Here is a 221,634-nt window from a genome sequence, read left to right on the forward strand (position 1 = left end):
GAATTATTCTCTGAATTTGAGCACCTTTGACAGTTTTTAGAACATGAGCAAGAAGCAGATCTTTCAAGATTAACTGATGAAAAAACTATTGAAAAGAAACTCGGCGCTAATATAACTGCATTTCCAAAGTACAATTCCACATCCAAAGACCTACTAAGTAAGGTAGTAGAGTGCACTGCGCTGAGGGAAGTGGAATGGCTGTTTATTTATCGTCCATGACTTCGCTTTCATGCTCCTCCTCTAGCCTGAATGAGCTTTCTGGAGAGCCCACAAATACACTCTTTTATCTTTTCAGAATCCAACTCATCTTTCAAGAACCCAGCCCAACAAAACTTATGCTCTGTAAAACTTGTCTAGACAAGTGTCTTCTTTCTACTTGAAAACTCCTATGAAACATACTACCCTTAATATTTAGTTGCAATATTTCTCATGCTGCCTTGTATAATTTTGCAAGACTACATTGAAGGGGTTGGGCCTACAATAGTGTCTTTTTGCTCTCTCACTTGATGTTCAATAAATACATGTCTATATCAAAGACACTGTCCAATGGATCACACAGGAAATATAATAAAGCCATACAAATAGCACCCATCATTCTCTAATTCACATCTCCAAGTGAAAGGGGAAAGGAAGATGCCTCCTTAAACCAGTATTTCTTCATTTTCACCATTAATAACTACATTCCTACCTGTAGAACATCTCTCTTGTTTTTGCCCACACCATATCTCTTCTCTTCTTTTGTGACAATAACTCTATTTTTGATGGGAACAACCATCTACCTCTACATCGTCTCAACGGGAACATCTTTCAATACTCTTCCCCCTCCTGTGGCCTAGGGATGGTCATGGAACTAAAGGGATCTGGGCAATTCAACTCTGTGGGCAGTAAAGCCAAGGGAGACCCTGGTTAACACAGATCCACTCCAGGGCAGACCCTGACAGGACTTGAGCTGCCCCCGCTGGGTCCTTTCAGAGGCCTGTGTTCATCTGCCCATTTCAGAGAAATGCCTGCCTTCCTTACATTAGCCAGAGTTCGTTTCTCTGCTTACAAACAATTAACCTCTACTAAAAACCTTCACATTTTTGAAGTCACTGAAGTGTCTGGGCCTATGACATGGCAGATTATTTTTAGCTTTTTACTGAACGGTAGGATTCATATCCACAAAATACCAAAGCAGGCAACTTGCTCAGATTGACAGTGATTTACCTATGTAATTGTTGGTGAGACAGATTTCTGGAATTGTACTCATTGTAAAGCTAAAAGCTACAGATGCCAGAACTCTGGGGTAGCTAAGCATCAACGCAAAAGAATTTATTAGAGAGAGAGAGAGAGAGAGAGAGAGAAGAGAGAACCATTTGCTGCATGAATTTTTCTAAGTCTCGCATTTTATTTATTCATTTTATTTCCATACATTGTCAGTTCGTGAATCCCTTAAAAATTTAGAATCAATCAAATTATCCTTAAAGTTTATTTCATTCTCTACAATATATATATATTTTTAAAATTATTATTTTTATTCATTTCAGAGAGTAAGGCAGAGGGAGAGATAGAAACATCAATGATGAGAGATTATCAATACGGCTGTGTCCTGTTCACCCCCTACCAGGCATTTACCTAGCAATCTGGGCATGTGCCCTTGACTGGAATTGAATCAGGGATGCTTGATTACTGAGTCCAATGCACTATCCACTGAGCCAACCTGGCCAGGGCCAAATTGTCTTTAAATGAGTCTCAAATCTACTTCCAGGTAAAAAAAGAGAACTTTTTAGTCTTAATTAGGAATTGTTTGGTTATTATTTACTTGATTAATTAAACGATGGTAACTATTTACCATCTAAGCTCTTGTAGGGCTGGAACTGTGTTTCATGTCTTGCCTGATGGACTTCATTCAGGGATAAGACCACAGTAATATTTCTATTAATTTATTAATCCAAATTAGTGCTTTAATGTCGCTCTACTGTGTATTTTTAAAAGGTCACTCATTTTATTTTGTACCAGTAGAGTTACTCAGTTAATCCTAGGTACAACTATGCTTTCCCTAAAAATGTTACAATATACTTAAGAAAAGATTTTTTGCAATTATGCTATCACTCTGTACACTGTAAAATAGGGCACTGTATTTTAGTAATCTGCTTTGGGTCCATCTAAGAAAGGAGACTCAAAAATCCTTGCATTCCTACCATGCCTGCCTAAAATCAAAACATCCACTATTCTTCTGCAAAGTCAGTTTCCAGGTGATGATAGCCACAGGTCTGGCGGATGGTCTGCCTGTTACAGCTGCTCCAGGTCCCACAGCCCTTCAGAGCCAAGGCAGGGGACCCGCAAGGAGGGGAGATTCGCCATGCATTCGCCAGTGGGACAGAGTGGAGCCCAGCAGCCGGGCAAGTCCAGGCCACGCATGGAGCCTAGACTGTGAGGCCATGCGCAGCACACAGTTCCTGGAGCAGATGCAGCATTCACGAGGGCTGTGCCCAGCAACCAACCCTGGCAGGGAACTAGGAAAATAAGGCTGAAGCGAATATGTCAGAGCCTTTCTGGAGTCTCTTCCTGCAACCCCACACTCCGGGCCTAGCCCATTCTTGAGGCTTATTTCCATTATGTCTTCTTTTATGTCTTCCAAGATGTGACACAACGGAAGGTTTTCCCATATTGCTTACATTCATAAGGTTTTTCCTCAGTATGTGTTCTTCATTCCATACTAAGAGACTTGGAAAAACTGAAAGCTTTACCACATTCCTTCCATTCATAGAGCTTTTCTCCACTGTGTGTTATTAAATGTCTGGGCATGTGCAGGAGGGCAACCAATCGATTTGTTTCTCTCATATCAATATGGTTCTCTGTCTTTCTCTTTGACTTCCACTCTCTCAATGGAAAACTATTCTCAGGTGAGGATTTAAAAAAAAAGAACTAGGATGGTCAAGGGCTTTTCTACAATCTTTACATGATAGGGCTTATTTTCAGTGTGAGTTCTTTCATTCATTATGATTTCTCTCCACTATTAGTGCTTTTGTGATTTTGAAGGGAACTGGGATGAATAAAAGGTTTCCTCCATGGCTTACATTAATAGGGTTTTCCCTTACTATGAGTTCTTTCATGATGTCAGAGGGAACTTGGATAAGAGAAAGTTTTACCACAATGGTTACATTCAGAGGGTTATTCCCAAGTATGAATTTTTTCATGATTTCTAAGCAAAGAGGGATAAAGGAAAGTTTTACTACATTCCTTACATTCATGAGGCATCTTTCCATGATGAGTTATTTTACGTTCTCTAAGGCATTTGGCAGAAAAAAAGGCTTCCTCACATTGCTTTCAGTCATAGTTTCTCTCCAGTATGTATTTTTTCATGACCTCTAAGAGATGCAGAAAGACTAAAAGCCTTACCACATTGCTAACATATGTGGGGCTTTTATCCAGTGTGTGTTCTTTCATGATATCGCAGGTAAGCTGAAGAAGATACACCTTTACCACAATGCTTACATTTATAGGGTTTTACACCAGTATGAGTTAATTCATGTCTTCTAAGGAAAGAGGGATAAATAAAGGTTTTACCACATTCTTTACATTCATGAGGCTTCTTTCCATCATGGCTTCTTTTATGATTTCCAAGAGAGCCGGGAGAAACGTAGGCTTTCCCACATTCCTTACATTGATAGGGTTTTTCCCCAGTATGGATTCTTTCATGATATTGAAGGGAAGTTGAAGAAGACAAAACTTTACCACATAGCTTACATTCATAGGATGGTCTAACATTATGAGCTCTAACATGACTTTGGAGAGAACATCGATAATAGTAACCTTTACCACACTGCTTACATTCATAGCGTTTTACACCCGTATGAGATCTTTCATGAGTTTGGAGGGCAGATAGAAAACAGAAAGCTTTGCTACAATGCTTACATTTATAGGGTTTTTCCCCAGTATGAATTCTTTGATGATATTGGAGGTAAGTGGGATAAGAGAAAGCTTTGCCACAATGCTTACATTTATAGGGTCTTTCCCCAGTATGAGTTCTTTCATGACATTGGAGGGAAGATGGATAAGAGAAAGCTTTGCTACAATGCTTACATTTATAGGGTTCCTCCTTATGATGAGTCCTTTCATGACTTCGCAGGGAAGATGGATAACAGAAAGCTTTACCACAAGGCTTACATTCATAACGTTTTACACCAGTATGAATACCTTCATGAAGTTGGAGGTAATATTGATAATGGAATGTTTTACCGCATTCCTTACATTCATGAGTCTTCTTTCCATGATGTCTTCTTTTATGATTTCCAAGAGAGCTGGGAAAAATGAAGGCTTTCCCACATACTTTACATTGATAAGGTTTTTCCCCAGTATGCATTCTTTCATGATATTGAAGGGAAGCTGAAAGGGAGAAAACTTTACCACAGACCTTACATTCATAGGGTTTCTTCCCAGAATGAGTATTTTCATGATTTCTAAGGGAATAGTAATGATGGAATGTTTTACCACATTTCTTACATTCATGAGGCTTCTTTTCATCATGACTTATTTTATGATTTGCAAGAGAGCTCCTGGAACTGAAGGCTTTCCCACATTGCTTACATTCAAAGGGTTTTTCCTCGGTATGAGTTCTTTTATGATACTGGAGGGAAGTTGAATAAGAGAAAACTTTACCACATAGCTTACATTCATAGGGTGTTTTCCCAGTATGAGTTTTTTCATGATATCGAAGAGAATATTGATAATAGAAACCTTTACCACAATGCTTACATTTAAAGCGTTTTACCCGAGTATGAGTTCTTTCATGATTTCTAAGGAAAAAGGGATGATGGAATGTTTTACCACATTTCTTACATTCATGAGGCTTCCTTCCATCATGACATCGTTTATGTTTTTCAAGAGAGCTGCTATAATGGAAGGCTTTCCCACATTGTTTACATTCATAGGGTTTCTCCCCAGTGTGCATCCTTTCATGATTTCTAAGAAAAGTGGAATGTCTGAAAGCTTTCCCACATTGCTTACATTCATAGGGCTTTTCTCCACATTGAATCCATTGATGCTCTCGATAAGACTTTGTACAACTGAAGGCTTTCCCACATTGCTTACAAACACAGGGTTTTTCCCTGGTATGAGTTCCTTTATGACTTTGGAGGGAAGTTGGATAAGAGAAAATTTTACCATAAAGCTGACATTCATATGGTTTTTCCTCAGTATGCATTCCTTGGTGAGTTATAAGGGCATAGAGACGATGGAATGTTTTACCACATTCCTTACATTCATGAGACTTCTTTCTAGGATGACTTCTTTTACGTTTTCCAAGAGAGCTGAGCCAACTGAAGACGTTCCCACATTCATAAGGTTTCTCACCACAGTGTGTTTTTTCTTGACTTCTAAGAGAAGTGGAACTGAAAACTATTCCAGATTTCTTACATTGATAGGGCTTTTCTGCAGTGTGTCTTTCATTTTCTCCAGAGTACTTGGGAGAACTGAAAGCTTTGCCACATTGCTTACTTTGACATGGTTTCTCTCCACTCTGAGTATTTTTGTGAAGTTTAAAGTAAGTGAGATGACTAAAGCCTTTCCCATATTGCTCACACTCATTCGGTATCCCAGGAATATGTGTTCTTTCATGATTTCTAAGGGAAGTTGAATAGTGAAAAGTTTTCTTGCAGTGGCTGCCTTCATGACTCTGAATATGTTGGTGAGGCTTGAAAGCTTTCTCAGCTTCCTTATATTTATAACGTTTTTCTTCATATTCCTGACACAGGTACAGTTTGGGTCCAATGTGAGAGCTCAGGTGGTTATTCAAGGATAAATAATGTATGAAGATTTGCCTACACAACCTGGATTTAGGTTGTTTTATTTCAGAAATTTCCTTCTTTTCATTATTATTGGGGATCTGGCTGAAGTTTTCTCTGCATTGACTACCATCCTTCCTTGTACAGAGTCTCTCTACCATATGACTGCTGTAAAAATCAGAAACATATTATTAATACACTGTAAATGATTTAATATTTATTAATAGCATGACAATGACATTTTTACCATTTTCAAAGAAAGGGTACGGTTCCTGAACATTCCATTTTTGAATGTGGATATCTTAAAACTTCTGTTATAGGCTGGATAACTAATATTATGAAAACACTTATATTCATTAATGGTACTTCTTTATATTGTTTCCAAGTGTAATTTTTTTTAAAGGGTAGAATCATGATTTTTATTTTTATTTTTTAAAATATATTTTATTGGATTTTTCCTTGCTATAACTGTTAAGAAATAAAAGCAGCACCTAAATTAAATATATATATATATATATATATATATATATATTTTATTGATTTTTTTATAGGGAGGAAGCGAGAGGGATAGAGAGTGAGAAACATTGATGAGAGAGAATCATCAATCAGCTGCCTCCTGCATGCCATCCCCTAGGTATGTGCCTGCAACCAAGGTACATGCCCTTGGCCGGAATCGAACCTGGGACCCTTGAGTCCGCAGGCTGACGTTCTATCCACTGAGCCAAACCGGTTAGGGCGTGTAATTATTTTTTATACACTAAACATGTAGGTCATATTTCTGAAAAAAAAACAAAACATTTTGATGAGATTATTCTGAAAATCAATACATTTAAAACTGGGCTAATACCATTGGATTATCTGTTTTTAAGATTCTTTTGTGTTGCCCTAACTGGTTTGGCTCAGTGGATAGAGTGTCTGCCTGCGGACTGAAAGGTCCCAGGTTCGATTCTGGTCAAGGGCATGTACCTTGGTTGCAGGCACATCCCCAGTTGGGGGTGTGCAGGAGGCAGCTGATCGATGTTTCTAACTCTCTAACCCTCTCCCTTCCACTCTGTAAAAACCTCAATAAAATATATTATTTTAAAAAAAGATTCTTTTGTGGACCGGGCCCATATGGCTCAGTGGTTCAGGATGGACCCATGTACCAGGGGCTTGCTTGTGCAATTCCCTGAAAGGGAGCATGGCCAGATTGCAGATTTATTAAACCCAGTACAGGGCATGCAGGAGGCAGTCTATTGACTTTTCTATTTCTCATTCTCACCTCCATACTCTAAAATCAATAAAAACATATTTTTGCATCACTAGCGAGGCTCAGTGGTCTAAACCAATTTCTGGTCAGAGCACATTCCCAGGTTCTGGACATGATTCCAAATGTGGGGCATGTAGGAGGCAGCCATCAATAATTCTCTCTCATCATTGATATTTCTTTCTCTTTCTCCCTCTTCCTAACTCTCTGAAATAAATGTTAAAAATATTAAATGTATAAATAAATAAAATATATAAAAACCTATGTTAAAAAAACACTAAGATGCTCTTAACGCTTTGTCATAAATAATTTTATGAATTATTTATAGGTCAATGCGACTCACCTAAGATGCATCCAATGATTTTCATACTGATCTTCACTGTCATGGTCGTCACATTGTTCTTCTAAAATACATGCTAGAAAAAGCATTATAAACTATTAAAGAATATAAAAAATGGTTAGATTTTAGGTATACAATGAGCTGTGATCATTCCTGGTTTAATTACCAATGTACTCCCTTTCCATATTTTCTAATTGCCTAAATACCAAGTTGTTAAAGGCCATAGTTGCCCTGTGGGTGATCATCAACATATGAACTGGTATGAACCGGAAGGTCACAGGTCAATTTAAAGTAGGACCGGTTTGCAGGCTAGATCCCCAGTGTGATGCTCGCACCAGGTACCCAGTCAGTGATTCTCTCTAATCATTGACTTTGCTGTAGTTCTCTCTCTCCTTCCTCTCTAAAATCAGTAAAAATATACTAAAAAAAAAAAAGAATTTGTGATACCTACCTACTGATGCCAGGTTCCAGAAGGTTTCCAGCATCACATCTGTGTAGAGTTTCTTCTGGGTGGGATCCAGGAAAGCCCACTCCTCCATGGTGAACTCCACATTAACATCCTCAAAGGCCACTGAGTCCTAAAACATCCCACATATACATATAAGAGAATGGGTGAGACAGACAACACTGGGGACCTACAAATAATTCATAGAAAGTTCACATAGAACACGTGGTCACCAACATTTAGTGTATCACTTGACTGTAAGACTATTATTAATTTGCCAAATTCATTTCCTCAAGAACATGTGGAATTTATTGATATGATTTTACTTTGATCACTTCAACTCTTCATTGATCTCTAATGTCAGAGTAAAAAACACCTTGAACAACTTCTATATTAATAAGTTAAAATACTTCTGTTTTAAGCCCATTGATTCCTTGTGAGAAAACTCATCTCCATTATAACCACCATTTGATGCAGCAGTCCATAAAACATATTGTCATAGCTGCATAAAGTTTTAGTGACTTTGAATACAATAAAGGCCTGGTAGCTTTCTCTTCTATTCTCATCACCAAATAGGAGAGGCCAGGCGGCGTGTGGAAATTCAAATTAGAACGAAATGTACTTGGCCATATTTCCTGAAGTACTCCAAATTATCAGAAATAGTCAGATACACCTGAATGAATGAAAATATTCTTGTAGAGGAGTATGAATGATCATTTCTTTTTATATTACTTGTTAGTAACTCCGTTTGACCTTCTTTTGCCTCTCTCATTTAATAGAGATAGGATGTTCAGTTAGAGGTCAGGCATGAGCAAGATAGGGCAACTTAGCCCTCCACAAAAGTCCCCTACTCATGAGCCTGAGGGTTACTTCATACTGATTTTTAGGACACATAGACACATATATTGAAATCATAAGATCACACTCAAAAGAAGTCTTTCTGGCAGAATTGTGACACGATAACCAGGGCCTGGCCCTTGAGGAACAATTTAAGACTTGGCATGTACAAGGGCCTTTATTGATATCTGCAATATTTTCATGTTGAAATTAGTTTCACCTGAAACTAATACAAAATAAAATTAAATGTAAACTGTAATTGGAATGTAAAATATAAACAGAAGCATATATGGTGTTTATGGAGAGGAAAAATTAATATAATTAAAATGTCCATACTACCCAAAGCAATCTATAGCTTCAATGCAATTCCTATCAATATACCCAAGATAGATCTCACATAACTCGAAAAAATATTCAAAAATTTTATATAGACCACAAAACACCCTGAATAGCAACAGCAATCTTGAGAAAGAAGAACAAATGTGGATGAATCACACTACCTAATATCCAACTGTACTACAAGGCTATAGTAATCAAAACACCATGGTCCTGGCCTAAAAACAGCATATGAATCAGTGGAACAGAACAGAGAGCCTAGATATAAACCCATGCCTTTATGGTCACAGAATAGTAGAAAAAGGAAGTAAGAATACACAATAAAGTAAAGGTAGTATCCTGTATAATAAAAGGCTAATATGGAAATTATCACTGGGAGTTTGACCAACTGGGATTTCCACGGCTCGCTATGATGTACACTGACCACCAGGTGGGTGGCACAAAACATAGCAGGCTTCCGAGATGTGGTGCTAGTAGCGGGCGGCAGTGGAGGCGGTGCTGGCCCGATGGGCCCTGATCAGACTGGGACTGCTACGGGATTGTGCAGTAGATGAGCAGTCGTGCCAGGCCAAGGTGGATGCGAGTGGGGTCCCCGAAAACCCCTCCTGTCGCTCCACAGATGGGGACAGGCTAATACGGTGGGGGGCGGTGCCAGCGAGGGGACAGCACCAGGCCGATGTGGGTGGGAGCTGGGCTGATGGCCCTACTGTTTGCACCATAAATGGCAACAAAATACAAGAGTGCTTAAACAGTTGTGAAAAGCAAATGGTGCCTTGGTTACAAGGAAACACTTAAAGGGCCTTTTGGAGACTATTATAACTTATAACCCTTGCTTCCCTGATGCTAGAACATTAGACCTTGATCTATAGGAACAAGAAGGTAGGAATTGAAAGAGAAATCAGGCCCAGGGAAAACAAGTGCCTTTGTCATCGTTAATTATGTGGGCTCTTGTTGAAGCTGCACTATGCCTACTTTATATTGAGAATCAAAAGCCTACAGAAGACCAGCAGGATTTATCACTGCCCCCTCCTCCTGCAGTAGAGCCTGTAAAGCCAGTAATACCGAAGGGCCCTGATCCTCCGTGTGGGAAGGCTCATCAACTAAATCCTCAGTTATGGGATCATGTGTCAGGCAAGCTATGTTAGAAGAGGTTTTGACTTTCTCAGTTATGCAAGATGCAAGGTAATCGAATACATGAACCCCTCTCCTTTAATACCTTTAAAGAAATAAGGAAAAGTATGAGAAAATGGGCCATTTACAAAAGGACTCCTCATGCCTTGTCTGAAAATTACCATAAAATGCTTTGGGACTGAATGATTTTAACTAAAGGAACTCTGGACTCCAGTCAATATTTAATTTTGAGAGCAAAATATGATGAGATGTGTGAATAACAGGCTGTTTGTGGGTGTTTACTGGCAACCCTACCTGGGAGTCCTCTGGACCACATTCTGGCTGTAAGCCTCGGGCACTGTAACACATCGGAAAGTTCCATGAAAAGGACTCTGGTTCATTAAGTCTTGTCTGTGGGTTATGCGTGCCTGTAAAAATTGTCCATGGAGTGTCTCTGTTGATCATTGTTTCTTGTCTTTGTTGTTTGGTTTGGTTTGTTTAAGGATAGGGCATATTTTACGTTGCTAAAGGCCCCAGCTACCTGTGGTAGGCTGAACATGTGGCAGGGATTGCAGGAACTTCCCAGCAGCTGCCAAGAATTCTTATCTTGGGGACCCTTCCTGCTCTCCCTCTCAAGTCATCAGCCATTATCTAGTGAAAGTCATTATCTAGTGCCCTAACCATTTTGGCTCAGTGGATAGAGCGTCAGCCTGCGGACTGAAAGGTCCCAGGTTCGATTCCAGTCAAGGGCATGTACCTTGGTTGCGGGCACATCCTCAGTAAGGGGTGTGCAGGAGGCAACTGATCGATGTTTCTCTCTCATCAATGTTTCTAACTCTCTATCCCTCTCCCTTCCTCTCTGTAAAGAATCAATAAAATATATTTTTAAAAAAAGAAAGTCATTATCTAGTGAAAGTTCTTCTCTGTCTCTAATGCAGCGGTTCTCAACCTGTGGGTCGTGACCCCTTTGGGAGTCAAATGACCCTTTCACAGGGGTCACCTAAGATCATCGAAAAACACATATAAAATTACATATTGTTTTTGTGATTAATCACTATGCTTTAATTATGTTCAATTTGTAACATTGAAATTGGGGGTCACCACAACATGAGGAACTGTATTAAAGGGTCTCAGCATTAGGAAGGTTGAGAACCACTGCTCTAATGTAACTTGGTTATTGAGGTTTTTTGCTTGTTTTCTTATCTTTGGGGGACTTTGCTGTTTTATGAACTCAGGGAATCCTCTGTCTCTACTGTTTGGCCTTTGTGCCACTCAGAACCCATTTACTGTGATGGGTCAATGTGAGATAAGATTCTAAGGCTAATGTCCCAGTCTAATGTTTTATGAGTACTCATTTATTTACTGTAGGGATTTTTCTGTTTCTGTTTTTAACATCTCTTCTTCTTTTTTTTAAAATACCTTTTTATTTATTTCAGAGAGGAAAGGAGAGAGAGAGATAGAAACATCATTGACAAGAGGGAATCGTTGGTTGGCTGCCTCCTGCACGTTGGACTGTGCCCACAACTCAGGCATGTGCCCTTGATTGAAATCAAACCTGGGACTCTTTGGTCCACAGGCTGACGCTCCATTCAATGAGCCAAACTGGCTAGGACAATATCTCTTCTTACAGGTAAGATTTCATGTTGTTAGACTACTCAGAAAGAAAAAATATGGGAAATAATTATTTAAACCCTCAAGTCTTTTTCACAGGAGGATTAGACCCGTAGAAGTGCCTTCCAGCAGGCTGCAGAAATAGCAGTGGAGGGCCACTCCCACTTTTGTAAATAGAAAAAAATACATTATAGCCACTAAAGGCCAGTGAGTTATCCCTGTTACAAAATTTCCCAAGAAAATGCCTTGTGTAATAATACTTGGCTTTAAAATCTCACTACTTTGTTAAGGCAAAATAAATACAACTAAAATGAAGGGTATATGATAAAGCTTTATCCTGGGTAATTATATATATGCCTAAACAGTTTTCCGAAGTCTTTGGTAAAGTAAAACTTTGAAGTTTGCTGGATTAAATAGTAAATTATTAAATATCTAGCTAGGTATTTTGAAATAACAGGATACTGAAATATTAATCTGAATTTGCCTCATATGGAGAATCTAAAGGATAAATTTGAATCTGTTAATAAATAAGTCTTGAATTTTATTTGAAGCAACTCTTAAAATATGAATGTATTGCTCATCTGAGGAATGTTAATTACTTACATGCTACCTAAAAATTAAGATTTTTAAGGGTTAAGAATTCTAACTAATTGGAAAGGAAGTATGGCTTTGGTGTAATGGAAGGCATGAGGCACGGAGATGCATTTTGAAGGAAAAAGAAAGTGGAATCTAAAACTGGTTACTTCTGAGTTGTAAGGTATCTGAAGAAAGATTTGTGAAAGTGGTAGAAAGTCTGTGGAAGTTGTGGGATTTTGTGATGAGAAATGTTGAAAGGAAATTGTATAAATAACACAGGCCAGTATTGTCCTGGCTTACTGGCAAAATAAATAGTGAAACTGAGATGGTTAAACAGCGATTTAGAGCCATCTAGTAAATGGAGCAGACTGGAGCTGTGTGAGCAGAAGCCAGGATTGGGGACTCAGAGTGTAGAGATCAGAAGACAGACATCCCCAGATTCCTGGGCAGACATCCCGTTTCATTCCCTCACACAGCAGAGGACATCTTTCCCACACAGACATTTGCCTTGTATGGAGGAAAGGAGGTTGACACACCCTACTAGAAAACACCTTGCCCTGAGGCCACATAGACTAAAAATTATAATTAGCCTCCAGGCAGAAGCAACTGCCCATCCTGCTGAAAAAAACCTCTCGCCATAACGCAGGACTATTGCCTGGGGGGACAATTCAAGTCTGAATCCCATCAGTGTGTAGGTAGAGGTGGTCTCTGGAGACTGAGTCTTTGCCTGGCCTAATTAGTCAGAAATAGCATTTGACACTATCCTGAACTAGAGTTTGAGAGGCATAGAGGATTTACCTAACATATAGTCCCAAACCCAAACAGATAGCCAAAATGAGGCAATGAAACAACCCTTCAATGAAAGAACAAGAGAATTCTCCAGAAAAAGAAATAAATGAAGCAGAGATAAGAAATTTATCTATAATGAAGTTCAGAGTATGATGTTAAAGATGCTCAACAGTATGAAAAATGATATAGTAACTATGAAAAAAGAAGAGTTGGAAATAAAGAATGATATAACATTAATAACACACTGGAAGGAATACACTGCAGATTAGGGGAAACTGAGGATAAAATCAGTGAATTACAAGACAGAATTGAAAATATCACTCAATCAGAGAACCAAGAAGAAAAATCAATTAAAAAACATGAAAATAGCTTAACGGAGCTATGAAAGAATGTGAAATGTAACAATAGTAGACTAGCATGTGGGCCAGAATAGGCAGAAAGGGAGAAGTGACCTTGTTTGAAGAAATAATGGAAGAATACTTCCATAATCTGGTAAAGGAAAAAGTCTCACAAGTTCAGAGGGCACAGTGAACCCCAAGCAAGAAGAACCCAAACAGACCAAAGACCCAGACACATCATAATTAAAATGCCAAAAATTAAAGACAAAGAGAGAATCTTAAAGGCAGCAAGAGAAAAGCAAACTGTTACCTAAAAAGGAGTTCCCATAAGGCTGACACCTGATTTCTCATCAGAAACTCTACAGGCCAGAAGGGAATGGCATGAAGTACTCAAGGTAATGGGAAGCAAGGATCTGAAACCAAGATTACTGTATCCAGCAAGGCTATCATTCAAAATCAAAGGTCAAATAAAGAGCTTCCCAGATAAAAAAAAAAAAAAAAGGCTAACGGTGTACATCACCACCAAGTGCAAAAAGGGGGCAAAGGACCTAAATAGACACTTTTCCAGAGTGGACATACAGAAGGCCAAGAGACATAGGAAAACATGCTCAAAGTCACTAATCATCTGAGAGATGCAAATCATAATGACAATAAGGTACCACCTCATACCTGTCAGAATGGCTATCAACAAATCAACAAATGACAAGTGCTGGTGAGGATGTGGAGAAAAAGGTACCCTGGTGCACTGCTGCTGGGAATGCAGACTAGTGCAGCCACTGTTGAAAACAACATGGAGTTTCCTCAAAAAATTAAAAATGGGACTCCCATTTGACCCAGTAATCCCACTTCTAGAAATATATCCCAAGAAATCAGAAACATCCATCAAAAAGGATATATGCACCTCTATGTTCATAACAGCACAATTTGCAATAGCTAAGAGTTGGAAACAGCCTAAGTGTCCATCAGCAGATGAGTGGATTAAAACAAACCAACCTGTGGTACATCTATACAATGGAATACTATGCTGCTGTAAAAAAGAAAGAATTCTTATCATTTGCATCAGCATGGATGGACCTGGAGAGCATGATGCTAAGTGAAATAAGCCATTTGGAGAAAGATAAGTATCACATGATCTCACTCATCTGTGGAATACTGTATAATGAACAACATAAACTGATCAACAAAAAATAGATCCATAGACATCAAAGCATCAAACAGACTGTGAAACCTCAGAGGGAAGGCAGGGGAGGGGTGTGGGATAAAAGATCAACGAAAGGACCTGCATAGAGGCAAAATCAATGGACACAGACAGGAATGGGGTGAGGGCATGTGCTGGGGGTGGGGAGTAGCTGGGGAGAGGTCAATGGGGGAAAATGGAGATATATGTAATACTTTAAACAATAAAGAATTTGAATTTAAAAAAAAAAAGAAGAAATGCTAAAGGGTCTGCTGTAATGAGAACAAGAACCAGAGAGAAACCTAGGCATACACAATTAAAATGGCAATAAATAAGTACCTAACAATAATAATCCTAAATGTAAATTGATTAAATGCTCTAATCAAAAGGCACAGGGTAGCTGAAGGGATACAAAACATGACCCAACTATATGCTGTCTACAAGAGACCGACCTCAGAACAAAAGACACACACAGGATGAAAGTGAAGGTATGGAATCAATTTTTCCATGCAAATGGAAAAGAAATGAAAGCTGGAGAAGCAATACTCATATCCAACAAAATAGACTTTAAAATGAAGGCCATCACAACAGAAACAAAGGGATCGATCCAACAGGGGACATAACCCTGGTTAACATGTATGCACCCAATATAGTAGCACCTATCAGGTGTACTGGTTAATAATGTGGATTTTGTAATCAAAGAAAACACGATAATTCCAAGAGAAATATAAAAAGTGCTTTATTCAAAGTAATGTCCATCGCTACTACACATTTCCCCATCTTCCAGGTAATTTGTGGACACTGTCCCAATAGAACTTTTCTTGTTTTGAGGCAAACCATTGAGAGGCCCAATTTTCCACTTCTTCATACGTTTTGAAGTGCTGCTCAGACAGTGTGGAACAAGTGGCAATTTGTAGGAGCAAGGTCTGGTGAATACGGCAGGTGGGTTAATACTTCCAAGGCAAGATCTTTTATCGTGTCTTTAACTGGTCTTGAAGTGTGTGATGGTGCGTTATCATGAAGCAAAATTACTTTGCTGTGTCTTCTGGCCCATTCTGGTCATTTTACAATCAAAGAGTAGTTCAAATTGATTAACTGTTGTCAGTAGTGATCAGTATTAACGATTTCACCTGGTTTTAGAAGTGCATAATAGGCCACATTTGATCCCACCAAATGCAGAGCATTGTCTTCTTTCCTAAGGGATTTGGCCTTGCAGTCAATGTTGATGGTTGACCTGGATCAACTCATGATTTTGTGCCTTTGGGATTCAAAAAATAAATCCACTTTTCATTGCCAGTCACAATTCAATACAAAGTAGACTCTCTTTTGTTCCATTGAAGCAACATTTTTAAAAACATATTTTATTGATTTTTTACAGAGAGGAAGGGAGAGGGATAGAGAGCTGGTGACTCGGTGAAAGGCCATGCCCCCTGCACACTCCCTACTGGGTATGTGCCCACAACCAAGGTATATGCCCTTGACCGGAATCAACCCTGGGACCCGTCAGTCCGCAGTCTGACGCTCTATCCACTGAGCGAGACAGGTTAGGGATGAAGCAACATTTTACAGATGACTTTTCGGTTTTCCATTTGTCTTTCGTTAAGTTGATGTGGAACCCATTTTCCTGCCTTTAAAATCTTTCCCATTGCTCGTAAACTATCTGAGTTTGAAACGCATCTTTATCCAATAATGCTTGTAATTGTTGGTCTTCAAACTTTTACAATTGACCTGGACATTCTTTCACATAGAAACCATCACTTTTAAAGCGTTTAAACCAGTGTTCACAAGTATCTTGAGGTGGAATATGTTCACCATAAGCTTCCCAAAGTATATGATAACTTTCAGCAGCACTTTTCTTCAAAATAAAGTAATGAATTAAAACTTCCCGCAAATGCTATTTTCTTGGCACGAAATTCGACATTTTTAAACCTAAAAATATCTATGATGTTAACACCTTCAGAAAATTTGACATATGAAGTTTTGAAGCTTGTTGTCAATACAACAAAATAGCATACATATCAAATCGCATATATATCAACATATGTGCAACTCCACCGATTGAAAAAAATCCGCATTATTAACCGGTACACCTAGTATATAACTTCTAATGAACTTTAACGGAGAGATTGACAACAATACAGTCATAGTACGAGACTTCAACACCCCACTGACTTTACTAGATAGATCTTCCAGACAAAAACTTAACAAGAAGACAGTAGTTCTAAAAGAAACAGTGGATCAGAATGATTTAACTGACATTTATAGAACATTTCACCCCAAAGAGCAAAATATACATTCTTTTCAAGTGCGCAAGGATCATTCACAAAGAAAGACCACATTAGGACACAAAACATGTCTCTGGAACAGTGGTTCTCAACCTTCCTAATGCCGTGACCCTTTAATACAGTTCCTCGTGTTGTGGTGACTCCCAACCATAAAATTATTTTCGGGCAAACCGGCAGATGGCGGCGACTGGAGCAGGCGGACTGCGGCGGGCTGCCTCAGCCCTGCTGCTTCGGACCCGCGCCTGCCGCCCTGGGAGCTGTCAGCCCCCGCCCGGCTCTATCACAAGAAGGTTGTCGATCATTATGAAAATCCCAGAAACGTGGGGTCTCTTGACAAGACATCCAAAAATGTTGGGACTGGATTGGTGGGGGCTCCAGCGTGTGGCGATGTGATGAAATTACAGATGCAGGTGGATGAGAAGGGGAAGATGGTGGATGCCAGGTTTAAAACATTTGGCTGTGGCTCCACAATCGCCTCCAGCTCGCTGGCCACCGAATGGGTGAAAGGAAAGACGGTGGAGGAAGCCTTGACCATCAAGAACACAGACATCGCCAAGGAGCTGTGCCTGCCCCCGGTGAAGCTGCACTGCTCCATGCTGGCTGAAGATGCGATCAAGGCCGCCCTGGCTGATTACAAACTGAAGCAAGAACCCAAGAAAGGAGAGGCGGCGAGGGAATGAGCCCCTGGCGAAGCCTCCACAGGGCCTTCAGCTGCTTGCCCGCCCCGGGGCATCACCTTAGATTCCAGGAAGCTCCTCACACTGCAGTGAAAGGCCATGCCCACGACCCTTGCTATTCACACGGTGGCTCTGATGCGAGAATATAGTTCAGTTGTTCTGAATCTTGTGGTTTCTTTCAGCCCACTTTTACCGCCTTAATCCTAATTCTGTATATTTTGAATTGAATGTACGGCCTCAAAACTGAAATCAGTAAGTCTTGAGTTTTGCTAGTCCACGAAGTGCACAAAGATCTATTTTATCTGAATCTATTTTGGGGAGGATTACCAATAGAATGCCTTGTACGACTGTTTGATAGAACCAAGTATTGTACATAGAACAGATCTGCATATATATAATAAATTATAGAGTGTAAGACAAAAAAAAATTATTTTCGTTGCTACTTCATAACTGTAATTTTGCTACTGTTATGAATGGTAATGTAAATATCTGATATGCAGGATGTATTTTCATTGTTACAAATTGAACATAATTAAAGCATAGTGATTAACCACAAAAACAATATGTAATTATATATGTTTTTTCTGATGGTCTCAGGAGACCCCTGTGAAAGGGTCGTTTGACCCCCAAAGGGGTCGAGACCCACAGGTTGAGAACTGCTGCTCTAGAATGTTAAGAAGATTGAAATCAAATTAAGCATCTTCTCAGATCACAGTGGAATGAAATTAGAAATCAACTACAGTAAAAACACCCAAAAACATTCAAACACATGGAGGCTAAAGAGCATAATATTAAACAATGAATGGGTTACCAATGAGATCAAGAAAGAAATCAAAAACTTCCTGGAAACAAATGAAAATGAACACACAACAACCCCAAATCTCTGGAACACAGCAAAAGCAGCCTGAGAGGGAAGTTCATAGCACTACAGGTATACCTCAAAAAACAAGAAAAATCAACAATATATTATTTAACACTACACCTTAAAGAACTAGAAAGAGTACAATAAGAAAAGTCCACAGTAAGCAGAAGGAAGGAAATAATAAAGATTACAGAACAAATAAATTACATAGAAACAAAAACTAACAAACAAAAAAAATACAAAAAAATCAAATGAAACCATGAGCTGGTTCTTTGAAAGGATAAACAAAACTGATAAACTGTTAGCCAGACTAATCAAGAAACAAAGAGAGAGGATCTAAATAACTAAAACAAGAAACAAAAGTGGAGAAGTAACCAACTACAGCACAGAAATACAAAGGATTGTAAGAAAATACTATGAACAACTATATGCCAACAAGCTGGACAATGTGGATGAAATGGACAAATTCCTAAAAAAATACAATCTCCTAAAACTGAATCAGAAGGAATCAGAAAACCTGAATAGGCCAATAACAACTGATGAAATAGAAGCAGTAATTAAAAAACTCCCAGCTGAGAAGCGGGACTGTCTGGCTACGGTCCCTCCGAGGTTTGCAGCGGTTGCTGGGACAGAGAGGCAGAGCCCCTGGGGACGGACTGAGAGCAGCCATAGCTGCTCCCTCCGCCCGCCCTGTTGAGCCTGTCCCGCCCAAGCCCTGCTCAGAGCCATTTGCCGATCGCCTCAGGCAAAGGCTAGATTAGCACCTCCCAAGAGGACTGAAGTTTTCCCACAGCTGATTCTCACAGCCAGTCAGCCTGGTGGTCAAATCCCTCTAGTATTAACTACAACAATTAAGGCTTAACTAGAACAAGACTGTGCACAAAGACCACAAGGGGGTGCACCAAGAAAGCATAAAAGATGCGGAGACAAAAAAACATGGCAGAAATGGAGGATATGGAGCTAAAAATCGCAATTTTGAGGGCCTGCAATAAAATAGAGCCTCACGAAAACTAATGAGACCCTCGATGCTACGATAAAGAAATTAGAAAGTAAGCATACACGGACTGAAATAAAGAATATTATACCAAATAGCAGACCAAAGGAGCACAAGAATCAAACCGAAGAAGCAAAAAACACCCAACTGGAAAAGCAAAATGAAAAAAGAATCCGAAAGTGTGAAGATAGTGTAAGGAGCCTCTGGGACAGCTACAAGCGTACCAACATCAGAATAATAGGAGTGCCAGAAGATGAGAGACAGCAAGATATTGAAAACCTATTTGAAGAAATAATGGCAGAGAACTTCCCCCACCTGGTGAAAGAAATGGACTTACAGGTCCAAGAAGCGCAGAGAACCCCAAACAAAAGGAATCCAAAGAGGACCACACCAAGACACATCATAATTAAAATGCCAAGAGCAAAAGACAAAGAGAGAATCTTAAAAGCAGCAAGAGAAAGAGACTCAATTACCTACAAGGGAATACCCATACGAATGTCAGCTGATTTCTCAACAGAAACTTTGCAGGCCAGAAGGGAATGGCAAGAAATATTCAAAGTGCTGAATACCAAGAACCTACAACCAAGATTACTTTATCCAGCAAAGCTATCATTCAGAATTGAAGGTCAGATAAAGAGCTTCACAGATAAGGAAAAGCTAAAGGAGTTCATCACCACTAAACCAGTACTATACGAAATGCTGAAAGGTATCCCTTTAAGAAGAGGAAGAAGAAAAAGGTAAAGATACAAATTGTGAACAACAAACATGCATCTATCAACAAGTGAATCTAAGAATCAAGTGAATAAATAATCTGATGTACAGAATGAACTGGTGATTATAATGAATCAGGGACATAGAAAGGGAATGGACTGACTATTCTTGGGGGGGAAAGGGGAATGGGAGATGCGGGAAGAGACTGGACAAAAATCGTGCACCTATGGATGAGGACAGTGGGTGGGGAGTGAGGGCGGAGGGTGGGGCGGGAACTGGAAGGAGGGGAGTTATGGGGGGGGGGGGAAAGAGGAACAAATGTAATCTGAACAATAAAGATTTAATTTAAAAAAAAAAAAGAAAAAGAAAAAAAATAAAATAAAAAATAAAAAAATAAAAAACTCCCAGCTAACAAAAGCCCCAGGTCCAATGGCTTCACAGGGGAGTTCTTCTTCATTCAAAGAAGAATTAACACCTTTACTCCTCAAACTATTTCAGAAAATCCAAGAGGAAGGAACACTTCTAAACTCTTTTTATGAGGCCAGCATTATTCTAATTCCAAAAGCAGATAAAGACACTACAAAGAAAGAGGATTACAGGCCAATATCCCTCATGAACATAGATGCTAGAATCCTCCACAAAATATTAGCAAATCGCATCCAGCAATATCTTAAAAAGATCATACACCATGACCAAGTAGGATTTATTCCAGGCTGGTACAATATTCCCAAATCAATAAACGTGATACATCACATAAACAAATTGAAAGACAAAACTCACATGATCATATCAATAGATGCAGAAAAGGCATTTGACAAAATCCAACACCCAGTTTTGATAAAGACTCTCAGTAAAGTGGGAATATAGAGAGCATATCTTATCATGATAAAGGATATATATGACAAACCTACAGCCAACATCATACTCAATGGGCAAAGATAAATTGTTTTACGATCAAAGCATGGTTCAAATTGACCTTAAACAAGACAGGGATGTCCGCTTGCACTACTCTTATTCAACATAGTATTGGAAGTCTTAGTCACAGCGTTCAGACAAGTAGAAGAAATAAAAAGCATCCAAGTTGCAAAGGAGGAAGTATACTCTCATTATTTACTGTACACAGAAAAACCTAGAGACTCCACCAAAACATTGCTAAATTTAATCAATGAATTTGGTAATGTAGCAGGATACAAATTAATACCCAAAAATCGATAGTTTGTTTATATACCAACAATGAATTATCAGAAAATGAAACTAAACAAACAATCCCATTTACCTTGGGAACAAAAGAAATTAAGATACTTAGGTATAAACTTAACCAAGCAGGCAAAAGACCTGTACTTGGAAAACTACAGGATGTAGAATAAAAAGGTAGAAGAATATATAACCAACTGGAAGAATATACTGTGTTCATGGATTGGTAGAATCAACATCATTAAAATGTCCATATTATCCAAGGCAATCTACAGAGTCAATGAAATCCCATTAAAATACCAATGTCATATTTCACGGAGCTAGAACAAATACTCCAGAAATGTATATGGAATCAAAAAAGACCCTGAATAGCTGCAGCAATTTTGAGAAAGAAAACCAAAGTCAGAGGAATCACAACACCAGATTTCAAGTTATACTACAAAGCCAACAAAATGAAAGCAGCCTGGCACTGGCACAAGAACAGGCATTTAGATAATGGAACAGAACAGAGAACCCTGAAATTGAACCAATCCATTATGCTCCATTAATATTTGACAAAGGAGGCAAGAGCATACAATGGAGTCAAGAGAGTCTCTTCAATAAATGTTGTTGGGAAAACTGGACAGATACATGCAAAAGAAATGAAACTAGACCACCAGCTTACACCATACACAAGAATAAACTCAAAATGGATAAAAGACTTAAATTCAATGTAAGTCGTGAAACCATAACAATCCTAGAAGAAACCATAGGCAGAAAAATCTGAGACATCTCTCGTAGCAGTATGTTTATAGACACATCTCCTAAGGGAAAGGAAACAAAGGAAAAATTTACAAGCGGGACTACATCAAAATATAAATCTGCACAGCAAAAGAAACCATCAATGAAACGAAAAGGGAGCCCACTGTATGGGAGAACATATTTAGCAATAATATATCTAAAAAAGGGTTAGTATCCAAAATATATAAGGAACTCATACAACTTAACAGAAGGAATACAAACAATCCAATATAAAAAGATGGCCAAGAGACATATAAAAAAAATGCTGAAAGTCATAATCATCCAAGATATGCAAATCAACAGGACACCTTGTCAGAATGGCTGCCATCAACAAATGACAAGTGCTGGTGAGCATGGGGAGAAAAGGGAACCCTAGTACACTGCATGTGGGAATACAGACTGGTGCAACCATTATGAAAAACAGTATAGAGTTTCCTAAAAAATTAAATATGAATCTGCCATTTGACTCAGTGATCCTACTTCTAAGAATATATCCTAAGAAAACCTGAAACACCAATCAGAAACAATATATGCACCCCTGTGTTCACAGCAGCACAATTTACAATAACCAAGATCTGCAAACAGCCCAAGTGCCCATCAATAGATGAGTGGATAAAAAAGCGGTGGTACATTTATACCTCGGAATACTATGCAACAGCAAAAAAGAACAATCTCTTACCATTTGAGACAACATGAAGGGACCTGGACAATATCATGCTAAGTGAAATAAATCAGTCAGAAAAGGACAAGTATCATATGATCTCTCTCTTATGTGGAATCTAAGTAACAAAAAATAAACTGATAAAAGGAGTGCATCCAGACACATGAAAGCCTGGAAGAGTGCAGAATCTCAGAGGGAAGGCAGGGGAGGATGGGTGGGTGGGAGCTAATCAACTAAAGGCCTTGCATGCATATAAGCATAACCCATGGACAAAGACAAAAAGGTGCTGAACACCTAGGGTAGGGGGCAGGATGCGGGGGGAGGGGTCAATTGGAGAAAAAAGGTGATATAGTAGGTTCTCTGGGTTACGTCAGAAATCTGTTCCTATGGCACAACGTAACACAACGTAACACAACGTAACACAACGTAACACAACGTAACACAACGTAACACAAGTAACACAACCTAACACGACCGTAAGTCAGAACCCACCTACATAGCAATAATGAAGTGAAACAGTAAAAAAAAATTTAAAAGAAAGATAACAATTCCTGACCTTTACTTGTAAATACAGTAAATAATAAAAAACATAAAGCACAGCCAAAACCGGTTTGGCTCAGTGGATAGAGCGTCGGCCTGCGGACTGAAGGGTCCCAGGTTCGATTCCGGTCAAGGGCATGTACCTGGGTTGCGGGCACGTCCCCAGTAGGAGATGTGCAGGAGGCGGCTGATCGATGTTTCTCTCTCATCGATGTTTCTAACTCTCTATCTCTCTCCCTTCCTCTCTGTAAAAAATCAATAAAATATATTTAAAAAAAAACAAAAAAAAACATAAAGCACATATGTACAGTACATATGTCGAAATGACGGAACTTTTTTTTTAATAAATAAAAGGGAAATGGCGACATAACCATGAAACAATGTATGTCGAGTCCGAAGTAACCCAAGGACTGCCTGTATATGTCATACTTTCAACAATAAGGAATTATTAATTTTTTTAAGGAAGTACATACCCTAGCTCAGCCGTGGGCAAACTACAGCCAGCGGGCCGGATCTGGCCCGTTTGAAATGAATAAAACTAAAAAAAAAAAAAAGACCGTACCCTTTTATGTAATGATGTTTACTTTGAATTTATATTAGTTCACACAAACACTCCATCCATGCTTTTGTTCCGGCCCTCCGGTCCAGTTGAAGAACCCATTGTGGCCCTCGAGTCAAAAAGTTTGCCCACCCCTGCCCTAGCTGGTTTGGCTCAGTGGATAGAACACCAACATGCAAACCAAAAGGTCCCAGGTTCAATTCTAGTCAAGGGCATGTCCTTTGGTTGCAAGCTCCTCCCCGGCCAGCTCTGGTCAGGGCTCGTGCAGGAGGCAACCAACCAATGTGTTTCTCTCTCACATCAATGTTTCTCTCAGTCTTTCTCTCTCTCTTCCAGTCTCCCTAAAACAATCAAGGGAAAAATATTCTCAAGTGAGGATTAACAAACAAAAACAACAGCAGAAAGGAAGCACAAATTGGTAGATACAAAATAGTCAGGGGGATGTAAAGTAGAGCATAAGAAATACAGTCAATGATATTCTATTAACTATGTGTGGTATCTGATGGGTGTTAGACTTTGTAACTTATATACATGTCTAATCACTATGTTGACACATGAAACTAATGTACTGTGTCAACTTACTGAAAAAAAAAAGTTTAAGCCCTAGCCCGTATCACTCAGTGAATAGAGCGTCGGCCTGTGGACTAAAGGGTTACCAGGGTTCGATTCTGGTCAAGGGCACACCTTGGATGCAAGCACCCCTCCCGGCCTGGGCCAAGGTTGGGTATGTGCAGAAGGCAACTAGTATATGCGTTTCTTTCACATCAATATTTTTCTGTCTTTCTTTTTCTCTTCCCCACTTTCCAAAAATCAATGGAAAAATATCCGCTGGTGAGAGTTTTAAAAAAAATGTTTAAAAGAAAATGGAGCATGATTTGGAAACAGCCTTAGTGGCCATCAGTAGATGAGTGGATTAAACAACTGTGGTACATCTACACAATGGAATACTACACTGATGTAAAAAAGAAGGAACTTTTACCATTTGCAACAGCATGGATGAACCTGGAGAGCATTATGCTAAGCCAGGGGTCCTCAAGCTTTTTAAACGGGGGGCCAGTTCACTGTCCCTCAGACCCTTGGAGGGCCGGACTATAGTTTAAAAAAAAACTATGAACAAATTCCTATGCACACTGCACATATCTTATTTTGAAGTAAAAAAACAAAACGGGAACAAATGCAATATTTGTATTTGCATGTGGCCCGAGGGGTGTAGTTTGAGGACCCCTGTGCTAAGCGAAATAAGCCAGTCAGAGAAAGATAAATATCACATGATCTCACTCATATGTGGGATATAATGAACATAAACCTATGAACAAAAATAGATCCAGAGACTAAGAAACACTGAACAGACAGGACAGTCCAACCTCAGAAAGAAGGGAGGGGAGGGGGGAAGAGGTCAACCAGAGGACTTGTAGGCATGCATATTAGCATAACCAACGGACATGGACACTGGGGCAATGGGGGCTTGTCCTGGGGGCAGGAAGGGGGGTGTCAATAGGGGAAAAATAGATATATGTAGTACTTTAAATTATAAAAAAAGAAAAGAAAATGGTGCACACATACACAGAGGAATATTACTATATTATTCAGCCATTAAAAAAAAATTCTGCCACTTGTAACAACACATTCATGGACCTTGAGGGCATGATGCTTTGTGAAATAAGTCAGAAAAAGAGAATTACCACGTGTGCTCACTTATCTGCAGAACCTTTAAAAAAGCACGTCCATAGATACAGAGCACAGACTGATGGTTGCTAGAGGTTGCGGGAATGGTATATGGGGGTGCAGTGGGGTCAAATGGATGAAGGGTGTCAAAAGGTACAAACTTCCAGTTATAAAATAAGTCATGGAAATGCAGCTTACAGCATAATGACTGCAGTTAGTAATACCATATTGCAGATGTAAAAGTTGCTAAGAGTAAATCTTAAAAGTTCTCTTCTCAAGAAAAAAAAATTCTGTAAGTATGTATGATGACTGATGCTAACTAGAATTATTGTGATGATCACTTCACAATACATACAAATATCAAATCATTATGCTGTACACCTTAAACTAATTAATGTTGCTTGTCAATTGTAACTTAATGAAAAATAAAATCCCTTCTATAAAACAAAAAGATTATAGTGGATTTGAAAAACTGCAATCACCTAGTATGTCATACCCATCATGATATCATAGGGAAATGCATTACTCAGGTGTCTATGACACTGGTGTAAACCAGCTCCCTATGCAGCCAGTCCTATGACAGTCCAGCACACACAGTTATGGTCACTACTTTATGTATTTGCTATACTAACCTTTTTATCTTTGTGAGCCTTGTACTTAGTGAAAGAAAACTTTGCTGTGAAACAGTATGCTGTTTAGGCAGGCAGCAGCCTCAGAGGTCTTGTGTTGACTGTGCCTTTCAATTGCATCATTGCCTCCTGGGCTTGATTGAATCTGTTTTTCCCAAATTTCCTGGCCTAAGTGTACATTGTTATAAAGTCTTCAGTCAGGTACAGTAACGTAGGCCTTCATATTTACTCACCAATCACTGCAGAGCAGCCTCCAGTCCTGCAGCCCATTCAGGGTCAGTGCCCCACACGGATGTACCATTTCCTACCTTGCACACCACATTTTTACTGCATCTTTTCATAAATGCTTCCTACCACTGCATCACAACTGCCCACAGCATTCAGTACAGAAGCATGTTGTACAGGTTTGTTGCCTAGAACCCACAGGCTACACCATGTGGCCTAGGTGTGTAGCAGGCTGCACCATGCAGGTTTGTAAGAGAACTGAAAACAACAAAACTGCCTCAGGATGTCCACCCCAGGTTCAGGGGTGCAGGACTGTATGTAACTGCAGTTTCACCTCTCCCAGGAGTAAAGTTTTAACCCAGTCACTATGCAACTTGTTCAACACTAATCTGTCTAAAGACTCCTGCTGTTCCTTCCCCTAAGGAAGGGTGACCCTGCCTGAAGCAATCCCCTCTTTTCTTTCACTAATAACCTCTCAAAGCCACTTCCTTTCTGCCTGTTGTACAAACCCTCAGATTCTATTTACTAGAGGAGATGCGGCCCGATTCGGGAATGGGGAATCAAACCAGTTAGACCTTCCAACTTCCTCAGCTGAATTTTGTTTGAAAAGCACCGCAAAACAAGTAGCTGATAAGATACTGTGACTCAGAGAAGGAAGATGGCGGTTAGGATTCGGGGGAGAGACTGGAAATGCAGGCATTTGCTGCAGAGCTAGGCCTGGGGGGCAGCGGGTGGACTTGAGAGCCTGCTCCACAAACATCAAAACTCAGGAGAAAACGGGGTCCTTCTGGGGAGAAAGGAGGGACAGGGGACCCCACAGACCACAGCTGCTCCCGTGCACGAACCGCGGGGACCGAGTCACCATTGTCCCCCATGACCCTCCCCGTGGTCACCGCACCGACTGCGGAGCCGCGGGGATGAGGGTGCAGAGCTGCCCAGACGCGCTCCGCAGCCCAAGGCCCTGCCGCGGGGACACACTGGACGCCCGGGTCCCCGCTGGGCCCCACCCTGCGAGCCCGAGGGGCCTGCAGTTTCAGCGGAGCCCCCGGCGCCTCGGGTCCGCAGGCTCCGGACCTGACCGTGGAGAGACGGTCCCGCCACGGCGGCTCCACCCGCCCCTCCTCCCCGTCCCCGCGCCCGGCCGCACACTCACCATTTCTAGTTCCTGGGCCTCCCGAGTCCCGCACGCAGCTCCCACCACCTTACAGATCGCAGATGGACGAATGGCGGAAGAACAAGGCAGATGCGATCTGAGTGAACTTCCGCATAGTAGCAGAGCGTAGCCCCACCCACCTGCCCCCCAATAGCCCCACCCATGTGCCCCCACCGTAACCCTACGCACCTGGCGCCCAGCGCCGGTGACAGACACTTCGCTGGACATCGCCCCCTAGCGCCTGAGGGGCACAGGCCTGAGCCCAAAGCAGCCAGATCTCCTGTCCAGGGACGTTTGCACTGAGAGGCAGCTGTGAGAGTCCCCAGGGAACAGCGGTCCTTCCTTGCAAACACACACACTGAAAAGGCTCCTAATGACTCTGGCTCCATTTTCATCTTTGTTGACAGCTGGAGTCTGACGTGTGCATTTGCCAAAAAGGTGCACAGGCTCAGGGACCAGGGATGCCTTAGGACAGTGGTTCTCAACCTTCTGGCCCTTAAAATACAGTTCCTCATGTTGTGACCCCCAACCATAAAATTGTTTTCGTTGCTACTTCATAACTGTAATTTTGCTACTGCTATGAATCATAATGTAAATATCTGATATGCAGGATGGTCTTAGGCGACCCCTGTGAACGGGTCGTTCGAGCCCCAGAGGGGTCGCGACCCACAGGTTGAGAACCACTGCCTTAGGATGTTATCCTTCCAGAACTACAGTCAGATTCCCAAAAAGAGCATTGAATCCACAAACAAGCCATCATTTCCAGCGGGAAAAGTGACTTCTGTGTATTCAGAATGGTTAACTTTAGAAAATGTTTTTCACATGAAAAAATGTGTTCCCACTGGTGATTCAACCACACTCCTCTGAGGCCATGAGCCAGCCCTTCCTTGTGGTTGTCTTGTGGGCAGTTCCACAGACCTACTCAGAGCAAGGAGATGGGCCATGCACAGAGGTCACCAGGGTGGGAAGCCCAGGTGTCCAGCAATGGGCAACCAATTGTAGGGTGGGGCCTGGTCCCCAGGGTGACTTTCCCTCCTCTAGCTCCAGGCCCAGATAAACAGCAAATGCCAGGTCTTGTAATCAGGACCAGCTGCATTGAATAATGACCCCTGTCCTGGTGCCGGCCAATCCATCAGTGGAGGCCACATCCCTGAATGGACACACCTGGAAAGCTACAGAATATTCCATTCAGCTCTTCCCCTGGGACCTCCCCTGGAATCTCCACCCTTAAAACCTTCAGGAAGGAGGACCCAGTGCGCTCTCCCTCCCTGGAGCACACCTGTACCTTTCCCTTCCGCTCCTTCTCCTCTGTCAGGCAGGTTACCATTAGCTTGCACTCCCAAGCTCCAAGGGCACTTCCGTTACCTCCTTTTTTTAAAAAAATATATTTTATTGATTTTTTACAGAGAAGAAGAGAGAGAGATAGAGAGTTAGAAACATCGATGAGAGAGAAACATCGATCAGCTGCCTCCTGCACATCTCCCACTGGGGATGTGCCCGCAACCCAGGTACATGCCCTTGACCGGAATCGAACCTGGGACCTTTCAGTCCGCAGGTCGGCGCTCCATCCACTGAGCCAAACCGGTTTCGGCCTGTTACCTCCTTAACACCTTTCCTAAGCCCATTTCTCCTAAGAATTACTTCTCCTACCTCTGTAATTTACACAGTAAATGTTCTCTTACACTTGGGTCTTGCTCTTACTTCTTTCCTAGCCAGAACACAAGTACCCAGGCTGCTGAACCCATGTTTGTTCTGAGCCTAGTCAGACACCTGGTGCCATTCCTGTTGCCACCACAGTTACACTGTTTAATCCAGCAATAATGAGATTCATCAGAAAACTGGGTTCCACCTGTCAATGTAAGAATCATTCAAACCTCAGGAGTATTTTTGTGACTTTATTGTCAGGAAGCAAAATGTCCATGGATTGAGATATTGTTCCGGGGAATGGCAGTTTTGTACCTTATCTATAATTAGTAACCCTGTGCATGAAATTTGGGCACATTAAATGGGAATTAATTAGAGGATATATTTTAATATTGCTATTTGCTGTTTCTCTATAATAGAAATGTCAGAGATGAAAGAAAATTAGTAAAATATATATGAAAATCTTCTTCCTGTCAGAGTCTGGGGCACACCACAGGAACCAGTGTCAAGTCCCTGCCCACCCATGTGTGCCTCAAAATCAAGTGAGACCCAGACCTGGACGGCCCCACCCCCATTTGGCTATATCCAGACCTGGCCTGCCCCATTCCTGTCAAGCCCCACTGGGTGGGGGGCGGTGCGTAGCCTCAAGTCACCTGGCTTGGTGCCTGGGCAGGGTGCTCAGCCTGAGGTCCCCTGGCCGGGGCTGAGGCGGGGGGTGTGCCTTGAGGTTTCCCGTCAAGCCCCGCTGGGCAGGGGGACACAGCCTGAGGTCCCTGTCAAGTCCCACTCGGTAGGGGGCACGGCCTCAGTTCCCCCCACCTGGCACTGGGGTTGGGGGTGTGGCCTGAGGTCCCCTGTCAAGCCTCAACAGGCAGGGGGTGGGGGGCACAGCCTCAGGTCCCTGCTGATTGCTCCTTAAGGCTCCTTACTGCAACTCGGCCTCCGTGATGGGCGCAGCCATCTTGTGTTATGGAATGCCTGCCTCCACTGTTAGTGCAGCTATCTTGACTGTTAGGGCATGTATTCCCTCTTTATTAGATAGAATAATAAAAGCGTAATATGCTAATTAGACCACCTGTACTTCCAGACAAAGCCGGGGCTGAAAGGGAAGCCTGGGTCCCGGGTGCCAGAAGGAAGCCGGTGCCTGAGCTGGGGGAAGGAAGGCTTACTCTTGCACAAATTTCATGCATTGGGCCTCTAGTTTTATATATTACAATCAGAAGACAAGATCCAAGTGGGTTACATGAAATCCATTGGTGATACAGTAGGGGGTAAGAGTGGGTGGTTCTGTGATCTCCATCATGGCAAACACAAGGGCCAGAATAGACTTAGTGTCACTGCATCCACCTGCATCATAGAAACCATGAGGTCTCAAGACTCACCCTACAAGATGGTCTTTTCAGCCAAAGAGCTCCACTGAAAAGACACAAGGAGTTCCTTGTATGTATATAGATTTTCCCCGTAGCCTTGGCATATGGCTCTAATGGAAAGAGTCACACATGGTTCAAGCAGCTGCTCTGTGGGGGGTCACTGAGATAACGTGACTGCTGGTCAACCAATGAGCTAGGCCAGTATTTGGCAGATATTTAAGTGGCAGTTCTAATAAGCAAAGGAACTTGCATACCAGGGTGTTCTTGGGAGACCATTAGAGCAGTAGACCTCCACACTGCCCACCAGAATCTTCAAAGTGTACCAAAGTTACTCATTAGTCAACAGAGCCAAATATCAACAGTACAACGATTGAAATTTCTTTTGAGAGCTAAATTTTTTAAACTTAAACTATATAGGTAGGTACATTGTTATTAACTTAATTAGGGTACTCCTAAGCTGGCCTTTGCTAAAAACGTCCTCAATCTGATTGAGGTACGTTTGCTGAGGTAGACCCCTTCTAACTTTCCCATCCACACTCGTCTTATATACTTGTTTCGTCTATCTCCTTTCTGAAAACCATCTTCTGCACATGGGCCACGAAGTTTCAATCGCACTGTACATGCGCGCCTGCACCTGGTATTTTGTGGAAGAGCCACACTCAAGGGGCCAAAGAGTCGCATGTGGCTTGCAAGCCGCAGTTTGCCGACCACTGAGCTAGGCAATGAGATTCCTTCCTCCCATCCCTGTCCTTGGGACATATATTCTGCCCACTGATGGAGAACTAAAGCCATTTCAAGGACGGAGGTTTGAGAGGACAATGCCTTGCTCATCCCATCCGACCGGGTGACCCAGTGAAGGCTTCTAAGTAAACTTTGAAGTTTCTGGTGGGCAGTGTGGAGGTCTACTGCTCTAATGGCCACCCAAGAACACCCTGGTATGCAAGTTCCTTTGCTTATTAGAACTGCCACTTAAAAATCTGGAGTGGTCTGTCTCTTTCTTTGGTCTTTCCTTTTCCTTCATGTTTGGGGGCCACTTTCAGTGTTCACTGGAGAACTTCCAAGTTGCACTCCAGCCTCTCATATATGAGTGAAAACAAGGAAGCAATGGATGCTTTTTGTGGTAGAAAGCATGAAGTACCTTTAAATGGCAGAAGAACAGATATTTGTTTGTACCTAAAAATATTTTTCCTTGTGGTCTGACTGAAATATGGACATGGTGTTTGAAGCAGTAGTGGAAGAATCAATGACATTTTTTTTATCTAGTTAAGAAGGCATTACATCATAATCACAGCATGTATTTTGAAGGTTTCAGAGGAGGAAAAATAACCACTCACAGATGAAATCAAAACAGTCATCACAGAATTATATTAAAAGCATTACGTCATAGTTATTTTACCAGCCAGTTTAGATTTGACGTTTTAAAAATGATATATATGTATATCTATATATTTTATTTATTTCAGAAAAGAAAGGAGAGGGAGAGGGAGATATAAACATCAATGAGAAAGAAACATAGGTAGGCTGTCTCCTGCACTGGGGACTGAGTTTAAAACTCAGACATGTGCCCTGACCAGGATTCAAACCAGCAGTCTCTTGGTGCAAAGGTTGATGTTCAACCACTGAGCAACACTGTCTGAGCAACTGTCCTAGTGTTTATAAGATAATGATGACAATGACAATGAGAATAGGAACAGGAATGCTAACACTAATAATAAAGACACTTTACGACGCACACACTTGTATGGTATATGACTGTCTAACCACTGAGTGGTACACCCAAACCAATACAGGAAAATGAATACTTAAAATAAATGCACTGGTAGAGGCTTACTAAGTGTAAGACACTCAGCACCACGGGAGGATTGGCTCAGTACTTTACATCTTCAGAGACTCCTAAACATGGAAGCACTAACCTGATCACCTTTGGTTACAGAGGCAACTGAGACTTTGGGAGCTAACTGACTTGTCCACTTACATAGGCAGTCAGTAGGGCAGCTCAGGTTCATCACCACAAAAACAAACACACTGCAGACATATTTCTTCTGTTAATATAGATTATAAAAAAGAAAATATCTTAACCCAGTGGTCGGCAAACTGTGGCTCTCAAGCCACACGTGTCTCTTTGGCCCCTTGAGCGTGGCTTTTCCTAAGCCTTAAGAGTACCCTAATTAAGTTAATAACAGTGTACCTACCTATATAGTTTACGTTTAAAAATTTTGGCTCTCAAAAGAAATTTCAATCGTTGTACTGTTGATATTTGGCTCTGTTGACTAACGAGTTTGCCAACCATTGCCTTAACCAATAGTAGCACCTAATCCAGCAACATGTGAAAATAAGTATGCAGCATGACCCGGTAGATATGTGAGGGTAGGTTACATCTCAAAACCAACTAATGTAATACATCAGATTAACAGAGTAAAAAGCGAAAATATCAAGGTCATCTTAAGAGGCTCAGAGGAAATTCTGGACAAAACCCAACATCCTTTCATGAGAGAAATACTCAGCAAATCAGGACTCAAGATTTTCCTGAACCTGAGAATGAGTGAATATGGGACATCCACAGGTAATTCTACGTTTAATGGGAAACATCTGGATGTTTTTTTCCTGAAAATGAGAAATAAAACCAGGATGCCAGTGCTTTCCACTTCTATTTGACAATTTACTGGTGATTTTAGCCAGAAGAATTTAGACAATAAAGGAAATAAAATGTATCCAGATTGAATAGAAAGCAGTAAAACTACCTTCACTTGCTATGACTGACCGTGTGTACAGAAAACTCGAAGGAACCCACTGAAAATAGCTATTAGAACTGATGATTTAGTACAGCAAATTGGTATGATACAAGAGCAGTATATAAAAATAAACTGTGTTTCTATACACTGCAATGAACAATCTGATAACAAAATTAACAAAAGAAACCTATTTGCAATAGAATCAAATGAAACAAATGGGAATAAATTTAATAAAAGTAGAAAAAAATACTCATAAAAGTGCCAAACATTATTAAAATTTTAATAAAGATACACAACTGTGAAATGACAACTGGTGGTGAGAATGTTGAGATGACAGAACCCTTGTGCACTGTTGGTGGGAATGTAAATTGGTGAAGCCACTATGAAAAAAATCTATGGATGTTATTGTTAAAAAATTTTAAATGGAGATACCATATGATACAACAATTCCACTTCTGTGTATTTATTTGACAAAAAGAAAACCATGTCTTGAAAAGAAATATGCACCCCCATGTTCACTGCAGCATTGTTTACAATCACCAAGATATGGAAACAACCTAAGGGTGCACCCAGGGATGAGTAAATAAAGATGTGGTAGTGCCCTCCCTCTTCCGGGTGCATGCCTCTGCCTTTCACTCCCTCCTGTTCTTCCCCCGCACACAAGCATCTCCTAAATTCTAAGGTTCCCAGGAGACTTGCAACCAGGGGAGCCATTGGCAGCATCTGGTCATCCAAGGCTCACCCCCTGATCCTATGCCAAGGGCCCCTTTCCTCTGGCTTTCCAGTGAGCCAACGCAGCCCTGCCCAGGCTCTCTCCTGCTGCTTCTATCCTAGCCCTTCCTTGTCTCACTGTCCCCAGCTTTAATTTAATTTGCCCTCAAAATCATCTAGACCAGTGGTTTTCAATTTTGGCTGCACATTAGAATCACATATGGGAATTATCTTTTTAACATCCTGATTTCTGAGCCTCATCCTCCGGAAATTCTGTTTCTTTGTTACTAATGTTGTGGCCTTACCCCATAACAAAGAAACAGAATTTCTGGAGGATGAGGCCCTGAAATCAGGATTTTAAAAAGATTCCCAGATGATTCTAATGTGCAGCCAAGGTTGAGAACCACTGATCTAGACCCTGCTGCATACATTGCTTTGACCATTTTGTTATGCTGGCCATGTGGGCTCCCTCAATGTAGAAGTGACCTGACTGGCGTGTAGCACGGTAAAGGCCCTGACTGCCACCTCCAGGGCTACACCTGGGAGAAATCCAGAGCTGAGCCAGGTCAGGGAGGCAGTTCTAGAAAATGGGGCAGCAATAGATTACTTGCTATTGCAGCATAAACATGGTTATGAGGGCTTTAAAGGAATGTTTCTGACAATTCTCTGTTGATAGAAAACATATCCAAGATCCTACATTTGGTGTATTCCATCCCTGGGAACTGCTTTCAAGGCAGAAGCAGACGCAGTCCAGCAGGATGAGACTTTTCATCTAAAACTAACCTCATAGATATGAGATGATAGAAATAGCAGTGGGGAAATGTTAGGGGCAGGAATAGAATATTGGGGGCTAGCTATGCTTATGGAAAACATTAATCATGCTCTGTTAACCAGGATTGCCTTGTGTTGGTTCAAGAAAGTTTATTCTGACCTGGCTGGGAGTTGTATGCCCCTGGGACCTGGGAGTCAACCTTGGACCTGGGAGTCAACCATGGCATGTGGTCCATTCCCATGGAAAGATTAACAACCTTGTTGCCCAAACAATGGAATCCCACCCCAGCCTCCTACTTACCCATGCGTGTAATCCCTGCTTCCCCATATCATACATATAATCCATATTTCCCTGTGTAATCTATGTCTTACCCTACAAAAGCAGCTGGTTTATGAGGGGCTGCAGAGGAGATTTTTGTGGATGACCTGCCACTCTCCCATACTGCTGGCATTATTGGAATATATATATATTAACATATTTTATTGATCTTTTACAGAGAGGAAGGGAAAAGGATAGAGAGTTAGAAACATCGATGAGAGAGAAACATTGATCAGCTGCCTCCTGCACACTCCCCGTTGGGGATATACCCGAAACCCAGGTACATGCCCTTGACCGGAATCGAACCTGGGACCCTTGAGTCTGCAGGCCAACTCTCTATCCACTGAGCCAAACAGCTGCTTACATACAAGGGAAATCCCATAAAAGTATCAGCTGGATTCTTAATAGGAACTTTACAGGGATGTGCCCACAACCAAGGTGCACGCCCTTGGCCTGAATCAAACCTAGGACCTTTCAGTCCGCAGGCTGACACTCTACTCACTGAGCCAAACTGGTTAGGGCAAGCCTGGATATTTTTACTGATGAGAGAGAGGGAGGGAGAGAGAGAGAGAGAGAGAGAGAGAGAGAGAGAGAGAGAGAGAGAGAGAGAGATTAATGTGGGAGGAAAACATGAATTGGTTGCCTCCCATACCTGCACAACCAGGGATGGAACCAGCAACTTGGGTATGTGCCCTGACAAGGACTCAAACTGGCAACTTTTCTGTGCTCAGGACAATGTCCAACCAACTTAGCCACACTGGCTAGGGCCGGCATGGAATATTCCTAGTAATGATAAGACTTACAACCAAGATTACCCTACGCAGTGATACTATAATTCAGAATTAAAAACAAAAAACACATAAAGACTTTCCCAGACAAGAAAAAGGTAACGGTGTTCAGTGCCATTAAGCCAGTTTTACAATAAAAGTTAAAGGGCCTTACTTAAAAACAAAAGAAAATATTAAAAATATGAATAATAAAATGTTAATTAATTATTGTTTCCATAACAAGAACTTATTTTATAAATTATTAATCATATTTCAACACCTCCAGTCTAAGCTCTAAAAGTCCATTTGACTCACTCAAAATAATAGACCTTGTAATATTCCTACCAACACTGGGAAGAAGTAAGCCAAACAATAAATTAATACATGCAATGTAACAATAAAATATGTGATTTCTCTGAGAGGCACTTGTGTCCAGAATACTTGAAAATATTTTATACTTTATTTTAAGTTGCAATGATTGCATACATTTTTATTCATTAAAAACCTGAGACTAAAATAAAGTGAATAAATATTTAAAGGTGACAAACTTGGGGAGAGGAAGTGCTGCATCTAGAAAGATACCCAAGAGGAACCACCCAAAGGACTTCTCATAGGATTTCTTTCCCCAGAAAAGATCCTGGAAAGAGAGGCACAAAACTTTTATGCAAATTACACCCAGGTGGTTATTAGCTACCTGTAAATACACACACACACACACACACACACACACACACAATACACTTTTTAAAAACAGCCATTCACGTTTCCTCAAAAAACTAAAAATGGAACTCCCATTTGACCCTATGATCCCACTTCTAGGAATATATCCTAGTAAACCAGAAACACCAATCAGAAAAGATATATGCACCCATATGTTCATAGCAGCACAATTCACCATAGCTAAGATCTGGAAACAGCCTAAGTGCCCATCAGTAGATGAATGGATTAGAAAACTGTGGTACATCTACACGATGGAATACTATGCTGCTGTAAAAAAGCAGGAACTCTTACCATTTGCAACGGCATGGATGGAACTGGAGAGCATTATGCTAAGTGAAATAAGCCAGTCAATGAAGGAACAATATCACATGATCTCACTCATTCATGGATAGTAAAGACCATTATAAACTTATGAACAAAAATAGATACAGAGGCAGAGCTGCCTCAAACAGATTGTCAAACTGAAGCAGGAAGGCCGGGGAGAGTAGGGGGGCAGAAGGGGGCAGGGTAAGAGATCAACCGAAGGACTTATATGCATGCATATAAGCATAACCAATGGACATAAGACACTGGGGGGTAGGGGAGGCCAGGGGATTGTCAAGGGTGGGAGAAAAAAGGAGACATATGTAATACCCTTTGTAATACTTTAAGCAATAAAACAATTTTTTAAAATAAAATAAAAATAAAAACAGCCATTCATTGACTCTGGGAAAATAAACAATTAAAATTTGTGTCTGGCCCTGGCCGGTTTGGCTCACTGGATAGAGCGTCAGCCTGCGGACTCAAGGGTCCCAGGTTCGATTCCGGTCAAGGGCATGTATCTTGGTTGCAGGCACATCCCCAGTAGGGGGTGTGCAGGAGGCAGCTGATCGATGCTTCTCTCTCATCGATGTTTCTAACTCTCTATCCCTCTCCCTTCCTCTCTGTAAAAAATCAATAAAATATATTTTAAAACAATTTGTGTCTGTTTTTATTTTAAAAAAGGGTCAATGGGCACACAATAAGTCACTTGTGTAAAGTCACATCACCAAAAGCAACACTTAATATAGTCAGGAGTCACATAACAACATATGCTCAACAACAGACCCCATATAGGATGGTAAACCCATAAGATTAAAATGGATTTGGAATAAAAAATAAAATCCCTAGGAATAAATTTAACCAAGAAGGTAAAAGACCTGTACTCAGAAAATTATAATACACTAAAGAAAGGAAGTGAAGAAGATACAAATAAATGGAAGTAAATACTGTACTCATGGATAAGAAGAATTAACATCATTAAAATGTCCATACTACCCCAGGTGATCTATAGATTCAGTGCAATTCCTATCAAAATACCAATGACGTTTTCCACAGGACTGGAATAATTCAAAATGTGTCCCTACCTGGTTTGGCTCAGTGGATAGAGTGTCAGCCCGCAGACTGAAGGGTCCTGGGTTCGGTTCTGGTCAGGGGTACATGCCCAGATTGCAGGCTCAATCCGCAGTGCGGAGCATGCAGGAGGAAGCCGATTGATGATTCTCTCTTATCATTGATGTTTCTGTCTCTCTCCCTCTCCCTTCCTTTCTGAGATCAATAAAAATATATTTTAAAAAATAATAGTAATTCAAAATTTTATATGAAACCACAAAAGACCCCAAATAACCAGAGCTATCTTGAGGAAGAATAACAAAGTCTGAAGTATCCATCTTATATAAAAACTGCTGTTTGAAATTTTAACCCTGCTATTCTGGCTTCTGTCTTAAATAATAAGGAAAATAAGACTACTCCCATTCCAGAGAGGCCATAAACTATGCCCCAGACAGAGTTGTCAGTGCTGACACCAGGCCAGGCCTTGGGATGTAGTCTCATGGCCCCTTCCCAGCTCACAGGCCTTCTTTCTCGGAAGGCCTAGAGTTGCTGGGCTGCATATCTGGTGCTTCGGCCAGGCACGGCATGCTGTGCTCTCTGTTCCTAGAACACATAGATAGGAAGGTGGTCACTGTACTGATGCTGTACTGTGTCTGGAACAAATTGTGTAAACAAGACTTTGTAACTAACTTTCCAGTTTTTGCAAATGAAAACCCTGTAACTCCTTTGGTCGGCACTGCAGTTCAGCCTTTGCTTCGGAAGTGTGCTGTAACTGTAGTTGCTGGCCAGCTTAATAAAGGCTCCTAAATCTTGATCTGAGTCCCTGGTGGTCGTCTCTGCAGGTCACCCCATTACAGTCAGAGATACCACATTAACTGATATCAAACTATACTACTAAGCTATAGTAATCAAACCAGAATGGTATCAGCATAAAAACAGACATATAGAACAATGGAAGAGAACAGAGAGCCCACAAATAAGTCCACACTTATATGGTAAATTAATATATGACAAAGGAGACAAGTACACACAATGGAGTAAAAGCAGTGTATTCAATAAATGCTGTTGGGAAAATTGGAAAATGTGTGCAAAAAAATGAAACCTAGAGAGAAACCAAGATGGCTGCATAGGTAAACACCAGAAATTGCTGCCTCACACAACCACTTCAAAAATACAACTAAAAGACGAAACAGACATCATCCAGAACTACAGGAAGGCTGGCTGAGTGGAAATTCTACAACTAGAAGGAAAGAGAAAAGCACACTGAGACTCAGAGGAGGTGCGGAAGTAAAGTGCAGAGGTACGGAGGCGCACTCAGAAAGGGCTGGCAACTGAGGACGCAGTTGTCTTTTTGAATCGGGAGGGAGTCACAAGCCCCCGGCTGCTCTGAACTCCAGTTCTGGGTGAGTCTCTGGGGACCTAGACTCAAATGGGGAGAAACTGGATTGTCTGGCATTGGTCAGAACTCGAGGATGGCTTTCTCTCTGAGGTACTTGCAGTGATTACCGGGACACTGAGAAGCGGGGTGTCTTAGGGTAGGACTGAGGAGCAGCCATAGCTGCTTGCTCCACCCTGTTGATCCCCAGAGACCCTGCCCCACCCAAGCTGTGCCCAGAGGCTTTTGCATATGAATGCCCTGGCCCTTTGCAATCTGAAAATTACCTAACAAACTGCAGCTGGGCCAGACAGACCCAGAACTTCCAAGAGAAGGCCCAAGTCCCACAGCAGCTTGCATTGCTTCACAACTGGGCCTCTTCTGGGCACCTCCAAACCCCAAACAAGGAGTGGGAATCTGCAGATCTCTTCATAGCTCCTGCTGGGTAGCCTCAGGAAGAGGCTAAATTAACACCTCTTTAGAGATCCAAGAGCCAGTGTACCCAGTGGTCAGAGTGGGACCATCCAGATCACAACTCCTCAGATCCATAAGGGACACACTCAGAAGGCAGACTCAGTGAGCACCAAAGCCCCACTGAAGCAAGTCTTGCCTCAGAAGGGTGTCTTCAGCACAGAAGTTCTCCCACCGTAGACACAGCTGATTCTCACAGCCAATTGGCCTGGAGGTCAATTCCTCCCAGTGATAAATACAACAATCAAGGCTTAACTACAACAAGACTGTGCACACAGCCCACAAAGGGGTGCACCAAGATTGTCCATCCCAGGTAATTGGGGAGGCTGAGCCACTGGGCCCTATAGGACACCTAGCACAGAAAGCCACTCTATCAACAAAGGGAAGCATAAAAAAAAGTGGAGACAGAAACAGGTCACAAATGACAGAAATGAAGGAAAGCAAATGACTGGATATAGAGTTCAAAACCACGGTTATAAGGTTTTTCAAGAATTTTCTACAAACCACCAATAAATTTAGTGAGACCCTGGAGGATATGAAAAAAGACGAACTAGAAATTAAGCATACACTGACTGAAATAAAAAATAATATACAGAGATCCAACAGCAGACAAGAGGATCCGAAGAATCAAGTCAAAGATTTGAAATACGAAGAAGCAAAAAATACCCAACCAGAAAAGAAAAAAGAATCCAAAAATATCAAGATAGTGTAAGGAGCCTCTGGGACAACTTCAAGTGCACCAGCATCCGAATTATAGGAGTGCCAGAAGAAGAGAGAGAGCAAGATATTGAAAACCTATTTGAAGAAATAATGACAGAAAACTTCCCCTACCTGGTGAAAGAAATAGATTTACAAGTCCAGGATGCACAGAGAACCCCAAACAAAAGGAATCCAAAGAGGACCACACCAAGACACATCATAGTTAAAATGCCAAGGGCAAAAGACAAAGAGAGAATCTTAAAAGCAGCAAGAGAAAAACAGTCAGTTACCTACAAGGGAGTACCCATATGACTGTCAGCTGATTTCTCAACAGAAACTATGTAGGCCAGAAGGGAGTGGCAAGAAATATTCAAAGTGATGAATAGCAAGAACCTACAACCAATATTACTTTATCCAGCAAAGCTATCATTCAGAATTGAAGGTCAGATAAAGAGCTTCACAGATAAGAAAAAGCTAAAGGAGTTCATCACCACCAAACCAGTATTATATGAAATGCTGAAAGGTATTCTTTAAGAAGAGGAAGAAGAAAAAGGTCAAGATAAAAATTATGAACAGCAAATACATATCTATCAACAAGTGAATCTAAAAATCAAGTGAATAAAAAATCTGATGAACAGAGTAAACTGGTGAATATAATAGAACCAGGGGCATAGGAAGGGAGTGGACTGACAATTCTTGGGGGGAAAGGAGTGTGGGGGTGCAGGAAGAGACTGGACAAAAATCGTACACCTATGGATGAGGACAGTGGGAGGCATAAGGGCAGAGGGTGTGATGGGAATTTGGTGAAGGAGAGCTATGGGGGGAAAAAAGAGGAACAACTATAATCATCTGAACAATAAAGATTTAATTAAAAAAATAAAAATAAAGTGAATAAATAATCTGATGAACAGAATAAACTGGTGAATATAATAGAATCAGGGGTATAGAAAGGGAGTGGACTGACTATTCTCGGGGGTGGGGAAGGAGTGTGGGGGGTGTGGGAAGAGACTGGACAAAAATCGTACACCTATGGATAAGGACAATGGGGCGGGGGGGTAAGGGCAGAGGGTGGGGTGAGAACCAGGTGGAGGGGAGCAATGGGGGAAAAAAAGAGGAACAACTGTAATAATCTGAACAATAAAGATTTAATTAAAAAAAATGAAACCTAGACCACGTTCTTACACAATATATACAAGAAAATAAACAATCCAATTAAAAGATGGCAGAGAACCTGAATCTCCAAAGAGGATATACATTGCAGATGGCCAACAGACATATGAAAAGATGTTCAGTGTCACTGTTCATCAGAAAAATACAAATTAAAACTAAAACTGTGCCCTAACTGGTTGGGCTCAGTGGCTAGAGCATTGGCCTGCAACTGAAGGGTCTCAGGTTTGATTCCGGTGAAGGGCATCTACCTTGGTTGTGGGCACATCCCACAGGAGGGGGTGTGCAGGAGGCAGCTGATTGATGTTTCTCTCTCATCAATGTTTCTAACTCTCTATCCCTCTCCCTTCCTCTCTGTAAAAAAAAAAATCAATGAAATATATTTTTTAAGAAACAAAACTAAAAGTGTTTCCATTTGTTTTATCATCATTCTGGAAAGGATGCAGGTTCAATTCTGGTCAGGGCACATACCCTGGTTGTAGGTTGGATCCCCAGTTGATGGTACAGGAGGCAACTGATTTCTCTCTCTCTCTCTCTCTCTCTCTCTCTCTCTCTCATCAATAAACAAATCCTCGGTTGAGGATTTCAAGGAAAAAAACATAATGGGCTATCAACTCACACTTGTCAGAAAGGCTATCATCAATAAATCAACAAACAACAAGTGCTGGAGAGGATGGGAGAAAAGGGAACCTTCATGAACTATTCGTGAGAATGAAGATTGGTGTAGCTACTATGGAAAAACAGTATGGAGGGTCCTCAAAAAATTAAAAATGGAAATGCCTCTTTGACCCAGTAATTCCACTTCTGGGTATATTTCTGAAGAAACTCAAAACACTAATTCAAATGAATATATGTTCATTGCAGCATTATTTACAATAGCCGATATATGGAAGCAACCCAAGTGCCTATCAATAGACAGGTGGAACCTTAACTGGTTTGGCTTGGTGGATGGAGTGTCAGCCTGCAAACTGAAGGGTCCCAGGTTCAATTCCCCTCAAGGGCATATACCTTGGTTGCGGGCACATCCCCAGTGGGGAGTGTGCAGGAGGCAGCTGAATTGATGTTTCTCTCTCATCAATGTTTCTGATTCTCTATCCTTCTCCCTTCCCCTCTGTAAAAAAATCAATAAAATGTATTAAAAAAATAAACAAGTGGATAAAGAAGAAGTGGTACATATATACAATGGAATATTACTTGGCCGTAATAAAAAATGAAACCTTAACTTTTGCAACAGCATGAATGGACTTAGAGGTTAAACTCAGTGAAATAAGTCAGACAGAAAGATAATTACCATATGATTCCAATTATATGTGAAATCTAAAGAAAAAAATCAATGACCAAACAAAATAGAAAGACTCATAGAGATCAAACTGATGGTTGCCAGAGGAGAGAAGGTTTGGGGGCTGGATGAAATGGTGAAAGGATTAAGAAATACAAATTGGTAAGATTAAAAATGGCGGCAGAGTACTAGTAAGCTGATATTGCACAGACATGGTCCCGGAACAAACTTGAAGAGCAACTTATATACAGAAAAACTTCCTGAATAATTAATGGAAGATTCGCTGGATAGAACCCCAATACTCAAGGACCAAAAGTGGAAGCACCATAGAGACTGGTAGGAGGGCAGAGGTGTGAAGGACTGGCCAGGTGCTCAAAGGCAGCAACTGAAGTCCTGGAGAGATATCTCAGCTGTGGGGGGATGCCACAGAGAACTCTGGGATCTAATCCCCAAGTTGGGCACCACAGCAGAGAGCACAACTGAGGAGGGTACCCACATAACATCTGGGTGTGAAAAGCAATGGAATTGCTGTCTGTCAGAGTGGAGACTAAAAATTAACCCACCCTCTGAAATGGCCAACACACAAAATTTTCTGTGGAACCATCCACACTGTGCTCCGGCAGAGGAATAACAGAGTGGACTGACGCTCTGTGAGCAGAAGCCAGGATTGGGGACTCAGAGGGTAGAGCTCAGAAGGCAGACATCTCCAGTTTCATGGGCTGAGTTATTTCCTCAAGCAGCAGAGGACATTTTGCCTTGCCTGGGGGGAAGGCTGTTGACACACCCTATTGGAAAACACCTTGCCCTGAGGCCACTTGGGAGACTAAAAATAACAATTAGCCTCCAGGCAGACGCCAGGGCTCCAACCTGTTGAAAAAACTCTCACCACACCTCAGGACTATTGCCTAGGTGGGAGGGGGCAATCAAGTCAGAATCCTATCATTGTGTAGGCAGAGGCAAACTCTGGAGATTTTGAGCCTTTGTTGATCAAATTAGTTAGAAAAGGTGTTTCACACTGTCCTGCACTAGAGTTTGAGAGGTTTAGAGGATCTGCCTGGTACATAGTCACAAACCCAAACAGATAGCAAAAATGAGGAGACAAAAACAAACACCCAAATAAAAGAACATGAGAATTGACAGAAAAAGAGATAAATGAAGCAGAGATAAAAAATTTATCTGTAACAGAGTTCAGAGTATGATGTTAAAGATGATCAACAGCATAAAAAAAGATATAGTAATTATGAAAAAAGAACAGTTTGAAATAAAGAATGACAAAACACTAATAAAGAACACATTGGGAGGAATACACTGCAGGTGAGGGGAAACTGAGGATGAACTCAGTGAATTAGAAGACAGAATTGAAAATACCATCAATCAGAGAACCAAAATGAAAGACCAACTAAAAAACATGAAAATAGCTTTATGGAGCTGTGAAACATGAAAATTAACAATATTAGAACAGTAGGTGTGCCAGAAAAGGCAGAAAGGGAGAAACGGATAGAGAACTTGCTGGAAGAAATAATGGCAGAAAACTTCCCTAACCTGGTAAAGGAAAGGGTCACACAAGTTCAGGAGGCACAGAGAACCCTAAGCAAGAAGAACCCAAACAGACCCAGGCCCAGACACATCATAATTAAAATGCCAAAAATTAGAGACAAAGAAAGAATCTTAAAGACACCCAGAGAATAGCAAACTGTTACCTACAAGGAGTGCCCATAAAACTGGCACATGATTTCTTATCAGAAACTCTACAGGCCAGAAGGGAATGGCATGAAGTACTCAAGCTAAGGGAAAGCAAGGATTTGAAACCAAGATAAGCCGAAACCGGTTTGGCTCAGTGGATAGAGCATTGGCCTGCGGACTGAAAGGTCCCGGGTTCGATTCCGGTCAAGGGCATGTACCTGGGTTGCGGGCACATCCCCAGTGGGAGATGTGCAGGAGGCAGCTGATCGATGTTTCTCTCTCATCGATGTTTCTAACTCTCTATCTCTCTCCCTTCCTCTCTGTAAAAAATCAATAAAATATATTAAAAAAAAAAAAAAAAGAAACCAAGATAATTATATCCAGCAAGGCTATCATTAAAAATCAACGGTCAGATAAAGAGCTTTCCAGATTTAAAAAAAAAAAAAAAAAAAAGCTAAAGGTGTGCATCACCACCAAGCCAGCATTACAGGAAATGCTTAAGGGGGCAAAGAACTTAAATAGGCACTTTTCTGAAGTGGACATAAAGAAGGCCATATGAAAACATGCTCAAAGTCACTAATCATCTGAGACATGCAAATCAAAATGACAATGAGGTACCATCTCACACCTGTCAAAATGGCTGTCATCAACAAATCAACAAATGACAAGTGCTGGTGAGGATGTGGAGAAAAAGGAACCCTCGTGCACTGCTGGTGGGAATGCATACTGGTGCAGCCACTGTTGAAAACAGTATGGAGTTTCCTCAAAAAATTAAAAATGGAACTCCCATTTGACCTACTTCTAGGAATATATCCCAAGAAATCAGAAACACCAATCAAAAAAGATATATACGCCTCTATGTTCATAGCAGCACAACTTACAATAACTAAGAGTAGGAAACAGCTTAAATGTCCATCAGTAGATGAGTAGATTAAAAACCTGTGGTACATCTATATAATGGAATACTATGCTGCTGTTAAAAAGGAAAGAATTCTTACCATTTGCATGAGAATGGATGGACCTGGAGAGCATTATGCTAAGGGAAATAAGACAGTTGGAGAAAGATAAATATCACATTAGCTCACTCATTGTGGAATATAATAAACAACATAAACTGATCAATAAAAATAGATCCATAGACATCAAAGCATCAAACAGACTGTCAAACCTCAGAGGGAAGACAGGAGAGGAGGACAGGATAAAAGGTCAACCAAAGGACTTGTATCCATGCATATAAGCATAACCAATGGACATAGGAGCAGGTGAGGGCATGTGCTGGGGGTGGGAGTAGCTGGGGAGAGGTCAATTGTGGGAAAAGGAGATATATGTAATACTTTAAACAATAAAGAATTTAAATTAAAAAAAGAATAAATGCTAAAGGGAGTGCGGTAATGAAAAGAAACAGAGAGAAGCCTAGGCATACAGAATTAAAATGGCAATAAATAACTACCTACCAATAATAACCCTAAATGTAAATGGATTAAATGCTGCAATCTAAAAGCACTGGGTAGCTGAATACATACAATAATATAACCCAACTATATGCTGTCTACAAGAGACCCACCTCAAAACAAAAGACACACACAGGATGAGAGTGACGGGATGGAATCAATTTTTCCATGCAAATGGAAAAAAACAACTGAGTAGCAATACTCATATCCAACAAAATAGACTTTAAAATGAAGGCCATCACTAGAGACAACAAAGGGATCAATCCAACAAGGGGATATAACCCTGCTAAACATATATGCACCCAATATACAAGCACCTAAATACATTATATAACTTCTAGAGAACTTTAACGGAGAGACAGACAAGAATACAATCATAGTCCAAGACTTCAACACCCCACTGACTTCACTGGATAGATCTTTCAGACAAAAACTTAACAAGGAATCAGTGACTCTAAAGGACACACTGGATCAGATGGATTTAATTGATATTTGTAGAATATTTCAGCCCAAAGCAGCAGAATATACATTCTTCTCAAGTGCACATGGATCATTCACAAAGATAGACAACATTAGGACACAAAAGTCTCTAGAATGTCAGGAAGATTGAAATCATATCAAGCATCTTCTCAGATCATAGTGGAATGAAATTAGAAATCAACTACAGTAAAAACAACCAAAACATTGAAACACATGGAGGCTAAAGGGCATATTATTAAACAATGAATGGGTTACCAACGAGATCAAGAAAGAAATAAAAAACTTCCTGGAAACAAATTAAAATGAACACACAACAACCCAATGGCTGGGATACAGCAAAAGCAATCCTGAGAGGAAGATTCATAGCACTACAGGCATACCTCAAAATACAAGGAAAATCAACAGTAAATTATTTAACCCTACAACTTAAAGAACTAGAAAGAAAACAAGAAAATTCCAGAGTAAGTAGAAGGAAGGAAATAATAAAGATTAGAACAGAAACAAATAACATAGAGACTAAAAAATACCAACATTTATTCAAGTGAAATAAGTCAGTCAGAGAAAGACAAGTATCACATGATCTCACTGTTATGTGGAATCTAAATAACAAAAAATTCTATATAATAAAGAGATAATATGCAAATTGACCATCATGCCCTCGCACAAGATGGCCGCCCCCATGTGGTCAAAGATGGCCACCCCATGTAGTCAAAGTTGGCTGCCAGAAGATGGCTGGAAGGGTAGGGCAGTTACGGGCAATCGGGCCAGCAGGGGAGGGCAGTTAGGGGTGACCAGGCCAGCAGGGGATGGCAGTTGGGGGGAGCCAGGCCTGCAAGGGATGGCAGTTGGGGGCGATCAGGTCAGCAAGGGGAAGTTAGGCATCGATCAGGCTGGCAGTGGAGTGGTTAGGGGGTGATCAGGCTGGCAGGCAGAAGCGGTTAGGGGCACTCAGACAGGCAGGCAGGAAAGCGGTTGGGAACCAGCTTTCCTGGATTGTGAGAGGGGTCCCAGATTGGAGAGGGTGCAGGCTGGGCTTTCATCCACCAGGCCTCTAGTGACTGATAAAAGCAATAAATCCAGAGACATGGAAGCATGAAAGAGAGTGCGGAATCTCAGGGGAAAGGAGGGGGAGGGTGGGTGGGAGGTAATCAACCAAAGACCTTGCATGCATATATGCATAACCCATGGACACAGACAATAGGGTGTTGAACACCTAGGGTGGGGGGTAGAGCGGAGGAGGCCAGGAGACAGCTGGATGGGGTTAATGGGCGGGGTGGGGGGGGGGAAGGCAACATATGTAATACTTTCAACAATAAAGAATTATTTTTTTAAAAAAAAGAAGTACAGCCCTAGCTGGTTTGGCTCAGTGGATAGAGCATCGGCCTGTGGACTGAAGGGTTCAGGGTTCAATTCCAGTCAAGCTCACATACCCAGGTGTGGGCTCGATCCCCAGTAGGCGGCGTGCAGAAGACAGCCAATCAATGATTTTCTGTCGTCATTGATGTTTCTATCTCTCTCTCTGTCTCCCTCTCTGAAGTCAATAAAAATATATTTTAAAAAGGAAGTACAACCTTAGCTGCTTTGGCTCAGTGGATAGAGCGTCATCCTGCAGACCACAGGGTCCCAGGTTCGATTCTGGTCAAAAGCACATGCCCAGGGTTGCGGGCTCGATCCCCAGTAGGAGGCATGCAGGAGGCAGCCAATCAATGATTCTCTGTCATCATTGATGTTCCTATCTCACTCTTCCTCTCTGAAATCAATAAAAATGTATTTTTTTAAAAAGGAAGTACAAATTGGTAATTACAAAATAGTCAGGGGGATGTAAGGTACAGCACAGGAAATGTCCTACCCTATATCTATACTAATATAAGCATTATATGCTAATTGACTGTCACTCCATGACAAAATGATGGTGCCCATAGCCACAAAAGATGGCAGTGCCCATAGCCACAAAGATGGAGGCTGTGGCCTGGAGGCACCCTGCGGGCTCCCCCTCCCTCTGCCTCTGCTGTCTCTGAGATAGACCCAGAGGCGCCCATAGCGTGTGGGGCGCTGGCTTGCTTCAGTTACCGGGGTGTTCCCCCTCTGCCACCATGGGGGGGCGCCTTTCTCAGCGGTCGACCCTGCAGTGGGGAGGAGGACTTCCTTCTCCCTGCTGTCAGTCTCCAAAGAGGCGATGAGGAAGCAAGCTTAAACTTCTGAGGGTCCATTTTATTCTTTTCCCCAGTTCTGGGAAGCCAGTGCAGTACACTGGGGTAGGACACTGTACTGGAGCATGTGTGAGAGCCCATGTGGCCACAAGATGGTCACCACAAGATGGCCTGCAGGGGAGGGCATTTGAAGGCAACCAGGCCAGCATGGGAGGGCAGTTGGGGGTGACCAGGCTGGTAGGGGAAGGCAGTTGGGGATGACTAGGCCTACAGGGGAGGGCAGTTGGGGGAGACCAGACCTGCGGGGAGGGCAGTTGGGGGTGACCAGGCTGGCAGGGGAGGGCAGTTTTTCCATTCAGATCTTCCCCTGGGACGGCCCCTGAAATCTCCACCCTTAAAACCTTTAGAAAGAAGGACCCAGTGAGATTCCCCCCCTGGAGCACACCTGTACCTTTTTTCTTTCCCCTCCATCTCTGTCCCCCCAACTTTGACCCCCACCCCATGCAGGTTACCATTAGCTTGCACTCCCAAGCTCCAAGGATCCTTCTATTACCTCCTTAATGCCTTTCCTAAGCCCATTTCTTCTAAGAATTACTTCTCCTACCTCTGTAATTTACCCAGTAAATGTTCTCTTACACTTTGGGTCTTGCTCTGAATTCTTTCTAGCCAGAACCCAAGTACCCAGGTTGCTGAGCCCACATTTGTTCTGAGCCCAGTCAGAGACACCTGGTGCCATTCCTGCTGCTACCACAGTTACTTCGTTTAATCCAGAAATAATGAGATTTAACTGAAAACTGGATCCCATCAATGTAAGAATCATTCAAACCAATAGAGAATTTTTATGAGTTCATGTCAGGAAGGAAAATGTCAATAGATTGAGATATTGTTCCAGAAAAATGGCAGTTTGGTACGTTATTTTATACATTGCAATCAAAAGAGAAGACCCAAGTGGGTTACATGAAATCCACTGGTGATAGATGAGGGTTCAGATCCTGAACCCTAGCCGTAAAAGATTGCAGCATCTCTCCACTTTGATATGCACACGAGATGTTTTGAAATATGCTTTTCCTCTCTCGTTCCTTTAAAAATAAATCCTGCTCTAATTTTCATGTCCATGGTGTTGTGCCACCAGCACACGTGATGGAGAAGAGATCCCTGGAGAGCTGCTGCATCTGTCCCTAACCCGGCCATCCCTGGTCTGAAATGGGACCCAATGAACAGCAAGATTAGTCACCTCCCGGCAATCATGAAACACAATGCCCTGGCTAATAGTTGACCCCATCTGGACATTTTTACGACTTTTAGGCCATTGCCAATGGTCTGGCTGTCTGGCACCAAGAGCAAGAACTCCTAATTGAAGATCACCCTTAGGGCTTTAGCGCTCTGGAATAACCCTGCTCATATTACTCATAAAGAAGAGAATGTCACACATCTCTGAACATGGGACAAATGAAACCACAGGGCTTCATTTCAATCACAGCCGCATAAATTGGTGCAAGTTTCTGAAACACACTGACACATCAGGTGCACTCAGAAGCAGAGAGAAAAACAGGGGTGAGGGAACCCGAGGTTGTAGTATCAAGACAGCTAGGTGTCCCTGTGCTTCCTGGGAGGATGTAATAGTGTTGTTAATACTTCTGTGCACAGACATGGAAATGACACCCGCTACACTTTAGGCTGAGAAGACTGCAATACTATTCTGTAAAATTATACTATATGCTACCCTGTAAAATAAATTATATGTTCACTACAGAATATATTCTAATTATCCAAAATATATGCTAAGATACACTACTGTGCTATATACTACCAACACTATATAAATATACTGCATACACTACATATACTACATTCTACATTATATGTATACACGAGAGGCCTGGTGCACAAAATTCGTGCACGGAGGGGTTCCCTCAGACCAGCCTGCACCTTCTCCAATCGGGGACCCCTTGAGGGATGTCTGACTACTGGATTAGGCCCCTGTGGGATGGGGCCTAAACTGGCAGTCATACATCCCTCTCTCAATCTGGGACCGCTGACTCCTAACTGCTCACCTGCCTGCCTGCCTGATTGCCCCTAACCCCTCTGCTTGCCTGCATGATCGCCCCTAACCTCTCTGCCTGCCTGATCGCCCCTAACCACCTCTGTCTACCTGCCTGATCACCCCTAATTGCTCCCCTGCCAGCCTGATTGCCCCCAACTGCTCTCCCCTGCCGGCCTGATCACTCTCAACTGCTCTCCCATGCCAACCTGACTGCCCCAAACTGCCCTTGCCTGCCAGCCTGATCGCCCACAACTGCCCTCCCCTGCCAGACTGATCGCTCCCAACTGCCCTCTCCTGCCGGACTGATCTTGCCCCAACTGCCTCTGCCTCGGCCCCCACCACCATGGCTTTGTCCAGAAGGAAGTCGGACATCCAGAAGATGGCTGGTCGACCAGGTCTAATTAGCATATTACCCTTTTATTTGTATAGATTGATTATATAGGATAGGATTGCTTAAATGGTGGGGCGGGGAGCCTTTTTCAGAAGGAGGAGATGCTCTTTGCAGACAAAAATACATAATCCCTATATCTGGATTGATAGCCAGCCATATGCACTATACTGCCAAACAGGTTACTAAAAAATAGAACAGCTTTCTTACACCTTACACCAAACAGCTGTTGCCCTTAAAACCCCTCCTTAGGTTCTGTCTTCGCAATTCACCCAGGTTAGGTTCTGATTGGTCGGTACCTATGCCAGTCAGTGTCAAAAGCTCCGCCTCTTAGGCAGTGTTTGGCTCTTCTGGGAAATCCAGATCACCCCAGCTGACAGCTGTGTCTCTCTCCCGGACTATCTCTGGGCCTGATCCACAGCCTCTACAGCGACTGTGGATCAGGCCCTGCCTCTCTCTCCAGGCCTCTTCTGCGCCTGCTCTGCAGCAGCGCACTTGCCTTGCACCGTCCGTGCCCACCCCCCCACCCGCCCCCGCTGACCCGCCTGCTCGCCTGCCGCCAGCCTTGCTGTGATAGGAGCCTGTAGGTCGTGGGGGAGGGACCGAGAGGTGCTCCATGCACTTCCTGGTGTCCGATGGTCTGTCTGGTCATTTAGGTCATGATGACCCTATGCTATTATTAGTACAGATACTCAGATACACATAGATACACACTATATGTAATAATTTTACATTATATAATACATAACATAGGGACCACTTAAAATTTTTAAAATTGATTTCAGAGAGGAAGGGAGAGGTAGAGAGAGAGAGACATCAATGATGAGAGAGAATCATTGATCAGCTGCCTCCTTCATGTCCCCCACTGGGAACCGAGCCCACAACCCGGGCATGTGCTCTTGACCAGAATCAAACCCAGGACTCCTCAGTCCACAGTCTGATGCTCTGTCTACTGAGCCAAACTGGCTAGGGTCACAGACTAGTTTTTAATATAGATGCAAAAGCCTTAACGGAATACAAACAAACTGAACTGAGCAATATATAACATGACCTATACGCCATGACCAAGTGAGATTTAACCCAGGAAAGAGGGTTGGTTTTGTGTCGTAAATGTTTCCCTCCACGTCCTGCGTGGTTCAGGGTTCAATATCTGGAAGAGGAGCCGCACACAAATGAAATAGAAAAGACAAGAGATAATTTGGAAATACTGGGGGACCAGGTGGGTAAGTCCAACTCAAGAGGAAGGACTTCCACCCGTGCTCAAGCTGCACCGACCTTTTATAGACAGAGCTAAACAAGGCAGTGGTTACCATAGTTACACAGTTCTTGTGAGTTTCACCTGTTTTGATCATGTTTACACTCCCTGCACTTCCCTCAGCCCATTAGCTTCCCAGGTAAGATCTGGGGAGTGTTAAAAGGTCAAGCCTAATTATGCTAAGAGGACTGAGCCCTCTAAGCTAGGACTTGTTTGTGACTTTGCCAGCAGGTCAGTCCGAGGCTCAACCCTATATCGTTTCCCACAGTTTTGCATCTGGAAATGAATTAATGTAACATACTATTAATAGAATAAACCTCAAAAACTACAAGATCATCTCAATAGATACAAAGCACGGGCCCTTCCTCACTTTGCTTCCCCACTGGAAGCTCAGCAGGGACAACAAAGGGTTGCGTGTCCTCACTCAGCTGCCAAGTCCTCAGCTGCAGGTTCATAGGCAAGGTGTCCACCACCTCCCTGAGGTCTCCCCTGTGCACTGTTCTCCTTGGGTCAGCCCCCCTGAGCCTGTCCTCACCCAGCCTTTCATCTCTGCCTCTCACTGAATGTGCCTTGATGGGGATGGGTCATAGCCTGGGGACCTTGAACCAGGAAAACACGGGAAGCTGTTGTAAGACCATGGAAGAGTTTGGGCTCATTTATCACGCTTCCTGCAAGAACAGGGACAGGGCTCCAGCAAGGGGACCAGTAGCCACCTCCTGTGCCTGCTCACTTCAGGGAAGAGGCAAAATACTTGGCATTCTCAGCCCCTTATTAGGAGTGGTGCTTCATTGTATTCTGGGAGCCAAGTGAAGTGAGGGGGTATCACACTGGGATGCTGATTTCCTGGCTGGGATGTTATTTCCCATAGTCCATGGGGCTGACATTCTGCAGGGGGAGTCCTGTTCCAGAAGAGTAGGCACCAGACTTGGTGGGTGGGCTCTGCACTCACGCTGTGGTCGGCCTCTTCCCTTCTGAAACCACAGGGTGGAATAGCCTGCAGGACTTAGGGAAGGCTCTTTAGAGAAGGCCCAACTCCTGAGGGACTCCAAGAGCTAGGACAGGCAGGGCATCTCCTTTTCACATTGTTGGTGGCTTTGAGATTCCTGTGCAACATGCTTCTTGGTACAGGAATGATGGTCACGCAACAGTGGGGATCACTGTGTGTGAGGGGCCTGCTCCTCATGACATGGGCTCTGGGTTCTATCACTGTTTCACCACAGTCACGTGAGGTGGCAACAGAAAATTTCCAGAGTCGGACTGACGTTGCCTATAAACACGTTACCCAGAGAGCAGGCAGAGTCGGCTTGAGATGGGAAACTTAAGAGCTGGAAACAGGCTCAAGACCTGCTGATGCCCAAGGATTGGATTAGGACATTCCCAGGCTGACCTCACCTGTGCTGACCAGTTAGATTCCCCATTTCAGATCATAGCATTTCCTGAATAGGACTCCAGAACCCTGGCGTCACCTCAAAGGTGGGGGCCAGGAGCCTGTCACTGTCTCAGCAGTTGTGTGAATGAGGGCAGAGGTTGCCTGAGAGGGTATTTCCTGAAATTCAATCCTGTTGCATCCTCCCCCAGACCTCTCTTGTCTTTATAAAAATCCTGAGGTGGGAGAAGGAAGTGTTGCACATGTAGTGCTCCAAGTTCAGGACAGTTTAACATCCTCCCAGCAGGAGAAAACATTTTTGTCATTTTATTTATTTATAGATATAGTAGAGGCCCAGTGCACGAAATTTGTGCAGGGGGGATGGTACCCTCAGCCCAGCCTGCGCTCTCTCCAATCCAGGACCCCTCGGGGGATGTCCGACTGCCAGGGATAGGGCCTAAACAGGCAGTCAGACATCACTCTCACAACCCTGGACTGCTGGCTCCTAATCGTTCACCTGCCTGCCTGGTCACCCCTAACTGCCCTTCCTTACCCCCCACCCCGCCAGCCTGATAGCCCCTCACTGCCTCTGCGTGCAAGCCTAATCGCTCCTACCTGCTGGCCTGGCCACTCCCAACTGCCTCCCTCTGCTGGCCTGGTTGCTCCCAATTGCCCGCTGCTCTGTTGGACTAGTCTCCCCTTACTGCCTCCCCCGCCCCCGCCAGCCTGGTCACTCCTCACTCCTGCCACCTCCCACCAGCCTGGTTGCCCCACGCAGCCTGCTGTTCAGTTGTTATATAATCCCACACAACCCTCTACTGGACTGGTCAAAGACAGCCATCTTGTGAGCATTAATTTGCATATTACCGCTTTATTATATAGGATTTTTATTGGTTTCAGAGAAGATGGAAGAGGGAGAGATAGAAATATTCATGATCAGAGAATCATTCATCAACTGCTTCCTTGACTAGAATTAGATCCCGGTCACCTCAGTTGCAGGACGATGTTCTTGCCACTGAGGCAAAACAGCTAGGACCACTTTGATATTTTTGTTTTTAATATTTGCACATACAGTTTCTAGAGCAATTATGAGTTTTTATGAATGCAGTTAACACCACCAAGATGACGGAAAACATTCCATCAATTCAAAAGAACACAATCGTGGTGGCTGTTTATATGGATGTTACAGGTTCTTTTAAACCTTTACCTTTTTTCTTTTCTTATTTAAATGTGGTTGTTTTTTTTTATTGATTTCAGAGAGGAAGTGAAAAAGAGAAATCGAAACTTCAATGACTAGAGACAATCATTGATTGGCTGACTCCTGCACGCCCCCTACTGAGGATCAAGTCTGCAAGCCAGGCTTGTGTCCTGACTGGGAATCGAACTACGACTACTGGTTCATAGGTCAACACTCAAACCACTAAGCCATACCACCCAGACCAAACCTTTACCTTTTCCAGAATGAGATGTAGTGGATCACCATGTTGTCTTCACCCTGGCCGGGTGGCTCGGTTCGTTACAGCATCATTCCAACATGACAAGGTAGCAGGTTAAATCCCAGGTCACACACAAAAATCAACCAATGAATGTAGAAATAAGTAGAACAGAGTACCGTTTCTCCCTCTCTCTATCTATTATTTAAAAAACAAAACATAAAAGAACGCTAAAGCTCAGTGGTTCTCAACCTTCCTAATGCTGCAACACTTTAATACAGTTCCTCATGTTGTGCTGACCCCCAATTTCAATGTTATAAATTGAACATAATTAAAGCATAGTGATTAATCACAAAAACAATATGTAATTATATATGTGTTTTCCAATGGTCTTAAGTGACCCCTGTGAAAGGGTCGTTCGACCCCCAAAGGGATCGCAAGCCACAGGGTGAGAACCACTGCTCTAGCTGGTTTGGCTCAGTGTTCAGTGAGTAGGCCTGTGCATTGAAGGGTCCCAGGTTCAATTTGGTTTGAGGGCGCATGCCAGGGTTGCAGGCTTGATCCCCAGTAGGGGGCGTGCAGGAGGCAGCCGATCAATGATTCTCTCTCATCATTCATGTTTCTATCTCTCTCACCCTCTCCCTTCCTCTCTGAAATCAATAAAAATATATTTTAAAATAAAAAGTAAAAGAAAGTCATACTCTATCACTAAGAACAGTTTCTCTGGAAAAGAGACTCTGACTTTGTTTTCCTGCTTGGTTTGTATTCTTTGACAATATTCCTAAATTCATGAACTTCAGTTGATTCATAAAGGAGATAACTATTCAAGGAGTAAATGATTAGAAACTATAGATATATTGAGAGGCGCCAATATAATCAGGTCAGAGAGGTCAAGGAACAAACGGCACCAGAGCGTTACCAGAGTGTTACATTTAACAAGCACCAGGGCAATCAGGAAGGTTAGGAGGGGGAGATGGAACAATCAACTTTTATGGGACACAGCTGCAGCCAGGGAGGTTACGGAGATGGCTGCAGCCCGGGAGTAAACTAAAAAGCAAGCAACCTGATAAGAAAGTGGACAGGCATTAATTCACAACGGCGCCAAGATTCCCAGAAGAGTGACCCCTTTGCTTCCCCCGTTTGCTCCCCCCGTTAGCTAGAAAAAGTATATAACCTATGCCTGAACCCTTAGTCGGGGCTCACGGCCGCTGCTCTGCCGCGTTCAGAGTGAGTTGTTGTGGGCCCCAACATGTTGGAAGCTAAATAAACCCCTTGCGTTTGCATAGAAAGCGTCTCTTGGTTCTTTGTGACAGCGGCTTGCACCCCGGATTTTACATTTGGAGGTTCCACCGAGATACCGGCGGGGGTGAGAGGGACCCCTTATTTAGGGCTGGAGGCTCTCCCCCTGCGGGGAGGAGAGGGACCCCCTATTTAAGGCAGGAGGCTCTCCCCCACTTGTCGCCGGGCACGCAGCGAGGTATTTGTTGCAGCCGCCTCTGGGTTCCAACAGACGCTTCTTGGGGTAAGTGACGGCGCCTTTCTGAATAGCGATCGCTTAGATATTGGAAACACAAATTTAGTTAGAGCTGGCAAATCTGTTCGGTCTGGTGGCTGTCGGGGAGGGGCGTGAGCCTCCCCCGACTGCGACAGACAGACGTGTCGGGAGGTCGCAGGCCACAACCCCGGGGGACGCCCTGGTGGAGTCTGGAGAGGACCAGGGACGCCTGGTGGACTCCTGTCTGTTCCGTCAGTTAGGTACGGATTCTGATTCTGGTTCTGTAGTTCTGTTGCCAGCTAGGTCAATTGGTTCTGTAAAACCTTCTTTTTGGATCCTTCGATTTTTGTCTCAACGCGTTGTGTCTGTCTTTGTCTTTTGTTCTTTGTTTCTTGTCGTTGGTGTGTTGGTGTGTTGGTGTGTGTGTGTTCTCTCCTCCACCCTCTGCTCCTCCTGGATGGACGCTGTGGAATGGACTCAGACTGCTCCTTTGGGTATTGTGATTGATCAGTTCAAGGAGATTGCGGGAGGCTTTAGAGCTCCCTCAGAAATTGGGAAGTTGTTAAGAATTGAATGGATTGTTTAAACTCTGAATGAATGTCGGGTGAAAGTATGTGAGTGTAAAGACGGGGAGGGAGGGGGGAGGGGGCAAGTGTGCTGGAGCGCGGTGCGCGGTGACCGCAGCCCTCGCCCCGGAGCCTGGCCGCGCCACGGGCCCAGGCAGCTCGGCTGCAGCGGCTGACACCTGGGGGCTCGGCCTCCGGCCCGGTCGGCGGCGGGTGCTGGGCCGGAGCTGGAGCCCGAGCTGCGCAGCCTGGAAGAGGCCGGAGGCCGGGAGAGGCGGCGGCAGCCCAGGCAGCCCGAGCCCCGCAGCTTGGGCCTGCGCTCGCTCAGCGCCATAGGCGGCGGCGCGCCTTCGGGGGGCGGCGCTGGGGGGCTCGGGCCGGGCGCGGACTCGTTCGCGGAGCCTGGCGGCGGCGGCTGCGGCCGGCGGTGGCCGGCGTTGGCCCCGGGCTTGTGTGGAGCGCGGGGGGGCGGGGCCGGCGAGTCGCTTGCAAGAGGCCGGAGCAGCGAGGCCCCCGGCGGCGTCGGGTCCGGGGGAAGGTCTGGGAAAGGTCCCGCGCGGAGCCCACGGGCCGGACAGCTGGGGGCGGCGCGGCTACTCTGGACGGGAGCAGGGCTCTTCCCATGGAGATCGCGCCAGCTAGATGACAAAAAGTCCTTCTTGTAATTGAAAAGTTTTAAAATGTGTCTGGTATTTCTGTTCACATGTAAAGAGAAAAGCTGGTTTAAAACTAATGCGCGCAATTGTCCTGTTTTTGGACATTTAGATAGAGTTTTGAACTAGAGTCTCTTCACACATGTACAGAATAAAACCCAAGACTGATTATTTCCTAAGGAAAATAGCTAATTTTACCCAGGGAAGCAATGCAGGCTTGTTCTAGCAACAAGCCTCCAAAAGAAAATTCAGTAAGATTGCCTCTATTACAAAATTTGCCAAAGTACATGCCTTAATAATAATAATTGGATTTGAATCTCAAGAAATTATGTAGCTACAAATTTGCCTCTTGACTTTCCCGAGAGAAAAATGGTGGTTTTAAAGTCAAGGGCTGGGCCAGGCCTGTTTGCCAGCCTCAGGTGTGGTTTTCCATAGCTGCTGGAAACTTGAGACCTTAAAATTTACTGAGTCAAACAATAAAAAAAAAAAAAAAAAAAAAAAAAAAAAAAATGTTCATCTAGGTATTATTAATCTGAATGTGCCTCATACAAAATCTAGAGGGTAGAATTGAATCTATTGGTTAATTGTGCCTTATATTTTTGAAGTTTACGAGAAGTCGCTGACCACAGAGAGACAGACAGCTATCCCAAGATGACGTCAACAAGGCCTGTATACTCACAAACTGATAATTGCTAGCTGTGGTGATTCAAAGTTTTAATGGGGAATGTTATCTGTCTTTATTGTTTAAGTATATGTCTTTGTTGTTTAAAATTGTTTAGCTAGTGAAATTTTTGTTTGTATCTCCAAAAAAAAAAAAAAAAAAAAAATGATGAATGTATTGCTAATCTGAGGAATGTTAATTACTTACATGTCACCTTAAAAATTAATTAAGGCTCAGAGTTCTAACTAACTGGAATGTACAGCTTTGATGTGATGGAGGAAGGTAAAGAAATACTTAATGGAAGGTCTGAGGCATGGTTATGCATTTTTGAAGGACATAGAAAGAAGGTTTGAAGGCTAACCTAAAAGAATGAAATTTGTAAAGATTGTGTATGTAATAAAAAGAAAAAGATAAATGTTAAAAGAAAGATGAATGCATGATAGACCAGTAAGCTGGGACAAGTAGAATAGGGAAACTAAACAAAAATCCTGTTTTCCCTAAACCAAAGACATTTGGAGTAAATGCTTTGCATTTGCCTCCCTAAACAAAGGTTAAATCGTTTATGTCAATCTGATTAGTGTCATTTGTTGTCCATGCCCAGGGACAAATGAAGTTAGGAAATAAGCCTTATTTTGATTAGTTCTTTCATTCAGGAGGAGCTAACCCGGTCCCTCCCTGCAACATGAATGATAAAATGTATGTTAAGAAATTTTAAAATTGCTCAAAACTCGCTGCCTTGGGTCCAGTTCTGCATGTATAAAAAGGGACAGAGTAAGGTTTAGTAGCAGGAGTGGAGAGGCAGGCAGAGCAGGAGCAGGCCAAAAGAAGCTGGCGAGGCCATCCAAACCACCCAGCCGCTATTGGCCAGAGCCGCCTGAGGCAGACCTCCTCGGACTGGCAACAGCTGACTCTGACTAGGACAGGCTGGGCTCTTTCCAACTGGGCCCCCATGAACCGATGGTCGAAATGAAAATCGGGGGCCAGACTGTGAACTTTATGGTTGGTACAGCGGCAGAGCACTCGGTAGCTACTCAGAAGGTAGCTCCCCTCTCAGGACAGGAAGTCACCATTATTGGAGCTACCGGGACCACAGCTGCAGACTGTTCTGCCGCCCCCGCCGATGTCAGTTAGGCGGCCATCAGGTGGTTCATGAATTCCTGTATTTGCCAAATTGCCTGGTCCCTCTAATGGGCAGAGACCTTTTAGCCAAAATGAAAGCAGAAACCACTTTTGCCCCAGATGGCTCAGCACAGCCTTGCCTAGGTGAAGAGACCTCTTCAATGATCCTGCCCTTAGCAGTGCCGAGGGAGGAAGAATGGAGACTTTATACCCCCCCAGCCAAAGGCCCCCACATCTGTTCCTGTCAGGCCCCCATCAGGGGACTTGGATGATGTTCCTGTTATCTGCTCAAGAGCCCAAGACTGTAAAGATACTTGTTCACTAAAAAGATAATTGTCTCTTTTCTTGAGAGGGCTCCAGAGGGCGCACGAGGACATTTGGCTGCGCCTTGGCGCCACCCAGGCAAAAGGCACCTCCTGGAGCCTCAATGGAAAGGTCCCTACACCCAACTCCGTGGTGCTGACGACCCCCACCGCTCTCAAGATAGACGGCGTCGTGACCTGAGTCCATCACACCCACGTCCGGTCAGCGGACCCATCCATGATCCGGAAAGACTTCGTCAAGCTACAGCGTGCTCGACCTGCCTGATGCTGGTAACATTGAATAGACTTAGATAATGCCTGCATCTTCATGGACATGGCTCCAAAGAGACAAGGACAATTTATAGAATCACATGTTTAGTAGCAAAAGATGTGGCTGCCTAAAGCGGCCATGATGCCTATATTATGTTTCATTGTCACATTAACCTTTAATTCTCTTGCAGGTTTAAATGTATGTTGACTATCCTGGAAGGGTACTATGTGGGGTGAGCCCCAAAAAGTAAAGGGTGCCTAGCTGCCAAGAGGGCAGGTGCCCACCTGGGCAGGGAACAGTGCCCATCAGGTTTTGGTCTCTGTTGAGAGACAGCTAATAGTTGGCAGCCTGTGTACTGCTTGCAGGCCTTTATGACCATGCCCATGTCAGGGGTAGTCTGAAAAAAGAAAAAAAAAAAAAAAAAAGCCTGTTTAGAGTAAAAAGTCTAAAGCATAGTTATACATAAAAAGAAAGTTTAATGCCAACAACTAAAAGGAATTGGCAAGGAAAGTCAGAAAATCTTAGAGTAGATCAGTATGTCTTTCTTCTTATGTAATTCCTCCGAAATTTGGCGATGCTAACATGGCAATACATTTCTTTGCATAGATTCAATAAGACCGGTTCCTAATAGTGGTTTTATTAACGAAAAACTTTGACTGGAGTATCATGTTTTAAAGAGCCCTGTCTAAGCTCTAAAGACTTGAAGCCAGTAAAAATGCCACGAAGGAAGCCTGGTATTCTGCTTGGAAGCCCTGAAGATGGCTGGCGCTGGAGTGTCAGGCCGATGCCCTACCATCACTGGCGGTTGGTAAGAGTAAAAGGGGAGCAGTAGGGATGCCTCTACGTTCCTGCGGAGCCCCCACACGCTCTGGGCCGCAACAAGTAGGAGGGCTACTGAGATGGGCTTAAAGCCTGGAGCGTGGGCTCAGGTGGAATTGCTACAGGTGAAGAATTCACCTAACTCAGCAGATACTGCAGGCGGGCCTGATGGCAGCTGGGTGGCATGGCTTCCTAGCCCTACGGGGCACATTAAAATTCAACCATGAAATTCCAGCAAAGGTAGTCAGTTACCATTCTTGTTGTGTTTATACAAACATCAGGACAGTAGATAAATTAATCTTAATTTGGCTTTTTAATAGCCATGGAGAAATTTTAAGAAGAAAAATCCTATTTCAATAGAAGTTGCTAAAGCTAAAATAGTTTCTTTCCTTATCATCAGGCAACAGTACTCAGCCTTAGCTGAGCCTGAGGGTCTCTAAGATTAGAAACCGTCCACAGAAAAAGGGGGGAATGAGAGGCGCCAATATAATCAGGTCAGAGAGGTCAAGGAACAAACGGCACCAGAGCGTTACCAGAGTGTTACATTTAACAAGCACCAGGGCAATCAGGAAGGTTAGGAGGGGGAGATGGAACAATCAACTTTTATGGGACACAGCTGCAGCCAGGGAGGTTACGGAGATGGCTGCAGCCCGGGAGTAAACTAAAAAGCAAGCAACCTGATAAGAAAGTGGACAGGCATTAATTCACAACGGCGCCAAGATTCCCAGAAGAGTGACCCCTTTGCTTCCCCCGTTTGCTCCCCCCGTTAGCTAGAAAAAGTATATAACCTATGCCTGAACCCTTAGTCGGGGCTCACGGCCGCTGCTCTGCCGCGTTCAGAGTGAGTTGTTGTGGGCCCCAACATGTTGGAAGCTAAATAAACCCCTTGCGTTTGCATAGAAAGCGTCTCTTGGTTCTTTGTGACAGCGGCTTGCACCCCGGATTTTACAATATCACGTTTTGGAAATGCACCAGTACCCTCTAGGGAATATTTCAGTATTTAGATAACAAGAAAGGCAAAAGCTGCTCCAGACACTTGGTTAAAGGCCTTGCACTCCCTGCCAGGCCTAGATATATGTTGTGGAAAAGAAAAGGTCACACATGTCCATCATCACACAGAGCTACTCCATGACCACGATGAATCAAGACAGAAGCAAAGGCATTCACGTCTGTATACCTGATGAAAGAGAACAGGTTTCCAAAGAATAAAAATAACAAAACTCCCCTTTCTTCACTAATATTTTTGTTTCCTACAATTCAAGGTTAGCATGACTTTATTTTTTCCTGCCTTCTAAATAAAAATTAATATCACCACCCAATGTAGAATTAAGTTCATTTCCTCACAGAATCCAATGCAGAAAAATGTCTGGCTTCCCTCAATAGCAAATAAATGATCTATCACAAGGCAAAATACAACAACAAACCCTTTCGGTGTGCTGTTACTGTCACAGCCCACAGCCATTTATGGTTTGTGGTCATTGTTATTCGTATTCATTCCATTCCATGTCTCTTTTAGCACCGATATGATTTTGTTGGTATTTGGCTGGAAGGGACAGAAAAAACATGATTGAAGCTTTAAATATTTTGAACGAGTAAGAAAGCAGTCTGTGTCAAATAAGTATAAAAAAGTTTTAATTTCCCTGAGAAAACATGTCTGAATTTATACACACATAATTGTGACTCAGATTATATGATTAAATGGAAAAGATAACATGTTGATCTGAAAATACAGAATTACAATGGGATAGTTAAAGATGTCCTCAGGAAACAATAAAATGGAACAGCTATTAGCATAAGAGTGATTGGCAAAACAGCTCATATTTCCTTAAAAAGTACAGAAGCATTGATTAGAGAGAAAAAATGCAAGTAATTTTAATCACATACAACCCGAGATAACTGAAAACATTGAGATTAGGCTCAGCTTTGCATGACAGCACACATCAGTGTCTGCCTGAAATGAGGAAAGTGCCGATCCTCACATGGAAGGACTGGCTCAGAGCCCTCACTGCAGAGGGTGGTACAAGAGCAAACTGTCATGGGGCTCCTTGGTACTGCACCATTACAGCTGTCACAGTGAGATCTGAATCCCATTAGTAGAACTATCAATAGGAAGATATGATTACTAGTCAAATTAGACCTCAAGCAAATGTAATCTAGAGAACAGTGCATACCCTTCAGAATACAGGCTCAACTATGACAGTCTACATTTGTTGTCTGGTGGACACCTATGGCTTTGCAGGAAAAGCCAACCTATGCTGGATCTTTAATACTGAATTCTGAACAACTGTAAAGCTTACACCGGACATCAAAGGAAGTAAAGCAGTGGCTGGCAGTTTTGAGGATATTCCTGGCTGGTAGGGTAAAGAGTGAGAAAAACAAACTACAATATTCTCTTCCTAATGTGAACTCCATGGAAAATTCCCAGCCAAAAGCAACACAAAAACCAACCATGAAAATAATTCACGTGGGACTCTATAGTGAACTGTAAGCACGAATATATGGCGAGTACATATTATTTAAAATAAGTGAATTTCAAGTGCAATTGAAAAATTAAAAAAGAATACATATGTGTGTAGGGCTTATTCATTCAAAACCTGTCAGGTCACATTACTGGGTAGCTGGGTCGATCCTTGGTCAGGCACATGGAAGATGTTTCTCTTGCACATCGTGGTTTCTTTCTACTACTCTCTCCCCTTCCTCACTCCAAAAAAGCAATTTAAAAAAAACTAACAAACAAATAATGAGTATCGGTAATGAATATGTCAAAAATTTATAGAATTTTTTTTAATGCTGTGAGTTTTGGGAAGTATATGACTTTATTTGTAACAGTCTTATTTATATGCAGCAGTCAGTTACACTAATAGGATTTCTTTTAAGTGCAATTTTCAAGGTACTTTGAATTATTTGTTAAAAATTTAAAGTTTGTTTTCATTGTGAAATATACAGTGTACATTCTTACATGGTAGTGTAAGGATACTAGTGGCCCGGTGAATGAAATTCGTGCATATTAAAAGAAAATTAGAGGAAATATTTTAATACTAGAGGCCCAGTGCATGAAATTCGTGCACTGGGGGCGGGGGTCCCTCAGCCCAGTCTGCACCCTCTCCAATCTGGGACCCCTCAAGGGCAGTCAGACATCACTCTCATAATCCAGGACTGCTGACCCCCAACCGCTCACCTGCCTGCCTTCCGGATTGCCCCTAACTGCTTCTGCCTGCCAGCCTGATCACCACCTAACAAATCCCGTGAGCCTGATCAATGCCTAACTGCTCCCCTGGTGGCCAAATTGCCCCTAATTGTCCTCCAGTGTTGTCCAGTCACCCCTAACTGCCATCCACTGCAGGCCTGGTTACCCCCAACTGGCCTCCATTTCAGGCATGGTCCCTCCCAACTGGCCTCCCCTGCTGACCTGATTGCCCAAAAGTGTCCTCCCCTGCAGGCCATCTTGTGTCCACGTGGGGTGGCCATCTTGTGTATTAGAGTGATGGTCAGTTTGCATATTACTCTTTTAATACACAGGATTGCTATTTGCCCTTTCTCTATAATAGAAGTGTCAGAGATGAAAGAAAATTAGTAAAAAGTGTATGAAAATCTCCTTTCTGTCAGAGTCTGTGTTGAGCTGCGGGACCCAGAGTCAAGTCCCTGCCCACTTGCACACACCTTGAAATTACAAGAGACCCAGACCCGGCTGGCTACACCCCTGTCAAGCCCCAGTGGGGAGGGAGCGCAGCCTCAGGTGCCCCGTCAAGCCCTGACAGGCAGGGGGTGCAGCCACAGGCTCCCCAGCCCCAAGGAGTGGGGCGCGAACTCAGGTCCCCTGGCCCGGCTTCAGGTTTTTCAGACCTGACATGAGCACGTGACAGCCACTTGCATATTAGCTCTTTATTATATTGGATGAGGCAACATGAAAGTTTTCCTACAATTTTACATTCAATACATTCTACCGCTTTGTTTTTTTCATGACCTTTGCAAGGAAAATGGACAGCTGAAGGCTTTCCCACCTTCTCTATATGAATACACTATTTCTCCAGGTGTATTCTCACATGTCCAAGAAAGGCTCTGTCATGTACCTTATGTTCACACACTTAATCTTGGGTGTGAGTACCTTCATGATTTTGTAAAGAACTAGAATACCAAACGCTCTTCTATAATCTTTACATGACAGGGCTTCTCTTAGTGAGTTCCTTCATGCTTTACAATAAAATGGAAGAAATGAATACTTTCTAACCCTCTTAGATTTCTAGGGTCCATCCCCAATATGAATGGATTATATGATGGCACAGCTGAGAGATAAATGAAGGTTCTTTGCTAGTCTTTACATCAAGAGTGTTTATCAACACATTTTGTTTTCACATGTCTGTAAAAACTAGTTGGAACCTGAAAGTTTTACCATTTTTCTTGCATTGATATGGTTCTCTCCACTATGTGAATTTTTGTAAATTTGAAAGGATCTGGGATGACTATAGGCTTTCCCACATTGCTTGCATTCATAAGGTTTCTTCCCAGTATACATTTCATATCTAAGAGAACAGAAATATTTGACAAAAAGGCTTAATTCATTCCTTATTCATGAGGCTGCTTTCCATCATGACTTATGTCTTCCAAAATGTGTGACACAATGGAAAGTTTTCGCACATTGCTTACATTCCTAAGATTTTCCCCCAGTATGTGTTCTTCCATGCTTTCGAAGACTTGGGAGAAACTGAAACCTTCACCACATTCCTTAGATTCATAGAGCTTTTCTCCACTGTGTGTGCTTTCATGTCTGGGCATGTACAGGAGCCAACCAATTGATGTTTCTCTCTCACATCAATATTGCTCTTTGTCTTTCTCTCAGACTTCCACTGTCTAGATGGAAAAATATCCTAAGGAGAATATATATATTAGGATTATCAAAGGCTTTTCTACAATCTTTACAGGATAGGGCTTATTTTCAGTGGGCATTCTTTCATTCATTCTGAATCTCTCCACTATGAGTATTTAGGTATATTTCAGGAAACTGGGTGAATAAAGGCTTTCCACATTGCTTACATTCATAGGGTTTTTCCTCATTATGACTTCTTTCATGACATTGGAGGGTAGTTGTATAAGAGAAAGCTTTACCACAATGATTACATTCACAAGGTTTTTCACCAGTATGAGTACTTTCATGAAGTCGGAGGTGATATAAATCATGGAATGTTTTACCACATTCCTTACATACATGAGGGTTTATTACATCATGACTTCTTTTATGTTTTCCAAGAGACCTGAGAGAACTGAAGGCTTTCCCACATTGCTTACATTCATAGGGTTTTTCCTTATTATGAGTTCTTTCATGACATTGGAGGGAAGTTGGATAAGAGAAAGCTTTACCACAATGGTTACATTCATAGGGTTTTTCCCCAGTATGCATTCTTTCATGAATTCTAAGGAAAGAGGGATAAAGAAAAGTTTTACCACATTCCTTACATTCATGAGGCTTCTTTCCGTCATGATTTCTTTTATGTGTTGCAAGAGAACTGGGAGAACTGAAAGCTTTCCCACATTGCTTACATTCATATAATTTCTCCCCAGTATGCATTCTTTCATGATTTCTAAGATATTTGGAATATCGGAAAGCTTTCCCACATTGCTTACATTCATAGGGTTTCTCCACAGTATGAATTTTTTCATGATTTCTAAGATATTTGTAACATCTGAAAGCTTTCCCACATTGCTTACATTCATAGGATTTCTCCACAATATGTATTTTTTCATGAGTTCTAAGTGATTTGGAAAAACTAAAAGTCTTACCACATTGCTGACATTCATAGGGTTTTTCCCCAGTATGAGTTCTTTCATGACGTTGGAGGGAAGTTAAATTAGAGAAAGTTTTGCAACAATGCTTACATTTATAGGGTTTTTCTCCAGTATGCATTCTTTCATGACGTTGGAAGGCACCTAGAGCAAAGAAAGCTTTCCCACATTGCTTACATGCATGGGGTTTTTCCTTATTATGAGTCCTTTCATGAATTCGGAGGGAAGATGGATAAGAGAAAGCTTTACCACAATGCTTACATTCATAACGTTTTTCCCCAGTGTGAATACTTTCATGAAATCGGAGAAAATATCGATCATAGAATGTTTTACCACATTCCTTACATTCATGAGGCTTCTTTCCATCATGACTTCTTTTATGTTTTCCAAGAGAGCTGGGAGAAATGAAGGCTTTCCCACATTCCTTACATTGATAGGGTTTTTCCCCAGTATGCATTCTTTCGTGATATTGAAGGGAAGTTGAATAAGAGAAAACTTTACCACAAACCTTACATTTATAGGGTTTTTCCCCAGTATGACTTCTTTCATGATCTTGGAGAGAAGATTGATAATAGAAACCTTTTCTACAATGCTTACATTCATAGCGATTTTCCCGAGTATGAGTTCTTTCATGACGTTGGAGGGCAGAAAGAAAATAGAAAGCTTTGCCACAATGCTTACATTCATAGTGTTTTTCCCCAGTATGAGTTCTTTCATGATTTCTAAGGGAAGAGGGATGATGGAATGTTTTGCCACATTCTTTACATTCGTGAGGCTTCTTTCCATCATGAATTCTTTTATGATATCCAAGAGAGCTGTACAAACTAAAGATTTTCCCACATTGCTTACATTTATAGGGTTTCTCCTCAGTATGAATTCTTTCATGATTTCGAAGAGAAGTGGAAAATATGAAAGCTTTCCCACATTGCTTACATTCATAGGGCTTTTCTCCACATTGTGTCCGTTGATGCTCTCGATAAGACTTTGGACAACTGAAGGCTTTCCCACATTGCTCACAACCATAGGGTTTTTCCCCGGTATGAGTTCTTTTATGATTTTGGAGGGAAGTTGGATAAGAGAAAACTTTACCACAAAGCTTACATTCATATGGTTTTTCCCCAGTATGCATTCTTTGATGAATTATAAGGGCATAGCGACGACGGAATGTTTTACCACATTCCTTACATTCATGAGGCTTCTTTCCGGCATAACTTCTTTTATATTTTTCAAGAGAGCTGAGCCAACTGAAGACGTTCTCACATTCATAAGGTTTCTCACCAGTATTTGTTCTTTCCTGATTTCTAAGAGAAATGGAACTTAAAGCTTTTCCAGATTTCTGACATTGATAGTGCTTTTCTGCAGTGTGTGTTCTTTCATTATCTCCAGAGTATCTGGGAGAACTGAAATCTTTGCCACATTGCTTACTTTGATGTGGTTTCTCTCCGATATGACTGTTTTTGTGAAGTTTAAAGGAAATGAGATGACTAAAGCCTTTTCCACATTGCGTACACTCATATGGATTCCCAGCAATATGCGTTCTTTCATAATTCCTAAGGGAAGTTGAATAGTGGATAGCTTTCCCACTGGGGCTGCCTTCATTGCTTCTAATATGTTGATGATGCTTAAAAGTTTTCTCAGTTTCCTTACATTTATAAGGGTTTTCTTCATATTCCTGACACAGGTACAGTTTGGGTCCAATATGAGAGCTCAGGTGGTTATTCAATGATAAATAATGCATGAATATTTGCCTACACCTGGATTTAGGTTGTTTCATTTCAGTAGGAGTTTCCGTCTTTTCATTATGATTTGGAATCTGGCTGAAGTTTTCGCTGCATTGACTACCATCCTTCCTTGTACAGAGTCTCACTACCATATGACTGCTGTAAAAATCACAAGCATATTATTAATACTATGTTAACAATTTAATATTTATTATTAGCATGATAATGACATTTTTAACCATTTTTAAAGAAAGAGCGGGGTTTCTGAACATTCCAATTTTTGAAAGTGGATATCCTAAAACCTCTGAAATAGGCTGGATCACAGATATTATGAAAACACTTATATTGATTAATGGTACTGATGTATATTTTTTCCAAGTGCAATTATTTTTATGCATTAAACCTCTAGGCCATATTTCAGAAAAACCTTTGGATGAGATAATTCTAAAAACCAATATATTTAAAACTGGACTGATATAATTGGATTACCTGTTTTTCTTTTGTGGACCGGGCCCATTTGGCTCAGTGGTTCAGGATAGAGCCATGCACCAGGGGCTTGCCGGTTCATTTCCCTAAAAGTGAACATGGCCAGACTGCAGACTTATTAAACCCAGTACGGGGCATGCAGGAGACAGTCAATTGATTTTTATATCTCTCCCTCTGACCTCCATACTCTAAAATCAATAAAAATATACTTTTGCACCACCAGAGAGGCTCACTGACCTCTGAACCAGATGGTCATAGTTCAATTTCTGGTCAGGGCACATGCCCTGGTTCTTGATTCTGAATGTGGGGCATGCAGGAGGCAGCTATCAATCATTCTCTCTCATCATGGATGTTTCTTTGTCTTTCTCCCTCTTCCTACCTCTCTGAAGTAAATTTAAAAAAAATTAAACGTACAAATAAATAAAATAAATATATAAAAATATATTAAACACACACACACACAAAGATGCTCTGAATGCTTTTTCATGTCAATTCAACTCACCTAAAATTCATCCCATGATTTTCATATTGATCTTCACTGTCATGGTCGTCACACTGTTCTTCTAAATCACATGCTAAAAAAACCATTATAAAGTATTAAAGAATATAAAAACTGGTTAGATTTTAAGTACACAATGAGCTGTGATCATTCCTAGTTTGAGTACCAATGTATTCTTTTCCATATTTCAGTTCTTGAAACAGCATTGATGAGCAAGCAACACTAGTTTTTTTTTTTTTAAAAAAATGTATTTTATTGATTTTTTACAGAGAGGAAGAGATAGGGATAGAGAGTTAGAAACATTGATGAGCTCCTTCCTGCACCCCTCCTACTGGAGATGTGCCTACAACCAAGGTACATGCCCTTGACCTGAATTGAACCTGGAACCTTTTGGTCCACAGGCCGATGATGCTCTATCCATTGAGCCAAATGAGTCAGGGATAGTTTTCTAATTGAATAAATAATTACCAAGTTGTTGCAGGCCAGAGTTGCTCTGTGGTTGATGGTCAACCTGTGAACCAGTAAAACTGGGAGGTCACAGGTCAATTCCCAGTAGGATGGGTTTGCAGGCTAGATCCCCAGTGTGAGGTGCACACAGGGTACCCAATCAGTGATTCTCTCTCATCATTGACTTTTCTCTCGTTCTCTCCCTCAATTTTCTCTCTAAAATCAATAAAAATATATTTAAAAAAAGAATTTATGATACTTACCTACTGATGCCAGGTTCCAGAAGGTTTCCAGCATCACATCTGTGTAGAGTTTCTTCCACATCGGATGCAGGAAAGCCCACTCCTCCATGGTGAACTCCACATTAACATCCTCAAAGGCCACTGAGTCCTAAAATATCCCAAATATACATAGAGGAGAATGGGTGAGATAGACAACACTGGGGACCTATACACAATTCATAGCAAGTTCACATAGAACACATGGTCACCAATATTTAGTGTATCATTTGATTGTAAGACTTTTATTAATTTGCCACATTCACATCCTCAAGAACACATGGAATTTATGGATATGATTTTTCCGTGATCACTTCAAGTCTTCATTGCTCTCTAATGTCAGTCTTCATCTCAGTGCTAAGGTGCTCAGCTGGATTCAGTACAAGGTTCTGACCTAATTTCACAGTCCCTAACCCACCTTGAACAACTTCTATGTTAATACATTAAAATACTTCTATTTTAAGCCCAATGATTCCTTTAGAGAAAACTCATCTCTATTATAACCACCTTTTGATGCAGCTGTCCATGGAACATACTGTCATGTCTGCATAAAGTTTTAGTGACTATGAATACAATAAAGGCCTCGTAGCTTGCTCTTCTATACTTATCACCAAACAGGAGAGACCAGGAGGTGTGTGAAAATACAACTTGGAACAAAATGTACTTGGCCATATTGTCCTGACGTACTCCAGATTATGAGAAGTCGTCAGAAACACCTGAATGAATGAAAATATTCTTGTGGAGGAGTATGAATGATCATTTCTTTTTATATTATTTGTTAGTAACTCAGTTTGACCTTCTTTTGCCTCTCTCATTTCATGGAGATAGGATGTTAGAGCTCAGTCATGAGCAAGATAGGACAACTTAGCTCACTACAAAAGTCCTCTACTCATGAGCCTGAGGGTTACTTCATACTGGCTTTTAGGACACATAAACACATATATTGAAATCATCAGATTACACTCAAAAGAAGTCTTTCTGGCAGAATTGTGACACTATAACCACAGCCTAGACCAGTGATGGTGAACCTATGACACGCGTGTCGGAGGTGATACGCGAACTCATTTATTTGGTTGATTTTTCTTTGTTAAATGGCATTTAAATATATAAAATAAATATCAAAAATATAAATCTTTGTTTTACATTTGTGTGCAGCCTGGGCGGTGGGGCAGGGCAGTGCACTCCGCCGCCCGCCCCAGTGAGCGATCTGGGCCTGCCATCTGCCACCTGGGGAGCGGGCCTAAGCCAGGAGGTGGTTATCTCCCAAGGGGTCCCAGACTGTGAGAGGCACAGGTCGGGCTGAGGGACCCCCCCCCCCCCCCCCGCAGTGCACAAATTTTTGTGCTCAGGGCCTCTAGTACACACACACACACACACACACACACACACACACACACATATTTGAGAGAGGAAAGGAGAGGGAGACAGAAACATCCGTGATGAGGGAATCATTGATCGGCTGCCTCCTGCATGCCTCCTACTGGGGATCAAGCCTGCACGCACCTCTGGCATGTGCCCTGACCTGAATGGATCAGTGACCTCCTGCTTCGTAGGTTGACACTCACCCACTGAACAACTCTGCCGGGAAGTATCAATATTTCTCTCTCTTTTTTTCCTACCTGGTACATTCAATCAATGGACATTTTCATTCTCAGGGAAACTAGAGTGAAAGGGCTTCCCCAGGTGATGCATAAAGGCTCTGAAGGAAAGAAATACATCCACTGGAGTCAGCTCAGATGAGCAGCCTGCTTCCCACAAGACAGAAGGAAATCCACTTTCAAAAGGTTCCACATCCTAGATTATCCCAGCTGAGACAGAACCCATGGAGTGTTATAGTCCCTGGGGAAGCAGAGGAGGGACACCTGAGCAGCCACCCTAGGAATGAAGTCTGGGAGCTCCAATACCTTCTCTCCCTGGGGAATAATGGAAATGTGCTGGGCAGTTAGACAGACATGAGCAGAGCAAGGAGAATGGGCCAGAGGCAGAAGGTCATGCCTAGCAACGGACAACTGTAGGCTGGGACCTCACCCCCAGGTTAACCTTTCATCCCGTAACATATTGTTGGTCATGCAGTTTGGATTCCTAGACCTTTTCCCCCTAGAAATAACCTCTAGGCAACACTTCTATTTTAGCTGCAGGCCCAGAAAAGCAGCAAAACCACAAAAACGATGCCAGGGCTGACCTCAGGACCAACTGCATTGAATGATGACCTGTGCCCTGGCCACAACCAATCAATCAGTGGAGACCCAGACCTGAAGGGACACATCTGGAAAGCTGGTGAATATTCTGAGATTTTCCCTGGGACCTCCCTTAAAATCTCCACCCTAAACCCCTTAGGATAGAGAACCCAGCTCGCTCTCCTTCCTGGGAACATGTCCCAACCTCTCCTCACCCACCCATCCCCCCAGGCATGTAACAGCTACCTTTCTCACTTCTAAGAGCCAAGGGCCCTTGCATTACTTCTGTAACTTGTTCCTTCTATGAATTTCCATTCCTTTAAGAATTTCTTCTTCTATCTCTGTTATATCACAAATAAATGTTCTCTTATACTGTGAGTCTTGGCGCTGAATTCATTCCCAGCCAGAATTCAAGCACCTATGTTGCTGAACCCAGATCCAGTTCAACCCCATGGGTCTAACACGAGGTGCTGTTCCCGCCATGCCTCCACCAACAGACGTGCTCCCTCTCTCAGGCTTCAGCTCACAGTGAGGGGGTGCTCAGGTGGATTCAGTGTAGGGTTCTGACCCAAATGAACTCCCAATGTCACAGTCCCTAACCCAGGACACACACTCCTGACTTTCCCACATTTTCTCAATCTGCACCCACACCCTGGATACAAAACTTCACCCGATGCCTAGAAACAGGCCCAGGGGGACCACAACTAAAATCTCAGAAGGGGTATCACCCTCTCCCACAGGTGCACTTGCTTCCCCAGCTCTCCAGGGCTGTAGCTTTTCTCACTGTATAGGCTCCCTACATATCGGGTGTGAGCAGGTAGGACACCTGCAGGGGGTGGCTCCCCAGGATGATCAGGGGGCCTTCAAGTACTTCCGTTGGCAGGCTCAAGGGCGTGGGCGGCTTCTTTAGCTTAAAGCACCTGGCCTCAGACCTCTGATCCCCCCTGACGTTTCTCTGGGCCACCACTGATGTTTCAAGCTACACAAAGCCAGTATTGGAATGATCAGTAAACTTGCTTAAACTCAGTGTTCATGTGTAAAGAAGGTATTAAAATGGTAAGGCACTTTGCTACCTCAATAAGAAATTCCACAAGTATCTATTAATGCATTTAAAAATATGCTTACTAATTATTGTTCCCATGGAAAGATTTTATTTTATAAACTATTAATCATACTTCAACACCTCCAGTCTAAGCTCTAAAAATCCATTTGACTCACTCAAAATAATAGACCTTAAAATATTTCTACCCACACTGGGAGAAAACAGGCCAAACAATAATTTAATACATGCAATCTATATATATATATAACCCTAATATGCAAATAGACCAAACGGCGGAACAATCATACAACCGAAAAACCAGTAGCTATGATGAGCCACTGATCACCAAGGGGTGGGTGCAAACGGGACCAGCACCATCAGCCCATGGGAGTGGTGGCGGCAGGAGCAGGGCTGCTGGCAGATAGGGGACTGGGGGCTGTGGAGGGAGAGGCTGGGTGGGGGTGCAGAGTATAGGCTGAGACCCACCCCTGTGCCGACAGAAGCCTTGTGGCCCACAGTTCCTGTCAAGGTGCACAAATTCGTTCACTGGGCCCCTAGTGTAACAATAAAGTATTTTATTTCTCTGAGAAGCACTTGTGTCAGGAATACTTGCTTTGATGCAAATTAAGTGGTTATTAGCTACCTGTAAATACACACATACAAAATACACGTTTTAAAGACAGCAATTCATTGACTATGGGAAAATAATAAACAATTTCATGAGCCACATAAACTATGGTCAACAACGGACCTCATATAGGATGGTAGTCCCATAAGAGTATAATGGATTTGGCTTAAAAAGCAAATTACCTAGGAATATATTTAACCAAGGAGATAAAAGAACTGTATTCAGAAAATTTTAAGACAGTGAATAAAGAAATTGAAGAAGATAAAAATAAATGGAAGCAAATACCATACTCCTAAATAAGAAGAATTAACATCATTAAAACGTCCATACAACCCAACGTGATCTATACATCCAGTGCAGTTCCTATCAACATACCAATGACATTTTCCCCAGGACTAGAACAAGTAATCCAACATTTCGTATGAATCCACAAAAGACACCAAATAGCCATAGCTATCCTGATGAAGAAAAAAGTCAGAGATACCATATTACCTGATATCAAACTATACTAAAAACTATAGTAATCTAACCAGCATGGTACCAACATCAAAACAGACATATAGACCAAGGGAAGAGAACAGAGAGCCCACAAATAAATCGAAACTTATATTTTAATATATGACAAAGGAGATAAGTGCATACAATAAAATAAAGACAGTCTATTTAATAAAGGTGTTAGAAAAATGTATGGGGAAAAAATGAAACCTAGACCTCGTTCTTACAAGAATTAACTCAAGTGGATTAAAGACTTATATGTAAAACTACTACAGTAAAATCTCTTAATATTTCTCTTAATATTTTTATGACATGTCCCCTTGATCAAGGCAAACAAAAGAAAAAATAAACCAATAAAACCACCTCAAACTAGAACCGTCCACAAAATGAAAAGACATCCTACAGAATGGGAAAACATATTCAGCAATGATACACTTGATAAGGGGTTAATATCCAAAACTTATAAAGAATTCACACAAGTCAACACCAACAAAACAAACAATCCAATCAAAAAAGACCTGAACAGTTACATCTCAAAAAAGGACGTACATTACAGGTGGCCGACAGACATATGAAAAGATATTCAGTGTCACTATTAACCAGAGAAATACAAATTAAAACTACAATTGTTTACATTGATTGGAGCATCATTACCAAAAGGGTGCAGTTTCTATTAGGGTCTGGGCACATACCTTGGTTGTGGGTTCGATCCCCAGTTGATGGTCCGGGAGGCACCTGATAAGTTTCTTTCTCTCTTTCTTTCAAATCAATAAACAAATCCTTGGTTGAAGATTACAAGGAAAAAACAAAATGAGCTATCAACTCATACCTGTCAGAATGGCTATCATTAATAAATCAACAAACAAGTGCTGCTGAGGATGTGGAGAAAAGGGAACCTTCATGCACTATAGGTGAGAATGAAGATTGGTGAAGCTACTATGGAAAAACAGTATGAAGGTTCCTCAAAAAATTAAAAATGGAACTGCCTTATGACTCAGCAATTCCGCTTCTCGGTTAATACCCAAAAAAACCAAAAAACTAATTCAAAAGAATATATGTTCATTGCAGCGTTATTTACAATAGCCAATATATGGAAGCAACCCAAGTGCCTATCAATAGACAAGTGGATAAAGAAGAATATTACTTGACCGCAATAAATAATGAAACTTTATCTTTTGCAACAGCATGAATGGAATTAGAAGTTTAACACAGTAAAATAAGTCAGAGAGAAAGACAATTACCATATGATTCCATTTACATGTGAAATCTAAATAAATAAATCAATGAATAAACAAAATAGAAATACTCTACAGATCAGACTGGTGGTTGGTTGCCAAAGGGGAAAAGGTTTGGTGGATGGGTGAAATGGTTAAGAAGTACAAATTGGGGTGATTAAAAATGGCAGCAGAGTAAGATGATATTGCACGGACATGCTCCCGGAAACAAACTGCAAGTACAACTAATATTAAGAAAAACTTCCTGAATAATCAACGGAAGATTTGCTGCAGAGAACCCTGATACCCAAGGACTGAAAGTGGAGACCCCAGAGAAACTGGAAGGCGGGGGGGCAGAGGCGGGAAGGGCTGGCACTGCATCCAAAGACAGCAATTGAAACTCCAGAGAGATATCTCAGCTGTGGGGGGTTGCCATAGAGAACTCTAGGATCTAATTCCCCAAGCTGGGCACCCCAGCAAAGAGCACAACTGAGAAGAGTACCCATGTAACATCTGGATGTGAAAAGCAATGTAGTTGCCGTTTCTCAAGGAGTGATAGCTGCAAATTAAGCCACCATCTAAACGGCCAATGCACAAAATTCCCTTACAGCCAACCACCTTGTGCTCCAGGAGAGGGAGGGCAGAGCAGACAGGAGCTGTGTAAGAAGAAGCCAGGATTGGGAACTCGGAGGGTAGAGATCAGAAAACAGACACCCCCAGATTCCTGGGCAGACATCCCCAGTTTCATTCCCTCACACAGCAGAGGGCATCTTTCCCACATAGACATTTGCCTTGTCTGGAGGGAAGGCAGCTGACACACACTACTGGAAATCACCTCGCCCTGAGGCCACATAGGAGACTAAAAATTACAATTAGCCTCCAGGCAAAAGCAACTGCCCCACCCTGTTGAGAAAAACTCGCCATAACTCAGGACCATTCCCTGGGGGAACAATTCAAGCCCGAAACCTATCAGTGTGTAGGTAGAGGTGGTCTCTGGAGACTGAGTCTTTGCTTGATCTAATTAGTCAGAAACAGCATTTGACATTATCCTGCACTGAAGTTTGAGAAGTGTAGAGGATCCACCTAGCATACAGTCCCAAACCCAAACAGATAGCCAAAATGAGGAGACAACAAAACAACCCTCTAATGAAACAACAAGAGAACTCTCCTGAAAAAAATAAATAAATGAAGCAGAGATAAGAAATTTATAACGGAGTTCAGAGTATGATGTTAAAGATGCTCAACAGTATGAAAAATGATATAGTGACTATGAAAAAAGAAGAGTTGGAAATAAAGAACAATATAACACTAATAACAACAGGAAGGAATACATTGCAGATTAGGGGAAACTGGGGATAAAATCAGTGAATTACAAGACAGAATTGAAAATATCACTCAATCAGAGAACCAAGAAGAAAAGTCAATTAAAAAACATAAGAATAGCTTAACGGAGCTGTGAAACAATGTGAAATGTAACAATATTAGAATAGCAGGTGGGCCAGGAGACCCAGAAAGGGAGAAGTGAACTTGTTTGAAGAACTAATGGAAGAAAACTTCCATAATATGGTAAAAGAAAAAGTCACACAAGTTCAGGAGGCACAGAGAACCCCAAGCAAGAAGAACCCAAACAGACCCAGACACAGACACATCATAATTAAAATGCCAAAAACTAAAGACAATGAGAGAATCTTAAAGGCAGCAAGAAAAAAGCAAATTTTACCTATAAAGGAGTTCCCATAAGGCTGACACCTGATTTCTCATCAGAAACTTACAGGACCAGAAGGGAATGGCATGAAGTACTCAAGGTAATGGGAAGCAAGGATCTGAAACCAAGATTACTATATACAGCAAAGCTTTCATTCAAAATCAACGATCAAATAAATAGCTTTCTAGACAAAAAAAAAAATGCATTACCACCAAGCCAGCATTACAACAAATGCTAAAGGGGGCGAAGGACCTAAATAGACACTTTTCCAGAGTGGACATACAGAAGGCCAAGAGACATAGGAAAACATGCTCAAAGTCACTAATCATCTGAGAGATGCAAATCAAAATGACAATGAGGTACCATCTCACACGTATCAGAATGGCTACCATCAACAAATCAACAAATGACAAGTGCTGGTGAGGATGTGGAGAAAAAGGTACCCTGGTGCACTGCTGCTGGGAATGTAGACTGATATAGCCATTGTTGAAAACAGTATGGAGTTTCCTCAAAAATTAAAAATGGGACTACCATTTGACCTAGTAATCCCACTTCTAGGAATATATCCCAAGAAATCAGAAACACCAATCAAAAACGATATATGCATCCCTATGTTCATAGCAGCACAATTTGCAAAAGCTAAGAGTTGGAAACAGCCTAAGTGTCCATCAGCAGATGAGTGGATTAAAACAAACCAACCTGTGGTACATCTATACAATGGAATACTATGCTGCTATAAAAAAGAAAAAATTCTTACCATTTGCATCAGCATGGATGGACCTGGAGAGCATGACACTGAGCGAAAGAAGCCAGTTGGAGAAAGATAAATGTCACATGATCTCACTCATTTGTGGAATATAATGAACAACATGAACTGATCAATAAAAATAGACCCATAGACATAGAAGCATCAAACAGACCGTGAAATCTCAGAGGGAAGGCAGGGGAGGGGTGCGGCATAAAAGATCAACCAAAGGACTTGTATGCATGCATGGAGGCATAACCAATGGACACAGACAGAGCGGGGTGAGGGCATGTCCTGGGGGTGGGAGTAGCTGGGGAGAGGTCAATGGGGGAAAAGGAGATATATATATATATATATATATATATATATATATATATATATATATATAATACTTTAAACAATAAAGAATTTAAATTAAAAAAAACACACAAAGAAATGCAAAAGGGACTGCTGTAATGAGAACAAGAACCAGAGAGAAACCTAGGCATACAGAATTAAAATGGCAATAAATAAGTACCTATCAATAATAATCCTAATATAAATTGATTAAGTGCTCCAATCAAAAGGCATAGGGTAGCTGAATGGATACAAAACATGACCCACTGACTTCACTGGATAAATCTTCCAGACAAAACCTAATAAGGAGAAAGTGACTCTAAAGGACACACTGGATCAGATAGATTTAATTGACAATTATAGAACATTTCACCCCAAAGAGCAAAACATACATTCTTCACAAGTGCACATGGATCATTCACAAAGAAAGACCACATTAGGACACAAAACATGTCTCTAGAACGTCAAGAAGATTGAAATCATATCAAGCATCTTCCTGATCACAGTGGAATGAAATTAGTCAAAAACAGCATTTGACACTGTCCTGCACTAAAGTTTGAGAAGGGTAGAGGATCTACCTAGCATATAGTCCCAAACCCAAACAGATAGCCAAAATGAGGAGACAACAAAACAACCCCCAAATGAAACAACAAGAGAATTCTCCAGAACTACAGTAAAAACACTCAAAAGCATCCAAACACATGGACGTTAAACAGCATAATATTAAACAAGGAATGGGTTACCAATGAGATAAAGAAAGAAAGAAATCAAAAACTTCCTGGAAACAAATGAAAACAAACACACAACATCCCCAAATCTATGGAACACAGCAAAGTAGTCCTGAGAGGGAAGTTCATAGCACTACAGGCATACCTCAAAAAAACAAGAAAAATCAACAACAAATTATTTAACCCTACAACTTAAAGAACTAGAAAGAGTATAATAAGAAAAGTCCAGAGTAAGTAGAAGGAAGGAAATAATAGCAGCATAGGTAAACACCTATACTTGCTGCCCCTCACAACCACATCAAAATTACAACTAAAAGGCAGAACAACTACTACCCAGAACCACAGGAAAGCTGGCTGAGTCGAAGTTCCACAACTAGAGAGGTGAAGAAAGCCCACTGAGACTGGTAAGAGGGGCGGAGGCACAGAAAGTGCTGGCACCTGGATGTGCTGCTCTTTTAATCAGGGGGGAGATTCAAGCTCCTGCTTGCTCTGATCTCCAGTTCTGGGTGAGACTCTAGGGGGCCCAGACACATATGGAGAGAAACTGAACTGTCTGTCATTGGAACAGGAACGTGAGGGAAGCTTTCTCTCAGAGGTGCTCACAGTAATCATTGTTCCTGCACAGGGGTGCAGGATGCGGAGTCCCGGGATGTCTCTGGTGCAGGGCTGACTGGTAGCCATTGCTGTTAGCTCCGCCCTGGTGATTCCCATAAACACTGCCCCACCCAATTTACAACCCCACCCAAGCTGTGAGCATCAGCTTTTGCATATGAATGACCTGTCCTTTCTCCTCCTAAAACCTATCAAACTGCAGCTGGGTCAGAGAGCCCCAGAGTTTCCAAAAGAAGGCCCAAGGCCCGGCAGCAGCAGCAGCCTGCCTTGCTTCACTGCTGGGCCTCGTCTGGGCACTTCCAAACCCCATACAAAGAGGAGGAATCTGCAGATGTCTTTGTAGCTCCTGCTGGGTGGCCCCAGACAGTGGCTGACCTTGCACCTTCTTGGAGATTCAAGAGCCAGTGTACCCAGTGGTCAGTGTGAGACATATCGGATTACAACTCTTCACATCCATAAGAGACACACTGAAGGGGCAGACTCAGTGAGCACCAAACCCCCACTGAAGCAAGTCCTGCCCCATAAGGGTGTCTCCTGCGCAACAGATCTTCCAATGTAGACACAGCTGGTCCTCACAGCCAATTGGCCTGGAGGTCAATTCATCCCAGTGATACCAACAGCAATCAAGGGTTAACTACAACAAGATTGTGCATACACCCTACAAAGGGGGGCACCAAGAGTGTCCACCTCAGGTGACTGGGGAGGTTGAGCCACTGGGCCCTATAGGACACCTATCATACCAGGCCACTCTATCAAATCAAGGGGATTTAGCAGCTACCCAGTACATAGAAACAAACACAGGGAAGCAGCCAAAATGCAAAGAAAAAGAAACAAGTTACAAATGAAAGAACTGGATAAAAGAAAAATTCTGGATATAGAGTTCAAAACCATGGTTATAAGGTTACTCAAGAATCTTCTAGAAACCTCCGAGAAATTTAGTGAGACCTTCAAGGATATGCAAAGGGACCAATCAGAAATTAAGCATACACTAACTGATAAAGAATAATATACAGAGATTCAACAGCAGACTAGAGGATCCCAAGAATCAAGTCAAAGATTTGAAATACGAAGAAGCAAAAAATGCCAAACAGGAGAAGCAAAAAGAAAAAAAAATCCAAAAATATGAAGATAGTGTAAGGAGCCTCTGGGACAACTTTAAGCGTACCAACATCTGAATTATGGGGGTTCCAGAAGAAGAGAGAGCAAGATATTGAAAACCTATTTGAAGAAATAATGACAGAAAAATTCCCCCACCTGGTAAAAGAAAGAGACTTACAAGTCCAGGAAGCGCAAAGAACCCCAAAAAAGAGGAATCCAAAGAGGACCACACCAAAACACATCATAATTAAAATGCCAAAAGTAAAAGACAAAGAGAGAATCTTAAAAGCAGCAAGAGAAAGACAGTCAATTACCTACAAGGGAGTACCCATATGACTGTCAGCTGATTTCTCAACAGAAACTTTGCAGGCCAGAAGGGAGTGGCAAGAAATATTCAAAGTGATGAATAGCAAGAACCTACAACCAAGATTACTTTATCCAGCAAAGCTATCATTCAGAAGTGAAGGTCAGATAAAGAGCTTCACAGATAAGAAAAAGCTAAAGGGGTTCATCACCACCAAACCAGTATTATATGAAATGCTGAAAGGTATCTTTTAAGAAGAGGAAGAAGAAGAAAAAGGTAAAGATACAAATTATGAACAACAAATACACATCCATCAACAAGTGAATCAATAATCTGATGATCAGAATAAACTGGTGATTATAATAGAATCAGGGGCATAGAAAGGGAGTGGACTGACTATTCTTGGGGGGGAAAGGGGTGTGGGGATGCAGGAAGAGACTGGACAAAAATCGTGCACCTATGAATGAGGACAAGTGGTTGGGGGGGGTGAAGGCGGAGGGTGAGAGGGGAACCAGGAGGAGGGGAGCTATGGGGGAAAAAAGAGGAACAACTGTAATAATCTGAACAATAAAGATTTAATTAAAAAGAAAAAAAAAAGAACTAACACCTTTACTCCTTAAACTATTTCAGAAAATTCAAGAGGAAGGAACACTTCTAAACTCTTTTTATGAGGCCAGCATTATTCTAATTCCAGAAGCAGATAAAGTCACTACAAAGAAAGAGAATTACAGGCCAATATCCCTCATGAACACAGATGCTAAAATCCTCCACAAAATATTAGCAAATCTCATTCATCAATATCTTAAAAAGATCATACACCATGACCAACTGGGATTTATTCCAGGCTGGTACAATATTCCCAAATCAATAAATGTGATATATCACATAAACAAATTGAAAGACAAAACTCACATGATCATATTAATAGACATAGAAAAGGCAATTGACAAAATCCAACATCCAGTTTTGATAAAAAGTCTCAGTAAAGTGGGAATATAGAGAGCATATCAACGTGATAAAGGCCATATATGACAAACCTATAGGCAACATCATACTCAATGAACAAAAATAAATTGTTTTACGATCAAAGCTTCGTTCAAACTGACCTGGAAAAAGACAGGGATGTCCGCTTCCACTACTCTTATTCAACATAGTACTGGAAGTCCTAGTCATAGCGTTCAGACAAGTAGAAGAAATAAAAAGCATTCAAGTTGCAAAGGAAGAAGTATAACTCTCATTACTCATAGAAGACATGATACTGTACACAGAAAACCCGAAAGCAGTGCTTCTCAACCTTCCTAATGCCGAGACCCTTTAATACAGTTCCTCATGTTGTGGTGAACCCCAACCATAAAATTATTTTCGTTGCTACTTCATAACTAATTTTGCTACTGTTATGAATCATAATGTGCATATCTGATATGCAGGATATATTTTCATTGTTTCAAATTGAACATAATTAAAGCACAGTGACACTGGGGTGGTGGGGGCTTGCCCTGGGGGCAGGGTGGGGTGTCAATAGGGGAAAAAGAAGATATATGTAGTACGTTAAACAATAAAAAAAAAAAAAAGAGTAAATACTTCATCACAAGGGAAATTAGTCAAGCACTCTGAAAGTGTTTTTACTCTTAATGTTGTATAAAGGGAGGTATTAGAATAATTTAATCAATTTACCAGTCATTGTTTGTATCAATGTTGTTTTATATCATGTTTTGGTTGTTTTCATATCATCTTTTTGTTGTTTTTATATGTTTTTGTTTTCATATCATGTCTTTGTTGTTATACTATATTGTTACTGTTTATTTATTAATCAATTTATATATTGTTTTCATGTGCATTTTGCTAATTTTCTTTTACCTCTGACACTTCTATTATAGAGAAAGGGCAAATGGCGATGTTAAAATATTTCTACTAATTAATTTCCTTTCAATGTGCACAAATTCGTGCACTGGGCCACTAGTTGTACTATAATTACCTAGAGCAGCGGTTCTCAACCTGTGGGTCGTTACCCCTTTGGCAGTCGAACGACCCTTTCACAGGGGTCACCTAAGACCATCCTGCATATCAGATATTTACATTACAATTCATAACAGTAGCAACATTACAGTTATGAAGTAGCAACGAAAATAATTTTATGGTTGGGTCACAACATGAGGAACTATATTTAAAGGGCCAGAGGGTTGAGAACCATTGACCAAGAGCAGGGGTGGGCAAACTTTTTGACTCGAGGGACACAATGGGTTCTTAAACTGGACCGGAGGGCCGGAACAAAAGCATGGATGGAGTGTTTGTGTGAACTAATATAAATTCAAAGTAAACATCATTACATAAAAAAAAAAAAAAAAAAAAGAAAGAAAGAAAATGGAGCACACACATACACAGAGGATTATTATTGTATTATTCAGCCATTAGAAAAAGAAATTCTGCCACTTGTAACAACCTGGATCTTGAGGCCAGGATGCTTTGTGAAATAAGTCAGTAAAAGAGAAATACCATGTGTTCTTACTTACCTGTGGAACCTTTAAAAAAGCACCTCCATAGATATAGAGCACAGACTGATGGTTGCTAGAGGTTCCAGGAGTGGTGTACAGGGTGCGCTGAGGGTCAAACGGATGAAGGGTGTCAAAAGGTACAAACTTCCAGTTATAAAATAAGTCATGGAGATGCAGCTTACAGCATGGTGTCTGCAGTTCTTAATACTATATTTCAGATTTGAAATTTGCTAAGAGTAAATCTTAGAAGTTCTCTTTACAAGAAAAAATATTCTGTAACTATGTATGATGACAGATGCTAACTAGACTTATTGTGATGATCACTTCACAATACATACAAATATCAAATCATTATGCTGTACACCTTAAACTAATATGTTATATGTCAACTGTAACTTAATGGGAAATAAAATCTTCTATAAAAAAAAGATTATAGTGGATTTGAAAAACTGTAATCACCTAGTGATGTCACACCCATCACAATGTCACAGGGAAATGCATTGCTCAGATGTTTATGATGACGCTGATGTAAACAAGCTTCCTGTGCGGCCAGTCCTATGAAAGTCCAGCACACACAGTTACCTTCACTACATAGAATACTTGCTGATGAGAAACTGGTTTATGCATTTGCTACACTATCCTCTTTATCTTTGTGAAAGAAAACTTTGCTGTGAAATAGTATGCTGTTTTATGTGGGCAGCAACCTCACAGGTCTTGTGTTGACTGTGCCTTTTGATTGCATCATTACCTCCTGGGCTATTTTTGGAAATTTCCTGGCCTAAGTGTACAGTGTCATAAAGTCTACAGTCGTTCACAGTAACGTCCTAGGCCTTCATATTCACTCACCAATCACTGACTCCTGCAGAGCAGCCTCCAGTCCTGCAGCCCATTCAGGGTCAGTGCCCCACACGGATGTACCATTTCCTACCTTGCACACCGCATTTTCACTGCACCTTTTCATAAATGCTTCCTACCACTGTATTACAACTGCCCACAGCATTCAGTACAGAAGCATGTTGTACAGGTTTGTTGCCTAGAACCCACAGGCTACACCATATGGCCTAGGTGTGTAGCAGGCTACACCATGCAGGTTTGTAAGAGAACTGAAAACAACAAAACTGCCTAAGGATGTCCTCCCCAGGTTCAGGGGTGCAGGACTGTATGTAACTGCAGTTTCACCTCTCCCAGGAGTAAAGTTTTAACCCAGTCACTCTGCAACTTGCTGTTCAACACTAATCTGTCTAAAGACTCCTGCTGTTCCTTCCCCTAAGGAAGGGTGACCCTGCCTGAAGCAATCCCCTCTTTTCTTTTACTAATAACCTCTCAAAGCCACTTCCTTTCTGCCTATTGTAAACGCCTTCCATTGTGAACAGCTGCTCTGAGATTATATTTACTGGATGGGATGGGGAACGGGGAATCCAGCCAGTTAACCTTCCAGTTTATTCAGGTGAATTTTGTTTTAACAGTTTGAAAACCACAAATAGCTGATAAACGAGCTGTGACTCAGAGAAGGGAAGATGGCGCTTAGGATTCGGGGGAGAGACTGGAAATGCAGGCATTTGCTGCAGAGCTAGGCCTGCGGGAAAGGGGGTGGACTTGAGAGCCTGCTCCACAAACATCAAAACTCAGGAGAAAACGGGGTCCTTCTGGGGAGAAAGGAGGGACAGGGGACCCCACAGACCACAGCTGCTCCCGTGCACGAACCGCGGGGACCGAGTCACCATTGTCCCCCATGACCCTCCACGTGGTCACCGCACCGACTGCGGAGCCGCGGGGATGAGGGTGCAGAGCTGCCCAGACGCGCTCCGCAGCCCAAGGCCCTGCCGCGGGGACACACTGGACGCCCGGGTCCCGCCTGCGCCCCACCCTGCGAGCCCGAGGGGCCTGCAGTTTCAGCGGAGCCCCCGGCGCCTCGGGTCCGCAGGCTCCGGACCTGACCCTGGAGAGACGGCCCCGCCACCGCGGCTCCACCCGCCCCTCCTCCCCGTCTCCGCGCCCGGCCGCACACTCACCATTTCTAGTTCCTGGGGCTCCCGAGTCCCGCCTGCAGCTCCCACCACCTTACAGATCGCAGATGGACAAATGACCGAAGAACAAGGTAGATGCGATCTGAGTGAACTTCCGCGTAATTGCAGAGCGTAGCCCCACCCACCCGCCCCCACAGTAACCCCACCCATCGGCCTCCACAGCAGCTCCACCCACCTGGCGCCCAGCTCAGATGACAGACACAGTGCACCACATGCCCCCTAGCGCCTGAGGTGCACAGGCCTGAGCCCAAAGCAGCCAGATCTCCTGTCCAGGAACCTTTGCACTGAGAAGCAGCGCTGAGAGTCCCCAAGGAACAGCGGTCCTTCCTTGCAAACACACACACTGAAAAGGCACCTATGAATCTGGCTCCATTTTCATCTTTGTTGACACCTGGAGTCTGACGTGTGCATTTGCCAAAAAGGTGCACAGGCTCAGGGACCAGGGATGCCTTAGGGTGATATCCTTCCAGAACTACAGTCAGATTCCCAAAAAGAGCATTGACACCAGAAACAAGCCATCATGTCCAGCGGGAAAAGTGACTTCTGTGCATTTAGAATGGTTAACTTTAGAAAATGTTTTTCAAATGAAAAAATGTGTTCCCACTGGTGATTCAGTCACGCTCCTCTGAGGTCATGAGCCACCCCTTCCTTGTGGTTGTCTTGTGGGCAGTTCCACAGACCTACCCAGAGCAAGGAGATGCGCCAGGGACAGAGGTCACCAGGGTGGAAGGCCCAGGTGTCCAGCAATGGGCAACCAATTGTAGGGTGGGGCCTGGTCCCGAGGCTGACCTTTCCTCCACTAGCTCCGGGCCCAGATAAGCAGTAAAATGCCAGGGCTGACATCAGGACCAGCTGCATTGAATAATGACCCCTGTCCTGGTGCCGGCCAATCCATCAGTGGAGGCCACATCCCTGAATGGACACACCTGGAAAGCTACAGAATATTCCATTCAGCTCTTCCCCTGGGACCTCCCCTGAAATCTCCACCCTTAAAACCTTTAGGAAGGAGGACCCAGTGCGCTCTCCCTCCCTGGAGCACACCTGTACCTTTCCCTTCCCCTCCTTCTCCTCCTCCCCCAGGCAGGTTACCATTAGCTTGTCCTCCCAAGCTCCAAGGGCCCTTCCCTTAACTCCTTAAGTCCTTTCCTAAGCCCATTTCTTCCCAGAATCACTTCTCCTACCTCTGTAATTTACCCAGTAAATGTTCTCTTACAGTTTGGGTCTTGCTCTGAATTCTTTTCTAGCCAAAACCCAAGTACCCAGGCTGCTGAACTCACATTTGGTCTGAGCCCAATCAGAAACCTGGTGCCATTCCTGTTGCCACCACAGTTACACTGTTGAATCCAGCAATAATGAGGTTTATCAGAAAACTGGGTTCCATCTGTCAATGTAAGAATCATTCAAACCTCATGAGAATTTTTGTTGAGTTTATTGTCAGGAAGCAAAATGTCCATGGATTGAGATATTGTTCCAGGGAATGGCAGTTTTGTATCTTATCTATAATAATAAAAGCATAATATGCTAATTAGACCAGATGTCCTTCAGGGCGAAGCCGGGGCTGAGAGGGAAGCCCAGATCCTAAGTCCTACAGACGGCCAGAGGGAAGCTTGTGCCAGAAGCCTGGGGAAGGAAGGCCTACTCTTGCATGAATTTTCTGCATTGGGCCTCTAATTTTATATATTACAATCCGAAGAGAAGACAAAAGTGGGTTACATGAAATCCATTGGTGATACAGTAGGGGGGAAGAGGTCGTGGTTGGTGTAGTCTCCATCATGGCAAAAACAAGGGCCAGAATAGACTTAGTGTTTCTGCATCCACCTGCACCTTGGAAACCATGAGGTCTCAAGACTCACCCTACAAGATGCTCTTTTCAGCCAAAGAGCCCCACTGAAAAGACACAATTCCTTGTATGTATAGAGAGATTTTCCCAGTAGCCTTGGCATATGGCCCTAATGGAAAAAGTTACACAAGGTTCAAGTAGCTGCTCTATGGAGGGTCATTGAGAAGATGCCACAGCTGGTCAACCAATGAGCTAGGCAATGAGATTCCTTCCTCCCATCCCTGTCCTTGGGATATATATTCTTCCCCCTGATGGAGAACTAAAGCCATTTCAAGGATTGAGGTTTGCGAGGACAATGTGTTGCTGATCCCATCTGACCGGGTGACCCAGTGAAGGCTTATAGGTAAACTTTAAAGATTCTGGTGGGCAGTGTGGAGGTCTACTGCTCTAATGGCCACCCAAGAACACCCTGGTATGCAAGTTCCTTTGCTTATTAGAACTGCCACTTAAAAATCTGGAGTGGTCTATCTCTTTCTTTGGTCTTTCCTTTTCCTTCATGTGTGGGGGCCAGTTTCAGTGTTCACTGGAGAACTCCAAAATTGCACTCCAGCCTCATATATCGGAATGAAAACAAGGAAGCAATGGATCCTTTTTGTGGTAGAAAGAATAAAATACATTTAAATGGCAGAAGAACAGATATTTGTTTGTACCTAAAAATATTTTTCCTTGTGGTCTGATTGAAATATAGACATGGTGTTTGAAGCAGTATTGGAAGAATCAATGACATTTTTCTATCTAGTTAAGAAGGCAATATATTGCCCTAACTGGTTTGGCTCAGTGCATAGAGCATTGGCCCGCAGACTGAAGTGTCCCAATTCGATTATGGTCAAGGGCATGTACCTTGGTTGCAGGCACATCTCCAGTAAGGGGTGTGCAGGAGGCAGCTGATTGACGCTTCTCTCTCATCAATGTTTCTAACTCTCTATCCCTTTCCCTTCCTCTCTGTAAAAGATCAATAAAATATATTTTTTTAAAAAGAAGGCAATACATCATAATCACAGCATGTATTTTGAAGGTTTCAGAGGAGGAAAAATAACCACCCACCGATGAAATCAAAACAATCATCACAGAATTATATTAAAAGCATTATTTCATAGTTATTTTACCAGCCAGTTTAGATTTTATGTTTTAAAAAATGACATATATGTATGTGTATATGTATATATATTAGTATATACATATTTTCTTTTTCTTTTTTTTTTCAGAAAAGAAAGGAGAGGGAGAGAGAGATATAAACATCAATGAGAAAGAAACATAGGTAGACTGTCTCCTGCACTGGGGACTGAGTTTATAACTCAGACATGTGCCCTGACCAGGAATCAAACCAGCAGTCTCTTGGTGCAAGGGTTGATGTTCAACCACTGAACAACACTATCTGGGCAACTTTTTTAGAGTTTATAAGATAATGACGACAATGACAATGAGAATAGGAACAGGAATGCTAACATAATAATCAAGACACTTTACGACGCACACACTTGTATGGTATATGACTGTCTAACCACTGAGTGGTACACCCAAACCAATATATAAAAATGAATAATGAAAATAAATGCACTGGTAGAGACTTACTCAGTATAAGACACTCAGCACAATGGGAGGATTGGCTCAGTACTTTACATCTTCAGAGACTCCTAAACATGGAAGCAATAATCTGATCACCTTTGGTTAGAGAGGCAACTGAGACTTCGGGAGCTAACTGACTTGTCTCACTTACATAGGCAGTCAGTAGGGCAGCTCAGGTTCATCACCACAAAAACAAACAAACAGCAAAAATATTTCTTCTGTGAATATAGATTATAAAAAAGAAAATACCTTAACCAATAGTAGAACTTAACCCAGCAAAATCTGAAAAGAAGTATGCAGCATGACCAAGTAGATATGTGAGGGTGGGTTACATCTCAAAATCAACTAATGTAATACATCAGATTAATAGAGTAAAAACCGAAAATATCATGGTCATCTTAAGAGGCTCAGAGGAAATTCTTTTTTTTTTAAATATATTTTATTGATTTTTTACAGAGAGGAAGGGAGAGAGATAGAGAGTTAGAAACATCGATGAGAGAGAAACATCGATCAGCTGCCTCCTGCACACTTCCCACTGGAGATGTGCCCGCAACCAAGGTACATGCCCTTGACCGGAATCGAACCCGGGACCTCTCAGTCCGCAGGCCGATGCTCTATCCACTGAGCCAAACCGGTTACTGCCAGAGGAAATTCTTGACAAAACCCAACATCCTTTCATGAGAGAAATACTCAAGCAAATCAAGACTCAAGATTTTCCTGAACCTGAGAATGAGCGAATATGGGACATCCACAGGTAATTCTACGTTTAATGGGAAACATCTGGATGTTTTTTTCCTGAAAATGAGGAATAAAACCAGGATGCCAGTGCTTTCCACTTCTATTTGACAATTTACTGGTGATTTTAGCAGGGAGGATTGGCTCAGTAGACAATAAAGGAAATAAAATGTATCCAGATTGAATAGAAAGTAGTAAAACTACCTTCATTTGCTAAGACTTACCTTGTTTACAGAAAGCTCTAAGGAACCCACTGAAAGTAGCTATTAGAACTGATGATTTAGTACAGCAAATTGGTATGATACAAGAGCAGTATATAAAAATGAACTGTGTTTCTGTGCACTGCAATGAACAATCTGATAACAAAAGAAATCTATTTGCAATAGAATCAAATGGAACAAATGGGAATAAATTTAATAAAAGTAGAAAAAAATACTCATAAAAGTGCAAAACATTATTAAAACTTTAATAAAGATCCACAACTGTGAAATGACAAGTGTTGGTGAGAATGTTGAGATAACAGAATCCCTGTGCACTGTTGGTGGGAATGTAAATTGGTGAAGCCACTATGAAAAAAATCTATGGATGTTATTGTTAAAAAATTTTAAATGGAGATACCATATGATTCGACAATTCCACTTCTGTGTATCTATTTGACAAATAGAAAAGAAAACCGTGTCTTGAGAAGATATATGCACCCCATGTTCACTGCAGCATTATTTGCAATCACCAAGATATGGAGACACTCTAAGGGTGCACCCAGGGATGAGTAAATAAAGAAGATGTGGTAGTGCCCTCCCTCTTCCGGGTGCATGCCTCTGCCGTTCACTCCCTCCTGTTCTTCCGCCGCACACAAGCATCTCCTAAATTCTAAGGTTCCCAGGAGACTTACAACCAGGGGAGCTATGGGCAGCGACTGGTCATCCAAGGCTCACCCTGATCGTATCCCAAGGGCCCCTTTCCTCTGGCTTTCCAGTGAGCCAACGCAGCCCTGCCCAAGCTCTCTCCTACTGCTTCTTTTATCCTAATCCCTTCCTTGTTTCACTGTCCCCAGCTTTAATTAATTTGCCCTCAAAATCATCTAGACCCTGCTGCATACATTGCTTTGACCATTTTGTTATGCTGGTCATGTAGGCTCCCTCAATGTAGAAGTGACCTGACTGGCGTGTAGCATGGTAAAGGCCCTGACTGCCACCTCCAGGGCTACACCTGGGAGAAATCCAGAGCTGAGCCAGGTCAGGGAGGCCGTTCTAGAAAATGGGGCAGCAATAGATTACTTGCAGCATAACCATGGTTATGAGGGCTTTAAAGGAATGTTTCTGACAATTCTCAGTTAATAGAAAACATAGCCAAGATCCTGCATTTGGTGTATTCCATCCCTGGGAACTGCTTTCAAGGCAGAAGCAGATGCAGTCCAGCAGGATGAGACTTTTCATCTAAAACTAACCTCATAGATATGAGATGATAGAAATAGCAGTGGGGAAATATTAGAGGCAGGAATAGAATATTGGGGGCTAGCTATGCTTATGGAAAACATTAATCATGCTCTGTTAATTAGGATTGCCTTGTGTTGGTTCAAGAAAGGTCATTCTGACCTGGCTGGGAGTTGTATGCCCCTGGGACCTGGGAGTCAACCTTGGACCTGGGAGTCAACCATGGAATGTGGTCCATTCCCATGGAAAGATTAACAACCTTGTTGCCCAAACAATGGAGTCCCACCCAAGCCTCCTACTTATTCATGCCTGTCATTCCTGCTTCCCCATATCATACATATAATTCATATTTCCCTGTGTAATCTGTGTCTTACCTTTCATAACCAGCTGGCTTATGAGGGGCTGCAGAGGAAATTTTTGTGGATGACCTGCTGTTCTCCCATACTGCTGGCATTATTGGAATACACACTCATATATAATTTAAAAAATAATCTAGAAAAATGATAAAAAATAAAATTTGGTTGACGAAAAAGATATCGAATCTTGTATGTTCATAATAATAATTCTTAATATATCCTATAAAAGGCTAATATGCAAATCAATTTAACAGTGGAACAACCGGTTGCTATGAGGGGCACTGACCATCAGGGGGCAGACACTCAATGCCGGAGGTGCCCCTTGGTGGTCAGTGCACTCCCACAGGGGGAACACCACTCAGCCAGAAACCCTAAGCCAGACTCATGGCTGGTGAGCAAAATGGTGGTGGCGGGAGCTTCTCCAATGTCTGCAGCAGCACTAAGGATATCTAACTGCCTAAGGCATCAGTCAGACAGCCCCCAAGGGCTCCCAGACTGCTAGAGGGTGCAGGCCAGGCTGAGGGACCCCCCCCCCCCTCCAGTGCACAAATTTTGTGCACCAGGCCTCTAGTAATTAAATAAAGGTAACAACAATGTTTACCTGAAAGACCATATTAGAATGGAACATTTTCTATATCCTCTCCATATGTGAAAATACAATATCAGTTAGCATTAGATGGCTTAGTAAAAGTTAATAAAATATTCTTTTTAATACATTTTTATTTATTTCAGAGATGAAGGGAGAGAAAGAGAGATAGAAATATCAATGATGAGAAGGAATCATTGATCAGCTGCCTTCTGCACCGCCCCCCCATGAGAGATTGAGCCCACAACACATGCGTGTGCCCTTGACCGGAATAAAAACCGGGACCCTTCATTCTGCAGGCCGATGCTCTCTATCCACTGAGCAAAACCAGGTAGAGGAGTAAAATATTTTTATAAAACAGGAAATGCGTTCCCTTATTAGAAAAATGTACATGCAGCCCTCGTCAAGTAGCTCAGCTAGAGAGTTGTCGTGCTACCCCAAGGTTGCAGGTGAGATTCCCAGTCAGGACACAAGTAAGAGGCAATCAATGAATGCATAGATGAGTGAAATAATAAATCAATGTTTTCTTTTTGTCTCTAAAATCAATTTTTGAAAAGTGAAAATAGTTTAAGGGAGCTCTGAGATGACATCGGGCATAACAACATTTGTGTTATAGGGTAGCAGAAGAGAAGAAAGAAAGCAAAGAATTGGAACCTTTTTAAAAAAATAGTTACTGAAAATTTCCATAATCTGGCAAAAGAAAATAGACAGAAGTCCAGGAAGTACAGACAGTCCCAAACAAGATGAACCAAAGGCCTATTTTAAGACCCATCATAATTAAATTGCCAAAGATCAAAGACAAAGACAATCTTAGAGGCAGTAAGAGAAAACCAGCTGGTTACATACGAGGGAAAGCCCATAAAAGTATCAGCTTGTACAGGGATGTACCCACAACCAAGGTGCACACCCTTGGCCTGAATCAAACCTAGGACCTTTCAGTCTGCAGACTGACACTCTACCCACTGAGACAAATCGGCTAGGGCAAGCCTGGATATTTTTACTGATGAGAGAGAGAGACATCAATGTGGAAGGAAAACATGAATTGGTTGCCGCCCACACCTACACGACCAGGGATGGAACCAGCAACATGGGTTTGTGCCCTGACAAGGACTCAAACTGGCAACTTTTCTGTGCTCAGGACAATGTCCAACCAACTTAGCCACACTGGCTAGGGCCGGCATGGAATATTACTAGTAATGATAAGACTTACAACCAAGATTACCCTACCCAGTGAGACTATAATTCAGAATTAAAAACAAAAAACAGATAAAGACTTTCCCAGACAAGAAAAAGGTAAAGATGTTCAGTGCCATTAAACCAGTTTTACAAGAAAAGTTAAAGGGCCTTACTTAAAAACAAAAGAAAATATTAAAAATATGAATAATAAAATGTTAATTAATTATTGTTCCCATAGCAAGAATTTATTTTATAATTATTAATCATACTTGAACACCTCCAGTATAAGCTCTAAAAATCTATTTGAATCACTCGATATAATAGACCTTGTAATATTCCTACCAACACTGGGAAGAAGCAAGCCAAACAATAATTTAATACATGCAATGTATCGATAAAATATGTGATTTCTCTGAGAGGCACTTGTGTCCAGAATATTGAAAATATTTTATACTTTATTTTAAGTTGCAATGATTGCATACATTTTATTCATTAAAAACCTGAGACTAAAATAAAGTGAATAAATATTTAAAGGTGACAAACTTGGGGAGAGGAAGTGCTGCATCTAGAAAGATACCCAAGAGGAACCACCCAAAGGACTTCTCATAGGATTTCTGTTCCCCAGAAAAGATCCTGGAAAGAGAGGCACAAAAAGTTTATGCAAATTACACCCAGGTGGTTATTAGCTACCTGTAAATACACACACACACACACACACACACACACACACACAAAATATACTTTTTAATAACAGCTATTCATTGACTCTGGGAAAATAAACAATTAAAATTTGTATCTCTTCTATCAAAAAAAAAAAAGGGTCAATGGGCACACAATAAATCACTTGTGTAAAGTCACATCACCAAAAGCAAAACTTAATACAGTCAGGAGCCACATAACAACATATGCTCAATAACAGACCCCATATAGGATGGTAGACCCATAAGATTAAAATGGATTTGGAATAAAAAAATAAAATCCCTAGGAATAAATTTAACCAAGGAGGTAAAAGACCTGTACTCAGAAAATTATAATACACTAAAGAAAGGAATTGAAGAAGATACAAATAAATGCAAGTAAATACTATACTCATGGATAAGAAGAATTAACATCATTAAAATGTCCATACTACCCCAGGTGATCTATAGATTCAGTGCAATTCCTATCAAAATGCCAATGACATTTTCCACAGGACTGGAATAATTCAAAATGTGCCCCTAGCTGGTTTGGCTCAGTAGATAGAGTGTCAGCCTGCAGACTGAAGGGTCCTGGGTTTGGTTCCGGTCAGGGGTACATGCCCAGATTGCAGGCTCAATCCACAGTGCAGGGCATGCAGGAGGAAGCCGACTGATGATTCTCTCTTATCATTGATGTTTCTGTTTCTCTTCCTCTCCCTTCCTTTCTGAGATCAATAAAAATATATTTTAAAAAATAATAGTAATTCAAAATTTTATATGAAACCACAAAGGACCCCAAATAACCATAGCTATCTTGAGGAAGAATAACAAAGTCAGAGATACCACATTAACTGATATCAAATTATACTACTAAGCTATAGTAATCAAACCAGAATGGTATCAGCATAAAAACAGACATATAGAACAATGGAAGAGAATAGAGAGCCCACAAATAAGTCCACACTTTTATGGTAAATTAATATATGACAAAGGAGACAAGTACACACAATGGAGTAAAAACAGTGTATTCAATAAATGCTGTTGGGAAAATTGGAAAATGCGTGCAAAAAAATGAAACCTAGACCACATTCTTACACAATATATACAAGAAAATAAACAATCCAATTAAAAGATGGCAGATGACCTGAATCTCCAAAGAGGATGTACATTACAGATGGCCAACAGACATATGAAAAGATGTCCAGTGTCACTGTTCATCAGAAAAATACAAATTAAAACTAAAACTGTGCCCTAACTGGTTTGGCTCAGTGGCTAGAGCATTGGCCTGCAACTGAAGGGGCTCAGGTTCGATTCCGGTGAAGGGCATATCCCCAGTAGGGGGTATGCAGGAGGCAGCTGATTGATGTTTCTCTCTCATCAATGTTTCTAACTATCCCTCTCCCTTCCTCTCTGTAAAAAAATCAATAAAATATATTTAAAAAAAAACAAAACTAAAAGTGTTTCCATTTGTTGTACCATCATTCCGCAAAGGGTACAGGTTCAATCCTGGTCAGGGCACATACCCTGGTTGTAGGTTGGATCCCCAGTTGATGGTACAGGAGGCAACTGATTTCTCTCTCTCTCTCTCTCATCAATAAACAAATCCTCGGTTGAGGATTTCAAGGAAAAAAACATAATGGGCTATCAACTCACACTTGTCAGAAAGGCTATCATCAATAAATCAACAAACAACAAGTGCTGGTGAGGATGGGAGAAAAGGGAACCTTCATTAACTATTGGTGAGAATGAAGATTGGTGTAGCTACTATGGAAAAACAGTATGGAGGGTCCTCAAAAAATTAAAAATGGAAATGCCTCGTTGACCCAGTAATTCCACTTCTGGGTATATATCTGAAAAAACACAAAACACTAATTTAAATGAATATATGTTCATTGCAGCATTATTTACAATAGCAGATATGTGGAAGCAACCCAAGTGCCTATCAATAGACAAGTGGAACCCTAACTGGTTTGGCTTGGTGGATGGAGCATTGGCCTGCGAACTGAAGGGTCCTAGGTTTGATTCCCGTCAAGGGCATATACCTTGGTTGCAGGCACATCCCCAGTGGGGAGTGTGCAGGAGGCAGCTGAACTGATGTTTCTCTCTCATCAATGTTTCTGATTCTCTATCCTTCTCCCTTCCTCTCTGTAAAAAAATCAATAAAATGTATTAAAAAAATAGACAAGTGGATAAAGAAGAAGTGGTACATATATACAATGGAGTATTACTTGGCCGTAATAAAAAATGAAACCTTAACTTTTGCAACAGCATGAATGGACTTAGAGGTTAAACTCAGTGAAATAAGTCAGACAGAAAGATAATTACCATATGATTCGAATTATATGTGAAATCTAAAGAAAAAAATCAATGACGAAACAAAATAGAAAGACTCATAGAGATCAAACTGATGGTTGCCAGAGGAGAGAAGGTTTGGGGGCTGGATGAAATGGTGAAGGGATTAAGAAACACAAAATGGTAAGATTAAAAATGGCGGCAGAGTACTAGTAAGTTGATATTGCACAGACATGGTCCCGGAACAAACTTGAAGAGCAACTAATATACAGAAAAACTTCCTGAATAATCAATGGAAGATTTGCTGGAGAGAACCCTAATCCTTGGGTGGAAGTAGATGGGCTTAATGATAAAAGCACGAGAATGGAAGATTGGGTTTAGGAGAGAGAAATCTGTTTGACTGGAATCACTTAAAATAAACTCAGGGATTGAAGGAAGAAATATATTCTCACACACAGCAACTAATGATTTCAGGTAAGAACTGATCTTGTAACCAAGAAGCTGCTTAGCTGGCTTCATTTTTTTTGAGCTTCCAAATCTGGAGGAGCAGTTGTCCAGCTGAGCTCTGACTGGCTGCAGGTTGGGGGAAGGCCTTCTCTTGGCAGCTGGAATTAAAAGGTCAGGGGACTTGCAGGACTCATAGGCCACCAGCAAAGTGAGGACTGAGATTTCCGGGGCATCCACTTCTCACTGCAGAGCCCAGCTTCCCGAAGAAACCCACCTCAGTCCAGTGCTTCATTCGGGGCCCACTGGCGGTTGAAGCAGCTCTGGCAGGACTCCCGGCAGAAATCAATGATCCCATCTGTCTGGATGACCTGAGAGCCTGTCACTATCGAAGGTGAGCACAATGTCCGTCACTCCTGCATCCAGCAGTCCTGGGCTGATCTACAGGACAGGTTCCCTTGCCCTGTGTGTTGTCACTCATGTGAAGAGAGGCATGTGAGGAGCAACACCCAGCTGGGAAGGATGGTGGTCATCACCAAGCTCCTCCAGACCACCAGGGGCAAGAAGAGACAGGAAGAGGGGCTTGTGGGACAAGCAGAAGGTCCTGACCCTCTTCTGAGAGGAGGACCTAGAGCTGTAGTGTCCCCTGTGCACTCAGCCCCCTGGCCACCAGGAGAGGCCTATGGAGGGGCCAGCCTGTCATCACAAGCAAAGGCTCAGCAGCTACATTGAGCCCCTGAAGAAGCAGGTGGCAGACGTTCAGAAATTAATAAGCATTCAAAGCAAAAACCTCTTAGAATTTAGAGAGAAGATGTAAAACCAAAGGCTAGAATTATTCTCTGAATTTGAGCACCTCAGGCGGTTTTTAGAACATGAGCAAGAAGCAGATCTTTCAAGATTAGCTAATGAAGAAAAGGCTCTTGAAAAGAAACTCAGCGCTAATATAACTGCATTTCCAAAGTACAATTCCACATCCAAAGACCTACTAAGTAAGGTAGTAGAGTGCACTGCGCTGAGGGAAGTGGAATGGCTGTTTATTTATCTTCCGTGACTTCGCTTTCATGCTCCTCCTCCAGCCTAAATAAGCTTTCTGGAGTGCCCCACAAAATCACTCTTTTATCTTTTCAGAATCCAACTCATGTTTCAAGATCCCAGCCAAACAAAACTTATTCTCCGTAAAACTTGTCTAGACAAGTGTTTTATTTCTACTTGAAAACTCCTATGAAACATACTGCCCTTAATATTTAGTTGCAATATTTCTCATGCTGCCCTGTATTATTTTGCAAGACTACATTGAAGGTGTTGAGCCTACAATACAGTGTCTGTTCCCTGTCTCTCATTTGATGTTCAATAAACACATGCCTATATCAAAGACACTGTCCAATGGATCGCACAGGAATTATAAGTCCATACAAATAGGACCCATCATTCTCTAATTCACATCTGCAAGTGAAAGGGGAAGGGAAGATGCCTCCTGAAGACAAATAATTTCATTTCCCCCATTAATAACTACATTTCTACCTGCAGAACAAATCTCTTGTTTTTGCCCACACCAAATCTCTTCTCTCTTCTTTTGTGACAATAACTATTTTTGTGGGGGACCCACCATCTACCTCTGCATTAAGTCTCAATGGGAACATCTTTCAACACTCTTCTCCCTCCTCTGGCCTAGGGATGGTCATGGAACTAAAGAGATCTGGGCAATTCAACTCTGTGGGCAGTAAAGCCAAGAGAGACCCTGGTTAACACAGATCCACTCCAGGGCAGACCCTGACAGAACTTGAGCTGCCCTTGTTGGGTCCTTTCAGAGGCCTGTGTTCATCTGCCCATTGCAGAGAGAAATGCCTGCCTTCCTTACATTAGCCAGAGTTGGTTTCTCTGCTTGCAAACAATTAACCTCCACTAAAAGCCTTCACCTTTTTGAAGTCACTGAAGTGTCCGGGCCTATGACATGGCAGATCATTTTTAGCTTTTTACTGAACGATAGGATTCATATCCACAAATTCAGTGATGAGATCATAGTAATATTTCTACTCATTTATCCAAAATAGTGCTTTAATGTCTCCACTTTACATTTTTCAAAGTTCACTCATTTTATTTTGTGCCAGTAGGGTATTTCAGTCATTTCTAGGTACAAATGTTTCCCCTAAAAATGTTGCAATATACATAAGAAAATATTGTTTGCAATTATGCTTTCCCTCCATACACTGTAAAATAGGGCACTGTATTCTATTAATCTGCTTTGGATCCATCTAAGAAAGAAGAGTCAAAAATTCTTGCATTCCTACAATGCTGCCTAAATTCAAAACATCCATTGTTTTCCTCCAAAGTCGGTTTTCAGGTAATGATAGCCACAGGTCTGCCCATGGGATGCTGGTGGCTGGCCTGCCTGTTGCAGCCGCTCCAGGTCCCACAGCTCTTCAGAGCCAAGGTAGGGGACCCGCAAGGAGGGGAGATTCGCCCTGCACGTGCCAGTGGGATAGAGGGGAGCCCAGCAGTCGGGCACCGAGGCCACACACAGAGCCTGGACTGTGAGGCCAGGTGCAGAGCTCAGTTCCCAGAGCAGATGCACACTGCACGTGGGCTGGGAAGCCCCCACACAGCCATCACCCAGCAAACCATCCTGGTGAAGAACCAGGATAAAAAGGCAAAGCCGATGTGTTAGGGAACCCAACCCACCCTGTAACTCCTCCTGCAACCCCGCACTCTGGGCCAGGCCCCTTCATGAGGCTTATTTCCATCATGTCTCCTTTTATGTCTTGAAAGATGTGTGACACAACATAAGGTTTTCCCACATTGCTTTCATTGATAATGTTTTTCCCTAGTATGTGTTCTTCCTTCAATGCTTCCTAAGAGACTTGGAGAAACTGAAAACTTGACCACATTCATTACATTCATAGAGCTTTTCTGCACTGTGTGTGCTTAAATGGCTGGGCATGTGCAGGAGGCATCGAACTGATTTGTTTCTCTCATATCAATATTGCTCTCTGTCTTACTTTCTGACTTCCACTGTCTCAATGAAAAAATATCCTCTGGTGAGGATGAAAAAAAAAAAAAAAAAAAAAGAACCAGGACGGTCAAAGGCTTTTCTACAATCTTTACACAATAGGGCTTATTTTCAGTGTGAGTTCTTTCATTCATTATAATTTCTCTCCACTATTATTAGTGTTTTTGTGATTTTGAAGGGAAATGGGATGAATAAATGGTTTTCCACATGGATAACATTCATAGAGTTTTTCCTTAGTATGAGTTCTTTTATGATGTTGGAGGGAACTTGGATAAGAGAAAGTTTTACTACAATGGTTACATTCATAGGGTTTTTCCCAATATGATTTTTTTCATGATTTCTAAGCAAAGAGGGATAAAAGAAAGTTTTACCACATTCCTTACATTCATGAGACATCTTTCCATGATGAATTAGTTTATGTTCACTAAGATATTTGGCAGAAAGGGCTTCCTCACATTGCTTTCAGTCGTAGTTTCTCCCCAGTATGTATATTTTCATGATCTCTAAGAGATGCAGAAAGACTAAAAGCCTGACATACATGTTTTTTTTTTCCAGTCCGTGTTCTATCATTTTATGGGAGGGAAGCTGGATAAGATACACTTTTACCATAATGCTTACATTCATAGGGTTTTCATCCAGTATGAATTCTTTCATGTCTTCTAAGTAAAGAGGGAAAAGGAAAGGTTTTCCCACATTCCTTACATTCATGAGACTTCTTTTCTTCATGACTTCTTTTATGACTTCCAAGTGAGCAGGGAGAAATGAAGGATTTCCCACATTCCTTACATTGATAGGGCTTTTCCCCAGTATGGATTCTTTCATGATGTTGAATGGAAGTTGAAGAAGACAAAACTTTACCACATAGCTTACATTCATAGGATTTTAAAACAGTATGAGTTCTATCATGACGTTGAAGAGAAGATTTATAACAGAAACCTTTACCACACTGCTTACATTCATAGCATTTTATGCCAGTATGAGTTCGTCCATGACTTTGGAGGGCAGACAGATAATAGAAAGCTTTGCCACAATGCTTACATTCATAGGGTTTTTCCCCAGTATGAATTATTAAATGATTTCTAAGGTTACAGGGATGATGGAATGTTTTGCCACATTCCTTACATTCATGAGGCTTCCTTCCATCATGAATTCTTTTATGACATCGAAGAGAACTGAGGTAACTGAAGACTTTCCCACATTGCTTACATGCATGGGGTTTTTCCTTATTATGAGTCATTTCATGATTTCGGAGGGAAGATGGATAATAGAAAGCTTTACCACATTGCTTACATTCATAACTTTTGACACCAGTATGAATACTTTCATGAATTTGGAGGTAAGATTGATAATAGAATGTTTTACCACATTCCTTACATTCAAGAAGCTTCTTTCCATCATGAATTCTTTTATGCTTTCCAAGAGAGCTGGGGAAAATGAAGGCTTTCCCACATTCCTTACATTGATAGGGTTTTTCCCCACTATGCATTCTTTCGTGATATCGAAGGGAAGTTGAATAAGAGAAAACTTTACCACAAACCTTACATTTATAGGGTTTTTCCCCAGTATGACTTCTTTCATGATCTTGGAGAGAAGATTGATAATAGAAACCTTTTCCACAATGCTTACATTCATAGCGATATTCCCGAGTATGAGTTATTTCATGACGTTGGAGGGCAGATAGAAAATAGAAAGCTTTGCCACAATGCTTACATTCATAGGGTTTTTCCCCAGTATGAGTTCTTTCATGATTTCTAAGGGAAGAGGGATGACAGGGTTTTTTACCCGTATGCATTCTTTTATGATATTGAAGAGCAGCTGAATAAGAGAAAAGTTTACCACAAACCTTACATTCATAGGTTTTCATTCCAGTACGAGTATTTTCATGATTTCTAAGGGAATAGTGATGATGGAATGTTTTGCCACATTCCTTACATTCATGAGGCTTCTTTTCATCATGACTTATTTTATGATTTGCAAGAGAGCTGCTGGAACTGAAGGCTTTTCCATATTGCTTACATTCATAGGGTTTTTTCTCAGAATGAGTTCTTTCATGATTTCTAAGGAAATAGGAATGATGCAATGCTTTACCACATTCCTTACATTCATGAGGCTTCTTTCCGTCATGACATCGTTTATGTTTTCCAAGACAGCTGCTATATTGGAAGGCTTTCTCACATTGCTTACATTTACAGGGTTTCTTCTCAGTATGCATTCTTTCATGATTTCGAAGAGAAGTGGAAAATACGAAAGCTTTCCCACGTTGCTTACATTCATAGGGCTTTTCTCCACATTGAGTCCGTTGATGCTCTAGATAAGACTTTGTACAACTGAAGGCTTTCCCACATTGCTTACAACCATAGGGTTTTTCCACGGTATGAGTTCTTTTATGATTTTGGAGGGAAGTTGAATAAGAGAAAACTTTTCCACAAAGCTTACATTCATAGGGTTTTTCCCCAGTATGCATTCTTTGGTGAATTATAAGGGAATAGCGACGACAGAATGTTTTACCACATTCCTTACATTCATGAGGCTTCTTTCCGACATGACTTCTATTCTGTTCTCCAAGAGAGCGGAGCTGACGGAAGACGTTCCCACATTCATAAGGTTTCTCACCGGTGTGTGCTCTTTCCTGATTTCTAAGGGAAGTGTAACTTAAAGCTTTTCCAGATTTCTTACGTTGATATGGCTTTTCTCCAGTGTTGGTTCTATCATTTTCTCCAGAGTATTTGGGAGAACTGAAAGTTTTGCCACATTGCTTACTTTGATAAGGTTTCTCTCTGCTATGAGTATTTTTGTGAAGTTCAAAGTAAGTGAGACGATTAAAGCCTTTCCCATATTGCTCACACTCATATGGTTTCCCAGCGATATACGTTCTTTCATAATTTCTAAGGGAAGTTGAAAAGTGGAAAGTTTTACCACTGGGGCTGCCTTCATGGCTCTGAATATGTTGAGGAGGCTTGAGAACTTTCTCACATTCCTTATATTTATAAGGTATTTCTTTGTATTCCTGACATAGGTACAGTTTGGGTCCAATGTGAGAGCTCAGGTGGTTATTCAAGGATAAGTAACATATGAAGATTTGCCTACACAACCTGGATTTAGGTTGTTTTATTTCAGAAATTTCCTTCTTTTCATTATTATTTGGAATCTGGCTGAAGTTTTCTCTGCATTGACTACCATCCTTCCTTGTACAGAGTCTCTCTACAATATGATTGCTGTAAAAATCAGAAGCATATTATTAATACTCTGTTAATAATTTAATATTTATTAATAGCATGACAATGACATTTTTACCATTTTCTAAGAAAGGGTGGGGTTTCTGAACATTCCATTTTTGAAAGTGGATATCTTAAAACTTCTGATATAGGCTGGATCATAGATATTATGAAAACACTTATATTCATTAATGGTACTTTTGTATATTGTTTCCAAGTGTACTTATATCTTATACACTAAACATCGAGGTCATATTTCAAAAAAAAAACCATTTTGATGCCAGAACCGGTTTGGCTCAGTGGATAGAGGGTCGGCCTGCGAACTGAAAGGTCCCAGGTTCGATTCCGGTCAGGGGCATGTACCTGGGTTGCGGGCACATCCCCAGTGGGAGGTGTGCAGGAGGCAGCTGATTGATGTTTCTCTCTCATCGATGTTTCTAACTCTCTATCTCTCTCCCTTCCTCTCTGTAAAAAATCAATAAAATATATTTTAAAAAAAAACATTTTGATGAGATTATTCTAAAAATCAATACATTTAAAACTGGGCTGATACAATTGGATTATCTGTTTTTGCTTTTCTGGACTTGGTTCATAAGGCTCAGTGGTTCAGGATAGACCCACACACCAGGGGCTAACTGGTTCAACTCCCTGAAAGGGAACATGGCCAGATTGCAGACTTATTAAACCCAGTACAGGGCATGCAGGAGGCAGTCTCCTGATTTTCTTATCTCTCACTCTCACACAACATATCAAAATCAATAATAGCATATTTTTGCACCAATAGCGAGGCTCACTGAACCTCTGAACCAGGTGGTCATAGTTCAATTTCTGGTCAGGGCACAATCCCAGGTTCCAGGCATGATTACAAATGTGGTGCATGCAGGAGGCAGCCATCAATAATTCTCTCTCACCGAAACCGGTTTGGCTCAGTGGATAGAGCGTCGGCCTGCAGACTGAAAGGTCCCAGGTTTGATTCCGGTCAAGGGCATGTACCTGGGTTGCAGGCACATCTCCAGTAGGAGATGTGCAGGAGGCAGCTGGTCGATGTTTCTCTCTCATCAATGTTTCTAACTCTCTATCTCTCTCCCTTCCTCTCTGTAAAAAATCAATAAAACATATTTGAAAAATAATAATAATAATAATTCTCTCTCATCATTGTTTCTTTCTCTTTCTCCCTCTTCCTACCTCTCTGAAGTAAATTTTAAAAAAAATTAAACATACAAATAAATAAAATAAATATATAAAAAATATATTTAAAAACACACACACACAAAGATGCTCTTAATGCTTTCTCATGTCAATGCAACTCACCTAAGATTCATCACATGCTTCTTATACTGATCTTCATTGTCATGGTCGTCACATTGTTCTAAAATACATGCTAGAAAAAGCATTATAAACTATTAAAGAATATAAAAAATGGTTAGATTTTAAGTACACAATGAGTTGTGATCATTCCTGGTTTAATTACCAGTATACTCCCTTTCCATATTTCAGTTTTTGAAACAGTATTGATGAGCAAGCAACACTCGTTTTCTAATTGCTTAAGTAACAAGTGGTTGCAGGCCAGAGCTGCTCTGTGGTTGACTATCAACCTACGAACCAGTATAAACCAGGAGGTCAAAGGTCAATTTCCAGTAGGACCGGTTTGCAGGCTAGATCCCCAGTGTGAGGCGTGCACGAGGTACCAAATCAGTGATTTTCTCTCATCATTGACTTTTCTCCCATTCTCTCCCTCTCCTTCCTCTCTAAAATCAATAAAAATATATATTAAAAAATAATTTGTGATACCTACCTACTGATGCCAGGTTCCAGAAGGTTTCCAGCATCACATCTGTGTAGAGTTTCTTCTGGGTGGGATCCAGGAAAGCCCACTCCTCCATGGTGAACTCCACATTAACATCCTCAAAGGCCACTGAGTCCTAAAACATCCCACATATACATATAGGAGAATGGATGAGATAGACAACCCTGGGGACCCATACATAATTCATAGGAAGTTCACATAGGACACATGATCCCCAACATTCAGTCTATGACTTGATTGTGAGACTATTATTAATTTGCCATACTCATTTCCTCAAGAGAGGAATTTATTGATATGATTTTATGGTGATCACTTCAACTCTTCTTTGTTCTCAATTTGTCAGGGTAAAGAACACTTTGAACAACTTCTATATTAATAAGTTAAAATACATCTGTTTTAAGCCCATCGATTCCTTGTGAGAAAATGCATCTCTATTATAACCACCATTTGATGCAGCAGTCCATGAAACATACAGTAATGTCTGCATAAAGTTTTAATGACTTTGAATACAATAAAGGCCCGATAGCTCTTTCTTCTATTCTCATCACCAAACAGGAGAGACCAGGCAGTGTGTGGAAATTCAAATTAGAACAAAATGTACTTGGCCATATTTCCTGAAGTACTCCAAATTATCAGAAATAGTCAGATACACCTGAATGAATGAAAATATTCTTATGAAGGAGTATGAATGATCATTTGCTTTTATAATATTTGTTAGTAACTCAGTTCAACCTTCTTTTGCCTCTCTCATTTCATGGAGATAGTAAGTTAGAGTTAGAGCTCAGGCATGAGCAAGATAGGGCAACTTAGCCCTCTACAAAAGTCCTCTACTCATGAGCCTCAGGATTACTTCATACTGATTTTTAGGACACATAGACACGTATATTGAAATGATAAGATCACACTAAAAAGAAGTCTTTCCAGCAGAATTGTGACACTATAACCAGGGCCTGGACCTTGAGGAACAATTTAAGACTTGGTATGTCCAAGGGCATTTAGTGATATCTGTAATATTTTCATGTTGAAATTATTTTCACCAGAAACTTATATAAAATGAAATTAAATGTTAACTGTAATTGGAATGTAAACTATAAATGGAAGCATATATGGTATTTATGGAGAGGAAAAATTAATATAATTAAAATGTCCATACTACCTAAAGCAATCTATAGCTTCAATGCAATTCCTATCAAGATACCCAAGATAAATCTCACATAACTAGAATAATCAAAAATTTTATATAGACCACAAAACACTCTGAATAGCAACAGCAATCATGAAAAATAAGAACAAATGTGGATGAATCACACTACCTAATATCCAACTGTACTACAAGGCTATAGTAATCAAAACAGCATGGTCCTGGTATATAAACAGCATATAAATCAGTGGAATATAACAGAGACCCTAGATATTAAACCCATGCCTTTATGGTCACGGAATTGTTGACAAATGAAGCAAGAATACACAATAAAGTAAAGATAGTATCCTGTATTATAAAAGGATAATATGGAAATTGTCCCTGGGAGTTTGAGCAACTGGGGGTTCCACTGTTGCTATGATTTGCGCTGACCACCAGGGGGCGGCACAAAACATGGTGGGCTTCAGCGATGTGTAGAGGGTGGCAGTGGAGGCAGTGCTGGCCCCGATGAGCCCTGATGAGAGCAGGACTGCTATGGGATGGTGCAGTAGGTGAGCAGATGGCACTAGGCCAAGGCAGATGAGAGTGTATGCCCCCAAAACCCCACCTGTTACTGCACAGATGGGGAAAGGCCATTAAGGTGGGGGGCAATGCTGGCGAGCGAGTGGCACCAATGCGGGTGGGAGCAGTGCCCCTGATGGCCCCGCTGGTTGCACCACAGATGGCAACAATATATAATAGTGTTTAAACAGTTGTGAAAAGCAAATGGTGCCTTGGTTACAAGGAAACAAAGGGCCTTTTGCAGACTATTATAACTTACTAGACGCCCGGTGCACAAAATTTGTACACAGGGAGGTAGGGGTTGGTCCCCTTAGCCCAGCCTGTACCCTCTCCAATTCAGGCCCCCTCAGAGGATGTCTAACTGCCAGTAAACCAGCGGACGGACATCCCTCTCACAATCCAGGACCACTGGGTGCTAACTGCTCACCTGCCTACCTGCCTGATCGCCCTCCAACAGCGCCCCCTGCTGGCCTGGTTTTCCCTCACTGCCCCCCCGCTAGCATGTTCGCCCCTAACTGCCCCCAGCCCCGCCAGCATATTTGCCTCTTACTGCCCCCCCTGCCGGCCTGGTCACCCCCAACTCCCTCTCCTGCCATCCTGGTTGTCCCCAGCTGCCCCCCCAACACCGTCCTAGTCAACACCTACTGCCCCTCATGCCAGCCTGGTAGCCCCTCACTGCTCCCCACCCCCCGCTGGCCTGGTCATCATACTTATTTTGTTAAGGCAAAACAAATATAACTAAAATGAAGGGTATATGCTCTAGCTGGTTTGGCTCAGTGGATAGAGCATCAACCTGTGGACTGAAGGGTCCCAGGTTCGATTCCAGTCAAGGGCACGTGCCCAGGTTGCAGGCTCAATCATCAGAAGGGGGTGTGCAGGAGGCGGCCTATCAATGATTCTCTCTCATCATTGATGTTTCTATCTCACTCTCCCTCTTCCTTTCTCTCTGAAATCAATAAAAAATATATAAATTTAAAAAAATAATAAAATAAATAAATAAATAAATAAAATGAAGGGTATATGAAAAAGCTTTATCGGGGGTAATTATATATGCCTAAAGAGTTCCCCAAAGTCTTTGGTAACTTAAAACTTTCGAGTTTGCTGGATTATATAGTAAAAATTATTAAATACCTAGGTATTTTGAAATAACAGGATACTGAAATGTTAATCTGAATTTGCATCATATGGAGAATCTAGAGCAGTGGTTCTCAACCTGTGGGTTGCGACCCCTTTGGCAGTCAAACGACCTTTTCACAGGGGTGGCCTAAGACCATCCTGCATATCAGATATTTACATTATGATTCATAACAGTAGCAACATTACAGTTATGAAGTAGCAACGAAAATAATTTTATGGTTGGGTCACAACATGAGGAACTGTATTTAAAGGGCCAGAAGGTTGAGAACCACTGATCTAGAGAATAGGTTTGAATCTGTTAATGAATAAGTCTTGTACTTTATTTGAAGCAGCTTTTAAAATGTAATGTATTGCTCATCTGAGGAACGTTACTTACATGCTACCTAAAAATTAAGATTATTAAGGGTTAAGAATTCTAATTGGAAAGAAATATGGCATTGGTGTAATGGAAGGCATGAGGCATGAAGATGCAGTTTGAAGGAAAAAGAAAGTGGAATCTAAAGCTGGTTACTTCTGAGTTATAAGGTGTCTGAAGAAAGATTTGAGAAAGTGGTAGAAAGTTTGTGGAAGTTATGGGATTTTATGATGAGAAATGTTAAAAGGAAATTGTACAAATGACACAGGACAGTAAGCCAGGACAAGGGGAATAGGGAAACAAAGATGGTTAAACAGCAATTTGGAGCCATCTAGTAAAACCCATCTTCCCTAAACCAAGGACACTTAAGAGTAAATGATTTGGCCGAAACCGGTTTGGCTCAGTGGATAGAGCGTCGGCCTGCAGACTGAAGGGTCCTGGGTTTGATTCCGGACAAGGGCATGAACCTGGGTTGTGGGCACATCCCCAGTTGGAGATGTGCAGGAGGCAGCTGATCGATGTTTCTCTCTCATCGATGTTTCTAACTCTCTATCTCTCTCCCTTCCTCTCTGTAAAAAATCAAAAAAATATATATTTTTTTAAAAAAAGAGTAAATGATTTGCATTTTGCCTCCCTAACCAGAGGGTATAACCAGATGGTAAATACCTTCTATCATTGGACTCAGGGAGACAGACAGCAGAAATCCAATTAGTGTCATTTGCTGACCACACCCAAGGACAAATGAAGTTAGAGAATAAACCTTATTTTGGATAATCCTTTTCTAGTCTGTTAAAAGGGAAAAGATCTTTCCTGTTTTTGTACCCAGGAAGCAAGAGTTCTATAAATTAGTAAAATGGTTTTATTAATCAGGAAGTTCTTTTAAAGCCATCTTTTCATCATGGGAACTGAAGTTCACTAGCCTATGTTTGTGCTTAATACACTTTGATATATGAACTTCTGGAAAAATAAATTTGACAATCCTTCCAGGGTTTGAATTTTAAGAATCTTTCTCTTGACATAGAATTGGCTTTAGATCACTCCAATAGTCTCTGGAATACATCAAGTATTTGTTTCCTCTCCCATGAAGGAAAATTTTCTGCTTAAAGCACATGGGAAACTTTGTCAAATAATAACTATATTTTGCTTTCATCTATAGCTCTGTTATTCAGGAATATTGTGTTTTGCAGATAGGACAATATTCCATGTCATTTGCAAGTATTGCTGATTCTTAAACTTTTTGTTTTTTAGGTATAAGGAAGCATTTTTAAAGCAATTTTGTAAATTATATATTTCTCTCCCTACCTGTCCCTCCAGTAATTGGCAATCTACACTAATAAAAGACAAAGATGCTAATTGACCATACCTTCGCTATGCCCACCAGCCATTCAGAGCAACTATATGCAAATTAACCCAACCAAGATTGCGGCAGGCAGCCACGGAGCTGGAGCAAGCAGGAGGCTTGGTTGCCTGGGCGATGGAGGAAGCCAAGCTTCCCGCCTGCCCTGAGCTGGCTGTGGCCTCCGCTCATGGCAATAAAGTTTCAATTATAGAAGACAAATAAATCCCAGATACCTGCTTCCATCCAGCCTCCACTGGGAGCTTGGGTGGCTGGGGGTTGTGGCCAGCTTACAAACAGCCAACAGTCCCTCACCCAGGCTGGCCACACCCTCATAGGGTGAGGGTCCCCACTGAGGGGCTTAGCCAGCCTGAAAACGGCCCTCAGCTCCTCACCCAGGATGGCCAGGCACCCCAGCAGGGACCCCCAACCTGAAGGGGCTGTGGCCAGCCTGCAAAGAGCCATCAGCCACTCACCCAGGCTGGCCACACCCTCATGGGGTGAGGGTTCCCGCTGAGGGGCTTAGTCAGCCTGAAAACAGCCATCAGCCACTCACTCAGGCTGGCCAGGCACCCCAGCAGGACCCTGCACCATGAAGAGGCTGTGGCCAGCCTGAAAACAGCCTTCAGCCCCTCACCCAGGATGGCCAGGCACCCCAGCAGGGACCCCCAACCTGAAGAGGCTGTGGCCAGCCTGCAAAGAGCCATCAGCCACTCACCCAGGCTGGCCACACCCTCATGGGGTGAGGGTTCCCGCTGAGGGGCTTAGCCAGCCTGAAAACAGTCATCAGCCACTCACCCAGGCTGGCCAGGCACCCCAGCAGGAGCCCCCCACCCTAAAGGGGGTGTGGCCAGCCTGATAATGGCCCTCAGCCCCTCACCCAGGCTGATCAGGCACCCCAGTGGGGACCCCCACTCTGAAGGGGCTGTGGCCAGCCTACAAACAGCCATCAGCCCCTCACCCAGGCTGGAGCGAGCCTAAGCCAGCAGGTGGTCATCCCCCAAGGGGTCCCAGACTGCGAGAGGGCATAGGCCGGGCTGAGGGCCCCCTTGAGTGCACAAATTTTTGTGCACTGGGTCTCTAGTTTTTAATAAGTAGCAATAAAGTCCTTTGCATGAATTCAATAAGACCTGTTTTCAATTGTAGCTATATTAACCAAGAAAAACTGATAATGGGCCTGCTTATAGCAGCCTTGGCTTCACTGCCTTTTGCAGACCTTTGTCCATCCAGCATTCCACGGGAACCCCTTACAATCCACAAGGGCAGGCCTCCATTGAATGTGCCCATGGTACCCTGAAGGGTATGCTAGTAAAAAAAGGGGGGGATACTGGACTGAAGGACCCTGCTACACTACTATCTAAAGCATTCTTTATCCTTAATTTTTTGAATCTGAATGATCATTTTCAATCCTCTGTAGAACAGCACTTGACCTAAACCCCATCTCAGAAATCACAAGTCTTGTGGCGAGATAGGACACTAATAACTAGATGAGACCCAATGAATTATTAACATAAAGGAGAGGATATGTGTGTGCTTCTAGCTCCACAGGGCCACTGTGGATTTCAGCTCGCCAGATTAAACCCTGCCATGGCATGGCACGGGACCAATCCTCTTCCCGAAATGAAGAATTTGGGCCTGGGAACTCCACAGCCCCAAATGATGTTCCTCCCCAGACCCAGATGGCCCCTGAATATCCTGGGGAATGATGATGAAGCTGACGGCCAATGATTAGCAATTTTTGGAGTGTACTCACACTCTACACATTCCAGATAACTAACCATTCCTCTTTTTGTTTTTCTCATAGCCTGTAAAATCAGAACTGGAACAGTAAATGCATTTCACAGACTCCAATATTCCAAAGCAGAAAGTTCATCACCTCTCTCTGTCTTCTACCAATACATTCAGCAAAACAAAAAGGGGAAGATGTTGGGGAGCACCTGAGACTTGGTTGGAAAGTTTGTAAGGAGGACATTCTGGAAAAAGGGAAGTGTGTGGATGGCTGCCTGCCCTGTTTATCAAAATTCTGACCTAGTGCCCTGACCGCTTTGGCTCAGGGGATAGAGCGTTGGCCTGCAGACTGAAGGGTCCCGGGTTTGATTCCGGTCAAGGGCATGTGCCTTGGTTGTGGGCACATCGCCAGTGGGGGGTGTGCAGGAGGCGGCTGATTGATGTTTCTCTCTCATCGATGTTTCTAACTCTCTATCCCTCTCCCTTCCTCTCTGTGAAAAATCAATAAAATATATTTAAAAATAAAAATTCTGCCCTGGCCAGTTTGGCTCAGTGGATAGAGCACCGGCCTGTGGACTCAAGGGTCCCAGGTTCGATTCCGGTCAAGGGCATGTACCTTGGTTGCGAGCACATCCCCAGTAGGGGGCATGCAGGAGGCAACTGATCGATGTTTCTAACTCTCTATCCCTCTCCCTTACTCTCTGTAAAAAATCAGTAAAATATATTTTTAAATAAATAAATAAATTCTGACCTAGGGGTGTGCCAAAGGCAGTTCCCCTAATTATTCCTTGACCTTTCCAAACAATTCTGTGCATGTGCAGAGACCAGGTGTTTACTGGAATCCTTATACTTAATCTTTGGGGGTCCTTGTTTAAAGGATATTACAAACACAAGTGTCCTCCCAAAATTACATCTCTTACTGAATGTACCTGAAAGATAAACTTTATCTTAAACTGCTGTTACAATAACACCCTAATGAGGCAGGCAATCAAGGCTCCCTGGGTTCCTTTAGCCAGGTAGTACCTTAGGCTTCTCTTTCACAGCAAACTTTGTGCCAGAGTAATCCATTCATCTATCGCTCAGAATCTGTAGGTCAACCCAGCAATGACCCAGCCATTTCACTTCTGGGAATATATCCAAAGAAACTCAAAACACTAAAGCAAAAGAAAATATGCACTCCTGCCCATCAATAGGTGAGTGGATTAAAAAGCCATGGTACAACTCAATTGAATTTTACTCAGCCATAAAAATGAAGGAAAACTTACCCTCCATGACAGCATGAATGGACCTGGAGTGCATTATAATTAGTGAAGAAAAGCAGTAAGAAAAACATAAATATCACATGATATCATTTATATTTACGATTTAAAGAAGAGAAATTGCCAAAACCGGTTTGGCTCAGTGGATAGAGCGTCGGCCTGCGGACTGAAGGGTCCCGGGTTCGATTCCGGTCAAGGGCATGTACCTGGGTTGCAGGCACATCCCCAGTAGGAGATGTGCAGGAGGCAGCTGATCGATGTTTCTCTCTCATCGATGTTTCTAACTCTCTATCTCTCTCCCTTCCTCTCTGTAAAAAAATCAATAAAATATATTTTGAAAAAAATAAAAAAATAAAGAAGAGAAATTAACGAAATATACAGAGACTCATTAAATAGAGAACAGACGGACAGCTGTCAGGTGGGAGGGGATGAGAAAAGGGGGAGGGAGTAAACAACACAAACAAAATCTTAGACTCAGAAAACAGCATGGGGTTCCAGAGGGAAAGGGGGGTGTGAGGAAGTAGAAGAGGGTAAAGGGGAGGATTAAATGGTGATGGAAGGAGACTTTGGGTGGGGAACACACAATACAATGTACACATGATGTGTTATGGAATTATACACTTGAAACTTCTATAATTTTATTAGCCAATGTCATCTCAATAGTTTTTTAAAAAATTTCAATTAGTAGACATAAAACTTACAAAGTGATTTTCTCCAAAAACTTGATGCTACTCTAGGGGCTCTTCTCCCAACTGGTCTCATTTCTGAGCTCTCCTGTGAGTTCCAGCAGCAGCAGGACAGTCTATCTCAGGCATAAGACATGCCCAACAGCATAATTCCCCTAAATGCTGCTCCCAGAGAGACATCATACCCACTGATGCCTATGTGCAGGGAACAGAGAAAAGGTTCCCACTCACCACTTGTGATGCCTGAAAACCAATGATCTATTCAGTAGAGCAATGACAAAATAGGAAAACCTCTCTTGTCTTAGGTCCAGGGAGAGGAAGGAGTAAGACAAGCTGCCTGCTTGAGCCCTGCTTATTTTTTCTACAGAGCAGAGGTTGGGAACCTTATTTCTGCCAAGGGCCATGTGGATAGTTATAACGTCATTCATGGGCCATACAATATCATCAACTTAAAAATTAGCCTGCTCTATTTGGTCACACATTTATTTAAGTGGCAGAGCCAGAGCAAATGATTCCAGAACCACTTTCAAGAGGACCCAATACCATACTCTGCCTGCCAATTGCCTTGAAATGCATGAAACTGCCCACTCTGGTACATAGAAGTGAGGCGCAACAGGCTCAGCAATGCCACATGGGGCAGCACAGCTCCCAGCACCATCTGCCTGGCAGCCACAGGTGAGCAAGGCTGAGAAACAGAAGTCAGACCCACACGGCTGGTAATGTTGGCATGTGCTGTTCCTGGCAGCAAGTTCAAGTGTCATGTTCACCTGCAGAGGTGTGGATGTGAGTGATGCTGGTGTGTCACACCCCTCACACCCACACCAGGAGAGCAGGACAAGCCTTAGGACTCACACAGAGGTCTCAGGAGGGCCGGGCTGGCCTCTCAAGCAGCTGAGACCTGGCTTCAGACCCAGAAATGGAGCCTGGTGTGGTCATGGTCCGGGGCAAGAGTTCTGCACAGGCAGGGATTCTGTGGTTGGAATCACCTGCCTGCTCTATAGGAGACACCACCCAGGCTTTCTTATCAGCTTGTTCAAGTGGGAGGCAATAGGGACAAGTGCAGACTGTGGCTCAAGCTGTAGCAGGCAACCATCAAAAAATGCATAGTTTGGCCCTAGATGGTTTGGCTCAATGGGTAGATCTTCGGCCTGTGGACTGAAAGGTCCCGGGATTGATTCCGTTCAAGAGCACATGCCCATGGTTGGGGGCTTGATCCCCAGTAGTGGGCGTGCAGGAAGGAGCCAATCACTGATTCTCTCTCATCGTTGATGTTTTTTTTTCTCTCTCTCTGCCTTTCCTTTCCTCTCTGAAATCAATAAAAAAAATATATATATTTTTTTAAATGCATACTTTGGGGAAACCACATGACTTACTGGTTGAGCATCCACCTATTAACCAGGAGGTCACAGTTCTATCCCTGGTCTGGGCACATGCCCAGGTTACAGGCTTGATCCCTAATGAGGGGATGTGCAGGAGGCAGCTGATGGATTATTCTTCTCATTATTCATGTTTCTACCGCTCTCTCCCTCTCCCTTCCTCTCTGAAATCAATAAAGATATATATGTATATTTTTTTAAATGAATAGTCCGAATGCTAATTACAAGGTAAGAAAAACCCTGCAGATCTTGTACTCTGCTGAGGAGTCAGCTGCCTGGGCCTGAGTGTGGGCAGACTCTAAGGTGTCAGTGACTGACTTGTGTGCCTCCGGGGAAGGGGTCATTCCCAAAGATTCCTGTGAACCTGACTGGTGCCTCCTCCTCAAGAGAGATGCTCTAGTCCCACCTCTGGACTCCCAGCAGCACACCCCTCCTGGTGGCTCCATCATGCTGAGGTGTGAGCAGAATCCAGGACAGACTGAGTTGGGTGCTCAAGGCTGAGTGCCCATCCACCCACCTTCCCCCAAGTCTGACGGGCATCTCCCCCTCCAGGGAGACCCCAAGCCCCACCTGCCTCACACTTAGTGGGCCTGCCCTGCAGAGATCAGGTTCCTGGAGAATCTGGCACAGATTGAGTTGTGCTCTAGGTCTGGGGCCACTTTTTCTTTCCAGGCATGACCTGTACAGAGTCCTCCCTTCACAAGACCAAATTTTGGTCTGTTTGCATCTGATAAACTCTGCTGGCTTCATTCTGAGGACTTCCTGAGGCCCTGCCCCACCACAAAAGTGTGGAGCATCTAGCCGTAGTGGCTAGTTTTGGTATAAGTTGGACATTTGCTAAGAAATGATCAAAACTGTATTGGGGGTGGGGGTAGGGTCAGGGGGCCTGGAGAAACAGTGCTGCAGGGATCAGCATATGTGGACAGTGAGCCTTAAATTGGACCTTTCTATTTTACAGATTTATTTAAAATAAATGCGAAAATTTACATACTCTTTTTTAAAAATATATTTTTATTATTTCAGAGAGGAAGCAAGAGGGAGAAATAGAAACATCCATGATGAGAGAGAATCATGGATTGGCTGCCTCCTGCAAGTTCCCCACTGGGGATCGAGCCTACAACCTGGTCATGTGTCCTTGACCGGAATAGAACCTGGGACCCTGTAGTTCACAGGCAGAAGCTCTTTTCACTGAGCCAAACAGTATGGAGTTTCCTCAAAATCAACAAATGGAACTCCCATTTAACCCAGTAATCCCAAGAAATCAGAAACACCAATCAGAAAGAATATATGCACCCCTATGTTCATAGTAGCACTATTTACAATAGCTAAGAGTTGGAAACAGACTAAGTGCCCATTAGTAGGTAAGTGGATTAAAAACCTGTGGTACATCTACACAATGGAATACTACACTATGGTAAAAAAAGAACTCTTACCATTTGCATCAGAATGAATGGACCTGGAGAGCATGATGCCAAGTGAAGTAAGCCAGTAGGAGAAAGATAAATAAAATATCACATGATCTCACTCATTTGTGGAATATAGTGAACAACATACTAATAAACTGATGAACAAAAATAGATGCATGACCTACAAGCATCGAACAGACCGTCAAACCTCAGAGAGATGGCAGGGGAGTGGGGGATACGACATCAACCAAAGGACTTGTATGCATGCATATAAGCATAACCAATGGACACAGACAGGACGGGGTGAGTGCATGTGCTGGGGGTAGGAGCATCTGGAGAGAGGTCAATGGGGGAAGAAGAAGGTATATGTAATACTTTAAATCATAAAGAACTTAAATTTTAAAGAATTGCTAAAGGGACTGCTGTAAATACGAACAAGAAACAGAGAGAGAAGCCTATGCATACAGAATTAAAATGGCAATAAATAACTACCTACCAATAATAACCCTAAATGGATATGGATTAAATGCTCTAATCAAAAGGCATAAGGTAGCTGAATGGATACAAAAACATGACCCAACTATATGCTGTCTACAAGAGCCCCATCTCAGAACAAAAGACACACACAAGATGAGAGTGAAGGGATGGAATCCATTTTTCCATGCAAATGGAAAACAAAAAAAATGCTAGAGTTGCAACACTCATATCTAACAAAATAGACTTTATAATGAAAGCCATCACAAGAGACAACAAAGATCACTACACAATATTAAAGGGATCGCTCCAACAAGGGGATACAACCCTGCTAAACATATAGGCACTCAATATAGGAGGGCCTAAATACATAAAAAAACTTCTAGAGGGCTTTAACAGAGAGATCAACAACAATATAGTCATAGTAAGGGAATTCAACACCCCGCTGACTTCACTGGATAGATCTTCCAGAAAGAAACTTGACAAGGAGACAGTGACTCTAAGTGACACACTGGATCAGATGGATTTAATCAACATTTATAGAATATTTCACACCAAAGCAGTAGAATATACATTCTTCTCAAGTGCACATGGATTATACACAAAGATAGACCACATTAGGACACAAAACAAGTCTCTACAAGGCCAAAAAGATTGAAATCATATCAAGCATCTTCTCAGATCACAGTGGAATGAAATTAGAAATCAGCTACAGTAAAAAAACACAAAAACATTCAAACACATAAAGGCTAAATAGCATATTATCACACAATGAATGAGTTACCAACGAAATAGAAATAGAAATCAAAAGCTTCATGGAAACAAATAAAAATGAACACACAATGACTCAAAATCTCTGGGACACAGCAAAAGCAGACCTGAGAAGGAAGTTCATAACACTACAGGGATACCTCAAAAAACAAAGAAAATCAACAATAAACTATTGAACCCTACCACTTAAAGAATTAGGAAGAGAACAATAAGAAAAGCCCAGGTAGAAGAAAGGAAGGAAATAATAAAGATTAGAGCATAAACAGATAACATAGACACTAAAAAAAAAAAAAAATTGAATGAAACCAAGAGGTGGTTCTTTGAAACGATAAACAAAATTGATAAGCTATTAGCCTGACTTGAAAGGACCCAAATAAAACCAGAAACAAAAGTAGAGAAGTAACCACCGACACCACAGAAATACAAAGGATTATAAGATAATACTATGAACAACTATATGCCAACAAGCTGGACAATGTGGATGAAATGGACAAATTCCTAGAAAAATACAATCTCCTAAAACTGAATCAGAAGGAATCAGAATACCTAAATAGGCCAATAACAACTGATGAAATAGAAGCAGTAATCAAAAAACTCCCAGCAAACAAAAGCCCAGGTTTGGACGGCTTCACAGGGGAGTTTCACCAAACATTCAAAGAACTAATACCTTTACTCTTCAAACTATTTCAGAAAATCCAAGAGGAAGCAACACTTAACACTTCCAAACTCTTTTTATGGCGCCAGCATTATCCTAATTCCAAAACCAGATAAAGATACTACAAAGAAAGAGAATTACGGGACAATACTACTGATGAACATAGATGCTAAAATCCTCCACAAAATATTAGCAAATCGCATCCAACAATATCTTAAAAAGATCATACACCATAATAAGTGGGATTTATTCCAGGCTGGTACAATATTTGCAAATCAATCAACGTGATACATCACATAAACAGATTGAAAGATGAAAATCACATGATCATATCAATAGAGAGAGTAAAAGCATTTGACAGGAGTCAACACTCATTTTTGATAAAAACTCTCAGCAATGTTGGAATAGAGAGAGCATATCTCAACATGATAAAAGCCATATATAACTAACCTACAGCCAACATCATACTCAATGGGGATAAACTAAAAGCATTTCCCCTATTAACTGGAACAAGACAGGTATGTCTGCTTTCATCACTCTTATTCAACACTAGAGCCCGGTGCAAGACATTCTGGCACTTGGGGTTGCAGGAGGGGGTGGGGGAAGGGTCCCTCAGCCTGGCCTGCACCCTCTTGCAGTCTGAGATCCCTCGGGGGATATCCGACTGATGGCTTAGGACCAATCCCTGTGGAGAGGAGCCTAAGTCAGCAGGCCAACATCCCCCAAGGGGTCCTCAGCACTGCCCCAGAGGCAGGAGAGCCTCCCGCCACAGCCAGCTGTGAGCCCGGCTTCTGGCTGAGCAGTGCTCCCCCTGTGAGAGCACACTGACCACCAGGGGGCAGCTCCTGCGTTGATCATCTGCCCCCTGGTGATCAGTGCACGTCATAGCAACTGGTCATTCCACCATTCAGTCGATGTGCATATTAGCCTTTTATTATATAGGATACTACTGGAAGTCCTAGTCACAGCATACAGAGAAGAAGAAATAAAAGGCACCCAAATTAGAAAGAAGGAAGTAAGACTCTCATTATTCACAGATGACATGATATTGTACACAAGGGGTCCTCAAACCTTTTTAACAAGGGGCCAGTTCACTGTCCCTCAGACCGTTGGAGGGCCGGACTATAGTTTAAAAAAAAAGCTATGAACAAATTCCTATGCACACTGCACATATCTTATTTTGAAGTAAAAAAACAAAACGGGAACAAATACAATATTTGTATTTGCATGTGGCCCGTGGGCCGTAGTTTGAGGACCCCTGTTGTACACAGTAAAACCTAAAGACTCCACCAAAACACTACTAGATTTAATAGTGAATTTGGCGCGCTTTTTTTGCCGCATTTACTGCAAGGATGAAGACCATTCTCTGCAATCAGACTGTAGACATCCCAGAAAATGTGGACATCACTCTGAAGGGATGCACAATTATTGTGAAGGGTCCCAGAGGCACCCTGGGGAAGGACTTCAACCACATCAATGTAGAGCTCAGTCTCCTTGGAAAGAAAAAGAATAGGCTCCGGGTTGACAAATGGTGGGGAAATAGAAAGGGATTGGCCACAGTTCGCACTATCTGCAGTCATTGTACACAACATGATCAAGGGTGTTACACTGGGCTTCTGTTACAAGATGAGATCTGTGTACGCTCCCTTCCCCATCAACATTGTTATTCAAGAGAATGGTTCTCTTGTAGAAATTAGAAATTTCTTGGGCGAAAAATACACCCTCAGAGTTCGGATGAGGTCAGGTGTTGCTTGTTCAGTATCTCTAGCCCAGAAAGATGAGTTGATTCTTGAAGGAAATGACATTGACCTTGTATCAAATTCAGCTGCTTTGATTCAGAAAGCCACAACAGTTAAAAACAAGGATATCAGAAAATGTTTGGATGGTATCTATGTTTCTGAAAAAAAGGAACAGTTTAGGGGGCTGATGAATAAGATCTAAGTTATCCAGCTATAGAAACATCGAGATGCCGAATGATTTGTCACACTTGTTTGTGAAACTAAAAAGATGTACAATAAAAGCCTTCTATTGATTTTGGAGGGAAAAATGAATTTGGCATTGTAGCATGATACAAAATCAACACCCAAAAATCGATGGCTTGTTTATATACCAATAATGAATTCTCAGAGAAACTAAACAAACAATCCCATTTACTTTGGCAACAAAAAAAATTAAGATACTTAGGAATAAACTTAAACAAGGTGGCAAAAGACCTGTACTTGGAAAACTACAGGATATTGAAAACAGAGCTAGAAGAAGATATAAACAAGTGGAAGAATATACTCTGTTCATGGATTGGTAGAATCAACATCATTAAAATGTCCATACTATCCAAGGCAATCTACAGAGTCAATGAAATCCCATTAAAATACCAATGTCATATTTCACAGAGCTAGAACAAAAACTCCAGAAATGTATATGGAATCAAAAGACCCTGAATAGTTGCAGTAATTTTGAGAAAGACAACCAAAGTTGGAGGAATCACAACACCAGATTTCAAATTATACTACAAAGCCACCAAAATAAAAACAGCCTAGTACTGGCACGAGAACAGGCATACAGATCAATGGAACAAAACAGAGAATCCAGAAATTGAACCAATCCATTATGCTCCATTAATATTTGACCAAGGAGGCCAGAGCATACAATGGAGTCAAGAGAGTCTCTCCAATAAATGGTGTTGGGAAAATTGGACAGATACACACACAAAAAAAATGAAACTAGACCACCAACTTACACAACACACAAGAATAAACTCAAAATGGATAAAAGACTTAAATTAAATGTAAGTCATGAAACCATAAAAATCCTAGAAGAAACCACCATAGGCAGCCAAATCTGAGACATCTCTCCTAGCAATATGTTTATAGACACATCTCCTAAGGCAAAGGAAACTAAGGAGAAAATAAGCAAATGGGACTACATCAAAATATACATCTTCTGCACAGCAACAGAAACCATCAATAAAACAAAAAGAGAGTCTACTGTATGGAAGAAAATATTTAGCAATATTGCTAAAATATTTAGCAATATTTAGAAAATATTTAGTACATCTTATAAAGGGTTAATATCAAAAATATATAAGGAACTCATACAACTTAACTGAAGGAAGACAAACAATCCAATTAAAAAATGGGCAACTTCTCCAAAGAGGACATGCAGATGGCCAAGAGACATGAAAAAATGCTCAGTCACAAACCATCCCAGAGATGCAAATCAACAGGACAATGAGGTATGACCTCACACCTTGTCAGAATGGCTACCATCAACACATCAACAAATGACAACTGCTGGTGAGCATGGAGGGACCTGGCGAGTATCATGCTAAGGAAAATAAGTCAGTCAGAGAAAGACAAGTATCACATGATCTCAGTCATATATGGAATCTAAGTAACAAAAAATAAACTAATGATAGGAGTGGATCCAGAGACATTGAAGCATGGAAGAGAGTGCAGAATCTCAGAGGGAAGGCGGTGGAGGGTGGGAGCTAATCAACCAAAGGCCTTGAATGCATATATGCATAACCCAGGAAGACAGACAATAGGGTGCTGAAGACCTGGGGTGAAGGGTGGGGCGGGGAGCAGGAGGGCACGAGAAAGCTGGAGGGGGGTCAGTGGGGGGAGGAAGGAGACATACGTAATACTTTCAACAATAAAGAATTATTTTTTTTAAAAAGGAAATACACGCCCTAGCCGGTTTGGCTCAGTGGATAGACTATCAGCATGCAGACAAAGGGTCCCAGGTTTGATTCCGGCCAAGGGCTTGTATCTTGGTTGCAGGCTCCTCCCCGGCCCAGGCTCTGGATCAGATTCCTACAGGAGGCAACCAATTGATGTGTTTCTCTCTCACATCATTGTTTCTCTCTGTCTTTGCCTCTCTCTTCCACTCTCCCTAAAAAATTAATGGGAAAATATCCTCAAGTGAGGAATCACAAACAAAAAAACAACAGAAAGGAAGCACAAATTGATACAACTCCATAGATACAGAGCACAGACTGATGGTTGCTAGAGGTTGCAGGAGTTGGTGTACGGGGGTGAGGTGGGGGTCAAATGGATGAAAGGTGTCAAAAGGTACAAACTTCCAGTTATAAAATAAGTCAAGGAAATGCAAGTTACAGCAAGGTGACTGCAGTTAGTAATACAACATTTCATATTTGAAAGTTGCTAAGAGTAAATCTTAAAAGTTCTCTTTACAATAAAAAAAATATTCTTGTTTGAAATCCCAGCAGCGGCCATGGGAAGATGGCTGCTGGGCTGCAGCGGCATTGCTCTTGGTATGCAAAGCTGCGGGAGGCTGACTTTTGTGATGACGGATCCTCTTTTAGGACTTCCATGGAGTGGGACACACAGGGGTTACAAGTAACGTTGTTTTGGAAACTCCCTTCCTTGTTGGCATTGAAGGTTTACTCCAAGGCAGCACTTACAGCCTTTTATTCTGTAGTTCCTGTGGGATTCCCATTAGTTTCCATCTCTATTCTACCCATGTTGCCCTGGCTACATCGAAAGGTCACTTCTGCCTTTCCAGGGACAAAATGGAATGCTATCTCTTAAAAACAAAAGCCGTAGTAAATGCATCTGAGATGGATATTCACAACATGCCTCTACCAGAAAAGATTGCAGAGCTAAAAGAGAAGATAATATTAGCGCATAATCACTGAAGTTCACTGATGAAGATGCTGAAGGAAGTGACTCCTGACCCGTCCAACGCAGAAAACTGATCTGGAACCAGAGCTTTAGTATCAGGGTCAGGCCTTACTGCCATCTTCAAAGACAGGTGCTGTCGATCATTTCTTGAGAAAGATCAACTTCAAGAATGAACAGGAAATGTGGTTTATTATGTTTACATCTAGGCTGATTTTCCAAATGATTTGTGAAGCTGCTTATAGAAGATGAGAAATTAAGGAGCTCTCTGGCCATGATTCATATCTATTTGACTTTTGAAATTATTTTAGCTCTCTGATCAGTTTCATAGTCATTTCTGAAAACACCTTTAACTGCATAGTTAGGGATTTAGGGGCAATGTGCCATGAATGAGTTTAAGAAATATATGGTAATAAAGTTGTACTTAATGTTAACTACTATTATTTCTACATGGAGCAGTTATATGAATAGTTGTAACCAAGAATTAACATTTCAGTTAAGCAATAAAGGTTTTATGTTCTGCATTTTCTCAAAAAAAGAAAAAATATTCTGTAAGTATGTATGATGACAGATGCTAACAAGACTTATTGTGATGATCACGTCACAATACACACACATATCAAATCATTATGATGTATACCTTAAACTAATATAATGTTGTATGTCAATTATAACTTAATGAAAAAAAATCCCTTCTATAAAAAAAGATTACAGTGGATTTGAAAAACTGCAGTCACCTAGTGATGTCACACCCATCACAATATCATAGGGAAATGCATTACTCAGATGTTTATAATGACACAGGTGTAAACAAGCTTCCTATGCGGCCAGTCCTATTAAAGTCCAGCACATACAGTTACGGTCACTACATAGAATACTTGATGATGATAAACTGGTTTATGCATTTGCTATACTATCCTCTTTATCTTTCTGTGCTTTCTACTTAGTGAAAAAAAACTTTGCTGCGAAACAGTATATGTTTTATGCAGGCAGCAGCCTCAGCCATCTTGTGTTGACTATATCTTTAGATTCCATCATTGCCTCCTGGGCTTGATTGAATCTGTTTTTTTGCAAATTTCTTGGCCTAAGTGTACAGTGTGATACAGTCTACAGTGGTGCCCGAGCTGGTTTAGCTCAGTGGATAGAGCATCCGCCTGAGGACTGAAAGGTCCCAGGTTTGATACCTGTCAATGGCACATGCCAGGGTTGCAGGCTCGATCCCCACTAGGGGGCATGCAGGAAGCAGCCAATCAATGATTCTCCCTCATCATTGATGTTTCTATCTCTCTCTCCCTTTCCCTCTACCTCTCTGAAAGCAATAAAAATCTATTTTTAAAAATAAATAAATAAAGTCTACAGTCGTGTACAGTAACATTCTCTGCCTTCATATTCACTCACCAATCACTGACTCCTGCAGAGCAGCCTCCAATCCTGTAGTCCATTCAGGGTCAGTGCCCCACACGGATGTACCATTTTCTATCTTGCACACCGCATTTTTACTGCACCTTTTCATAAATGCTTCCTACCATTGCATCACAATTGCCTACAGCATTCAGTACAGTAGCATGTTGTACAGGTTTGTTGCCTAGAACCCACAGGCTACACCATATGGCCTAGGTGTGTAGCAGGCTGCACCATGCAGGTTTGTAAGAGAACTGAAAACAACAAAACTGCCTCAGGATGTCCTCCCAGGTTCAGGGGTGCAGGACTGTATGTAACTGCAGTTTCACCTCTCCCAGGAGTAAAGTTTTAACCCAGTCACTCTGCAACTTGCTGTTCAACACTAATCTGTCTAAAGACTCCTGCTGTTCCTTCCCCTAAGGAAGGGTGACCCTGCCTGAAGCAATCCCCTCTTTTCTTTTACTAATAACCTATCAAAGCCACTTCCTTTCTGCTATTGTAAAAGCCTTCCATTGTGAACAGCTGCTCTGAGATTCTATTTCCTAGATGGGATGCAGCCCGATTCGTGAATGGGGAATCAAGCTAATTAGACCTTCCAATTTTATTCAGTTGAATTTCGTTTTTTAACAGTTTGAAAAGCACCACAAAAATAAATAGCCGATAAAGATGCTGTGACTCTGAGAAGGGAAGATGGCGTTTAGGATTCGGGGGAGAGCCTGGAAATGCAGACATTTGCTGCAGAGCTAGGCCTGGGGGGCAGGGGTTGGACTTGAGAGCCTGCTCCACAAACATCAAAACTCAGGAGAAAACGGGGTCCTTCTGGGGAGAAAGGAGGGACAGGGGGCCCCACAGACCACAGCTGCTCACATGCACGAACCGCGGGGACCGAGTTCCCATTGTCCCCAATGACCCTCCACGTGGTCACCGCACCGACTGCGGAGCCGCGGGGATGAGGGTGCAGAGCTGCCCAGACGCGCTCCGCAGCCCAAGGCCCTGCCGCGGGGACACACTGGACGCCCGGGTCCCCGCTGGGCCCCACCCTGCGAGCCCGAGGGGCCTGCAGTTTCAGCGGAGCCCCCGGCGCCTCGGGTCCGCAGGCTCCGGACCTGACCGTGGAGAGAGGGTCCCGCCACGGCGGCTCCACCCGCCCGTCCTCTCCGTCTCCGCGCCCGGCCGCACACTCACCATTTCTAGTTCCTGGGCCTCCCGAGTCCCGCCTGCAGCTCCCACCACCTTATGGATCACAGCTCCACAGGTGAGGACAGAACAAGGGAGATGCAATCCCAGGGTCTCTGAAGCAAAGGAACAACAGGGAGGAAGCTGAACATAGGCCCGCCCCCACCGCTACTCATAGGGCGGACACTTCACAGGAAATCGCCCCCTAGCGGCTGAGGTGCACAGGCCTGAGCCCAAAGCAGCCAGATCTCCTGTCCAGGGACGTTTGCACTGAGAGGCAGCGCTGACAGTCCCCAGGGAACAGCGGTCCTTCCCTGCAAACACACACACTGAAAAGGCACCTAAGGAATCTGGCTCCATTTTCATCTTTGTTGACAACTGGAGTCTGACGTGTGCATTTTCCAAAAAGATGCACAGGCTCAGGGACCAGGGATGCCTTAGGTCGCAGTGATGGCGAACTTTTTGAGCTCGGCGTGTCAGCATTTTGAAAAACCCTAACTTAACTCTGGTGCCGTGTCACATATAGAAATTTTTTGATATTTGCAACCATAGTAAAACAAAGATTTATATTTTTTGATATTTATTTTATATATTTAAATGCCATTTAACAAAGAAAAATCAACCAAAAAAATGAGTTCGCGTGTCACCTCTGACACGCGTGTCATAGGTTCGCCATCACTGCCCTAGGGTGGTATCCTCCCAGACCACAGCCAGATTCCCAAAAAGAGCATTGAAACCAGAAACAAGCCATCATGTCCAGTATGAAAACTGACTTCTGTGCATTTAGAATGGTTAACTTTAGAAAATGTTTTTCACATGAAAACATGTGTTCCCACTGGTGATTCAGTCACGCTCCTCTGAGGCCATGAGCCATCCCTTCCTTGTGGTTGTCTTGTGGGCAGTTCCACAGACCTACCCAGAGCAGGGAGATGGGCCAGGCACAGAGGTCACCAGGGTGGGAAGCCCAGGCGTCTAGCAATGGGCAACCAATTGTAGGGTGGGGCCTGGTCCCCAGGGTGACTTTTCCTCCTCTAGCAGATCACTGGTCCTACAGTTTGGACCCCCTGATCTTCCCCCCTAGAGATAACACCTAGGCCTCATTGTATTTCAGCTCCAGGCCCAGATAAGCAGCAAAATGCCAGGGCTTGACATCAGGACCAGCTGCATTGAATAATGACCCCTGCCCTGGTGCCGGCCAATCCATCAGTGGAGGCCACATCCCTGAATGGACACACCTGGAAAGCTACAGAATATTCCATTCAGCTCTTCCCCTGGGACCTCCCCTGAAATCTCCACCCTTAAAACCTTTAGGAAGGAGAACCCAGTGCGCTCTCCCTCCCTGGAGCACACCTGTACCTTCCCCTTCCCCTCCTTCTCCTCCTCCCCCAGGCAGGTTACCATTAGCTTGTGCTCCCAAGCTCCAAGGGCACTTCCGTTACCTCCTTAACTCCTTCCCTAAGCCCATTTCCTCTAAGGCTTACTTCTCCTGCTTCTGTAATTTACCCAGTAAATGTTCTCTTACAGTTTGGGTCTTGCCCTTTATTCTTACCTAGCCAGAACCAAGTACCAAGATTGCAGAACTCAGTTGGGTCTGATCCCACCTGTCATACACTGGGTGTCATTCCTGCTGCCAGCACAGTTACACTGCTTAATCGAGCAACATTGAGATTTATCAGAAAACTGGATCCCATCAATGTAAGAATCTTTCAAACCTATAGAGAATATTTATTATTTCATTGCCAGGAGGCAAAATCTCAATGAATTGAGATAATACCCAGAGTATGGCAGTTTGGTTCCTTATTTTATACATTACAGTCAAAAGAGAAGATCCCAGTGAGTTACATGAAATCCACTGGGGATATATTAGGAAGCTGGGAGGAAGCAAACAGGGAAAACCTGGGATAGGATGAAAAGCAAAATGATAGACATACATATATATTTTACATAGCTGGGTACAGGGTAGTTAATAGCTAATGATTAGCATGATAACAATAACAATGAGAGAACTTATGGTCTCAGCCCTGGTGTATTAGTTGTGCACTGAGGGGTCTGAAATAGGGGTCCCAGATTGGAAATGGTGCAGGCTGGGCTGAGGGGACCACCCCCATCCACAAATTTCATGCACCAGGCCTCTAGTCTATAATAATAAAAGGGTAATATGCTAATTAGACTGAACATCCTTCTTGGTGTCATTCCGGACATCCTTCTGGACAAAGCCAGGGCCGGAGCAAAGCCAGGGTTCCGGGTGCTGGAGGGAAGCTGGTGCTGGTAGCTGGGGGAAGGAAGGCCTACTTTTGCATGAATTTTCATGCATTGGATCTCTAGTTTAAAAATAAACATTGACTTGTGCCCTAACCGGTTTGGTTCAGTGGATAGAGTGTCGGCCTGTGGACTCAAGGGTCCCAGGTTCGGTTCCGGTCAAGGGCATGTACCTTGGTTGTAGGCACATCCCCAGCAGGGAGTGTGCTGGAGGCAGCTGATCGAAGTTTCTCTCTCATCAATGTTTCTAACTCTCTATCCCTCTCCTTTCCTCTCTGTAAAAAATCAATAAAAATATAAAAAATAAATAATAAATAAATAAATAAAAATAAACATTGACTTGTGCATGCCTCTACATATAGAGCTCTCATTGGCACCAATTGCAGGTGTGTGTTTCAATCTGTCATTGTCAACAAGTTTAAGGTATTGTAGTGTCTGGGGATGTTTTAAACAGTTGTCCCTTAAAACAAATATGAGATCAGAGGATTCTGTTTATAGTGAACTAGTAGCTTTGTGCACAAATCCATGTGCCAGTAGGTCGCTGCCGCCCTCCTGTAGCTCTCTTCCTGATGCCCCTCCCTCCTGTAGCTTCCCTGACCCCTTCCTCCTCCCCCCTCTTCATAGCTTGCCACCCTGCCCCTTCCTGTAACTCTCCGCAGCCCGCTTGTGCCTCGCTGGTACACCCTCCTGCTGATTGTGATCTGGTCCTGACCCACTTGGTCGTTACACCTCAGGGCATAATGGCTAATTACCATATTCCTCTCTTATTATATAGGATGGTTAGTAAAACTTGGAGATGGCAAACTTGGTTGCAGTTTTCATTTAGGAATGGATATTATTGAAATCCCCCATGAAATGATTTGTAATGGCTCTATTATTGAAGCTACCTTTGGAAATAGTATATCTATAGATAATATTAAAAATATATCTAAACATGCAGTTCTTTGTCCTAAAAATGAGCATGTTCATAAATTAAATGAAGAAATTTTGGATATACTCGATGGAGATTTTCGCACCTGTTTGAGTGATGATTCCATCGATTCAATGGATGATACCAAAAGGATAAATTTTCCCATTGAATTTCTTAATAGTATTACTCCTTTGGGAATGCTGTCATAAATTAAAATTGAAAGTAGGTGCAATCATCATGCTACTGAGAAATCTTAATAGTAAATGGGTCTTTGTAATGGTACTAGATTTATTATCAAAAGATTGCAACCTAACAAATTGAAGCTGAAGTATTAATAGGATCTGCAGAAGGAGAGGTTGTTCAGATTCCAAGAATTGATTTGTCCCTGTCTGACACTGGCCTCCCATTTAAATTAATTCAAAGACAGTTTCCTGTGATGCCAGCATTTGCAATGACTATTAGTAAATCACAAGGACAAACTCTAGACAGAGTAGGAATATTCCTACCTGAACCTGTTTTGGGACCTGATCATTTATATGTTGCTATCTCTTGAGTTCAAAGAGCGTGTGACATTAAAGTTGTAAATACTTCATCACAACGAAATTGCTCAAGCACTCTGACAGTGTTTTTACTCTTAATGTGGTATATAGGGAGATAGTAGAATAAGTTTAATCAATTTATCAGTCATTGTTTTTATCAATGTTGTTTTTATATCATGTTTTTTTCTGTCTTATATCATGTTTTTGTTGTTTTCATATGTTTTTGTTGTTTTAATATTATGTCTTTGTTGTATCATGGTGTTATTGTTTATTTATTAATCAATTTATATGTTATTTTCACATACATTTTACTAATATTATATAGAAAGGGTAAATAATGATATTAAAATATTTCTTCTAATTAAGTTCCTTGCAATATGCATGAATCCATGCACTAGGTTACTAGTACATTATAATTCACTAGAGGCCCAGTGCACAAAATTCATGCACTGGAGGGTGTCCCTCAGCCCAGCCTGCTCTCTCTCCAATCTGGAACCCCTTGGGGGTTGTCTGAATGCCAGCAGTCAGACATCCCTCTCACAATCCAGGAGTGCTGGCTCCTAACTGCTAACCTGCCTGTCTGCCTGATTGCCCCTAAGCGCATCTGCCTGCCAGCCAGATCACTCCCTAACTACTCCCCTGATGGCTTGATTAACACCTAACTACTTCCCTGCCAGCCCGATTGCCCCCAACTGCCCTCCCCTGCCAGCCTGATGGCCCAAAACTGCCCCCCCCAGTCCCCTTGGTTGCCCCCAACTGCCCTCCCCTACAAGCTTGGTCCCCCCCCCCCCCAACTGCCCTCCCCTGCCGGCCTGATCTTGCCCCCAACTGCCCTCCTCTGTCATCCAATTTAGTTCTGATTAGACAGTTTCTATGCCAGTCAGCATCTCTGAGACTATCAATGAGGCCTAATCAGAAAGGCAGGGCTGATCAGCAGCCATGGTGGAGGCCTGGAGAGAAATGGACCTGTAGCTGCTGGCCAGGCCCAGAGAGAATGAGAGGCAAGTGCTGATCAACAGCTGCCACAGAGGCTACGGATCAAACCCTGCCTCTCTCTTCAGGCCTCTCTCTGGACCTGATTCCCAGACCCCTCAGCAGTCAGTACTGGGTCACCAGGACTGCAGGACTGACTTCCGGATGGTCAAGCCTCCAGTCATTGTGGATGTGATGGGCCCAGGGATTTTTGTTTTTAAAAAAAATATATTTTATTTATTTTTCACAGAGAGGAATGGAGAGGGATAGTTAGAAACATCGATGAGAGGAACATCGATCAGCTGCCTCCTGCACACCTCCCAGTGGGGATGTGCCCACAACCAAGGTACATGCCCTTGGCCGGAATCGAACCTGAGACCTTTCAGTGTGCAGGCCGAAGCTCTATCCACTGAGCCAAACCAGTCAGGGCTAAACCCAGGGTTTTTATTTATTAGGATTACACAGAAACCACTTTAAAAAGAATTTTTTATTTTTTATTTTATTTTTTTTTAAATATATTTTATTGATTTTTTACAGAGAGGAAGGGATAGAGAGATAGAGAGTTAGAAACATCGATGAGAGAGAAACATCGACCAGCCGCCTCCTGCACATCTCCTACTGGGGATGTGCCCGCAACCCAGGTACATGCCCTTGACCGGAATCGAACCTGGGACCTTTCAGTCCGCAGGCCGACGCTCTATCCACTGAGCCAAACCGGTTTCGGCTAAAAAGAATTTTTTAAATTGGTTTCAGAGATGATGAGAGAGGGAGACAGAGAAAATTTCAATGATTCTCTGGTGAGACAGAATCAATAATCAGATGCCTCCTGCATGTGCACCACTGGGAATCAAGACTACAACACGGGCATGTGCCCTTGACCAGAATCGAACCCAGGATCCTTCAGTCCAAAGGCCGATCATCTACCCATTGAGCCAAACTGGATAGGGACAGAGACCACTTTCTACTATAGATGCAAAAGCCTTAACAACATACGAACAAACTGAACTGAGCAATATATAACACAACCTATACACCATGACCAAGTGAGATTTAACCCAGGAAAGAAGGGTTGGTTTTGCATCTGACAATGAATTAATGTAACATACAGTTAATAGAATAAACCTCAAAACTACAGGATCATCTCAATTGAGATAAAGCACAGGCCCTTCCCTCACTTTGCTTCCCCACTGGAAGCTCAGGGAGGATAACAAAGAGTCACATGTCCTCACTCAGCTGCCAACTCCTCACCTGCAGGTTCATGGACAAGGTGTCCACCACCTCCCTGAGGTCACCCCTGTGCACAGGCCTCCCTGGGTCAGCCCCCCTGAGCCTGTCCTCACGCAGCCTTTCATCTCTGCCTCTCACTGAATGTTCCTTGATGGGGATGGGTGGTAGTCTGTGGACCCTGAACCACAGAAAGGTGGCCTTGTGGACCCAGGAAAACACTGGAAGCTGTTGTAAGACCATGGGAGGAGTTTGGGCTCATTTCTCACTCTTCCTGCAAGAACAGGGGCGGGGCTCCAGCAAGGGGACCAGGAGCCACCTCCTGTGCCTGCTCACTTCAGGGAAGAGGCAAAATACTTGGCATTCTGAGCCCATTATTAGGTGTGATGCTAAACTGCATTCTGGGAGCCAAGTGAGGTGAGGGGGGATCCCACAGGGGTCCTGAGTTCCTGTCTAGGATGTTATTTCCCTCAGCCCATGGGGCATCTCCTTTTCACATTGTTGGTGGGTTTGAGACTCCTGTGCAACGTGCTTCTTGGCACAGGAGTGATGGTCAAGCAACAGTGGGGATCACTGTGTGTGAGGGGCCTGCTCCTCATGACATGGGCTCTGGGTTCTATCACTGTTTCACCACAGTCACCTGAGGTGGCAACAGAAAATTTCCAGAGTCGGACTGACGTTGCCTATAAACACGTTACCCAGAGAGCAGGCAGAGTCGGCTTGAGATGGGAAACTTAAGAGCTGGAAACAGGCTCAAGACCTGCTGATGACCAAGGATTGGATTAGGACATTCCCAGGCTGACCTCACCTGTGCTGACCAGTTAGATTCCCCATTTCAGATCATAGCATTTCCTGAATAGGACTCCAGAACCCTGGCGTCACCTCAAAGGTGGGGGCCAGGAGCCTGTCACTGTCTCAGCAGTTGTGTGAATGAGGGCAGAGGTTGCCCGAGAGGGTGATCCCTGAAATTCAATCCTGTTGTGTCCTCCCCCAGACCTCTGTTCTTTATAAGAATCCTGAGGTGGGGGAAGGAAGTGTTGCACATGTAGTGCTCCAAGTTCAGGACAGTTTAACATCCTCCCAGCAAGAGCATATACTTTTGCCATTTTATTTATTTATTTATAGATATAGTAGAGGCCCAGTGCATGAAATTTGTGCGGGGGGGGGGGGGGGGTTGGGGGGGGGTGCTCAGCCCAGCCTGCAGCCTCTACAATCCGGGACCCTTCAGGGGATGTCCGACTGCCGGTTTCAGCCTGAAACCGGCAGTCAGACATCACTCCCACAATCCTGGACCGCTGGCTCCTAATCATTCACCTGCCTGCCTGCCTGCCTGGTCACCCCTAACTGCCTCTCTCCCCACCAGCCTGATAGCCCCTCACTGATTCTGTGTGCCAGCCTAATTGCCCCTAACTGCCAGACTGGTCACTCCCAATTGCCTCCCTCTGCTGGCCTGGCTGCCCCCAACTGCTCCCCCTCTGTTGGCCTAGTCTCCCCTCACTGACCCCCCCCCAAAAGGCCTGGTCACCCCTCAGCCCCCACCAGCCTGGTCACTCCACGCAGCCTGCTGTTCAGTCATTTTATAATCCCTCACTAACCCCTTGCAGGCCTGGTCGAAGACAGCCATCTTGTGAGAGTGTGAGGGTTAATTTGCATATTCCCTCTTTATTATATAGGATTTTTATTGATTTCAGAGAAGATGGAAGAGGGATAGAAAGAAACATCTATGATCAGAAAATCATTTATCGACTGCCTGCTGCATGCTGCCTATTGAGGATGGAGCCTACAACTCGGGCATGTGCCCTTCACTAGAATTGGACCCGGGTCACCTCAGTTGCAGGATGATATTCTTGCCACTGAGGCAAAACAGCTAGGACCACTTTTGTTATTTTTCATTGTTTTTAATATTTGCACATACTGTTTCTAGAGCAATTATGAGTTTTTACGAATGCAGTTACACCACCAAGACAATGGAAAACATTCCATCAATTCAAAAGAACACAATCGTGGTGGCTGTTTATATGGATTTGTTAGAGGTTCCTCTAAACCTTAACCTTTTTTCTTTTCTTATTTAAATGTTTGTTTGTTTTTTATTGATTTCAGAGAAAAATAGAAACTTCAATGAATAGAGATAATCGTTGATTGGCTGACTCCTGCACTTGATCCTACTGAGGATCAAGTCTGCAAGCCAGGCTTGTGTCCTGACTGGGAATCGAACCATGACCTACTGGTTCATAGGTTGATACTCAAACCACTGAGCCATACCACCCAGACCAAACGTTTACCTTTTCCAGTATGAGATGTAGTGTATCACCATGTTGTCTTTCACCCTGGCCGGGTAGCTCAGTTGGTTACAGCATCATTCCAATATAACAAGGTAGCAGGTTAAATCCCAGGTCACACACAAAAATCAACCAATGAATGTAGAAATTAGAACAACAGAGTACTGTTTCTCCATCTATCAATTATTTTTTAAAAAATGTAAAAGAAGGCTCTAGCTGGTTTTGCTCACTGTATAGCGAGTAGGCCTATGCATTGAAGGGTCCCAGCTTCGATTCCATTTAAGGGCACATGCCCGGGTTGCAGGCTTGATCCCTAGTAGGGGGCATGCAGGAGTATTCTCTCTCATTATTGATGTTTCTATCTCTCATCCTTTCCCTTCCTCTCTGAAATCAATAAAAGTATATTTAAAAATAAAAAGTAAAAGAAAGTCATACTCTATCACTAAGAACAGTTTCTTTGGAAGTGAGACTGTGACTTTGTTTTCCTGCTTGGTTTGTATTCTTTGACAATATCCCTAAATTTATGAACTTCAATTGATTCATAAAGGAGATAACTATTCAAGGAGTAAATGATTAGAAACTATAGATATATCACTTTTCGGAAATGCATCCAATACCCTCTAGGAAATATTTCAGTATTTAGATAACAAGAAAGGCAAAAGCCGCTCCAGACACTTGGTTAAAGGCCTTGCACTCCCTGCCAGGCCTAGATATATGTTGTGGAAAAGAAAAGGTCACACATGTCCATCATCACACAGACCTACTCCATGACCACGATGAATCAAGACAGAAGCAAAGGCATTCACGTCTGTATACCTGATGAAAGAGAACAGGTTTCCAAAGAATAAAAATAACAAAACTCCCCTTTCTTCACTAATATTTTTGTTTCCTACAATTCAGGGTTAGCATGACTTTATTTTTTCCTGCCTTCTAAATAAAAATTAATATCACCACCCAATGTAGAATTAAGTTCATTTCCTCACAGAATCCAATGCAGAAAAATGTCTGGCTTCCCTCAATAGCAAATAAATGATCTATCACAAGGCAAAATACAAGAAACCCTTTTCAGTGTGCTGTTACTGTCACAGCCCACAGCCATTTATGGTTTGTGGTCATTATTATTCGTATTCATTCCATTCCATGTCTCTTTTACCATAGATGTGATTTTGTTGGTATTTGGCGGGAAGGGACAGAAAAAAACAAGATGGAAGCTTTTAATATTTTGAACGAATAAGAAAGCAGTCTGTGCCAAATAAGTATAAAAAAGTATTAATTTCCCTGAGAAAACATGTTTGAATTTATACACACATGATAATTGTGACTCAGATTATATGATTAAATGAAAAAGATAACATGTTGATCTGAAAATACATAATTACAATGGGATAGTTAAAGATGTCCTCAGGAAACAATAAAACGGAACAGCTATTAGCGTCAGAGTGGTTGGGAAACAGTTCATATTTCCTTAAAAAGTACAGAAGCATTGATTAGAGAGAAAAAATGCAAGTAATTTTAATCACATACAACACAAGATAACTGAAAACATTGAGATTAGACTCAGCTCTGAGTGACAGCACACATCAGTCTGCCTCAAATGAGGAAAGTGCCGATTCTCACATGGAAGGACTGGCTCAGAGCACTCACTGCAGAGGGTGGTACAAGAGCAAACTGTCATGGGGCTCCTTGGCACTGCACCATGGCAGCTGTCACAGTGGGATCTGAATCCCATTAGTAGTAGTATCAATAGGACGAGATGATCACTAGTCAAATTAGACCTCAAGCAAATGCAATCTAGAGAACAGTGCGTACCCTTCAGAAAACAGCCACAACCATTACAGCCTAGGTTTGTTGCCTGGTGGGCACCAATGGCCTTGCAGGAAAAGCCAACCTATGCTGGATTTTTAATGTTGAATTCTAAACAACTGTAAAGCTTACACCGGACATCAAAGGAAGTAAAGCAGTGGCTGGCAGTTTTGAGGATATTCCTGGCTGGTAGGGTAAAGAGTGAGAAAAACAAACTAAAATATTCTCTTCTTAATGTGAACCCCATGGAAAATTCCCAGCCAAAAGCAACACAAAAACCAACCATGAAAATAATTCACATGGGACTCTACAGTGAACTATAAGCACAAATATATGGTGAATACTTACTATCTAAAATAACAGTGAATTTCAAGTGCAATTGAAAAATTAAAAAAGAATACATATGTGTGTAGGGCCTATTCACCACATTCCTTACATTCATAGAGCTTTTCTCCACTGTGTGTGCTTTCATGTCTGGGCATGAGCAGGAGCCAACCGATTGATGTTTTTCTCTCACATCAATATTGCTCTTTATCTTTCTCTCTGACTTCCACTGTCTAGATGGAAAAATATCCTAAGATATCCTAAGGTGAGTATATATATATATATATATATATATATATATATATATATATGAACTAGCACTAACTGGTTTGGCTCAGTGGATAGAGCATCAGCATGCAGACTGAAGGTTCCCAGGTTCGATTCCAGTCAAGGGCATGTACCTTAGTTGTGGGCACATCCCCAGTAGGGGGTGTGCTGGAGGCAGTTGATTGAAGTTTCTCTCTCATTGATGTTTCTAACTCTCTATCCCTCTCCCTTCCTCTCTGTAAAAATCAATAAAATATATTTTTTAAAAAGAACTAGGATAGTCAAAGGGTTTTCTATAATCTTTACAGGATGGGGCTTATTTTCAGTGGGCATTCTTTCATTCATTATGATTTCTCTCCACTTGGAGTATTTGGGTGAATTTCAAGGAAACTGGAATGAATGAAGGCTTTTCCACATTGCTTACATTCATAGGGTTTTTCCTTATTATGAATTCTTTCATGACATTGAGGGTAGTTGTATAAGAGAAAGCTTTACCACAATGATTACATTCCTAAGGATTTTTCACCAGTATGAATACTTTCATGAAGTCGGAGGGGATATAAATCATGGAATGTTTTACCACATTCCTTACATTCATGAGGGTTCTTTCCGTCATGACTTCTTTTATGTTTTCCAAGAGAGGTAAGAGAACTGAAGGCTTTCCCACATTGCTTACATTCATAGGGTATGTCCTTTTTATGAGTTCTTTCATGACATTGGAGGGAAGTTGGATAAGGGAAAGCTTTACCACAATGGTTACATTCATAGGGTTTTTCCCCAGTATGCATTCTTTCATGAATTCTAAGCAAAGAGGGATAAAGGAATGTTTTACCACATTCCTTACATTCATGAGGCTTCTTTCCATCATGATTTCTTTTATGTGTTGCAAGAGAACTGGAAGTACTGAAAGCTTTCCCACATTGCTTACATTCATATGATTTCTCCCCAGTATGCATTCTTTCATGATTTCTAAGATATTTGGAACAACTGAAAGCTTTCCCACACTGCTTACATGCATAGGGTTTTTCCTTATTATGAGACCTTTCATGAATTCGGAGGGAAGATGGATAAGAGAAAGCTTTACCACAATGCTTACATTCATAACGTTTTTCCCCAGTATGAATACTTTCATGAAATCGGAGGAAATATCGATCATAGAATGTTTTACCACATTCCTTACATTCATGAGGCTTCTTTCCATCATGACTTCTTTTATGTTTTCCAAGAGAGCTGGGAGAAATGAAGGATTTCCCACATTCCTTACATTGATAGGGTTTTTCCCCAGTATGCATTCTTTCGTGATATTGAAGAGAAGTTGAATAAGAGAAAACTTTACCACAAACCTTACATTTATAGGGTTTTTCCCCAGTATGAGTTCTTTCATGATCTTGGAGAGAAGACTGATAATAGAAACCTTTTCCACAATGCTTACATTCATAATGTTTGACCCGAGTATGAGTTCTTTCATGATTTTTAAGGGAAAAGGGATGATGGAATCTTTTACCACATTCCTTACACTCATGAGGCTTCTTTCCATCATGAATTCTTTTATGATATCCAAGAGAGCTGTACAAACTAAAGATTTTCCCACATTGCTTACATTTATAGGGTTTCTTCTCAGTATGCATTCTTTCATGATTTCGAAGAGAAGTGGAAAATATGAAAGCTTTCCCACATTGCTTACATTCATAGGGCTTTTCTCCACATTGTGTCCGTTGATGCTCTCGATAAGACTTTGGACAACTGAAGGCTTTCCCACATTGCTTACAACCATAGGGTTTTTCCCCCGTATGAGTTCTTTTATGATTTTGGAGGGAAGTTGAATAAGAGAAAACTTTACCACAAAGCTTACATTCATAGGGTTTTTCCCCAGTATGCATTCTTTGATGAATTATAAGGGCATAGCGACGACGGAATGTTTTACCACATTCCTTACATTCATGAGGCTTCTTTCCGGCATAACTTCTTTTATATTTTTCAAGAGAGCTGAGCCAACTGAAGATGTTCCCAGATTCATAAGGTTTCTCACTAGTGTGTGTTTTTTCCTGATTTCTAAGAGAAGTGGAACTTAAAGCTTTTCCAGATTTCTGACATTGATAGTGCTTTTCTGCAGTGTGTGTTCTTTCATTTTCTCCAGAGTACTTGGAAGAACTGAAAGCTTTGCCACATTGCTTACTTTGATGTGGTTTCTCTCCGGTATGAGTGTTTTTGTGAAGTTTAAAGGCAATGAGACGACTAAAGCCTTTCCCACATTGCACACACTCATACGGATTCCCAGCAATATGTGTTCTTTCATAATTTCTAAGGGAAGTTGAATACTGGAAAGCTTTCCCACTGAGGCTGCCTTCATGGTTTCCAATATGTTGATGATGCTTAAAAGCTTTCTCAGTTTCCTTACATTTATAAGGGTTTTCTTCATATTCCTGACACAGGTACAGTTTGGGTCCAATATGAGAGGCCAGGTGGTGATTCAACGATAAATAATGCATGAATATTTGCCTACACAACCTGGATTTAGGTTGTTTCATTTCAGTAGGAGTTTCCGTCTTTTCGTTATGATTTGGAATCTGGCTGAAGTTTTCGCTGCATTGACTACCATCCTTCCTTGTACAGAGTCTCACTACCATATGACTGCTGTAAAAATCAGAAGCATATTATTAATACTATGTTAACAATTTAATATTTATTATTAGCATGACAATGACATTTTTAACCATTTCAAAGAAAGAGTGGGGTTTCTGAACATTCCAATTTTTGAAAGTGGATATCCTGAAACCTCTGAAATAGGCTGGATCACAGATATTATGAAAACACTTATATTGATTAATGGTACTGATGTATTTTTTTCCAAGTGCAATTATTGTTATACATTAAACATCTAGGCCATATTTCAGAAAAAACATTTGGATGAGATAATTCTAAGAACCAATATATTTAAAACGGGGCTGTTACCATTGGATTACCTGTTTTAAAGATTCTTTTGTGGACCAGGCCCATTTGCCTCAGTGGTCCAGGATAGAGCAGTGGTTCCCAAACGTATTTGGCCTACCACCCCCCTTTCCAGAAAAAATATTACTCAGCCCCTGGAAATTAATTTTTTTTAAATTTTAATAGCAGTTACTCATCGCCCCCAAATGCACCTGTGGCCATCACCACCCCCCTGGATCACTGCAGCGCCCACCGGGGGCAGTAGCGCCCACTTTGGGAATCACTGGGATAGAGCCATGCACCAGGGGCTTGCTGGTTCATTTTCCTAAAAGGGAACATGGCCAGACTGCAGACTTATTAAACCCAGTACGGGGCATGCAGGAGGCAGTCAATTGATTTTTATATCTCTCCCTCTCACCTCCATACTCTAAAATCAATAAAAACATATTTTTGCACCACCAGAGAGGCTCACTGACCTCTGAACCCGGTGGTCATAGTTCAATTTCTGGTCAGGGCTCATGCCCTGGTTCTTGATTCTGAATGCAGGGCATTCAGGAGGCAGCTATCAATAATTCTCTCTCATCATTGATGTTTCTTTGACTTTCTCCCTCTTCCTACCTCTCTGAAGTAAATTTTAAAAAATTAAACACAAATAAAAAAATAAATATATAAAAATATATTACACACACACACACACACACACACACACACACACACACACAGATGCTCTTAATGCTTTTTCATGTCAATGCAACTCACCTAAAATTCATCCCATGATTTTCATATTGATCTTCACTATCATGGTCGTCACACTGTTCTTCTAAAACACATGCTAGAAAAACCATTATAAACTATTAAAGAATATAAAAACTGGTTAGATTTTAAGTACACAATGAGCTGTGATCATTCCTGGTTTAAGTACCAATGTATTTCCTTTCCATACTTCAGTTCTTGAAACAGCACTGATGAGCAAGCAACACTAGTTTTCTTTTCTTGTTTATAAAAAATGTATTTTATTGACTTTTTACAGAGAGGAAGAAATAGGGATAGAGAGTTAGAAACACTGATGAGCTGCTTCCTGCACACCTCCTACTGGGGATGTGCCCACAACCCAGGTACATGCCGTTGACCAGAACTGAACCTGGAACCTTTCGGTCCACAGGCCAACGATCTATACACTGAGCCAAACCAGTTAGGGCTAGTTTTCTAATTGAATAAATAAGTACTAAGTTGTTGCAGGCCAGAGTCGCTCTGTGGTTGACCATCAACCTATGAATCGGTATGAACCAGGAGGTCACAGGTCAATTCCCAGTAGGACCGGTTTGCAGGCTAGATGCCCAGTGTGAGGAGCACAGAAGGTACCCAATCAGTGATTCTGTCTCATCATTGATTTTTCTCTCATTCTCTCCCTCTACTTTCTCTCTAAAATCAATAAAAATGTATTTTAAAAAAATAATTTATGATACCTACCTACTGATGCCAGGTTCCAGAAGGTTTGCAGCATCACATCTGTGTAGAGTTTCTTCCACGTTGGGTCCAGGAAAGCCCACTCATCCATGGTGAATTCCACATTAACATCCTCAAAGGCCACTGAGTCCTAAAATATCCCACATATGCATATAGGAGAATGGGTGAGACAAACAACACTGGGGACCTATACATAATTCATAGCATGTTCACACAGAATACGTGGTCACCAACATTTAGTGTATCACTTGACTGTAAGACTATTATTAATTTGCCACATTCACATCCTCAAGAGCACATGGAATTTATTGATATCATTTTACTGTGATCACTTCAAGTCTTCATTGCTCTCTAATGTCAGGGTAAAGAACAGCTTGAACAACTTTTATATTAATACATTAAAATACTTCTGTCTTAAGCCCATCGATTCCTTGTGAGAAAACTCATCTCCATTATAACCACCATTTGATGCAGCAGTCCATGAAACATTCTGTCATGTCTGCATAAAGTTTTAGTGACTGTGAATACAATAAAGGCTTGGTAGCTTGCTCTTCTATTCTCATCACCAAACAGGAGAGGCCAGATGGTGTGTGGAAATTCAAATTAGAACACAATGTACTTGGCCATATTGTCCTGAAGTACTCCAGATTATTAGAAGTCATCAGATACACCTGAATGAATGAGAATATTCTCATGGAGGAGTATAGATGATCATCTGTTTTTATAATATTTGTTAGTAACTCAGTTTGACCTTCCTTTGCCTCTCTCATTTCATGGAGATAGGATGTTAGAGTTAGAGCTCAGGCATGAGCAAGACAGGGCAACTTAGCTCACTACAAAAGTCCTCTACTCATGAGCCTGAGGGTTACTTCATACTGGTTTTTAGGACACATAAACACGTATATTGAAATCATAAGATCACACTCAAAAGAAGTCTTTCTGGCAGAATTGTGACACTATAACCACGGCCTAGACCTTGAGGAACAATTTAAGACTTGGCATGTCCAAGGGCCTTTATTGAAATCTGCAATGTTTTCATGTTGAAATTAGTTTCACCGGGAACTAATACAAAATAAGATTAAATGTAAACTGTGATTGGAATATAAATTACATGGTGTTTATGGAGAGGAAAAATTAATATAATTAAAATGTCCATACTACTCAAAGCAATCTATAGCTTCAATGCAATTCCTATCAAGATACCCATGACGAATATCACATAACTAGAATAAATACTCAAAAATTTTACATAGACCACAAAACACCATGAATAGCAACAGCCATCTTGAGAAAGAAGAACAAATGTGGATGAATCACACTACCTAATATCCAAATGTACTACAAGGCCATAGTAATCAAAACAGCATGGTCCTGGCCTAAAAAGCATATAAAGCAGTGGTATGGAACAGAGAATCCAGATATAAACCCATTCATTTATGGTCACAGAATTCATGACAAAGGAGGCAAGAACACACAATAAAGTAAAGGTAGTATCCTGTATTATAAAAGGCTAATATGGAAATTGTCCCTGAGAGTTTGACTGACCGGGAGTTCCATGGCTTGCTATGATGTGCGCTGACCACCAGGGGGCAGCACAAAACATGGTGGGTGTCAGCTATGCCACACTAGTAGCAGGCGGCAGTGGAGGCGGTACTGGCCTCGATGGGCCCTGATGAGAGTGGGACTGCTATGAGATGGTGCAGTAGGTGAGTGGTCTACGCCTGTCCAAGGTGGATGTGAGTGGGTGCCCTGTAAACCCGCCAGTCGCCCCACCGATGGAGACGGGCGCTAATGGTGGGCGGCGGTGCCGATGAGCAGGCGGCACCAGGCCAGTGCGCCTGGGAGCAGGGCCCCTGATGGCCCTGCTGGTTGCAGCACAGATGGCAACAATATATAACAGTGCTTAACTAAGGGTCCTCAAACTACGGCCCGCGGGCCACATGCAAATACAAATATTGTATTTGTTCCCGTTTTGTTTTTTTACTTCAAAATAAGATATGTGCAGTGTGCATAGGAATTTATTCATAGTTTTTTTTTAAAGTATAGTCTGGCCCTCCAATGGTCTGAGGGACAGTGAACTGGCCCCCTGTTTAAAAAGTTTGAGGACCCCTGGCTTAAACAGTTGTAAAAAGCAAATGATGCCTCAGTTATAAGGTAACAATTAAAGGGCCTTTTGGAGACTATTATAACTTATAACCCTTGCTTCCCTGTTGCTGGAACATTAGACCTTGATCTCTAGGAACAAGTAGGTAGGAATTTAAAGAGAAATCAGGCCCAGGGAAAACAAGTGCCTTTGTCATCTTCAATTATGTGGATCCCCGCCTGCCTGCCCCCTGCCCCGGCCCGTGCCCCCTCCGGTACACCCTGTCTCAGTGCCACTCTGCGCCCGTGGGTCTCCCGCCTCCTGGCCATCCACTTTGCCGAAGCCATGGAGCTTGCCAGGGAGCCGCTCCTCAGGCAGCCCCACAGCCCGGCCTCTCGCAGCTGCTAGATCTCCAACCTCACCGAGGACACCTTTCTTCCACATTCGCCCTTCATGCATTCCTCTCTCCTGCTGGGTTTGCACTCCAGGCCTGAAAGAAAAGGACCAAGGCCAAGAAGGACAAAGCCCAAAGGAACTGAGTCTTGAACCTCCACATCCCATTCTCTGGATTTCCTCTCGCATCTCCTCTCTGTTTCATGTCTTGAATGGGCACCGGGTCTGGGCACCCTGTGGCCCAGGCACGTGGCCTCTGGGCGGCCTTAGAAACAGTCTCCGTTAAGCTGTGGATCTGTGGCCAGTTGCCCTGTAGTGACGTTACGGCGTCCCGGCTAATGAGCATATTCCTCTATTATATAGATAGATAGAGCAGAGGCTGGGGACCTTTTTTCTGCCAAGAGCCATCTGGATAGTTATAACAACATTCATGGGCCATACAATATCATCAACTTAAAAATTAGCCTGCTCTATTTGGTCACACATTTATTTAAGTGGCAGAGCCAGAGCAAATGATTCCAGGACCACTTTCAAGAGGGCCCAATTCCATACTCTGCCTGCCAGTTGCCTAGAAATGCATGAAAGCTCCCACTCTGGTACATAGAATTGAGGCACAACAGGCTCAGCAATGCCACATGGGACAGCAAAGCTCCCACAGGTCAGCAAGTTTGAGAAACAGAAGTCAGACCCACATGGCTGGTAATGTTGGCATGTGCTGTTCCTGGCAGCAAGTTCAAAGGGTCACCTGCAGAGGTGTGGATGAGAGTGATGCTGGTGTGTCATACCCCTCACACCCACACCAGGAGAGCAGGACAAGCCTTAGGACTCACACAGAGGTCTTAAAGGAAGGCCGGGCTGGCCTCTCAAGCAGCTGAGACCTGGCTTCAGAGCCAGAAATGGAGCCTGGTGTGGTCATGGTCCGGGGCAAGAGTTCTGCACAGACAGGGACTCTGTGGTTTGAATCACCTGCCTGCTCTATAGGAGACACCACCCAGGCTTTCTTATCAGCTTGTTCAAGTGCGAGGCAATAGGGACAAGAGTGGACTGAGGCTCAAGCTGTCAGCAGGCAACCATCAAAAAATGCATAGTTTGCCTGAACCGCATGGCTCAATGTTGGAGCATCCACCTATGGACCAGGAGGTCACAGTTTCATCTCTGTTCCAGGCAGATGACCATTTGCAGTTTCTATCCCCAGTGGGGAGGGGGGCAGCAGGATGCAGTCTATGGATTATTCTCTTTCATGATTGATATTTCTATTTCTTTCTCCCTCTCCCTTCCTCTCTGAAATTACATATATATATATATATATATATATATATATATTTGTATATTTATATATATGATTGATTTTTTACAGAGAGGAAGGGAGAGGGATAGAGAGTTAGAAACATCGATGAAAGAGAAACATTAATCAGCTGCCTCCTGCACACCCCCACTGGGGATGTGCCCTTGACCGGAGCGAACCTGGGACCTTTCAGTCCACAGGCTGACGCTCTATCCACTTGAGCCAAACCAATTAGGGCAATAAAAATATATTTTATAAAATTAAAATGTGCCTGAAAACTTAAATACATTCATTTCACATTTGGAGTTTCTCTTGCATAAAAGGGAAAAGAAAAATCAGTTTGATTTCATAAATTTCCTTGCTTTATTCATCTTCTCTCACTCCCCCTCTCTCTCTTTAATGCTCACCTGAGGATATTTTTCCACTTATTTTTAGAGAGAGTGGAAGAGAGAGGGAAACACAGAGATAAATATCTATGTAGGAGAAACACATCGATTGGCTGCCTCCTGCACATGGCAAGACCAGGGCCTGGGCCAGGGAGGAGTCTGCAACCAAGTATGAGCCCTTGTTCAGAAACAAACCTGGGACATGTCGATTCACAGGTAGATGCTCTATCCACTCAGGTAAACTAGCCAGGGCTATATATATATATCTCTCTATCTCTCTGTCATACACACACACACACACACACACACACACACACTAATAAATAAATAAATAAATACATTTGAGAGAGGAAAAGAGAGGGAGATAGAGAGAAACATCCATGATGAGAGAATCACTGATCGGCTGCCTCCTGCATGCGCCTTACTGGGGATCAAGCCTGCAACTCTGGCATGTGCCCTGACCTGAATGGATCAGTGACCTCCTGCTCCCTAGGTTGACACTCATCCACTGAGCAACTCTGCCGGGAAGTATCAATATTTCTCTCTCTTTTTTTCCCACCTGGTACATTCAATCAATGGACATTTTCATTCTCAGGGAAACTAGAGTGAAAGGGCTTCCCCAGGTGATGCATAAAGGCTCTGAAGGAAAGAAACACATCCATTGGAGTCAGCTCAGAGGAGCAGCCTGCTTCCCACAGGACAGAAGGAAATCCACTTTCAAAAGGTTCCACATCCGAGATTATCCCAGCAGAGACAGAACCCCTGGAGTGTTACAGTCCCTGGGGAAGCGGAGGAGGGACACCTGAGCAGCCACCCCAGGAATGAAGTCTGGGAGCTCCAATACCTCCTCTCCCCGGGGAATAATGGAAATGTAGTGGGCGGTTAGACAGACATGAGCAGAGCAAAGAGAATAGGTCAGGGGCAGAAGGTCATGCCTAGCAACAGACAACTGTAGGCTGCGACGTCATTGCCAGGGTGACATTTCATCCTGTAACATATTGCTGGTCATGCAGTTTGGATCCCTGGACCTTTTTCTCCCTAGAAATAACCCCTAGGCCACACTTCAATTTTAGCTGCAGGCCCAGAAAAGCAGCAAAACCAGGAAAGCGATGCCAGGGCTGACCTCAGGACCAGCTGCATTGAATGATGACCTGTGCCCTGGACACAACCAATCAATCGGTGGAGACCCAGCCATAAGAGACACATCTGAAAAGCTGCCGAATATTCTGAGATTTTCCCTGGGACCTCCCTTAAAATCTCCACCCTAAATCCCTTAGGATAGAGAACCCAGCACTCTCTCCTTCCTGGGAGCATGTCCCAACCTCTCCTCACCCACCCATCCCCCCAGGCATGTAACAGCTACCTTTCTCACTTCTAAGAGCCAAGGGCCCTTCCATTACCTCTGTAACTTGTTCCTTCTATGAATTTCCATTCCTTTAAGAATTTCTTCTTCTATCTCTGTTATATCACAAATAAATGTTCTCTTATAGTGTGAGTCTTGGCTCTGAATTCATTCCCAGCCAGAATTCAAGCACCTATGTTGCTGAACCCAGATCCAGTCCAACCCCATGGGTCTAAGGTGCTGCTCCCACCATGCCTCCGCCAACAGACGTGCTCCCTTTCTCAGGCTTCAGCTCACAGTGAGGGGGTGCACAGCTGGATTCAGTGTAAGGTTCTGACCCAAATGAACTCCCAATTTCACAGTCCCTAACCCAGGACACACACTCCTGACTTTCACAGATTTTCTCAATGTGCACCCACACCCTGGATGTAAAACTTCAACAGATGCCTAGAAACAGGCCCAGGGGGATCACAACTAAAACCTCAGAAGGGGCATCACCCTCTCCCACAGGTGCACTTGCTTCCCCAGCTCTCCAGGGCTGTAGCTTCTCTCACTGTAACGGCTCCCTCCATAGCGGGTGTGAGCAGGGAGGACACCTGCAGGGAGAGGCTCCCCAGGAAGATCAGTGGGCCTTCAAGTATTTCCCTTGGCAGGCTCAAGGGCGTGGGGGACTTCCTTAGCTTAAAAGCACCTGGCCTCAGACCTCTGCTCTCCCATTATGTTGCGCTTGACCTGGATGTTTCAAACAACACAAAGCCAGTGTTGGAATAATCAGTAAACTTGCTTAAACTCAGTGTTCATGTATAAAGAAGGGATTTAAATGGTAAGGCACTTTGCTAGCTCAACAAGAAAATCCATAAGTATCTATTATTGCATTAAAAAAAGATGCTTATTAATTATTGTTCCCATGGCAAGAATTTGTTTTATAAACTATTAATCATATTTCATCACCTCTAGTCTAAGCTCTAAAAATCCATTTGACTCACTCAAAATAATAGACCTTAAAATATTTCTACCCACACTGGGAGAAAACAGGCCAAACAATAATTTAATACATGCAATCTATATATATAAAACCCTAATATGCAAATAGACCAAACGGCAGAAGAACCAAACAACCGAAAAACCAGTCGCTATAATGAGTGGCTGACCACCAAGGGGCGGGTGCGAACGGGACTGGCACCATCAGCCGATGGGAGTGGTGGTGGCAGGAGCAGGGCTACTGGCAGACAGGGGACCAGGGGCTGTCGAGGGAGGGCCTGGGTGGGGGCGCAGAGTATAGGCCAAGACCCACACCTGTGCCCACAGGAACCTCGCAGCCCACAGTTCCTTTCAAGGTCCACAAATTCATTCAGTGGGCCCCTAGTGTAACAATAAAGTATTTTATTTCTCTGAGAAGGACTTGTGGCAGGAATACTTGCTTTTGTTTTTTAAATATATTTTATTGATTTTTTACAGAGAGGAAGGGAGTGGGACAGAAAGTCAGAAACATCGATGATAGAGAAACATCTATCAGCTGCCTCCTGCACACCCGCCACTGGGGATGTGCCCACAACCATGGTACATGCCCTTGACTGGAATCAAACCTGGGACCTTTCAGTTCGAAGGCCGACGCTCTATCCACTGAGCCAAACCGGTCAGGAAAGGAATACTTGCTTTGATGCAAATTACTTCCAGGTGGTTATTAGCTACCTGGAAATACACATATACAAAATACACTTTTTAAAGACAGCCATTCATTGACTATGGGAAAATAATAAACAATTCAAACTCTGAGTCTGTTCTATTAAAAAAGGGGACGACGGGTGCACAATGAATCACTTGTGTAAAGTCACATCACCAAAAGCAAAACTTAACACATTGCAGACAGATCATGAGCATTCTGGTGTTTTCTTATGACACAGTGTTTTACATACTAGTAAATGTTAAAGGCATGCCTTAAAATTAAAAGCCCATTGAATTTTGAAGTTATTTATTACATGTTCTTACAAGCTAATATCTTTTGAAAATATGATACTTTGTAAAACATTTTTTTGTAGTCGTTCAATAGAAACTTACCTGGCCACTGGGTAAAGCTAGCAATAAAACTACGGGTCCGCAATGTGTTAATACAGTCATGAGCCACATAACTTATGGTCAACAACGGACCTCATATAGGATGGTAGTCCCATAAGAGTATAATGGATTCAGCATAAAAAAATAAATTACCTAGGAATATATTTAACCAAGGAGGTAAAAGACCTGTATTCAGAAAATTTTAAGACAGTGAAGAAAGAAATTGAAGAAGATACAAATAAATGGAAGCAAATACCATACTCCTAAATAAGAAGAATTAACATAATTAAAATGTCCATACAACCCAAGGTGATCTATACATTCAGTGCAATTCCTATCAAAATACTAATGACGTTTTCACAGAACTAGAACAAGTAATCCAACATTTCGTATGAATCCAGGAAAGACACCAAATAGCCATAACTATCTTGACGAAGAACAAAGTCAGAGATACCATATTACCTGATATCAAACTTATAAGAATTAACTCAAGTGGATTAAAGACTTAAATGTAAAACTACTAAAGTAAAATCTCTTAATATTTCTCTTAATATTTTTATGACATGTCCCCTTGAGCAAGGCAAACAAAAGAAAAAATAAACCAATAAAACCACCTCAAACTAAAAAGATTTTGCTGGACAAAGGAAACCGTCCACAAAATGAAAAGACATCCTACAGAATGGGAAAACATATTCAGCAATGATACACTTGATAAGGGGTTAATATCCAAAACTTATAAAGAATTCACACAAGTCAACACCAACAAAACAAACAATCCAATTAAAAAAGACCTGAACAGTTACATCTCAAAAAAGGACGTACATTACAGATGGCCAACAGACATATGAAAAGATATTCAGTGTCACTATTAACCAGAGAAATACAAATTAAAACTATAATTGTTTCCATTGGTTGGAGCATCATTACCAAAAGGGTGCAGTTTCAATTATGGTCTGGGCACATACCTTGGTTGTGGGTTCGATCCCCAGTTGATGGTCCGGGAGGCACCTGATGAATTTCTTTCTCTCTTTCTTTCAAATCAATAAACAAATCCTTGGTTGAGGATTACAAGGGAAAAACAAAATGAGCTATCAACTCATACCTGTCAGAATGGCTATCATCAATAAATCAACAAACAAGTGCTGCTGAGGATGTGGAGAAAAGGGAACCTTCATGCACTATAGGTGAGAATGAAGATTGGTGAAGCTACTATGGAAAAACAGTATGGAGGTTCCTCAAAAAATTAAAAATGGAACTGCCTTATGACTCAGCAATTCCACTTCTGGGTAAATACCCCAAAAAACCAAAAAACTAATTCAAAAGAATATATGCTCATTGCAGCGTTATTTACAATAGCCAATATATGGAAGCAACCCAAGTGCCTATCAATAGACAAGTGGATATAGAAGAATATTACTTGGCCACAATAAATAATGAAACCTTACCTTTTGCAACAGCATGGATGGACTTAGAGGTTTAACACAGTGAAATAAGTCAGAGAGAAAGATAATTATCATATGATTCCATTTACATGTGAAATCTATAGAAATAAATCAATAAATAAACAAAATAGGAATACTCTAGAGATCAGACTGGTGGTTGGTTGCCAAAGGGGAAAAGGTTTGGTGGGTGGGTGAAATAGTTAAGAAGTACAAATTGGGGTGATTAAAAATGGCAGCAGAGTAAGATGATATTGCACGGACATGCTCCCGGGAACAAACTGCAAGTACAACTAATATATAGAAAAACTTCCTGAATAATCAACGGAAGATTTGCTGCAGAGAACCCTGATACCCGAGGACTGAAAGTGGAGACCCCATAGAGACTGGTAGGCGGGGCAGAGGCGGGAAGGGCTGGCACTGCATCCAAAGACAGCAATTGAAGCTCCAGAGAGATATCTCAGAAGTGAGGGGTTGCCATAGAGAACTCTGGGATCTAATCCCCAAGCTGGGCACCCCAGCAAAGAGCACAACTGAAAAGGGTACCCACGTAACATCTGGATGTGAAAAGCAATGTAGCTGCTGTTTCTCAGGGAGTGATAGCTGCAAATTAAGCCACCATCTAAACGGCCAATGCACAAAATTCCCTTGTAGACAACCACCTTGTGCTCCAGCAGAGGGAGGGCAGAGCAGACAGGAGCTGTGTAAGCAGAAGCCAGGATTGGGAACTCGGAGGGTAGAGATCAGAAAAGACAACCCCAGATTCCTGGGCAGACATCCCCAGTTTCATTCCCTCACACAGCAGAGGGCATCTTTCCCACATAGACATTTGCCTTGTCTGGAGGGAAGGCAGTTGACACACACTATTGGAAATCACCTTGCCCTGAGGCCACATAGGAGACTAAAAATTACAATTAGCCTCCAGGCAGAAGCAACTGCCCCACCCTGTTGAGAAAAACTCGCCATAACTCAGGACCATTCCCTGGCGGGACAATTCAAGCCTGAAGCCTATCAGTGTGTAGGTAGAGGTGGTCTCTGGAGACTGAGTCTTTGCTTGATCTAATTAGTCAGAAACAGCATTTGACACTGTCCTGCACTGAAGTTTGAGAAGCATAGAGGATTTACCTAGCATATAGTCCCAAACCCAAACAGATAGCCAAAATGAGGAGACAACAAAACAACCCCCAAATGAAACAACAAGAGAATTCTCCAGAAAAAGAAATAAATGAAGCAAAGTTAAGAAATTTATCTATAACAGAGTTCAGAGTATGATGTTAAAGATGCTCAACAGTATGAAAAATGATATAGTAACTATGAAAAAAAGAAGAGTTGGAAGTAAAGAACGATATAACACTAATAACAATAGGAAGGACTACACTGCAGATTAGGGGAAACTGAGGATAAAATCAGTGAATTACAAGACAGAATTGAAAATATCACTCAATCAGAGAACCAAGAAGAAAAATCAATTAAAAAACATGAGAATAGCTTAACGGAGCTGTGAAACAACGTGAAATGTAACAATATTAGAATAGCAGGTGGGCCAGAATAGGCAGAAAGGGAGAAGTGAACTTGTTTGAAGAACTAATGGAAGAAAACTTCCATAATCTGGTAGAGGAAAACATCACACACGTTCAGGAGGCACAGAGAACCCCAAGCAAGAAGAACCCAAACACAGACACATCATAATTAAAATGCCAAAAGCAAAAGACAAAGAGAGAATTTTAAAAGCAGCAAGAGAAAAACAGTTAGTTACCTACAAGGGGAGTACCCATACGACTGTCAGCTGATTTCTCAACAGAAACTATGCAGGCCAGAGTGGCAAGAAATATACAAAGTGGTAAATAGCAAGTTCCTAGAACCAAGATTACTCTACCCAGCAAAGCTCTCAATTAGAATTGAAGGTCAGATAAAGAGCTTCACAGACAAGAAAACGCTGAAGGAAAGGAGTTCATCACCACCAAACCAATGTTATATGAAATGCTGAAGGGTATTCTCTAAGAAGAGGAAGAAGAAGAAAAAGGTAAAGATAAAAAATTATGAACAACAAAGTGACAACAAATACATATCTATCAACAAGTGAACCTAAAAATCAAATGAATAAAAAAACCTGATGAACAGAACAAACTGGTGAATGTAACAGAATCACAGGCATGGAAAGGGAGCAGGCTGACACTTCTGGGGGCGGGGGGGGGGGGGGGGGGGGGGTTGTGTGGGATGCCAGAAAAGATTGGACAAAGAGCTTACACCTATAGATGAAGTCAGTGTGGGGTGAGGGGGAAGGCCTAGAGTGGGGTGGGAACCGGGTGGAGAGGAGCTATGGGGGGGGGGGGGGGCGGGGAGGAACATCTGTAATAATATGAACAATAAAGATTTTAAAGTTAAAAAAAAAGAAAAGAAACAAAGAGAGAGGACCTAAATAAGTAAAACCAGAAAAGGAAGTGGAGAAGTAACCAACAACACCACAGAAATACAAAGGATTATAAGAAAATACGCTAAACAACTATATGCCAACAAGCTCGACAATGTGAATGAAATGGACAAATTCCTAGAAAAATACAATCTCCTAAAACTGAATCAGAAGTAACCAGAAAACCTGAAGAGGCCAATAAAAACTGATGAAATAGAAGCAGTAATCAAAAAACTCCCAGCAGCCCTAACCGGTTTGGCTCAGTGGATAGAGCATTGGCCTGCGGACTGAAGGATCCTAGGTTCGATTCCAGGCGAAGGCATGTACCTTGGTTGCGGACACATCCACAGTAAGGGATATACAGGAGGCAGCTGATTGATGTTTCTCTCTCATTGATGTTTCTAACTCTCTATCCCTCTCCCCTCCTCTTTGCAAAAAGTCAATAAAAATTAAAAAAAAAAAACCCTCCCAGCAAAAAAAAAAGCCCAGGTCTGTACGGCTTCACAGGGGAGTTTCACCAAACATTCAAAAAAGAACTAACACCTTTACTCCTCAAACTATTTCAGAAAATCCAAGAGGAAGGAACACTTCCAAACTCTTATTACGAGGCCAGCATTATTCTAATTCCAAAAGCAGATAAAGACACTACAAAGAAAGAGAATTACAGGCCAATATCCCTCATGAACATAGATGCTAAAATCCTCAAAATATTAGCAAATCGCATCCAGCAATATCTTAAAAAGATCATACACCATGACCAAGTAGGATTTATTCCAGGCAGGTACAATATTTGCAAATCAATAAAAGTGATACATCACATAAACAAATTAAAAGACAAAACTCACATGATCATTCATATCAATAGACGCAGAAAAGGCATTTGACAAAATCCAACACCCAGTTTTGATAAAAACTCTCAGCAAAGTGGGAATAGAGAGAGCATATCTCCACATGATAAAGGCCATATATGACAAACCTACAGCCAACATCATACTCAATGGGCAAAAATAAATTGTTTTACGATCAAAGCGTGGTTCAAATTGACCTGGAACAAGACAGGGAGGTCCACTTCCACTACTCTTATTCAACATAGTATTGGAAGTCCTAGTCACAGCATTCAGACAAGCAGAAGAAATAAAAAGCAGCCCTAACTGGTTTGGCTCAGTGGATAGAGCGTCGGCCTGCGGACTCAAGGGTCCCAAGTTCGATTCCAGTCAAGGCCATGTACCTTGGTTTCGGGCACATACCCAGTAGGGAGTGTGTAGGAGGCAGCTGATTGATGTTTCTATCTCATTGATGGTTCTAACTCTCTGTCCCTCTCCCTTCCTCTCTGTAAAAAAATCAATAAAATATATTTTTTAAAAAGCATTCAAGTTGCAAAGGAGGAAGTATAACTCTCATTATTCACAGAAGACATGATATTGTACACAGAAAACCCTAAAGACTCCACCAAAACACTCCTAGATTTAATCAATGAATTTGGCAATGTAGCAGGATACAAAATCAATACCCAAAAATTGATGGTTTGTTTAAACACCACCTGAAAACAATGAATTCTCAGAAAGAGAAACTAAACAAACAATCCCATTTACCTTGGCAGCAAAGAAAATTAAGATACTTAGGAATAAACTTAACCAAGCTGGCAAAAGATCTGTACTCGGAAAACTACAGGACGTAGAATAAAAAGGTAGAAGAAGATAATCAAGTGGAAGAATATATTGTGTTCATGGATTTGTAGAATCAATATCATTAAAATGTCCCTAGAATCCAAGGCAATCTGCAGTCAATGAAATCCCATTAAAATACCAATGTCATCTTTCACAGAGCTAGAACAAATACACCAAAAATTTATATGGAATCAAAAAAGACCCCGAATAGCTGCAGCAATTTTGAGGAAAAAAAACCAAAGTCAGAGGAATCACAAAACCAGACTTCAAGTTATACTACCAAGCCACCAAAATGAAAACAGCCTGGTACTGGCACAAGAAAGGGGATATAGATCAATGGAACAGAACAGAGAACGCAGACATCGAAACAAGCCATTACGCTCCATTAATATTTGACAAAGGAGGCAAGAGCATACAATGGAGTCAAGAGAGTCTCTTCAATAAATGTTGTTGGGAAAATTGGACAGATGCATGCATAAGAAATGAAACTAGACCACCAACTTACACCATACACAAGAATAAACTCAAAATGGATAAAAGACTTAAATTCAATGTAAGTCGTGAAACCATAAAAATCCTAGAAGAAACCATAGGCAGCCAAATCTGAGACATCTCTCGTAGCAGCATGTTTATAGACACATCTCCTAAGGGAAAGGAAACAGAGGAAAAAATTAACAAATGGGACTACATCAAAATATAAATCTTCTGCACAGCAAAAGAAACCATCAATAAAATGAAAAGGGAGTCCACTGTATGGGAGAACATACTTACCAATAATATATATATAAAAGGGTTTGCCCTGACCAGTTTGGCTCAGTGGTTACAGCGCTGGCCTGCAGACTGAAGGGTCCCAGGTTCGATTCCGGTCAAGGGCATGTACCTTGGTTGCGGGCACATCCCCCGTGGGGGGTGTGCAGGAGGCAGCTGATCGATGTTTCTCTCTCATCGATGTTTCTAACTCTCTATCCTCTCCCTTCCTCTCTGTAAAAAATCAATAAAATATTTTTTTTTTAAAAAGGGTTAGTATCCTAAATACATAAGGAAGTCATACAACTTAACAGAAGGAAGACAAACAATCCAAATAAAAAGATGGCCAAGAGAGATAAATGCTCAAAGTCACCAATCATCTGAGAGATGCAAATCAACAGGACAATGAGGTATGACCTCACACCTTGTCAGAATGGCTGCCATCAGCAAATCAACAAACGACAAGTGCTGGTGAGCATGGGGAGAAAAGGGAACCCTAGTACACTGCAGGTGGGAATGCAGACTGGTGCCACCATTATGGAAAACAGTATGGAGTTTCCTAAAATATTAAACATGGATCTGCCATTTGACTCAGTGATCCCACTATTAGGGATATATCCTAAGAAAAATCTGAAACACCAATCAGAAACAATGTATGCATCCCTGTGTTCACAGCAGCACAATTTACAATAGCTAAGATCTGCAAACAGCCCAAGTGCCCATCAGTAGATGAGTGGATAAAAAAGCTGTGGTACATTTATACCTCGGAATCCTATGCAGCAGTAAAAAAGAACAATCTCTTACTATTTGCGACAGCATGGAGGGACCTGGCAAGTATCATGCTAAGTGAAATAAATCAGTCAGAAAAAGACAAGTATCACATGATCTCTCTCATATGTGGAATCTAAGTAACAATAAATAAACTGATAAAAGGAGTGGATCCAGAGACATGAATGCCTGGAAGAGAGTGCAGAATCTCAGAAGGAAGGCAGGGGAGGATGGATGGGTGGGAGCTAATCAACTGAAGGCCTTGCATGCATATATGCATAACCCATGGACACAGACAAAAAGGTGCTGAACACCTAGGGTAGGGGGCAGGACGGAGTGGGGGGTGGATCAATTGGAGAAAAAAGGCGATATAGTAGGTCTCTGGTTATGTTTGAGATCCGTTCCTATGGCGAGACGTAATATAAGTCGGAACCCACTTACATAAGCACCTACGTCACTCACATGGAGCACATACACAGCAGTAATGAAGTGAAATAGTAAAAAAAAATTTAAAGAAAGATAACAATTCCTGACCTTTACTTGTGGTAAATAATAAAAAACATAAAGCACATATGTATAGTACATACTTTGAAATGATGGAACTTATTTTTTTTATAAATAAACTAGAGGCCAGGTGCATGAAATTTGTTAATGGGGGGGGGGGGGGGGGTTCCCTCAGCCTGACTTGCACCCTCTCCAATCTGGGAGCCCTCAGCACTTGGACAACCAACTCATAATCTGGGACCTCTGGCTCCTAACCACTCTGACTGCCTGCCTGATCCCCCTAACTGCCCTCCCCTGCCGGCCTGGTCGCCCCTATTAACTTTTTTTAAAAAATCTTATCCCCTCCTCACACAATTGTATTTGACTTCCTTATTGGCTTCTCCCTGTCACACTATTTTTCTCTCTCCTTTATGTAACACCTTTCCCTACTGATTCATCATTTATAAACTTTTCTTTCCTCCTTATTTCCTACTTCTGCTCCCTCATCCTTCTTCCCATCGTTCTCCTGCCCTCCCTCCCCATATTCCTTCTTTCCTTTATCTTTACTTCTACCCTCCCTCCCCTTTTCCTTCCTTCCCACCTTAATTTTTTTGTTCACTTCCTCCCTCAGACCTGCTGTGCTCCCTCCCCCATTTCTTCCTTCTTCCCATTCTCCTTTTAAGCTCTACCGGCTCCCCTTTAAAACTTTTCATCCCTCCCTCTCTCTCCCTCATCCTACCTTTCCCATACATTCTTCTTTACTTACTTCCACTGTTTTAATATCTATCTACTTGCCTAAGCATTCACTATCATTTAGATTTTTTTCTTTTCTGACTCCTACTTTTAAAATCTGTCCCCATTACACAACTATACTTGATTTTCATTACAGCTCCTACAGTTCACTCACACATCCTCTTTCCTTCTTTAACTCTGCTCTCTACTGACTCCTTTATAACATTCTTCCCTCCCTCTCTCTCTTCTTAAAGCTTCTGTTGGGGGGGGGGGGGGGAGCGTTAACCCGCAGCCCAGGGCTCAGCCCCCGCCAGGTGATCGCAGCACCCTCTTCCCCAGCCTCCCCACCGCTGTCCTGCTCCCATTCCCTGCCCAGGACGCCCGGCCCAGCGAGAGTGGCCCAGGCCCGCGCGGCCTGGGCGCTGCTGCCTCGAAGCAGGAGCATCTCCGCCCAGGCCTTGGTTCATCCTCCAATCCCTCTGGACCCGTGGGCGCCTCCACTGACCTCCTCCTGCGTCTGGGCGGGGCTCCCCGCTCTGCACCCCCTGCACTCAGTGCACCTGCTCCGCCCCCCTGGTCGCCACCCCCCTTCTGCGAGCAGTCTCCTTCCCCTCCTATTGTATCCCATTCTACCCCAGACCTTTCAGCTGCCTGAGCAGATGGCCGGGACACAGCCTGGTGATCAGGGACACAGCCTGGTGATCCAGTCGTGTCCCGTGACGCTGTAACAGACAAATCTGCATATTCCTCTATTATTAGATTAGATGGGAGATGGTGACATAACCACAAGACGATGTATGTCAAGTCCAACGTAACCAGAGGACTGCCTGTATATGTAATACTTTCAGCAATAAGAAGCTATTATTATTATTTTTTAAGGAAGTACATGCCCTAGCTCAGTGATGGCGAACCTTTTGTGCTTGGCGTGTCAGCATTTTGAAAAACCCTAACTTAACTCTGGTGCCGTGTCACATATAGAAATTTTTTGATATTTACAACCATAGTAAAACAAAGACTTATATTTTTGGTATTTATTTTATATATTTAAATGCCATTTAACAAAGAAAAATCAACCAAAAAAATGAGTTCGCGTGTCACAGGTTCGCCATCACTGCCCTAGCTGGTTTGGCTCAGTGGATAGAGCATCAGCATGCAGACCAAAAAGTCCCAGGTTCGATTCCAGTCAAGGGCATGTACCCTGGTTGCAGGCTCCTCCCCAGCCCAGCTCTGGTCAGGCTCGTGCAGGAGGCAACCAATCGACTTGTTTCTCTCTCACATCAATATTTCTGTCTTTCCTACTCTCTCTTCCACTCTCCCTAAAAAATCAATGCAAAAATATCCTCAAGCGAGGATTAGCAAAAACAACAGCAGAAAGGAAGTACAAATTGTTAGATACAAAATAGACAGGGGGATGTAAAGAAGAGCATAAGAAATATAGTCAATAATATTCGATTAACCATCTGTGGTATCTGATGGGTGTTAGACTTTGTAACTTATGTACATGTCTAATCACTATGTTGACACGCGAAACTAATATATTGTGTCAACTTATTGAAAAAAAAGTTTCAGCCCTAGCCAGTATCACTCATGAATAGAGCGTCGGCCTGTGGACTGAAGGGTCCCGGGGTTCGATTCCGGTCAAGAGCACACACCTTGTATGCAAGCACCCCTATTGCCTGGGCCCTGGTCGAGCACGTGCAGGAGGCAACTAGTCGATACGTTTCTTTCATATCAATATTTACTTCTGTATTTCACTTTCTCTTCCCTGCTCTCCAAAAATCAATGGAAAAATATCCTCTGGTAAGAGTTTTTTAAAAAATGTTTCAAAGAAAATGGTGCATGATTTGGAAACAGCCTAAGTGCTCATCAGTAGATGAGTGGATTCAAAAATTATGGTACATCTACACAATGGAATACTATGCTGCTGTAAAAAAGAAGGAACTTTTACCATTTGCAACAGCATGGATGGAACTGGAGAGCATTGTGCTAAGCAAAATAAGCCAGTCAGAGAAAGATAAACATCACATGATCTCACTCATATGTGGGATATAATGAACATAAACTGATGAATAAAAATAGATCCAGAAACTAAGAAACACTGAACAGACAGTCCAACCTCAGAAAGAAGGGAGGGGAGGGGAGAGGGGTAAGAGGTCAACCAAAGGACTTGTAGGCATGCATATTAGCATAACCAACGGACATGGACACTGGGGTGGTGGGGGCTTGTCCTGGGGTCAGGTGGGGTGTCAATAGGAGAAAAAGAAGATATATGTAGTACGTTAAACAATTAAAAAAAGAAAAAGAAAATGGTGCATACACACACACACACACACAAAGGAATATTATTATACTATTCAGCCATTAGAAAAAAAAATCCTGCCACTTCTAACAACACATTCATGGACCTTGAGGGCAGGATGCTTTGTGAAATAAGTCAGAAAAAGAGAAATACCACGTGTTCTCACTTATCTATGGAACCTTTAAAAAAGCAACTCCATTGATACAGAGCACAGACTGATGGTTGCTAGAGGTTGCAGGAGTGGTGTACAGGGCTGCGGGGCTGCGGCGGGGGTCAAATGGATGACGGGTATCAAAAGGTACAAACTTCCAGTTATAAAACAAGTAATGGAAATGCAGCTTACAGCATGGTGACTGCAGTTCTTAATACTATATTTCAGATTTGAAAGTTGCTAAGAGTAAATCTTAGAAGTTCTCTTTACAAGAAAAAAATATTCTGTAACTATGTATGATGATGACACATGCTAACTAGACTTATTGTGTTCACGTCACAATACATACAAATATCAAATCTTTATGCTGTACACCTTAAACCAATGTTATATGTCAATTGTAACTTAATAGAAAATAAAATCCCTTCTATAAAAAAAAAAAGATTACAGTGGATTTGAAAAAACTGCAGTCACTGTCCTGACCAGTTTGACGCAGTGGCTAGAGCGTCGGCCTGTGGACTGAAGAGTCCCAGGTTCGATTCCGATCAAGGGCATGTACCTTGGTTTCGGGCACATCCCCAGTAGGGGATGTGCAGGAGGCAGCTGATGGATGTTTCTCTCTCATAGATGTTTCTAACTCTACATCCCTCTGCCTTCCTCTCTGTAAAAAAAACAATGAAATATATTTTAAAAAAAGAAAAAGAAAAACTGCAGTCACCTAATGATATCATACCCATCACGATGTCTTAGGGAAATGCATTGCTCAGATGTTTATGATGATATTGGTGTAAACAAGCTTCCTGTGCTGCCAGTCCTATGAAAGTCCAGCACATATATAGAATACTTGATGATGAGACACTGGTTTATGCATTTGCTATACTATCCTCTTTATCTTTGTGTGCTTACTACTTAGTGACAGAAAACTTTGCTGTGAAGCAGTATGCTGTTTTATGCGGGCAGCAGCCTCACAGGTCTTGTGTTGACGGTGCCTGTTGATTGCATCATTGCCTCCTGGGCTTGATGAATCTGTTTTTTGTAAATTTCCTGGCCTAAGTGTACAGTGTGATACAGTCTACAGTCGGGTACAGTAACGTCCTAGGCCTTCATATTCACTCACCAATCACTGACTCCTGCAGAGCAGCCTCCAGTCCTATAGTCCATTCAGGGTCAGTGCCCCACACGGATGTACCATTTTCTATCTTGCACACCACACTTTTACTGCACCTTTTCATAAATGCTTCCTACCACTGCATCACAATTGCCCACAGCATTCAGTACAGTAGCATGTTGTACAGGTTTGTTGCCTAGAACCCACAGGCTACACCATATGGCCTAGGTGTGTAGCAGGCTGCACCATGCAGGTTTGTAAGAGAACTGAAAACAACAAAACTGCCTCAGGATGTCCTCCCAGGTTCAGGGGTGCAGGACTGTATGTAACTGCAGTTTCAACCTCTCCCAGGAGTAAAATTTTAACCCAGTCACTCTGCAACTTGCTGTTCAACACTAATCTGTCTAAAGACTCCTGCTGTTCCTTCCCCTAAGGAAGGGTGACCCTGCCTGAAGCAATCCCCTGTTTTCTTTACTAATAACCTCTCAAAGCCACTTCCTTTCTGCCTGTTGTAAAAGCCTTCCATTGTGAACAGCTGCTCTGAGATTCTATTTCCTAGATGGGATGCAGCCCGATTCGTGAATGGGAATCAAGCCAGTCAGACCTTCCAATTTATTCAGCTGAAGTTTGTTTTTAACCGTTTGAAAAGCACCACAAAACAAATAGCTGATAAAGATGCTGTGACTCAGAGAAGGGAAGATGGCGCTTAGGATTCGGGGAAGAGACTGGAAATGCAGGCATTTGCTGCAGAGCTAGGCCTGGGGGACGGGGGGTGGACTTGAGAGCCTGCTCCACAAACATCAAAACTCAGGAGAAAACGGGGTCCTTCTGGGGAGAAAGGAGGGACAGGGGGCCCAACAGACCACAGCTCCTCCCGTGCACGAACCGCGGGGACCGAGTCACCATTGTCCCCAATGGCCCTCCCCGTGGTCACCGCACCGACTGCGGAGCCGCGGGGATGAGGGTGCAGAGCTGCCCAGACGCGCTCCGCAGCCCAAGGCCCTGCCGCGGGGACTCACTGGACGCCCGGGTCCCGCCTGGGCCCCACCCTGCGAGCCCGAGGGGCCTGCAGTTTCAGCGGAGCCCCCGGCGCCTCGGGTCCGCAGGCTCCGGACCTGACCATGGAGAGACGGTCCCGCCACGGCGGCTCCACCCGCCCCTCCTCCCCGTCCCCGCGCCCGGCCGCACACTCACCATTTCTAGTTCCTGGGCCTCCCGAGTCCCGCCCGCAGCTCCCACCACCTTACAGATCGCAGATGAGGACAGAACAAGGGAGATGAGATCTGACTGAACTTCCGGGCGGTAGCGGAGCGTAGCCCCACCCATCGGCCTCCACGGTAACCCCACCCACCTGGCGCCCAGCTCAGATGACAGACACAGTGCACCACATGCCCCCTAGCGGCTGAGGGGCACAGGCCTGAGCCCAAAGCAGCCAGATCTCTTGTCCAGGGACCTTTGCACTGAGAGGCAGCGCTGAGAGCCCCCAAGGAACAGCGGTCCTTCCTTGCAAACACACACACTGAAAAGGCACCTCAGGAATCTGGCTCCATTTTCATCTTTGTTGACAACTGGAGTCTGACGTGTGCATTTGCCAAAAAGGTGCACAGGCTCAGGGACCAGGGATGCCTTAGGGTGATATCCTTCCAGAACTACAGTCAGATTCCCAAAAAGAGCATTGAATCCAGAAACAAGTCATCATGTCCAGCGGGAAAAGTGACTTCTGTGCATTTAGAATGGTTAACTTTAGAAAATGTTTTTCACATGAAAAATGTGTTCCCACTGGTGATTCAGTCACACTCCTCTGAGGCCATGAGCCCCCCTTCCTTGTGGTTGTCTTGTGGGCAGTTCCACAGACCTACCCAGAGCAAGGAGATGGGCCAGGGACAGAGGTCACCAGGGTGGAAGGCCCAGGTGTCCAGCAATGGGCAACCAATTGTAGGGTGGGGCCTTGTCCCCAGGGTGACTTTCCCTCCTCTGGCTCCAGGCCCAGATAAGCAACAAAATGCCAGGGCTGATATCAGGACCAGCTGCATTGAATAATGACCCTGTCCTGGTGCCGGCCAATCCATCAGTGGAGGCCACATCCCTGAATGGACACACCTGGAAAGCTACAGAATACAGTGGGGCCTTGACTTACAAGTGTCCCGACTAATGAGTTTTTTGAGATACCAGCTGTCTCTCCTCCGATTTTTTGCATTGAGTTGATAGAGTACTTTGAGTTAACGAGCTCCTTAACAAGCTCCTTAATGAGCTCGGTCTCGGAACGAATTAAACTCATAGGTCAAGGCCCCACTGTATTCCATTCAGCTCTTCCCCTGGGACCTTCCCTGAAATCTCCACCCTGGAGCACACCTGTACCTTTCCCTTCCCCTCTTTCTCCTCCTCCCCCAGGCAGGTTACCATTAGCTTCCACTCCCAAGCTCCAAGGGCCGTTCCCTTACCTCCCTAACTCCTTTCCTAAGCCCATTTCTCCTAAGAATTACTTCTCCTACCTCTGTAATTTACACAGTAAATGTTCTCTTACACTTGGGTCTTGCTCTTACTTCTTTCCTAGCCAGAACCCAAGTACCCAGACTGCTGAACCCATGTTTGTTCTGAGCCCAGTCAGACACCTGGTGCCATTCCTGTTGCCACCACAGTTACACTGTTGAATCCAGCAATAATGAGGTTTATCAGAAAACTGGGTTCCATCTGTCAATGTAAGAATCATTCAAACCTCAGGAGAATTTTTGTGAGTTTATTGTCAGGAAGCAAAATGTCAATGGATTGAGATATAGTCTGGGGAATGGCAGTTTTGTACCCTATCCTATATAATAAAAGAGAAACATGCAAATTAACCATCCCTCCACCACAAAGATGGCTGCACCCACAGCTGAGGCCAAGTTCCCATAACAAGCCTTAAGGAGCAATCAGCAGTTACCTGAGGCTGTGCCCCCACCCCATGGGGCTTGACAGGGGACCTCAGGCTGCGCCCCTCCACCCAGCAGGGCTTGATGGGGGACCTCAGGCGCACCCCCTGCCCTGGTGCCAGGCCAGGGAACCTCAGGCTGCGCCCCCCACCCGGCACCAGGCCAGCGGACCTCAGGCCATGCCCTCCACCCTAGCATCGGGCCAGGGGACCTGAGGCTGCCCCCCTCCGCCCCCCACTATTCTATTCCTGCCCCTAATATTTCCCCCCTCCTATTTCTATCATCTCATATCTATGAGGTTAGTTTTAGATGAAAAGTCTCATCCTGCTGGACTGCGTTTGCTTCTGCCTTGAAAGCAGTTCCCAGGGATGGAATACACCAAATGCAGGATCTTGGCTATGTTTTCTATCAACAGAGAATTGTCAGAAACATTTCTTTAAAGCCCTCATAACCATGTTTATGCTGCAATGGCAAGTAATCTATTGCTGCCCGGTTTTCTAGAATGGCCTCCCTGACCTGGCTCAGCTCTGGATTTCTCCCAGGAATAGCCCTGGAGGTGGCAGTCAGGGCCTTTACCGTGCTACACGCCAGTCAGGTCACTTCTACATTGAGGGAGCCCACCATGACCAGCATAACAAAATGGTCAAAGCAATGTATGCAGCAGGGTCTAGATCAGTGGTTCTCAACCTTGGCTGCACATTAGAATCATCTGGGAATCTTTTTAAAATCCTGATTTCTGGGCCTCATCCTCTGGAAATTCTGTTTCTTTGTTATGGGCTGGGGCCACAACATTAGTAACAAAGAAACAGAATTTCCGGAGGATGAGGCCCAGAAATCAGGATTTTTAAAAAATTCCCAGGTGATTCTAATGTGCACCCAAGGTTGAGAACCACTGTTCTAGAGGACTGTAATGGAGACATTGACAAAAACACAGTCATAATAGGGGACTTTAATATCCCTCTGACCTCCCTGGACAGATCTGCAAGACAAAATCTTAACAAGGAAACAGAGACTCTTGGAGGACACACTGGATTGGATGGATTTGGTAGACATTTATGGAACATTTCAGCCCAATGCAGGAGAATATACATTCTTCTCAAGTGCACATGGATCATTCACAAAAGTATGGAGTTTCCTCAAAAAATTAAAAATGGAACTCCCATTTGACCCAATAATCCCACTTCTAGGAATACTAGTATATCCCAAGAAATCAGGAACACCAATCAGAAAGGATATATGCACCCCTATGTTCATAGCAGCACAATTTACAATAGCTAAGAGTTGGAAAAAGCCTAAGTGCCCATTAGCAGATGAGTGGATTAGAAAACTGTGGTACATCTACACAATGGAATACTACACTGCAGTAAAAAAGAAGGAACTCTTACCATTTGCAACAGCATGGATGGACCTGAAGAGCATCATGCTAAGCAAAATAAGCCAGTCGGAGGAAGATAAATATCACATGATCTCACTCATTTGTGGAATATAATGAGCAACATAAACTGATCAATAAAAATAGAGGCAGAGGAAGTAAATATTTTAGAATATAATAGAAGTAATCCTGTTATTTGCAGATTTTTAATATTTCCTACAACTCTTGTAATATCATACCGTGTTAGTACAGGTTTGGTAATATTATTATACTTAAAATACTCCTATTCTTGAAATATCAGTGTTTATTGCATGTAATATTATTATATGTAAGATCATTTTTCTTAAATAATTGGTGTTTGTTGCATGTAACATTATCATATTTAAAATAGTTTTCCTTGAGATATATATATTTATTGCATGTAACAGTATTATATTTAAAATTGTTTTTCTTAAAATAGAAAAAAACTGAAAAAAAAATAATATAGAGGGGAAAAAACCCAACATTACAGACTGGCATGGCTCAGTAGTTAGAGCTTTGTCCCATGACCCGAAGGGGCTCGGGTTTGATTTTTAGTCAAGGGAGTATACATGGGTTGCAGGTTGGATCCCTGTGCAGGAGGCAACCAATCAATGTGTCTCTCTCACTCACATTGATGTTTCTCTCTCTCCTTCCCTCTCTTCCAAACTCTAAAAAACAATGGAAAAAACTGGATTAACAAAACAAAAAAATCAATAAACTTATTCTCAGGTGAGTATTAAAATAACAATAAGATATTTTTGGAAGAAAAAAAAAAGTTTGAGGCAAATTGAAAACTTGCCTGGGAATAAGTTCCCAATGGAGTGAGAAAATGGTCCAGAGATTGGCAGTTTTGCAGTTGGTTCTTTTTATGCATTTTGAATCAAAGGGAACATAGAGATTACATAAAATCCATTGCTGGTAGGAGGTTAAGGAGGTGGGGAAAAGCAAGGTAGGGATATCTCTGATTGAATCAATGTTAACATTTATAGAGACTAGGGATGGTATACGGGCAACAAAATCACGTTCTCATTCTGAGGGGTCTGGAATCTCAAAGGTGTATTAAAGCGTTTTTATGCCCTAGCTCGTCTGGCTCAGTGAATAGAGCACCGGGCTGTGAACTGAAGTGTCCTCAGTTTGATTCTGATCAAGGGCACATGCCAGGGTGAGGGCTCAGTCCCCAGTGGGGGCCTTGCAAGAGGCAGCCAATCAATGATTCTACCTCATCATTGATGTTTCTGTCTCTCCCTCTCTGAAATAAATTAATATCTATCTATCTATCTATCCACACACATATCACATATATACACATATATGTTAATGTGTTAACCTGGATGCGTAATATGGAACAGGGCATGCTTTAGGCAAAGATAAACCCTTTACTAAGGAAGATAGAGGCCTGAGGTGTGACCATGCACTATGACATGCTCAGTTAGGAATTTATGATCAGATCATGTGAGCTTACATCCAGTCACTGAGCTTCTCAGATTTACTACATAGCTCTTTTGAATTTACACATGTCACCTGTTAATTTAACTGGGGGGTGGGGGGGCCTAATGAGGGTTTGTCAATTTTCAATTACTGTTTTTCCCCCGGAATATGGTTTCTACTTTCCTGTATTGTTTCATGGCTTATATTTTTGTTGCAAAGTGGACATTTTAGGTAATATAAAATGCAGTGATTCTGAGTACTGGTCACCTATCTCCTGGAGATTTTTATTATTTGCTTAATCATTTGTTCGGTGGCTGCCTGGATTACTTTAGTAAGTCTATTTCCTCCACACACGCCAAAACTTCAAGGGACAGTGGTATTTGCAGGGCTCTCTTCCTCTTTCTTGGACCATACCCAGTAGTTAAACTCCACTAATGGAACCCGGGACCCTTCAGTCTACAGGCCAGCACTCTATCCACTGAGCTACACCGGCGAGGAATGAAAACACTTTTGTTGTTTTATATTGTTTTTAGTATTTATACATTCTGTTTCAAGAGTGGTTATGCATTTCCACAACTGCAGTTACACCACCATCAAGACAGAAGACAGGCCATCAACCCAAAGGAACACAATCATGGTGCCTCTTTATACTGAATCTACCTTTACCTTTTCCAGAATGTCATCGAAGTGGATTACCATTTTGAATTTGTAGTCCTGTTTAGAAATTGTGACACCACATTTGTAACAGTACATAATTATACAAGCCTAGCAGGTTCTTCTGAGGTTAAAGTTTTTAACATTCCACAGTAGAGGGGCAAACATTATGACTTTAAAATGGAGAAATTCCTTAATTATGAGTTATGTAACTTTGAGTAAGAGTTCTGCTTAATGTTCTTCATTTACATGATGAGAGCAATGACATAGCAGGAATTATAAACTCACATCAGCTCTGCACACTAAGGAAATAGAAATTAGCATTGAAAAAAGCAAAGGGGCCAACTCTGGATGTCCATGGCTCTTGAATGAAACAGAAGCCATCACTTTGCACCCCATGTTTCATCTCCTGGGAGTGCAAACACATGGCAATGATCCCTGCAAACAGCAAAAAACGAGCATGGAAGGCTTGGTGCCTTCCCCGGATACAAAAAAATTCCAGCTACTCCTCTTATCAAAGGCACAGAAAAGGTCCCAGTTTCACGATAACAAATCTACCTGCTTTGACAATATTGTCTGCAGTTCAACTCAGTTATTTCTTAGATCATCATCCTCTAAACGGCGATAGCTTTCTGCCATGTTAACCAGGAACCCACCTTGGACTTGCACAGGAAATCACTCCACTCACAGAAAACCCATGATGGGCTACAACTGTGCAGATGACCAGAACTTTCTTCAACATAAGGAAACTCAAAGGGTTTGTAAGGTACACAAATTGCTCACTCAGTTTGAATAGCAGCAAAATGATATGCCATTCCAAAGAATATTTCAATTGTTTTACATTGCCATTAAATAGAAAATCAGTACCAAAAAGCATTATGTCCTAAAGCAGTGAGAAGTTCCTCATGTCACATACCCATGTGCATATCTTAATCAAAGAGCACATGCTCAGAAACTCACAACCATGTCCATACCTTTCTGGAAAACCATTGGTGCCAGTCCCAGGAAGACAGAACTTTGGGTAATGTTGTCCATTGTTTAAGTCCACATTCAAGCAGATCAACAACTATTTAAGATGTTTCAGGTGGAGGAAAAATGACCTAAGATGACTTCCCCATTCACTGAGGCCCCTACCCCACATAATGAAGATATATAATCCACCCCAGTTCCCTGTTATCTCACTTGTCCATGTTTCCTTACCTTCAACACCTTTATATTGTTAGAAACCAGAGCTTTCTCATTAACCATCACACTTTTCCCACCAAAACATAATCACCACGAGTGCAAGAACTTTTTTATTTCATGCCTATATACCACAGCCTAGAGTGTCTTAGATAGGGATCAAGTGTGGATTTCTTTGGATCTTCAATGAATTAAAAGACATCACCTTTTACCCCACGTTTCATAACATCTCTTGTGCTAATTTGGGTATGTTTTCCATTTAAACTGCCTGGCCTGAGCAGGATGTTGAAAATTAACATCAAGATCATACTATTGCCCTGGTCAGGTAGGTCAGTTGGTTAGAGTGCCATCCCCAAAAGCCAAGGCTGCAGGTTCAGTCCTGGGCCAGGGCACACACAAGAATCAACCAATGAATGCATAAATAAGTGGAATAACTCACTGGTTTTTCTCTCTTCTCTCTCATTTTTTTATTTTGTTTTTTCCTCACCCGAGGATATTTTTTATCTCTGATTTTCAGACAAATTGGAAGGAGCGGAGGTTAAAGTGTGCGAGAGAAACATCAATGTGAGAAAAATATCAATTAGTAGCCTCTTGCACTCGCCCCACCGGGGGTCAGGGATGTAACCTGCAACCAAGGTATGTGCCCTTTACCAGGAATTTACTGCAAACATTCACTCCTCAGGCCAACACTCTAACCATTGACGCAAACCAACCAGGGCTCTCTCTCTAAATAAATGTTTTGTTTTTTTAAAAATATATTTTATTGATTTTTTATAAAGAGGAAGGGAGAGGGATAAAGAGTCAGAAATATCGATGAGAAACATCGATCAGCTGCCTCCTGCACACCCCCTACTGGGGATGTGCCCACAACCAAGATACATGCCCTTGACTGGAATCGAACCTGGGACCCTTCAGTCCGCAGGCTGATGCTCTATCCACTGAGCCAAACCAGTCAGGGCAATAAATGTTTCTTTAAAACATTTTTATTGATTTCAGAGAAGGGAGAGAGAGATAAAAACATCAGTGATGAGATAGAATCATGGATGGACTGCCTCCCGCACACCCCCTACTAGGGATTGAGCCAGCAACCCGGGTATTTACCACTGACCGGAATTGAAACTGGGACCCTTCAGTCTGTAGGACAACAGTCTATCCATGAGCCAAACCGGCTAGGGCAATACATTTTTTTTAAAAGAAAAAAACAAAAACGATCATACTCTCTCAGCAGGAATAGCTTTACAAGAGAGATGCTAACTTTTTTTCTTGCTAGGTTTATATTCTTTGATAATACTCCTAAATTTATAAACCTCGGGTGACTCATAAAGGAGATAACAAGTGTCATATATCTTGTTAAGGAGTACGTGATTTTATACATATTTCACTGAGGTACTTTTTGGAAATGTGTCTAATACACTATAGGACATATTTCAGTATTTAATTAATAAGAAAGGAAAAAGCTGTTTCAGACACCTGGTCGCTAGCCTTGCACTCCCTGCCAGCCCTACCTATATGTGGTTGAAAAGAAAAGGTCACACATGTCCATCATCACACAAAGCCACGCCATGACCACGATGAATCAAGACAAAAGCAAAGGCATTCATGTCTGTATACCTGATGAAAGAGAACAGGTTTCCAATGAATAAAAATAACAAAAACTCCCCTTTTCTCACTAGTATGATTTGTGCTTCTTACAAGTTAGGTTCGGCAAGTCATATATTCTGTGCTCTACATAAAAATGGTAATCATTACCCAAGGTAGAATTAAGTTCATTTCCTCACAGTATACAATGCAGAAAAATGTCTTGTTTTCCTAAATGGAAATCAAATTGTCTATCACAAAGGAAATGAAAGAAATCCTTTTAAGTGTGCTGTTACTGCTACATCCCAGTCATTTATGGTTTGTGGTCATTCTTTCTTTTAAAATTCTCACAGAGGGTTGAAACAGCCCCCGTGAGGTCGGGACGGCCCCGGTGAGGTTGAAACGGCCCCCGTGAGGTAGGGACGGCCCCGGTGAGGTCGGGACGGCCCCCGTGAGGTAGGGACGGCCCCTGTGAGGTTGAAACGGCCCTCGTGAGGTAGGGACGGCCCCGGTGAGGTCAGGACGGCCCTGGTGAGGCTCAGACGGCCCTGGTGAGGTTGAGACTACTCCAGAGAGGTTGGGACAGACAAAGGGGACCAGTATAGACTGATGAACAGGAGTAGATACAGAGGCAGAGCAACATTGAACAGACTGTCAAACTACAGTGGGAAGCCTTGGGAGGGTTTGGGGGGGGATTAAGAGATCAACCGAAGGACTTATATGCATGCATATAAGATTAACCAATGGACACAAGACACGGGGCGGGGGGGGGGGCGGCGGAGGGTAGGGGCCGGGGGAATGTCAAGGGGGGGAAAAAAGGAGACATATGTAATACTGTTTGTAATAATTTAAGAAATAAAAATTATTTAAAAAATAAAATAAAATAAAATAAAATTCTCACAGAGGATGTTTGATTTTATTTTTTACTAGAGGTCTAGTGCATGAAAATTTATGCATTCAAGGGGGACCCTCAGCCTGGCCTGTGCCCTGGCAGTCCAGGAACCCTCAGGAGATGTCTATCTGTTGGCTTAGGCCCGCTCCCTGGGGCATCATGCCTAAGCTGGCAGACAGACATCCCTCTGGCAGGCCGGGAGCCCGGGGAATGAGCCTAAGATGTCAGTCAGATTAGCCCTGCCTAGGCGGGAGACTCCAGCAGCTGCCACTGCACTTAGAGCCGAGCCTGGCTTGTGGCTGAGCAGAGCTCTCCCTATGGAAGCACACTGACCACCAGGGGGCAGCTCCTGCGTTGAGCATCTGCCCCCTGGTGGTGAGTGCACATCATAGCATCAGTCGTTGCCGTTGTTTCTGCAGTTAGGGGCAATCTGCATATTACCTTTTATTATACTAAAGGCCCGGTGCACAAAATTTGCCCACTGGAGGGGGGGGTCCCTCAACCTGGCCTGCACCCTCTCCCAGTCCAGAACCCCTCAGGGGATGTCTGCCTGGCCACGGGGAACGGCCCTAAGCCAATAGTTGGAAATCCATCTCATAGTCTGGGACCACTTGCTCCTTACCACCCACCTGATCACTGCTCCTTACCACTTGGCTCGCTGCTCCTTAGTGCTGCCACAGAGGCAGGAGAGGCTCCTGCCACCACCACTGTGCTTTCCAGCCTTGAGCCCTATCTTTCTGTGTAGAAAGATACAGAAATATTATGTACCTGGGGATATGCCCTTACCCCGAATGGAAAACATGACATTTCAGTATATGGGAGGATGCTCAACTGAACAATACTGACCAGAATAGTTTGTAGTTATTCATATTAATTGAATACATTTTATTACATCACTTTTACAAATACAGATGTGATTTGGTTGAAGGGAACTTGGAAAAAAAAAAGCATAATTGAAATTTTTTATATTATGCATAACAAAGAAATCTAATGCTAATAGTGATAAATATAAAGAAATTAAAAATGTAACTTGAGGAAAACATCTGAATTTGTACACATATAATTTTGATTCAGAATGTATTAAAAGAAAACAATTACAAAATGACCTGAAATTACATAATACTTACGAATACTTAAATATATCCTCAGGAAATAAAAACAAAATAGTTCTTCACAGAAGAATGCTTAGGAAACAGTTAATACTTCCTTAAAAATTACAGATGCAATTATTACAGAAAAATGCACATAACTTTAATCAATACAAACAAAGACAAATGAAAACATTGGCCTAACACTCATCTCTGAGTGACAGCACACATCCAGAGTCTGCCTGCAATGAGGAAAGTGCTGATTCTCACATGGAAGGACTGGCTCAGAACCCTCACTGCAGAGGGTGGTACAAGAACAAACTGTCACGGGGCTCCTTGGCACTGCACCATGGCAGCTGTCACAGTGGGATCTGAATCATAGTCAGTAGTAGTAACAACAGAACAAGATGATTACTAGTCAAATTAGACCTCATGCAAATGCAATCTAGAGAACAGTGTGTACCCTTCAGAAAAAAGCCTCAAACATGACAGTCTGCATTTGTTACCTGGTGGACACCTATAGGCTTGCAGGAAAAGCCAACCTATGCTGGGTCTTTACTGTTGAATTCTGAACAACTGTAAAGCTTCCACCCGACATCAAGTGAAGTAAACCAGTGGCTTGCAGTTTTGACGACCTTCTTGGCTGTCAAGGCCAAGATTGAGAAAAACAAACTAAAATATTTTCTTAATGTAAACTTTATAGCACAGTTCCCAGCTAAAAAGCAATAGAAAAACCAAACATGAAAATAATTCACATGGGACTCTACAGTGAACTATCAGTAAATACAAATATATAACAAATACTTATTAACTAAAATAATTGTGAATTTCAAGTGCTGTTAAAAAATTAAACAAGAATTCATATGTGTGTAGGGCGTATTCATTCAATACCTGTGAGGGCACATTACTGGGTATAACAGGGTCGATCTTTGGAAAGGCACACAGGAAGACAACTATCTATGTTTCTCTCTCACATTGATGTTTCTCTCCACTACACTCTTTCTCTTCCTCATTCCAAAAAAGCAATTTAAAAAACTAACAAAGAATGAGTACTGATAATGAGCAAATATGTCAAAAGTTTATAGAACTTTAATGCTGTGAGTTTCGTGAAGTATATGACTTAATTTGCAACTTATATGTACCAATTAGTTACACTAATAGGATTTTTTTTTTCAGTGTAGTCTTCAAACTAGTTTGGAAGTATGTGTTAAAATTTTAAAGTTTTCATTGTCAATTATACAGTGTACATTATCACATGGTATTGTGGGGATATGAAGTAACATGAAGATTTCCTACATTTTTACATTCAAGACAATTCTCCACTTTTGAGTTTATTTCATGACCTTTCTAAGAAAGAGGGACAGCTGAAGGCTTCCCCACCTTCTCTATATGTATACACTATTTCTCCAGTTGCATTTTCACATGTCTAAGAAAGGCTCTCCCACATTCCTTATGTTCATACTTATTCTTGGGTGTGAGTCCCTTCATGATTTTGTAAAGAACTAGGATGGCCAAAGGCTCTTCTACAATCTTTACATGACAGGCCTTCTCCTCAGTGAGTTCTTTCATCCTTTACAATAAACTGAAAGAAATGAATGCTTTCTAACCCTCTTACATTTCTAGGGTCCATCCTTAATATGCATAATCATACATGATGGCACAGTTGAGAGGATAAATAAAGGCTCTTTACTATTCTCTATATTAACAGTTTATAAATAGGATTTGTTTTCACATGTCTATTAAAACTAGTTCAGAAGCTGAGGGTTTTACTATATTCTTTGCATTGATATGGTTTCTCTCCACTATGAGAGCTTTTGTGAATTTGAAAGGATCTGGGATGACTATAGGCTTTCTTGCATTCATAGGGTTTCTCCCCAGTATACATTTCATGATATCTATGAGAAAAGGGGATAACAAAAAGGTTTACCTCATTCCTTATTCATGAGGCTTCTTTCCATCATGAGTTCTTTTATATCTTCGAAGATATGAAATTCAACGGAAAGTTTTCCCACATTGCTTACATTCATAAGGTTTTCCCCCATCATGAGTTTGTTCATGTCTTTGAAGATGTGCGAGCAAACTGAACGTTTTATCCACATTGCTTACATTTATAGGGTTTTTCCTTATTATGAGTTCTTTCTTGACTTTAGAGGGAATGTGTATAAGAGAAAGCTTTACATTGCTTACATTCACAGGGTTTTTCCCCAGGATGAGTTCTTTCATGTTAGAGAGAAAACAGATAATAGAAACCTTTATCACAATGCTTATATTCATAGCATTTTATGCCAGTATGAGTTCTTTCATGACGACGGAGGTAAGTTCGTTGAGAGAAATATTTACCACAATGCTTACATTCATAGGGTTTTTCCCCAGTATGCATTCTTTCATGAATTCTAAGCAAAGAAGGATAAAGGAAAGTTTTACCACAATCCTTACATTCATGAGGCTTCTTTCCATCATGATTTCTTTTATGTGTTGCAAGAGAATTGGGAGAACTGAAGGCTTTCCCACATTGCTTACATTCATAGGGTTTCTCCCCAGTATGCATCCTTTCGTGATTTCTAAGAAGAATGGGATGTCGGAAAGCTTTCCCACAATGCTTACATTCATAGGGTTTTTCCTTATTATGAGTTCTTTCATGACACTGGAGGGAAGTTAGATAAGAGAAAGCTTTATCACAATGGTTACATTCATAGGGTTTTTCCCCAGTATGCATTCTTTCATGAATTCTAAGCAAAGAAGGATAAAGGAAAGTTTTACCACATTCCTTACATTCATGAGGCTTCTTTTCATCATGATTTCTTTTATGTGTTGCAAGAGAATTGGGAGAACTGAAGGCTTTCTCACATTGCTTATATTCATAGGGTTTCTCCCCAGTATGCATTCTTTCATGATTACTAAGAAAAGTGGAATGTCTGAAAACTTTCCCACATTGCTTACATTCATAGGATTTGTCCCTAGTATGCATTCTTTCATGATTTCTAAGATATGTAGAATATCTGAAAGTTTTCCCACATTGTTTACATTCATAGGGTTTCTCCACAGTATGAATTTTTTCATGATTTCTAAGAGATATGGAATATCTGAAAGCTTTCCCACATTGCTTACACTCATAAGTTTTCTCCACAATATGCGTTCTTTCATGATTACTAAGAGATTTGGAAAAACTAAAAGTCTTGCCACATTGCTTACATTCATAGGGTTTTTCCTTATTATGAGTTCTTTCATGACTTTGGAGGGAACCTGTATAAAAAAAAGCTTTCCCACATTGCTTACATTCATAGGGTTTTTCCCCAGTATGAGTTCTTTCATGACGACGGAGGGAAGTTCGATGAAAGAAATCTTTATCACAATGTTTACATTCATAGGGTTTTTCACCAGTATGAGTTTTTTCATGAATTCTAAGGGAATACTGATAAAGGAAAGTTTTACCGCATTCCTTACATTCATAAGGCTTCTTTCCGTCATGATTTCTTTTATGTTTTCCAAGAGAGCCAAGAGAACTGAAGGCTTTCCCACATTGCTTACATTCATAGAATTTTTCCTTATTATGAGCTCTTACATGACTTCGGAAGGAAGTTGGATGAAAGAAAGCTTTACCACAATGGTTACATTCATAGGGTTTTTCCCCAGTATGCCTTCTTTCATGAATTTTAAGTAAAAAGGGATAAAGGAAAGTTTTACCACATTCCTTACATTCATGAGGCTGCTTTCTGGCCTGACTTCTTTTATGTTCTCCAAGAGAGCTGAGCCAACTGAAGACGTTCCCACATTCATAAGGTTTCTCACCAGTGTATGTTCTTTCCTGATTTCTAAGAGAAGTGGAACTGAAAGCTTTTCCAGATTTCTGACATTGATAGGGCTTTTCTGCTGCATGTGTTCTTTCATTTTCTCCAGAGTACTTGGGAGAATTGAAAGCTTTGCCATGTTGTTTACTTTGATATGGTTTCTCTCCACTATGAGTATTTTTGTGAAGTTTAAAGAAAATGAGACGACTAAAATTTTTCCCACATTGCTTACACTGATACGGTTTCCCAGCGATATGCATTCTTTCATGATTTCTAAGGGAAGTTGAATAGTGGAAAGCTTTCCCACTGGGACTGCTTTCATGTCTTTGAATATGTTGGTGATACTTGAAAGCTTTCTCAGGTTCCTTACATTTATAAGGGTTTTCTTCATATTCCTGACACAGGTATAGTTTGGGTCCAATGTGAGAGCTCAGGTGGTTATTCAAGGATAAATAATGCATGAAGATTTGCCTACACAACCTGGATTTAGGTTGTTTCATTTCAGTAGGAGTTTCCTTCTTTTCATTATGATTTGGAATCTGGCTGAAGTTTTCTCTGCATTGACTACCATCCTTCTTTGTACAGAGTCTCTCTACCATATGATTGCTGTAAAAATCAGAAGCATATTATTAATACTCTGTTAACCATTTAATATTGATTAATAGCATGACAATGACATTTTTAACATTTTCAAAGAAAGGGTGGAGTTTCTCAACATTCCAGTTTTTGAAAGTGGGTATCTTAAAACTTCTGATATAGGCTGGATCAGTGGTTGGCAAACTGCGGCCACTTGAGTGTGGCTCTTCCACAAAATACCACGTGTGGGCGCGCACATACAGTGCGATTGAAACTTCTTGGCCACACTCAAGGGGCCAAAGAGCCGCATGTGGCTCGCGAGCCACAGTTTGCCGACCACTGGGCTGGATCATAGCTATTATGAAAACATGTATATATTCATTAATGGTACTTCTGTATATTGTTTCCAAGTGGAATTATTTTTTAAACACTAAACATCTAGGTCATATTTCAGAAAAAAACATTTTGATGAGATTACTCTAAAAACCAATACGTTTAAAACTGAGCTGATACAATTGGATTATCTGCTTTTAAGATTCTTTTGTGGACTGGGCCCATATGGCTCAGTGGTTCAGGATGGACCCAGACACCAGGGGCTTACTGATTCAATTCTCTGAAAGGGAACATGGCCAGACTTATATTAAACCCAGACTTATATTAAACCTAGTACAGGGCATGCAGGAAGAGGTCTATTGATTTTTCTATCTCTCCCTCTCACCTCCACATACTAATATCAATAAAAACATATTTTTGTACCACTAGCGAGGCTCCGTGATTGAGCATGGACCTCTGAACCAGGTGGTCATAGTTCAATTTCTGGTCAGAGCATATTCCCAGGTTCTGGACATGATTCCAAATGGGGGGCACGCAGGAGGAAGTTATCAATAATTCTCTCTCATCATTGATGTTTCTTTCTCTTTCTCCTTCCTACCTCTTTGAAATAAATTTTAAAAATATTAAATATATGAATAAGTAAATAAAAAATATAAAAACCTATTTTAAAAAACACAAAGATGCTCTTAATGCTTTGTCATGGCAATGCGACTCACCTAAGATGCATCCCATGATTTTCATACAGATCTTCACTGTCATGGTCGTCATATTGTTCATCTAAAATACATGCTAGAAAAATCATTATACACTATTAAAGAATTTTAAAAATGGTTAGATTTTAGGTATACAATGAGCTGTGATCATTCCTGGTTTAATTACCAATGTATTCCCTTTCCATATTTCAGTTCTTGAAACGGCACTAATGGGCAAGCAACACTAGTTTTCTAATTGCCATAGTTGCTCTGTGGTTGACCATCAACCTATGAACCAGTAGGTCACAGGTGAATTTCCAGTAGGACTGATTTTTCGGCTACATCCCCAGTGTGAGGCGTGCAGGAGGTACCCAATCAGTGATTCTGTTTCATCATTGATTTTGCTCTCATTCTCTCCCTCCCCAAAATTAGTAAAAATATATTTTTAAAAATTTGTGATACCTACCAACTGATGCCAGGTTCCAGAAGGTTTCCAGCATCACATCTGTGTAGAGTTTCTTCTGGGTGGGATCCAGGAAAGCCCACTCCTCTGTGGTGAACTCCACATTAACATCCACAAAGGCCACTGAGTCCTAAAACATTCCACATATGCATATAGGAATATGGGTAAGATAGACGGAACTGGGAACTTATACATAATTCATAAGAAGTTCACATAGGACACATGGTCCCCAACATTCAGTATATGACTTGATTGTAGTAAGACTATTATTAATTTGCCAATCTCACTTCCTCAAGAACACATGGAACTTATTGATATGATTTTACTGTGATCGCTTCAAGTCTTCATTGCTCTCAAATGTTAGGGTAAAGAGCACCTTGAACAACTTCTATGTTAACACATTAAAATACTTCTATTTTAAGCCCATTGATTCCTTGTGAGAAAACTCATCTCCATTATAACCACGTTTTGATGCAGCTGTCCATGAAACATACTGTCATGTCTGCATAAAGTTTTAGTGACTGTGGATATAATAAAGGCCTGGCAGCTTGCTCTTCTATTCTCATCACCAAACAGGAGAGGCCAGGAGGTGTGTGAAAATTCAAATGAGAACAAAATTTGCCATATTGACCGGAAGTACTCCAGATTATTAGAAGTAGTCAGGTACACCTGAATGAATGAAAATATTCTTGTGGAGGAGTATGAATGATGATTTGTTTTCATATTATTTGTTAGTAACTCAGTTTGACCTTCTTTTGCCTCTCTCATTTCATGGAAATAGGATGTTAGAATTAGAGCTCGGGCATGAGCAAGATAGGGCAACTTACCCCACCACAAAAGTCCTCTACTCATGAGCCTGACAGTTACTTCATACTGATTTTTAGGACACATAGACATGTATATTGAAATCATAAGATTACATTCAAAAGAAGTCTTTCTGGCAGAATTGTGACACTTTAACTGGGGCCTGGCCCTTGAGGAACAATTTAAGACTTGGCATGTACAAGGGCCTTAATTGAAATCTGCAATATTTTCATGTTGAAATTAATTTCACCTGAAACTTTTACAAAAGAAAATTAAATGTAAAATCAAATTGGATTGTAAAATATAAATGGAAGCATATATGGGTTTATGGAGAGGAAAAATTAATATAATTAAAATGTCCATACTACCCAAAGCAATCTACAGCTTCAATGTAATTCCTATCAATATACCCAAGATAGATCTCACATAACTAGACGATTCAAAAGTTTTATATGGACCACAAAACACCTATAATAACAACAGCAATCTTGAGAAAGAAGAACAAATGTGGATGAATCACACTACCTAATATCCAACTGTACTACAAGGCTATAGTAATCAAAACAGCACGGTCCTGGCCTAAAAAGAGCAAATAAATCAGTGGAACGGAACAGAGAACCCAGATATAAACCCATGCCATTATGGTCACGGAATACTTGACAAAGGAGGCAAGAATACACATTAAACTAAAGATAGTATCCTGTAAAATAAAAGGCTAATATGGAAATTGTCCCCAGGAGTTTGACCAACCGAGAGTTCCACAGCTTGCTATGACTTGAGCTGATCACCAGGGGTCGGCACAAAAGAAGGCGGGGTGTAGGCTACGTGGCAGTAGCAGCAGGCGGCAGTGGAGGCAATGCTGGCCCGATGGGCCCCGATGAGAGTGGGACTGCTACAGGATGGTGCAGTAGGTGACCAGGCAGTGCTAGGCCAAGATTGATGCGAGTGGGAGCCCTGAAAACCCTGCAGGTTGCCCCTGATGGGGACAGGCAGTAAAGATGGGGGGTAGTGTCGGCGACCAGATTGCTCCAGGCCAATGCAGGTGGGAGCAGGATCCCTGATGGTCCCGCTGGTTGTACCACAGTTGGCAACAATATATAACGGTGCCTGGGGGCCGGACCGGCCATTCCGCGTGACTACCCCTCCGGCGGAGCTGAGGGGACTTGGCACCGCATCTTGTGGCTGTAGGTTCTACCATCTTTGAGGGTGTGACAGTCAATTAGCATATTCTGTCCTTATTGGCTGTGGTGCTGCCATCTTGTGATGGTCAATTAGCTTATTCTCTCTTTATTAGTTAGGATAACCCTTGGTTCCGTGATGCTGGAACATTAGACCTGTTCTCTAGGAATAAGTAGATAGAAATTTAAAGAGAAATCAGGCCCAGGGAAAACAAGTGCCTTTCTCATCTTTAATTATGTGGGCTCCTGTTCGAGCTGCACTATGCCCACTTCATATTAAGGATCAAAAGCCTACAGAACACCAGGAGGATTTATCACCATCCCCTCCTCCTGTAGTAGAGCCTGTAAAGCCCGAAATACCGAAGGTCCCTGATCCTCCGCCTCTAGTGTGGGAAGGCTCATCAAATCCTCAGTTATGGCATCATGTGTCAGGCAAGCTATGTTAGGAGAGCTTTTTTTATTTTGTTTTTATAAATATATTTTTATTGATTTCAGAGAAGAAGGGAGAGGAAGAGAGAGATAGAAACATCGATGATGAGAGGGAATCATTGATCGGCTGCCTCCTGTACGTTGGACCGAGCCCGCAACCCAGGCATGTGCCCTTGACCGGAATCGAACCTGGGACCTTTCAGTCCACAGGCTGACGCTCTATCCGCTGAGCCAAACCAGCTAGGGCAGGAGAGCTTTTGGCTTGCCCATTATGCAAGATGCAAGGTAATTGGATACATGAACCACTCTCCTATAATGCCTTTAATGAAATAAGGAAAAGTATGAGAGAAAATGGGCCATTTACAAAAGATCTCCTTCATGCCTTGTCTGAAAATTACCATAAGATGCCTTGGGACTGGCAGATTTGGGGCAAAAGAACACTGGACTCCAGTCAATATATAATTCTGAGAGCAGAATATGATGAGATCTATGAACAAAAGGCTGTTTGTGGGTGTCTACTGGCAACCCCACCTGGGAGTCCTCTGGGCCACATTCCGCCTGTAAGCCCCGGGCACTGTAACACATCGGAAAGATCCAAGAAAAGGACTCTGATTCATTAAGTCTTGGCTGTGGGTTATACGTGCCTGTAAAAATTGTCCATAGAGTGTCTCTGTTGATCATTGTTTCTTGTCTTTGTTGTTTTGGTTTGGTTTGTTTAAGGATAGGGCATATTTTACTTTGCTAGAGGCCCCAGCTACCTGTGGTAGGCTGAACATGTGGCAGGGATTGCAGGAACTTCCCAGCAGCTGCCAAGAATTCTTGGGGACCCTTCCTGCTCTCCCTCTCAAGTCATCAGCCATTATCTAGTGAAAGTTCTTGTCTGTATCTAATGTAACTTGGTTACTGATGTTCTCTGCTTGCTTTCTTATCTTTGCGGGACTTGATTTTGCTGTTTTATGAACACCAGGAATCCTCTGTCTCTACTGTTTGGCCTTTGTGCCACTCAGAACCCATTTGCTGTGATGGGTGAGTGTGAGATAAGATTCTAACGCTAATGTGCCAATCCACACTTTTATGAGTACCCATTTATTTACTGTAGGATTTTTTCTGTTTCTGTTTTTAACATCACTTCTATTTTTTTTGTTGTTAATACCTTTTTGTTTATTTCAGAGAAGAAAGGAGAGGAAGAGAGTTAGAAACATCAATGACAAGAGGGAATCATTCATTGGCTGCCTCCTGCACATTGCACCGAGCCCGCAACCCAGGCCTGTGCCCTTGACCGGAATCAAACCTGGGACTCTTCGGTCCATAGGCTGACACTCCATCCACTGAGCCAAACTGGCTAGGACAATATCTCTTCTTATAGATAAGATTTCATGTTGTAAGACTACTCAGAAAGAAAAAATATGGGAAATAATTATTTAAACCCCTCAAGTCTTTTTCCTAGGAGGAATAGACCTGCCCAAGTGCCTTCAGCAGGGTACAGAAATAGCAGAAGGGGGCCACTCCGATTTTTGTAAAAAACAAAACAAAACATTAAAGCCACTAACGGCCAGTGAGTTGTCCCTATTACAAAATTTGCCAAGAAAATGCCTTGGGTAATAATAATTGGCTTTAAAATCTCACTACATTGTTAAGGCAAAATAAATAAAATGAAGGGTGTATGATAAAGCTTTATCAGGGTAATTATATATGCCTGAACCGTTTTCCAAAGTCTTTGGTAACTTGAAACTTTGGAGTTTGCTAGATTAAATAGTAAAAATTATTAAATATCTAGGTATTTTGAAATAACAGGATACTGAAATATTAATCTCAATTTGCCTCATATGGAGAATCTAGAGGATAAATCTGAATCTGTTAATGAATAAGTCTTGTATTTTATTTAAAGCAGCTCTTAAAATGTGAATGTATTGCTCATCTGCAGAATGTTAATTATTTATATGCTACAGTAAAAACACCAAAAAACATTCAAACACATGGAGGCTAAAGAGCATAATATTAACCCTTTGCACTCCGAACCATCCTGGACATTGGCTACCAGCTACTCGACGCTACTTTGCGGCGGAAACGTGCATTTACAGACCCTCGTATTATTTAGTATAATTTTGGAACCAAGTAACGTATTATAATGATATTGGACTTATATGAATTGGGTGACATCGAGGAATGTATATTTGCAAAAAAAACAATATTTTATTGTTTATAATTTTGTACAGTATGATAAGTTTTGTAACACTCCCCAATATGCATTGCAGGTTGATTAGTGCATGTTTGACAGTAATAAGTGGTTTGACGCCTGCCACCAGGTGTTTTCCTGTTAGAACACACAATGCAGTCCCGTTTTCTTTGTCCCACATCGGGAATATGTAGTTTATTGTTTAATCCGACACAAAACCCGTTGACATTTCTTGTATATATCTTAGTAATTTTACGATATTTTGATTTAATTTCTTGTGCCATTTCAAGATAAAACTTCAGGGAAACATGCATGTCTTAAAAAGTTGCGTTGAAATAACTCAATTCCCCGTAATCACTAATAAACTGCAATGTCCCCTGAGAGGGGACATCCTAGTGATATGCTAGAATTCCGATGTCCCCTGAGAGGGGACAGCAGAGTGCAAAGGGTTAAACAATGGATGGGTTACCAACAAGATCAAGAAAGAAATCAAAAACTTCTTGAAATAAATGAAAATGAACACACAACAACCCCAAATCTCTGGGACACAGCAAAAGAATTCCTAAAAGAGAAGTTGATAGAACTACAGGCATACCTCAGATAACAAGAAAAATCAACAATAAACTATTGTACCCTACTGGTTATAGAACTAGAAAGAGTTAAATAAGAAAAGTCCAGAGTAAGTACAAGGAAGGAAATAATAAAGATTGCAGCGGAAACAAACTACATAGAGACCAAACAGACAAACCAACAAAAACAATACCAAAAAAATCTAATAAAACCAAGAGATTGTTTTTTGAAAGGGTAAACAAAATTGATAAACTATTAGCCAGACTTATCAAGAAACAAAGAGAGAGGACCTAAATAACTAAAACCAGAAACGAAAGTGGAGAAGTAACCAACTACACCACAGAAATACAAAGGATTGTAAGAAAATACTATGAACAACTATATGCCAACAAGCTGGAAAATGTGGATGAAATGGACAAATTCCTAAAAAAAATAGTCTCCTAAAACTGAGTCAGAAGGAATCAGAAAACCTGAATAGGCCAATAACAACTGATAAAATAGAAGCAGTAATTTAAAAACTCCCAGCTAACAAAAGCCCAGGTCCAGACAGCTTCACAGGGGAGTTCTTATTTATTCAAAGAAGAACACCTTTACTCTTCAAACTATTTCAGAAAATCCAAGAGGAAGAAACACTTCCAAACTCTTTTTATGAGGCCAGTATTATCCTAATTCCAAAACCAGATAAAGACAACACAAGGAAAGAGAATAACAGGCCAATATTCCTGATGAACATAGATGATAAATCCTCAACAAAATATCAGCAAACTGCATCCAGCAATATCTTAAAAAGATCATACACCATGACCAAGTGGGATTTATTCCAGACTGGTACAATATTTGCAAATCAATAAACGTGATACAACACATAAACAAATTGAAGAACAAAACTCACATGATCATATCAATAGATGCAGAAAAAGCACTGGCAAAATCCAACACCCAGTTTTGATAAAAACTCTCAGCAAAGTGGGAATATAGAGAGCATATCTCAATATGAGAAAAGCCATATAGGACAAACATACAGGCAACATCATATTCAATGGGCAAAAATAAATTGTTTTACAATTAAAGCATGGTTCCAATTGACCTGGAACAAGACAGGGATGTCTGCTTCCACTACTCTTATTCAATATTAGTGGCCCAGTGCACAAAATTCATGCACATTAAAAGGGAATTAGAGGAAAAACTTTAATGTTGCTATTTGCCCTTTCTCTATAATAGAAGTGTCAGAGAGGAAAGAAAATTATTAAAATGTATATGAAAATCTTCCTCCTGTCAGAGTCTGGGGCACAGCCAGGACCCAGAGCCAAGTCACCACCCACCCATGTGCACTTCGAAATCACGTGAGACCCAGACCTGGCCGGCCCCACCCCCATTGGGCGAGATCCAGACCTGGCTGGTCCCACCCCCGTCAAGCACTGCTGGGCCTCAGGTCCCCCATTCCAGCGCCAGGCAGGGGGCACAGCCTCAGGTCCCCCATCAAGCCCCACCGGGTCGGGGGGCACAGTCTCAGGTACACTGTCCAGCCCCGCCAAGTGGGGGTGTACAACCTCAGGTCCCCCATCACATGCCAGGCAGGGGGTACAGCCTCAGGAACCCTGGCACATGACGGGCAGGGGGGCGCATCCTCATGTTCCCGAGCCCGGGGCAAAGGGCGCGGCCTGAGGTACCCTGTCAAGCCCCACCGGGTGGGGGCGCATCTTGAGGCCCCCCATCAAGCCCTACCAGGTGGGGGGCGCAGCCTGAGGTCTCCAGTGGTCAGGGCGCTCTCACATGGGAGGAGCTCTGCTCAGCCAGAAGCCAGGCTGATGGCTGCCAGTACAGCGGTGGTGGTGGGAGCCTCTCCTGCCTCCTCAGCAGTGCTAAGGATGTCTGATTGCAGTTTAGGCCTGCTCCCCGCTGGCATGTGGACATCCCCCAAGGGCTGCCAGGCTGCCAGAGGGATGTCTGATTGCCATCTTAGGCCCAATCCCCCAGGGAGCGAGCCTAAGCCAGCAGGTGGTCATTCCCTGAGGGGTCCCAGACTGTGAGAGGGCACAGGCCAGGCTGAGAGACCCCCCCTGCCCCCCCCCCCCAGTGCACAAATTTTTGTGCACCGGGCCTCTAGTCAAGAATAAATGAAGGGAGACCAAGATGGCGGTGTAGGTAAACACCGGAGACCACTGCCGCAAACAACCATTTCAAAAATACAACTAAAAGACTGAACGGACATCACCCAGAACCACAGGAAGGCTGGCTGAAGAGAGACTCTACAACTAGAAGGAAAGAGAACAGCAAATCGAGGCTCAGAGGCGGCGCAGTGTGGAAAATACAAAGGTACCGAGGTGCGCGCGCAAAGCGGGCTGGTGGCTGAGGGCGCGGTTGTCGTTTTCTGCCGGGAGTGAGTCTCAGACTCTGGGCTCCAGATCCGGGCGAGTCTCTAGGGACCCAGACTCAAACGGGAGAAGCGGGATTATCCGGCATCAGTTGGAACCTGAGGGCAGCTTTCTCTCCGAGGTTTGCAGCGGCTGCCGGGGTTCTGAGAAGCAGAGCCTCTGGGAACGGGACTGAGCGTGGCCATAACTGCTCCCTCCGCCCGCCCTGTTGATCCCGCCCCGCCCAAACTCTGCGCACAGCCATTTGCCGATCGCCTCAGGCAAAGGCTGGATTAGCGCCTCCCCAGAAGGCAGACGTTTTCCACACAGCTGATTTCCACAGCCAGTCGACCTGGGGGCCAAATCCCTCTAGTGTTAACTACAACAATTAAGGCTTGGCTAGAACAAGACTGCGCACAGAGACAACAAGGGGGTGCACCAAGAAAGCATAAAAGATGCGGAGACAAAAAAACATGACAGAAATGGAGGATATGGAGCTAAGAATCGCAATTTTGAGGGCTTGCCATAAATTTGTGCAGAGCCTCACGAAAACTAATGAGACCCTCGATGCTACGATAAAGAAATTAGAAAGTAAGCATACACGGACTGAAATAAAGAATATTATACCCAATAGCAGACCAGAGGAGTACAATAATCAAACCAAAGATTCGACAAAAAACACCCAATTGGAAAAGCAAAATGAAAAAAGAATCCGAAAGTGTGAAGATAGTGTAAGGAGCCTCAGGGACAGTTTTAAGCGGTCTAATATCAGAGTCATTGGAGTCCCAGAAGATGAGAGACAGCAAGATATTGAAAACCTATTTCAAGAAATAATGGCAGAAAACTTCCCCCACCTGGTGAAAGAAATGGACTTACAGGTCCAAGAAGCGCAGAGAACCCCAAACAAAAGGAATCCAAAGAGGACCACACCAAGACACATCATCATTAAAATGCCAAGAGCAAAAGACAAAGAGAAAATCTTAAAAGCAGCAAGAGAAAGAGGCTCAATTACCTACAAGGGAATACCCATACGACTGTCAGCTGATTTCTCAACAGAAACTTTGCAGGCCAGAAGGGAATGGCAAGAAATATTCAAAGTGCTGAATACCAAGAACCTACAACCAAGATTACTTTATCCAGCAAAGCTATCATTCAGAATTGAAGGTCAGATAAAGAGCTTCACAGATAAGGAAAAGCTAAAGGAGTTCATCACCGCCAAACCAGTATTATATGAAATGCTGAAAGGTATCCTTTAAGAAGAGGAAGAAGAAGAAAAAGGTAAAGATACAAATTATGAACAACAAACATGCATCTATCAACAAATGAATCTAAGAATCAAGTGAATAAATAACCTGATGTACAGAATGAACTGGTGATTATAATAGAATCAGGGACATAGAAAGGGAATAGACTGACTATTCTTGGGGGAAAAAGGGGTGTGGGAGATGCGGGAAGTGACTGGACAAAAATCATGCACCTATGGATGAACACAGTGGGTGGGGAGTGAGGGTGGAGGGTGGGGTGGGAGCTGGAAGGAGGGGAGTTATGGGGGGAAAAAAGAGGAACAAATGTAATAATCTGAACAATAAAGATTTAATTAAAAAAAAAAAAAGAAAGAAAAAAAAAAGAATAAATGAAGAGTGATATGGCTGAAATAGAAAACACCATGGAAAGTTTCAACAGTAGACTAGGAGAAGCGGAGGACTGAATAGGTGAATTAGAAGACAGGGAAGCAAAACAAACCCAAACTGAACTGCAAAAAATTTAAAAGACAGAAGGAGAGCCTAAGGGAGCTATGGGACAACATGAAACGAAGCAACATATGAATAATAGGGGTGCCAGAACAACAGGAATAGGAACAAGGGTTAGAATACCTATTTGAAGAAATAATGTCAGAAAACTTCCCTAACATGAGGAAGAAAAAGGTCACATAAACACAGAAAGTCCCAAAAAAGATGAACCCAAAAAGACCCACACCAAAACACAACATAATTACGATGGCAAATGTTCAGGATAAAGAGAGACTCTTAAAGGCTGCAAGAGAGAGACAGAAAGTTACGTACAAGGGATTTCCCATTAAATTATCAAGTGATTTCTCAATAGAAACACATCGGGCCAGAAAAGAATGGAAGGAAATTTACAAAGTGATGTAAAGTAAGGGACTGAATCCAAGAATATTCTACCCAGCAAAGCTATCATTCAAAATTGAAGAGGAAATAAGGAGTTTCACAGACAAAAAAAAGGCTAAGAGAGTTTATCACTACCAAGCCAGCAATGCAAGAAATGCTAAAAGGACTGGTGTAAAAAAAGAAATAAAAAGGTAAGAAAGAACATAGGCACAAAAAATAAAAATAGCTACAAACAAGTACCTATCAATAATTACTTTAAATGTAAACAGACTAAATGCTCCAATCAAAAGACATCGAGTGGCTGAATGGATAAAAAAACATGACCCATAATTTGCTGTCTACAAGAGATCCACCTTAGAACAAGGGACTCACACAGACTAAAAGTGAAGGGATGGAAAAATATCTTTCAGGCAAATGGAAATGTGAAAAAAGCTGGGGTAGCAATACTTATATCAGACAAAATTGACCTCAAAGTGAAGGCCATAACAAGAGATAAGGAAGGCCACTTCATAATACTAAAGGGATTGATTCAACAAGAGGATATAACCCTGATAAACATATATGCACCCAATGCAGGAGCACCCAAATACATTTTTAAAAAAAACAACTCCTGGAAGATATCAAGGGAGAGATAGACAACAATACAATCATAGTAGGGGACTTTAATACACCACTGACATCCCGGGATAAATCCTCTAGACAAAAAATCAGCAAAGAGACTCAATTACCTACAAGGGAACACCCATACGACTGTCAGCTGATTTCTCAACAGAAACTTTGCAGACCAGAAGGGAATGGCAAGAAATATTCAAAGTGATGAATACCAAGAACCTACAACCAAGATTACTTTATCCAGCAAAGCTATCATTCAGAATTGAAGGTCAGATAAAGAGCTTCACAGATAAGGAAAAGCTAAAGGAGTTCATCACCACTAAACCAGTATTATACGAAATACTGAAAGGTATCCTTTAAGAAGAGGAAGAAGAAAAAGGTAAAGATACAAATTGTGAAGAACAAACATGCATCTATCAACAAGTGAATCTAAGAATCAAGTGAATAAATAATCTGATGTACAGAATGAACTGGTGGTTATAATGAGTCAGGGACATAGAAAGGGAATGGACTGACTATTCTTGGGGGAGAAAAGGGAATGGGAGATTCGGGAAGAGACTGGACAAAAATCGTGCACCTATGGATGAGGACAGTGGGTGGGGTGGGAACTGGAAGGAGGGGAGTTATGGGGGGGCAAGAGGAACAAATGTAATCTGAACAATAAAGATTTAATAAAAAAAATAAAATAAAAAAAAGTTTACAGTGGATTTGAAAAACTGCAGTCACCTAGTGATGTCACACCCATCACAATGTCACAGGGAAATGCATTACTCAGATGTTTATAATGACGCTGGTGTAAACAAGCTTCCTGGGCTGCCAGTCCTATGAAAGTCCAGCACACACAGTTACGGTCACTACATAGAATACTTGATGATGAGAAACTGGTTTATGTATTTGCTATACTATCCTCTTTATCTTTGTGTGCTTTCTACTTAGTGACAGAAAACTTTGCTGTGAAGCAGTATGCTGTTTTATGCGGGCAGCAGCCTCACAGGTCCTGTGTTGACTGTGCCTTTTGATTGCATCATTGCCTCCTGGGCTTGATGAATCTGATTTTTGTAAATTTCCTGGCCTAAGTGTACAGTGTGATACAGTCTACAGTCGTTCACAGTAACGTCCTAGGCCTTCATATTCACTCACCAATCACTGACGCCTGCAGAGCAGCCTCCAGTCCTGGAGCCCATTCAGGGTCAGTGCCCCACACGGATGTACCATTTTCTATCTTGCACACCACATTTTTACTGCATCTTTTCATAAATGCTTCCTACCACTGCATCACAATTGCCCACAGCATTCAGTACAGAAGCATGTTGTACAGGTTTGTTGCCTAGAACCCACAGGCTACACCATGTGGCCTAGGTGTGTAGCAGGCTACACCATGCAGGTTTGTGTAAGAGAACTGAAAACAACAAAACTGCCTCAGGATGTCCTCCCAGGTTCAGGGGTGCAGGACTGTATGTAACTGCAGTTTCACCTCTCCCAGGAGTAAAGTTTTAACCCAGTCACGCTGCAACTTGCTGTTCAACACTAACCTGTCTAAAGACTCCTGCTGTTCCTTCCCCTAAGGAAGGGTGACCCTGCCTGAAGCAATCCCCTCTTTTCTTTCACTAATAACCTCTCAAAGCCACTTCCTTTCTGCCTGTTGTAAAAGCCTTCCATTGTGAACAGCTGCTCTGAGATTCTATTTACTAGAGGAGATGCGGCCCGATTCGTGAATGGGGATCAAGCCAGTCAGACCTTCCACTTACGCAGCTGAAGTTTGTTTTTAACCGTTTGAAAAGCACCACAAAACAAATACTGTAGCTGATAAAGACGCTGTGACTCAGAGAAGGGAAGATGGCGGTTAGGATTCGGGGGAGATCCTGGAAAAGCAGGCATTTGCTGCAGAGCTAGGCCTGGGGGACGGGGGGTGCACTTGAGAGCCTGCTCCACAAACATCTAAACTCAGGAGAAAACGGGGTCCTTCTCGGGAGAAAGGAGGGACAGGGGACCCCACAGACCACAGCTCCTCCCGTGCACGAACCGCGGGGACCGAGTCACCATTGTCCCCAATGACCCTCCACGTGGTCACCGCACCGACTGCGGAGCCGCGGGGATGAGGGTGCAGAGCTGCCCAGAGGCGCTCCGCAGCCCAAGGCCCTGCCGCGGGGACACACTGGACGCCCGGGTCCCGCCTGGGCCCCACCCTGCGAGCCCGAGGGGCCTGCAGTTTCAGCGGAGCCCCCGGCGCCTCGGGTCCGCAGGCTCCGGACCTGACCGTGGAGAGACGGTCCCGCCACGGCGGCTCCACCGCCCCTCCTCCCCGTCCCCGCGCCCGGCCGCACACTCACCATTTCTAGTTCCTGGGCCTCCCGAGTCCCGCCTGCAGCTCCCACCACCTTACAGATCGCAGATGGACGAATGACGGAAGTACAAGGGAGATTAGATATGACTGAACTTCCGGGCGGTGGCCGAGCGTAGCCCCACCCACCTGCCACCAATAGACCCAACCATCTGCCCCCACTGCAGCTCCACCCACCTGGCGCTCAGATCTGTTGACAGACAGTTTGCACCACATGCCCCTAGCGCCTGAGGTGCACAGTCCTGAGCCCAAAGCAGCCAGATCTCCTGTCCAGGGACGTTTGCACTGAGAGGCAGCTGTGAGAGTCCCCAGGGAACAGCGGTCCTTCCTTGCAAACACACACACTGAAAAGGCTCCTAATGACTCTGGCTCCATTTTCATCTTTGTTGACACTGGAGTCTGACGTGTGCATTTGTCAAAAAGGTGCACAGGCTCAGGGACCAGGGATGCCTTAGGGTGGTACCTTCCAGAACTACAGTCAGATTCCCAAAAAGAGCATTGAATCCAGAAACAAGCCATCATTTCCAGCATGAAAAGTGACTTCTGTGTATTTTCAATGGTTAACTTTAGAAAATGTTTTTCACATGAAAACATGTGTTCCCACTGGTGATTCAGTCACGCTCCTCTGAGGACATGAGCCACCCCTTCCTTGTGGTTGTCTTGTGGGCAGTTCCACAGACCTACCCAGAGCAAGGAGACCAGCCAGAGAGAGAGGTCACCAGGGTGGAGAGCCCAGGTGTCCAGCAATGGGCAACCAATTGTAGGGTGGGATCTTGTTCCCAGGGTGACATTTCCTCCTCTAGCAGATCTCTGGTCCTGCGGTTTGGACCCCCTGATCTTCCTCTCTAGAGATAACATCTATGCCTCATTGAATTTCAGCTCCAGGCCCAGATAAGCAGCAAAATGCCAGGGCTGACATCAGGACCAGCTGCATTGAATAATGACCCCTGGCCTGGTGCCGGCCTGTCCATCAGTGGAGGCCACATCCCTGAATGGACACACCTGGAAAGCTACAGAATATTCCATTCAGCTCTTCCCCTGGGACCTCCCCTGAAATCTCCACCCTTAAAACCTTTAGGAAGGAGGACCCAGTGCGCTCTCCCTCCCTGGAGCACACCTGTACCTTTTCCTTCCCCTCCTTCTCCTCCTCCCCCAGGCAGGTTACCATTAGCTTGTGCTCCCAAGCTCCAAGGCCACTTCCGTTACCTCCTTAACTCATTTCCTAAACCCATTTCCTGTAAGACTTACTTGTCCTACCTCTGTAATTTACCCAGTAAATGTTCTCTTACTCTTTGGGTCTTGCTCTGAATTGTTTTCTAGCCAGAACCCAAATACCCATGTTGCTAAACCCATATTTGGTCTGAGCCCAGTCAGACACCTGGTGCCATTCCTGTTGCCACCACAGTTACAGTTTAATCCAGCAATAATGAGATTTATCTGAAACTGGGTTCCATCAATATAAAAATCATTCCAACCTCATGAGAATTTTTATGAGTTTATTGTCAGGAAGCAAAATTTCAATGGATTGAGACATTGTTCTGGGGGAATGGCAGTTTTGTACCTTATATACTTATATAAAAACCCTGGGTGTAACATCACAGCCAGAAGCGTGACCAACCTGAAGGAAGTCAGTCCTGCAGGGGTTGTCTTGGAAACAGCTGCGCCCTCCCCCAGCTGTTTCCTGGAGGGCGAGGTTTCAGGCAGGAACCTGCCCTCGGAGCAAAGCGTGGAAGTGAAATGATCTGTAATGGATCTATTATTGAAACTACCTTTGGAAATACTATATCTATAGATCAGTGGTTCTCAACCTTGGCTGCACATTAGAATCACCTGGGAATCTTTTTAAAATCCTGATTTCTGGGCCTCATCATCCGGAAATTCTGTTTTTTTGTTACTAATGTTGTGGCCCCACCCCATAACAAAAAAACAATTTCTGAAGGATGAGGCCCAGGAATCAGGATTTTAAAAAGATTCCCAGGTGATTCTAATGTGCAGCCAAGGTTGAGAACCACTGCTATAGATAATATTAAAAATATATCTAAACGTGCAATTCTTTGTACAAAAAATGAGCATGTTCAAAAATTAAATGAAGAAAATTTGGATGTACTCGATGGAGATTTTCACACATATTTGAGTGATGATTCCATTGATTCCACAGATGATGCTGAAAAGGAAAATTTTCCCATCAAAATTCTTAATAGTATTACTCCTTCGGGAATGCCATGTCATAAATTAAAATTGAAAGTGGGTGCAATCATCATGCTTTTGAGAAATCTCAATAATAAATGGGGTCTTTGTAATGGTACCAGATTTATTATCAAAAGATTACGACCTAACATTATCGAAGCTGAAGTATTAACAGGAGCTGCAGAGGGAGAGGTTGTTCTGATTCCAAGAATTAATTTGTCCCCATCGGACACTGGCCTCCCATTTAAATTCATTCGACGACGGTTTCCCGTGATGCCAGCATTTATGATGACTATTAATAAATCACAAGGACAAACTCTAGATAAAGTAGGCATATTCCTACCTGAACTTGTTTTTTGCACATGGTCAGTTATATGTTGCTTTCTCTCGAGTTTGAAGAGCATGTGATGTTAGTTAAAGTTCTAAATACTTCATCACAAGGGAAATTAGTCAAGCACTCTGAAAGTGTTTTCACTCTTAATGTGGTGTACAGGGAGATATAAGAATAAGTTTAATCACTTTATCAGTCATTGTTTGCATCACTGTTGTTTTTATGTTTTTGTTTTTTTCATATCATGCTTTTGTTTTCATATCATGTTTTTGTCATTTTTATATCATGCCTCTGTTGTTATATCCTTTTGTTACTGTTTATTTATTAATAAATTTATATATTAGTTTCATATACATTTTAATAATTTCCTTTCATCTCTCACACTTCTATTATAGAGAAAGAGCAAATAGCAATATTAAAATATCTCTGCTAATTAATTCCCTTTTTATTTTTTTATATATATATTTTAATTAAATCTTTATTGTTCAGATTATTACAGTTGTTCCTCTTTTTTCCCCCCATAGCTCCCCTCCACCCGGTTCCCACCCCACCCTCTGCCCTTACCCCTCTCCCCCCCGCCCCCGCCACTGTCCTCATCCATAGGTGTATGATTTTTGTCCAGTTTCTTCCTGCACCCTCCACACCCCTTGCCCCTGTCCCGAGAATAGTCAGTCCACTCCCTTTCTTTTTCTTTTTAAATAATTTTATTGATTTTTTACAGAGAGGAAGGGAAAGGGATAGAGAGTTAGAAACATCAATGAGAGAGAAACATTGATCAGCTGCCTCCTGCACACTCCCCACTGGAGATGTGCCCACAACCAAGGTACATGCCCTTGACAGGAATCAAACCTGGGACCCTTGAGTCCGCAGGCTGATGCTCTATCCACTGAACCAAACCAGTTAGGGCGAGTCCACTCCCTTTCTAAGTCCCTGATTCTATTATATTCACCAGTTTATTCTGTTCATCAGATTATTTATTCACTTGATTTTTAGATTCACTTGTTGATAGATGTGTATTTGTTGTTCATAATATGTATCTTTACCTTTTTCTTCTTCTTTCTCTTCTTAATAGATACCTTTCAGCATTTCATATAATACTGGTTTGGTGGTGATGAACTCCTTTAGCTTTTCCTTATCTGTGAAGCTCTTTATCTGACCTTCAATTCTGAATGATAGCTTTGCTGGATAAAGTAATCTTGGTTGTAGGTTCTTGGTATTCAGCACTTTGAATATTTCTTGCCACTCCCTTCTGGCCTGCAAAGTTTCTGTTGAGAAATCAGCTGACAGTTGTATGGGTACTCCCTTGTAGGTAACTGACTGTTTTTCTCTTGCTGCTTTTAAGAGTCTCTCTTTGTCTTTTGCTCTTGGCATTTTAATTATGATGTGTCTTGGTGTGGTCCTGTTTGGATTCCTTTTGTTTGGGGTTCTCTGCGCTTCCTGGACTTGTAAGTCTATTTCTTTCACCAGGTAGGGGAAGTTTTCTGTCATTATTTCTTCAAATAGGTTTTCAATATCTTGCTCTCTCTCTCCTTCTGGCACCCCTATAATTTGGATGTTGGTACAGTTAAAGTTGTCCCAGAGGCTCCTTACACTATCTTCATATTTTTGGATTCTTTTTTCTTTTTGTTTTTCCAGTTGGGTGTTTTTTGCTTCTTCATATTTCAAATCTTTGTCTTGATTCTTGCGATCCTCTAGTCTGCTGTTGGAACTCTGTATAATATTCTTTATTTCAGTCTGTGTATGCTTAATTTCTAGTTGGCCCTTTTTCATAACCTCGAGGGTCTCACTAGATTTCTTGAAGGTCTCACTAAATTTATCAGCGGTTTCTAGAAAATTCTTGAAAAACCTTATAAACGTGGTTTTGAACTCTATATCCAGTAGTTTGCTTTCCTCCATTTCTGTCATTTGTGACCTGTTTCTTTGTCTCTGCATTTTTTATGCTTCCCTGTGTTGATAGAGTGGCTTTCTGTGCTAGGTGTCCTATAGGGCCCAGTGGCTCAGCCTCCCCAAATTACCTGAGGTGGACACTCTTGGTGTACCCCTTTGTGGGCTTTGTGCACAGTCTTGTTGTAGTTAGGCCTTGATTGTTGTAGGTATCACTGGGAGGAATTGACCTCCAGGCCAATTGGCTGTGAGAATCAGCTGTGTCTGCAGTGGGAGAACTTCTGTGCTGGAGACACCATTCTGGGGTAAGACTTGCTTCAGTGGGGCTTTGGTGCTCACTGAGTCTGCCCCCTGAGTGTGTCCCTTATGGATCTGAGGAGTTGTGATCTGGATGGTCCCACTCTGACCACTGGGTACACTGGCTCTTGGATCTCTAAGGAGGTGCTAATTTAGCCTCTGTCTGAGGCAACCCAGCAGGAGCTATGGAGAGATCTGCAGATTCCTCTTCTTTGTTTGGGGTTTGGAGGTGCTCAAATAAGGCCCAGCTGTGAAGCAATGCAAGCTGTTGTGGGGCCTTGGGCCTTCGTTTGGAAGTTCCGGGTCTCTCTGACCCAGCTGCAGTTTGTTAGGTAATTTTCAGATTGCAAAGGGCCAGGCCTTTCATATGCAAAAGCCTCTGTGCACAGCTTGGGTGGGGCAGGGTCTCAGGGGATCAACAGGGCAGAGCAAGCAGCTATGGCTGCTCCTCAGTCCTACCCTAAGAGGCCCTGCTTCTCAGTGTCCCGGTAATCGTCTCAGTGTCCCGGTAATCATCTCAGTGTCCCCGTAATCACTGAAAGCACCTCTGAGAGAAAGCTGCCTTCGAGTTTCGACCAATGCCAGACAGTCCTTTTTCTCCCCATATGAGCCTGGGTCCCCAGAGACTCTCCCGGAACTGGAGTTCACAGCAGTTGGGAGCTTAAGATTCCCTCCAGATTGAAAAAGACAACCGCGTCCTCAGTTGCCAGCCCTTTCCACATGCTCCTCTGTACCTCTGCACTTTACTTCCATGCCTCCTCTGAGTCTCAGTGTGCTTTTCTCTTTCCTTCTAGTTGTAGAATTTTTACTCGGCCAGCCTTCCTGTGGTTCTGGATGATGTCCGTTTTGACTTTTAGTTTGAAGTGATTGTGCGAGGCAGCAATTTCCGGTTTTTAGCTATGCCGCCATCTTGGTTTCTCTCCAAAATATATTTTCTAATTCCCTTTTTTAAAAAAATATATTTTATTGATTTTTTACAGAGAGGAAGGGAAAAGGATAGAGAGTTAGAAACATCAATGAGAGAGAAACATTGACCAGCTGCCTCCTGCACACTCCCCACTGGGGATGTGCCCGCAACCAAGGTACATGCCGTTGACCAGAATCGAACCTGGGACCCTTGAGTCTGCAGGCCGATGCTCTATCCACTGAGCCAAACCGTTTAGGGCAATTAATTCCCTTTTAATGTGCACAAATTTTGTGTACCGGGCTACTAGTCTATAATAATAAAAGCATAATATGCTAATAAGACCTGACGTCCTTCCGGATGAATCAGGGCTGAGAGGGAAGCCTGGATTCTAGGTCCCGCAGGCGGCCAGAGGGTAGCCAGGGTTCCATGTGCCAGAGGGAAGCCGGTGCCAGCAGCCCAGGGAAGGAAGGTCTACTCTTGCACGTTTTTCATGCATTGGGCCTCTAGTTTTATATATTACAATCAGAAGTGAAGATTCAAGTGGGTTACATGAAATCCATTGGTGATACATTAGTGGGTAAGAGGAGGTGGTTCCTGTAGTCTCCATCATGGCAAACACAAGGGCCAGAATAGACTTAGTGTTGCTGCATCCACTTGCACCATGAAAACCATGAGGTCTCATCACTCACCCTACAAGATGGTCTTTTCAGCCAAAGAGCTCCACTGAAAAGGCACAAGGAGTTCCTTGAATGTATAGAGAGATTTTCCCTGTAGCCTTGACATATGGTCCTAATGGAAAGAGTTACACAAGGTTCAAGCAGCTGCTCTGTTGGAAGGTCATTGAGAAGATGCCACAGTTGGTCAACCAATGAGGTATAACTGGGCAATGAGATTCCTTCCTCCCACCCCTGTCCTTGGGATATATGTTCTGCCCACTGATGGAGAACTAAAGCCATTTCAAGGACGGAGGTTTGAGAGGACAGTGTTGCTGACCCCATCTGACCGGGTGACCCAGTGAAGGCTTCTAGGTAAACTTTGAAGATTCTGGTTGGCAGTGTAAAGGTCTACTGCTCTAATGGCCACCCAAGAACACCCTGGTAAGCAAGCTCCTTTGCTTATTAGAACTGCCACTTAAAAATCTGGAGTGGTCTGTCTCTTTCTTTGGTCTTTCCTTTTCTTTCATGTTTGGGGGCCATTTTCAGTGTTCACTGGAGAACTCCTAAGTTGCACTCCAGCATCTCTTATATCTGAGTGAAAATGAGGAAGCAATGGATCCTTTTTGTGGTAGAAAGCATGAAGTACCTTTAAATGGCAGGAGAATAGATATTTGTACCTAAAAATATTTTTCTTTGTGGTCTGACTGAAATATAGACATGGTGTTTGAAATAGTAGTGGAAGAATCTATGACATTTTTCTATCTAGTTAAGAAGGCAATACATCATAATCACAGCATGTATTTTGAAGATTTCAGAGTAGGAAAAATAACCACCTATAGATGAAATCAAAACAGCCACCACAGAATTATATTAAAAGCATTTACTTGGCTGGGGCTCGGGAGCCGACCCGGGCGTCGCCGCAATGGCGTGCCGGCCCTTGCCGCTGCGTGTGTCTCTCCTGCTTCTGCTTCTGCCGCTCCTGGGGCTGCTCGCGGGCTCCTGGAATCCGGCCAGCTACCTGTTCTCCTGCCCATGCATGGGGCACTTTGGGAACCAGGCTAATCACTTCTTGGGCTCCCTGGCATTTGCAAAGCCACACTGGCTGTACCCCTTGGATTGAGTACCAACATCACAAGCCTCCATTTACCAATATCCATGTGTCTGTCCAGAGGTACTTCAAGCTGGCTCCCCTCAAGGCCTACCATTGGGTCATCAGCCTGGAAGACTTCATGGAGAAGCTGTCCCCCACCCATTGCCCCCGCCCCCCCCCCCCCCCCCGAGAAGCGGGTAGCATACTACTTTGAAGTGGCAGCCCAGAGAAGTCCTGATAAAAAGACATGCCCAATGAAGGAAGGAAACCCCTTTGGCCCATTTTGGGATGAGTTTCATGTGAGTTTCAACAAGTCGAAGCTTTTTTCGGGCATTTCCTACAGAGCTTCCTGCAAAGACCAGTGGATCCAGAGATTTTCTCCAAAGGAACATCCAGTGCTGGCCTTGCCAGGGACCCCAGCCCAGTTCCCCATCCAGGAAGAGCATAGGCCACTGCAGAAGTACATGGTATGGTCAAACGAGATGGTGAAGACAGGAGAGGCCCTGATCCACACCCACCTCATCTGGCTCTATGTCGCTATTCACCTGCGCATTGGCTCCTACTGGAAGAATGCCTGTGCCATGCTGAAGGATGGGACTGCAGACTCCCACTTCATGGCCTCCCTGCAATATGTGGGCTATAGCTGCAACTCAGCAACCCCTCTCACCATGACTATGTGCCTCCCAGACCTGAAGGAAATCAAGCGGGCTGTGAAGCTCTGGGTGTGGGCTCAAAATGCCAGGTCTACATAGCCACGGATTCTGAGAGTTATGTGCCAGAGATCCAGCAGCTCCTCAAAGGGAAAGTGAAGGTGGTGTGCCTGAGGTGGCCCAGGTCGACCTGTACATCCTTGGCCAAGCTGATCACTTTATTGACAACTGTGTCTCCTCCTTCTCCACATTCGTGAAACAGGAACGAGACCTCATGGGGAGGTCATCCTCCTTCTTTGGCATGAACTGGCCCCCACAGTTTCAGGACGAGTTCTTTTTTTGTTTGTTTGTTTGTTTTTTTAAATATATCCTATTGATTCTTCACAGAGAGGAAGGGAGAGAGATAGAGAGCCAGAAACATCGATGAGAGAGAAACATCGACCAGCTGCCTCCTGCACACCCCCCACTGGAGATGTGCCCGCAACCCAGGTACATGCCCCTGACCGGAATCGAACCCGGGACCCTTCAGTCCACAGACCGACGCTCTATCCACTGAGCCAAACCGGCCTCGGCTCAGGACGAGTTCTGATCTAGGCTGGAGCACATCACCAGTCCAACTGGTCCCTCCAGCCAGGCCTGGCATCCAGAGCTGCTCCCAGGATTGACCCCCAAAAGAGAAGGCCAAAAGGAGAAGGAGCTGCCAAGGATAAAGAAAAGTACCAGGGACTTCCTGGGGCGGAAGATGGTCCATCTCCCAGGGTACAAACTTCCAAGTTCCTAGGAGCCAGATCATCTTCCCTGCTCCTGTACTTCTGGGAGTTTCTCGCACCAGCAAAACAGTCCAACCACTGTCTTTTGGTCTACTCTGCTCTTATTAGGGGCAGAAATAGAATATTGGGGACCAGCTCTAATTATAAGAAATACTAGAGGCCCAGTGTGTGGATTCATGTACCGGTAGAGTCCCTCAACCTGGCGTGCTCCCTCTCGAAGCAGCAGGTGCCGGGGAGGAGCCCGAGCCCGGGCTGGGCCCCCAAGCAGCTCCTGCTCATCCCAGCCCTGCTGTGCCAGCAGCTGCAATCGCCAGCCGTGAGCCTGGCATCTGGCGCCAGTCAGTCAGCTGAGTGGCGCTCCCACTGTGGGAATGCACTGACCACCCGGGGCAGCTCCTGCATTGAGTGTCTGCCCCTTGATGTCAGTGCACGTCATAGCAACTGGTCAAACGGTCGTTCGGTCACTTAGGCTTTTATATATATAGATTAATCATGCTCTGTTAACTGTCATTGTTTTGTTCTGATTAAAGAAAGTAAACTCCCACCTGGCTGGGAGTTGCACGCGGGACCTGGGAGCTCACCTGGAAATTCGTCCCATCCTCCATATCTGGGAGCTGCCTGTTATCATGGAAAGATTAACAACCTTGTTGCAGAAACCAGAGGTGCCAGCTCTTTACAAGCCCCCAGGCTTTTACAAAACTCCAGGCCTTTGCGAACCCCCAGCCCACATTACCTGTAAACTGGCCATTTTGCATACCTATTCTTATCCCTTTTGCCTACTTCCCCATGTAATCTTTGTCCTTCTACCCAATATAAGCAGCTGGTTTATGGGGGAGAAAGGGATAGAGAGCAGATTTTTGTGGATAACCTGCTGCTCTCTCATACTGCCAGCATTATTGGAATAAACGCTCATATGATTTAAAAAAAAAAAAGCATGGTTATTTTACCAGCCAGTTTAGATTTTACATTTTAAAAATGATATATATGAAAAAAAAATGATATATATGTATGTCTATATTATTTATTTCAGAAAAGAAAAGAGAGGGAGAGAGAGATATATAAACATCAATGAGAAAGAAACATAGGTAGGCTGCCTCCTGCATTGGGGACTGAGTATAATCCGGGTATGTGCCCTGACCAGAATCAAACCAGCAATCTCTTAGTGCAAGGGTTGATAGTTCAACCACTGAACCACACTGTCTGGGCAACTGTTTTAGTGTTTATAAGATAATGATAACAATGGCAATGAGAATAGGAACTGGAATGATAACATAATAATCAAGACACTTTATGACACAAACACTTGTATAGTATATGACTGTCTAACTGCTAGGGCTGACCCAGCAGCCCCTGAGTGACAGAGAAATGATGACTCTGACACATATTTCTGTGAAAGAGAGGGCTGAGGCACCACTTGGCTATGGCCGCCAAGTAGCCCCATTCGCCTGCCTCCTTTGGCCTTTATTGTCATAACAGCTTGAACTAAAATTAACCTCTAGATACAATCAGCAACGTAAGCATCCTGGATAAAGCACATGCTTCTACAAGGTTGGGTCTAAATGACTAAACATAGAGATTCTAGCAAAATACCCCGGGGAATCAGACTTGTTTGGAAAAGTCGAGGTAGGGGCTGCCACCTTCGGCAAGATCCCCTCAGGGGCCCCCCAACCTTTCAGAGAATCCTCCTTACAAACATTCCAACCAAGTCCTGTGCTTCCCCACATCTAACCACTGAGTTTGTACACCCAAAACCAATATATAAAAATGAATAATTAAAATAAATGCACTGGTCCACTCAGCACCACGGGAGGATTGGCTCAGTACTTTACGTCTTCAGAGACTCCTAAACATGGAAGCACTAATCTGGTCACCTTTGGTTAGAGAGGCAACTGAGACTTCGGGAGCTAAATGACTTGTCTCTCTTACATAGGCAGTCAGTAGGGCAGCTCAGATTCATCACCACAAAAACAAGCAAACTGCAGACATATTTCTTCAGTGAATATCCTCTCTTATATAATAAAAGTCCAGCGACCATAACGGCATAATGGCCAGAACGACCGGTGGACCAGTCACTATGATGAGCTGTGATGACCACCATGGGCCAGACGCTCAACGCAGGATGGGGAGGGGGGCACAGTGAGGCCTGGAGGTGCATGCTGTCACTCAGGAATCCCAGGAACTGCAAGCCCAGAGCTTTCTCTCCTATAAAAAAAATAAATTGAAAAACCAAATCTGCCGACGCCGCCAACCTGGGAAGAATGGCTCCAGGAGGGAAAGGCCTCCCCAGGCCCCACCCAGGCCAGCTGGTGCACTGTGAACTCGCAGGAACTCAACAGTGATATGCAGAAAGCAGAGCCCCTCCGACTTCAAAGCCAGTCTGCTGTTAACCATGAGTGCCCTTTTTGTTCAAAGAAAGGACATATTAACCTGGCTGAGAGTCATATGTCCCCCGGGAGCTGGGAGTCAACCTTGGAATTCGATCCATTCTTATTCAAGAACTGTACATTATCATGGAAGCATTAACCTTGTAGCCCAACTTAGGCCATATAGTTTATTTCCCCATGCCTATAATCCTTACTTCTCCATGTAATCTTTGTCCTTATACTCATAAACAAAGGAAGAGCAAACCAAAATTCCTAAAAGATAAACAGCCAAAATTACATTGCAGACAAACAGAAATCTCACTAGCTGTTTCTGGTGGCTGAACCCTGAGAGGGAGAGCAAGAAGAACCCCAAAGATTAAGAATTCTTGGCAGCTACTGGGATGTTCCTGCAATCTCTCTCACACTTTCAACCTCACCACACATAACTAGGCTTCCTCAAAATGGGACTTGCCTCCTCTTTAAACAAATTAAACAACAACAAAGAGACACAAAACGTCAACACTACAGGCATGCAGAACACACTAAAAGTTTACACCACAGAATGTCCAGCATTAAATATTACCAAAGCAATGTCTTTTACCCTGGTTTGGGAACTGCCCCTCTCTAGAATTTCAGTATACTCCCAATGGACTATTCTAAAAAATGAGCTGGGGCCTTTTCTAGTTGTCTCTACCTCCCTTTGTCTGGGGGAATTTTCCTAGGACATGTGCCATCGGCCATGTGGCATTGGCCACGTGTCTCCCCACCCCCACATTCTGTTTGCTCTGGGGAAATTCAGTAATGGCCTAGCCACCTATTGTTTCTTTTCTATGGTGATAAATCAGGAGCACGCTTCCTACAGAGGGGAAATGGGGTATAGACATTTATTAACTTCAGAATAGTTCTGAGACAGTCTTTAAAATTTCTTATTAATTTCCATGTTTTTAGAAGAATTTTTTTTCTATGCTTTTCCTTAGAAGCTTCTAATTTCCAAATCAAGATATGCTTCCCATATAGTCATTCAATTTAATTTCAGAGCTGGCATTTTCTAATTTCTGCATGCAAAATATTAATGTAGGTACCCAAAACAAACTGCATTTTGGCCATTTCTCAGTTAATATTTTCTAGTTAAATCTTCCCATTTCTGTAAAGTACTTGCAAGTAAAGGCTTCTATCAGGAGTATTAAATGAGGGCTGGGTTTATGGGAGCTTCTGGCCTGCATGAAGGCACAATATCCCATGTTAATTTTTGTTAATTTTTGGATATCTGTAGTCTGAGCAAACTTTCTAGACATGTTATGTAGTGGGTCAAATGTTTCTCTCCTGGCTGTCTAAAACCACAGGAAAGGTTCAGGGCCTGGGCAGACCAAGCCTTATGATGGCCCCCTAAATGAGCCATTCAGTTAATTACAGTTTCGTTGGGACTTCCCTATGGGGCTCCTGAGTTTCTGACACCTCCACAAAGATTCTTAGTCACCTAAGAACACCCCAGAATCAGACTGGAAGGAGAATGTGCCCCTTTATCTTCGGAGCTGAATGAGTTCAGTTCATTTATACGGGGAAGGTTATTTTTGCTCAAACTCTCAGCAATTCCAACTAAAAAGCCAAAATCAAAACCAGCCACCCATTTTTTCTTTCTTTTTTTTCCTTCACTCCCACCTTAGCCTGGGTTCTGTCAACCCTTAACCTGGGGTTCTATCAAGCCTGGTTCCACCTCGAGGATTTTAAAACACAGCTCAAATAAAGTTAGACCCTCTACCAAAGCAAGGGAAAGTCCTGGATCCAAGAGACAACTCACCCACGTTCACCCAATGGACGGAGAACCAGCGGGCTCAATGGGCCCTTTGCTGGATCCTAGCACCAAGTCCAAGTCCAAGGGATGGTCCTGGGTGAGCTTCTTTGGAATCCTGCCGACTACACCAAGTAATGTTAATGGGGGGGAAAAAACCATTGAAACCTGTAAAGAATTTTTGTGAGTTTATTTGAGCCAAACTGTCGACATATGCCAGGAAGCAGAACCTCAATGAATTGAGATAATGCTCCAGAGAATGGCGGGTTACATCTGTATTTATACACTGAAATCAAAGGAAGGGATGTAGGTGGGTTACATGAAATCCATTGGTGATAGACTAGAGAGGCGGGAGAAAGCAAAGTGGGTGAAATCCTTGGGATTGGATGAAAAGTAAAATGATAGACACATACTTAGGTGGGTCCAGGAACAATTAACATGATAATGAGGGAATCTGTGGTATCTGTTCTGGCGCCTAGCACCGTTAGGTTGTGCCCCAGGGGCTCCAGAAAAAGGGAAGTTACAAGTTACCCAGACATTTCAAGGGTATGTTATTATAGATGCAAAAAGACAAGTAGGCTCAGTGAAGGTAAAGGTTGACCTTGTCAGTGAAGATACCGGCCTGGGATATAACTGCCCACCATAACTGCTTTTAGTTAAAGTTTAATTTTAGACCATCCTTTGTGGTGACTTTAGGTCTCTGAGTTTGCAAGACTGCCATGCAGGCCTCTCCTGAGCTTGTCAGGTCAGCATGTGGCCCCTTTCGTCCACAAACCATGCATGTGCCCTTGACCAGAATCAAACCTGGGAACCTTCAGTCTGCAGGCCGATGCTCTATACACTGAGCAAAACCAGCTAGAGCAATAAAATATTTTTATAAAACAGGAAAAGTGTTCCTTTATTAGAAAAATGTACATGCAGCCCTTGTCAAGTAGCTCAGCTAGTTAGAGTTGTCCTGCTACTCCAAGGTTGCAGGTGAGATTCCCAGTTATGACACATGCAAGAGGCAATCAATGAATGCACAGATGAGTGAAATAACAAATCAATGTGTGTTTTTTTCCCTCTCTAAAATCAACATTTGAAAAGTGAAAATAGTTTAAGGGAGCTCTGAGATGACAACAGGCATAACAACATTTGTGTCATAGGGATAGCAGAAGAGAAGAAAGGAAGCAAAGAATTGGAACAATTTTGAAAAAAATAATTACTGAAAATTTCCATAATCTGGCAAAAGAAAATAGGCACAAGTCCAGGAAGTACAGACAGTCCCAAACAAGATGAACCAAAGGCCCATTTTAAGACACATCATAATGAAATTGCCAAAGATCAAAGACAAAGACTATCTTAGAGGCAGTAAGAGAAAACCAGCTGGTTACATACAAGGGAAATCCCATAAAAGTGTCAGCTGGATTTTTTAAAATATTTTTTTTAAAAATATATTTTATTGATTTTTTACAGAGAGGAAGGGAGAGGGATAGAGAGTTAGAAACATCGATGAGAGAGAAACATCGATCAGCTGCCTCTTGCACATCCCCTACTGGGGATGTGCCCGCAACCCAGGTACATGCCCTTGACCGGAATCGAACCTGGAACCTTTCAGTCCGCAGGCCGATGTTCTATCCACTGAGACAAACCTGTTAGGGCAGTGGTCGGCAAACTGCGGCTCGCGAGCCACATGCTGCTCTTTGGCACCTTGAGTGTGGCTCTTCCTAAGCCTTAGGAGTACCCTAATTAAGTTAATAATAATGTACCTACCTATATAGTTTAAGTTTAAAAAATTTGGCTCTCAAAAGAAATTTCAATCGTTGTACTGTTGATATTTGGCTCTGTTGACTAATGAGTTTGCCGACCACTGGGTTAGGGCATCAGCTGGATTCTTAATAGCAACTTTGCAGGCCAGAAGGATTTAGCCTGGAACATTTTTATTGATGAGAAGCGGGGCCGGGGGAGACATCAATGTGGGAGAAACATCAATTGGTTGCCTCCCTCACCCACCCCGACCAGGGTTGGAATCAGCAATATGGATATGTGCCCTCACAAGGACTCAAACTGGCAACCTTTCTCTGCGCAGGACAATGTCCAACCAACTTAGCCACACTGGCTAGGGCCGGCATGGAATATTCCTAGTAATGATAAGAAAGGACCTATAACCAAGATTACCCTACCCAGTGAGACTATAATTCAGACTTTAAAAAAACAAAGCAGATAAAGACTTTCCCAGACAAGAAAAAAGCTAAAGATGTCGAGTGCCATTAAATCAGTTTTACAAGAAAAGTTAAAGGACATTCCTTAAAAAAAAAAAATTAAAATATGTATAACACAATGGTAATGACATTCCTATCAATAATTACTTTAAATGTAAATGTTCTGAATGCTCCAATCAAAAGACATAGGATGGCTAAATGGATTTAAACAAAACATATATATGCTGCCTACAAGAGACTCACTTAAGATCGAAAGAAACACACACTACCTAAAAGTAAAAAGAGGGAAAAGGATATTTTATGCAACTGGAGATGAAAGAAAAGCTGGTCCAGTAATACTTACATCAGACAAAATCGATTTTACCACAAAGGTTATAACAAGAGACCAAGACTGACATTTCATAATGGTAAAGTGATCAATCCAACAAGAAAATGTAACCCTTGGAAACTTTTATGCATCTAACATAGAAGCACCTAAATACTATAGGAAGCAAGTACTGGGATGGGGCATAAATTGAGATATTGACAGTAAGACAGTATTAGTACGGTACTTTAACATTCCATTTAAATCAATGGATAAATCACCCAGACAGAAAATCAACAGGGAAACAGAGGTCTCAAATGACACATTAGATCCGATAGTTTTAATTGATTTACACAGAACATTTTACCCAAAAGCAACAGAATATACATTCTTTTCACGTGCATATGGAACATTTTCCAGGACACACCACCTGCTGGGCCACAAAATAAGCCTCCATAAATTTACAAAATTTGAAATCATATCAAGAAAGGTCACAAATGACAATGGATAAAAGTAGAAATCAATTACAAGAAAAAACCTGAAGACTACAAACACATGAAGGCTAAATGGTACTCAACTAAACAATGAAGGGTTAACAGAGATCAAGGGGGAAAAAATCAAAAGATACCTTAAGGTAAATGAAAAGACAATGACCCCAAATCTATGGGACACAGGCAAAGCAGTTCTAATAGAAAAAATTTTAACACTAGTATAGGCAAAGCTAATAAACAACTTAATCTCAATTTAAAAATCTAACCTTACACCTAAAGAGACTAGAAAAACAACAAATAAATCCCAAATAAAAGAAATAATAAAGAAATGAGTATCCCAGCCACTGTGACTCACTGTTTGAGCGTCGACACATGTACTGAGAGGACCCTGGTTCGATTTCCAATCAGGACACAAGCCAAGGTGTCCAAGTTGCTAGGGCTTGAGACGCAGCAGGGGGCATGCAGGAGGCAGCAGATCTGTTTCTCCCCCCCCCCCCCTCTCTCTCCCTGTCTCTTTCTCACTCTCTAAAAATCAATAAAAACTTACTTAAAAAAATAAATGGGCAACAATAAAATAGGTTCTAAAAATATATAAAAGATCACGGAAACCAAAAGCTAGTTCTTTGGAAAAAAAAACACACCACAAGATTAATAAAACTTTAACTAGAGTCATAAAAAAAAAGATAGGACCCAAATACATAAAATAAGAAATGAAAGAAGGTAAGTGACAATGACGCCACAGAAATACAAAAAAATTATAAGAAAATATTACGAATAACAAAATGCCAACAAATTTGCAAATCTAGAAAAAAGGATAGCCCTAGCTTGTTTGGCTAAGTGGATAGTGTCGAGTTTGATTCCGGTCAAGGTCACATGCCCAGGTCGCAGGCTCCATCCCCACTAGGGGGCGTGCAGAAAGCAGCCGATCAGTGATTCTCTGTCATCATTGATACTTCTCCCTCTCCCTTCCTCTCTGAAATCAATAAATATATATTACCAATAAATAAATTTTTTTTTTTTTAATTAAATCTTTATTGTTCAGATTATTACATTTGTTCCTCTTTTTTCCCCCCATAACTCCCCTCCTTCCAGCTCCCACCCCACCCTCCACCCTCACTCCCCACCCACTGTGTTCATCCATAGGTGCATGATTTTTGTCCAGTCACTTCCCGCATCTCCCACACCCCTTTTTCCCCCAAGAATAGTCAGTCCATTCCCTTTCTATGTCCCTGATTCTATTATAATCACCAGTTCATTCTGTACATCAGGTTATTTATTCACTTGATTCTTAGATTCATTTGTTGATAGATGCATGTTTGTTGTTCATAATTTGTATCTTTACCTTTTTCTTCTTCTTCCTCTTCTTAAAGGATACCTTTCAGCATTTCATATAATACTGGTTTGGCGGTGATGAACTCCTTTAGCTTTTCCTTATCTGTGAAGCTCTTTATCTGACCTTCAATTCTGAATGATAGCTTTGCTGGATAAAGTAATCTTGGTTGTAGGTTCTTGGTATTCAGCACTTTGAAAATTTCTTGCCATTCCCTTCTGGCCTGCAAAGTTTCTGTTGAGAAATCAGCTGACAGTCGTATGGGTATTCCCTTGTAGGTAATTGAGCCTCTTTCTCTTGCTGCTTTTAAGATTTTCTCTTTGTCTTTTGCTCTTGGCATTTTAATGATGATGTGTCTTGGTGTGGTCCTCTTTGGATTCCTTTTGTTTGGGGTTCTCTGCGCTTCTTGGACCTGTAAGTCCATTTCTTTCACCAGGTGGGGGAAGTTTTCTGCCATTATTTCTTGAAATAGGTTTTCAATATCTTGCTGTCTCTCATCTTCTGGCACTCCAATGACTCTGATATTAGACCGCTTAAAGCTGTCCCAGAGGCTCCTTACACTATCTTCACACTTTCGGATTCTTTTTTCATTTTGCTTTTCCAATTGGGTGTTTTTTGTCGAATCTTTGGTTTGATTATTGTACTCCTCTGGTCTGCTATTGGGTATAATATTCTTTATTTCAGTCCGTGTATGCTTACTTTCTAATTTCTTTATCGTAGCATCGAGGGTCTCATTAGTTTTCGTGAGGTTCTGCACAAATTTATGGCAAGCCCTCAAAATTGCGATTCTTAGCTCCATATCCTCCATTTCTGTCATGTTTTTTTGTCTCCGCATCTTTTATGCTTTCTTGGTGCACCCCCTTGTGGTCTCTGTGCGCAGTCTTGTTCTAGCCAAGCCTTAATTGTTGTAGTTAACACTAGGGGGATTTGACCCTCAGGCCGGCTGGCTATAGTAATCAGCTGTGCGGAAAACTCTGTCTTCTGGGGAGGCGCTAATCCAGCCTTTGCCTGAGGCGATCAGCAAATGGCTGTGCGCAGGCTTTGGGCGGGGCGGGCTCAACAGGGCGGGCGGAGGGAGCAGTTATGGCCACGCTCAGTCCCGTTCCCAGAGGCTCTGCTTCTCAGAACCCCGGCAGCCGCTGCAAACCTCGGAGAGAAAGCTGCCCTCAGGTTCCAACTGATGCCGGGTAATCCCGCTTCTCCCGTTTGAGTCTGGGTCCCTAGAGACTCGCCCGGATCTGGAGCCCAGAGTCTGAGACTCAGTCCCGACAGAAAACGACAACCGCGCCCTCAGCCACCAGCCCGCTTTCGCGCGCACCTCGGTACCTTTGTATTTTCCACACTGCGCCGCCTCTGAGCCTCGATTTGCTGTTCTCTTTCCTTCTAGTTGTAGAGTCTCTCTTCAGCCAGCCTTCCTGTGGTTCTGGGTGATGTCCGTTCAGTCTTTTAGTTGTATTTTTGAAATGGTTGTTTGCGGCAGCGGTCTCCGGTGTTTACCTACGCCGCCATCTTGGTCCATCACCAATAAATAAATTTAAGAAAAAAGGATGAATTCCAAGAAACATACAATTTTCCAAGACTGAGTAAGAAGAAACAGGAAATCTGAATAGACATATAATTACTAATAAAATTGAATCCATAATAAAAAACTCCCAACAAACAAAAGCCCTGGACTGAATGGCTTCATAGTAAATCTCACCAAGTTTAAAAAAAATAAACAGCTATCCTTCTCAAACTATTCCATAATATTTAAGAGAAGGAATGGCTCCCAAACTCCATTATGAGGCCACCATTACCCTGATTGCAAAATAGGTCAATATCTCTGATGAACATAAATGCAAAAATCCTCAACAAAATATTAGCAAACCAATACAGCAATATATTAAAAATATCATATACCAAGGTCAAGTGGGATTTATTCCCCAGATGCAAGGTAGCTTCAACATTCTCAAATCAATTACCTGATACACCACATGAATAACAACAACAAATCATATAATCATACCATTGAATACAAAAAAAGCATTTGATAAAATTCAGCATTCATTTATGAATGAAATTAACAGCGAGGTGGGGTTAGAGGGAATGTACCAGAACCTAATAAGAGCCATATATAGTAGTAACAAACCTACAAACACAAAAATAAATTAATTAATTAAATAAAAATTTTTTAAAGGGTCAGTTTCCATCAGTGCCTTCGCCTCGTGAGGCCTGGAACCTTGGCTTCCAGGGTGCAGCTGTGGATATAGGAATGGGGGGGGGGGGGGTGTTGGATGGCGAGGCCATGGGGTGGGCCAGGCTCTGCGAGCGAGTCCGGGACCTCTAAGTGCTTCTACCTTTGCCCCCAAGGCCAGGAACTGCCCCATCCCTGCTGGAGCCAGTGGTGGAGGGCCCTGGTGGGGGAGGTCTAGGGCCCCTGGAAACGCAGACCAAAGAGGGGTGGCAAGAACAGCATTGGTCCCCACAAAGCACCCATGGTCAAGCAGTTGTTTTCTTCTTCTTTAAAAAGTTGGATGAGCCCTGGCCGGTTTGGCTCAGTGAATAGAGCATCGGCCTGCAAACCGAAAGGTCCCAGGTTCGATTCCAGTCAAGGGCACATGCCTGGGTTGTGGGCTCGATCCCCGGTGGGGAACTTGCAGGAGGCAGCCAATGCATGATTCTCTCTCATCATGGATCTTTCTATCTCTCTCTCCCTCTTCCTTCCTCTCTGAAATCAATAAAAATATAAAAATATTTAAAATAAATAAATAAAAAGTTGGATGATGGTTTCAAAGCTACCTGGACCTAGCCTGTACCTGTCGTAGCCAGAACAGCAGACTCAGTCACTGGAGTGTGTTTACTGAAAACTATTTGCTGGAGAAGGAAGAGCCAACTCCTTAGAGGAGCCTGATGATTGATTCTTCCCAGTCTGGCCAACCTCCATATACATCTTCCACATGATAGTGAAGCATAGTAATTCCTCCTGTAGAAAACTGTTGGAAACTACTGTTTGAACTCCTCTGTTATTCTTAGACAGTCTCTTATTCTGTAGGTCAACTCTGTTATTTTTAGAGAGTTCCTTATTCTGTGAAATAACTGTTTTTGTTTGAGTAATAGTAAAAGATAAAAACTTAACTGTCTGGCCCTAACCGGTTTGGCTCAGTGGATAGAGCCTCGGCCGGTGGACTGAAGGGTCCCAGGTTCAATTCCGGTCAAGGGCATGTACCTTGGTTGTGGGCACATCCCCAGTAGGGGGTGTGCAAGAGGCAGCTGATCAAAGTTTCTCTCATTGATGTTTCTAACTCTCTATCCCTCTCCCTTCCTCTCTGTAAAAAATCAATAAAATACATTTAAAAAAATAAACAAACAAACAAAAAAACCACTTAACTGTCTGACCTTGCAAGCTAGCCAGCTAACGTAATGGATTAATACTGATAATTCCCATATTCTTATGCCAAATGTTTGTTCTTTATGTATCCAAGATTATAAACTGTTTGTAACAATAAAGCCCTTTGTAAAACCTGCAGACAAAGAAGCTCAAAAGTATAAATACAGGAAACTTCCTGTGTGACTTCACTCAGAGATTTGGAAGAGACACCTCCCTCTGGGCTGCACGCAATAAACAATTCCTAATTAACTGGCTCATTAAGGCATCTTGTATCTCATTCACTGATTTATGATACAACAAGAGAGGAGCACTTATTGCAGACCTCTGTAGCCCTAAGAGATGCCTTCTTAGTGCAGTGGTTGTGCTCTAGTCTCTGGAACCAAAAGACCTGTCTGAATTCCAGCCCTGCCCCTTGCTAGGTGATGAGGTGGCTATGAGAATGCACCTCACAAACCCGCACAAGGAGCTTAATTGACCAAGGAGCCCAGCTGCTGTGCTCTGAAGTGCAGCCCTGCATCTGCACCAAGGCCTTGCTGCTTTCACAGCTCAGCGGCCAAACATGACAGAGATGCTAAGGTAGGCCTGTTTCTGGGAGACACAATGTTAGGGTTGCCAAAGGAGGAACACACGAGGCCAAGGTGGTAAGGGATTATAACTTTATAAGGTCATCTGGAGACCAGATGGGCTGAGCACCCAAATGGCACTAGCACCCAAAGACAGGGAGTCAGAGGTTTTTAAAGGACTCTAGGCGGGCTTTTTCTGGGTGGAGAATTCTCTGTGCAGGTGCGGATTCTGGGAAAGTCCGGAGGGGAGAGATATGGTCTTAGCAAGTGGAATGTGGTCTAAGCAAGTGGAATGTCCATTGTGAAGTGGCCTAAAGGTTAGTAACCAGGGGATGGGGTATGGATTCAATTGTTTGATCAGACCTAACATTCTAGCCTTTTTGTTTTATGGAATAAGGAGGAAGGTCCTATCTTCTGTACTGACTTCCTGCTGAGGAGGGACATCGAGCACACAGGAGAATGGACTTTGATAGTGGTGGGCTGGACGAGGGATAGAACAGCATGATTTCCCTGAGAGACTGGTTGGTGAAGGCTCTAAAAAGAAGGAAATCTCATCGCATGGTACTCGAAGTCCCCTGTTGACTGACTTGGGAAGTAAAAGCTGGTCCTGAGGTTGCCACAGCGTCACTTGTCTGGTTTGGCTGCTTTTCTGGGCCTGGAGCTGAAATACACCTGAGGCCTAGATGTTATCTTTAGGGAGGGAAAGCTCAGGGGTCTAAGTTGCCTGACTCATGATATGAAAGGGGAGGATAGGTTACCCTGGGGGCCAGGTTCTTGCTTTCCCAGTTTTGCCCCTTGCTGTGCATCCACAGCTTTCTGGTAGATCCTGAGACAGGATTTCAAAATAGGTAGAGCAGTGGTTAAGCTCCCTATGGCAGTTCCAGCCCTGCTGTGATGCCGAGGGTTAGGAGGAGAGGGGTTATCGGGGCTGCCCTTTTGTGCCAGATATGAAAAGCTACCGGGACAGGTAAAGACTGATTATTGGGGGCCACTTCTACATTGGGTGAGAGATAGATGAGAGCACAGGTTCCTGTCCAGTTGATTAGGAGGCAGATGTATGTGTGTGTTTTTCCCACAGAGGAAGAAAAATCCCTGATCATGGAGACAGCGTGAAAGGTATAGAGAGAAGAGGTGGACAAAAGGGTTTGAGGTTTCTTTCCTTTTCCCGGTTCCAACCTCCAAACCGAGAGGGTAGGCGCCATGGCATTACCAATAAGAGTGACAGATGAGTGGTTGAGAGTCTATTGCAGTGAAAGTGGCAGGAATGCGAGAATGGGCCGTTATCCAAGGGGAAAGCAAAGGGAAGGAAAGGAGCTGTTGAAGCCTGGGGCCTGGATGGTTGGATAAGTAAAACAGTCCAGCTATAGGAAATAACCATTGGTTTCTGGGGAGACCTGGTAGTCACCCCTTGGGACCAATGGCCATTTGGTAGTTCTAGGTTAACTGTGGTGTTGCAAGGCGATGATGGGAGATGGCCTATTGTTATACTGCCCTGTGACCTTGTAAAGCATATGGGGGATTGGGCGATTAGTGGGATGGGTAGAATGATAGGACCTGTAACTGGGAGGGAGGAAGGAGCTACCTTAGTGAGAGATAGAATATAAGCACGGAAAAGAACAGAGGCCTAATATCCCTCATGAACATAGATGCCAAAATCCTCAACAAAATCTTAGCAAATCGGATCCAGCAGTACATCAGAAAGATCATACACCATGACCAAGTAGGATTTATCCCAGGGATGCAAGGATGGTACAATACCCGCAAATCAATAAACGTGATACATCACATAAACAAATTGAGAGAAAAAAAACCACATAGTCATATCAATTGATGCAGAAAAAGCATTTGACAAAATCCAACATCCATTTTTTATAAAATCTCTCAGCAAAGTGGGACTAGAAGGATCATACCTCAACATAATAAAAGCCATATAAGACAAACCCACAGCCGCCAACATACTCAATGGGCAAAAACTAAAACCATTTCCCTTAAGAACAGGAACAAGACAGGGATGCCCAGTCTCACCACTCCTGTTCGACATAGTACTGGAAGTATTAACCATTGCAATTAGACAAGAAGAAGAAATAAAAGGCATCCAAATTAGAAAAGAAGAAGTAAAACTGTCCTTATTCGCAGATGACATGATATTGTACATAAAAAACCCTAAAGACTTCATCAAAAAACTATTAGACTTGATAAATGAATTTGTCAATGTAGCAGGATACAAAATTAACACCAAGAAAACTATGGCATTTCTATACACCAATAGTGAACTTACAGAAAGAGAGACTAAAAAAGCAATCCCATTTACCATCACACCAAAAAAATTAAGATACCTAGGAATAAGCTTAACTAAAGAGACAAAAGACCTCTACTCAGAAAACTACAGGACGTTGAAAAAGGAGATAGAGGAAGACATAAACAGATGGAAGAACATACCATGTTCATGGATTGGTAGAATCAACATCATTAAAATGTCCATACTACCCAAAACAATCTATAAATTCAATGGACTCCCCATTAAAATACCAATGGCATACTTCACAGACCTAGAATGAATGTTCCAAAAATTCATCTGGAATAAAAAAAGACCCCGAATATCTGCAGCGATCCTGAGAAAGAAGAACAAAGTAGGTGGGATCTCAATACCAGATATCAAGCTCTATTACAAAGCCACTGTTCTCAAAACTGCCTGGTACTGGCACAGGAACAGAAATATAGATCAATGGAATAGAATAGAGAACCCAGAAATCGACCCGAACCAGTATGCTCAATTAATATTTGACAAAGGAGGCAAGAACATACAATGGAGTCAAGACAGTCTCTTCAATAAATGGTGTTGGGAAAATTGGACAGATACATGCAAAAAATGAAACTAGACCACCAACTTACACCATACACAAAAATAAACTCAAAATGGATAAAGGACTTAAATGTAAGACGGGAAACCGTAAAAATACTAGAGGAATCCAAAGGCAACAAAATCTCAGACATATGCCGAAGCAATTTCTTCACTGATACAGCTCCTAGGGCTTTGGAAACTAAAGAGAAAATAAACAAATGGGACTACATCAAAATAAAAACTTCTGCACGGCAAAAGAAACCATCAACAAAACAACAAGAAAGCCCACTGCATGGGAGAACATATTTGCCAATGTTATCACTGATAAGGGATTAATCTCCAACATTTATAGGGAACTCATACAACTTAACAAAAGGAAGATAAACAATCCAATCAAAAAATGGGCAAAGGATCTAAATAGACACTTTTCAAAAGAGGACATTCAGAAAGCCAAGAGACATATGAAAACATGCTCAAAGTCACTAATCATCTAAGAGATGCAAATCAAAACAACAATGAGATACCATCTCACACCTGTCAGAATGGCTATCATCAACAAACGACAAGTGCTGGAGAGGATGCGGAGAAAAGGGGACACAGAGGGGCTTTGCGAGACCACTAAAGCTGGGAACCAGAGGTGAGATTACCCAGCCAGCCCAAGAAAGGAGAATATTTTTTTTTCTGGAGGAGGGGACAGTCATGGAGGAGATAAGACATTTAGGGTCCACGGAAATGACTCGGCTTTGTGGGGTGAGAGTGAAACTGAGGTAGGTGACTGTTGTTAGGGACACTGGGCTTTATGGGGCGATGCCCGGTAGCCCCAGTTGGGCGCTGAGCTACAAGGAGAAAAGAGTCAATAAAGGGGTTCCCTACTAAGATGCAGTAGAGTGAGGAGGCTAATGGTTGTGAGACTAGTCTGTCAACCCCGATAATATAGACTGAGGCAGGGATAAGTTACCCCAGTGTCAACTAAAAGGAGATTGGCTTACCTGCTACCACAATCGTTCCTGAGGCTCTGTCCTGGTGATGTAAGTCTGTGGGGCCTTGTCAGGGCCTGGGCAGCTTCAGTGTTGGGCGGCCAGTCCCGGAAGGTATGGGATCTCCATACCGGATCCAGAGGGAGGCTTTGATGAGGTCCAACCTGGAGGGGCCAGACTACAGTCTCATTTCCAGTGGCCTTCCTTTTTGCACATTGGGGTGTAGGGTTTTAGCAGGACTTGGTCCAGTGTCCTCCCTTGTTGCATTTGAAGCATGGGCCCGGAGGAGTTTTAGGCCCTGACTTACCATTGGTTGGAGGACCGGCATTTTGTTTGGGGTTCATGAGAGTGGTGGCTAGAAGCTGGAAGGCCTCCTTCTGGGCCTCAGCCTTGGCTTGATATCACCTGTTTTTGGATTTGCGTCTCCTCGTCTCTATTATTAAAGCCCTTAATGGTCAGGTGAATGAGGTCTTTTGGAGGGATTTATGGACCTGTGTCTATTTTTCAGTTTGTGGCATATGTTGAGGGCTCATTGGGATATAAAATGGGTGTTCAGAAGATGGGCTCCCTCTGGGGAGGTGGAGTCTAAGGTGATAAATTTCTGTAAGGTCTCTGTGAGGCAGGAGAGGAAGAGAGCTGGGGTTTTGTCAGGGCCCTGAGTGATTTTATTAAGTTTGTCAAATTCTTTAGTAAAGGTGGTCAGGTCGGTGGAAAAAGACCTGAGACACCTCTCAACCTGTGTGATGTCGGACATGGACAATGGGACGTGTACCCAGACAATACCCTCAGTTACCGCTACTCCCTCAAGGGTAGAATGGACATGGGAATAGAAGAGGCTGTGAGGAGGGTGGTCTTTGGATGGCCTGAGAGGCTGTGTTAGGTGGGAAAAGGCTGTTTTTGTTCTTGTATTTGGACTCTCAGGGGCCAGGGGAAAGGTGGTTGTTGGTTAGGAGGGTCTGGGTTTTTGGGAATCTGCCAGGGCTGACTAGCAGATATAGAGTGACAGAGGTATGATTACTGTGACACAGGATTGCTGTGAAAGGGAGGACTAAGGGATGGCCTGGCTAAAGGAACCAGACAGTCTGGATTGCCTGCCTCTTCAGGCTTTTATTGTAACAGCAGTTTGAGATAAAGTTTATCTTTTAGATTCAGTCAGTAGGGTAAGTAATCTTGGGAGGACACGTGTCTGCAGTGTCCTTTAAGCAAGGGCACCTAAAGATTAAGCATAAAGATTCCAATAAAACACCCAGGGGCTCAGACTTGTTTGGAAAAGTCAAGGCAGGGTCTGCCCCCCTTTGGTAAGGTCCCTCCAACCTTTTGGAGAGTCCTCATTACAGACTTGCCAACCAAGTCCAATGATTCTCCACAGGAATCTGCTGCAGGTGAAGGAGGGGATGTGTAAGGGGGTGAAGGTTGGTGGTCTGCTGGGTCAAAAGTAGATTCAGAATCAGAAGTGTTAGGGGTATGATGTTTTGTGCGAAGAAGAATCTGATGGGTAGAACAGGACTGACAGAGAGAGGATGGAGACTGCAGGGTGAAAAGGCATGGATGTAGGGAATCTCTGACTATGTTCCATTGTGGTGTCAGCAATTACCTAAATTATGCAATGTGTTAAAATTGCAAGTGCTGCCTCACACTTTTGATTTCTATTTCCTTGGTGACTAATGCTATCTAGCATTTTTTCATGCTCCTGACCATTTGCATATCTTCTTTGGCAAAATGTGTATGCAGATACTTTACCGTATTCAGGTTGATTTATTTCATTTTTAAGAATTAGGTTGTGCCCTAAGTGGTTTGGTTCAGTGGATAGAGCGTCAGCCTGTGATCTGTTTATGTCCCAGCCTTCTATTCTAGTCCTAGTCTGAGAACTGTTCATCAGTTTGTAATTTTTAAGTAATTACTATCTTGTTTTTCATACCATGACAAAATACCATATCCCCAGGAGTAGCACACCGGATTCCAAAGAGTGTTGACGGTGTCCTTTCAACCATAACTCACTAATTACCTGTTTCCATTCACTAAATATTCCTTTAAAAGGGGGCAGCCTAGAGACCTTGAACCACAGACGGGTGACCTTAGCAACTCAAGAAAACAGTGGAGGCTGTTGCAAGACCATGGGAGGAGGTGTGGTTCATTTCTGACTGTTTCTTCAAGTACAGGGGTGTGTGGCTCCAACAAGGGGACAGGGGACCTCCTCCTGCACCTGTGCACTTCAGGGAAGGGGGAAATCACTAGCATTTTGAGCCCCTTAGTGAGGTGTGGTGCTGCACTGCATTCTGGGACACAAGTGAGGTGAGAGTGACCCTGGGGGTGCTATGTCCTTTGCCACAGGCCATGGAGATGAAATTCTGGAGCGTTATTCCACAGAAGCCACCAGCTTTGGGGGGGGGGGGGTGCTGCACACTGTGGAGGCAGATCTGAGGTGAGGAGGCCGTGGGTAGTCAGCACATGCACTTCCAAAAACACAGGGGAGTGTGCACACGCCTCAGGGAAGGCTCTTTAGGGACCGGTAGGCTCCTGGGGGTCTCCTAGAGGCTAGGAAAAGGCAGCGCATCCCCTTTGACATTGTTGGTGTATTGGACTGTTGTGAAATGTGCTTCCTGGCACAGAGGGGCGTGTTCTTCATGACATGGGCTCTGAGTTCTGTCCAGAGTCACCTGAGGCTACATTTTGCCAAATCTGATTGTTTTTCCACTTAGGAAAAAGGAAGTATAAATATTAAACTAAAGGGACCACTTGTGTTTATTTTGACATTAGATTTGGCTATTTCCACCTAACTGACCTCATCGCAGAAAATTAACAAAGTGATATAGATGTTGCAGTTAAACATGTTTCCCAGAGAGCAGGCACAGATTTGGCTTGAGATGGGAAATATAAGGACTGAAAAGGCCTCAAGACCTGCCCTGGGAAGACATGAGGCTGATGCCCAAGGCTTACATTACGACATTCCCAGGCTGACCTCACTTGTGCTGACCAGTTAGATCCCCCATTTCAGATCATAGCATTTCCTGAATAGGACTGGAGAACCCTGGTGTCACCTCAAAGGTGGGGGCCAGGGGCCCTATCACTGTCTAAGCAGTTGTGTGAATGAGGGCAGCGGTTGCCCGAGAGGCTGTTTCCTAAAATCAAATTCATATCAAGAACGTCCTGTTGTGGCCTGTGTTCGTCTCCAGACCTCTCAGTTCTTTATCAGAAGGACGCCAAGGTGGTGGAAGGAAGTGTTACACATGTAGAACAAGTTTACCATTTTCGTTGTTTCATATAGTTTTTAATATTTGCACATACTGTGTCAAGAGTAGTTATGAGTTCTCAAGAATGCAGTTACACCACCGTCAAGACGGAAAACACTCCATCAACCCAAAGGAACACAGTCGTGGTGGCAGTTTATACTGTATCCGCCTCTGAACAGGGATTTGTTACAGATTCCTCCAACCCTGGAGCTTTTCCGGAATGTCATGCAGTGGATCACCATGTTGTCTTTTAAGTCCTGTTTATAAACTTTGACGCTGCATTTGCAAGGGTACAGAATTATACAAGTCTAACAGTGTTCTTCTGAGTGAGTTTTTGACTTTGGACAATGCGGCACACATTAGGATTTCAAAATGGAGATTCTACTGTTATGAGTTATGTAAATCGGGACAAGATTTCTACTTGCCTGTCTTCATTTGCATGGTGGGAGGAATGATGGGGGGGGGGGGTCATAGGAGATACCAATGATCATAAAATCATAAAATATCTACACCGCTAAGAAAACAAATTAGCACTGAAAGGAGAAGAGGGACCAAATCTGGATATCCTTTACTCTTCAAAGAAATAAAAGCAACATCTTTTCCCCCGTGTTTCATAACATCTCCTGGAAGTGTACACATGGAAATGACCCCTGGAAACAGCAAAAATGAACACGGACGGCTCGGTGCCTTCTGCTGAAACAAAAAACTTTCAGCTACTCCTCTTATCAGAGGCACAGAAAATGTCCCACTTCCACGATATCAAATCTACCTGCTTTGCTGATACTCTCAATTTTTCCTTAGATCATTGTCCTCTAAACATCAATGGCTTCCTGGTGTTTTAACCAGAAAACCACCTTAGACAGGCCCAGGAATCACTCTACTCACAGAAAACCCATATGGGTACAACTGTGCAGATGACCAGAACTTTCGTCAACTGGGAGGAACTCAAATGTTTCAAAAGGTACACAAATTGTGTCACTGTGTTTGAATAGCAGGAAAATGATAGGCCATTTCAAAAATGAATTTCAAATTATTTCCATTGGTTTTAAATAGAAACACCATGGCCTAAAGCAGTGAGGAGTCCCTCACGTCACACACCCATGCCCAGATTCTTAATCAAGTAGCACATGCTCTGAAACTTACAACCATGTCTAGAGCTTTCGGGAAAGCCATTGCTGTGAATCCCAGGAAGGCAGAACTTTGGGGATGTTTGCCGATTGTTTAAATCCACACTCTAGCAGATCCACAAGTCTTTAAGAAGTATTACATGGGAGGAAAGATGATGATGACACCCCATTTACTGAGGCCCCTACCCTCCAAAATGAAGATGTATAATCCACCCCCGTTCCCAATTATCTCCCCTGTCAGTGTTTGGGCTTACTTTCAACTGTTTTCCTTTTCTTTTTAAAATATATATTTTTTTGTTTTTAGAGAGGCAGAGTGAGATAGAAACATCAATGAGAATGAACATACATCAGCTTCCTCCAGCACACACCTCACTGGGGATCAAGCCCCCAACCTGGGCATGTGCCCTGACCATCAATCAAACCATGACCTCCTGGTTCATGGGCTGATGTTCAACTACCAAGCCTCACTCACCTGGCAACAACTTCATTTTCTAAGAAACCAAAGCTTTTTTATTTAACCAGTATCTCCTTTCCTACAAAAACTTAAGCACCAGCAATGCAAGACATTTTTTCTTTCTTGCCTGTATATCATGACTTGGGCAGGTGTGCTAAGTTAGGCATGTTTTCCATGTAAATCGCCTGGCATGTGCAGGACATTGACATTATCATCATGATCATACTTCCACCTGGGCCAGGCAACTCAGTTGATCAGAGCGTTGTCCCAATGTGCCAAGCTTGTGGGTTCATTCACAGGTCACACACAAGAATCAACCAGTGATTGCATAAGCATAAATAACTGGAACAACAGATTGATGTTTCCCTTTCTGGCTCTCAAATCAACTTTTTTTAAAAGGTGAGGGAAAAGTCAAATTCTGTCAACAAGAACAGCTTCTGGGAAGAGAGATCATAACTTTGTTTTCTTGCTAGGTTTGTGTTCTTTGATGATATTCTTAAATTTATGAACCTCAGTTGACCGATAAAGGAGTTAACCAGTTACATATCTTGTTAGGAAGTACGTAATTTTATATGAAGATAGATACTTAACTGAGGTACTTTTTGGAAATGTGCCCAATACAGGAAAGTAAATATTTCAGTATTTAAGTAACAAGAAAGGCAAACGCTGTTCCACAACTGCGTTTGTCAGTTCTTGGCCTCATACTCCCTGTGGAAAAGAAAATGTCAAACGTCCATCATCACACAGAGCTACTCGATGACCACAATGAATCAAGACAAAAGCAAAGGCATTCATGTCTGCACATGTGATCAAGGAGAACAGGTTTCAAAGAAATAAAAATAACCAATATTGCTTTTCTCACGAATATGATTTGTGCTTCTTACACTTTTGGTTTAGCATTAATTTTTCTACCTTCTAAAGAAAAATGATTTTCATTATGCAAGATAGAATGAAGTTCATTTCCTCCCAGAATTCAATGCAGAAAAATGTACTGCTTCCTTGAATGGAAATCAAATTGTCTATCACAAGGCAAAATATAACAAAAAATTCTTTGAAGGCTGCTGTTACTGTTACAACCCAGGCATTTATGGTTTCTGGTCATGCTTATTATTTCAATTCATTCCACCTCATTTCACTTTTACTACAGATGTGATTGTGTTGGTCTTTGGCTGAAGGGGACTAAAAAAAACATGACTGAAGTTTTTAATACTTTGAACAAATAAGAAACTAGTCTGTGCCAGATATTATAAGTATGCAGATAAGAAAAAATATAATTTCCCTGAGGAAACCATGTCTGAATATGTACACACATGATACTCCTGACTCAGAATGTATAATGATTAAATGGAAAAAATTACAATTGATCTGAAAATACTAATTACTATGGGATAATTAAATATATCCTCAGGAAATAACAAAACACCATAACATGTCTTAGCATAAGAGTGGTTGGGAAACAGTTAATATTTCATTAAAAATTACCGAAGCACTGCCCTAGATGGTTTTGCTCAGTGGGTAGAGCAAAAGCCTGCAAACTGAAGGATCGGGGGTTGATTCTGGTAAAGGGTACATGCCTGGGTTCCAGGCTTGATCCCCAGTAGAGGGTGTGCAGGAGGAAGCTGATCAATGATTCTCAACATTGATGTTTCCATCTCTCTCTCCCTTTCCCTTGCTCTCTGAAATCAATAAAAAAAATTTTTTAAAAAATTACAGATGCATTTATTAGGAAAAAAGGCACATAACTTTAATCACATACAACCAAAGATAACTGAAAACATTGAGAGATTAGGCTCAGCTCTGAGTGACAGCACACATCCAGAGTCTGCCTGAAATGAGGAAAGTGCCGATTCTTACGTGGCTCAGAGCCCTCGCTGCAATCACAAACTGTCACGTGGCTCCTTGGCACTGCACCATGGCAGCTGTCAGAGTGGGATCTGAATCACAGTCAGTAGTAGTACAAGGAGTACAAGATGATTACTAGTCAAATTAGATCTCATGCAAATGCAATCTAGAGAACAGTGCATACCTTTCAGAAAACGGCCTCAACCATGACAGTCTACATTTACCTGTTGGACATCTATGGGCTTGCAGGAAAAGCCAACCTATGCTGGGTCTTTACTGTTGAATTCTGAACAACTGTAAGCTTACTTACAACTGACAACAAGGGAAATGAAGCAGTGGCTGGCTGTTTTGAGGAAAGTCTTGGCTGGCAGGGTAAAGATTGAGAAAAACAAACTGAAATATTCTCTTCTTTTTTTTTTTTTTTAATATATTTTATTGATTTTTTACAGAGAGGAAGGGAGAGAGATAGAGAGTTAGAAACATCGATGAGAGAGAAACATCGATCAGCTGCCTCCTGCACACCCCCTACTGGGGATGTGCCCGCAACCCAGGTACATGCCCTTGACCAGAATCGAACCTGGGACCCTTCAGTCTGCAGGCCAACGCTCTATCCACTGAGCAAAACCAGTTTCGGTGAAATATTCTCTTCTTAATGTGAACTCCATAGCACAATTCCCAACGAAAAGCCACACACACACACACACACACACACACACACGAAAAGAATACACAGGGGTACTCTACAGTGAACAGTAAATATGCATGAATATATGGCAATACTTCTTGACTAAAATAGTGAATTTCAAGTGCTATTGAAAAATTAAAAAAGAATATATATGTGTGTAGGGCCTATTCATTCAATTCCTGTCAGGGCACATTGGCAAGACAACACATCGATGTTTCCCTCTACTTCTCTCTGCCTTCCTCACTCTAAAGCATCAATTTAAAGAAACTAACAAAAATAAGAATGAGTACTGATAATGACCAAATATGTCAAAAGTTTATAGAACTTCTTTAATGCTGTGAGTT

General features: G+C 42.5%; 5 protein-coding genes and 5 pseudogenes across 7 annotated transcripts; 5 read left to right on the forward strand and 5 right to left on the reverse strand.

Moving 5' to 3' along the window:
• Positions 1-1,384: 1,384 nt before the first annotated feature.
• LOC139010980 (zinc finger protein 14-like) lies at positions 1,385-27,583 on the reverse strand. Its single transcript, XM_070416119.1, has 4 exons — positions 27,506-27,583; positions 7,803-7,929; positions 7,355-7,427; positions 1,385-5,933 (listed from the first exon to the last, which is right to left on the reverse strand). Exons 1-4 carry the CDS (start codon positions 27,506-27,508, stop codon positions 3,407-3,409), a joined length of 2,730 nt encoding a protein of 909 aa, XP_070272220.1. The 5' UTR covers positions 27,509-27,583; the 3' UTR covers positions 1,385-3,406.
• On the forward strand, positions 17,033-17,576 carry LOC139009837 (iron-sulfur cluster assembly enzyme ISCU pseudogene; annotated as a pseudogene).
• A 37,300-nt stretch (positions 27,584-64,883) lies between the features above and the next one.
• Positions 64,884-85,887, reverse strand: LOC139010981 (zinc finger protein 709-like). Of its 2 annotated transcripts, XM_070416120.1 has the most exons (4): positions 85,814-85,887; positions 70,211-70,337; positions 69,504-69,576; positions 64,884-68,674 (listed from the first exon to the last, which is right to left on the reverse strand). In XM_070416120.1, the coding sequence occupies exons 1-4, from the start codon at positions 85,814-85,816 to the stop codon at positions 65,965-65,967; spliced, it is 2,913 nt and encodes a 970-aa protein (XP_070272221.1). In that variant the 5' UTR covers positions 85,817-85,887; the 3' UTR covers positions 64,884-65,964. The 2 variants fall into 2 exon arrangements, with proteins under 2 accessions (XP_070272221.1, XP_070272222.1); XM_070416121.1 differs by lacking the exons at positions 69,504-69,576; positions 70,211-70,337; positions 85,814-85,887 and adding an exon at positions 69,005-69,087.
• Positions 85,888-92,708: 6,821 nt separating this feature from the next.
• LOC139011457 (tripartite motif-containing protein 75-like) lies at positions 92,709-97,984 on the forward strand (annotated as a pseudogene).
• A 1,630-nt stretch (positions 97,985-99,614) lies between these two features.
• On the reverse strand, positions 99,615-125,129 carry LOC139010982 (zinc finger protein 14-like). The gene is made up of 4 exons (XM_070416122.1): positions 125,074-125,129; positions 104,951-105,077; positions 104,467-104,536; positions 99,615-103,155 (listed from the first exon to the last, which is right to left on the reverse strand). Exons 1-4 carry the CDS (start codon positions 125,074-125,076, stop codon positions 100,572-100,574), a joined length of 2,784 nt encoding a protein of 927 aa, XP_070272223.1. The 5' UTR covers positions 125,077-125,129; the 3' UTR covers positions 99,615-100,571.
• LOC139009838 (large ribosomal subunit protein uL6 pseudogene) lies at positions 119,200-119,781 on the forward strand (annotated as a pseudogene).
• LOC139009839 (protein Mis18-beta pseudogene) lies at positions 122,089-122,612 on the forward strand (annotated as a pseudogene).
• A 9,605-nt stretch (positions 125,130-134,734) lies between the features above and the next one.
• Positions 134,735-160,657, reverse strand: LOC139010983 (zinc finger protein 709-like). Its single transcript, XM_070416124.1, has 4 exons — positions 160,579-160,657; positions 140,040-140,166; positions 139,329-139,401; positions 134,735-138,275 (listed from the first exon to the last, which is right to left on the reverse strand). Exons 1-4 carry the CDS (start codon positions 160,579-160,581, stop codon positions 136,145-136,147), a joined length of 2,334 nt encoding a protein of 777 aa, XP_070272225.1. The 5' UTR covers positions 160,582-160,657; the 3' UTR covers positions 134,735-136,144.
• Positions 160,658-170,019: 9,362 nt separating this feature from the next.
• Positions 170,020-189,013, reverse strand: LOC139010984 (zinc finger protein 14-like). 2 transcript variants are annotated; one of them, XM_070416125.1, is made up of 4 exons: positions 188,943-189,013; positions 176,364-176,490; positions 175,922-175,994; positions 170,020-174,902 (listed from the first exon to the last, which is right to left on the reverse strand). In XM_070416125.1, the coding sequence occupies exons 1-4, from the start codon at positions 188,943-188,945 to the stop codon at positions 172,733-172,735; spliced, it is 2,373 nt and encodes a 790-aa protein (XP_070272226.1). In that variant the 5' UTR covers positions 188,946-189,013; the 3' UTR covers positions 170,020-172,732. The 2 variants fall into 2 exon arrangements, with proteins under 2 accessions (XP_070272226.1, XP_070272227.1); XM_070416126.1 differs by lacking the exons at positions 175,922-175,994; positions 188,943-189,013 and having other exon boundaries at positions 176,364-176,394.
• Positions 189,014-195,634: 6,621 nt separating this feature from the next.
• LOC139011458 (GDP-fucose protein O-fucosyltransferase 1 pseudogene) lies at positions 195,635-199,255 on the forward strand (annotated as a pseudogene).
• The last annotated feature ends 22,379 nt before the right edge of the window (positions 199,256-221,634 follow it).

The sequence above is a fragment of the Myotis yumanensis genome, unplaced genomic scaffold, assembly GCF_028538775.1.
Source record: "Myotis yumanensis isolate MYYU_CA2020_CCGP unplaced genomic scaffold, mMyoYum1.0.hap1 SCAF_5, whole genome shotgun sequence".
NCBI lineage: Eukaryota > Metazoa > Chordata > Mammalia > Chiroptera > Vespertilionidae > Myotis > Myotis yumanensis.

Coding starts and splice junctions, on each gene's coding strand:
- LOC139010980 (XM_070416119.1), bottom strand. Junction 7,428..7,802: donor CTGGAACCTGGCATCAGTAG/GTAGGTATCACA, acceptor TGCTTTTTCTAG/CATGTATTTTAGAAGAACAA. Junction 5,934..7,354: donor AATCATTGGATGCATCTTAG/GTGAGTCGCATT, acceptor TGATTTTTACAG/CAGTCATATGGTAGAGAGAC.
- LOC139010981 (XM_070416120.1), bottom strand. Junction 69,577..70,210: donor CTGGAACCTGGCATCAGTAG/GTAAGTATCATA, acceptor TGGTTTTTTTAG/CATGTGATTTAGAAGAACAG. Junction 68,675..69,503: donor AATCATGGGATGAATTTTAG/GTGAGTTGAATT, acceptor TGATTTTTACAG/CAGTCATATGGTAGTGAGAC.
- LOC139010982 (XM_070416122.1), bottom strand. Junction 104,537..104,950: donor CTGGAACCTGGCATCAGTAG/GTAGGTATCACA, acceptor TGCTTTTTCTAG/CATGTATTTTAGAACAATGT. Junction 103,156..104,466: donor AAGCATGTGATGAATCTTAG/GTGAGTTGCATT, acceptor TGATTTTTACAG/CAATCATATTGTAGAGAGAC.
- LOC139010983 (XM_070416124.1), bottom strand. Junction 139,402..140,039: donor CTGGAACCTGGCATCAGTAG/GTAGGTATCATA, acceptor TGGTTTTTCTAG/CATGTGTTTTAGAAGAACAG. Junction 138,276..139,328: donor AATCATGGGATGAATTTTAG/GTGAGTTGCATT, acceptor TGATTTTTACAG/CAGTCATATGGTAGTGAGAC.
- LOC139010984 (XM_070416125.1), bottom strand. Junction 175,995..176,363: donor CTGGAACCTGGCATCAGTTG/GTAGGTATCACA, acceptor TGATTTTTCTAG/CATGTATTTTAGATGAACAA. Junction 174,903..175,921: donor AATCATGGGATGCATCTTAG/GTGAGTCGCATT, acceptor TGATTTTTACAG/CAATCATATGGTAGAGAGAC.